This window comes from Ranitomeya variabilis, chromosome 1, assembly GCF_051348905.1.
Source record: "Ranitomeya variabilis isolate aRanVar5 chromosome 1, aRanVar5.hap1, whole genome shotgun sequence".
NCBI classification, from domain to species: domain Eukaryota; kingdom Metazoa; phylum Chordata; class Amphibia; order Anura; family Dendrobatidae; genus Ranitomeya; species Ranitomeya variabilis.
The window spans coordinates 901,091,551-901,379,908 of record NC_135232.1 but is presented as its reverse complement, the minus strand read 5'-3'; the positions used below and the strand labels follow the sequence as shown (position 1 = coordinate 901,379,908).

General features: G+C 43.5%; 2 protein-coding genes across 3 annotated transcripts; one reads left to right on the top strand and one right to left on the bottom strand.

Moving 5' to 3' along the window:
• Positions 1-48,050: 48,050 nt before the first annotated feature.
• TIFA (TRAF interacting protein with forkhead associated domain) lies at positions 48,051-54,204 on the bottom strand. 2 transcript variants are annotated; one of them, XM_077278918.1, is made up of 2 exons: positions 54,130-54,204; positions 48,051-48,863 (listed from the first exon to the last, which is right to left on the bottom strand). In XM_077278918.1, the coding sequence occupies exon 2, from the start codon at positions 48,859-48,861 to the stop codon at positions 48,286-48,288; it is 576 nt and encodes a 191-aa protein (XP_077135033.1). In that variant the 5' UTR covers positions 48,862-48,863; positions 54,130-54,204; the 3' UTR covers positions 48,051-48,285. The 2 variants fall into 2 exon arrangements, with proteins under 2 accessions (XP_077135033.1, XP_077135032.1); XM_077278917.1 differs by lacking the exon at positions 54,130-54,204 and adding an exon at positions 53,938-54,076.
• ALPK1 (alpha kinase 1) lies at positions 54,035-253,984 on the top strand. The gene is made up of 14 exons (XM_077278906.1): positions 54,035-54,121; positions 145,054-145,283; positions 160,466-160,620; positions 208,274-208,472; positions 211,274-211,333; positions 217,106-217,192; positions 218,907-218,983; positions 219,728-219,823; positions 220,404-220,508; positions 224,896-227,125; positions 232,611-232,764; positions 232,968-233,130; positions 240,379-240,559; positions 253,601-253,984. Exons 2-14 carry the CDS (start codon positions 145,166-145,168, stop codon positions 253,837-253,839), a joined length of 3,864 nt encoding a protein of 1,287 aa, XP_077135021.1. The 5' UTR covers positions 54,035-54,121; positions 145,054-145,165; the 3' UTR covers positions 253,840-253,984.
• Positions 253,985-288,358: the final 34,374 nt, after the last annotated feature.

The following is a 288,358-nucleotide window of genomic DNA, read 5'->3' as shown; positions in this document are numbered from 1 at the left end:
ACGGTTGCAGTGGGCCCAGACATACATGAAGACTAATTTTCAAACAGTCTTGTTTACTGATGAGTGTCGAGCAACCCCGGATGGTCCAGATGGATGGAGTAGTGGATGGTTGGTAGATGGCCACCATGTTCCAACAAGGCTGCGACGTCAGCAAGGTGGAGGAGTCATGTTTTGGGCCAGAATCATGGAGAAACAGCTAGTATGGCCCTTTAAGGTTCATGAAGGTATGAAAATGACCTCTGCAAGTATATAGAGTTTCTGACTGACAACTTTCTTCCACGGTATAAAAAGCTGAAACGTGCCTTCAGCAGCAAAATCATCTTCATGCATGACAATGCACCATCTCATGCTGCAAAGAATATCTCTGAGTCATTGGCTGCTATGGGCATAAAAGGAGATAAACTCATGGTGTGGCCACCATCTTCCCCTGATCTCAACCCTATAGAGAACCTTTGGAGTATCATCAAGCAAAAGATCTATGAGGGTGGGAGGCAGTTTGCATCAAAACAGCAGCTCTGGGAGGCTATTCTGACTTCATGTATAGAAATACAAGCAGAAACTCTCCAAAAACTCACAAGTTCAATGGATGCAAGAATCGTGAAGGTGATATCAAAGAAGGGTTCCTATGTTAACATGTAACCTGGCCTGTTGGTATGTTTTGGAGTTAAATAGCTTTTTTTGTTCAGTGGATGTGACCTCCTAATGCTGCAAATTCCACAAATGAGCATTTTCAGTTCTTTAAAACATCAAATGTTTAGAAATTCTACTGTGCCTAATTTGGAACAGTGCATTTTCAGTTTTTATTCATTTTGGAGATTATACTGTTATCATTGGGAGGTTTCTTCAATAAAATTCGATGTATACTCTAACGGGTGATGACTTTTATTAGACTGACTGTCATTTGCACCGACCATTTAGGAAAATCCAAGAAAAACGTCATAATAATTTGGAACATAGTGTATACTGCATGAGCCCCACACAGCCTCCCTCTATATACAGCATGAGCCCCACACAGCCTCTCAATATGCCGCATGAGGCCCCCATAGCCTCCCCTTGTGCAGCAGGACACCCCCATAGTTGCACAACACCCCCATAGCCTCCCCTTGTGCAATACGACGCCCCCATAGCCTCCCCATGTGCACAATGTCACCCACATAGCTTCCCCATGTGCACCATCACCCCCATAGCCTCCCCATGTGCAGCACAACATCCCCACAGCGTCCCCTTGTGCAGCACAACACCCCCACCACCTCCCCTTGTGCAGCACAACACCCCCATTGCCTCCCCATGCCCACCCAAACATCCTATGCACATGAAAAAAATTAACACCACATACTCACCTCGTTCCCATTCCCCAGCGCTCTGCTTCTCTCCCTGCCTCAAGTGCGCAGACTCTCTGCAGCACATTTAATTACCCAAATAGACCAACAAATACAATGTGGTATACAACCAAAATGCAATATATATCCAAAAAAAGGGAGATACCACTCAAGTATGTAATATATAAAATACTTTATTGATATATATTTAAAATTTAAGAGAAAGCAAAAAATAATAATGAGTATATATGATACTCAAAGACAAGAGGGCAAGGCAAAGTAAACCAGAGCAATCCAGCGCATAGAGAAATGGTTATACATCCAAAAAGGCTGATATTTAAATAAGTACACTATGTACACCAGCAGGTGTCGCTAAAGCTCACATAATAAGATACAAGTGGTTTACAAGACAAGGAGCTTATCCTGAAGGAAAAAGTGTCCGTGCATTTAATGCTACAATGAGTAAATATAAAGTGTCGCTGCATGTATAAACCTGGAGTTAAATAAAAAGTTAATTAATCAGGCTTCTAGATGGAATAAAGTGTCTCTGCATGTGCAAATCTGTAAGTAAAAAGACTAAATATAAAGTGTCACTGCAAATATAAACCTAAAATTACATAAAGAATTAATTAATCAGACTCCTAGGCAAAATCAAGTGTCTATGCATGTGCAAATCTAGGAGTCAGGTAAGCCAGTAAAGAGGCGTATGAAGGTATAACAAAGCAGCAACATTGTAATACATAGATACCTGCTGGGAAGTGGATTGCAATGGGCAGGGAAACCCCGACGCGCGTTTCGCAACGTAGCTTCTTCCTGGGGGTCGTGGTAATGTGAATGACATGTTGGGAGCCTTATATGTGCGGCAGATGTCATGGCGCTAGCGTCCATCATGCTCTGAGCAGGAAGCGGTAGGTCCGGCGTCCCACGTCACCACATCCCGCCCCACTCCGACGCGTCAGAGAGGAAGGGGAGGAAGCGACGCTGGGGGACACGTTACCACGGCAACCCGCAAAGGCCGATGAGCGCAAGCGCACTACGCTGCAATACAGAGGCATGGAGCTGCTAAAATAAGGATGTGTAAGGGGGAATGGAGTATAGCAAAAAGGTATAAGTTACACTATAGCCGGAGGGGACATGGCATGTGGGAAGGTAATATACAAATAATGATACAATTCATATGGCAATAAATACAAGAAGGTACAATAGACTAATATAAATGTTATATAGTGTGCAGAAAGGTGCAAATAGATACAAATGACGCAAAAAGTGATAAAATGTATAATAATTAGCTAAAGTGACAAGTGCATGGAATATGAACAAGGTATAATAATGCAGGCACAATATATAAAGAATAAAAAATAAAAAATACAAAAAAATGAAAAAAGGCAAAGTGAGAAATAAATAAGTGAAACAAAAACATAAAAAAGTGAGATAAAATACAAAAAATTAATTGTATGTATGGTGTTTTCTTATTTCCTTATAGATGAAGCCGTCAATTGGATGCCTCCTCTGAAAGCCAAATGGACAGCAAAACTTGCAAGAAGGGGACAAGGTAAGTAGCAGCATCCGGTAGTATCACAGTCACATGTCATAAATACAAACTATAAGAAAAAGACAACAAAAGAAATTAGCGACACAAATAAGGAGTAAAATAGCAAGTTAAAAGTGACATACCCATATCAATGTATGTGTATTCACAGTATTATTAAAAACATATAAAATATTAATGGAAGGTCAATAAGCACTAAAAAACCATTCAGAATGGAGCCATTCAAAGAAAAGAAGCAAAGCTCATGACTTCATTGAGGCCGCCAGGTTGAAGTGAGCCTATCCTTGAGATCCATTTAGTTTCAAGTTGAGCCAGTCTGATTTTAATATTCCCACCCCTGGAGTCCTTCAAAATCCTATCAATGCCAATTACCCTCAGTGCGCTGGGGTCGCATTTGTGGGCAACTTTGAAGTGCCGTGGTATTGGCTTTAGTAGGGTCATGTCAGTCACTCCACACGCATTGGTGATGTCACAAACGTGTTCTCGAGTTCTGACTCTCAGTTGTCTAGAAGTCATGCCTATGTAGATGAGATGACATGGGCAGGTGGCATAATAGATTACACAGTCCGTCGCACACGTAATATTATGTGTAATCTGAAAAGTATTACCCTTTGTGTCCTTAAATTCCAAAGCCCTGTCCATATTCCTACAAGCCAAACATTTCTTGCAGGGAAAGAAACCCCATTTGGGTCCTCGAGTATTAAACGGATTCTGTACTGCAGTACCTTTATATTGGCTATGGACTAGCAAGTCTTTCAAATTTCGTGATCTCCTGTAGGTAATCATCGGTGTTACAGGGATATTCTTCGCCAGGATGGGGTCACTCATAATGATGGGCCAAAATTTGGCTAGTGCCTGTCTCATGGGTTGCCACTTTTCATTGTAGTCAGAGATGAATCTCACCATTGATGGTACATTAGAGAAGTTTTTTGATTTACGTTTCAGCAATTCACATCTTGACTTATTGCTGGCCTTAGACCAGCCCTGGCGGATAGTCCTATCCGAGTATCCCCTCTGTGAAAAACGTTGAGCCAATTCAAGGGATTGGGTTTTAAATGAGGCTTCAGTGGAGCAAATCCTCCTACATCTCAAAAACTGCCCATATGGAATACTATCCTTTAAGGGTCTTGGATGTGATGACCTAGCATGCAGTACTGAGTTCACAGATGTCTCTTTTCTGAATATTTCGGTATGTAGGAATCCATCTGCACCCTTAAAGATTTTAGTGTCCAAAAAGTCAATGCACGTTTGACTGTACTTGTGGGTCAGTTTGATATTGAGTGTGTTATTGTTCAACAATTGAATAAATGAAATTAAATCCACCTCTGAACCCTGCCAAATAACAAAAATATCGTCTATAAATCGTACCCAAGTATATACTTTCTCAATCAATGGGATGGTATCAGTAAGAAAGATAGCACGCTCCCATGACCCCATAAATAAATTTGCATATGAGGGCGCAAATGCAGCCCCCATAGCAGTCCCTTGCATTTGGAGGTAGAGGACTTCTTTAAACATAAAGTAATTATGGGTGAGAGCATACTCCAATAATGTAATGAGGAACTCAATCAAATCATTGTCATTGCTTGACATATGGAGGAAACCCCTGACGGCTTCAATCCCATCATTGTGGCGGATTGATGTGTATAACGACTCTACGTCGAGAGTCACCAACCACATATCAGCCTCGAGTGGAATGTCCAATAATTTACGAAGTACATCGCCAGTATCTTGAATGTACGATGGGAGATCTTCCACCATAGGTTTTAGGTGAAAGTCAAGGAATTTGTTGACCTGTTCGCATAGTCCACCACCCCCTGAGACAATGGGCCGCCCAGGGGGATTGCTGGTGGACTTATGCACCTTTGGTAGTAGATACAGGCAAGGTGTACGCGGTGTCTCTGGTACTAATCCATCCATGATCTCTTTAGAAATAGTGCCATTATAGAAGGCTTGTTCTATCAGATCCCTCAATTGGTTCTGATAGATAGAGGTAGGGTTGAACGTCAGCCTCTTGTAACACTTAGGGTCATTCAATTGTTTGCATGCCTCCCTCTCATACATTGAAGAAGGCCACAAAACAATGTTGCCCCCTTTGTCTGAGGGTTTAATTGTGATATCCTTGAGTGATCTTAACTCCTTGAGGGCCTTCCTCTGTTGTCTCGTCAGATTGTCATGTTGGATCCCAGCAGGTATGTGCCGGAATTCCTCAGAGACCAGGCGTACAAATAACTCAATATCAGGGTATAGACTGAGTGGTGGAAATTTTTTAGGCTTCAATGTAGGAAATTTACTCACGGTAGATGGCGTCGGAGTTTCACCACTCAATTCTTCTAGTACAGCAATGGTTTCTCGTTCCTGGGGAGACCACTCATTCAAGGTAGATGGTTTGTCATGTAACTTTGTAAGGACCAGCTTCCTCGCAAAGAGGTGCAGATCTTTCAGGGCTGTAAAATAATCGAAAGACGCCACAGGGGAAAATGTTAAACCCATACTAAGTACATCAATTTGATCCTTAGATAGCTCAACGTTAGACAGGTTTATTACCTGTAGCTTAGAGGCTTTATTCGATGATCTCAAATTTCTATATTGGTAGGGACTAAATCTATGGCCACCACCACGCTTATTCTTGTGACCAGAACTTCCTCTAAATGAATGAGATCCCGAGTTGCTCTCAATTGAAGAAAGTGACGAATTGGATGGGGCCCTCTGAGAAGTATGTGGTTGTTGCCATCTATAAACATTATGAGTCTGAAAGTCATTCAGATCCCGCTGGAATTTTTTGTTTTTATGTCCTGGATCTCCTTAACCCAGACTGTCAATAACTTATCAACCTCACTTCTAAATGACTCCATCTCAGTGGGGGATAAGGTGCTAGTTAATTTCACTTGGAGTGCCTCAATCTCGACCTCCAAGGTTTCCAGAGTCTTTTTGTTGATACCAATAAGGATTTCCATTAGTAATCTTGAACAACCAGTACACGTTTCTTCCCATCTATTGCGTACTATAGCATCTTCCACAGGGAAGGAAGGTAAAATCCTGACTCTCAGGCCCCGTGGTATCAGGCTCTTCATTAGGTAGTTTTCAAGAGAGGCCTTATTCCACCATACACGTGCTCTTTTCTTTATAAAAAATTTTAATGAGTTTTTTAATTCATTAGTGCTTCCATTATCATTACCAATACTTTGCACATGTTCACCCTTGAAAATGGTATCAATATTGGAGAGCCATAACTGGTCTCTAGCTTTAATGTCCATGGTCAAGCAATGCTGTGAAAACACAGAAAATCAATCAATTACCCAAATAGACCAACAAATACAATGTGGTATACAACCAAAATGCAATATATATCCAAAAAAAGGGAGACATCTGTGAACTCAGTACTGCATGCTAGGTCATCACATCCAAGACCCTTAAAGGATAGTATTCCATATGGGCAGTTTTTGAGATGTAGGAGGATTTGCTCCACTGAAGCCTCATTTAAAACCCAATCCCTTGAATTGGCTCAACGTTTTTCACAGAGGGGATACTCGGATAGGACTATCCGCCAGGGCTGGTCTAAGGCCAGCAATAAGTCAAGATGTGAATTGCTGAAACGTAAATCAAAAAACTTCTCTAATGTACCATCAATGGTGAGATTCATCTCTGACTACAATGAAAAGTGGCAACCCATGAGACAGGCACTAGCCAAATTTTGGCCCATCATTATGAGTGACCCCATCCTGGCGAAGAATATCCCTGTAACACCGATGATTACCTACAGGAGATCACGAAATTTGAAAGACTTGCTAGTCCATAGCCAATATAAAGGTACTGCAGTACAGAATCCGTTTAATACTCGAGGACCCAAATGGGGTTTCTTTCCCTGCAAGAAATGTTTGGCTTGTAGGAATATGGACAGGGCTTTGGAATTTAAGGACACAAAGGGTAATACTTTTCAGATTACACATAATATTACGTGTGCGACGGACTGTGTAATCTATTATGCCACCTGCTCATGTCATCTCATCTACATAGGCATGACTTCTAGACAACTGAGAGTCAGAACTCGAGAACACGTTTGTGACATCACCAATGCGTGTGGAGTGACTGACATGACCCTACTAAAGCCAATACCACGGCACTTCAAAGTTGCCCACAAATGCGACCCCAGCGCACTGAGGGTAATTGGCATTGATAGGATTTTGAAGGACTCCAGGGGTGGGAATATTAAAATCAGACTGGCTCAACTTGAAACTAAATGGATCTCAAGGATAGGCTCACTTCAACCTGGCGGCCTCAATGAAGTCATGAGCTTTGCTTCTTTTCTTTGAATGGCTCCATTCTGAATGGTTTTTTAGTGCTTATTGACCTTCCATTAATATTTTATATGTTTTTAATAATACTGTGAATACACATACATTGATATGGGTATGTCACTTTTAACTTGCTATTTTACTCCTTATTTGTGTCGCTAATTTCTTTTGTTGTCTTTTTCTTATAGTTTGTATTTATGACATGTGACTGTGATACTACCGGATGCTGCTACTTACCTTGTCCCCTTCTTGCAAGTTTTGCTGTCCATTTGGCTTTCAGAGGAGGCATCCAATTGACGGCTTCATCTATAAGGAAATAAGAAAACACCATACATACAATTAATTTTTTGTATTTTATCTCACTTTTTTATGTTTTTGTTTCACTTATTTATTTCTCACTTTGCCTTTTTTCATTTTTTTGTATTTTTTATTTTTTATTCTTTATATATTGTGCCTGCATTATTATACCTTGTTCATATTCCATGCACTTGTCACTTTAGCTAATTATTATACATTTTATCACTTTTTGCGTCATTTGTATCTATTTGCACCTTTCTGCACACTATATAACATTTATATTAGTCTATTGTACCTTCTTGTATTTATTGCCATATGAATTGTATCATTATTTGTATATTACCTTCCCACATGCCATGTCCCCTCCGGCTATAGTGTAACTTATACCTTTTTGCTATACTCCATTCCCCCTTACACATCCTTACTTTAGCAGCTCCATGCCTCTGTATTGCAGCGTAGTGCGCTTGCGCTCATCGGCCTTTGCGGGTTGCCGTGGTAACGTGTCCCCCAGCGTCGCTTCCTCCCCTTCCTCTCTGACGCGTCGGAGTGGGGCGGGATGTGGTGACGTGGGACGCCGGACCTACCGCTTCCTGCTCAGAGCATGATGGACGCTAGCGCCATGACAACTGCCGCACATATAAGGCTCCCAACATGTCATTCACATTACCACGACCCCCAGGAAGAAGCTACGTTGCGAAACGCGCGTCGGGGTTTCCCTGCCCATTGCAATCCACTTCCCAGCAGGTATCTATGTATTACAATGTTGCTGCTTTGTTATACCTTCATACGCCTCTTTACTGGCTTACCTGACTCCTAGATTTGCACATGCATAGACACTTGATTTTGCCTAGGAGTCTGATTAATTAATTCTTTATGTAATTTTAGGTTTATATTTGCAGTGACACTTTATATTTAGTCTTTTTACTTACAGATTTGCACATGCAGAGACACTTTATTCCATCTAGAAGCCTGATTAATTAACTTTTTATTTAACTCCAGGTTTATACATGCAGCGACACTTTATATTTACTCATTGTAGCATTAAATGCACGGACACTTTTTCCTTCAGGATAAGCTCCTTGTCTTGTAAACCACTTGTATCTTATTATGTGAGCTTTAGCGACACCTGCTGGTGTACATAGTGTACTTATTTAAATATCAGCCTTTTTGGATGTATAACCATTTCTCTATGCGCTGGATTGCTCTGGTTTACTTTGCCTTGCCCTCTTGTCTTTGAGTATCATATATACTCATTATTATTTTTTGCTTTCTCTTAAATTTTAAATATATATCAATAAAGTATTTTATATATTACATACTTGAGTGGTATCTCCCTTTTTTTGGATATATATCTCTGCAGCACATAGCTGACGCAATGAAATTATGTCATCACACGCTGGAGGCCCCTCCTCCAATGAAGTCAGTGCAGATGGAGACAGCAAGCGGACAGGAACGGTGTGGCCCTGGACCTCTGTTTTCCAGCCCCTCGGCTGTCTCGGTCTGCGGGTTGGACTGAGACAGCCAAAGGGCCGGATGTAGCCCGCGAGCCACACTTTGCCCAGGTCTAGTGTAGCCCATTCACTATCTCTTATCTATCCCCCACTTCCTCAAGATGGCTGGACCATCATTGTAAATACACACCTGTACTTTGTGTCCTCCCGACCTCATTGTAGATTATAAGCTCTCACGAGCAGTGTTGTTTTATTTTGCTTTAACCCCTTTACCCCCAAGGGTGGTTTGCACGTTAATGACCGGGTCAATTTTTACAATTCTGACCACTGTCTCTTTATGAGGTTATAACTCCGAAACGCTTCAACGGATCTTGGCAATTCTGAGATTGTTTTCTTGTGACATATTGTACTTCATGACAGTGGTAAAATTTCTTCGATATAACTTGCGTTTATTTGTGAAAAAAAAACCGGAAATTTGGCGAAAATTTTGAAAATTTCACAATTTTCAAATTTTTTATTTTTATTCTCTTCAACCAGAGTGTTATGTGACACAAAATAGTTAGTAAATAAAATTTCCCACATGTCTGCTTTACATCAGCACTATTTTGGAAACAAAATTTTTTTTTGCTAGGAAGTTATAAGGGTTAACATTTGACCAGCAATTTCTCATTTTTACAACAAAATTTACAAAACCATTTATTTTAGGGACCACCTCACATTTGAAGTCACTTTGAGGGGTCTATATGGCAGAAAATACCCAAAAGTGACACCATTCTGAAAACTGCACCCCTCAAGGTGCTCAAAAACACATTCAATAAGTTTATTAACCCTTCAGGTGTTTCACAGCAGCAGAAGCAACATGGAAGGAAAAAATTAACACAGAAGCAACATGGAAGGAAAAAATTAACATTTTACTTTTTAGTCACAAAAATTATCTTTCAGCAATAATTTTTTTATTTTTCCAAGGGTAAAAAGAGAAAATGGACCTCAAATGTTGTTGTCCAATTTGTCCTGAGTACGCTGATACCCCACATGTGAGGGGGAACCACTTTTTGGGCGCAAGGCAGGGCTCAGAAGGAAAGGAGCGCCGTTTGACATTTTCAAGCTAAAATTGGCCGGAATTGAGATCGGACGCCATGTCGCGTTTGTCAAGCCCCTGATGTGCCTAAACAGTGGAAACCCCCCACAAGTGACCCCATTTTGGAAACTAGACCCCCTAAGGAACTTATCTAGATGTGTGTTGAGCACTTTGAACCCCCAAGTGCTTCACAAAAGTTTAGAACGCCCGGGCGTGACAATAACAAATTCTATTTTTTTCCCACAAAAATGATCTTTCAGTCCCCAATTTTTTATTTTCCCAAGGGTATCAGGAGAAATTGGACCCCAGAAGTTGTTGTCCAATTTGTCCTGAGTACGCTGGTACCCCATATGTTGGAGAAAACTACTGTTTGGGCACACTTCGGGGCTCGGAAGGGAAGTAGTGACGTTTTGGAATGCAGACTTTGATGGAATGGTCTGCGGGCATCATGTTCCATTTGGTGAGCCCCTGATGTGCCTAAACAGTAGAAACTTCCCACTAGTGACCCCATTTTGGAAACTTGACCCCCTAAGGAACTTATCTTGGTGTCCATTATGAGAGAAAAATAAAATGCGGCACTCACCCAGAAAAATGCTGTGAAACGTGAATTTATTGAAGACAAGTATTTAAATCCATAAGGACTGCAGGTGCATGAGGAGGGTGCGGTGTTGGAGTGAGGACCTCACTCCAACACCGCACCCTCCTCATGTACCTGCAGTCCTTATGGATTTAAATACTTGTCTTCAATAAATTCACGTTTCACAGCATTTTTCTGGGTGAGTGCCGCATTTTATTTTTCTCTCATAATGGATTGTATTGCTGTTATTTCATGCTGAGCACCATATGCCCACGGCTGTAGTTATACCTGCTTCATCAACGGTCCGTCAGTCAGTCCCATGGCAGCAGAATTCGTATGGTTCTAGTGCCGTCTTTTTTGCTCTTTATATTTTTTTCACTTATCTAGGTGTGTTGTGAGAATTTTGAACCCCCAAGTGCTTCACTAAAGTTTATGACGCCTGGCGTGAAAATAAAAAATTCTATTTTTTTCCCACAAAAATGATCTTTCAGTTCCCCATTTTATTATTTTCACAAGAGTAACAGGAGAAATTGGACCCCAAAAGTTGTTGTCCAATTTGTCCTGAGTACGCTGGTACCCCATATGTGGGAAAAACTGTTTGGGCACTTCGGGACTCAGAAGGGAAGCAGTGACGATTTGGAATGCAGACTTTGATGGACTGGTCTGAGGGCGTCATGTTCCGTTTGCAGAGCCCCTGATGTGCCTAAACAGTAAAAAAAAACACAAGTGACTTCATTTTGGAACCTAGACCCCCAAGGAACTTACTTAGATGTGCCCCCTCTTTGGAACTAATCTACTGGTTCCTGTTAAGTAAATTAGTAGTGCATGGAGGTGTGGTACAACTTGAAGCAATCCTTCATACACAGGCCAGGTTTGTCGGGGCAGGTGCCGCATTGATAGATGGTGTCCTTTCGTATTCCTCTTTTGTAGCACACTCGGCACCTTTTTTGCGGCTTACCTTTTCTATCAGTTGGCGGGACCATCTCCCGGAAAATGCTGACCTGGTGCGATATGAGCACCCTCAGTTCCGGAAGTACTGGGGCCCACTCCTTCCCTCGTGCCAAACATCAGGGCCTTAACCACTACCTCCTGGAACTGAAGGTACGATGTATCAGTGTGTCGTGCACATCGTGACAGCAGGAAAGCGTTGAGCATTGCCATTTGTACGATGTACACGGACAGCTTTTTGTACCACACCTTGGCCTTTCTCAAAGCACTGTACAGTTGGAGGAGTTGATCGGAGAGATCAACGCCCCCCATGTTTTTGTTGTACCCCAGTACACAGTCCGGTTTGCTGACCTGTGTAGAGGTACCCCGTACACTGCTGAGGGCACTGCCATCACCGTGTATGGTGGTCAAGAAAAGGACATCCCTCTTGTCCTTGTACTTGACCACCAGCAGGTGGTCACTACAATGGGCTTTGCTCTCACCTTTTCTGAGCATCTGCCCAAGTAGCGTCTTCGGGAGGCCTCTCTAATTTTTGCGGACAGTACCGCAGGCTGCAGTACCTCGCACAGAGAGGGATTTGTAGAGAGGGATGCTGGAATAAGTTATCGGTGTAGAGGTGATAACCTTTATCCAGCAGTGGGTGCACCAAATCCCACACAATTTTCCCACTCACTCCCAGGATAGAAGGACACTCAGGCGGTTCAATCCTGCTGTCCTTCCCTTCGTAACCACTCTAAAGCTGTAGGTGTACCCTGAGGTACTCTCACACAGCTTGTAGAGTTTGATTCCGTACCTGGCCCTCTTGTTGGGCAGGTATTGACGAAATCTGAGCTGCCCCTTAAAATGAACCAAGGACTCATCCACGCAGATGTCCCTTTGGGGCACGTACACTTCAGCAAAATTTTTGCTGAAGTGTTCGATGACCGGCCGAACTTTGAACAGACGGTCAAAATTGGGGTCATCTCGTGCGGGACACTGTGCATTATCGTTGTAATGCAGGAACTTATGTATGGCCTCAAAACGTGTCCGAACCATGACCATTCGGAACACTGGAGCGTTATATAAAATATCAACACTCCAATATTGCCGAATTTCTGGCTTCTTCAGGATCACCATGTGGAGGACCAGGCCCCAAAACTGCATCAGTTCAACTGCATCTACAGGAGACCAGTTAGAAAATGATGAACCGGGGTTTTGCTCCAAAAATTGCCGAGCATACGAATTAGTTTGCTCCACCATGAGGTTAAAAAAATCCTCAGAGAAAAAGACTTTAAAAAAGTCTATTTCTGTGAGGCCGGTGGTGTCAAACTTGATTCTTGATTCTGCCACAAAATCAGGAATCAGTGGCTCGCAATTTTAGGTGGGTGATGTCCATATGGGATCTGAAGAGGGGCGCGCTGGTTCATCTTCAGGAGTGGGCGCTGCCTCATTTTCTGTCCTGGGGCGTCTGCGTGGCGGTTCCGCAGGACCCGAGGAGGAAGATGAGGAGGAGGAGGAAGAGGATGAAGAATCTGAAGAGTAAAGGAATGTGGGATCCTCTCCCTCGCTATCAGTGTCGGACGCAAGGAAAGAATATGCCTCCTCCGCTGAATAGCGCTACTGGGACGAACGGGACATTTTTTTTGTGAGTATGGTGCTTGGGTGTAATTTATTGGTAACTATGTGTACGTGTGGGGGGGATAGTGTTTGGTGCAAACTATTCTGAAAAGAAAAAGCTAAAGGAAAAAAAAAGCAAATGGGGAGAAAAAAATACCTGTGAAAGGAAAAGTCTAAAAGAGCAGGCCCTAGCTCTGATAAGTGAACTGCGTCACTTATCAAAGTTCGGCGGCTACTGGGTGTGCGCACGGGGATGTGGAGGAAAAAAGAAAAGAAACGAAAGGCACGGGTTTAGACGCAGCGGCTGGGTGCGCGCAAGGGAATGTGAAAAAAAAAAAAAAAGAAAGGCACGGGTTTAGACGCAGCGGCTGGGTGCGCGAAAGGGGATGTGGAAAAAAAAAAGAAACGAAAGGCACGGGTTTAGACACAGCGGCTAGGTGCGCGCAAGGGGATGTGAAAAAAAAAAAGAAAGGCACGGGTTTAGACGCAGCGGCTGGGTGCGCGAAAGGGGATGTGTTAAAAAAAAACAGAAACGAAAGGCACGAGTTTAGACGCAGCGGCTGGGTGCGCGCAAGGGGATGTGGAAGAAAAAAAAAAGAAACGAAAGGCACGGGTTTAGACGCAGCGGCTGGGTGCGCGAAAGGGGATGTGGAAAAAAAAACGAAACAAAAGGCACGGGTTTAGATGCAGCGGCTGGGTGTGCACAAGGGGATGTGAAAAAAAAAAACGAAAGGCACGGGTTTAGACACAGCAGCTGGGTGCGTGGACGGGATGTGGAAAAAAAAAAAAAAGAAACGAAAGGCACGGGTTTAGACGCAGCGGCTGGGTGCACGCACGGGGATGTGAACTGCATCACCAATCAACGTTCGGCGGCGCTAAGGGGGGTGAAAAAGAAAAGCGAGCACGAGTGTTGATCGGTGAACTGCGTCACCAATCAATGCTCGGCGGCTGCTAAATTTGGGCACGGACAGACGCGGCGCAAAGTGGGGGTGGAGGGGGAAGGGGGGTGAAGAAAGATCGGGCCGGGATCGGGGATGAACACTTACGTTTGTAGTCTCTCTTCTTTCTTCTGTCTTCCTTCTTCTGTCTTCTTTCTTTTTTATTTAGCAAGAATTGTGGTGTCACAGGCTACTGTGGCACCACAAGTCTCAGCACAGGAGGGGATCTGTCAGCGTGACCGCTCTGCAGGAATCCTCACCAAGTTTGAGGATTCCTGCAGAGCAGTCAGACAGGTCAGGGAGAGGTGAGACAGGTCACAGAGCGGACATACCGCTGCTGTGGCCTGTCATTGGTGGGATCGAATGATCACATCGATCCGACCAATCAGAGGAGGCCCTGGTGACGCCGGTGTTGCTAGGCACCAGCCTATGATCGGAACTCACAGCTCCGATCATAGGCAGCTCACCGGCAGGTCACCATCAGGGCACAGCGCGGTCACACCGCTGCTGTGCCCTGTGATTGGCACGATCGACGATCACATCGATCGCGCCAATCAGTAGCTGCAGGCTCCGGGGTAGTGCAGGCTCCGGGGTAGGATCAGTGCTATTACAGCACCGATCCAGGAAGTTACAGGCAGGGAACAGCGCGGTAACACTGCCCCTGTGCCCTGCGATTGGCGCGATCGACGATCACATCAATCGCGCCAATCAGAGCTGCAGGTTCCGGAGCAGGGCACAGGAGGCAGGTACTAAAGGCTCCGGAGCAGGTAGTTACAGGCAGGGCACAGCGCGGTAACACCGCCGCTATGCCCTGCGATTGGCGCGATCGATGTGATCGTCGATGGCGCCAATCCGGGGGGTTTTGGCCGATGCCTGGCGTTCCCAGGATCGAGTACATCGGTACTCGATCCTAGCCTGGGACCTCACTGTTTCAGCCAATGTGATTGGCTGAAACAATGAGAGAGGCTGTCATTGGCTGTTCAGAATTGAACAGCCAATCACAGCGATCGGGAGTGCAGGGGGGCGGCGCCATACCTCAGGATGCCGAGGCCATCTTCCCTAAGGTAAGATGGCGTCGGAATATTAATGCGATCACCGCAACTTAAGTCGCGGTGTCGCATTAAAGGGCATGACGTACTATCCCGTCGGTGGTCATACGGGCCCACCCCACCTCGACGGGATAGTATGTCCAATGTCAGAAAGGGGTTAATTATTAACGTTGTTACTTATGACTGTTGTGTTTGAAACTGTTAAACTGTATAGCGCTGCCGAATATGTTGGCGCTATATAAATAAAGGTTATTATTATTATTATTATTATAACCTCTTCATGACATGAACATGTTCATTTTTTTCTTCCCCTTCTTCCAAGAGCCATAACCTTTTATTTTTCCATCAATATAGCTGTATGAGGACTTGTTTTATTGCAGGAAGAGTTTTTTTTTTACTTTTGAGCGACACTATTCATTCTACCATGTAGTGTACTGCAAAACTGGAAAAAATAATTCCAAGTGCATTGAAATTGCAAAAAAAAAGTGCAATTTCCCAAATGATTTTTTTTTGTTTACGATGTTCACCATAATGTAAAACTGACCTGGCAATCTGATTCTCCAAGTTAGTACAAGTCTGCAGTGCATAGTTTTTATTTAAGTGCTGAAAAACATTTTGGAAATTTTTCGACAGAAAATTTTTTGCTTGTGTCATTTTCCGAGACCTGTAACATTTTCATTTTTCAGGATGTGAGGGCTGTGTGCTGGCTTATTTTTTGCATCAAACTGACTTTTTTTTACTGATACCAATTTGGAGTAAATGCAATGTTTTGATTGCCTTTCATTGCAATGTTGCGCCGGCCAATAAATATTAGTTTTTCGTCATTTTTATTTTTTATTTTCTTGACACAGTTTACTGATCGGATTAACTTATTTCATATTTTGATAGATTGGACTTTTACGAATGCAGCTATACCAAATAAGTGTATTTATCTTTTTTAATTTCTTTATTTTTAATGGGGGCAAAAGAGGGATAATTTGAACGCATTTGATTGCTTGTTCTATACATAGGGAAAATCACGATCTATGATTGCCAGCCACCAGCTGGCTTTCACAGGAGTATCGTAATGACAGGCATGGAAGAATGAGAAATCTAGTGTGGAAGCCATATGGAAAACAGGCTGCAAGTGCAAGGAGGGGGGGATTAGTAGAGATCACCACATTTCTTATTGGCAACGGTTCTGTTGTCCTGAAGACCATTGAGACACGTAATCAATGGAAGCTTGGAAAGACCAAAAGAAGTGTTGTGGAGCACTACCTTTCGTGTCATGATAGTAAAGGAGCTCAAAAAACGAACGGAAGTGAATAATGGACCTGAAAGGTCACACGGCACTGAGTGGTGACTGTAAGCACACCCTATCATTGACTGACAGCCAGCTTTACAATGCATCAGTATAGAGCTGGCTGTTAGTCAATGTGCTGGGATGTGTTTACAGCTGCCGCTCTCAGTGCAGTAAGTTGTGACTGTAATTGCTCCGTGCATGACTGAAAGCCGGCCATAAAGTTCGTGGACAGCATGAATCAGGTCCAGGCTGCAAGATGGCAGCCTGGAATATCTTTCTTTGAAATGCTCTGGTATTTAAGATAAAAATAAACTTTAAAGTTCCTGCCAGGAACCACAACCAGAGACTAGTTTGGGGCAGCCCCCTGGTCAGCTTCTAGCAGCTGGATAATTGATTGGTATATCCCTATGAACACATCTGCAAGGAGTTTGTATGTTCTCCCCGTGTTTGCGTGGGTTTCCTCCGGGTCCTCCGGTTTCCTCCCACACTCCAAAGACATACTGATAGGGAATTTAGATTGTGAGCCCCAATGGGGACAGTGATGATGTCTGTAAAGCACTGCGGAATATGTTAGTGTTATTTAAGTAAAGCATAATAATAATATGAGGGAGAGCCTGGTCACCCATCTCTAGCAGCACTGGGAAGAGCTGTCAAGAGGGGAATGCTGGACTAATTTTGTCTCCAGACTATGGTCCCTGGCAGAATTTTCAAAGCTTATTTTCTCTTAAAAGCTGGAGTATTTCAGGGAAAAACATATCTGGCTGCAATCAAGCAGCCAGGATCTGATTCATGCTGCCTGCGGTTTGGGCAGCATGAAGCAGATGACAGGTTCCATTTCAATCTGAAAGAACTGACTTTTCCTTTTTCTCTTCGCCACGACAGCAGCCACTTGAGAGAGGGGATCCGCCCCTAGGAACAGGAAATCCTATGGAGAGATAAAAGGGGCGGTCCCCCTCGCTCCCACAGTTGGTTTCATGTTCCTACGGGAAATGCATGGAGAGAAGAGGATGCCCAGCCTGGATGCCGCTTGTGCAGTTTACCTTAGGGGACGGCAAGGGCTCCAGAGCTAGAAGCAGCGTCGGGGGTCCTAATTCAGCTTCCCCCCTCTGCTGGCAGGTACCGTGAGGCCAGGTCCGGGGAGTCGTCTGGCTCACGGAGATCCATCCGGCTGACCTGCGGGGATCAAAGCGCTGAGGTAGATCCTGTGGCGCCATCTCCGGTGCTGCGCAGGCAGCGTGGAGCCCAGTATATTTTCCCCCGGAAGTGATGCAGGAGGATGGACGGCGCCTGCGCTAACACCGGTGGGTGCGCAGGCGCATACAGCATGGCCGCGACCCGGAAGTAACTGTCACTTCCGGGTGCGGCAGGAAGAAGATGGCGGCCCCCATTAAATAAAAGGACGCCGGCGCTGATACTCCGGCGTCCATCATGGCATCTCCCCAGGACCCTGCGATGGCTTCACCTGAAGTCACCGCTATTACACCAGGCAGCCATACAAGCAGCAGACGCTCCAAAAGCAGATCCTCTACAAAGAGCACCAGGGATAAAAGATCGGCCGATCTATTCCTCAATCTGTGCCTCCGTCTCCTCCTCATCAGCTGGTACCTTAACAGCAGCTTCACTGGGGTGAGTGTGTATCTACCCTATTAGGCTGATTATTGTTCCCTCTTCTTCTATATACCCTAGGCGAAAAGAACTGGAAAAACGAAACACAAGCAATGTGCTTTATGTTCCCAGCCGCTCCCGTATAGTTATATAAAGAAATTGTGTCACTCATGCATCGAATCCACCTTACGTGAAGAATCTTCAGTAAGGTCGGAAGATATCAGGAAAATGATTAGAGATGAATTACGGGCTTTACGAGGCTCTGACAGTATTCCTGAGTGTAAGGATAGAAAGAAATACAATTCGCCTAGGTCTGAACAGTCTTCTGATTTTGAGGATAAAGATTCGGATGTTTCCCAAGAAATTGTTTCCTCAGATGGTGAACAAAATACATGCTTTTCCACAGACAGCATTAATAATTTAGTCAAATCGGTATGTAACACCATGGGCATTGAAGACACTACAGACCCTAAAACACCACAGGACATAATGTTTGCTGGCCTATCAGAAAGGAAAAGACCTTTTCCAGTAATACCAGCAATAAAAAATTTGGTCACAAAAGAATGGGAAAGCCAGGGACAAAGAGGGTTGCTGTCTTCGTCAAAAAGACGCTATCCCTTTAATGATGAAGATTTTTCCACATGGTCAAAAGCCCCAAAGGTGGATGCGGCAGTGGCATCCACATCTAGGAAATCTTTGCTACCAGTGGAGGATTCGGGTTCTTTACAAGACTTGCTTGACCGTAAAGCTGACTCCCTTTTAAAAAGAGCATGGGAATCCTGTACAGGAGCATTCAGACCGGCTATATCAGCTACATGCACTGCTGGGTCCATGTTAGTCTGGTTGAACGACCTAGAGGAAGGGTTGAGAGGTGGCCTTTCCAAAGATAAACTGATCTCTTCTATACCCTTGATCAGAGGTGCTACAGCCTTCTTGGCGGATTCAGCGGCTGACTCTATACGGTTAGCAGCCAAATCGGCAGGTCTGACTAACGCAGCTCACCGAGCTCTGTGGCTAAAGGGGTGGAAAGGAGATCCCCAAACGAAATCTAAGTTATGTGGCCTTCCATGCCAGGGTGAGCACCTATTTGGTACTAAGCTTGATGAGATACTAACCAAAGCGGGTGAGAGGAAAAAGGGGTTCCCCAATAATAATTATTTTCCATCCTATAGGAGAGCATTCCGGAAGCCCATATTTAATAAGAGGAAGAACTTTCAAAACCAGGACCGCTAGGCCAATAGAGACTCCAAACAGAAAGGAGCATTTTTTGGGAAGCGTCCATTTAAATCTGAAGATAAACCCCGTTAGAACAGATCTACCCATTGGTGGTAGATTGTCATTTTTTTCTACACAATGGCTAGCAATAACCTCCAATTCTTGGGCAACTAGCCTCATAACTTCTGGTCTAAAATTAAAATTTGCCCGAGTCCCTCCGGACTCATTCTTATTGACTTCCTTAAGGTCTCAATCACGACAAGAGGCCTTAGAGCAGGAAATAGTATATCTCCTCTCTAAGGCTACGTTCACATTTGCGTTGTGCGCCGCAGCGCCGGCGCCGCAACGCACAACGCAAACAAATACGCAGCAAAACGCATGCACAACGCTGCGTTTTGCTCCGCATGCGTCCTTTTTTTGATTGATTTTGGACGCAGCAAAAATGCAACTTGCTGCGTCCTCTGCGCCCGGACGCGGGCGCCGCAGGGACGCATGCGGCGCAAAACGCAAGTGTGACGCATGTCCATGCGCCCCCATGTTAAATATAGGGACGCATGACGCATGCGGCGACGCTGCGGCGCCCGACGCTGCGGCGCAGACCGCAAATGTGAACGTAGACTAAAGGGGTATTAGTGGAAGTTCCATTTCATCAAGAAGGAAAGGGATTTTATTCCCCTTTGTTTTTGATTCCAAAACCAGATGGGTCATTCAGAACAATAATTAACCTTAAGAGATTAAACGTCTTCTTTAGGCTGGTTTCACATTTGCGTTTTTTGCCGCTACGTTTTAGCGCAAAAAAACGCATGCGTTTTTTTTCCTATATTTAACATTAAAAACGCATGCTTTTTTTTGTATGCGTTTTGCCGCGTTTGACGACTCATGCGTCGTTTCTATGCTTGCGTTTGGTTGCAGAAATGCAACATGTAGTAATTTCTAGAGGCGTTTTTTTGCGGCAAAAAAATGTATTGCTGTCTATGTAAACGCATGCGTTTTTAAGCACATGCGTTTGGTTGCGTTTTAAACGCATGCGTTTCAATAGAAAAAAAACAAGAATACACACTGATAAGTCATCCCCACCATCAAGGTGATAAAGGGATCCAAACCCTAACCCTAACCCTACCCCTAACCCTAAAGCCGATAATTCAATTGCCGGCTTTTCATTTCTCCTGCCTAAACCCGACATGATATGAGACATGGTTTACATACAGTAAACCATGTCATATCCCCCTTTTTTTTGCATATTCCACACTACTAATTTTAGTAGTGTGTATGTGCAAAATTTCGGCGCTGTAGCTATTAAATTTAAGGGTTAAATCGCGGAAAAAATTGGCGTGGGCTCCCACGCAATTTTCTCCGCCAGAGTGGTAAAGCCAGTGACTGAGGGCAGATATTAATAGCCTGGAGAGGGTCCACGGTTATTGGCCCCCCCTGGCTAAACACATCTGCCCCCAGCCACCCCAGAAAAGGCACATCTGGAAGATGCGCCTATTCTGGCACTTGGCCACTCTCTTCCCATTCCCGTGTAGCGGTGGGATATGGGGTAATGAAGGGTTAATGTCACCTTGCTATTGTAAGGTGACATTAAGCCAGATTAATAATGGAGAGGCGTCAATTATGACACCTATCCATTATTAATCCAATTGTATGAAATGGTTAAAAAAAACACACACACAATATTGCAAAGTATTTTAATGAAATAAACACACAGGTTGTTGTAATATTTTATTGCTCTCTCAATCCACCTGAAGACCATCGTTCTGTAACAAATTAAAAATAATAAACCAACAATATATATACCTTCCGTAGATCTGTAACGTCCCACGATGTAAATCCATCTGAAGGGGTTAAAATATTTTACAGGCAGGAGCTCTGCTATAATGCAGCTGTGCTTGTGCCTGTAAACCCCGGGGAATGAAGGTAATGTAGGTCAATGACCTGTAGTTACCTTCAATGGCGGTGATGCGCCCTCTGCTGGATGTCCTCATATGACCTCGAGCCTGGGAACTTTTTCCCACGCTCGAAGTCATATGAGGACATCCAGCAGAGGGCGCATCACCGCCACTGAAGGTAACTATAGGTCATTGACCTACATTACCTTCATTCCCCGGGGTTTACATGCAGGAGCACAGCTGCATTATAGCAGAGCTCCTGCCTGTAAAATATTTTAACCCCTTCAGATGGATTTACATCGTGGGACGTTACAGATCTACGGAAGGTATGTATATTGTTGGTTTATTATTTTTAATTTGTTACAGAACGATGGTCTTCAGGTGGATTGAGAGAGCAATAAAATATTACAACAACCTGTATGTTTATTTCATTAAAATACTTTGCAATATTGTGTGTGTGTTTTTTTTAACCATTTCATACAATTGGATTAATAATGGATAGGTGTCATAATTGACGCCTCTACATTATTAATCTGGCTTAATGTCACCTTACAATAGCAAGGTGACATTAACCCTTCATTACCCCATATCCCACCGCTACACGGGAGTGGGAAGAGAGTGGCCAAGTGCCAGAATAGGCACATCTTACAGATGTGCCTTTTCTGGGGTGGCTGGGGGCAGATGTTTTTAGCCAGGGGGGGCCAATAACCGTGGACCCTCTCCAGGCTATTAATATCTGCCCTCAGTCACTGGCTTTACCACTCTGGCGGAGAAAATTGCGCGAGAGCACACGCCAATTTTTTCCGCGATTTAACCCTTAAATTTAATAGCTACAGCGCCGAAATTTTGCACATACACACTACTAACATTAGTAGTGTGGAATAAGCAAAAAAAAGGGGGATATGACATGGTTTACTGTATGTAAACCATGTCTCATATCATGTCGGGTTTAGGCAGGAGAAATGAAAAGCCGGCAATCGGCTTTTCTGCTATATCGCGCTGAAGTAAATATAAATATATATATATAAATATATATATATATATATATATATATATATATATATATATATATATATAAATATATATATATATGTGTCTCAATGATAGATATATATATATATATATATATATATATATATATATATATATATAAAAACGAAACCCGACTTTGCCAAAAGTCGGCGACTTTTGAAATTGGCCGATCTGTTTAGCTCAACCCTAATTTTGATGATTGGCAGCTGTCACACACTTCTCAGCATGCGTTTCAAAAACGCAAACGCAGGAAAAAACGCATGTAAACGCGTCAAAACGCCGCAGTTTTTTGTACCGCATGAGAAAACACATGCGTCTAAAAAACGCAGCGTTTGCACTCGTTTACATGCGTTTTTTCACCACCTGCGTTTGCATTTTAAACGCTGCGTTTTTAAACGCAAATGTGAAACTAGCCTTAGAAAATCATACTTTCAAAATGGAGTCTATCCATCCGGTCCACTATAAAACTTCTGTTTCCCCATTGCCTTATGGCAGTGCTTGACCTAAAAGATGCATATTACCATCTACCAATCTTCATTGAACATCAGCAATATGTACGGGTGGCGGTTATGATGAAAGGTCAAATACGGCATTATCAATATACAGCAATGCCATTTGGACTGTCGATAGCTCCGAGAGTCTTCACAAAATTAATGTCAGAAGTAATGTCATATTTGAGGTTAAAAGACACCCTCATAATACCATACTTAGATGACCTTTTGGTAGTGGGAAATTCTCCTTCACAATGCCATCAACGTCTATTTGATACCATTTTGTCCCTGCAGGAATTGAGGTGGTTAATAAATTGGGAAAAATCCAGAATGTCTCCCACAACTCGACAAACATTTCTAGGACTTATTCTAGATTCCATAAATCAGAGGTGCTTCCTTCCAGATTCTAAACAATTAGCAATTAGAAACAAAGTACAATCAGTGATTGATAACCCCCTAATTTCCCTAAGAGAAGGTATGTCCCTTCTTGGTTCTTTCACGTCATGCATTCCGGCTGTCCCATGGGCTCATTTCCATGCTAGGAAGTTACAATATACAATACTACAGGAAGAAGAAAGATTGCAGGGTCATTTAGATGGTTGATTATCCCCACCAACAGACGTATTACAATCTCTGACCTGGTGGTTAGATCCAAATCATTTTGTCAGTGGGGTCCCCTGGGTGGTTAATGCCTCAAAAACGATTTTCACTGATGCCAGTCCTAGTGGTTGGGGAGCACACTTAGGAGATCAGATAGTTAAAGGTCTGTGGTCTATTAGAGAATCGAACGATTCATCTAATGAAAAAGTACTAAAGGCCATCTATCATGCCGTGTGTAAATTCCTTCCGCAGCTGCACGGAACGCATACAAGAATTTTTTCAGACAACATGACAGCGGTCGCATACATAAATCATCAAGGTGGAACAAGATCGGAAGCTCTCATGTCTATAGCCGAAGACATTTTAACCATAGCAGAGGAACACCTTCTATCCTTATCAGCACTGCATGTCAGAGGAGTCGACAATTCAAAAGCAGATTTCCTCAGCCGTCACACCCTCCACCAAGGAGAGTGGGTACTCAGTCGTCGTATCTTCTTAATAATAACCAAAAAGTGAGGCACTCCCGAGATAGACCTTTTTGCGACAAAAAACAACAGACAAGTCAAAAAGTTTGCTTCATTGTTCCTGTCCGACAATCCCGATATCTTTGATGCCCTGCAAGTCCCATGGACATTCCGAAAAGCATATGCCTTTCCTCCGTTGATACTTCTGTAAGGAGGTTGTTTTCCCTGCTCCTTGCCTGGAACCACTTAGCCAGACAGCTGGGTTGTTGGGGGGAAGACTTTCTGCCCTGGACAGAGGGGACAGGTTGACTGCTGGGAAAAGAGAGGGGAGTGGTCAGAAAAGTGCGGGAGAGAGAGCGCGCCAGAGAGGGGACAGCGTGCCAGAGAGAAAGCAGGCTGCAGCGCCGCGCTCCCCATGACATAGTGCTCCCCGTGAGGGCACTGAGGCTGAGATACCCACCAGAGTGACGGCTGGATGTGAGGGTGTAGATTTGGAAGCCTCCAGAATCAGAGACAGTGACTGTGCAGCCCTGGTGACCACAGTGACAAGCAAAGAATCCCTGGTGACCGCAGTGACAAGCAAAGAATCCCTGAGTGTGATAAGTAACTACCCAGAGTGTGTGTGACAGCGTTAATACAGGGAGACTGTCAGCCTGGTGCATAGAGGCTCTTGCAGAAGCAACGAGACTGTGCTATTTCCTGGTTTCACTTTCACTTTGCGAAGAACAGATTGCAGAGAGACTTAACCCCGGACCTTCCAGGAGACACAGAAGAGACTTCAGGATCCCAAGCCCTGCTGGTGACTGTATCCACATTGGGAAAAGGACCCTCCAGTCAGGACCTCCCTGGGCTGATAAGTTACAAGAACACTCGTTAACCCTTTGATTCCGCTTAACTGTTTACTGTTTTACTTGACTATTAACCCCGTTTACTCCCTGCGAGGAGAATTTTACCCCTGTTAATAAATCCCCTTCAACAGTTGGTCTGTCTGTTCCGTGCTGACATACGCAACCCTGCACTCTATTACACTTGGCGTAGTCGGCAGGATGTCACACGGTAGCATGGAAGGGGCAGACCAAGCAGTTGAGGGAGGCCCCAGGTCTAGCATCTCCCTGGGAGCCATGTTAGCTAACCTACCAAAATTTTCAGGGAGTAATGTCATGTTGTGGGGTTGGACGGAGTGCATCCGAGGGATGATGCGGATACATCCTATGACACCGGCTCTGCAGGCGGAAATAGCTGTGATGGCCCTAGAGGGGGATGCCCGGGACTCTGTTATGCTAAGACCCCCCCCAGGCGAGAGATACCCTGGACAAAGTATTACGTATACTTGAGGAGACGCATGGGGACCCCACTGACGTAGGGGAGCTGCGCATGCAACTGTTCTGCCGGGTACAAAGAGAGGGGGAGACCGTGACGCAATATATGAACGCACTGCAGGAGCTTCATACTGCCATTATACGGAAGGACGGCATAGGTGTGGGGTCAATTGACGTTGTACTGCGAGACCAACTGGTGACAGGCTTGCGAGATGTATTGATGAAACAGGCCCTGCGAGAGCGCATGCGTGTAAAGCTAGATATGACTTTCTCTGAGGTCGGGAGTGAGGCACGCACACGCGAGCAAGAGCAAGGGGTGGTAGTGCCAGTGGGAAAGGTATGGAGCAGGGAGGTAACAGCCCCTCAATGGGTAGAAGACTTGAAGAAGGAGCTTAAGCGAGTCCGTGAGGAGGTGGCTGAATATAAGAAGATCCCTGCTGCAGAAACCGCCCTCCAAAGTGAGACTAGTGCCGTTCGGCGAAGAAGACTGCCTAGATGCTACAACTGCGGAGCATCCAGTCAAAATGAAGAGGAGGCAATGTGGACCCGGGATTCCCAGCTGAACATAAGAAGAATCTGGGAGGAGATTGAGAGTCTGGGGAAAGCCCTTACTGCAGTTTTGGGGACCAGCGGCATATCCCGAGGTAACGTGCGGAAGCCGCCAGAAAGAGATATAGGAGAGGTGCGCCACATAAAGAAGGCTTCGGTGGCGGCCCCAGAGTGTAACTCCGTATCCTGGGATGAAGAGCAACCGCAGATGAGAGATGTCCCCTGCCGAGGTCGACGATCCAAACTGAAGCGTCCTCCAGACAGACGCAGACGTGAGTGCTGGACGTGCAGAAAGGTGGGACACATGTCCAGAAATTGCCCTACCCGAGAAGAGCGGTGGCAGAGATCCGCTCACCCCTCTGAGGGTCCTGCTAACTGGAGGGAATGTCGCCCCTGGAGGGAATGGTACGGCAGGAAGAGAAGAGTTCCACCTAGGACAAGACAGTACCACAATGTCGGACGCCAAGGAGAGGTGGAGAAGGTGTCAAGCATCTCTGGTGAGACTCAGACCGGCAGGAAGAAAGTGACGTTCTCTCGAGAAGACCACCAAAGTGCTTTACTACCCTGTCCAGCACGAATTCCTGAAGAAGGAGAGAAAGTGCCAAGTGTTCCTGCGACCCTCGTTTTCAATGTCCGAGCCGATGAGGAGGAGGAACCACTGATGTCGTCCCCTGAGGTGAAGAATGTGCTGGCTGTCAGCTCACCAGTTCCTGATCGGACAAGGGAAATGGAGCAGCTGTGTGAGACAGGGCGTGTGGCTGAGAATACCTGGGAAGTGATGCCCGCAGAGCCCGGCGCAGATGACAAAGAGTCCGGCCTGCATGGTCTTAATTCATCTGACTCAAGGTTTGACAAGAATGCTCCTGTCAAAGAGAGGGGGAGCTATGAAGAATTGCATGTACTAAGCCCCCAAACTGAGGAGCCCGAACAAGAAGTCCCTAAAGTTTCCGATAACGACAAGGAGGAGGATGAATCATCTACGCAGACATCTGCTAGCGGCAAAGCTAAGAAGAAGAAGAAGAAAAAGAAGAAGACAGCAGTTGTTGATGACGCAGAGAAAGCATATCTCAACCTGACTGATGAGCAGCTCCTAAACCATTTAGTCTTGGAGTATCTACAAGAAGAAAGGCAGAAGGAGATGCGAGAATCGCAGGTATCCGACTCCCCTCCGAAGAACAAAGAGAAGCACGAAGAGACCTCGCCCGTGGAATGGCGAGCTTTAAGAGAGGGGGAATGTAAGGAGGTTGCTTTCCCTGCTCCTTGCCTGGAACCACTTAGCCAGACAGCTGGGTTGTTGGGGGGAAGACTTTCTGCCCTGGACAGAGGGGACAGGTTGACTGCTGGGAAAAGAGAGGGGAGTGGTCAGAAAAGTGCGGGAGAGAGAGCGCGCCAGAGAGGGGACAGCGTGCCAGAGAGAAAGCAGGCTGCAGCGCCACGCTCCCCATGACAGAGTGCTCCCCGTGAGGGCACTGAGGCTGAGATACCCACCAGAGTGACGGCTGGATGTGAGGGTGTAGATTTGGAAGCCTCCAGAATCAGAGACAGTGACTGTGCAGCCCTGGTGACCACAGTGACAAGCAAAGAATCCCTGGTGACCGCAGTGACAAGCAAAGAATCCCTGAGTGTGATAAGTAACTACCCAGAGTGTGTGTGACAGCGTTAATACAGGGAGACTTTCAGCCTGGTGCATAGAGGCTCTTGCAGAAGCAACGAGACTGTGCTATTTCCTGGTTTCACTTTCACTTTGCAAAGAACAGATTGCAGAGAGACTTAACCCCGGACCTTCCAGGAGACACAGAAGAGACTTCAGGATCCCAAGCCCTGCTGGTGACTGTATCCACATTGGGAAAAGGACCCTCCAGTCAGGACCTCCCTGGGCTGATAAGTTACAAGAACACTCGTTAACCCTTTGATTCCGCTTAACTGTTTACTGTTTTACTTGACTATTAACCCCGTTTACTCCCTGCGAGGAGAATTTTACCCCTGTTAATAAATCCCCTTCAACAGTTGGTCTGTCTGTTCCGTGGTGACATACGCAACCCTGCACTCTATTACACTTCTACCAACCGTGATCAGAAAGATAAGGGAGGACAGAGCAAACATGATCTTAATAGCTCCGTTTTGGCCCAAGAGACCATGGTTTTCCTGGCTGAGAGCCATGTCAATCTCAGATCCATGGATTCTCCCAGAGGATCAGGATTTTCTCTTCCAGGGTCCCCTTCAACCACCCTCATGTGAAGGGCCTAAGGTTGACAGCCTGGAATTTGAGAGGCAGCTGCTAAAACTAAGAGGCTTTTCAAACAAAGTAATTGACACCCTTCTACTAAGTAGAAAAAAATCCACCACGTCTATATATGTAAGAGTGTGGAAAAAATTTCTAAACCTATACCTGACAGCCTTGTCGAACGAAATTCCTATTCCTATTCCTATGATTTTAGAATTTCTCCAAAAAGAGCGTGATTTAGGCCTATCGGTTAGTACCTTAAAAGTACACATTTCTGCTCTTGGAGCTTTATATAGTCACAATATTGGAGGTAACAAATGGATAGCCAGATTTGTTGCAGCATGCCAAAGGTCAGAATCAGTCCAAATTCCCCACGTACCACCTTGGGATGTTAATTTAGTCCTCGAAGCTCTGACAGGGCACCCTTTTGAGCCACTACATTCAGCTCACATAAAACACGTATCCCTCAAGACAGCTCTTCTTGTCACCTTAGTTGTCGGCAAGAAGGGTAAGTGACATACAGGCATTGTCAATAGATCCTCCTTTTCTGTCAATTTTCCCAGATAAAGTTGTCCTAAAAATGGACCCTTCCTACTTACCTAAAGTATGCACTAAATTTCATAGATCACAAGAGATTTACCTTCCTTCCTTCTATAATAACCCTACAAATCAGGAAGAAGAAAAGTATCATACATTAGATGTGAGAAGGGCCATAATAACTTATCTAGATAGAACTAGCGCCTGGAGGAAGAGCAGGGCTCTCTTTGTTTCCTTCCAGGGTCATAGAAAAGGAGCTGGAATCACGAAAGGTACTTTATCTCCTTGGATTCGAGATGTAATATGTCTGGCCTATACATCTAAAGGGGAGAGTCCGCCAGAGACCGTAAAAGCACATTCCACCCGGGCGATAGCATCATCCTGGGCTGAACGAGCGGAGGTTCCAATAGAACTAATATGTATGGCCGCAACCTGGTCTTCTCCTACTACCTTCTATAATCACTATAGATTGGATTTATCTACCTCATCTGACTTGTCTTTCGGTAGATCAGTTCTTAACACGGTGATCTCTCCCAAATTACTATCTCTGAAAGTCTCTCAAGTGGGTGCTGTCGTGGCGAAGAGAAAACACCGGATTACTTACCGGTAATACTCTTTTATAGAGCTACGACAGCACCCCTTCACTTCCCTCCCTAATAAGTTAATTTTGGATATGAGCACTGTTAAGGGTGGTTGGTAGTGTTGAGCATTCCGATACCGCAAGTATCGGGTATCGGCCGATACTTGCGGGTATCGGAATTCCGATACCGAGATCCGATACTTTTGTGGTATCGGGTATCGGTATCGAAACAACATTAATGTGTAAAATAAAGAATTAAAATAAAAAATATTGCTATACTCACCTCTCCGACGCAGCCTGGACCTCACCGAGGGAACCGGCAGCGTTGTTTGCTTAAAATGCGCGCTTTTACTTCCTTCCGTGACGTCACGGCTTGTGATTGGTCGCGTGCCGCCCATGTGGCCGCGACGCGACCAATCACAGCAAGCCGTGACATAATTTTCAGGTCCTCAATGCCTAATTCTAGGCATTCAGGAATTTAAAATTACGTTCCGGCTTGTGATTGGTCGCGTCGCGGTCACATGGGCGACGCGACCAATCACAAGCCGTGACGTCACGGGAGGCAGGAGACGCGCGCATTTTTAAAATTACATCACGGCTTGTGATTGGTTGCGTGCCGCCCATGTGACCGCGACGCGACCAATCACAGCAAGCCGTGACGTAATTTCAGGTCCTCAATGCAGAAATAGGCATCAGGACCTGAAATTACGTCACGGCTTGCTGTGATTGGTCGCGTCGCGGTCACATGGGCGGCACACAACCAATCACAAGCCGTGACGTAATTTTAAAAATGCGCGCGTCTCCTGCCTCCCGTGACGTCCCGGCTTGTGATTGGTCGCGTCGCCCATGTGACCGCGACGCGACTAATCACAAGCCGGAACGTAATTTTAAATTCCTGAATGCCTAGAATTAGGCATTGAGGACCTCTCTTCCTCTCCTTCAGACCCTGGGAACCATCAGGAATACCGTCCGATACTTGAGTCCCATTGACTTGTATTGGTATCGGGTATCGGTATCGGATTAGATCCGATACTTTGCCGGTATCGGCCGATACTTTCCGATACCGATACTTTCAAGTATCGGACGGTATCGCTCAACACTAGTGGTTGGTTCTTGTAGTTAGCCATACTTAAGTTAACTAATGTTTAATGATGATATCGAATTGCCTACTAAATCTGGTGGGCGGTTCCTCGCAATCTCTGTAACCCAACTGTGGGAGCGAGGGGGACCGCCCCTTTTATCTCTCCATAGGGTTTCCTGTTCCTAGGGGCAGATCCCCTCTCTCAAGTGGGTGCTGTCGTGACTCTATAAAAGAGTATTACCGGTAAGTAATCCGGTGTTTCCTGTTTTTACTGGGTTGTTTTTTATTTATTTTTTTAATAGATACATATTTTTTTTATAGCCAATATCCGATAAATCCATCTCGCAGTAATAAAAAAAGAAAAAAAGGTTTTTAACCAGCTTCTCGGAATACGGGAATAAAAAGGCTCAAACACAATTACTAAGTGCCTTTATTATACTATAATAAAACTATTGCATCAGTAAAATAAGCAGACCGAACAAATAAAATAAGCTGAAGTCACGAAATGCTAGTTCAGGTGTCTTGTAAAGTTCATTTGAGTTCACCAATACCCAAGATAGTGGGAATCTGAGAGAGAAGAGAGCGTATTAACGATGTCTATTCAGGCGGGTTAGTCTACTGAAATGCAGTGAAATTGCATTATATGCCAAGGCGTGTAAGTGCATGTGTTTGTGTGGCACTCGTACTCGCTATTGGCTATTGAACCAAGCTCTTTTAAATCGTTTTTCATCATTTGCATATCATTAACATATTTATCCATACTGTGACAGATTGACCACATGCGCAATGCCATGAAGAAGTCTTCATGTGGAATTATGGTGTGAGTTGGCATAATGTGTGGTAGCCTGAGTAGTATTCATTACAGGTACATGAACAGCTCAATGTTAAATTGATTTGGTTGTGGAACCAGTGGTATGGCCAATTCTCCAAAGTGTCCCAGGTGCCATTTTTCAACATTACAATGCCAAGCAGCAGGTTGGGGTGCTACTGTGAAAAGACTGTGGCCCAAAGGTGTTACCATGGCGTGCAATATCTCTAGTCTATCAAGCACATCTGGGTGATCATTGGTAGACAATTGCAAAAGGGAGCAGCCAGCAGTGGATCTTGATGATTTGTTTAACTAAGGGTATGTGTCCACCTTCAGGATGGCCGGCGGTTTGGACGGAGCAGCAAACCCACTCTGCCCTAAACCCCGCCCCCTTCTGTGACGCGATGATGCCGGATGTGTTCATTGCACACATCCGGCATCATCGCACCCCACACATAGGGCCCTGTGATATACCTTGCGGCGGCGCAGCGTTGCCGCAAGGTACACGGACATGCTGCAATCTTAAAAGACGCGCCGCATGTCCGGAATCGCAGGGCCGATGGATGCGTGTTACCACGCATAGTGGAGACGGGATTTCATAAAATCCCCTCCACTATGCTGTAACATCTGGATGCTGCGTGTTTGACGCTGCGGCTCTGCGCAGCGTCAAACACGCAGCGTTTCCTGAACATGGACACATACCCTAAGTGTATTTAGAGTGAGAAAACATGTCACTGACAATCATTAAGGCTATGTGCACACGATACGGATTTAGTGCGGATCTGCAGCGGATTTTTCCACTCAAACACTGCAGATCCGCACTGTGATTTACAGTACAATGTACATCAATAGGAAAAAAAAAGCTGTGAGGAAAAATCCGTGCGAAAACGCTGCAGATTTAAAAGAAGTGCATGTCACTTCTTTTGTGCAGATCTGCAGCGTTTCTGCACTCCTCCATTATAGAAATCCGCAGTGGTAAAAACCGCAGAAAATCCGCACAAAATCCGCATCAATTCTGCATAAAAAACGCACAAAATCCGCGGCAAATCTGCATCTGCGGTTTCTGCCAGGAGATGCAGATTTTGTGCAGAAAATTCTGCACCGCAACGAGTGCAGATAGCCTAATAGCCTCATTGATATCATGCCAAGGCGCGTAGGTGTGGATACTCCTGCACATGGCACGCCTACTAGATACTGAATAAATTAAGAGGTTTTGAAAATCTAGTTTCCATTTTCTTATTTGCATATTAATAACATGTCTATTATCCTATTATTTCCTGAACTCAGCTTTTCCTTCTGGGTGTTGCCATTTCACTGTTGAGAAGTGCAGTAAAGACTCTGTCCATGATTTGAACAAATGTTGACTTCTGTGTCAGATTTGCAGTAACAGACTAAGGGTATGTGTCCACGTTCAGGAAACGCTGCGTTTTTGACGCAGCGCTGAGCCGCAGCGTCAAAAACGCAGCGTCCAGATGTTACAGCATAGTGGAGGGGATTTAATGAAATCCCGTCTCCACTGTGCATTAAAAAACGCATGTGTTTTTACCGCAAAAACGCACATGCGTTGCGTTTTTTCGGAACGCAGCATGTTGCTACAATGAGCAAAACACGCAGCAACACCGCAGGTGCATTTTTGGTCAGGATTTTACCTGCATAAAATCCTGACCAAAGCCTGAAGCAAACCTGAACGTGGACACATACCCTAAAGCTACTTTCACATTTGTGTTAGAATCCGCAGCATATCATCCGCAAAAGCATGCAAAAACGCATGCAAACGTCTGATAACGCAGCGTTTTTTATCCGCATCAGCTTACGCATGATGGTAAAAAAAACGCAGCGTTTGGATGCGTTTTTACATGTGTTCGCGCTTTTTATGCGCATGCGTTTGATATTTCCAGGAGGGTGTGTCTTTAACCCTTTAATCCCATATGACGTACTATTCCGTCGAGGTGGGGTGGGCCTTAATTCCCACCGACGGGATAGTACGTCATATGCGATCGGCCGCGCTCACGGGGGGAGTGCGGCCGATCACGGCCGGGTGTCAGCTGACTATCGCTGCTGACATCCGGCACTATGTGCCAGGAGTGGTCACGGACCACCCCCGGCACATTAACCCCCGGCACACTGCGATCAAACATGATCGCAGTGTTCCGGCGGTATAGGGAAGCATCGCGCAGGGAGGGGGCTCCCTGCGGGCTTCCCTGAGACCTCCGGAGCAACGCGATGTGATTGTGTTGCTCCGAGCGTCTCTTACTTCCTATCCCTGCAGGCCCCAACTCCAAAATGGCCGCGGGGCTGCATCCGGGTCCTGTAGGCGCTGGTAAGCCTGCAGCTCTGTAAGTCAGATCGCTGATCTGACAGAGTGCTGTGCAAACTTTCAGATCAGCGATCTGTGATGTCTTCTCCTGGGACAAAGTAAAAAAAAAAAAAAATTCCTAAATAAAGAAAAAAAAAATATTATTCCCATAAATACATTTCTTTATCTAAATAATAAAAAAAAAAATAAAAGTACACATATTTAGTATCGCCGCGTCCGTAACGACCCAACCTATAAAACTGACCCACTAGTTAACCCCTTCAGTGAACACCGTAAGAAAAACAAAAAAAAGAGGCAAAAAACAACGCTTTATTATCATACCGCCGAACAAAAAGTGGAATAACACGCGATCAAAAAGACGGATATAAATAACCATGGTACCGCTGAAAACGTCATCTTGTCCCGCAAAAAACGAGCTGCCATACAGCATCATAAGCAAAAAAATAAAAAAGTTATAGTCCTCAGAATAAAGCGATGCCAAAATAATTATTTTTTCTATAAAATAGCTTTTATCGTATAAAAGCGCCAAAACATAAAAAAATGATATAAATGATATAAATGAAATATCGCTGTAATCGTACTGACCCGAAGAATAAAACTGCTTTATCAATTTTACCAAACGTGGAACGGTATAAACGCCTCCCCCAAAAGAAATTCATAAATAGCTGGTTTTTGGTCATTCTGCCTCACAAAAATCGGAATAAAAAGCGATCAAAAAATGTCACGTGTCCGTAAATATTACCAATAAAACCGTCAACTCGTCCCGCAAAAAACAAGACCTCACATGACTCTGTGGACCAAAATATGGAAAAATTATATCTCTCAAAATGTGGAGACGCAAAAACTTTTTTGCTATAAAAAGCGTCTTTTAGTTTGTGACAGCTGCCAATCATAAAAATCCGCTATAAAAAATGCTATAAAAGTAAATCAAACCCCCCTTCACCACCCCCTTAGTTAGGGAAAAATAATAAAATTAAAAAAATGTATTTATTTCCATTTTCCCATTAGGGTTAGGGTTAGGGCTAAAGTTAGGTTTGGGGCTAAAGTTAGGGTTAGGGTTGGGGCTAAAGTTAGGGTTTGGATTACATTTACGGTTGGGATTAGGGTTGGCATTAGAGTAAGGGGTGTGGTTAGGGTAACCGTTGGGATTAGGGTTAGGGGTGTGTTTGGATTAGGGTTTCAGGAAGAATTGGGGAGTTTCCACTGTTCAGGCACATCAGGGGCTCTCCAAACGCGACATGGCGTCCCATCTCAATTCCATCCAATTCTGTGTTGAAAAAGTAAAACAGTGCTCCTTCCCTTCCGAGCTCTCCCGTGCGCCCAAACAGGGGTTTACCCCAACATATGGGGTATCAGCGTACTCGGGACAAATTGGTCAACAACTTTTGGGGTCCAATTTCTTCTCTTACCCTTGGGAAAATAAAAAATTGGGGGCGAAAAGATCATTTTTGTGAAAAAATATGATTTTTTATATTTACGGCTCTGCATTATAAACTTCTGTGAAGCACTTGTTGGGTCAAAGTGCTCACCACACATCTAGATAAGTTCCTTAAGGGGTCTACTTTCCAAAATGGTGTCACTTGTGGGGGGTTTCAATGTTTACGCACATCAGGGGCTCTCTAAACGCAACATGGCGTCCCATCTCAATTCCAGTCAATTTTGCATTGAAAAGTCAAATGGCGCTCCTTCCCTTCCGAGCTCTGCCATGCGCCCAAACAGTGGTTTACCCCCACATATGGGGTATCAGCGTACTCAGGACAAATTATACAACAACTTTTGGGGTCCGTTTTCTCCTGTTACCCTTGGTAAAATAAAACAAATTGGAGCTGAAATAAATTTTGTGTGAAATGTTCATTTTTATTTAAACATTCCAAAAATTCCTGTGAAACACCTGAAGGGTTAATAAACTTCTTGAATGTGGTTTTCAGCACCTTGAGGGGTGCAGTTTTTAGAATGGTGACACACGGGTATTTTCCATCATATAGACTCCTCAAAATGACTTCAAATGAGATGTGGTCTGTAAAAAAAAAAATGGTGTTGTAAAAATGAGAAATTTCTGGTCAATTTTTAACCCTTATAAGTCCCTAACTAAAAAAAATTTTGGTTCCAAAATTGTGCTGATGCAAAGTAGACATGTGGGAAATGTTACTTATTAAGTATTTTGCGTGACATATCTCTGTGATTTAAGGGCATAAAAATTCAAAGTTGGAAAATTGCGAAATTTTCTTAATTTTCGCCAAATTTGTTTTTTTTTTCACAAATAAACGCAAGTTATATCGAAGAAATTTTACCACTACCATGAAGTACAATGTGTCATGAGAAAATGTCAGAATCGCTAAGATCTGTTGAAGCGTTCCAGAGTTATAACCTCATAAAGGGACAGTGGTCAGAATTGTAAAAATTGGCCCGGTTATTAACATGCAAACCACCCTCGGGGCTTAAGGGGTTAATGGGCATGCGCAGTCTGAAGTACGCAAGCCATCAATCGCATGCGTACGCAAAGACATGTGTACACATGCGTTCCCATAGATAGTAATGCGTTTTTTGCCGCATTCCTTGCGCTAACAACCGCATACGTTTCTAGGCGACAAATTGACGCCTCTAAAATTACATGTTGCGTTTACCGCGCCAAACCGCAGACGAAACGATGCATGCGTCGTCAAACGTGGCAAAACGCAACCGATCGCAGACTCATGCGTCCCTAATGTTAAATATAGGAATACACAACGCATGCGGATATTTGCAGAAGAAACGCTGCGGACACAACCGCAAATGTGAAACCGGCCTAAAGTACCGTAGTAGAGGTTGCTGTTATTTTTCACTCTCTATTTGTTACCACAAGGAAACAAAGATGAGTGTTAATGGAAATGGGTTACTATGAACCTTAAGGCTATAATTAATGCTGTATAAAAACATCTATTCCCTTAAAGAGGTTGTCCACTACTTGTACATTGAGGATCGGATTTCTGGTCAGCTGGGGTCTGACACCTGGCACCCCTGCCGAACAGCTGTTATCAGTGTTGGCGGTGGCCGGCCGGAAGTACTCACTTGCCAAGCTACTCTGTCTACTTGTAGTGGCCGGGCCTTGTTATTGCACATCTGTCTCCTATTTATTGATTTGAAGGAGGTAGATGTGCAGTAACAAGCCCCGGCAACTACCAGAATATGGAACAGCTCGGTAACTATTTCTGGTCGGCGGCCGCCAACACTGATAACAGCTGATTGACCTGAGTGTCTGGTGTCGGACCCCAGCCGATCAGACATTGTTGATCTATCCTTAGGATAGGTCATTAATGTAAAAATAGTGGTCAACCCCTTTAAAGGGGTTTTCCCACCAAGAAAAGTTAATTTTATTCACAAGATCTTGGAATAAAAATAAGTATTACAATTGGATGTAAATAAAATAAGGTCTGATCATACAACAGCTCCCGGGCAGGGGAGGACACAAAGGAGACAGTGGAACACAGCATGGGATCACAGCTGATTCTCTGAGGTAAAACCTTGTTTAAAAACAGGTAGAGAAATGTTTTACAACACAAAGAATCAGCTGTGATCCCCTGCTGTCCTGTCTGTATACTCTCTTTTGCTTCCTCCCCTGCCCAGGAGATGTGGTATGATCAGACCATGTCCCTGTATGATCAGACACGGCCATTACACAGTACACAGCAGGGGCACATTTATAAGATTATCTCTGTACAGTCACATTTTTTAATCACTTCCTATTGTGGAAATTATATTCATACTAAGATCTAGTGAATAAAATGAACTTTTGTTTGTGGGGAAAACCCCTATAAGGGTATGTGTCCACATTCAGGATTGCATCAGTATTTGTAAGCCAAAACCAGGAGTGGGTGATAAATGCAGAAGTGGTGCATATGTTTCTATTATACTTTTCCTCTAATTGTTCCACTCCTGGTTTTGGCTTACAAATACTGATGAAAAATCCTGACCAAATCCTGATGCAATCCTGAACGTGGACACATACCCTAAGTCTCTATAAGCAGCACATCATCTGGGAATTTCTCTGTTTCATGAGCTGATAGGACAGGTACAAATTCCACCCATTTGTGTTTTTTTTCCCCCCTGTATTACTGAGCTTAATGGGCTGGACTCCCTCAGGCTAGGTCCATGCTCCAACTGTGCCCCTTATACAAAAAGTGTGTTATACCGATGCTTTACTATGCAGAGGGCTACTGCAAAGAAACGTACACCGCAAGGTATACATTTCTTTACATTCTGCCCTTATGGTGCCGCGGTTTCCATCCTGACTTCTGCCACCATTGGGTGCATACCTCCTGAGCACATGCTATTGATGCCTTCAAAACTCAGAAAAATCTGTTTTCACGATTTTGCAGGCTGACTGCGTTCTGCTATTTCCCTTCCGAGCCCTGCCATGTGCACAAAATAGTCTTTTCTAACAATGTATCACTACACTCAGGTGAAACTATGTGACAAATTTTTTTTCTATTTCGGTGGAAATTTTTTTTTTTTTAATTTAAACAACTTGCTGTTATAAAATCCTGTGAGGCACCCATGCACTGAAGATGTTCATTACCCTCTTGGATGTGCGTGAGCGGTGGTGCTTCCAAATACACCTACACCTGTAGACACCAGTTTTCTGTTTGGAAGTGACGGTCAGTCTTTGATATTTGCATACATTGGCTCTCAGCCAGTGGCGGTTTTATTCACACCTATCTACCCATATAAATGTAGGCTAATGGCCCATGAGAGAAGTCATATTAGATTAGGTTTCCATCAATGAAGATCGCCTTGTCGCGGCTGCTGGGCATACATAAATTGTCCAATTTATTAACTAAGTATCTTTATTTCCTATTTTCTAGACCAATGCAATTACAATTTTATATATTTCATGCTTAAATGTTACGGAGTACAACTTTGTTAGTTTCCAAAAAAGAGGGTAACTTTTTTTTGGCTGTTCTGGCACTTAAGGGGCTTTGCAAATGGTGGCCACAATCGTCCGAACAAAATTGGCATTTCAAACGCCAAGAGGGCTCTTTTCCTTCTGAGCCCTGCTGTATGCACAAACAATAGTGCACATTCACATGTGGTGTATTGTCGCACGGTAGAAATTACATAATACTTTTGGTCCATTATCTCCTATTACCCTTTGTGAGAATTAAACATCTGAATTTTATGAAGCAAGAAAATCATTAGTTTTCAAAGCCCAATCTTCTAAAATTCTGTCAAACACCTGTGGGTTAAAAATTCTCAATACACCCAAGGAGAAAATTTCTTCAGGCATTTTTTCTCTAAGGCCGGTTTCACACATCAGTGGCTCCGGTACGTGTAGTGACAGTTTTCTCACGTACTGGAGACACTGACACACGTAGACCCATTCAAATGAATGGGTCTATGCACATGCCTGCGTGTTTTCACGGACCGTGTGCCCGTGTGCAAAACACGGAGACATGTCCGTTTTTCTCCGGCAGCACGGTCCGCAAAGCGTCCCGCACACGGAGAACAGTGTGCACTCTCCTCCGTGTGCACGTACCGCCGCTGGAGAAACAGCGCTACAGTTAAGCGCAGTCCCCTGCGTGTGGTGCTTAAGCCGGCATTCATCCCTTCTGTCCTGCTCGGCTGAAAGCAGCGCTTGCAGAAGAGAAGGGATGAAAGATCAAGTTTCTTTTTGCTAAAAATAAAGTTTGGGGTCACCTCCCGCGTCCCACCCCCCGCCCACTTGCAGAGAAATACTCACCCAGCTTCCGCGATGCCTCCTCTCAGTGCCGGCAGCTTGTCCTGTGTGAGCGGTCACGTGGTACCGCTCATTACAGTGATGAGAGGTGAATAGAGGTGGAGCCGCATATTCATCACTGTAATGAGCGGTACCACGTGACCGCTCACACAGGATAAGCTGCCGGCGCTGAGAGGAGGCATCGTGGAAGCTGGGTATTTCTCTGCAAGCGGGCGGGCGCACGGGGGATGGGAGGTGACCTCCAAACTTTATTTTTAACAAAAAAAATAAATAATTGATTTTTCATCTCTTCTCTCTTGCGAACGCTGCAGGGGACAAGAGATGAATGCCGCCTTCAGCACCACACGCTGGGGACAGCGCTTACTGCAACGCTGTCTCTCCTGCACGGTCCGTGTGGCCCTCAGGCGGCACACGGCTGTCGCACGTGTGCCACACTGATGTGCCACGTGAGCACAGACAACTCCGGTACCGGAATTATCTGGACGTGTGAGACTGGCCTAAAATGGGGACACTGGTGGGGGTGGGGGTGTTTGGGGGGGGGGTGTTTGGGGGGGGGGAGTGGGAGTTGTGCTGTTTTGACACCTCAAGGCAAATGTGGCATGGTATTTGTAATCTCTTCCAGCAAAATTTAGGCTCTTTAAATCAAACAGCCCTACCGTATGCCTAAACAATAGTTTTTAATCACAAAAGAGATATTTCCATGTTTGGGCGTAGTTGTGTAACAAAGTGTGGATTCCATTTTGTCCTATTACACCTTATGAGAATGAAAGACCGGTATTTGGATTTAGGAGCTGAGATCTCAGATTTTTTTTTTTTTTTTTAGGGAGGAGAGATGTCGCTTTCCCAGAGCCTTTGAGCCATCAGTAATGTGGAAATCCCCCATAATTCCACAGACAGATGACGGAAATGCGTAGGGACTAGTTTTTGTGAGTTGAAGCTTTTATTAGTATCATTTTGGGGAACATAACATTTTGGATCCAGGGTCTCTTTCTATCTCATGAATGGTTCTGTGGGTGAATCATGTTTCAGGGATTTAGACAGGGATTTTTGGAAGACACGATGAACAAATTAAAAAAGTAAAGGCAATTCCTGAACTTTTTCATGTTGTTCGCCTGACGGTGTAAGTGATATGACTGCTTTATTCTTCAGGTCAATGCGATTAAAGCGACACCAGATTTATATAGTTTTTTTCTGTTTTCTTACACTATGCACTGCTATATTTAGAGAGCTATAATTGTTCTAATTTTCTGCCGATAGTCACGAGAGTCATGGGATCACTTCAGTCTGATAATTTGGAGGCAAAATAAACCAAAAACATCAATTCAGGAATTTTGGGGGGGGCTACGCCGTTCACCATGCAGTAAATATAAGTTTTATTCTTTGTTTCAGTATGATTATAGGGAAACTAGATTTCTATAGTTTATTATTTTTTTGCTACTTTTGCACACAAAACTATTTTGTAGGAAAAAAACACCATATTCTGGGAGCTATGACTTTTATTTTTCCACAGCCAGAGCTGAATAAAGACGTATAATTATTGGCTAAAATTTTTTCATTATTTTTACATTCTTTATTGTGTTTTTTTTTTAGTCTATGGTTTAGACTCTATGGGTCTTAAATATTTTTATAGAATGATAACTGGGCTAATACCCAAGTGATTTGACCAGCTGTCAAGTGTACCTAACAGCCGCGGGTGGAATCATGATACACCTGCGGCTGTTAAAATGTTAAATGCCGCTGTCAATCTTTGACAGCGGCATTTCACTTGTGCCTGGCTGAAGAAACAAGACATGCCCATTGGCGCTCCTGTCACATTATCATGGGGCGCTGATTGGTTTTCATGACAGCTGGGGCTCTGTATTGACCTGGAGAATCATCAGACCTGGATTGCTAATCTGCCGAGCTGGGCAGATGCCCGGTGGCTCTGAACTACAAAATAGGCCGCCGACCCTTTAAAACTTCTGACTAGGCCCTGTGTGCGCGCGCGCTGATAAGGGCCGCAGCGGCCCGGGTCAGTGCGTGAGTGCAGCCCCCGTCAGTGTGGGCAAGCAGGAGAGTGCGCGCACACAGGGCCTAGTCAGAAATTTGAAAAGGCCGCTGCGGCTCGCACAGGACTGACACTCTGATGCTGGCCAGTACCAGCGTCTGAGAACACCGTGCTCTCGTCCAGGGGCATCGCTTGCGTGAAAGCTCCAGGGCTCTTGCCCTGAATGTTAGGCTCAGAGCCCCGGATGTCGCTGATTGGCCAGTGCTCCTGTCCTCCTGTGTGGCACTGAGACTCTGAGGGAGAGAGACAGCAGCAATCAATATGAAAGGTCAGCATACCTGCCTATGTGTGCGGCTCCGAGGAAGAGAGAAGCTCCTGCTCTTATCTGCTATCCCAGCAGAGGAAGAGAGACGGGGGATGTGCTGGGACAGAGCTTCTGTGAGGAGAAACTGAAGAGCTGCCCATGGACATCAGCCTCCCCTGCACCACAGAGGAGAGTGTGCATGAGGTATCTGGTGTTTATGTGATGCTGCATAAGTGATGCTGCGAACGCGTGTGATGCTGCGTGTGAGTGTACTTGTCCAGCATGCATGTGCTGTGTATATGATGTGTACCTGCTGAGCGTTTCTTATAGAGCATGTGTGTACTAAGTACATGTATGATGGTGTGATTATATGAGATGTATGTAATGAAGGTGTGATGTCCAGCATGTGTGCTGTGTGGCTATATCAGGTGTATGTAGTAGGCGTGTGTTGCCAGCATGTGTATATGGCGATGTTCTGGTATAAAGACAGATAGACCCCAATTCATCAACGTGTTTTCAGCCAGAAATCTGCTTAAAACGCTTTGATTAATTGAAAAATTTTAAGACGCGACAGGATTTGATAAGAAGCATAATGAACCCAGCGCCTCTCACTCCAGCACATGTCATCAAGCCCTGAATGAACAGCACCAGTGTTGGATCTTGATGAATCAGGGCCATAGTAGCTGATGTCTGGCCTTAAAGGGAACCTATCACCCCGTTTTTTAAAGATTAGATAAAAATAGTGTGAAATAGGGGCAGAGCTGGGCTTTACATTACTGCCTTTTTGGTGCCTTTACACCCCCGTTAGGCTGCCGAAATACCTTTGTGAAGTGGCCGCTTTGTCCTGTCACTCAAGTTGGTCAGGTCGGATGGGCGTGGTCACAGCGCTGTTTCTCCCCCAGAATCCTGCTCATCATTACGTTGGTGGCGTAGTGGTGTGCGCATGTCCAAAGAGAAGATCCACTGCCCAGGAGATTCAAAACAGCGCGGTCTTCGCTATTCGCCGTTTACCGGTGGGCGCGGCCATCTTTCCTGTGGCTGCGCGTGCGCAGATGGAGCGCTCTGCTGCCCGGGGCTTCAGGAAAATGGCCGCCGCGATCTCCATCTGCGCACGCGCGGAATCCCGCGGCCATTTTCCTGAAGTCCCGGGCAGCAGAGCGCTCCATCTGCGCACGCGCGGCCACAAGAAAGATGGCCGCGCCCACCGGTAAACGGCGAATAGCGAAGACCGCGCTGTTTCGAATCTCCTGGGCAGTGGATCTTCTCTTTGGACATGCGCACACCACTACGCCACCAACGTAATGATGAACAGGATTCTGGGGGAGAAACAGCGCTGTGACCACGCCCATCCGACCTGACCAACTTGAGTGACAGGACAAAACGGCCACTTCACAAAGGTATTTCGGCAGCCTAACGGGGGTGTAAAGGCACCAAAAAGGCACTAATGTAAAGCCCAGCTCTGCCCCTATTTCACACTATTTTTATCTAATCTTTAAAAAACGGGGTGATAGGTTCCCTTTAACCCCTTTCTGCCATCGGATGGAATAGTACATCTGATGGCAGTACTCCCGCTTTCATGTGGGCTCCGGCGGTGAGCTCGCATCAAAGCCAGGATATGTCAGCTGTTTTGAACAGCTGACATGTGCCCGCAATAGCCGAAGGTGGAATCGCCATCCACCAGCACCTATTAACTAGTTAAATGCCGCTGTCAAACGCTGACTGCGGAATTTAACAAGCGCATACGGCCGGAAATGCGTGCACCGCTGACCCGTCATGTTATAGGGGTCGGCGGTGCGTTGGCATAACAACCAGAGGTCTCCTGCAGACCTCTATAGTTGTTGATGCCGGATTGCTGTGAGCGCCACCCTGTGGTCAGCGCTCATGGCAATGCAGTAATTCAGCTATATAGAGGCGATCTGAGCTTCGCTCCTATGTAGCAGAGCCGATTAGGCTATGCCAGCTTCTAGGCTCCCATGGAGGCTATTGAAGCATGGCAAAAGTAAAAAAAAAAATAAAATTAAAAAATGAAAAAAAAAATTAGCGTTAAAACCACCCCCTTTTTGCCACATTCAAAATAAAACAAAATTAAAATCAAACATACACATATTTGGTATTGCAGTATTCAGAATCGCCCAATCAATAAAAAAAAAAAAAAAGAACCTGATTGCTAAACGGCGTAGCAAGAAAAAAAAATTAAAAACGCCAGAATTATGGTTTTTTTGGTTGCCACGACATTGCATTAAAATGCAATAACAGGCAATCAAAAGATTGTATCTGCACCAAAATGGTATCAATACAAAACGTCAGCTCGGCACACAAAAATAAGCCCTCACTCGACCCGAGATCCCGAAAAATGGAGACGCTATGGGAATTGGAAAATTTCGTTTTTTTTTTTTTTTAGCAAAGTTTGGAATTCTTTTTCATCACTTAGATAAAAACGAACCTAGACATGTTTGGTGTCTGTGAATTAGTAATATAAACATAAGGATGAATGACCTTGGGGAGATCAAAACATCCGCGGAGACACCATCACGTGTTTCTCAACGCAGTGATCCAGAACACTGCCCCCATCCCTAAAGGGAAATATGCAAATGCATGTAGAAAAGCCGTGGAGACACCATCACGTGTTTCTCAACGCAAGCAATGAATAGCCAGGTCTTTCACCGGGAAGGAACACCCACGGGAAGGGCAGCATCCAATAAAGGAAAACCACCTATGCCAAAACATGGTATCCATCCACAGACAGCTGTTTCGGGGTATTTGCCCCTCATCAGTGTGGAGTAGGAAACTGGCTACTAGGAGCAGTAGCTAGTGAAAAAGACTATAAACATAAGGATGAATGACGTCGGGGAGATCAAAACATCCAACACCGCGGAGACACCATCACGTGTTTCTCAGCGCAGGAAGTGGTGAAAGACCTGGCTATTCATTGCTTGCGCCCCAGAGTCCTGGTCGTTGCAGTAATGTTGTTCTTCCACCAGGGGGAGCGATATTACGTCTGAAGGCAATAAAGGAGATCTTCTGTCCAGGTATCACAACCACACACAACACACCAGTCCACCAGGGGGAGCAAAGGTTCTATCCACTAGGCCACTCCTCACAGATAGGTAAAACTGGTGGGTTGGTTAGAAAGTTAGACAGAAGCTGACTGGGCTTCACCCAGACAGTGAGAACTCGACGGAGTTTGGCAGAAGCTGGCTGGAGTGGGTTCCAGCCAGATCCAGACTGTGGTCTGAGGAGGACGAGGGTCCACGGAGCTGCGCCTGCCCCACGTGCGGCAGCATCCACAGAAAGAGACATTGAAAGGAAGTGTATTGCAGTGAGTGAGAAACGAAGGCATAGCAACAAGTGGATACCAGAGAGGATAGTGACCGAAGAGAAGCGGCATCCTTCTGGTGCGCGTTCCGGTAGCCAGGATACCGAGGGAGTAAAGTGCTCTACGCCTTGCTTCAGAGACTGGCAGGACAGTCAACTCCAAGTTGGCTGCCCGACCTTAATACCTAAGAAGACACGGTGGCAACTTGTGGGGGTTGAGGCGTCTCTAGGGTCCCTATAAACAAGTCTCAGGCCATCAGTCATACGGGTTTTGTTCTATCCGACCACGGGGAACAGTGAGAAGAGTAATAACAGTGAGGACCTTATTAGAGTTTATGCAAGTGAAGACCTACTGTGTTACTGTGCGCATAGGAAGGCTATTGCATTCCACCTGGACAAGGAGACTCTGGATTTGCCTTCAGACCGGCCGGACTCTGCCTACCCTGTGATCCGATGCTCTGGACTGTGGACACTGAAGCCTTCAGTAAAAGGTAAAGAGACTGCAACCTTGTGTCCTCGTTATTCACCGCGCCTCAGATCATCCACCATCACCACCTACACTCTGGGAAGCCCTGGGGAAGCCCTTCACCTGTGGGAAGGTATTCCATCTAGCTGCCATAACATCACCCCAGCGGACCCCTAAGCAGCGTCGGTCACCCTGACCGAATACCACAGGTGGCGTCGCGAACACTATCCCTTTAAAGACCTTACCCTTTTAATACGGATGCCCCTAGGGCCACGGACCAGGTCAGCCACCGTGACATCCCCGCTGAGAACTGAAGGACCCGGTGCAGAGTATCCCACGGTCCTACTGGGGGCGATTCACAGACAATCAGCGCTGGCTTTGCTCTACTCTCCTATGGACATAATTGATATCTGGAGGAAGTGAAAGGGCAGCTACAGCTCTCCCTTCCTCTATATGTCTGATTTGTGCTCAGCCAGTGCTGATTGTCCTCAGGGATTATGTAACAATATCACGTGATACCCGGAAGATCCAGTGCCAACACTGCTGGAATTGCGCAGTATTGGAGGTGACTATAGGTGATACTATTACTTATTATAGTGGGGGAAACATAAGGATTCAGAAGGGGTTACATCTGTAAAGCAAATTTATCATGTCAAAAATGCTATTAACCTGCAGATATGGGTGTAATCTACAGGTTAATAGCATTGTAAAGGTGTCCTGTCGCCTGGAGGAAATTAACCTCCCATTTTCAGTTATAGAGGTGTGCCTTCAGTCACCGCTCAGTACATAGTGTGTGGCGGGTGTAACCGTGCACCATCACTGGCTGACAGCCGGCTCTGTACATGGTGAACAGCGGCTGTAACCGTGCACCATCTCTGGCTGACAGCCAGCTCTGTACATGGTGAGCAGCGGCTGTAACCATGCACCATCTCTTGCTCACCATGTACAGAGCCGGCTGTCAGCAGCGGCTGTAACTGTGCACCATCTCTGGCTGACAGCAGGCTCAGTACATAGTGAACGGCGGCTGTAACCGTGCACCATCACTGGCTGACAGCCGGCTCTGTACATGGTGAGCAGCGGCTGTAACCGTGCACAATTATTGACTGACAGCTGGCTCTGTACTGATGCACTGCTGAGCCGGTTGTCAGTCAGTTCTGGCGGCTATGTATTGAATGGGTGCAATGTATTGAGTGGTGGCTGAAGGCGCATTAGCTGCTCCTGTTCCTCCCGGTTCGCTTTAAAGTGGTTGTGCACCCAATGTATCGACTAAAATACAAGCGTACTTACTTCAGGACCAGCGTAGATGTCATGACATTGTTTATGGCACAAGAGCAGCCCATTATCATCAAACTGTACTATGAAGGCTGCAGATCATCAATGTCCTCTGATTGTCTGCAGCCCTTATGTCACATAAACAATGCCATGAGATTGCTGGGGGACACAGCACTCGGAGCGGAGGAGTCATCAGACTAGGAGCATTCAAAAGGGGTTGTCTTCTAGTGGACAAGCCCTATAATGTGGATATAAAACGTTTTGTCTGATCAGTGCTGTATTTTTTAGTATAGCCTGCAGTGTGGTAATAGTCTGCTGGCCGCCAGTATTGAACTGTTTTCTATTCACACTATGGCCACTGCAGGTTTACACGTTTCAAGTTGATTGGTGTAACAAGTAAAGCAAAAGTTGTCACAACCGGCTAGTGTTCTACGATTTGGGTGAGGACATTCATTGTATGTGGGCTGGTGAAATTTTTTTTTGTGCCAGGGCTGCTTTTTGGTCCCAGTCCGGCCCAGAGAATCATATTGGCAGGTCAATTTTAGCATTTATTGAAGTGGTAAATACAAAACAATTGTGATATTGACTTTTTTGCAATTTCATCGCACTTGAATTTTTTCCCTGTTTTCAGTAAATTATGTGGTAAAATCAATGGTGTAGTTCAAAAGTACAACTCGTCCCACAAAAACCAAGCTCTCACATGGCCATATTGACCGAAAAATAAAAATAAAAAAAATTATGGCTCTGGGGTGAAGGGGAGCGAAAAACGCAAAAACAGAAATTCCCAAGGTCTTGAAGGGGTTAATAACATTTAGCTGATTTGTTCACTGTAGGGGGATATCATTTTCAGATGTTTTGCAGTTGAAATACATGATAACCATAAAACTGTACATTGGCGGACACAGAAAGAAGAAGGTCCCTGTGCAAGAATAGTATATGGGCCTTTGCTGCCCAATAGCTCACCATAATGCACAATTCCACCTGTTTTGGAGGGGGAAATGGACACCCTTACTTCTTGGGCCCTTGTGAGGCTGCACAGGTAACACCAATTATATGTCCTTTCTGAAACTGTAATTAACACGATGAAATGTTAATGAGAACCAAAATAGAAAATGGTTTATAATAAAGATAAAATAATTTAATTTTACATGGTAGATTTTCCATTTGTAAAATATATAAAAAAAGTCTGTGAAAGTAATTTGAATATAAATTGAAGAGCAGTATGCACAGACATTGACAATAATAATTTTACAGTTTCATTAGCAGATAAAAGCTACAATATACTGGGGGGTCTCCTATTTTGCCCACCCATAGCTGGGCTAAAAGAATTGCACTATGTTCTAAATACACAATAACAAATGTCTGTTAGCTGGAGCCATCTTTTACAAAAGGCAATATTTTATAATCCTGGGTGAGATACATCTGGGCTGACACGCTATCCAGGTATTTATGCAAGTATGCACTTATAGACATTAGTAATAGGCACTATGCACCTTATGAAGCAGTCTAACTAGGTGCACTTTTGGTATGGGGGGGGGGGGGGGAAACTATGAACATAGGACTAGCATTATATAAAGCAATAGGAATAAATCCATTATATATTTGGCTGTCTGTTTTCTTCTCCATATGAAGACTGTTGAATACTTTAGGATTTGTGTAGTGTGTCATCTCGTGCTGATCTTCTAGTTTGGCTTGAGGCATCCAGAGTACACTTGTTTCATATTTTGATTTTATATGTTTGAATAAACTTTAGTGATTTTATATTTACGATCCTTGTTCCTTAATTGGTTCTGTGTTTCAACGATATGTACGGAGTGTGACCTATAGGTATTTAGGTTGGTGGTAAGGACTAATATGTATATAAATATACTGGGCGGGGGGGGGGGGGGGGGGGGGGGGGGGGTCTCCTATTCTGCCCACCCATAGCTGGGCTAAAAGAATTGCACTATGTTCTAAATACACAATAACAAATGTCTGTTAGCTGGAGCCATCTTTTACACAAGGCAATATTTTATAATCCCTACACTGCCTCATGTCTATAGTATCCTCTTTACACAAAAAGCCACATTATGGCTTTTACCTCCAGGCACACAAAGTACCTCATCTGTTCTCAGCATGTATAAAATATATAATTTTTTCTATGTATCGTTTTCATCAACTTCCACTGGGGGAGGAGTTGATGAAATAATTGAAGGCTGATAATTTAATGGGCCGCTTTCAGGGATGGCCATCATCACCGGATGGCCTATTTCTTGTACAAGAGAAAAGCGTGACACATCACAGTAGATTGCAAATTTGTCCTCAGACTCTCCGGCTTCATTCTCCATTAACATCTGAAATTCCCCAAAACGAATGATGCACTTTGGTGGAAGCTCAACCTTATTGAGGTAGTCCAGTTCCAATCCATCAACATAAAGTTTTGTTTTCTTGCTGAGGTTTTTTATCTCAAAGGACGTTGTGGAAGCATTCAATGGTTTAAAGAACTGCAAACCGAACTGCATCCGGGAGACTTTGCTATGGAGCAACTTGAACTTACAACTATTAATGTCCCGCCCAAACAAAACCACGTCCTCTGCTTTGATTTCTTGTCTTCTGCACAAGTCAATGGCACTGAAAATTCTTTGGTCATGTTGGTGAGGATGGTACATTTTCATGTGCAGGCACGTGAGAGTCTGTTCTGTATCCACATCATTGTCTCCATTAACGCAGGCCATTCCTTCAAGAAACAGATTAAATCAATAATAAGGTAATTTATCTTTATCATTAGTGAGTACATAAACTTGTTTTATGGAGTGGAATATTTACCGTAGCTCAATGATAAGAGTACAACTCATAGATACATTACCATGGGTCATGAATAACTAAAACAATACAACAAATTGTCCGTGGCCAGTAGTTTGACAATACATAAATATTTCAATAATTGTCATATAGCAAAAAATATCCGTAAATTTCCACACTATGTCAACACAGACCTTTAAAAAGGTGTTTGGCACATAAGTCTGCAGTCACTCTACAGTATGTGACTGCAGACTTATGAATCCTCACATCTTGCACGGTGCACGTTGTCAGAATTCTACAGGGCTGTCGGCAGGACCGGGGTGGTCATGTGCCCCCAAGTATGAGATATGCATGCTTCTGACTAGACGTGAGCAGCCTCGCTGAATTGACTGATATTGAGTGAAGCGGCACATCACATGTCTAGTCGGAATGAGACTGGGAGTATACATATCGCAGACTTGCAGTCACATTACCGCCCGCTTTCGACACCAGAAAATCGTATTGCCTGAACATCGAAACAGCACAAAAGCATTGTACCATCTGTTCAATATGCATGCCCAACTTTTTGTATCATACTTTTGCCTTTCGCATGGCACTGTATGATTTGGGGACCTGATCTGGGAGATCTACACCCCCTCCCCATGTACTTATTGTAATCCATCATACAATCTGGCTTTGGGACTTGTGTTGAGGTACCTCGGATAGTGACAAGGGAGCTGTTGTCACAGTGTATGGTGGTCAAGATAAGGACATCCCTCTTGTCCTCATACTTGACCACCAGCATGTTGTGGCTGCACTGGACTCTCCTTTCACCCCTTCTCAGCAGTTGCCCAATAAGAGGATTAGGGAGGCCTCTCTGATTTCTTCGCACAGTGCCACATGCAACTGTACCTCTGACAGAGAGGGTGGCTGGTGTAAAAAGTTATCTACGTAGAGGTGACAACCCTTATCCAGCAGTGGGTGCAGCAATTCCCACACAATTTTCCCATTCACCCCCAGGGCAGAGGGGCATTCAGGGGGGGTCAACACAAGTGTCCTTCCCTTCGTAGGCCCTAAATCTGTGGGTGGACCAGAGATTAATCTATACAGATGTCCTTTTCCTTTTGGGGGTTGTACACTTCAAGGGAACCTGTCACCCCCAAAATCGATGGTGAGGTAAGCTCACCGTCATCAGGGGCTTATCTACAGCATTCTGTAATGCTGTAGATAAGCCGCCGATGTTACCTGAAAGAGGAGAAAAAGGACGTTAGATTATACTCGCCCAGGGGCGGTCCCGCTCCGATGGGTGTCTCAGGTACGGTACAGCGCCTCCCTTCTTCATTCCAGGACGTCCTCTTCTGGTCTTCACGCCGCGGCTCCGGTGTACATAGGGGTCATCGATACTTTAGATCAACACTTTTGACAAAGATTGGCCAGTAACTATTGTTCAGCCAATTAGCGCAAGAAGGGTTAATCACCAGAGGTGATATCGCGATCACCTCATCCATTTTGACTGCTGTGACTGGTGCTATATCAGACATGTCACAGCAATTTTTTTTTTTTTTTTTTTTTTTTTTTACTTTATAGCCAAATTGCTGTAATTAGCTGGTGAAAATTGATTGGCTAATTACAGCGGACACGGACATAAGGGCGGGGTGGGGACCATAACCCCCAGGGCGACCTGCAGGGATAGTTTGCTGTCAGCCATCTTAACTCTGTCACTGCGCAATGCAACGTGGTGATCGGAAATAACACGTACAGTGAATGTCGTGAAGGGGTTAATGTGTATAAAGCACTTTTTCATGTGGTTATAAAGTGTACAGGCCTGAAACAAATGTTGTGTGCACATATCCAGCAAGGTTTTACCAGCTAATAAATCCACTATTGTATTATTTAGGTGGCTGTAGTCCAAGCTTGTAGTGAATTGTTATGAAGGTTATTGCGGGCACTCGACACCGATATAAGCAGCCAAAACCTCTTGATAGCAAAAACAGGGCATTCAAAACACAGGTTTTGCTGCGTTTTTTGGGTGCGGATTACATATGTGATTTGTTCTACAGTACATGTGACTCAAAAATGGACATGTGTCCGCAATGTTTTTTTGTGGACACACAGTCAGTAAAAAAAATGCTTACCTGTAAACAGCACCAGAGTCTATACTAGATAAAGACAGACCTGGCCTATGGCCAGCTTCATTTGGTGCTATTTCATGGTCTGTACATGGACCTCAATGCTGATCTCCAGACCAGAACTTACAGCCTCTTGAGTACATCTCAGGCTGCAAGTTCAGGTGTGGAGAACCAAGGTCAGTCAGGGCATTGCAGTACATATACAGACCATGAATTATGTCCATCTGAACCTCACCTAAGGGTATGTGCACACAGCATCATTTAGAAAACGCTGACATTCGTATTACTGAGGCAGCTTCGCCGTTGTTCTTGCGGTGGCTTTCGCTGTGTACTGTTGTCTTCAGAGCAGAAACAGCCTGAAGAATTAGCGTCACTTCTTCTAAATACTCACTGCTTTCCGAACCCTGTAGAGATTACAGAAGTGACATAAGATGGAACATGTGCACAGCAATGCCGCTTTGACATTCCTGTGCATTATGTTCATTTTATCGGGTGTTTTTGAAGGCGGATTCTGCACAGAATTTGCCTGAAAAAGATGTTGTATACATATACCCCAACAGTGGAAATCAAAGAAACATTTGTTCTCTGCTGCTTAAACCCTACGATGCCCTATAACACAATCTTTACCCACATTTTGAGTATGAAGAGAACCCAGGAGCCACTGAATAACCCTACTCCTATCAAGCATTACCAAATTCTAGGGTAATACGTACTTGATAGATACACATTATGCTAGCTCATTACCAAGTAAAAAAATACCTATAGTGATTAAATAAAACTCTGGGTAAAAAATAATAACAAGCAAAAAAATTGTATAAAAGTGGAAAAAAGTAAACATGAATGCATCAGTTCACCTAAATAGTGTCTAAAGTACAGGAAAACAATGAGAACTTAACTCAATTCTGTCAGAATATAATGTAAAAGTGACAAAATAAAAAATTGATCTTTCAGTCTTGAAAGGGATAGTAATACTCTTCTGAAATCCAATACTGCACAAGTAACGACTAGGCAACATCACTGCAGGCGGCAAATCAGTTCCTTCTTCTCAGAAATACCCGTGTCAGCTAGATTTGCAATTTACAAAGAATTCTGACTTGCACAACTCTCTGGCTATTCATCATCTATGGTATCATAGCATGATCTATGGTATGGCAGTTATAGATATACTATAGAAGTGGCAAACCTGCTGACACAGCATCTTTAGCAGGAAGCAACAGTCCCACAGTAATTCTTGGCTAAATACTGAGGTCAGCATCATTTATAGCCTCTGTTCATAGGGGGCTTACACAATATATGGAAGTGGGCGCTGTGTGAGGGGGTTGGGGACAGTCAGCACCCACCCTATAGAACGCTGCTAGGAAATTTCCAGGCATGATGTAACCACGGTGGAATCTGTGTTCCAAGAAAAGGAAAACAAAAACTAGAGCTGAATTGAAGATACTTCATAACCATGCAGATATTTAGTGAGCACATTTCTTCAATACACAGCAGCAATGGCAGGGAAGGCACTGCTGCATTAACCTCTGAGTGCCATTTATACTGCGTTTGTTAAAAACGCCTGTTCCACAAATATCTTGTCGTGTAAACAAGCAGCAGCAGAAACGTATAGAACAGATTGTTCAGTGAGCATCGCTTACTTTGGTCTGCCGGTGTAAACAGGCATTCAGACGACCACCGATCAGTCGATGTATCCTGCCGCTGGTCGGTCGATGTAAATGGACCTTTAGGGTATGTGCACACGCTGCAGATTAATTAGGCTACTTTTACACTTCCGTCGGGCCGACGGATGTTGTGAATCAGGCTACTTTCACACTAGCGTCGTGCACTGCACGTCGCTATGCGTCGTTTTGTAGAAAAAACGCATCCTGCAAAAGTGCTTGCAGGATGCGTTTTTTCTCCATTGACTTGCATTACCGACGCAGTGCGACGCATTGCCACACGTCGCAACCGTCGTATTGGACCGTCGCCACCAAAAAACGTTGCTTGTAACGTTTTTTGGTGCGTCGTTCCCGTCTTTTCCGACCGGGCATGCGCGGCCGGAACTCCGCCCCTGCCTCCCCGCACATCACAATGGGGCAGCGGATGCGTTGAAAAACAGCATCCGCTGCCCCCGTTGTGTGGCGCATTCACTGCTAGCGTCGGTACGTCGCAACAACGCAATTCATTGTGCCTCGTCCGACGCTAGTGTGAAAGTGGCCATAACTGCAAGACGTGGGCAGCGGATGCAGTTTTTCAACGCATCCGCTGCCCATTCTGCAGTCCGGGGAGGCAGGGGCGGAGTTTCGGCTGCGCATGCGCAATCAAAAATGCTCTCCCCGTGGGTTTCCTCCAGGTACTCCGGTTTCCTCCCACATTCCAAAGACGTACTGGTAGGGAATTTAGATTGTGAGCCCCATCGGGGACAGTGATGATGTGTGCAAAACTGTAAAGCGCTGCAGAATATTAGTGCTATATAAAAATAAAGATTATTATTAACGGGGTAAATGGCCCACAGACAGGACTAGAGGTCCATACACGGGGTAAATGGCCCACAGACAAAGCTAGAGGTCCATGCACGGGGTAAATGGCCCACAGACAGGGCTAGAGGTCCATACACGGGGTAAATGGCCCACAGACAGGGCTAGAGAGGTCCATACACGGGGTAAATGGCCCACAGACAGGGCTAGAGAGGTCCATACACAGGGTAAATGGCCCACAGACAGGGCTAGAGAGGTCCATACACGGGGTAAATGGCCCACAGACAGGGCTAGAGAGGTCCATACACGGGGTAAATGGCCCACAGACAGGGCTAGAGAGGTCCATACACGGGGTAAATGGCCCAAAGACAGGGCTAGAGAGGTCCATAGGTAGAGCCAGTGGCGCGCACAGGACTAGCGGCTCTCGCCTCAGGGCAGCACTCACCTGTTGTTATGACGCTCGGCTCCTCCGTGCAGTGTTATCTTGGACTGATTAGTGTGTGCGCTGCTGTTCGGTGTCAGTCAGGTTCCCGCCCAGTGCAGTCACAGCTCCCTGCCTCCTGCCTGCCCTCCCTCCAGTGCGCTGTGACAGACGGGACGGGGCACAGGACTCCAGTGCTGCCAGCAAAGTACGTACCCTGCGCTCGTGTTCTCCCAGCTCACTGCCCCCTTCCGTCCTGGCACAAGTGGACCCGTCAGCCGCCCCTTCCCCCCCTTTACTCCCTCACATCCAGTTGTTATTACTTCAGTTGATCCTTCCGGCTCCACAGTCAGGAATTCCCCTCTGACGTCACGGCCGCACAGACAATCAGTAGTAATGCCTCTGGGGGTCTACAGGGTCTACGGTAATGCCTCCTGGGGTCTGCGGTAATGCCTCCAGGGGTCTGCGGTAATGCCTCCCGAGATCTGCGGTAATGCCTCTCGGGGGGTCTGCGGTAATGCCTCCCGGGCTCTGCGGTAATGCTTCTCGGGGGGTCTGCAGTAATGCCTCCCGGGATCTGCGGTAATGCCTCCCGAGATCTGCGGTAATGCCTCCCGGGATCTGCGGTAATGCCTCCCGGGATCTGCGGTAATGCCTCCCGAGATCTGCGGTAATGCCTCCCGGGATCTGCGGTAATGCCTCCCGGGGTCTGCGGTAATGCCTCTCGGGGGGGGGTCTGCGGTAATGCCTCCCGGGGTCTGCGGTAATGCCTCTCGGGGGGGGGTCTGCGGTAATGCCTCCCGAGATCTGCGGTAATGCCTCTCGGGGGGGGGGTCTGCGGTAATGCCTCCCGGGGTCTGCGGTAATGCGGGGTCTGCGGTAATGCCTCCCGGGGTCTGCGGTAATGCCTCTCGGGGGGGTCTGCGGTAATGCCTCTCGGGGGGGTCTGCTGTAATGCCTCCCGGGATTTGCGGTAATGCCTTCCGGGCTCTGCGCTGTGGGAATGCCTCTCGGGGGGGTCTGCGGTAATGCTTCTTGGGGGGGTCTGCGGTAATGCCTCCCGGGCTCTGCGGTAATGCCTCCCGGGCTCTGCGGTAATGCCTCCCGGGGTCTGCGGTAATGCCTCCCGAGATCTGCGGTAATGCCTCTCGGGGGGTCTGCGGTAATGCTTCTCGGGGGGTCTGCAGTAATGCCTCCCGGGATCTGCGGTAATGCCTCCCGAGATCTGCGGTAATGCCTCTCGGGGGGGTCTGCGGTAATGCCTCTCGGGGGGGTCTGCGGTAATGCCTCTCGGGGGGGTCTGCGGTAATGCCTCTCGGGGGGGTCTGCTGTAATGCCTCTCAGGGTCTGCGGTAATGCCTCCCGGGATCTGCGGTAATGCCTTCCGGGCTCTGCGCTGTGGGAATGCCTCTCGGGGGGTCTGCGGTAATGCTTCTCGGGGGGGGTCTGCGGTAATGCTTCTGGGGGGGGTCTGTGGTAATGCCTTCCGGGGTCTGCGGTAATGCCTCCCGGGCTCTGCGGTAATGCCTCCCGGGCTCTGCAGTAATGCCTCCCGGGCTCTGCGGTAATGCCTCCCGGGCTCTGCGGTAATGCCTCTCGTGGTCTGCGGTAATGCCTCCCGGGCTCTGCGGTAATGCCTTTCGGGGTCTGCGGTAATGCCTCCCGGGGTCTGCGGTAATGCCTCCCGGGGTCTGCGGTAATGCCTCCTGGGGTCTGCGGTAATGCCTCTCGGGGGGGGGGGGGGGGGGGTTCGCGGTAATGCCTCTCGGGGGGGGGGGGGGGGTTCTGCGGTAATGCCTCCCGGGGCCTGTGGTAGTGCCTCCCGGGGTCTGCGGTAATGCCTCCCGGGATCTGCGGTAAAGCCTTCCGGGCTCTGCGCTGTGGGAATGCCTCTCGGGGGGTCTGCGGTAATGCTTCTCGGGGGGGGGTCTGCTGTAATGCCTCTCGGGGGGTCTGCTGTAATGCCTCTCGGGGGGTCTGCGGTAATGCCTCCCGGGCTCTGCGGTAATGCCTCCCGGGCTCTGCGGTAATGCCTCTCGGGGTCTTCAGTAATGCATCCCATGGTCTTCAGTAATGCCTCTCGGGGTCTTCAGTAGTGCATCCCATGGTCTTCAATAATGCCTCTCGGGGTCTTCAGTAATGCATCCCATGGTCTTCAGTAATGCCTCTCGGGGTCTGCGGTAATGCCTCTCGGGGTCTTCAGTAATGCATCCCATGGTCTTCAGTAATGCCTCTCGGGGTCTTCAGTAATGCATCCCATGGTCTTCAGTAATGCCTCTCGGGGTCTTCAGTAATGCATCCCATGGTCTTCAGTAATGCCTCCCGGGCTCTGCGGTAATGCCTCCCGGGCTCTGCGGTAATGCCTCTCGGGGTCTTCAGTAATGCATCCCATGGTCTTCAGTAATGCCTCTCGGGGTCTTCAGTAATGCATCCCATGGTCTTCAGTAATGCCTCTCGGGGTCTTCAGTAATGCATCCCATGGTCTTCAGTAATGCCTCTCGGGCTCTGCGGTAATGCCTCTCGGGCTCTGCGGTAATGCCTCTCGGGCTCTGCGGTAATGCCTCTCGGGGTCTTCAGTAATGCATCCCATGGTCTTCAGTAATGCCTCTCGGGGTCTGTGGTAATGCCTCTCGGGGTCTGCAGTAATGCCTCCCGGGGTCTGTGGTAATGCTTCCCAGGATCTGCTTACTATTATTACCACTGCCACTATCATCACTGTGTAACATTACTACTTGTCTGTATGGCGCCATGTAATGTACAGTTGTTATTTTTGCGTGTTGGCCATTGGTGTGATGCAAAAAGTCTAGAAATTCTGCCATTGTTTTTTTTCCTTTAAAGTGACAGTTACAGAATCTTCTTTGAATAGATACAATGACGATATTACTTTTTTAGTGTTGTTATTACTTTTGCACAATATTTCTTTTTCTAACCCTGTAACATCAGCCCGCAATGTCCTGATGGGGGAAGGACGGGTCCTCGGCTCGCAGCGACTCACTATCGTTTCTGCAGTACGGCAGATGGGGCTTTCTATGTGCTTTCCATAATTAAAGGGGTCATTCAGAACTTTTACATTGATGGCATATTTTTAGTATAGGTGGTGAATATGTGACTTATGTGACACCCAGCATCCCCGCCGATAAGCTGCTCCCGGGCAGGCAGAAGTGATCTGTTGCGGAGCTGCACAGCGTGGTCCTGTCCTCTTTATTGTGGCTGGGTATTGAACAAGCACCACATTTTGAATACATACTGGGCAGATGTGCAGTACCCGGTCACTAATGGCACTGTGCTTGCTTCGCAGCTGAGCATTTCCACCTGCCATCGAGCACCGATCAGATATCGATGACCTCCTAAGGATAGCACAATTTTGTCTTTTAGGCTGGAGTTGCACTAGCAATTTTAAAATCGGTCCAATTTTGCTCCTGCAAAGTCGGACAAGTGTAATGCAAGTGTCATGCGTTTTTCATGCGAGTACAATCCGATTTTTCACACCTAGCATCCGACTTACATCCGAATGTAGTCCGATTGCTATCCGATTGTAATGTGATTTTAACATGAGCTTTTCCATAGAGCAATTCTCTGTCATTTACACATCGTTTTCAAAGAAAATATTCTTCAAAACACAGTGGGTATGGAAGTATTCATACCCCTTTACATTTTTCACTCTTTGTTTCATTGCAGCCATTTTGTAAATTCAAAAAAATTCATTTTTTATCATTTATGTACACTCTGCACCCCAGCTTGACTGAAAAAAACAGAAATGTAGAAATTTTTGCAAATTTCTTAAAAAAAGAAAAACTGAAATATCACATGGTCATAAGTATTCAGACCCTTTGCTCAGTATAGAGTAGAAGAACCCTTTTGAGCTAGTACAGCGATGAGTCTTCTTGGGAATGACGCAACAAGTTTTTCACACCTGGATTTGGGGATCCTCTGCCATTCTTCCGTGCAGATCCTCTCCAGTTCCGTCAGGTTGGATGGTGAACATTGGTGGACAGCCATTTTCAGGTCTCTCCAGAGATGCTCAATTGGGTTTAGGTCAGTGCTCTGGCTGGGCCAGTCAAGAATGGCCACAGAGTTGTTCTAAAGCCACTTCCTTGTTATTTTAGCTGTGTGCTTAGGGTCATTGTTTTGTTGGAAGGTGAACCTTCGGCCAAGTCTGAGGTCTAGAGCACTCTGGAAGAGGTTTTCATCCAGGATATCTCTGTACTTGGCCGCATTGATGTTTCCTTCAATGACAACTAGTCGTCCTGTCCCTGCAGCTGAAAAAACACCCCCATAGCATGATGCTGCCACCACCATGTTTCACTGTTTGGATTGTATTGGGCAGGTGATCAGCAGTGCTTGCTTTTCTTAGAATTATCACCAAAAAGGTCTATCTTTGTTTCATCAGACCAGAGAATCTTATTTCTCATAGAGTGGGAGTACTTCTATGCGGGCTTTCATAGGTCTTGCATTAAGGAGAGGCTTCCGTCGGGCCACTCTGCCATAAAGGCCCGACTGGTGGAGGGCTGCGGAAAAAAAGTGTGTAAACGCAGCAGTGTTTTTTCCGCAGCATGTCAATTCTTTTTGCGGATTCCGCAGCGGTTTACAACTGCTCCTCAATCGGAATCCACAGGTGTAAAACCGCAGGTGGAATCCGCTCAAAAACCGCGGTAAATCCACAAAAAACAGTGCAGAAAAATCCGCACACCAATCCGCAACATGTGCACATAGCCTTAGGAACCTTGAGTACCGCAGAAATTCTTTTGTAACCTTGGCCAGATTTGTGTCTTGTCACAATTCTGTCTCTGAGCTCCTTGGCCAGTTCCTTTGACCTCATGATTCTCATTTGGTCTGACATGCACTGTGAGCTGTGAGGTCTTATATAGACAGCTGTGCCTTTCCAAATCAAGTCCTATCAGTTTAATTAAACACAGCTGGACTCCAATGAAGGAGTAGAACCATCTCAAGGAGGATCACAAGGAAATGGACAGCATGTGACTTAAATATGAGTGTCTGAGCAAAGGGTCTGAATACTTATGACCATGTGATATTGCAGTTTTTCTTTTTATTAAATTTGCAAAAATTTCTACATTTGTTTTTTTCTCAGTCAAGATGGGTGCAGAGTGTACATTAATGTGAAAAAAATGAACTTTTTTGAATTTACCAAATGGCTGCAATGAAACAGAGTGAAACATAATTAGTATGTGGGAGGGGGGAAACTTTTCAAGATGGGTGGTGACCATGGCTGCCATTTTGAAGTCGGCTAATCCAACGCAATGGTCAGCACTTTGAGCACATTTTATAGGTGGTCATAAGCTTGTAAATAACTCTTAAAAGAATACAGGTATGTTAAAACCAAGCACACCTTTGTTTTTCTTGTGAAATTCTCAATAAGTTTGATGTGTCACATGACCCTCTTCCCATTGGAAAAAATAAAGTTGGATCCAAAATGGCCGACTTCAAAATGGCCACCATGATCACCACCCATCTTGAAAAGTTTCCCCCTCCCATATACTAATGTGCCACAAACAGGAAGTTGATATCACCAACCATTCCCATTTTATTTAGGTGTATCCATATAAATGACCCACCCTGTATATTAGATAGAATAAAAGCCGGCAATTCATGTCCCGCGTACAGTAAAATCACAGTGACAGGTTAGAATATATATATATACAGTGGGGCAAAAAAGTATTTAGTCAGTCAGCAATAGTGCAAGTTCCACCACTTAAAAAGATGAGAGGCGTCTGTAATTTACATCATAGGTAGACCTCAACTATGGGAGACAAACTGAGAAAAAAAAAAATCCAGAAAATCACATTGTCTGTTTTTTTTATCATTTTATTTGCATTTTATGGTGGAAAATAAGTATTTGGTCAGAAACAAAATTTCATCTCAATACTTTGTAATATATCCTTTGTTGGCAATGACAGAGGTCAAACGTTTTCTGTAAGTCTTCACAAGGTTGCCACACACTGTTGTTGGTATGTTGGCACATTCCTCCATGCAGATCTCCTCTAGAGCAGTGATGTTTTTGGCTTTTCGCTTGGCAACACGGACTTTCAACTCCCTCCAAAGGTTTTCTATAGGGTTGTGATCTAGAGACTGGCTAGGCCACTCCAGGACCTTGAAATGCTTCTTACGAAGCCACTCCTTCGTTGCCCTGGCGGTGTGCTTTGGATCATTGTCATGTTGAAAGACCCAGCCACGTTTCATCTTCAATGCCCTTGCTGATGGAAGGAGGTTTGCACTCAAAATCTCACGATACATGGCCCAATTCATTCTTTCATCTACCCGGATCAGTCGTCCTGGCCCCTTTGCAGAGAAACAGCCCCAAAACATGATGTTTCCACCACCATGCTTTACAGTAGGTATGGTGTTTGATGGATGCAACTCAGTATTCTTTTTCCTCCAAACACGACAAGTTGTGTTTCTACCAAACAGTTCCAGTTTGGTTTCATCAGACCATAGGACATTCTCCCAAAACTCCTCTGGATCATCCAAATGCTCTCTAGAAAACTTCAGATGGGCCCGGACATGTACTGGCTTAAGCGGTGGGACACGTCTGGCACTGCAGGATCTGAGTCCATGGTGGCATAGTGTGTTACTTATGGTAGGCCTTGTTACATTGGTCCCAGCTCTCTGCAGTTCATTCACTAGGTCCCCCCGCGTGGTTCTGGGATTTTTGCTCACCGTTCTTGTGATCATTCTGACCCCACGGGGTGGGATTTTGCGTGGAGCCCCAGATAGAGGGAGATTATCAGTGGTCTTGTATGTCTTCCATTTTCTAAATATTGCTCCCACTGTTGATTTCTTCACTCCAAGCTGGTTGGCTATTGCAGATTCAGTCTTCCCAGCCTGGTGCAGGGCTACAATTTTGTTTCTGGTGTCCTTTGACAGCTCTTTGGTCTTCACCATAGTGGAGTTTGGAGTCAGACTGTTTGAGGGTGTGCACAGGTGTCTTTTTATACTGATAATAAGTTTAAACAGGTGCCATTACTACAGGTAATGAGTGGAGGAAAGAGGAGACTCTTAAAGAAGAAGTTACAGGTCTGTGAGAGCCAGAAATCTTGATTGTTTGTTTCTGACCAAATACTTATTTTCCACCATAAAATGCAAATAAAATGATAAAAAAACAGACAATGTGATTTTCTGGATTTTTTTTTCTCAGTTTGTCTCCCATAGTTGAGGTCTACCTATGATGTAAATTACAGACGCCTCTCATCTTTTTAAGTGGTGGAACTTGCACTATTGCTGACTGACTAAATACTTTTTTGCCCCACTGTATATATATATATATGTGTGTGTGTATGTATATATATATATATATATATATATATATATATATATATATATATATATATATATATATATATATATATATATATATATATATATATATATATATATATATAAATATATATATATATATATATATATATATATATTTACTAGCTGAAGAGCCCGGCGTTGCCTGAGCATAGTAAATATCTGTGGTTAGTTATAGCACCTCACTTCTCTTAGGGTATGTTTCCACGTTCAGGAAACGCTGTGTTTTTGACGCAGCATTGAGCAGCATGCATAAAAAACGCAGCGTCCAGATGTTACAGCATAGTGGAGGGGATTTCATGAAATCCCGTCTCCACTATGCAGTAAAAGACACATGTGGCACACCCGAGAAAACGCACATGCGGCGCGTCTTTTAAGAACGCAGCATGTCCTTACATTGCATAAAAAACGCAGGTGACCTGCCAGTGACCTCAGGTGCAGATTTGGTCAGGATTTTACCTGCGTAAAATCCTGACCAAATCCTGAAGCAATCCTGAACGCGGACACATACCCTTATTTTCCCATCACGCCTCTCATTTTCTCCCTCACACCTCTCATTTTCCCCCTCACTCTTCTTATTTTCCTGTTCAATCCTCTCATTCCCCCCCAACACATCATTTCGACCTCACATCTGTCATTTTCCGATCACTCCACTATTTTCCCTCACTTCTCTCATTTTGCACTCACACCTTTTCATTTTCACCTCACACCTCTCATTTTCACCTCGCACCTCTCATTTTCCCCTCAGTATATACTTGTTTGTTATCTCCCTTATATATAGTATACACCTGTATGTCATCTCCTTTATATAGTGTATATACCTGTATGTCATCTCCCCTGTATATAGCATATACCTGTATGTCATCTCCCCTGTAAATAGTATATACCTGCTGTATGTCATCTCCTCTATATACCTATGTGTCATCTCCTCTTTTATATAGTATATACCTGTATGTCATCTCCTCCTGCATATAGTATATGCGTGTCATCTCCTCCTGTATATAGTATATACCTGTAAGTCATCTCAGCTGTATATAGTAGATACCTGTCATCTGCTCCTATATATAGTATATACCTATGTGTCATCTCCCCTGTATATAGTGTATATCTGTGTGTCATCTCCCCTCTATATAGTATGTACCTGTATGTCATCTCCCCTGTATATAGTATATTACTGTACTAGATGGTAGCCCGATTCTAACGCATCGGGTATTCTAAAATATGTATGTAGTTTATTCATGAAGATTTTAGAATAATACATTGAATACACAGGATTCGGTCTGCCGCGACCCATTAGCAAAGCGTGGTTCAAATCCCGCGCCAATTCACGGCCAGACTGCCCTGTCGCTGATTGTTTGCTGCCGGCCACGTAGTATATAGCACAGCCACGTAGTATATAACAGCCCATGTAGTAAATAGCTCAGCCACGTAGCACAGCCACGTAGTATATAGCACAGCCCACGGAGTATATAGCACAGCCCACGGAGTATATAGCACAGCCCACGGAGTATATAGCACAGCCCACGGAGTATATAGCACAGCCCACGGAGTATATAGCACAGCCCACGGAGTATATAGCACAGCCACGTAGTATATAACACAGCCCACGGAGTATATAGCACAGCCACGGAGTATATAGCACAGCCCACATAGCATATAACACAGCCACGTAGTATATAACAGCCCACGCACGTAGTGTATAACACAGTCCACGTAGTGTATAACACAGTCCACGTAGTGTATAACACAGTCCACGTAGTGTATAACACAGTCCACGTAGTGTATAACACAGTCCACGTAGTATATTGCACAGGCCACGTAGTATATTGCACAGGCCACGTAGTATATTGCACAGGCCACGTAGTATATTGCACAGGCCACGTAGTATATTGCACAGGCCACGTAGTATATTGCACAGGCCACGTAGTATATTGCACAGGCCACGTAGTATATTGCACAGCCCACGTAGTGCATTTCACAGCCCACGTAGTGCATTTACAGAGCCCACGTAGTGCATTGCATAGCCCACGTAGTGCATTGCACCGCCCACGTAGTATATTGCACCGCCCACGTAGTATATTGCACCGCACACGTAGTATATTGCACCACCCACGTAGTATATTGCACAGCCCACGTAGTATATTGCACAGCCGACGTAGTGTATTGCACAGCCCACGTAGTGTATTGCACAGCCCACGCAGTATATAGCACAGCCCACGGAGTATATAGCACAGCCCACGGAGTATATAGCACAGCCCACGGAGTATATAGCACAGCCACGTAGTATATAACACAGCCCACGGAGTATATAGCACAGCCACGGAGTATATAGCACAGCCCACATAGCATATAACACAGCCACGTAGTATATAACAGCCCACGCACGTAGTGTATAACACAGTCCACGTAGTGTATAACACAGTCCACGTAGTGTATAACACAGTCCACGTAGTGTATAACACAGTCCACGTAGTGTATAACACAGTCCACGTAGTATATTGCACAGGCCACGTAGTATATTGCACAGGCCACGTAGTATATTGCACAGGCCACGTAGTATATTGCACAGGCCACGTAGTATATTTCACAGCCCACGTAGTGCATTTCACAGCCCACGTAGTGCATTTACAGAGCCCACGTAGTGCATTGCATAGCCCACGTAGTGCATTGCACCGCCCACGTAGTATATTGCACCGCCCACGTAGTATATTGCACCGCACACGTAGTATATTGCACCACCCACGTAGTATATTGCACAGCCGACGTAGTGTATTGCACAGCCGACGTAGTGTATTGCACAGCCCACGCAGTATATTGCACAGCCCACGTAGTATATTGCACAGCCCACGTAGTATATTGCACAGCCCACGTAGTATATTGCACAGCCACGTAGTATATTGCACAGCCCATGTAGTATATTGCACAGCCCTCGTAGTATATAGCAATGTGGGCATCATATCACCGTTGGCCCCCGGATCCAGGTGAAGTGGTTACCGACGCTCCTCGCGCGCTCCGGTCTCAAGAGTGCATTGCGGTCTCGCAAGATGATGACAGCGGTGTTGCGAGACCGCTACGTCATCATCTCGCGAGATCTCAATGCATGGAGCGGTCACCGGAGCGTCGCGAGGAGCGGGGAAGGCCTGTTAGGCCGCAGCATCAATAGTAAAAAGTTGGTCACACAGGGTTAATAGCAGCATTAACGGAGTGCGTTACACCGCGGCATAACACGGTCCGTTAGCGCTGCCATTAACCCTGTGTGAGCGCTGACTGGAGGGGATTATGGAGCAGGCACTGACTGCGGGGAGGAAGGAGCGGCCATTTTGCCACTGGACTGTGCCCGTCGCTGATTGGTCGTGGCCGTTTTGCCGCGACCAATCAGCGACTTGGATTTCCATGACAGACAGAGGCCGCGACCAATTTATATCCGTGACAGACAGAAGGACAGACGGAAGTGACCCTTAGACAATTATATAGTAGACTAGATGGTGACCCGATTCTAACGTATTGGGTATTCTAGAATATGTAGGTAGTATATAGCACAGGCTACGTACTATATTGCACAGTGACGTAGTATATAACACAACCGGCGTAGTATATAACATAGCTACGTAGTATATGACAGCTATGTAGTATGTAACACAGCGTACGTAGTATATAGCAGAGCTACATAGTATATAACACAGCCACGTAGTATATAACACAGCCACGTAGTATATAGCACAGCCACGTAGTATATAGCAGAGCCACGTAGTATATAACATAGCCACGTTGTATATTGTAGAGCCACGTAGCATATTGCACAGGCACGTAGTATATAGCAGAGCCACGTAGTATATAACAGTCACATAGTGTATTGCAGAACTACGTAGTATATTGCATAGCTATGTAGTATATTGGTCAGCCACGTAGTATATAGCAGAGCCGCCACGTAGTATATTGCACAGTCGACGTAGTATATAACAGAACCAACACAGCGACATAGTATATTGCACAGCTACGTAGTATATTGCACAGCCACGCTGTATATTGCACAGTCACGTTGTATATTGCCCAGCTACATAGTATATAGCACAGAGATGTAGTATATAACAGAGCCCATGCAGTATGTAACACAGCCCACGTAGTATATAGCAATGTGGGCACTATATGCGTGGTTAAAAAAAACGTAAAATAAAAAGTAAACATATACTCACCTCCCGAAGGCCCCTTGAAGTCCTGGCGCCTGTGTGCGGTGCACGTGGCAGCTTCCGGTCCCAGGGTTGGTATGAGCGCAGGACCTGTGATGTCGTCGTGGTCACATGACCGTGACATCATGGCAGGTCCTTCTCGCATAGCATCCTTGGCACCGGAACCTGCCGCTTGCACTGCCGAGGACAGCGTGCGACGTCGGAGGGTGAGAAAAAACTTTTTTTTGTAATTATTAGTATTTGTAACATTAGATCTTTTTACTATTGATGCTGCATACGCAGCATCAATAGTAAAAATGTGGTCACACAGGGTTAATAGCTGCGTTAACTGAGTGCGTTACACCGCGGTCCATTAACGCTGGGATTAACCCTGTGTGAGCGCTCAGCGCTGACTGCATTTCAGTAAAGCAGCGGCCATTTCGCTGCCAGACTATGGCTGTCGCTGATTGGTCGTGGGCGTTTTGCCACGACCAATCAGCGACTTGGATTTCCATGACAGACAGAGGCCGCGACCAATGAATATCCGTGACAGACAGACAGAAGGACAGACAGAAAGACGGAAGTGACCCTGGCCCGATTCTAACGCATCGGGTATTCTAGAATATGTATGTCCACGTAGTATAGAGCCCAGCCACGTAGTATATAGCCCAGTTACGTAGTATATTGCCCAGTTACGTAGTATATTGCCCAGCGACGTAGTATATTGCCCAGTTACGTAGTATATTGCCCAGCGACGTAGTATATTGCCCAGCCACGTAGTATATTGCCCAGCCACGTAGCATATTGCCCAGTTACGTAGCATATTGCCCAGTTACATTGTATATTGCCCAGTGACGTAGTATATTGGCCAGTGACGTTGTATACAGCACAGAGCCACGTAGTATATTGCCCAGTTACGTAGTATATTGCCCAGTTACGTAGTATATTGCCCAGTTACATTGTATATTGCCTAGTGACGTAGTATATTGCCCAGTGACGTAGTATACAGCACAGAGCCACACAGTATATTGCCCAGTGACGTAGTATATTGCCCAGTGACGTAGTATACAGCACAGAGCCACGTAGTATATTGGCCAGTCACGTAGTATATTGCCCAGCCACGTATGACACAGGTTAAAAAAATAAAAAATAAACATATACTCACCTTCTGCAGGCGCGTTGTAGCTCTGTCGCCTGTGTGGGGTGCAGGCGTCCGCTTCCGGTCCCAGGGTGCGATGACGTCGCGGTCACATGACTGTGACGTCACGGCAGGTCCTTGTCGCGCAGGACCTGTGATGACGTTGCGGTCACATGACAGTGTAGCGGTCACATGACCGTGACGTCACAGCAGGTCCTTTCCGCCCAGGACTTGTGATGACGTCGCGGTCACATGACTCAGGGTGGATTGATTTAAATCACGCCGATTTAAATCATGATTTAAATCACGATTTAAATCAAAAGATTTTTTTCTATTTAAATCGGATCGATTTAAATCATGATTTTAATCATGATTTAAATCACTGATTTAAATCAAAAGGTTTTTTTTAATATAAATCACGATTAAAATGAGAAGTGAGAGCAGTGCGCATGTGCGCCCATAGTTACACGGACGAAACTAGGGGCAACGATCTAACGCCAGGGTGAGGGGGGGACCCCAAAGTAAGTAAAAATCTTTTTTGTTTTACTATATGGCAATAGGTAGGTGTTTAAAAGCAGCATGTCTTAATTGTATAAACTATTAATAGCCTCCACATTTTGTTCATACTGCCCCTTTAATTCCACACTTCTAGCTTGGTTTCACTTTTGGTTTAGTTTCTTTTTCCATTCAGTTGACATGCCCAAACTTGTTGGATAGTCAGCATCCTACAGAAACCTCTGGAAGAGCATGGCATTGTGAATGTTACACATATACAGCCTTTATTCTACTGAGTTAAACAACTCCGCTTTATCTCATGATGGAAGAACCTTTGGATGGTAAAATATTTTCCTCAAAAAGCAGTTTATTGAAAAAAATCCGATTTAAATCAAAAAAATCCGATTTAAATCAAAAAAATCCGATTTTTTTGATTTTTTAAAAAAAAACATTGATTTTTATCCACCCTGACATGACTGTAACGTCATGGCAAGTCCTTCTGCCAGACCATCCTTGCCACCGGAATGTGCCGCATGCATCGCGAGGCGCGGGAAAGGCGGCGTAGGTGAGTATATAATCATTTTTTATTTTTTTTAAAATTATTTTTAACATTAGATGCTTTTACTATTGACGCTGCATAGGCTGCGTCAATAGTAAAAAACTTGGTCACACAGGGTTAATAGCAGCGGTAACGGAGTGCGTTACCCGCGGCATAACGCGGTCCGTTACCGCCGGCATTAACCCTGTGTGAGCGGTGACCGGAGAGGTGTATGCGGGCGCCGGGCAGTGAGTGCGCGGGAGTAAGGAGCGGCAATTTTCTTCCGGACTGTGCGCGTCGCTGATTGGTCGTGGGCGTTTTGCCATGACCTATCAGCGACTTGGATTCCATGACAGACAGAGGCTGCGACCAATGAATATCCGGGACAGACAGACGGAAGTACCCCTTAGACAATTATATAGTAGGATGTCATCTCCTCCTGTATTAGACCTCGTTCACACGTTATTTGTTCAGTATTTTTACCTCAGTATTTGTAAGCTAAATTGGCAGCCTGATAAATCCCCAGCCAACAGGAAGCCCTCCCCCCTGGCAGTATATATTAGCTCACACATACACATAATAGACAGGTTATGTGACTGACAGCTGCCGTATTTCCTATATGGTACATTTGTTGCTCTTGTAGTTTGTCTACTTATTAATCAGATTTTTATTTTTGAAGGATAATACCAGACTTGTGTGTGTGTTTTAGGGCGAGTTTCATGTGTCAAGTTGTGTGTGTTGAGTTGCGTGTGGCGACATGCATGTAGCGACTTTTGTGAGATGAGTTTTGTGTGGTGACATGCGTGTAGCAACTTTTTGTGTGTCGAGTTGCATGTGACAGGTTAGTGTAGCAGGTTGTGTGCAGCAAGTTTTGCGCACGGCGAGTTTTGTGTGTGGCGAGTTTTGTGTGTGGCGAGTTTTGTGTGTGGCGAGTTTTATGTGTGGCGAGTTTTATGTGTGGTGCGTTTTGAGTATGTGCAAGTTTTGTGTGAGGCAACTTTTGCATGTGTTGCAACTTTTTGTGCATGTGGCAATTTTTCCGCATGTGCAAGTTTTGCGTGTGGCGAGTTTTCCATGAGGTGAGTTTTGCACGTGTGGCTAGTTTTGCGTGAGCCTAGTTTTGCATGTGGCGAATTTTGCGCGTGGCGAGTTTTGAGTGGCGAGTTTTGTGTTTAGACTTTTATATGGCGAGGTTGGTGTATGTGTGGTGAAATGTGTGCTTGAGGGTGGTATATGTGTTCAAGCACGTGGTAGTGTGTGGCGCATTTTGTGTGTATGTTCATATCCCGTGTGTGGTGAGTATCCCATGTCGGGGCCCCACCTTAGCAACTGTACGGTATATACTCTTTGGCGCCATCGCTCTCACTCTTTAAGTCCCCCTTGTTCACATCTGACAGCTGTCAATTTGCCTCCAACACTTTTCCTTTCACTTTTTCCCCATTATGAAGATAGGGGCAAAATTGTTTGGTGAATTGGACTGCGCGGGGTTATATTTCGCCTCACAACACAGCCTATGACGCTCTCGGGGTCCAGGCGTGTGACTGTGCAAAATTTTGTGGCTGTAGCTGCGAGGATGCAGATGCCAATCCCGGACACACACACACACACAAAAGATTATTTTTCTGTAAAAAAAAAAAAAAAAAATGGCTTTGGCTCCCACGTAATTTACTTAACCAGCAGAGGGAAAGCCGATGGCTGGGGGCAGATGTTTATAGCCTGGGAAGGGGGTAATACCCATGGAGCTTCCCATGCTATTAATATCAGCTGACAGCTGTATAATTAGTATTTACTGGCTATTAAAATGGGGAGTGGTGGCAAGTGGGGTGATAGTAGGGAGGGTTGATGTAACCTTTGTATTGTCAGGTGACATCAAGCCCCTAGGTTAGTAATGGAGAGGCGTCAATAAGACGCCCCCATTACTAACCCCATAGTAATATTATAAAAAACACAGACACCCAGAATAAAGTCCTTTAATTGAAAGAATGACACAGACTCCTTTAATAAATCTTAATTAAACCAATTAAACTTAATTTTCCACCACACTCCTTCTGACGTCAGTTAGGTGAATTGATTAAACTGGCTGTGGGCATTAATGAATTGGCCAAATTATGTGCTAAGCGTCTCATTTTTTCCTAGTATCCAAAAGTCATATTGCTATTCATATTTCATATGTTTCACATTGACATGCTTTAGCACTACAGTGTGCAACTTTTTTGCTTATTAAATTTTTTAAATCTGACCACTGTCACTTTATGTGATAATAACTATGGAACGCTTCAACAAATCCCAGTAATTTTGAGATTGTTTTATTGTGGCACATTATAATTTATGATAATGGTAAAATTAGGCAGAGTTGTTTTGTTTTTATTAAAATATTTCACAAAAATGTAAAAAAAAAAATGTGTCGTTTTCAAACTCTGATTATTCTTTTAATCCAGATAGTCATACCACAGAGAAACATTAATAAATAACATTTCCCTCATGTCTGTTTTAAATCTGCACCATTTGTAAAATGTAATGTTATTTTGTTAGCATTTTGGAAGGTTTAAAAATGTAGCAGTAATTTTAATTTTTTTCAAGGAAATTTACAAAAAAAATTTTTTAGGGACCTATCTAGCGTTGAAGTGACGTTTGGGGGTCCTATATATTGGAAACCCCCCAAAAGAGATAACATTTTAGAAATAGTAGCCCTCCACGTATTGAAAACTGCTGTCAGGAGGTTTATTAACCCTTCAGGTGATTTTCAGAAATGAATGCAAAGTGACATAACAGAAATGAAAAAGTGTATTTTTCCACCTAAATGTCGCTGACTTCTAAAAGGCCACTGTAGCTGGCAGACTCTAAGGCCGCTATTTGGCCGTGAATTGTCATGGGAAACATCAGGACCACACAATCATGATCTCATTTGCCAGTGGGATTAAATAGGAAGCCTCCACACTCTGTTAACCATTTACCGTATTTTTCAGACTATAAGACGCACCCCAAATTTTCAGAAGAAAAATAGGGGGAAAAAAATGTGTCAAATGGGGGTTGTCTTACAGTCCGAATTCAGCTTACCAGGGAAGGGATCGGCACAGGTGGAGGAGTGGTCACAGGGGTCGTTCGATGGTCCAGGCTGGTGGGGCGGCAGCGCTCTGTAGGGCGGCAGCACTCTGTGGTGGTGACAGGGCTCTGTGGTGGTGTCAGGGCTCCGCTCCACCGGCATTTCGTCAAAGTCCGGAAGCCCCCCGCAGCTCTTTTGCTGCGATGCGGTGGCTTCGGGAAAATGTCCACCGGGGGCGGCGCATGCTCAGATTCTGATCTTGGCAACAAGATCTTGTCCCGAGATCTGAATCTGAGCATGCGCCGTCCCCGGCGGCCATTTTGCCAGAGACCACCGTATCGAAGCAACGGTTTTTGCGAGGGTCTTCCGGACTTAGACGAAATGCCGGAAGAGCGGAACCCCGCCACCACCACAGAGCCCTGCCACCACCACACCACAGAGCACTGCCACCGCCGCACCAGCCTGGGAAGGGAGGCTGCATCGGGACTGCCGCCGCCACAGGATTTGTAAGTATATTTCTACCATAAGACCCACCCCCATTTTCCCCAAAAAATTTTTGCAAAAAAAGTGCGTCTTATGGTCCAGAAAATACAGTATATGATGTAGTCAATTTTGACAGCAGCATCTAAGGGGCTAAACAGATATGGACGGTGCCAGTGCTGATCGTGGCTCATGCAGCAAGTTGTCAGCTATAGTGTACAGCCGACAGCTGCTAGATTGTCACCAGTATGGGGATGCTATTCTCTTACATCTCAGGTCAGTAAAAAGACGAATTGGCGGTCATTAACCCCTTAAGCCCCAAGGGTGGTTTGCACGTTAATGACCGGGCCAATTTTTACAATTCTGACCACTGTCCCTTTATGAGGTTATAACTCTGGAACGCTTCAATGGATCCCGGTGATTCTGACATTGTTTTCTCGAGACATATTGTACTTCATGATAGTGGTAACATTTCTTTGATATTACCTGCGTTTATTTGTGAAAAAAACCGAAATTTGGCGAACATTTTGACAAGTAACATTTCCCACATGTCTGCTTTACACCAGCACAATTTTGGAACCAAAATTTTTTTTCGTTAGGGAGTTATAATGGTTAAAAGTTGACCAGCAATTTCTCATTTTTACAACACCATTTTTTTTTTTTAGGGACCACATCTCATTTGAAGTCATTTTGAGGGGTCTATCAAGTGTGACACCATTCTAAAAACTGCACCCCTCAAGGTGCTCAAAACCACATTCAAAAAGTTTATTAACCCTTCAGGTGTTTCACAGGAATTTTTGGAATGTTTAAATAAAAATGAACATTTTAAAATTTTTTCACACAAAATTTACTTCAGCTCTAATTTGATTTATTTTACCAAGGGTAACAGGAGAAAATGGAAACCAAAAGTTGTTGTACAACTGCAAGCGCTGTTTGACTTTTCAATGCAAAATTGACAGGAATTGAGATGGGACGCCATGTTCCGTTTGGAGAGCCACTGATGTGCCTAAACATTGAAACCCCCCACAAGTGACACCATTTTGCAAAGTAGACCCCCTAAGGAACTTATCTAGATGTGTGGTGAGCACTTTCACCCACCAAGTGCTTCACAGTAGTTTATAATGCAGAGCAGTAAAAATAAAAAATCATATTTTTTCATAAAAAATATCTTTTCGCCCCAAATTTTTTATTTTCCAAAGGGTAAGAGAAGAAATTGAACCCCCAAAGTTGTTGTGCAATTTGTCCTGAGTACGCTGATACCCCATATGTGGGGGGGGGGGGGTAAACCACTGTTTGGGCGCATGGCAGAGCTCGGAAGGAAAGGAGCGCCATTTGGAATGCAGACTTAGATGGAATGGTCTGCAGGCGTCACATTGCTTTTGCAGAGCCCCTAATGTACCTAAACAGTAGAAACCCCCCACAAGTGACCCCGTATTGGAAACTAGACCCCTAAGGAACTTATCTAGATGTGTTGTGAGAACTTTGAACCCCCAAGTGTTTCACTACAGTTTATAACGTAGAGCCGTGAAAATAAAAAAAATCATTTTTTTCCACAAAAATTATTTTTTAGCCCCCAGTTTTGTATTTTCCCAAGGGTAACAGGAGAAATTGGACCCCTGAAGTTGTTGTCCAATTTGTCCTGAGTACGCTGATACCCAATATGTTGGGGTAAACCCCTGTTTGGGCACACGGGAGAGCTCGGAAGGGAAGGAGCACTGTTTTACTTTTTCAACGCAGAATTGGCTGGAATTGAGATTGGAATCCATGTCGCGTTTGGAGAGCCCCTGATGTGCCTAAACAGTGGAAACCCCCAATTCTAACTGAAAGCCTAACCCTAGCCCTAACCCTAATGGGAAAATGGAAATAAATACATTTTTTTAATTTTATTATTTTTCCCTAACTAAGGGGGTGATGAAGGGGGGTTTGATTTACTATTTATAGCTGGGGTTTTTTGCGGATTTTTATGATTAACAGCCGTCACAGACTAAAAGACGCTTTTTATTGCAAAAAATAGTTTTTGCGTCTCCACATTTTGAGAGCTATAATTTTTCCAGGTTTTGGTCCACAGAGTCATGTGAGGTCTTGTTTTTATTGGTAACATTTTCGGGCACGTGACATTTTTTGATCGCTTTTTATTCCGATTTTTGTGAGGCAGAAAGACCAAAAACCAGCTATTTATGAATTTCTTTTTTTTTTTTTGGGGGGGGGGGGGGGGGGGGGCATTTATACCGTTCCAGTTTTGGTAAAATTGATAAAGCAGTTTTATTCTTTGGGTCAGTACGATTACAGCGATACCTCATTTATATCTTTTTTTTATGTTTTGGTGCTTTTATACGATAAAAACTATTTTATAGAAAAAATAATTATTTTTGCATCGCTTTATTCTGAGGGCTATAACTTTTTTATTTTTTTGCTGCTGATGCTATATGGTGGCTCGTTTTTTGCGGAACAAGATGACGTTTTCATTGGTACCATGGTTATTTATATCCGTTTTTTCGATCGCGTGTTATTCCACTTTTTGTTCAGCGGTATGATTAAATAAAGTGTTGTGTTTTGCCTCGTTTTTGTTTTTTGTTTTCTACCGCGTTCACTGAAGGGGTTAACTAGCGGGACAGTTTTATAGGTGGGGTCGTTACGGACGCGGCGATACTAAATATGTGTACTTTTATTGTTTTTTTTATTATTATTTAGATAAAGAAATGTATTTATGGGAACAATATATTTTTTTTCTTTATTTAGGAATTTTTTTTTTTTTTTTACACATGTTAATATTTTTTTTTTACTTTATAACATTGCCCCGGGGGGAGGGGGGGGGGGGCATCATGTTATAGTGACTAGGGTTGAGCAAAACGGATTGGACATTTTCAAAAGTCGCCGACTTTCAGCAAAGTCGGGTTTCATGAAACCCGACTCGATCCTAAAAAAGCAAAAGTCGCTCAACCCTAATAGTGACAGATCGCTGATCTGACACTTTGCACAGCACTGTGTCAGATCAGCGATCTGACATGCAGGGCTGCAGGCTTACCGGCACTTGTTCTGAGCAGGCGCTGGTAAGCCACCTCCCTGCAGGACCCAGATGTAGCCCCGCAGCCATTTTGGATCCGGGGCCTGCAGGAAGAAGGAGGTAGGAGATCCTCGGAGCAACACGATCACATCCCTGCGCGATGCTTCCCTATACCGCCGGAACTCTGCAATCATGTTTGATCGCAGTGTTCCGGGGTTTAATGTGCCAGGGGCGGTCCGTGACCGTTCCTGGCACATAGTGCCGGATGTCAGCTGCGATAGTCAGCTGACACCCGGCCGATCGCATATGACGTACTATCCCGTCACTGGGAATTAAGTCCCAGGTCACCTCGACGGGATAGTACACCATATGGGATTAAGGGGTTAAGGGGCTAATACACATTTTTATGTAAAAAAAAAAAAAAAAAAAAAAAGTACACATGTTTGGTATCGCCGCTTCCGGAGCTACCCGATCTATAAAAGTGTCACACTAGTGAATCCCTTCAGTGAACACTGTAAAAAACACACAAAAAAGTAGCAAACTATGATTTATCATCATACAGCTGGGAGAAAGTGTAATAAAACACAATCAAAAGCACAAATGTAAATAAAATGATATATCTGAAAACGTCATGTTGTCCTGCAAAAAACAGAGCTGCATGGCGGCTTATCAGCAGAAAAATAAAAAAGTTATAGTTTTCAGAATAAAGCAATGCATAATTATTTATTCTATATAAGTTTATATTGTGTAAATGCGCCAAAGCATAAAAAAAATACATAAATGGGGTATCGCTATCATCGTACTGACCCGAAGAATAATGCTGCCTTATCAATTTTACCACACGGAAAAACAAAATCCTGAATTGCTTGTTTTTGTTCATTCTAGCTCCACAAAAATCAGAATAGAAAGTGATCAAAAATTGTCATGTGACCAAAAATGTTACCATTAAAGACGTCAACTCATTCTGCAAAAAACAACCTGTCACATGACTGTCAGACGAAATATGGAAAAATTATAGCTGCTTGTGTGTAGCAGCAGTAAAAAATAAATAAAACCAATTCTTCACCTGCTGTTGACTTGTTTATTCTGCCACCCAAAGATCGCAGTAAGGCTTGGCGCACATTTATCCTGCGCTTTACTTTGAGCACTTACACCAGGGTTTCCGTGTAAATCTCTGAAATGCATGATTCAGATGAAACCCCCGGCAGAAGATTCCCTGTTATGAAGCATATGGAGGCACTCTGGACACCGTCTGACCTGTGATCAGGCGATGTCCGTCTTTTTAGGCGTGCATAAAAACGCGGTCCACCATAGTTTTGTGTACTTTTGACGAGAAGGACTCAGCTGAACAATGGCCAGACAGAGTCCAGAGCACAGTGCCTTGCGAAAGTATTCGGCTCCCTGGAACTTTTCAAGCTTTTCCCACATATCATGCTTCGAACATAAAGATACCAAATGTAAATTTTTGGTGAAGAATCAACAACAAGTGGAACACAATTGTGAAGTTGAACAAAATTTATTGGTTATTTTAAATTTTTGTGGAAATTCCATAACTGAAAAGTGGGGCGTGCAATATTATTCGGGTCCTTTAACTTACGGGTAATACTTTGTTGCGCCACCTTTTGCCCATTCTTCCTTGGCAAACAGCTCGAGCTCAGTGAGGTTTGATGGAGATCGTTTGTGAACAGCAGTTTTCAGCTCTTTCCACAGATTCTCGATTGGATTGAGGTCTGGACTTTGACTTGGCCATTCTAACACCTGATTTGTGAACCATTCCATTGTAGATTTTGCTTTATGTTTGGGATCATTGCCTTGTTGGAAGACAAATCTCCGTCCCAGTCTCAGGTCTTTTGCAGACTCCAACAGGTTTTCTTCAAGAATGGTCCTGTATTTGGCTCCATCCATCTTCCCATCAGTTTTAACCATCTTCCCTGTCCCTGCTGAAGAAAAGCAGGCCCAAACCATGATGATGCCACCACCATGTTTGACAGTGGGGATGGTGTGTTCAGGGTGATGAGCTGTGTTGCCTTTACGCCAAACATATTTTTTCATTATTGCCAAAAAGTTCGATTTTGGTTTCATCTGACCAGAGCACCTTCTTCCACATGTTTGGGGTGTCTCCCAGGTGGCTTGTTGCAAACTTTAAACAACACTTTTTATGTATCTCTTTGAGAAATGGCTTTCTTCTTGCCACTCTTCCATAAAGGCCAGATTTGTGCAGTGTACGACTGATTGTTGTCCTATGGACAGACTGTCCCACCTCAGCTGTAGATCTCTGCAGTTCATCCAGAGTGATCTTGGCTGCATCTCTGATCAGTCTTCTCCTTGTTTGAGATGAAAGCTTAGAGGGACGGCCGGGTCTTGGTAGATTTGCAGTGGTATGATACTCCTTCCATTTCAATATGATCGCTTGCACAGTGCTCCTTGGGATGTTTAAAGTTTTGGAAATCATTTTGTATCCAAAAGCGGCTTTAAACTTCTCCACAACAGTATCACGGACCTGCCTGTTGTGTTTCTTGGTCTTCATGATGCTCTCTGTGCTTCAAGCAGAACTCTGAGGGTATGTGCACACGTTGCGGATTTCCTGTGGATCCGCAGAGTTTTTGCAGATCCGCAAGTGAGTTACAGTACGATGTAAATCAATGGTTAAAAAAAAAATGCTGTGCTAATGGTGTGGAAAATTCCGTGTGGAAACGCTGCGGATTAAAAGAAGTAGCATGTCACTTCTTTTTTTTTTTTTTGCGGATCTGCAGCGTTTTTGTACCCATTCCATTATAGAATTCCGCACGGGTAAAAAACGCAGTAAATCCGCAAAAAAATCAGCACAAAATCCACAGCAAAACCGCACAAAATCTGCACAAAAACGCGTCAAATCCGCACCTGCGTTTTCTGCCAAGAGATGCAGAATCCGCACCAGAAATTCCTAAGCCTAATCCACAACGTGTGCACATAGCCTTAGACTACCACAGAGCAGGTGCATTTATACGGAGACTTGATGATAAATATAATCCACTTGTGTGTAATCATTAGGCATTTAGAGCAACATTGGATCATTCAGAGATCCACAATGACCTTCTGGAGTGAGTTTGCTGCACTGAAAGTAAAGGGGCCAAATAATATTGCACGCCCCAATTTTCAGTTTTTGAATTTCCACAAAAATTTAAAAAATAACCAGTAAATTTCATTCAACTTCACAATTGTGTTCCACTTGCTGTTGATTCTTCACCAAAAATTTACATTTGGTATCTTTATGTTTGAAGAATGATATGTGAGAAAAGGTTGAAAAGTTCCAGGGGGCTGAATACTTTCGCAAGGCACTGTATTGTAAAATGAATGGTGTCATTCAAAAGTACAATGCATTCTGCAAAAAGGTCTCTTACTGCTATATGGCCAGAAAAATGAAAACGTTACAGCACTTGGAAGTAGTGGAGGAAAAAATTAAAAAATGGAAATTCGTGGGGTAGTGAAGCGGTTAATTAGTGGCAAACTGTCCTAGATTTTTGCAAGATGACTTTTTTTTGTGTATTAATGATACAGTGAATTTTTTTCTTGTGTTAGTCATCTAACCCTGAAGCTAGTTTAATCTTTTAATGAAGACCGGAAAGTCCGCGATGACACAATCTCTTGGCTTCTCTTATTCACACTTCCACAACAGTAAATGAAAGCAAAATCTTGTCTATTGCAATAAGACTGTAAGGCTACTTTCACACTAGCGTCGTACGACGCACGTTGCAATGCGTCGTTTTGGAGAAAAAATGCATCCTGCAAAATTGCCTGAAGAATGTGTTTTTTCTCCATACACTTGCATTAGCGACGCATTGCGACGGATTGCCACACGTTGCATCCGGATGCGTCGTGTTGTGGCGGACCGTCGGCATAAAAAAAGTTACATGTAACGTTTTTTTGTGCATCGTGTCCGCCATTTCCGACCGCATATGCGCGGCCGGAACTCCGCCCCCTCCTCCCCGGACATTACAATGGGACAGCGGATGCGTTGTAAAACTGCATCCGCTGCCCCCGTTGTGGTTTTTTTTTTCACAGTATGCGTCGGCACGTCGCATTGCGACGTGCATCATACGACGCTAGTGTGAAAGTAGCCTAACTCACATCTGTGTGTGTGTTAGGTTAGTGCAATGAGGATTTTGTATTATTTTCTATTGAAAAATGTATATTGTGCCATCTAAACAAGGCTATTTTGAAAAGATTGATTAAAGTTGTTTTTTATGTTTTTGAAGCTAAAGAGTTAGGATGGAGTGCTCTAAAATGTCCTGGTAGACGGCTATACTGACTTTAGTCTTGATAAGAGACAGTGAACCTACAGTACATCAGCAGATGACATGGCTCCCAAACAATCACTGATTGTGGAAACTTCACACTAGAACTCAAGCAGCTTGGATTGTGGTCTCTCCACTCTTCCTCCAGACTCCTGGGCATTGATTTCCAAATAAAATGCAAATTTTACTTTCATCTGAAAACAACACCTTGGGCCACTGAGCAATAGTCCAGTTGTTTTTCTCCATGGCCCAGGTAAAATGCTTCTGGCATTGTCTATTGGTCATGAGTGGCTTGACACAAGGAATGCGACACTTGTAGCCCGTGTCCTGGATATGTCTGTGTGTGGTGGCTCTTGTAGCAATGACTCCAGCAGCAATGACTCCAGCAGCTGTCCACTCTTTGTGAATCTCCCCCAAATTTTTGAATGGCCCTTTCTTGACAATCATTTCAAGGCTGAAGTTATCCCGTTGCTTGTGCACCTTTTTCTACCATACTTTTTCCTTCCACTCAACTCTCCATTAATATGCTTGGATACAGCGCTTTGTGAACAGCCATCTTCTTTAGCAATGCTCTTTTGTGGCTTACCCTTCTTGTGGAGTGTGTCAATGACTGCCTTCTGGGCATCTGTCAAGTCAACAGTCTTCCCCATGATTGTGGAGCCTGCTTAAACTGACTAAGGCCGGCGTCACACTCAGCGTATGTAAATACGGTCCGTTTATTATGGCCGTAATACGCAGAAATGTTCCCAAAATAGTAATCCGTATGTCATCCGTAGGCAGGGTGTGGCAGCGTATTTTGCGCATGTCATCCTCCGTATGTAATCCGTATGGCATCCGTACTGTGATATTTTCTCGCAGGCTTGCAAAACCGACATCTAATGGATTTATGTGATCAAATGTTCGTTAAAACATATATACAGTATGTATATATATATGTCATTGAGACACACATATACACTCACCGGCCACTTTATTAGGTACACCATGCTAGTAACGGGTTGGACCCCCTTTTGCCTTCAGAACTGCCTCAATTCTTCGTGGCATAGATTCAACAAGGTGCTGGAAGCATTCCTCAGAGATTTTGGTCCATATTGACATGATGGCATCACACAGTTGCCGCAGATTTGTCGGCTGCACATCCCAAAGATGCTCCATACAAGGCAGGATGGATCCATGCTTTCATGTTGTTTACGCCAAATTCTGACCCTACCATCCGAATGTCGCAGCAGAAATCGAGACTCATCAGACCAAGCAACGTTTTTCCAATCTTCTACTGTCCAATTTCGATGAGCTTGTACAAATTGTAGCCTCAGTTTCCTGTTCTTAGCTGAAAGGAGTGGTACCCGGTGTGGTCTTCTGCTGCTGTAGCCCATCTGCCTCAAAGTTCGACGCACTGTGCGTTCAGAGATGCTCTTAGGCCTACCTTGGTTGTAACGGGTGGCGATTTGAGTCACTGTTGCCTTTCTATCAGCTCGAACCAGTCTGCCCATTCTCCTCTGACCTCTGGCATCAACAAGGCATTTCCGCCCACAGAACTGCCGCTCACTGGATTTTTTTTCTTTTTCGGACCATTCTCTGTAAACCCTAGAGATGGTTGTGCGTGAAAATCCCAGTAGATCAGCAGTTTGTGAAATACTCAGACCAGCCCTTCTGGCACCAACAACCATGCCACGTTCAAAGGCACTCAAATCACCTTTCTTCCCCATACTGATGCTCGGTTTGAACTGCAGGAGATTGTCTTGACCATGTCTACATGCCTAAATGCACTGAGTTGCCGCCATGTGATTGGCTGATTAGAAATTAAGTGTTAACAAGAAGTTGGACAGGTGTACCTAATAAAGTGGCCGGTGAGTGTATATATATACTGTATTTATATTTAATTCAGCGCGAGATATGTGAAAAGCCGGTAATTCAATTGCCGGCTTTTCATTTCTCCTTCCCAAACCCGACATATGAGACATGGTTTACATACAGTAAACCATCTCATATCCCCTTTTTTTGCATATTCCACACTACTAATGTTAGTAGTGTGTATGTGCAAAATTTGGGCGCTGTAGCTTGTAAAATAAAGGGTTAAATGGCGGAAAAAATTTGTGTGGGCTCTCGCGCAATTTTCTCCGCCAGAGTGGTAAAGCCAGTGACTGAGGGCAGATATTAATAGTCTAGAGAAGGTCCATGGTTATTGGCCCTCCCTGGCTACAAACATCTGCCCCCTGCCACCCCAGAAGAGGCACATCTGGAAGATGCGCCTATTCTGGCACTTGGCCACTCTCTTCCCACTCCCGTGTAGCGGTGGGATATGGGGTAATGAAGGGTTAATGTCACCTTGCTATTGTAAGGTGACATTAAGCTAGATTAATAATGGAGAGGCGTCAATTATGACACCTATCCATTATTAATCCAATAGTACGAAATGGTTAATAAAACACACACACACACATTATTTAAAAGTATTTTAATGAAATAAAGACACAGGTTGTTGTAATATTTTATTATACTGGTAATCCACCTGAAGACCCTCGTTCTGTAACAAAGGAAAAATAAAAAAACAACAATATCTCATACCTTCCGTCGCTCAGGTCAAGTCCCACGAAGTAAATCCATCTGAAGGGGTTAAATCATTTTACAGCCAGGAGCTCTGCTAAAGCAGTGCTCGTGCCTGTAAAACCCCCGGGAATTAATGGATTGCAGGGGAATGACCTGTAGTTACCTTGAGTTGCGGTGAGGCGCCCTCTGCTGGATGTCCTCATATGAACTCGAGCGTGGGAACTTTTCCAAGGCTCCAGTTCATGAGGACATGGGTTGCTTTACCCTCTGCCGGTGGCGGACAGGCCCTGGGAGATGGTCGGCATGGACTTTGTGGTGGGCTTACCCAAGTCTCGTAATTGCACCACTATCTGGGTGATCACCGACCATTTTTCCAAAATGGTGCACTTGGTGCCTCTTCCACGGCTACCTTCTGCACGGGCTCTGGCTGCATTGTTCATCAAACATATCTTTCGCCTACACAGTATGCCGGACAAAATTGTCAGTGACCGGGGTCCCCAGTTTGCGTCTCGATTCTGAAGAGAGCTTTGTCGTTTACTCACTATTGAGTTGAATATCTCTTCGGCATATCATCCCGAGACAAATGGGTTGGTAGAGAGGGCCAATCAGACCCTAGTCACATATTTACGACATTTTGTTTCTGCCAGGCAGGATGACTGGGCATCTTTGCTACTGTGGGCAGAGTTTGCACTTAACAACGCCGTAGCCGACTCCACCGGTCAGACTCCATTCCTCCTAAATTATGGCCAGCATCCGCGTGACCCTGTGCCCATGCCCGTGTCTTCCGCCGACTCCAGGGTGGCAGACTGGGCTGTGGAAGCACGGGACATTTGGGACCGCACTCAGGATGCCATTTGGGCCTCCAAGGAGAGAATGAGGTCCTCCGCCGATGCTCATCGGCGCCCCGCTCTGACCTTTGCTCCTGGTGACTTGGTGTGGCTCTCCGCCCGTAACATCAGGCTGCGAGTTGAGTCCACTAAGTTTGCACCTCGCTACTTGGGTCCCTTCAAGGTCCTCGAACAGGTTAAACCTGTGGTCTACCGTCTGGCCCTTCCTCCACGCCTGGGTATCACTGACACCTTTCATGTGTCCCTCTTGAAGCCCGTATACATGTCCTGGTTTTCCGAGTCATCTGCCGGGACATCGGGTTCGTCTACGGATGATTACGAGGTGAACGCTATTTTGGGGTGCAAGGTGGTACGTGGCAAAAAATTCTATTTGGTGGATTGGAAGGGTTATGGCCCAGAGGACAGGTCCTGGGAGCCTGCTGAACACATTCGAGCTCCAGAGCTCATTGCTGCCTTCGAGCGTAGCGAGGTCCAAGGAGGGGGGGGCCATGTTAGGTGTCGAGTTCCCGCCTCTGCACAGGGGGAATCTCGAACCATCTCCGCTGCGGTCTCCCATTCTTCTCCAGCCGAAGTGGAGTCTGCTCAGCGGAGACGTCGGTCCCAGCGTCTTGCTCAGTCCCACTCTGTACAAAGAGTTACTGCTGCTTTTCCGGCTTCTGCCATTGAAGTCCGTGCTGGGCAGCGGCGAGCAGACTCTTCTGGGACTAAGTCCTGCTTTTCTCGTTCTGAGCATGCCCTGAGTAAGATCTCTCAGTGGAGATCGAGGGTCACATGGTCAGATACTGCAGCTAAGTCCATTGGTCCTTTCAGGAAGGTCCTTTAAGTGCTAAGGCTAAGTCTTGCTTTGCACACACTGAGCATGCCCAGGGCAAGATCTCTCAGTGGAGATTTAGGGTCACATGCTCAGGTATGGCAGTCTCTCATTGGTCCTTCTAGGAAGGTCTTTTACTTGCTGCAGCTATATAAGGCTCGCATGGCCACACGTGTGTGTGTTGTGAGTGAAAGTCGTTCTTGGAAATCCCCTCCCTATTGGATGACTGCTCGCGGAAGGTGGATGATTGCTATCTAGCGCCCGACTTAGCCATCAGCACGTAACACACCATACAGTGTCTAATTGCTGTGACCGCCAGTGCGGCGCCGTGCGCTTTCAGCACTTTCCTGACCCAAGCCTGGGTGGTTAGTGGCGTCCGCCAGTGTGGCACCGCACGCACTTTCGTGCAGCTTTATTATTTTGGTTACGTGGACACCCCATTAGCGGTGTCGAGCGCGAGTGGTCTAGACGGACTCGGATCCCAAGTCTCGGGACTGAGCTCGGTGACTCCTTGCTTGTGCTCTTGTGTGCGGTACCGCGGCCCTGTGACTTAACAGGGTTCGCTTCCTTCACACAGGGTGAAGTTAACCCGTGTGTGTATTCACATTGTACCACCATATAGTCCGTCATTACTTGGCAGCAGGTTCCATCTCTGCACGGTGGACCCCGGGCTGCGAACGCACCTTATTCTATCTTTCTTATTATTTGGTGCGTTCCGCTAGCCCTAACATAGATCTTGGAATAAAAATTAGTTCCACAATTGGACATGTTAAAAAAAAAAAATGTCCCTGTGTTGAGGTAATCTTATAAATGTGCCCCTGCTGTGTGCTGTGTAATGGCTGTGTCTGACCGTGCAGGGACATGGTCTCATCATACCACATCTCCTGGGCAGGGGAGGACCCAAAATAGTATACAGACATTACAGCATGGGATCTCAGATGATTCTTTTTGTGAGGCAAAACATTTCACTGCCTTTTTGTAAACAATGTTTTAACTCAAATAATCAGCTGTGATCCCATGCTGTCCTGTCTATATACTCTCTTTTCCTTCCTCCCCTGCCCAGGAGCTGTGGTATCTGTGTTCACTCCTTTTCTCCCTCCCCTGCCCAGGAGCTGTGTTATGATCAGACCATGTTTCTGTATGGTCAGACACAGCCATTACACAGTACACAGCAGGGGCACATTTATAAGATTAAAAAATGAACCAGAAGGCGCTGCTTTATCACTTAAGGTTAATTTGCAGCAAATATAAGGACGAAACCACTCCTATTCGTCCAAAAAATAATATATAAAAGGGAAATATGTAAAATATTTGCGCTAAAAAAACCTGGTTAAAACCACAAATAAATAAATAGAAGTATAAATGTTAACACTATCCGTGCTTCACATCAGTATCTACATAGATAGCAAACTGTGATTACCTCCATCACAGAAGGCTGTATTAGGATGTTGCTTGTTGCGTCCACAAAGGTCGTGCAATATATACCATACGTCTGGAACCTTGTCTTGATGTCTGTCCAAATGATATTAAGTGCCAAAGATCAATAGTGGATAGTAACTAATAGTGCAGGGGACGCTGTCCCGGCCGGTGACTAGCGTACCCCTTAAAAGCTCCAAGTCTGCCGTGCACTGGCAGTCGCGGCTTTGTTTTAGAGACCTAAAGCCAGCAAGGTACAGGACCTTGCGTGACGTCACAGACACGTGATTAGTACACGTGACCGGCTACGGAGCGCACACAGAACCAGATAATCCTACGCGTTTCAGAGTCACTGACTCCTCCTTTTAATGGCTAACTGAAAAGATGGTAACGAATTTCAAGCTTTCGAGACTACTTAGGTCTCTTCATCAGGCATATACTAAAAGGAATTCTGGAGAATCACATATTTATGCACAATACATCACAGAAAAAAAAAACATGGATAAGACAGGTGACATGAAGCAGAATTACCATGAGTGATAAACAGTTATGTCCATAAATATTGGACCAGTTCTTAGATAAGGAATGTTTTATTGTCCTCTGATTGGGGTCTGGTTCTGTTGTGATGACCCCACGTTTTTTTCTGTGATGTGTTGTGCATAAATATGTGATTCTCCAGAATTTTGTTTAGTCTGTGCCTGATGAAGGGACCTAAGTAGTCTCGAAAGCTTACAATTTGTTACCATCTTTTCAGTTAGCCATTAAAAGGTATCAACCACTGAGGACTCTCAATTCTAAATATTTTTCTATCTACTGGCTAACACTGTACCAAGATTATATATCTTTCCTGTCTCAACTAAGGTATTTATGTCAGATATTTACCAGATATTACATCATCCCAGTCCAGATGATCATTCATGCACGAGTAAATGGGAAATGTTTCTAGGGGATTCTCTCTCGCCTCGTACTTGGCATTTGATATGTAGAAATGCAGCTAAGACCTCCACATGCCTCGCCTACAGGGAAAAACAGTTTAGCTGTTTATGTTTTGGTATCATACCCCTTCCCTACCACATGAACTTAACCCTAATATTTCCAATTGTTGTTGGAGGTGTGGTGACACTGAGGGTGACCTACTACATTTATTTTGGTCATGTGCAGGTCTTCATGATTTTTAGGAAACTGCGAAGACTCTTATTTTGAAGGTCACTGGTCTTCAGATACCCCTGGATCCCAAATTTTATCTTCTCAACATTCCACCATTTCATGTTAGTTGTAAATCCAAACAGCTCCTATTGCACATGACCACCGCTGCTAGATGTCTGCTGCATGTAAAGGAGGTTGGCCCCCATCAAATAGTGAGTTGCAGGAGAGTATGCAAGATATACGAAGCATGGAATAGCTTACAGTCTTATTAAATAATTTGGTTGAATACATTGAAATAGTCTGGACTCTTTGGGGCGCATATTGGGTACAAAGAGACTGTTAATAAATACAGCTATGAAAAGTAATTTAGGAAGTTTATACTGACTTACAAATGTTTTATAATCCGTTTCCTCTTCTTTGCATCAATGTTTTATTCTCTCATTGTCCTTGTCTAAATATAACAATATGTGGACTACGTTGGTTGAATCGATTCATTGTAGATGGTAGTTTTCAATGTTGAATTGATATATCTCGAATGCTACTACTTTGAGTTTTGTTTTTATTCTGTAACTCTATTTTTAAAATTCAATCAAAATTCAGTTAGAAAAAAAAAGAATGCAGGCTACTTCCTGCCTGAACTCTCTTGGAGACAGCTTTTTAATTTTTTTTTATACTATTTGGCCACTCAATGGGGGCTATCACATGGAGGGCTGGCTATGGGGATAATCACGAGGGGCTGGCTGTGGGGGCCATCACAAGAGGGGCTGGCTGTGGGGGCTATCACAGGAGGGGTTGTAGGGGACATAATATTATATGGGAAACTGTAGGGGATATTATACTGAGGAGTGTGAGGGACATTATACTGAGGGCTGTGGACATGATGGCATCTCGCGTCACTGCTGTATCCAATCACTCAGATCAGTGCCTCTACTGATGTGGACGGTATGAGACACTGAGCTCAATGAATGCATGCAGAAGTGATTGTAGGTCTCCAAGTGACATCATCACTGCAGCCAAAACAGAAATCTCGGAGTAGCAGTGGTTGGATGAGTACAAGTGAGATATTAGCGTACCTAGGAAATTGGGTAATAAAATTATGTGGTCCATTTTCTCCTATTAGCCCTATTGAAAATTAAAAACTTGGGACCAAAACATAATTTTAGTAGAGAAAAAATAGATTTTTCATTTCTACAGCTCAATGTTATACCATTCAATGAATCACCTTGGTATATAAAATGCTCACTACCATCCTAGACAAATTGCTCAAGAAATGTAGTTTATAAAATGAGGTCACTTTCGGGAGGTTTTCTGATGTTTTGTCATGTGATGTCTCATGCACAGTCTACTCTAGCAAAAATTGTGCTCCAAAATTCTAATGTCACTCCTTCTGTTTGCCCAAACAGTAGTTTCTAACCACATATGAGGTGTCTTCATACTCAGGAGAACTTGTATAGCAAATTGTGCAAACCATTTGGTCTGTTACCTTGTGAAAATGAACAATTTGTGACTAAAGCAACATTTTCATGAAAAAAAATATACCGTAATATTTTATTTTCACTGTGGAATATTATAAAGGTCCGTGAAGCCCCAGAGGGATCAAGATGCTCATCACATGTATAGAGGAGTTCCTTAAGCAGTGTAGTTTCCAAAATTAAGGAGCTATGGGGGTTTCTGTTATTTTGGCAGCCTGAGTTCTCTCCAAATGCAACATAGCGTCCGCAATCTGTTCGAGCAATAATTGTGCCCCAAAAGTCAAATTGTGAATTTAAAATAACCAATAAATTTCGTTCAACTTCATAATTGTGTTCCACTTGTTGTTGATTCTTCACCAAAAATTTACATTTGGTATCTTTATGTTTGAAGCATGATATGTGGGAAAAGGTTGAAAAGTTCCAGGGGGCTGAATACTTTCGCAAGGCACTGTACATCCTATCAAAAAAATTATACTGATGTAAAGTAGACACTTGGTAAGTGTGCAGTGAGCATCTTGAACCCAAAAGTGCCCCTCAGAATGTTATAATACTGAGGCATGAGTCCGTTAATATACCCTGTTATGTTGATGGAAACATTTGTTCAGGCACAGTGCAGAGCTGACAACATAGAGAGCGCCATTTTGGAGTGCAGATTTTGCTGAAATGGGTGACCAGTGGCCAAGCAGCAACCCCTCTTCCCTAAACGAGACAACAATTTATACATTGACCTAGATAAATAAGAAATGAACAATGAGAGTAATTTTATTTGGGGTTTTATTGGCATTTGAATTTATGTGATGGCATATGTAAGTTGTGATGAGAATATCAAGGTTAAAGAGAACCTGACAGCTGATACATGCAGCCAATCCACAGGCAGCATGTATCATGCTATGGCAGTACGCACTTAGGCAGGCAGGTGTGACTCTGAAACACTATACATACAAACATACTTTAAAGGGAACCTGTCACCCCCTCAGGCGTTTGTAACTAAAAGAGCCACCTTGTCAGAATGCAGCATTTGTGCTGCATAAGGTGGCTCTTTTAGTTACAAACGCCTGAGGGGGTGACAGGTTCCCTTTAAAAGCAGCTGCGGGCCAAGCAGCGCTGGAGACTAGTCTGGGATTCACCTGTCCAACTGCTCTGTCCCTGGCTTTTATTAAAGCATGTTTTTCTGTAAAATGCCACAACGCTTCAGATTCAAACCTACCTGCCTAAGTTTGTACAGCCAGTGTCTTTATACATGCTGACTGGGCATGTATCAGCTGTGGTGTAATAACAAATCAGAAATAAAATCAATAACCCATGGAACATTTCTATATGCAGAGGCCATGTTTTTCAGGATAGCTTATACAATGATAAATTGTGTGCTTCCTCATTCACCTTTTGGAACATACTCTTCACCTTTTCTGTGTTCTTCCTTTCCTTTCTGTTTGGGGGACATAGCAAAAGAAGAGTTGCCTTGGTAACATACAGGGTTCTGCATTTCCAGGGGTACTGAGGCCCTCTCCTTCCTGAGTTTCCTCATATTACAACCTTAATTTCTACCTTCCAAAACTGGAGAAATCTGCTAATCTGATTTTGCAGATTAGAACGTAGATTTTTCCACATGGCACTGTAAGGCTTGAGAATCTGATTTGAAACATCAACACCTCCCATGAATTTATTATAATCCAGGATACATTCTGGTTTTGGAGTAATTGTGGCAGGACTACAGACAGTGACTAGGGTGCAGCAATTTCTGGGATTTGTGCTCAAAATAAGGACATCCATATTGTTGTTCTTCTTGACCACCGTTACATTGGATGCAGTTCTCACTTTTTTTGAGCAGTTGACCAGTTAGTGACCTGATGAGTAGGGTTGAGCGACTTTTATTTTTATAGGATCGGGTCGGGTTTCACGAAACCCGACTTTCTCAAAAGTCGGGTCGAGTGAAATCGGCCGATCCTATAAAAAAGTCGGGGTCGGCCGAAACACGAAACCCAATGCAGTGCAATGGGATACTATGGTTCCCAGGGTCTGAAGGAGAGGAAACTCTCCTTCAGGCCCTGGGATCCATATTTACGTGTAAAATAAAGAATTAAAATAAAAAAAATTGATATACTCACACTCTGACGCGCCCTGGTAGTAACCGGCATCTTCCGTTCCTAAAAATGGCGCTTGAAAGACCTTTCGAATGCTTCACGGCTTGTGATTGGTCGCGGCGGCCCACGTGACCGCTGAGCGACCAATCACAAGCCGGTGACGTTATTCTCAGGTCCTGTTCTGGTTCTCAGGTACATGAGAATTACGTCACGGCTTGTGATTGGTCGCTGAGCGGTCACGTGGGCCGCCGCGACCAATCACAAAGCCGTGACGTCATCGGAAGGTCCTTCACGCGTTCATTCTTAAGAAGGAAGGCTGCCGGAAAGAAGCAGGGCACGTACGAGGGTGAGTATATCCCTAATAGGAATATACTCACCCTCGGCTTCTTTCCGGCAGCCTTCCTTCTTAAGAATGAACGCGTGAAGCACCTTCCGATGACGTCACGGCTTTGTGATTGGTCGCGGCGGCCCACGTGACCGCTCAGCGACCAATCACAAGCCGTGACGTAATTCTCATGTACCTGAGAACCAGAACAGGACCTGAGAATAACGTCACCGGCTTGTGATTGGTCGCTCAGCGGTCACGTGGGCCGCCGTGACCAATCACAAGCCGTGAAGCATTCGAAAGGTCTTTCAAGCGCCATTTTTAGGAACGGAAGATGCCGGTTACCAGCGGCGATGTCCAGGCTGCGTCGGAGAGGTGAGCATATCAATATTTTTTATTTTAATTCTTTATTTTACACTTAAATGTGGATTCTGATACCGATTTCCGATATCGCAAACATATCGGAACTCGGTATCGGAATCCCGATACCAGATTCAGAAGATCGCCGACCTCATGGCCGACCCCACACAGGGGTCGGGTCGGGTTTCATGAAACCCGACTTTGCCAAAAGTCGGCGACTTCTGAAAATGGTCGACCCGTTTCGCTCAACCCTACTGATGAGGCCTCTCTGATTTTTCTTCACTATGCTGCATAGCTTTGATGGAGAGAAACTTGATGAGTTGGATGCTAGTGTAGAAGTTCTCCATATAGAGATGTTAAAGGGAACCTATCACCCCGTTTTTTTCGGTATGAGATAAAAATACTGTTAAATATGGCCTGAGCTGTGCATTACAATAGTGTAGTTTGTGGACCCCTATTCCCCACCTATGCTGCCGAAATACGTTACCAAAGTAGTCATTTTCGCCTGTCAATCAGGCTGGTCAGGTCGGATGGGCGTGGCTTCTTCCCCCAGATATTGCGTAGTTTTCCGTTGGTGGCGTAGTGGTGTGCGCATGTCCAACGTCCCCAATCCTGCACGGGGGGGTGAAAATAGCAGCGATGTCCGTTATTCCATTGGTGGTCAGTGGGCGCGGCCATCTTCCTTTGGCCGCGCGTGCGCAGAAGCGGCGCTCTGCTGGCCGCGGCTTCAGGAAAATGGCCGCCGCGATCTCCATCTGCGCACGCGCGGCATCCCGCGGCCATTTTCCTGAAGCCGCGGCCAGCAGAGCGCCGCTTCTGCGCACGCGCGGCCAAAGGAAGATGGCCGCGCCCACCGACCACCAATGGAATAACGGACATCGCTGCTATTTTCACCCCCCCGTGCAGGATTGGGGACCTTGGACATGCGCACACCACTACGCCACCAACGGAAAACTACGCAATATCTGGGGGAAGAAGCCACGCCCATCCGACCTGACCAGCCTGATTGACAGGCGAAAATGACTACTTTGGTAACGTATTTCGGCAGCATAGGTGGGGAATCGGGGTCCACAAACTACACTATTGTAATGCACAGCTCAGGCCCTATTTAACAGTATTTTCTCTTCGCCACGACAGCACCCACTTGAGAGAGGGGATCCGCCCCTAGGAACAGGAAACCCTATGGAGAGATAAAAGGGGCGGTCCCCCTCGCTCCCACAGTTGGTTTCCTGTTCCTACGGGAGACCCTTGGAGAGAAGAGGATGCCCAGCCTGGATGCCGCTTGCGCAGTTTACCTTTATGGGACGGCAAGGGCTCCAGAAGCTGGAAGCAGCGTCGGGGGTCCTATGGCAGCTTCCCCCCTCTGCTGGCAGGTACCGTGAGGCCGGGTCCGGGGAGTCGCCTGGCTCACGGAGATTCACCCAGCGGACCTGCGGAGACCAAAAACGCTGGGGTAAGTTGATCCTGCGGCGCCATCTCGGATGGTGCGCAGGCAGCGTGGGTCCGGTGTACTGTCCCCCGGAAGCAGTATCGCAAAACTTCCGGGGTGACTCAGGAGAGACGGCGCCTGCGCTGAGGCTGGTGAGAGCGCAGGCGCATACAGTATAGCCGCGACCCGGATGTAGCGGTTACTTCCGGGTGCGGCAGGAAGCAAGATGGCGGCCCCCATTAGAAAAGGACGCCGGCACTGATCCTCCGGCGTCCATCATGGCATCTCCACAGGACCCAGCGATGGCTTCATCTGAAGTCACCGCTATTACACCTGTCAGCCGCACAAGCAGCAGCCACAGATCTTCTGCTAAAAGCAAAAAGTCGGGCCGGTCAGTTCCATCTGTGCCTTCGTCTCCTCCTCGTCAGCCGGTATTGTAACAACAACCTCACTGGGTGAGTGTGTGAGTGTGTGTACCCTTTTAGGCTGATTATACTTCCCCTCTTTGTCTATATTCCCTAGGCAAAAAGAACGGGGAAAACAAAACACATACAATGTGCGTTATGCTCTCAGCCGCTCCCCGATAATTATTTAAAGAAGCTGTGCCAACCTTGCATCGAATCCACCTTACGTGAGGAATCTTCAGTAAGGTCGGAAGATATAAGGAGTATGATTAGGGAAGAATTGCGGGCCTTCCGGAGCTCAGAAAAAATTCTTGAGAGTAGAAGAAAATATGATTCCCCTAGGTCTGAACAGTCCTCTGATATTGAAAAAGATTCGGATGATTCCCAAAAGATCATTTCCTCAGATGATGAGAGAGATACATGCTTTCCCACAGACAGTATTGATAATCTAGTAAGATCAGTTTGCAACACCATGGGTATTGAGGACACAAAAACCCCTAAAACCCCACAGGACGTGATGTTTGCAGGCCTGTCAGAGAGGAAAAAACCTTCCTTTCCTGTAATTCCAGCAATAAAAAATGTAGTTAAAAAGGAGTGGGAAAGCCAGGGACAAAGAGGATTACCGTCTTCATCAAAAAGACGCTATCCCTTTAACGATGAAGATTTCTCCATATGGTTGAAAGCCCCGAAGGTGGATGCAGCTGTGGCCTCCACCTCTAGGAAATCTTTACTACCCGTGGAAGATTCCGGCTCCTTACAAGACCCGCTGGACCGGAAGGCCGATACCCTCCTAAAAAGAGCATGGGAATCCTGTACTGGAGCCTTCAGGCCGGCTATATCAGCCACATGTACTGCCAGATCCATGTTGGTCTGGTTGAATGATTTAGAAGAAGGATTAAAAAGCGGCCTTTCCCGAGATAGACTAATCTCTTCCTTGCCGTTAATTAGGGGAGCTACAGCCTTTTTAGCGGATTCCTCAGCTGATTCCATACGGCTGGCGGCCAAATCGGCAGGTCTAACTAACGCGGCTCGTCGAGCCTTATGGCTAAAGGGGTGGAAAGGAGATCCCCAAACAAAGTCCAAACTGTGTGGTCTTCCATGCCAGGGTGAGTACCTATTCGGTACTAAGTTAGACGAAATTCTAACTAAAGCGGGTGAGAGGAAGAAGGGGTTCCCCAATAACACTTATCTTCCATCCTACAGGAGAGCGTTCCGAAAGCCCATGTTTAATAGGAGAAAAGACTATAAAAACCAAGACCGCTGGGCTAATAAAGACTTTAAACAGAAAGGAGCATTTTTCGGAAAGCGTCCATTCAAACCTGAGGAAAAACCCCGTTAGGACAGATCTACCCGTTGGTGGTAGGTTGTCTTTCTTTTCGTCACAATGGCTGACAATAACCTCTAACCCGTGGGCAACTAGCCTTATATCTACGGGTTTAAAATTAAAATTTGCCCGAGTCCCTCCGGACTCATTCTTATTGACTTCCTTAAGGTCTCAATCACAACAGGAGGCCTTAGAACAAGAAATAATAAATCTCCTGTCCAAAGGGGTACTAGTGGAAGTCCCTTTTCATCAAAAAGGAAAAGGTTTTTATTCCCCTTTGTTTTTGATTCCGAAACCAGACGGATCGTTTAGAACAATAATTAACCTAAAAAGACTAAACGTATTCTTAGAAAACCAAACCTTTAAAATGGAATCTATACGATCAACTATTAAGCTTCTGTTTCCCCATTGCTTCATGGCAGTGCTTGACCTTAAAGATGCGTATTATCATCTACCAATCTTCATTGAACATCAACAATATCTTCGGGTGGCAGTTATAATGGGAGGTCAAGTAAGGCATTATCAATATACAGCAATGCCCTTCGGTCTATCAATAGCCCCGAGAGTCTTCACAAAATTAATGTCGGAAGTAATGTCATACTTGAGATTAAAAGACACACTTGTGATACCATATTTAGATGACCTCTTGATAGTGGGTAACTCCTTTTCCCAATGCCATCAACGAGTACTTGATACTATTTCCTCCCTGCAAGAGTTGGGGTGGTTAGTAAACTGGGAAAAGTCCAGATTATCCCCCACAACTCGACAAACATTCCTGGGGCTTATTCTAGACTCTACAAGTCAGAGGTGCTTTCTTCCCGACTCTAAACAAATAGCGATTATCAACAAAGTACAATCGGTGATTAATAACCCCCTAATTTCCCTAAGAGAAGGGATGTCCCTTCTTGGTTCTTTTACATCGTGTATTCCGGCTGTCCCATGGGCTCAATACCATAGTAGAAAATTACAGTATAATATTCTGCAAGAGGAAGAGAGGTTACAAGGTCAATTAGATAGTCGATTGTCTTTTCCAACAGACGTGTTAAATTCTCTTACCTGGTGGTTAGATCACAGTCATTTTACCAGTGGGGTTCCCTGGGTGGTTAATCCTTCAAGAACAATCTTTACCGATGCCAGTCCTAGTGGTTGGGGAGCACACTTAGGAGATCAAATAGCTCAAGGTCTGTGGTCTCTTGAAGAATCGAACGATTCTTCTAATAAAAAAGAACTGAAGGCTGTCTATTATGCCATATGTAAATTTCTTCCACAGCTACACGGAAAGCATACAAGAATCCTTTCAGACAACATGACAGCAGTGGCATACTTAAATCACCAAGGGGGTACAAGATCAGAAGCTCTCATGTCTATAGCCGGCGACATTCTATCCATAGCAGAGAAGCACCTCCTATCCTTGTCAGCACTGCACGTGAGAGGAGTCGACAATCCAAAAGCGGACTTTCTCAGCCGCCACACTCTTCGCCAAGGAGAGTGGGTTCTCAGCCGACGTATCTTTTTAATGATAGTCAAAAAATGGGGCACTCCCGAGATAGACCTTTTTTCGACAAGACGCAACAGACAAGTCAAAAGGTTCGCTTCACTATTCCGATCCGACAATCCAGATATCTTCGATGCTCTGCAGGTCCCATGGACATTCCAGAAAGCATATGCCTTTCCCCCACTAATACTTCTTCCAACAGTGATCAGGAAGATAAGGGAAGACAGAGCTCATGTGATCTTAATAGCTCCATTTTGGCCCAAGAGGCCATGGTTTTCCTGGCTGAGAGCCATGTCGATCTCAGACCCGTGGATCCTTCCGGAGGATCAGGATCTTCTCTCTCAAGGCCCCTTCAACCACCCTCAAGTGAAGGGTCTACGGTTGACAGCCTGGCATTTGAAAGGCAGCTGCTAAAAAGGAGAGGATTTTCTAACAAAGTAATTGACACTCTGCTACTAAGTAGGAAAAAATCCACCACAACCATTTATGTGAGAGTGTGGAAAAAATTTCTAAACCTCTACCCAACAGCACTATCAGACAAAATTCATATCCCTATGATTCTAGAATTTCTTCAAAAAGGGCGTGATTTAGGTCTGGCAGTCAGTACCCTAAAAGTACATATTTCTGCGCTTGGTGCTTTATATGGTCACGATATTGCAGGTGACAGGTGGGTAGCTAGGTTTATCGCAGCTTGCCAAAGGTCAGAGACAGTCCAAATTCCCCATGTACCACCTTGGGATGTTAATCTGGTCCTCGAAGCTCTAACAGACCACCCCTTTGAGCCACTACATTCAGCTCACATAAAACATGTTTCCTTCAAAACAGCTCTTCTTGTTGCTTTGGTATCAGCTAGAAGAGTAAGCGACATACAGGCATTATCAATAGATCCACCATTTATGTCTATATTTCCAGATAGAATTATCCTAAAAACAGACCCTTCCTACTTGCCCAAAGTATGTACTAAATTCCATAGGTCACAAGAGATTTTTCTCCCCTCCTTCTATGATAACCCTACAAATCAGGAAGAACAAAAATACCACACATTAGATGTGAGGAGAGCCATATTAGCCTATTTAGATAGAACTAGCGCCTGGAGGAAGAGCAGGGCTCTCTTTATTTCCTTCCAGGGCCATAGAAAAGGAGATGGAGTCACGAAGGGTACCTTATCTCGGTGGATTCGGGATGCAATATGTTTGGCCTATTCATCCAAAGGGGAGAAGCCGCCTGAGACTGTAAAAGCACATTCCACTCGGGCGATAGCCTCATCCTGGGCCGAGCGTGCGGAAGTTCCAATAGAACTAATATGTAAGGCCGCAACCTGGGCTTCTCCTACTACATTCTATAATCACTATAGATTGGATTTGTCTTCTTCATCTGACCTGTCCTTTGGTAGATCAGTTCTTAACACTGTAATCCCTCCCAAATGACTATCTCTGAAAGTCTCTCAAGTGGGTGCTGTCGTGGCGAAGAGAAAACACCGGATTACGTACCGGTAATGCTCTTTTATAGAGCCACGACAGCACCCCTTTACTTCCCACCCTATTAAGTTATTTTTATAAAAGCACGATTAAGGGTGTTTTTTGGTTCTTATAGTTAGCCATACTAAGTTAACTAATGATAAATGATGAAATCATATTGCCTACTAATCTGGTGGGCGGTTCCTCGCAATCTCTGTAACCCAACTGTGGGAGCGAGGGGGACCGCCCCTTTTATCTCTCCATAGGGTTTCCTGTTCCTAGGGGCGGATCCCCTCTCTCAAGTGGGTGCTGTCGTGGCTCTATAAAAGAGCATTACCGGTACGTAATCCGGTGTTTTTATCTCATACCGAAAAAAACGGGGTGATAGGTTCCCTTTAACCCTGGTCCAATAGTGGGTGCACCAGTTTCCATGCAACTTTCCCATTCACTCCCAGAAAGGGCTGGAGCATTCAGGAGGTTCAATCAAGATGTCTTTCTCTTAATGAATTTATGGATGTAATCTTACACCGTTTATACATTTTCATTTCCTACAGTGCCCTCTTCCCGGGCAGATTGTGTTAGAATTTAAACCTCTTGAAATGGTTTAGGGACACATCTACTCAAATGTCTCTTTGAGGGATGGATGCCTCGGCAGATTTGATGTGAAAGTGATTAATAATTGGCCTAATTTTGAATAGATGGTGAAATATGGGGTGATCTCAAGGTGCACACAGCACATTGTAATTGTAATGCACAAATTTTCTGATTCTTTCAAAGAATGTCTGGGTTAAGGCCATGTGTTAATTTGGAGCGTTGTACAAAACATCCGCACTCCAATACTTCCCCAATTTTTGAAGAACATAAAGAGGGATGCATGATGCAGCGTCCCGCCCCTGGCCAAACCCCAATCCATTTGCCATTTCTTTCTCCCCCGGCAGGAGGAGATGTCAGAGTGGCAGTGGCAGTGAGGGACAATCAGCAGGTGCCCAAGACTGCAGGGTGTAGATTCAACTTAAGTCTGGGACTGTCCACTGTATCTGGGACGGTTGGGACTAGAGATGAGCGGATCGGTTCACGGGTCTCTGGTCCAGCGTTCAGCTCAGTGCTACGTGGCAGCTTGATGGCAGGCCTGCGAATCTGCAATCTTCTGGCGTTTCTGGCACAGCTTTTCATTAGTCCGGGCAGCACAAAGTCATCTGTGCATCCTGCTCGTCTCTAGTTGGGACCTGTGGATTATTTTTGTTCCTTCATTCACAGTCGTAGCCGCCATAACTTTCTCATCTTTATGTAGCTTCACTATGTGACATCTGGCTTTTTTGTGTCTGTAGGCCGTGTTCACACTTTGTAGAAATACTGTTATTTTTTTCTCTGCAGATGTTCACACCAAACTACACAATAACAATCTTTTCCCCCTTTTTTGATGCATTTCTGGTGCAGATAAAAAGCCACTTTTTTAATGTTTTTTTTTTTTATAATACAGAAAAGCTTTTAATATGGACTCTGCCAATAAGTTCTTCAGAGCAAAATCGTGCCGTCCGCAGGCCCCGGGCCTCTCTGACCTTTCCCAGCGCCTGTGCTCTGCAGTACTTTGCTCTGCCCTCAACAAGGCAGATAAGTATCATTGTAAAAAAGTTGTGACTCTTGCAATGTGATGACATAAAACGATATTTTTCATGAAATGTACTTTATTATGCAGAAGTAGTATTACTGATTAGTGAGCGTTCTGACTTTTTTATCGAACAGCACACAGACTCACTGAGTACATCCTATTCTAATCCTCAGCAAAGGGACAGAGTAGGACAAGCTCTGAGTTTCACGGGTCTCAGTCTCCGATCCATCATTATGGATGTGTGAATGGATCTCTGAGACTGTATCGGTTTGAGTGCTGTCTGATAAAAAAAAAAAAAAATCGGACAGCACTCGGATATTTCATACACATAAGTTATATGAGGACTAAAACATCTTCAAACAACCCCCTATACTACTACATCAATGGAAATATTCAAAACATAGACCGTCTTGCAGTCCTAAAAACAAAAATAGCACAGATACTGAAGGGGTTAATTAAAGCTGGATGTTAGGGTTGTCGGATTGCACTAAATAGAATATAAATTAAAGTACAATCGCAACCCGGGGTCCACCGTGCAGAGATGGATAACTGCTGCTAGTGTGAACAATGGCAGAGCGTTACCTTGAGCACACTGGGTTAACGCCACTCAATGTGAATGTAACACAGAGTACCAAGCTCAGTTACTTCACCGAGAGGCACAGGCACGAGTATGCAAAGTGCTACACCCTGTTAAATGTCACAGGGATGGAAGTGCAGCGCCCCAGAGTCCTGGTCGTTGCAGTACTGTGGCTCCGCCGCTAAGGGGGGCTATGGTACGTCTGATGGCACTGAAGGAGTTCATCTGACCAGGTATCACATACACCAATACATTTCACAGTCAGGCCTCCAGGGGGAGCTAAGGGTGCTATTTATTTCGCCACTCCTCACCACTGTGGGTAAACTGGGGGTCAGGCAGGAAGTTAGACAGAAAGCTGACTGGGTTGGACCAGGCAACACCTGGTGGCAGAGGGTGTTGTGGGGGAAGATTCGGTAGGGTCCCTGTCAGGTTTGGGACCCTGACAGAGGCCTGGCTACAAGAAAGAACGTCACGGGACCGTGCCTGCTCAGCATAGCGGCGGTGCCCTAAGAAAGGATTAGAAGCGAGATATATTGTGCTGAGTGAGAAACGAGATCAAAGCAAGAGGAGAAATACCAGTAGGAGTCGTGCTGTGAGACCGAGGCAACATCCTACTGAGGCGCACAACCGGCGGCCGGAACGCCGAGGAAGTATTTATATATCTAGCTCCAAGCAATACTTCAAACCAACGGCAGAACAGTCAGTCTCAGGCGGGCTGTCTCACATACATCACCTGTGAAGACATGGGGGGCGCACTAGGAGAGGGGCGACTCTAGGGTCCCGGAAGAGCTCCGAGCCTACTCGTCAAATGGGTGCCGTCCTAACCAGAACATCAGGGAGGGACGGAGGAGAAGAACATCATCCGAACGAGTTGTGAGGGAACATCAGAAACAGACACAACAGTTGTGGGGTACTATCCCGTAAGCACAGCAGGGGAGGACCACAACACATAGCGCTAGCAGGAAGGCACAGATTTCCACCTGCAAGGAGAACTCTGGAGGTGCCATTGGTCCGGCCGGACTTGCGCAGCCTGGTGAACCGTATTCCGGACTGAGGACCCAGAGATCTTCAGTAAAGAGGTAAAGAGACTGCAACCTGGTGTCCTCGTTATTTACTGCACCGCACCACCACTACCATCATCCATCATATCTATCACTGTACGCCCCTCGGCAGGGTCACGGACCGGGCCTAGCCACCGTGACAACCCCAGAGCAGAGACTCAGAGGCCCGGTACCGGGTACCCCTCGGCCCTGCGGCAGTGGGGGCGCTACAACTTGGCGTCACGAACAGGATCTACTTAAGCCTGAAGAATCAGGTCATGTGTGCCTTGGAACTGTGATTTACTGTGCTTGGACTGTACTTTATTGCAAAGACTGTGGATTGTCACTTGCCGCCAAAAGTTCGCGCCAAAACCGCCGCCATTACAGCACTGAGGAGAGCGCAGGAGAAGAAGAAGGGCGTGGAAGTGGGCGTGAACAAGCTGAAGAGCGCGAAAGACAATGGCCGCCCAGTCTAAATATCTCGGCCCCTTGAGGACGTGTCCGTCAGCAGCCGAGATCCGCCTCCTGATCCTCAATGGTGGGCAGAGACAGAGAAAACGAAACCGCCCACGAAGGAGAGAGCGGGAAAAGGACCAGGAAGAAGAATTCAGAGACATGGAGGACGCCATGGCAAGCCACCCGGAGCCGGAGCGTGGGGTCGGAGCCGAGGACTCCCCCAGCTACCCGGAGGGGCACCGCAACCAGGCCTCCACCGCTGATATTGAATTCCTGCAGGCCAGAGCGGACGAGCTCGGCGACCAACTCCGGCGGACGCAGCGGAGCACTGAGGCCGAGTGGAAGAAGACCTTCATCGGGAGCCTCACCAGATGTCTGTCGGTAGCCTCGTCTGGTCCGGAGAAAGAAAAAAGTTCCAGCGCTCCGAAGCCAGAAGGCAAGGCCCTGCCGGAAAGCGAGATGCTGCAAACGGAGATGACAACGCCGCAGCGCAAGGCCCTGCAACTAGAGTTCCAGACCCCAGCGGAGACGGAGCAGACCGGAACCGGCGGGACCGCATCTGAAGCAGGTATGAAGGACGACCCTGCCCTGACGACCGACACCACTCCAGTGACTGCTAGTGCCACAGCTGCTGACTCCGTTCCAGTGACTGATCTTGCAGCAGCCGCTACCTCTGCTGCCGCAGATGCCCATACTCAAGCTGCACAGACCTCCATCGCTGCGCCCGATTTAACCGTACATGCAAGACGGATTAACGGCGTTTGTCCAGCACTGGGTGCAACCCTGGACCTCACTTTTCCCAGGCCAGGAAGGGTTAAGTGCCAGGTGCAGCCCTGGAAGCCGTCCAACTGAACCTCGGAAACCTGAAACTGTACATAGTTAACTGTTTGTTTCCCTGCTTTTTGCTACTTTAAACCCGACCTGGGTTATTCTTAAAGGGATCCCTTTGTTTACCCGGGATCCCTTCTTTTGCTTTTTGGTTGTTTTTCTACTTTTTGCTCCGTTACTAAGAAACTGCTGAATCATGAACAATGCATGATACAAACTCCTTGTACATAGTTGCACCTTCTTAAAGGTGCTCCCTACTGGTTTTACTTAAAGAGGGACTCTTTGCGAAGATACCGCACCGGAGCCTTTGCTGAGTATGGACTGGTAGCTTGAGAAGATGTGCTACCTCATAAAGACTTGGTCCCCTCTTAAAGGGGATGTTCACTTGTTGCACTTAAAGAATGGTATTGCTTTAAGACTGATAGATAGCAATAATGTCTTGACAAAAAGGAAAGTGATGATGATGCTTACATGTAAAAGTTATGTGTATTCAACTAGTTGATTGTAAGAAATGTTTGATAATGTTGATAGAAGAATGAGGACAGAAAAGTGAACCCGTACGAGGTTAGTCAGCGAGTCCTCTTTGGAGCCATATGGGGATGGCTCAGTGATTTCAAACTGAAAGTAAATGTTATGTTCTATACTGTGTATAGTAGTTGAAAAGGCAGTAGGCCCGGGCTGAAAGGGGCGGTCCTGTAAAGAAAGGAGAGGCAGTAGGTCTGGAGCATCTAGGACAGGCGGTCCTGCAGATTTAAAGAAGGAGTATGAAGTTAATTGCCTTATAATGTGTTATAAGAAGGTCTTTAGTGGATTTAGAGTGTACATCCTTAAAGGCAATGTTAAATTATTGTTCAACAATTTTGCACTTAGTAGAATACCCGGTTGGGTAAAAGAAAGTTAGTTATAGCATGTTGCTATAATATTTAACCATGTTTTGTAACGTTCAAGTGCCCTCACCTCCCATAAAGGGAAGCCTGTTTAAATATGCTTACTGTTATTGCACTCACAAAAATTGTATGTCTTTTTGCTAACCTGTATTGTTGTTTTCTTCCCAGTCCCGGAGTACTGGATTTAACCGGGGGGGAGTGCAGCGCCCCAGAGTCCTGGTCGTTGCAGTACTGTGGCTCCGCCGCTAAGGGGGGCTATGGTACGTCTGATGGCACTGAAGGAGTTCATCTGACCAGGTATCACATACACCAATACATTTCACAGTCGGGCCTCCAGGGGGAGCTAAGGGTGCTATTTATTAGGCCACTCCTCACCACTGTGGGTAAACTGGGGGTCAGGCAGGAAGTTAGATAGAAAGCTGACTGGGTTGGACCAGGCAACACCTGGTGGCAGAGGGTGTTGTGGGGGAAGATTCGGTAGGGTCCCTGTCAGGTTTGGGACCCTGACAGAGGCCTGGCTACAAGAAAGAACGTCACGGGACCGTGCCTGCTCAGCATAGCGGCGGTGCCCTAAGAAAGGATTAGAAGCGAGATATATTGTGCTGAGTGAGAAACGAGATCAAAGCAAGAGGAGAAATACCAGTAGGAGTCATGCTGTGAGACCGAGGCAACATCCTACTGAGGCGCACAACCGGCGGCCGGAACGCCGAAGAAGTATTTATATATCTAGCTCCAAGCAATACTTCAAACCAACGGCAGGACAGTCAGTCTCAGGCGGGCTGTCTCACATACATCACCTATGAAGACATGGGGGGCGCACTAGGAGAGGGGCGACTCTAGGGTCCCGGAAGAGCTCCGAGCCTACTCGTCATACGGGTGCCGTCCTAACCAGAACATCAGGGAGGGACGGAGGAGAAGAACATCATCCGAACGAGTTGTGAGGGAACATCAGAAACAGACACAACAGTTGTGGGGTACTATCCCGTAAGCACAGCAGGGGAGGACCACAACACATAGCGCTAGCAGGAAGGCACAGATTTCCACCTGCAAGGAGAACTCTGGAGGTGCCATTGGACCGGCCGGACTTGCGCAGCCTGGTGAACCGTATTCCGGACTGAGGACCCAGAGATCTTCAGTAAAGAGGTAAAGAGACTGCAACCTGGTGTCCTCGTTATTTACTGCACCGCACCACCACCACCACTACCATCATCCATCATATCTATCACTGTACGCCCCTCAGCAGGGTCACGGACCGGGCCTAGCCACCGTGACAACCCCAGAGCAGAGACTCAGAGGCCCGGTACCGGGTACCCCTCGGCCCTGCGGCAGTGGGGGCGCTGCAGAAGCATGTGGATTGCGCTCGCTCTGCAACTAAACTGTGCTAACCGCACACATGAATGAAGCAGATGCTGAGCCAAGAGAAAGAACTCCTATGACGCTAGGTACCATACCCTGTTGACTTCACAGAGAAGTACAGCATAAGAGTTGAGCTTGCTCTTTAACTGAACTGTGCCAATCGCGCACATGAACGAGTCAGATGCTGAGCCAAGCGGCTAGTTACCCCAGTCCTGTCACTACTGAACCTGTGCCTGCCGGCACCCAAAGCATGTAGAAGACCAGAGACTCAGGCATTGAGCCAAGGGAGGGAACGAAGCACTCCCAGTGGCCAGACCTGAATGGGAGACCGCAGAAGCAGATAATGCTTTGGATCTATCCCACACAGCAGGAGAATACCAACGCCTAACATAGGATTAATTGTTTTTTATTCTTTGTTTTCTAGTAGCATATTTCTTATAATTGGAAATTAAAAGGTAATAATATATGCATCCACTAGATGGCAGTTTTGCCTTACTTTTTGCCTTTAGCAGCACAGCTCTTCAGTTGCATCTTCAATAAGATATATTACATTTTTAATATTTATTTGTCTCAAAAATATTTTGTTACCATTTTTCACGTATTGATAAAAGCAGTTTATACTAGTAGAAAATTTTAGAACATTTTCCAGCTCATGGGGAATACCTTCTACCTCCTATAAATATTTGGTGTCCATGTAAATATAATTATTTATATTGATATTGTGGAATTGTCATTTTTACTCCTCCAATCAAAATAAAAAATATATATAAAATGGCAGAAGCTCATAAAAAATAAAAAAGAATACTATATCTATATCAATGGAAAAATAAGAAAAAAGGGTATGCCTGTCACAATGTGGCAAAAAAAAAAAAAAAGCATCCATGTGATGAAATTGGTTATTTGCACATTCTGGAATGTGTGGACATAAATTTGCTTTGTCCATGAAGGAAAAGTTAGTATTTTTTAATTATTAGTGACATATTTGAGAATCCTAATTATATGTCCACATATTGATTGGGAATTTCTGCAGTAGATATTTTGCTGCAAATACACAGCAGCAAAAATTTCACTGCATTTCATTGCACTGCAAAATATGAATCCACAACCTATGGAGGGGATGAGATCACATTGTTAGTACTGCAACTAGTTGTGGATAGAAAATCCCCATTTATCCCACCCACATGAACCTGTTTTGTGACCGTCCCATGTAAATGGCTAGCACATATTTTGGAAGCAGCTTCATTACATATGCTCGGAATTATTTTTCAGCAGCAATTATGCAATATATGAATGTACCTTAAAGGGATTGTCTCAACATAATAAATGGGTATATTTGCAAAGTGCTTGTTAACCCCTTCACCCCCAAGGGTGGTTTGCACGTTAATGACCGGGCCAATTTTTACAATTCTGACCACTGTCCCTTTATGAGGTTATAACTCTGGAACGCTTCAACGGATCTTGGCGATTCTGACATTGTTTTCTCGTGACATATTGTACTTCATGATAGTGGTAACATTTCTTCGATATAACTTGCGTTTATTTGTGAAAAAAATGAATATTTGGCGAAAATTTTGAAAATTTCGCAATTTTCCAACTTTGAATTTTTATGCCCTTAAATCACAGACATATGTCACGCAAAATACTTAATAAGTAACATTTCCCACATGTCTACTTTACATCAGCACAATTTTGGAACCAAAATTTTTTTTTGTGACGGAGTTATAAGGGTTAAAAGTTGACCAGCAATTTCTCATTTTTACAACACCATTTTTTTTTAGGGACCACATCTCATTTGAAGTCATTTTGAGGGGTCTATATGATAGAAAATACCCAAGTGTGACACCATTCTAAAAACTGCACCCCTCAAGGTACTCAAAACCACTTTCAAGAAGTTTATTAACCTTTCAGGTGTTTCACAGGAATTTTTGGAATGTTTAAATAAAAATAAACATTTAACTTTTTTTTCACACAAAATTTATTTCAGCTCCAGTTTGTTTTATTTTACCAAGGGTAACAGGAGAAAGTAGACCCCAAAAGTTGTTGTACAATTTGTCCTGAGTACGCTGATACCCCATATGTGGGGGTAAACCACTGTTTGGGCGCATGGCAGAGCTCGGAAGGAAAGGAGCGCCATTTGACTTTTCAATGCAAAATTGACTGGAATTGAGATGGGACGCCATGTTGCATTTGGAGAGCCCCTGATGTGCCTAAACATTGAAACCCCCCACAAGTGACACCATTTTGGAAAGTAGACCCCCTAAGGATCTTATCTAGATGTGTGGTGAGCACTTTGACCCAACAAGTGCTTCACAGAAGTTTATAATGCAGAGCCGTAAAAATAAAAAATCATATTTTTTCACAAAAATGATCTTTTCGCCCCCAATTTTTTATTTCCCCAAGGGTAAGAGAAGAAATTAGACCACAAAAGTTGTTGTGCAATTTGTCCTGAGTACGACGATACCCCATATGTGGGGGTAAACCACTGTTTGGGCGCATAGCAGAGCTCGGAAGGGAAGGAGCGCTATTTTACTTTTCAATGCAAAATTGACTGGAATTAAGATGGGATGCCATGTTGCGTTTGGAGAGCCCCTGATGTGCCTAAACATTAAAAAAAAAACACAAGTGACACCATTTTGGAAAGTAGACCCCCTAAGGAACTTATCTAGATGTGTTTTGAGAGCTTTGAACCCCCAAGTGTTTCACTACAGTTTATAACGCAGAGCCGTGAAAATAAAAATTCTTGGTTTTTTTCACAAAAATGATTTTTAGCCCCCAGTTTTGTATTTTCACAAGGGTATCAGGATAAATTGGACCCCAAACGTTGTTGTGTAATTTGTCCTGAGTATGCTGATACCCCATATGTGGGAGGGAACCACTGTTTGGGCGCATGACAGAGCTCGGAAGGGAAGGAGCGCCATTTGGAATGCAGACTTAAATGTATTGGTCTGCAGGCGTCACGTTGCATTTGCAGAGCCCCTGATGTACCCAAACAGTACAAACCCCCCACAAGTGACCCCATATTGGAAACTAGACCCCCCAAGGAACTTATCTAGATGTGTTGTGAGAACTTTGAACCCCCAAGTGTTTCACTACAGTTTATAATGCAGAGCCGTGAAGATAAAAATTCTTATTTTTTTTCACAAAAATGATTTTTTAGCCCCCAGTTTTCCCCAAGGGAATCGGCTCACTCACAGTCTTGCCTAAAAACACAGCCATGAATAAAGAATGGTACCAGAATGTCCTCCAAGAGCAACTTCTCCCAACCGTCCAAGAGCAGTTTGGCGCCCAACAATGCCTTTTCCAGCATGATGGAGCACCTTGCCATAAAGCAAAGGTGATAACTAAATGGCTCATGGAACAAAACAGAGATTTTGGGTCCATGGCCTGGAAACTCCCCAGATCTTAATCCCATTGAGAACTTGTGGTCAATCATCAAGAGACGGGTGGACAAACAAAAACCAACAAATTCTGGCAAAATGCAAGCATTGATTATGCAAGAATAGACTGCTATCAGTCAGGATTTGGTCCAGAAGTTGATTGAGAGCATGCCAGGGAGAATTGCAGAGGTCTTGAAGAAGAAGGGTCAACACTGCAAATATTGACTTGCTGCATTAACGCATTCTAACTGTCAATATAACCTTTTGGTACTCATAATATGATTGCAATTATATTTCTGTACGTGATATAAACATCAGACAAACACTAATAAAAACCAGAGGGCAGCAGATCATGTGAAAATATAATTTTGGTGTCATTCTCAAAATTTTTGTCCATGACTGTATGTAATGCTCATAAATGCCTTATTGATTCATATTCAGGTTGGCATGACTATCTGATGGAGTGGAGGTCTGTCTCCCCACAAAGTCACAATATTCCTTGGATTTCCTGTATATTGTCCATGGAGCCCAAACTCTGCTAAATTTATTGTGGGAGAAATGGGCATGATCAGCTATCTCTTCAACGTAGTAGTAGTAGCTGGTTTACTTTGAGCCCATTCCGAAGCGTTAGGGCAATTTTGGGTATGCCTTTTAGTGGGGATTAAGTTTGGCCGCTGCCAATAAAAATAAGCATAGATTTATTCTTTTTGGTGTTTTTTCGTGCTTTTTCGGGGGAAATACTGAACATACTCTGAGTGGTGGTTTTCTATATGTAGACCATGCAGCTGGTACAGGCACCATTCCCAGGACTTGTTCCCTAGTAATGTTGGCAAATTACTCTATTTTTTGGACTATAAGATGTACCGGACCATAAGATACACCCCAAATATTCAGAAGAAAAAAAATTAATGTGTCAAATGGGGGTCTGTCTTACAGTCCAAATGCAGCTTACCGATGGGGGGGGGGGGGATCAACAGCCCTGGTGGAGGGTGTTCAGTGTTCCAGTGATAAGACTACCATCCCAGACTAGTGCGGCAGTTTCGGCAGTACTCTGTGGTGTGGGGGCTGCGCCGGCATTTTGTGAAAGCCTGGAGGCCCCCGCACATCCGTTGCTGCGACGCGGTGGCCTCCGGGAAATCCCATTCCAGGCTGGCTCAGCGGTGTTCTGTGGTGCGGGGGGGCTCTGCCAGCATTTTGTAAAAGCCCAGAGGCCCTCGCACATCCATGGCTGCGATGCGGTGGCCTCCAGGAAAATGGCCGCCGGGGGCGGTGCATGCTCAGATTGAGATCGTGGCATCGAGATCTCGTCTCCCGATCCCTCAGGATGAGATCTCATTGCCGAGATCTCAATTTGTGCATGCGCCGCCACCGGTTGCCATTTTCCCGGAGGCCGCCGCATCGCAGCAATGGATGTGCAGGGGCCTCCGGCTTTCACAAAAATGCCTGCAGAGCCACCACAGAGCACCGCCGAACCTGCCGCACCAGCCTGGGAAGGGAGTGTGATCATCGCCCTGCAGTGTCGGACCAGGACCACCGCAGAATCTCCCGACTCCTGCTGTTGCCACACTACTGACTATAAGATGCACCCTCATTTTCCCTAAAAAAATTTGGGGAAAAAGTGCGTCTTATAGTCCGAAAAATACTGTACATGTAATGGGGAAAGGTTTGGTGGGTTAAGGCCCTTTGCCTTCTCAAAGAAATGCATGCTAAGGGGAAAGCAAGAGCTGTTCAGGAGTGATGGGATGTCATGGCTTGTGCCACTTTGGCCCCTTTGTATATTTTCTTTCTGTCCCACTCTGCTTATCTTATGCTATTTTATTGAGTGTAAACAGTTTCCATGTATCTAAGAACCTGTGTAAAGTATTTTGGAAAATAAAAACATGAACTTTTTATGTAAATAATTTAATAAAGTATTTTCATTTTTGCTATTAGTATAAGATACACCTCGAGACTACCCTATTGTGTCCCGGGTCCTTCTAGTAGCTACTAAACAAAAGGATTAAGATAATGCCCTGAGCTACAGAGGAATCTCCTGTCTGAATTCAAGAAGCGTGGGTTCTCATTATTTACCCAAATTTTGGCCTGAGTTTAGGTCAGTCGGCTTTAGCGCTGTCTGTGTTTGTGTACTATACTTCAATAAAGACTCCGAGCTGGCGATACATATTCATGAAAGACGCTCTTCTAGGCACTATTAACATTGACAAAGCCCTAGCTGTTTCAGGCCTCCATGTGACTGGCATTGAGTGGAGACCAGATTAGTGCACACAGCTAGATTATTTCTTAAGTCGTAGGACTCGCCTTCCTAACAATTTGCCCCGATTGTCATGTGTGACAAGTCTGTCATTAGGTGATGGGTTCTTTTAGACATTAGCAGATGAAGATAATTTCCTTGACTTCACTTTTATTTGACAACAGGCTGCTGCGGACAGAGAGGAAGTGCTTTAGCAGTTTGTGGATTAAGGGTTTTGTCACTTCAAAGCCATCTTTGATCCATAAGATATTGCTGTACTAAGTTCAGTAATGTCCCATGTCGTGTCTTTTTTTTTTTGCGCAGGCCATAATTTATCACATGGCGGTGTTTGTTTTGGTCATAAATTGGAAACAACGGTCCAGCTTTCATTGTTCATAGAAATAAACAATAGGTGCTAAGACTGCGATGTGATATTCAATGAATACCCTGATTTTGACATACAGCTGAAACACTACTAAACTGATTGACAGGCATCACTAATGAGGAGCATGTTATATTAAGAAAATAAAGTAGCTATTGTCTAAAACAATACATATCGAGAGCTATGTTATGTCTCTCCAGCTTTAGCAGTTGTAATAGGACAGGACTGTCTGTGATGAGAGGTCAACTAACATCCCGCTGTTGCCTTTATCGAGGGTGTGGGATCAAATTGCTTTGCGCTGTGTGCAAGATTGAGACGTAGAGAATAATTATATCATCATACTCAGTGACATGACTTTAGGGCACCTAAAACTGTCACCTGTGTAGGGAAAGTCAATTACCATACAGCTGATACATTTCCTGGTGTGGGAAAATATGTGTCATGGACAGCCACTAACTGCCCCAAGGTAATCTACGCAACAAAAAGGCATGCAAAGCTTCAAACAATGTCCAGCTAGAGAATGCACAAATAACCTGATTTTTAATCTTATATGTGATTTTCTTTGCTATTTTTGCATAATCTCAGTGAATGAGTAAAATTCTTTTTCCACAGGCTTGTTACTTGCTCCATGTTAGTCCTCCTTCACATGTCCTGATATTTCTCGTACTGGAAAAAAAAACAGTTCGGGGGCTATCCGTGTCCGTGTGTACAATCTGTGTGGCGTCCGTGTGCACCATCAGTGTGTCACATACTGGAATAGAATGCAGAATAGAAATGACAGATGTTTAGTAGTGATGAGCTTGTGTACTCGTTGCTCGGGTTTTCCCGAGCACACTCTGGTGGTCTCCGAGTATTTGTAACTGATCAGAGATTTCGTTTTTTGTTGCATCAGCTGCATGATTTAAAGGCTGCTAGCCAGCCTGAGTATGTGTGGGGGGTTGCCTGGTTCCAATCGAATCCCCACATGTATTCAAGCTGTATTCAAGTATTCCTCACCTACTGTATTCTCACCCATCCCTTGTAGATTGTGAGCCTTCGTGGGCAGGGTCCTCACTCCTCCTGTACCAGTTATGACTTGTATTGTTTAAGATTATTGTACTTGTTTTTATTATGTATACCCCTCCTCACATGTAAAGCGCCATGGAATAAATGGCGCTATAACAATAAATAATAATAATAATAAGCTGTATCAGCTGTAAATCATGCAGCTGAGGCAACGAAGACTAAATCTCAGAACACTTACAAATACTCGGAGATCACTCCAGGGTGCTCGGGAAAACCCGAGCAACGAGTATACTCGCTCATCACTAATGTTTAGGTGTTAAAGATGTGCAAAGATAGAGAACAGATAGCTAGAGACCTGTGAGATATATAATTAGTGCCATACATTTGTAGTTTACTATGCATGTATTTAGCTAAAAAATAAATGAAAAAAAATTGCATCTGGTCCCCCTTATTTTTTATAACCAGCTAAGAGAAAGCAGACAGCTATGAGCTGTTCTTATTAGTCTGGGAAGGGGGACCCCAGGCCATTTTTTTCATTTATTAATATATTTTTTAGCTAAATACATGTACAGAAAGCTACACACGCACAGAACTAATTATTTATCTCACAGTCATCTGTCTACACCATATCTATCCATCCATCTCCATCGTTGCACATCTAACACCTAAACATCTGCCATTTCTATTCTGTATTCTATTCTGGAACGTGTCACATAGACGGCACAGAGATGTCACACTTTATCATCTGTGTGCATGTGTGCAGGACATATTGACGTTCGGGCTGCCAGAAAAAAAACGTACAGGTCCTCGTGTTGGTCACATGGACATGTGCGCAGCCCCATACATTTAACTCCCGAGGGTGGTTTGCACGTTAATGACCGGGCCAATTTTTACAATTCTGACCACTCTCAATTTATGAGGTAATAACTCTGGAATGCTTCAACGGATCCTGGTGATTATGAGATTGTTTGTTTTTTCATGACATATTGTACTTCATGGTAGTGGTAAAATTTCTTCTGCATGACTTGCGTTTATTTGTGAAAAAAAATGAAATTTGGGGAAAATTTGGAAAATATGTCACACAAAATATACTATATAATTGTCTAAAGGTCACTTCCGTCTTTCTGTCTCTCTGTCACGGATATTCATTGGTAGCGGCCTCTGTCTGTCATGGAAATCGAAGTCGCTGATTGGTCGTGGCAAAACGCCCACGACCATTGCCACGACCAATCAGCGACGGCCATAGTCTGGCAGCGAAATGGCCGCTGCTTTACTGCCCTGCAGTCAGCGCTGAGCGCTCACACAGGGTTAATGCCAGCGTTAATGGACCACGGTGTAACGCACTCCGTTAACGCAGGTATTAACCCTGTGTGACCAACTTTTTACTATTGATGCTGCATATGCAGCATAAATAGTAAAAAGATCTAATGTTACAAATAATAATAATTAAAAAAAAGGTTATTCTCACCTTCCGATGTCGCACGCTGTCCTCAGCAGTGCAAGCGTCAGGTTCCGTTGCCAAGGATGCTATGCGAGAAGGACTTGCCATGACGTCACAGTCATGTGGCCGCGATGTCATCACAGGTCCTGCGCTCATACCAACCCTGGGACCGGAAGCTGCCGCGTGCACCGCACACCAGCGCCAGGACTTCAAGGGGCCTTCGGAAGGTGAGTATATGTTTATTTTTTATTTTAAGTCTTTTTTAACCATGCATATAGTGCCCACATTGCTGTATACTACGTGGGCTGTGTTACATACTGTGTGGGCTCTGTTATATACTACATCTCTGTGCTATATACTATGTAGCTGGGCAATATACAACGTGACTGTGCAATATACAACGTGACTGTCCAATATACTACTTGGCTGTACAATATACTACGTGCTCTGTGTTATATACTACGTAGCTGTGCAATATACTATGTGGCTCTGTTATATACTATGTGGCTGTGCAATATACTACGTAGCTGTGCAATACACAGGAACAAATGGACCCCAAAATTTGTTGTGTAATTTCTCCTGAGCATGCCGATACCCCATATGAGGGAGAAAATCACTGTTTGGGAGGACGGTAGAGCTCGGAAGGGAAGGAGCTCCATTTGACTTTTTGAATACAAAATTTGCTGGAACAATTGGAGAATGCCATGTCGCGTTTGGACAGCCCCTGATGTGCCTAAAGAGTGAAAATCCCCCGCAAGTACCCCATTTTGGAAACTAGACCCCTCACTGAACTGATCTAGATGTGTAGTGAGCACATTGAGCCCTTAGGTGCTTCACAGAAGTTTATAATGTTGAGCTGTAAAAATTAAAAAAAAAAAACATTTCCCCACAAATGTTTTTAGCACAAAGTATTACATTTTCATAAGGGTGACAGGAGAAATTGCACCATACAATTTGTTGGACCCCAAAATTTGTTGTGTAATTTCTCCTGAGCACACCGATACCCAAAATGAGGGAGAAAACTACTGTTTGGGCGCACGACAGGACTCAGAAGGGAAGGAGCATCATTTGACTTTTTGAATGTAAAATTTCCTGGAATCAATAGTGGACATCATGTCCTATTTGGAGAGACCCTGATGTGCCTAAACAGTGGAAACCCCCACAAGTGACCCCATATTGCAAATCAGACCCCTCAAGGAATGTATTTTTTTGTGTGGTAAGCATCTTGAACCCCCAGGTGCTTCACAGACGTTTATAACGTTGAGTCGTGAAAATAATAAAATCATATTTTCCCCACAAAAATGATATTTTAGCCCCAAATTTTGCATTTTCATAAGGGTAACAAAAAAATTGCACCATACAATTTGTTGTGCAATTTCTCCTGAATACGCCCATATCTCATATGTGGGGGAATACTACTGTTGAGGCACAGTGCAAAACTCAGAAGGGAAGAGGTGCCATATTGGAGTTCAGATTTTGCTGAAATGGTTTGAGGGTGCCATGTCACATTGACAGAGCCCCTGAGGTGCCAGGACAACATGAACCCCCTATATGTGAACTCCTTTTACAAACTACACTCCCAATGAATTCATCTAGTGGTGCAGTGATCATATTGACACCACATGTGCCTCACAGAATTTTATACCACTGAGCAGTGAAGAAAGAATAAATTACATTTTTACCACTACAATGTTTTAGCCCCAAGTTTTTAATTTTTCTAAGGGCTAATAGGAGTTTTTTTTTTTTACAATAAACTGAGGTCCATTTTTTACCTGAGTGCTCCAATACCCTACACGGTGTCGTCAGACAGGTCCTGGGAGTTAACAGCCAATGAACTCACTTTACCTTTCAGACGTGAGTGCTGTGTGAAAAATTCACACTGCGCTCATGCTGCCATCACATAGGTGAAGTGAGTTCATTGGCTGTGAACTCCCAGGACCTGTCTGACGGCACCGCGAGTAGGAGAACTTTCTCACGCTCGCAGTGCTGTCAGACAGGAAATAGGAGTTCACAGGGAGACACTGAGCACACGAAGCTCAGTGTCTCTGCTGGATGACATTCTGTATGGTCGCATCATGCAACCATGCAGCATGCCATCTAGATGTAGCAGAGCTAGACCTGTTGTGGGACAAATGGATTAGCAACATGTCTGCGGAAAGGTGAGGAATATTGTTGTTTTTTATTTTAAACTCTTTTGCAAATGACAAGGGCGTCGGTGGAGGTTGTAAGTATGGGAGAGTGTTGTGAATTCCGTTCTGGAGCTCCCTCCTGTGGTTGCTAATGGTATTTTTGTGAGTTCTGCCCTTGTGCTCCCTCTAGTGGTTTCGAGTGGAACTGCTGCTCCTTTAGGTAGCTGTAGCAGCTGCCATCACTGATCGCCTTGCCTGGGTTTGTTATTTAAACCTGCTCTGGGCTTTAGTTCATGCCAGCTGTCAATGTCTTAGGTTGGATTTTGTTCTCTCCTTGGATTTCTCATATGGCCTGTCCTTGTCAGCAAAAGATAAGTTCTGCTAGTTCTTGTTTGTCCATTTGCTTTGGACATTATTGCTTTGCAAATATGTCTCTTTTAGTCCAGCTTGTCACTATGTCATATTCAGGCTAGCTGGAAGCTCTGGGAAGCAGATTTGCCCCTCCACACCGTGAGTCAGTGTGGAGTTCATTTTTGTAAACTCTGCGTGGATTTTTGTAGTTTTTAATACTGACCGCACAGTATCCTTTTCTCTCTGTCTATCAAGTTTAGTATTGGCCTCCTTTGCTGAAAACTGATTTCATTTCTGTGTATGTCATTTCCCTCTCCACTCACAGTCAATATTCGTGGGGGGCTATCTTTCCTTTTGGGGTTTTCTCTGAGGCAAGATAGCTTTCTATTTCCTTCTTTAGGGGTAGTTAATTCTTAGGCTGTGAAGAGGTGTCTAGGGAGAGTCAGGAACATCCCACGGCTATTACTAGTGTTGTTGTTAGGATTAGGGACTGCGGTCAGTAGAGATACCACCTCCTCAGAGCTCGTCCCATGTTGTGTTTTAGCCACCAGGTCATATCGGTGTGGCCTCTTAACCACCAGGTCATAACAGTACAGCTGGCCCACAATGTGTTAAATGCATCTCAAAAGAGGGAAAAGAAAGTTCTGAGTCATTTTTTTTTCCTTGGTAGCTTGTTTTGTCTTTTTTTCCCCTTAATCTCTGGGTGGTTCAGGATTTTGATGCTGATATGGAGGTTCAGGGTCTGTCCTTGCGCGTGGATCAACTCGCTGCAAGGGTACAGAGTATCCAAGATTATGTTGTCCAGACTCCGGTATTAGAGCCTAGAATTCCTATTCCTGATTTGTTTTCTGGGGATAGATCGAAATTTTTGAACTTTAAAAATAATTGCAGATTGTTTTTTGCTCTGAGACCCTGTTCCTCTGGTGACCCCCATTCAGCAGGTGAAGATTGTTATTTATTTGCTGCGTGGCGACCCGCAGGACTGGGCATTTTCCCTTGAGCCAGGAAATCCTGCATTGCTCAATATTGACGCATTTTTTCAAGCGCTCGGATTGCTGTATGACGAGCCTAATTCTGTGGATCAGGCAGAAAAAACTTTGCTGGCTCTGTCAGAGCCAGGAAGCAGCAGAAGTATACTGCCAGAAATTTAGAAAGTGGTCTGTGCTCACAAAATGGAATGAGTATGCCCTGGCAGCGATTTTCAGAAAGGGTCTTTCTGAAGCCCTTAAAGATGTTATGGTGGGGTTTCCCACGCCTGCTGGTCTGAATGAGTCAATGTCTTTGGCCATTCAGATTGATCGGCGCCTGCGCGAGCGCAAGGTTGTGCACCATATGGCAATGTCCTCTGAGCAGAGTCCTGAGCCTATGCAATGTGATAGGATTTTGACTAGAGCAGAAAGGCAGAAATTCAGACGTCAGAATGGCCTGTGTTTTTACTGTGGTGATTCTGCTCATGCTATTTCTGATTGCCCTAAGCATACTAAGAGGGTCCCTAGGTCTGTTACCATTAGTACTGTACAGCCTAAATTTCTTTTGTCTGTTACCCTGATTTGCTCATTGTCGTCCTTTTCTGTTATGGCATTTGTGGATTCTGGCGCTGCCCTGAACTTAATGGACTTAGAATTTGTCAAGCGCTGTGGTTTTTCCTTGGAGCCTTTGCGGAGTCCTATTCCCTTAAGGGGGATTGATGCTATGCCATTGGCCAAGAATAAACCCCAGTACTGGACACAGTTGACCATGTACATGGCTCCAGCACATCAGGACAATATTCGCTTTTTGGTGTTGCATAATTTGCATGATGTTGTTGTGCTGGGTTTTCCATGGTTACAGGTACATAATCCAGTGCTGGATTGGAGATCTATGTCTGTAACTGGTTGGGGTTGTCAAGGGATACATAGTGATATTCCTTTGATGTCCATTTCCTCGTCCCCTTCTTCTGATGTTCCTGAGTTTTTGTCGGATTTCCAGGATATATTTGATGAGCCCAAGTCCAGTTCCCTGCCTCCTCATAGGGACTGCGATTGTGCCATTAATTTGATTCCTGGCTGTAAATTCCCTAAGGGCCGACTTTTCAATCTGTCTGTGCCAGAGCATGCCGCTATGCGGAGTTATGTAAAGGAGTCCTTGGAGAAGGGGCATATTCGCCCGTCTTCGTCACCATTGGGAGCGGGATTTTTTTTTTGTTGCCAAGAAGGATGGTTCCTTGAGACCCTGTATAGATTATCGCCTTCTCAATAAGATCACGGTCAAATTCCAGTACCCTTTACCTTTGCTTTCTGATTTGTTTGCTCAGATTAAGGGTGCCAGTTGGTTTACTAAAATCGACCTTCGAGGGGCGTATAATCTCGTGCGTATTAAACAAGGTGATGAATGGAAAACAGCATTTAATACGCCCGAAGGCCATTTTGAATATCTTGTGATGCCATTCGGGCTCTCTAATGCTCCATCGGTATTTCAGTCCTTTATGCATGATATCTTCCGGAATTATCTGGATAAATTCATGATTGTGTATTTGGATGATATTTTGTTTTTTCCCGATGATTGGGAGTCTCATGTGAAGCAGGTTAGGATGGTATTTTAGGTCCTTCGTGCTAATGCGTTGTTTGTGAAAGGGTCTAAGTGCCTCTTTGGAGTTCAGAAAGTTTCTTTTTTGGGTTTCATTTTTTCTCCCTCGGCTATTGAAATGGACCCTGTTAAAGTCCAGGCCATTCATGATTGGACTCAACCCACATCTGTGAAGAGCCTTCAAAAATTTTTGGGCTTTGCTAATTTTTATCGCCGCTTTATTGCTAATTTTTCTAGTGTGGTGAAGCCTCTGACCGATTTGACGAAGAAAGGCGCTGATGTGATGAATTGGTCCTCTACGGCTGCTGAGGCCTTTCAGGAGCTTAAACGTCGTTTTACTTCTGCCCCTGTGTTGCGTCAGCCAGATGTTTCCCTCCCTTTTCAGATTGAGGTTGATGCTTCTGAGATTGGAGCAGGGGCCGTTTTGTCTCAGAGAAATTCTGATGGCTCTTTGATGAAACCATGTGCTTTCTTCTCCAGAAAGTTTTCGCCTGCTGAGCGTAATTATGATGTCGGCAATCGGGAGTTGTTGGCTATGAAGTGGGCATTTGAGGAGTGGCGACATTGGCTTGAGGGAGCCAAGCATCGCGTGGTGGTCTTGACTGATCATAAAAATTTGATTTACCTCGAGTCTGCTAAGCGGTTGAATCCTAGACAGGCTCGGTGGTCTCTGTTTTTCTCCCGTTTTGATTTTGTGGTCTCGTATATTCCGGGATCTAAGAATGTGAAGGCTGATGCCCTTTCTAGGAGTTTTTTGCCTGATTCTCTGGGAGTTCTTGAGCCGGCTGGGATTCTCAAGGAGGGGGTGATTCTTTCTGCCATCTCCCCTGATTTGCGGCGGGTACTTCAGGAGTTTCAGGCTGATAAACCTGACCGCTGTCCAGTGGGGAAACTGTTCGTTCCTGATAGATGGACTAGTAGGGTAATTTCTGAGGTTCATTGTTCGGTGTTGGCTGGTCACCCTGGGATTTTCGGTACCAGAGATTTGGTGGCTAGGTCCTTTTGGTGGCCTTCCTTGTCGCGGGATGTGCGTTCGTTTGTGCAGTCCTGTGGGACCTGTGCTCGGGCTAAGCCTTGCTGTTCTCGTGCCAGTGGGTTGCTTTTGCCTTTGCCTATTCCTGAGAGGCCCTGGAGGCATATTTCCATGGATTTTATTTCTGATCTTCCTGTTTCTCAGAAGATGTCTGTCATCTGGGTGGTTTGTGACCGGTTTTCTAAGATGGTCCATTTGGTACCGTTGCCTTCCTCCTCTGATTTGGTTCCATTATTTTTTCAGCATGTGGTTTGTTTGCATGGTATTCCGGAGAATATTGTGTCTGACAGAGGTTCCCAGTTCGTTTCTAGGTTTTGGCGGTCCTTTTGTGCTAGAATGGGCATTGATTTGTCTTTTTCTTCAGCATTCCATCCTCAGACAAATGGCCAAACAGAGCGAACCAATCAGACCTTGGAAACCTATTTGAGATGCTTCGTGTCTGCTGATCAGGATGATTGGGTGACCTTTTTGCCGTTGGCTGAGTTTGCCCTTAATAATCGGGCTAGTTCTGCTACCTTGGTTTCGCCTTTCTTTTGTAACTTTGGTTTTCATCCTCGTTTTTCTTCAGGGCAGCTTGAGCCTTCTGACTGTCCTGGTGTGGATTCTGTGGTGGACAGGTTGCAGCAAATTTGGACTCATGTGGTGGACAATTTGACGTTGTCTCAGGAAAAGGCTCAACGTTTTGCTAACCGTCGTCGGTGTTGGTCCCCGGCTTCGTGTGGGGGATTTGGTCTGGTTGTCTTCTCGTCATGTTCCTTTGAAGGTTTCTTCCCCTAAGTTCAAGCCTCGCTTTATTGGGCTTTATAAGATTTCTGAAATTATCAATCCGGTGTCTTTACGTTTGGCCCTTCCAGCTTCTTTTTCCATTCATAATGTGTTCCATAGATCCTTGTTGCGGAGATATGTGGTACCTATGGTTCCCTCCGTTGATCCTCCTGCTCCGGTGTTGGTTGAGGGGGAATTGGAATATGTGGTGGAGAAGATTTTGGATTCTCGTTTTTCGAGACGGAAGCTTCAGTATCTGGTCAAGTGGAAGGGTTATGGCCAGGAGGATAATTCTTGGGTTGTTGCCTCCGATGTTCATGCTGCCGATTTGGTTCGTGCTTTCCATTTGGCTCGTCCTGATCGGCCTGGGAGCTCTGGTGAGGGTTCGGTGACCCCTCCTCAAGGGGGGGGGGGGGGTACTGTTGTGAATTCCGTTCTGGAGCTCCCTCCTGTGGTTGCTAATGGTATTTTTGTGAGTTCTGCCCTTGGGCTCCCTCTGGTGGTTTCGAGTGGAACTGCTGCTCCTTTAGGTAGCTGTAGCAGCTGCCATCACTGATCGCCTTGCCTGGGTTTGTTATTTAAACCTGCTCGGGCTTTAGTTCATGCCTGCTGTCAATGTCTTAGGTTGGATTTTGTTCTCTCCTTGGATTTCTCATATGGACTGTCCTTGTCAGCAAAAGATAAGTTCTGCTAGTTCTTGTTTGTCCATTTGCTTTGAACATTATTGGTTTGCAAATATGTCTCTTTTAGTCCAGCTTGTCACTATGTCATATTCAGGCTAGCTGGAAGCTCTGGGAAGCAGATTTGCCCCTCCACACCGTGAGTCGGTGTGGAGTTCATTTTTGTAAACTCTGCGTGGATTTTGTAGTTTTTAATACTGACCGCACAGTATCCTTTTCTCTCTGTCTAATAAGTTTAGTATTGGCCTCCTTTGCTGAAAACTGATTTCATTTCTGTGTATGTCATTTCCCTCTCCACTCACCGTCAATATTCGTGGGGGGCTATCTTTCCTTTTGGGGTTTTCTCTGAGGCAAGATAGCTTTCTATTTCCTTCTTTAGGGGTAGTTAATTCTTAGGCTGTGAAGAGGTGTCTAGGGAGAGTCAGGAACATCCCACGGCTATTACTAGTGTTGTTGTTAGGATTAGGGACTGCGGTCAGTAGAGATACCACCTCCTCAGAGCTCGTCCCATGTTGCGTTTTAGCCACCAGGTCATATCGTTGTGGCCTCTTAACCACCAGGTCATAACAGGAGAGGTCGTAAGTACGGTTTAATTAAGATTTATTAAATGAGTCTGTGTCATTCTTTCAATTAAAGGACTTTATTCTGGGTGTGTGTGTGTTTTCATACAATATGACTATGGGGTTAGTAATGGGGGCATCTTATTGACACCTCTCCATTACTAACCTTGGGGCTTGATGTCACCCGACAATACAAAGGTGACATCAACCCCCCCAACTATTACCCCACTTGCCAGCACTACAGGGCAAGTGAGAAAGGCGAGGTTAAGTGCCAGAATTGGTTCATTTGTTTTTAGCCTGGGGGTGCAATATCCATGACCCCTTCCTAGGCTATTAATGTATATCAACCCACAGCTGTTCGCATAGCATTTGCTGGTTATTATATGGGGACTCAACTTCTCTTTTTTTAGGGTCACCCATTTTAATAGCCAATAAAGGCTAAGTATACAGTTGTGAACTGATATTAATAGCCTGGGAAGCTCCATGGTTACACCACCTAGGCTATTAACATCGGCCCCCAGCCATTGGCTTTCCCTCTGCTGGTTACGAAAATTATGCGGGAGCCCATGCCATTATTCTGCATTATTTGAGGTCTGCAAGCAATGCTTTTTTTGTTATTCTGGCCATGTCTCATTTTCAGAAAATAAATACAAAATGTATTGCTTGGAACTTTGGAGATATGTTGTCAGTAGTTTATAGAATAAAAGAACAATTTACGTTTTACTCAAAAATATACCTATAAAGAGAAAAATCAGACCAACTGAACATTTTGCAGTGGTTTCTGCAAAAGCTATATACATATATATAAGGACAAGGACAAGAAAGCAAAAATTCTGCGGGGGTATGTAAACTTTTGAGCACAACTGTATCTATGTATTCTATGTGTATATATCTATTCTAACCTGTCACTCTGTAATTTTGCTGTATGCAGCAGATGAATTGCCGGCTTTTCAAAGGACACCAGTGCGTAAAAATCGGACAGCACTTGCATGGTCCGAGTGCTGTGTGAATTTTTTTTCTCGCACCCATAGGCCTTACATTGGCGAGTCTCTGTCGAGTCTCGGTGACACTCGCAGCATGTTTCGACTTTACAAGCATGCCGAATACAGCTGAGAAAATAAACGCTGATGTGAGCTGCCCCATAGATTAACACTGGGCCGAGTGCTATGCGACGTTTTATCGCAAAGCACTCGGCCATATTTTACGGTAGTGTGACTACCGGCCTTATAGTTTTTCTCTGTAAGTTCCACTGCTTGTTTTGGCATGCAAACACTGATGATGTACTGATCAAACACTGATTTGTGAATAAGTTGTTCTCCAAAAGGGGAATTTTATCTAAACTATTTTATAATTAGGTTTCCCGGTTGAATGTAAAAACCTGTGGATATTTTTAAAGAAAATCACTTTCAGAAGTAGATAATTATTATATACAGATATAAAGAGTTGCGTAGCATTATATTATAGTTTGTTGACTTTCATATTTGCGCATTATTTAATTTGCACCTTTTTATGTTATCTTTACTTATGGTCTGTGTTTTTTTTTGTTCAATTATCTGACCTTGATTTTCTTTTTTCAGATGTTTTAGGTCTAACATGAATTATCCCTAAAAATTAACACTTAGTAGTTTTTCACTAAAAACCTTAAAAAGGCCTGTAACAACCAAACCAAACTTAATGTTTCTGATACATGATGAAGATGAGATTCACCCCTTTAAAAGCCTAGAAAGGAAAATCTACTGTATAATCAGTACTGATAAATCCCTCTTCTAAACTTAACTCCAGCACCTAAGTACCAGAAGAGATTGTCACTCTATATCGACGAGAATGGCACCCTCGCTTTTCCTTCGTAACCTAGATACTCATGTTAGACCTATGTGTTCGCACCCTTAATACAAATATTAAGCCTACAGCCTGCACTGCCCTCGCTGCCTCCTCACCACTACTGGAGCTACAGCCTCACCAACACCGGAGCTCCTGCCACCCTCAACCTATTGTCTCCTTTCCCACCATCCTGTAGAATGTAAGCCCACAAGGGCAGGGTCCTCGCCCCTCTGTACCACTCTGTCATTGTTAGTTTGTTTACTGTAAGTGATATCTGTAATTTGTATGTAACCCATGCTCATGTACAGCACCATGGAATCAATGGTGCTATATAAATAATAATAATCTAATATATAAAGCTGAATGTGTGTGTGTATGTATGTGTGTGTGTGTGTATGTCTGGGATTGGCATCTGCACCGTCGCAGCTACAGCCACAACATTTTGCACAGTCACACGTCTGGACCCCGAGAGCGTCATAGGCTATGTTGTGAGGCGAAATTTTAACCCCGCGCGTTCCAATTCACCAAACAATTTTGCCCCTATCTGCATAATGGGAAAAAAGTGAAAGAAAAAGTGTTGGAGGCAAATTGACAGCTGCCAGATGTGAACAAGGGGGACTTAGAGTGAGAGCGATGGCGCCAAAGAGTATATACCGTACAGTTGCTAAGGTGGCTCCCCGACATGGGATACTCACCACACATGGGGATATGAACACACACACAAAATGCGCCACACACTACTACGTGCTTGAACACATATCACCCTCAGCACACATTTCATCACACATACACCAACCTCGCCACATAAAAGTCGAAACACAAAAGTCGCCACACACAAAATCCGCCACATGCAAAACTCGCCACATGCAAAACTAGGCTCACGCAAAACTCGCCACACGTGCAAAACTCACCTCATGGAAAAGTCGCCACACGTAAAGCTTGCACACATGGAAAAATTGACACATGCACAAAAGTTGCAACACATCCAAAAGTTGCCTCACACAAATCTTGCACATACTCAAAACGCACCACACAAAACTCGCCACGCGCAAAACTCGCCGTGCGCAAAACTTGCTGCCCACAACTTGCTACACTAACCTGTCACATGCAACTCGACACACAAAAGTTATAAATAAAAATCTGATTAATAAGCAAACTACAAGAGCAACAAATGTACCATATGGGAAATACGGCAGCTGTCAGTCACATGACCTGTCTATTATGTGTATGTGTGAGCTAATATATACTGCCAGGGGGAGGGCTTCCTGTTGGCTGGGGATTTATCAGGCTGCCAATAGCAACCAATCACAGCTCAGCTTCTATTTTGCTACAGTTAATTAATGTGAGCTCTGATTGGTTAATATAGGCAACAAAGGACATGCTCAGTATAACAAAGCTTGTACTATATAAAGGGGAGATGACATACAGGTATATACTATATACAGGAGGAGATGACATACAGGTATATACTATATACAGGAGGAGATGACACAGGTATATACTATATACAGGAGGCAATGACATACAGGTATATACTATATGCAGGGGGAGATGACACACCGGTATATAATATATACAGGAGGAGATAACATACAGGTATATACTATATAAAGGGGCAATGACATACAGTTATATGCTATATACAGGAGGAGATGACACACAGGTATATACTATATACAGGAGGAGATAACATACAGGTATATACTATATACAGGAGGAGATGACATACAGATATATACTATATACAGGAGGAGATAACATACAGGTATATACTATATACAGGAGGAGATGACATACAGATATATACTATATACAGGAGGAGATGACATACAGGTATATACTATATACAGGAGGAGATGACATACAGATATATACTATATACAGGAGGAGATGACATACAGGTATATACTATATACAGGAGGAGATGACACAGGTATATACTATATACAGGAGGAGATGACACACAGGTATGTAATATACACAGGGGAGATGACACACAGGTATATACTATATACAGGGGAGATGACATACAGGTATATACTATATACAGGAGGAGATGACACACAGGTATATACTATATACAGGAGGAGATGACACACAGGTATATACTATATACAGGAGGAAATGACATACAGGTATATACTATATGCAGGGGGAGATGACACACCGGTATATAATATATACAGGAGGAGATAACATACAGGTATATACTATATAAAGGGGCAATGACATACAGTTATATACTATATACAGGAGGAGATGACACACAGGTATATACTATATACAGGAGGAGATAACATACAGGTATATACTATATACAGGAGGAGATGACATACAGATATATACTATATACAGGAGGAGATAACATACAGGTATATACTATATATAGGAGGAGATGACATACAGGTATATAATATATACAGGAGGAGATGACATACAGATATATACTATATACAGGAGGAGATAACATACAGGTATATACTATATATAGGAGGAGATGACATACAGGTATATAATATATACAGGAGGAGATGACATACAGATATATACTATATACAGGAGGAGATGACATACAGGTATATACTATATACAGGAGGAGATGACACAGGTATATACTATATACAGGAGGAGATAACACACGTATGTAATATACACAGGGGAGATGACACACAGGTATATACTATATACAGGGGAGATGACATACAGGTATATACTATATACAGGAGGAGATGACACACAGGTATATACTATATACAGGAGGAGATGACACACAGGTATATACTATATACAGGAGGAGATGACATACAGGTATATACTATATACAGGAGGAGATGACACAGGTATATACTATATACAGGAGGAAATGACATACAGGTATATACTATATGCAGGGGGAGATGACACACCGGTATATAATATATACAGGAGGAGATAACATACAGGTATATACTATATAAAGGGGCAATGACATACAGTTATATACTATATACAGGAGGAGATGACACACAGGTATATACTATATACAGGAGGAGATAACATACAGGTATATACTATATACAGGAGGAGATGACATACAGATATATACTATATACAGGAGGAGATGACATACAGGTATATACTATATACAGGAGGAGATGACATACAGATATATACTATATACAGGAGGAGATGACATACAGGTATATACTATATACAGGAGGAGATGACACAGGTATATACTATATACAGGAGGAGATGACACACAGGTATGTAATATACACAGGGGAGATGACACACAGGTATATACTATATACAGGGGAGATGACATACAGGTATATACTATATACAGGAGGAGATGACACACAGGTATATACTATATACAGGAGGAGATGACACACAGGTATATACTATATACAGGAGGAGATGACATACAGGTATATAATATATACAGGGGAGATGACATACAGGTATATACTATATACAGGGGAGATGACACACAGGTATATACTATATACAGGAGGAGATGACATACAGGTATATACAGGAGGAGATGACTTAAAGGTATACTATATAGAGGAGGAGATGACACACAGGTATGTAATATATACAGGGGAGATGACACACAGGTATATACTATATACAGGGGAGATGACATACAGGTATATACTATATACAGGAGAGATGACATAAAGGTATACTATATAGAGGAGGAGATGACACACAGGTATGTAATATATACAGGGGAGATGACACACAGGTATATACTATATACAGGGGAGATGACATACAGGTATATACTATATACAGGAGGAGATGACACAAAGGTGTTTACTATATACAGGAGGAGATGACATACAGGTATATAATATATACAGGGGAGATGACATACAGGTATATTCTATATACAGGGGAGATGACATACAGGTACATACTATATACAGGAGGAGATGACACAGGTATATACTATATACAGGAGGAGATGACATACAGGTATATGCTATATACAGGGGAGATGGCATACAGGCATATACTGAGGGGAAAATGACGACAGGTGTGAAGTCAAAATGACAGGTGTTGGGGGAAAATGAGAGGAGTGAGGGGGAAATGAGAGAAGTGAGGTGCTATAGCTAACCACAGTCAGTTACTATGCCTGGGCCACGCCGGGCTCTTCAGCTAGTAAATATATATCGTTAAATTATTCAGATGTTTTACCCTAATTCATCATTTGCAACTTTTCAAAATATTGCAAACTTTTTGCACAATTTTACTTCAACACCCTAGTGGAATACAGAATCAAGTTTGAATTTTTTCACAGTTAACGAGTAAAAATTAAAATTTTAAAGAATCCTGTGACTTGTTTTGCTCTAAAAAGGTGCAAAAATGGTAACAGACATAAAAAAAAGCATCTTTGGTTTTGTACCAAATTCATCAACCCACATGCGACATTTTGGAAAGGTTGGCACAAAAAATGTAAACGAATGCCACAAGACAAAAAAATGCAAATTATGAAACTGGGTCTTTATGTTTTGATTCTTCTCCAATTTCATAATCTAAAAAAACTGGCAAAAAACTGCAGAGAACTTTTATATTTTTCACAGCTGGGTCATTCAAGTGGTCTCAATATTTTTTTTTTACCCGATGTCTTTGGATTTTTTTTTCTTTATTTTTTTTTTTAAGTGCTACTTTAATGAATTACAAAAAATTTTTTTTCCATTTTTGTCTTCCTTATTTAATTTTCTATAGATTTCTATAGTTTTTTAAAAGTCAGAATTTTGGGTTTGTATGATGTTACATTTTTTATGATATCTCTGGATCGAAATAAGATAAAGATATTTAAGAGGCGCCATTTTATTTAGAACGGTACAGGCTTTAATTTGATATGTCACAAGTTTATGTTGATATTTTGTTTTTCAGGTGTCAAATTCAAAATTTTAATGCACAGGTTAAAAAAAAAAAAGGCTTATGTGTTACTTGAGTTATTGGTTACATTTCTACAAGGATTCAAGTTGGGTTCTCATTGGGATCATATTTTTAAGTGTGATTTTCTAAATACAGTCTCATCCTATTCATATGTTTAATACTAAAGTAAAAGAAGCAATATTAAATATTTAAATATACGTGTATCAATTTTTTATTACGACACTAGACGTGTCCTTTTTCAAGTTTTTAAACTGAGTATAGTACCGTAGTTATACCATCAATCTTTAAAATGAAACAAAATGAACTAGTCTGAATAATTAATTGCAAGTCTTTACACTGAGTTTTTATCACCAATTTGTCCCTTCTGTTGGGCGAGATTTAATCTTGTCCACAATCTATTACTAACAATGGCCATTTCGTTTTGTGTCAAAGAGTAGGTACAGCTGTTAAGGTACCGTCACATTAAGCGACGCTGCAGCGATGTAGACAACGATGCCGATCGCTGCAGCGTCGCTGTTTCGTCGTTGTGTGGTCGCTGGAGAGCTGTCACACAGACAGCTCTCCAGCGACCAACGATGCCGAAGTCCCCGGGTAACCAGGGTAAACATCGGGTTACTAAGCGCAGGGCCGCGCTTAGTAACCCGATGTTTACCCTGGTTACCATTGTAAATGTAAAAAAAAAAAAACACATACTCACATTCCGGTGCCCGGCGTCCGCTTCCCTGCACTCCTCCTGCATCCTGTGTAAGCGCCGGCCCTAAAGCAGAGCGGTGACGTCACCACTGTGCTCTGCTTTACGGCCGGCCGGCGCTGACACAGTGCAGGGAAGCGGACGCCGGGGTACGCGACAGACACCGGAATGTAAGTATGTAGTGTTTGGTTTTTTTTACATTTACAATGGTAACCAGGGTAAATATCGGGTTACTAAGCTCGGCCCTGCGCTTAGTAACCCGATGTTTACCCTGGTTACCAGTGAAGACATCGCTGAATCAGCGTCACACACGCCGACTCAGCGATGTCAGCGGGTGATCCAGCGACGAAATAAGGTGCTGGCCTTCTAGCTCCGACCAACGATGTCACAGCAGGATCCTGATCGCTGCTGCGTGTCAAACACAACGATATCGCTATCCAGGACGCTGCAACGTCACGGATCGCTATTGTTATCGTTGTTAAGTTGTTCAGTGTGAAGGTACCTTTATGGTGTTTGGGTCCACCTATGAGGGGCGTTTATTAATGATTTACCCTGACCTACTTCTTGTGGACTGAGAGCAATGAAACTTGGCACAGTTATTAGTCCTTCTCTACATTGGTGCTGCCTAGGGACACACACTTCCCCCATCTCTTTAACTGTAAACACCTCACTTGTAAAAGTCGACAGGTAGCTCCAAAAGCCACGTTGTGACTTTGCAAATCAGAGTCTCATCATCTGGAAAATGCTTGACCTCAAAAATAGCTTCATCGTTGGAAAGAGGTGGAAGTCCGATGGTGCGAGGTGGGGTGAATAAGGGGGATGCTGTAGAATTTCAAAGAAACAGGAGCATGCTTCCATTTTGGCAACATATGAGTTGTGAACTGGTGCATTGTCTCGCAGAAGGAGGACACCTTTGGTGTGCATGCCACGTCTCTTGGTTTTGATGACCTCCCACAATTTCCGCAGCAGTGAAGCATAGTGTGCCCCAGTGATCATGGTACCCTTTGCTAGGAAATCCATCAATACTACTTCGTGCTTCCATTGCATCGACTGGACTTTAGTCTCAAGATTAGTGATGAGCGAGTGTACTCGTTGCTCGGGTTTTCCCGAGCACGCTTGGGTGACCTCCGAGTATTTGTTAGTGTTCGGAGATTTAGTTTTCATCACCTCCGCTGAATGATTTACAGCTACTACCCAGCTGAGTACATGTGGGGGTTGCCTTGTTGCTAGTGAATTCCCACATGTAATCAAACTGTCCAACAGTTGCAAATCATCCATCTGCTGCGAGGAAAACTAAATATCCGAGTCATAAATACTCGGAGACCACCGAGCGTGCTCGGGAAAACTCGAGCAATGAGTACACTCGCTCATCACTACTCAGGATGATAGTGACGGACCCAGCTTTCATCCTTTGTGATCAGTCTGTTGAAAAAGTCCTCCTGGTTTCCATGGCACATTGTCAATAGAGCCTGAGAGCATTCGACTTGTTCCTGCTTCTGGAAATGTGTGAGCAGCCGGGGAACCCAGCAAGCGGATACCTTATGAATGTGAAGATGGTAATGGATGATTTTTTCCACGGACCCCACACTAAACTTGACATTTTGAGCTTGAAGACGAACGGTTGCACAGCGATTTTCCAAAATGGCAACCTCCACTTGCAGGATAGTGTGTTCATCAATAGCAGAGTGGGGTTGCCCTGGAATTGAAGCTGTTTGCACCAAAGTCCGAGCACATTTGAATTGACGATGCCAGTCCTTGACTGCATCATACGGTGGGAAATCATCCCCATAAACCTCTTTCATTTAATCGAACATCTCCTTTGGTGTGTAAAGAAATTTGATGTCTGCTCTGTATTCCATTGGGTCAATTATCAAACCTCACACCACTTCAGCACCTGTAAAATCAAGACCGTTATCAGTTCTGGGTTGCAAATTGGCATGTAACCTAAAGAGACTTACATCATTACTCATGTGCAGTTTCAGCGTCCTGTGATAAATTGAAGTGGGTCAGGGAAAATCTTTAATGAACACCCCTCATATCTGATTTTTGTTTACTTTCAATATGTCTAGTTTTCTTGGATACACAAAGGATGGGCATGGACCAGAGGGATGCAAAAAAGTCACCTCTGCTTCTTCATTAGCATAATCTTTGGAATGTACACTAGCCACCTACCAGTGCCGATCATATTCAGAGATCACATTACCAGTTATGTCATCCTTTGCCAATCTTGCGCTACCTTCAGTCACTTCATAGACGTCACTGTCATTGCTGAATAAAAGAAATCTTCAGTTTCACTGAATGAAATGAAAGTGTGGTATTGTTGAGTCCCTTTAATGGGGTCGGCTTCATTTAACCAATATTTTAACAAATTCTCTTCTTCGTACTCCTGGTTTGTGCAGTACATGAACTGGATGTTAGGAATATTTTTTGCAGTAGTTAAAAAGTTGCATAGGTGTTAAGATTTGGTCTGAATATGGTCTTTGGAGGCTAGCTTGAGCTGCAAGCCATTTCACGGTGCCTCCTAAACCATCACATACACCTTTGCCATGAGCTGTGGAAAAAAGTGCCATTCAGCTTGCACTCAAAGATCTTTCTTGTAATGACAGACCTTTATAAAGTTTTTCCTATTTTTATACTGTGCCGAAGAGCCATCCGAGACATAATATATCTTGATCAAACTTGGTAGAATGTCAGTTTTTGTCTCTGATCATTTGTTAAAAAAAATTGATTTCAGTTATTGAATCATGAAGTGAGCACTCTGATATCATAATGACATTTTTGTATTTCAAAAGAGTGGACAGTTGCTTGTTCATTGTTCCAAAGAAATGTCTTTGCCTCATCCTGAACAACAAAGGAATAGTTCTCTGAAAAGTCTAAGCTTAATGCTGCCTCATTCGGTTTGAGGTTTTCTTTGAGATGATTATAGTTGTCCCGACTGTTGACGAGCTATAAATGAGTGTTTCTTAAGGACTATCAGCTGCTCACAAAAACATTCAACAAAGACCTCTGCACTTTTAGAGACAGTGTCAAAAGTCCATCTGTCAATGGATATTCACTGTTTATAAGTTTTACTATCTTCCATGGCCTCTTCTAAACGATTTAATATTTTTTCTTTGAGAGACATTTCTGGAAGACCTATTCTTTGCAAATGTTTAGGTAACAGATTGAACTCTCTTCTGGACACATTATGTGGGACACATACTTTGTAATCACCAAGGTTGGACTTGCCAATGTGAATATCTTTCAGCTTACCTCCTTCAGTCACAAGCTTAGTGTTCTGGGGTGCTGTACATACGCATACTGAGTGTGCACCACTACCACCAGCCAGGACATAACTCTTAGGTGCCAGGGCAGCACAATTAGAAAATCCTGTTTTTGCAAAAGTTGAAGGCCGGCCTCACACTTGGCGTAAGACAATACGCCACGTATTATACGTCCGTACTACGGCCGTAATACGGAGAAATGTTCCCAAAATATTGATCCGTAGTCAGGGTGTGTCAGCGTATTTTGCGCATGACATCCTCCGTATGTAATCCGTATGGCATCCGTACTGCGAGATTTTCGCGCAGACTTGCAAAACCGACATCTAATGGATTTATGTGCTCAAATGTTCGGGAAAACATATATACAGTATATATATATATATGTCATTGAGACACATATATATATATATATATATATATATATATATATTCTGTATTTAGATTTCATTCAGCGCGATATCTGTGAAAAGTCGGTAATTCAATTGCCGGCTTTTCATTTCTCCTGCACAAACCCGACAGGATATGAGACATGATTACATACAGTAAACCATCTCATATCCCCTTTTTTTTTGCATATTCCACACTACTAATGTTAGTAGTGTGTATGTGCAAAATTTCAGCGCTGTAGCTGCTGAAATAAAGGGTTAAATGGCGGAAAAAATTGGCGTGGGCTCCCGCGCAATTTTCTCCGCCAGAGTGGTAAAGCCAGTGACTGAGGGCAGATATTAATAGCCAGGAGAGGGTCCATGGTTATTGGCCCCCCCGTGGCTAAAAACATCTGCCCCCCAGCCACCCCAGAAAAGGCACATCTGGAAGATGCGCCTATTCTGGCACTTGGCCACTCTCTTCCCACTCCCTGTAGCAGTGGGATATGGGGTAATGAAGGGTTAATGCCACCTTGCTATTGTAAGGTGACATTAAGCCAGATTAATAATGGAGAGGCGTCAATTATGACACCTATCCATTATTAATCCAATTGTTGGAAAGGGTTAAAAAACACACACACACATGATTTAAAAGTAGTTTAATGAAATAAACACAGCGGTTGTTGTAATAATTTATTGTTCTCTCAATCCATCAGGAACACCCTCGCTTGGAAAAATAATAAACGCACAAGATACATACCTTCTGGTGAACTGTCTCGTCCCACGAAGTAATCCATCTGAAGGGGTTAACTAATATTACAGGCAGGAGCCCTGCTAAATGCAGCGGTGCTCGTGCTTGTAATCCCCGGCGAATGAATGAAATGTAGGTCATTGACCTACATTTCCTTCAGTCGCGGTGATGCGCCCCCTGGTGGATGTCCTCATATGACCTGGAGCGTGGGAAAAAGTTCCCAGGCTGCAGTTCATGAGAACATCCACCAGAGGGCGCCTCACCGCGACTCAATGTAAGTACAGATCCTGCTTTCCTTTCAGCACCCGGGGATTACAGGTACGAGCGAGTGGTTTATCGCAGCTCGTGCCTGTAATATTAGTTAACCCCTTCAGATGGATTACTTCGTGGGACGAGACGGTTCACCAGAAGGTATGTATCTTGTGCGTTTATTATTTTTCCAAGCGAGGGTGTTCCTGATGGATTGAGAGAACAATAAATTATTACAACAACCGCTGTGTTTATTTCATTAAACTACTTTTAAATCATGTGTGTGTGTGTTTTTTAACCCTTTCCAACAATTGGATTAATAATGGATAGGTGACATAATTGACGCCTCTCCATTATTAATCTGGCTTAATGTCACCTTCCAATAGCAAGGTGGCATTAACCCTTCATTACCCCATATCCCACCGCTTCAGGGAGTGGGAAGAGAGTGGCCAAGTGCCAGAATAGGCGCATCTTCCAGATGTGCCTTTTCTGGGGTGGCTGGGGGCAGATGTTTGTAGCCACGGGGGGGCCAATAACCATGGACCCTCTCCTGGCTATTAATATCTGCCCTCAGTCACTGGCTTTACCATTCTGGCGGAGAAAATTGCGCGGGAGCCCACGCCAATTTTTTCCGCCATTTAACCCTTTATTTCAGCAGCTACAGCGCTGAAATTTTGCACATACACACTACTAACATTAGTAGTGTGGAATATACAAAAAAAAAGGGGATATGAGATGGTTTACTATATGTAAACCATGTCTCATATCCTGTCGGGTTTGTGAAGGAGAAATGCAAAGCCGGCAATTGAATTACCGACTTTTCACTAACAGCGCTGCGTATTTCTCGCAAGTCACACTGCAGGTCCGTGTGGAATCCGTATTTTTCTCGCCCCCATAGACTTTCATTAGCTATTTTTTGGCGCAATATGCTGACAAACGCAGCATGCTGCGATTTTGTACGGCCGTAGAAAGCCGTATAATACTGAACCGTAATATACGGCTAATAGGAGCAGCCCCATTGAGAATCATTGTGCCGTTTATTTTGCGAGTTTTACGGACGTAATTTCTGCGCTCTTACGTCCGTAAAACTCGCTAGTGTGAGGCCAGCCGAATTCTTTTTTTTTTTCTTTTCTTTTTAATTCATAGGTCTCTTTCCGATTGGCAAGAAGCAGCCTCTTTTGCACATGAGTTTTTTTGCCGTTCACTTTCATGGACACACAGTCTTTCCTGCCAGTCATAATTCGGCTCACTTCATCACTATTATAAAACTCTTTCACTTTATCCACTATAGATTTATCGAATGCTTTTCCTGGCTTAGGTTCAGGACACGATGTGAAATCTTTTTATGTAACTAGAGATTTAGTTTTTCTAGCCATTCTATTGGTAATGTTAACCCCCTTAGTGACAGAGCCAAATTTATGAAATCTGACCAGTGTCACTTTGTGGTGATAACCCTTGAACGCTTAAACAAATCTCAGTAATTTTGAGACTGTTTTTTCGTGACACATTATACTTTTTGATAATGGTGAATGTAGGTCGATATGTTTTGTGTTTATTTATAAAAATATCAGAAACTTGAGAATGTTAAAAAATTAGCAATTTTCAAACATTGAATGATTATCCCTTTAATCCAGATGGTCATACCACAGCAAAACATTAATAAATAAAATTTCCCTCATGCCTGCTTTACTTCAGCACCATTTGTAAAATGTTCTTTTATTTTATTAGCATTTTAGGAGGTTTAAAAATGTAGCAGTAATTTTTCATTTTTTCAGAAAATTTACAAAATGTATTTTTTTTAGGGACCTATCCATGTTTGAAGTGCCTTTAGGGGTCCTATATATTGGGAACCCCCAAAAGTGATAGCATTTTAAAAACAGCACCCCCTGACATATTGAAAACTCAGGTAGTTTATTAACCCTTCAGGAGATTTTCAGGAATTAATGCAAAGTGGCATGACAGAAATGAAAATGTCTATTTTTACCACCTAAATGCCGCTAACTTCTGAACAGATTACAACAGATGTCAGACTCTAAGGCCGCTATTTGGTCATGAATTGCCATGGCAAACATCAGGACCACACAATCATGATCTGATGACACCAATTGGGATAAAGAGGAAGCCCCCACACTCTGTTAACCATTTATATGATGTAGTCACTATTGACAGCGGCATCCAAGGGGTTAAACATTTTAAATTTTTTTATATTCTTTTTACAGTGTTTATCGTAGGAGTTAATTCTATATTTTAATTGGAGATTGGTGAGTTTTTAATGTTGCAGATTTTCAGCACCTATTAAGTTAATTAAGTTACTCTTGTTCTTATGTCGTGTTTTAAATAAAAATGCTTTGGTTTGAGACTTCTTGATATTTGACTTTGACAAAATTTGAATGATATAGTTGTGTGCGGATTACATGTGTTTTTTTACCTGCGGATTTTCCGCATTTAATGTAAGTCTATAGGAAAAATCTGCACATAATACTCTCGGTGTACCTGCAAGAAAAATTGACATGTTGCGGATCTGACCACAGGTCAGTTTAGGCTTATTAAAAAGAAAAAGTGGGCATGAGATTTACAGTACATAAATCCCATGAACTTTGCTGGAACTGTTAGGGCTTTTGCACACATTGCAGATTTGGCATGTTTTTTGGAGTGTTTTTGGTGCGTTTTTACACTGCAGATTTTCTGAGGCAATACTGATGCCCGCAAAGTGAATGAGAAACCTGAAGTGTCATGTACACATTGCTTATTTTTGATTTGCAGAATGGTGGAGAAAATAATCTGCAGCATGTCAATTCTCTGTGCGTTCTTGCCCTGCATTTTTCACCATTGAGTTCACTCAAATCAGTCAAAAACACTGGGGAAAAAATGCATGTTTTTGCAGCTGCTTTTTTCCTGCTAAGAGCTGTGTTTTTCCTGCCTAGAGATGCAGAAATGGTGAAGAAATTTTACTCAACATTTGCACATACCTTAAGATGTTGCATTTTTGATGCAGAGAAAATACGGAGCATCAAAAACTCATCGTGGGCACCCAGTCTTATACTACTGCACAGTATTTTGGGTTTAGGTCACGAGTGTAGATTCTTCGAGAGTATCGAGCATATTATGTTCATGACACTCCAATCAAACTCTGATCCGAGTGTGAGTTAAGGCTGGTTTCACATTTGCGTTTACCTGATCTGCGGACGGCTGCGGACTTCCTCCGTGAAGCCCCGCCCTCGGCCGCACCTCTGCCGCTAGCTCTGCCTACTTCTGCATGCGTACCTATCTTTAACATTAGGTACGCAGGTCGTGCGGCTGTATGCGGATGATGCCGCATGCGTCGTTCCGCTGCCCCCACCTCCCTGCACCTCACAATGGGGCGGCGGATGCGCTGGAAAAATACATCCGCTGCCCCTGTTGTGCGGCGTATACAACGCTAGCGTCGGTAACCTCGGCCCGACGCACTGCGACGGGCCGAGCCCAACGCTAGTGTGAAAGAAGCCTTAGAGATAAGCTGCCACTACCAGTGGAGTCTCGCAGCGACTTTATCATAGAGAACAGAGGAGTTCTTTGATAAGCCGAGCATTCCTGTGTTTTGGGGAGTCTGGAGAGATAGATGTCGCTTGGCCGTCAACTATCTATTGTGTGTGGGGTTAAGGCAGTGAGGGGAAGTTTTACATTGATCATACATTTCATACATTGTTAACCAATCCTATGGATTGGTGATAAAGTAAATTGTGGACCAGCTCTTTTAATTCCTTAGTAATTGATCAAAATAGAGTCACCATTATTTTCCTTCGGTACAATTAGACCTAGGTCTCAATTCATCAAGGGTTTTTTTTTACTAGAATTGAGGCTAAAAATACTTTGAAATGCTGCAAAATATTTGTCTTTTTTACACAACTCCCAGCCAGCTCAGTCTACCTTTAAAAAATAGGGCTGAGCTGGGCAGGGCTGAGCGTGACCATGCACGTCTGACTAATTCATGATAGTGTATGCTATTAGAGATGCGTAAGTTGGTAAATTGAAGTTATCAGCTCCCTGCTCCTGCCAATTGGAGAGCACAACCCCCTACTAAGGGCACCAGCTTCCTACTGGAAGCTGCCAGATATAGCTTTGTGCTTTCCTGGTTTGGTCTGTGTCTTCTCTTCAGCTCCTATTTGAAATTAAGGAGAGAGAGCGCACATAGAGAGATAAAAGTAATAATTTGGATGACAATACACGGTAGGTGCACTCAACTTTAGAGGTTGTGAAAAGTCACAACCCCTTGCAGAATATGAGAAGAAACAATGGTCTCTGCAGACTCCCGTGGATACCAATGTGACAAAGAAGGAAGGAGAAGACCGGGTTTCTCAATGCATCCGCGCTGACCACACACGATGGAAATATTCTTGAAAGCTTTATTTTGCCGACACGTTTCGTGGCAAACTGTCACTTCCTCAGCTCCTATTTGGTATTTGTATTTTCCTCTTTTGCCCTTGACTTGTTATTGACGTTTCTCCTGCCTGACAATTTTGTACCTTTGCTGCTGTCTTGGTTTTGACCCAGCTTCCTGGCTATCCTTCCTGCCATCTTGTGCCACTGAGCAGCTAACTCTGTGGCGCTGACCCACGGACCCCTGTGTAGGTCCAGATCCCTGTATAGGGTTTAAACGGTAAAGTCTAGGGTAATCCCACTCCTCTGAGAAATGGCGTAGCTTGTGCCAAGCCTGTACGTGGTAGCCATTGCCAGGAGACCACTGACAGAGCCACCTGACACATATTTGGTAAATTGGTTATTTAGGCTCTTTTCTGATTTTCTAATTTTAGTAGTGAATTAGAAATTTAAAAAATGTGGATTTATATTAGTAAGCTAATACAAAAAAACACTTTTTTCCCCCCATAAAGTATAGTTAATGAGATTGGATGCAAAGTGTCATTTTCATGCAGATTTTCTGGTTAATTGCTCCTTTTAGAGTGATTTTATAAGCTCCACTTGCCTGTTCCTTATATACTCCCAAAGTCAGTAAAGCTAAAAATAATGATAATAACCAAAGCCACCAATGCGCCATTCTCATTATAACAAGTTCTCAGCTTAGGGTTACTGGCAGCCGAGTTGCTAAACACAAGCATTTCTTACGCTGGTTGGCCGGCTGTTCACGAGTTGCCTACTTATTCTTTAGCTTTTTAATTGGCTAGGACCACCAGAATTCAGAGGACACAGATGTCACCGATAGTGTGCCTAGGGAACACATTCATGCCCATCTGTTGCCGTCTAGAGAGTTGTTCATATATCCACAAGGCCTCCATTTAATTCTTGTCAGAAAGTAATGTAAATCCAGTTTACCCTCAGAAGTCACTACAGAGAATTATGCCAATGAGCCCCCTGCAATTTGCACACACTGTAGCTGTATAGGAAGAAAGGGCAGTCCTTTTCATGTCTGTGCATATTAACAAGAGAAGCCTGCCTTAAGAGGCTTTTTTTGATTGAACGCTCTCATTATTTTAATGCAGCCCGTCCCGCTCCTCCTCTATGAAAAGAAAACTAGATCGTAAAACAAAATATGGGGGCAGGGGCAGGCAAATTGTATAACACAATGCCGTGTCCCATCACACTTCTAATTTCCCCAGTTAAAGGATCTCTAGAGGAATACTAGTATCTTGTACATAAGTGTCATTTAGCAGATAGTAACAGTTGTTCTCTTGCTCTACATTGCCTAAATATTGAATTTTACATATGTTGCTTATTCAAGGAAAATAATACATGCCAGCTGTCACAACTACCACCAGTTGATTTTTGTGTGCAAATTCTTCAAATAAAGCTAAATTACTGAGGCCAATTTCACTGTTCTTAAACATGTGGGCTGTATTATTCCAAGAAGAATAATCGCTCATTAAACAATATTGGCCGCATATTACTATTGGTAATGCTTTAATTGGGAGTGTGGGTGTAAGATTGGCTAAGGCCATGGGTGCCAGTAGAGGGGAAGATTATGCCAGCTATAATGATTTTATTTTTTCTATATATGTTATTTTTATTATTTTGCCATTATTCCTAGTGAGCAGCAGGCAGTCTAGTTGCCAGCCCAACAGTGTAGAAAATATTGAAGATAAGCAAATCCTTGAATTTTAGAGTTAGCAAGGAGTCTCTGTTCACTCTTTCAGGGTTAAGATCTGTCTTCAGATTTGTTATGGAAGTAGATTTTAGGCAGGTTACCACTCCCTCCTGATTTGTACAGAACAGAGGTAATCAGCTCACTAATCTATCCTATGATGTGGGAAGACATATAGTAAAGGTGGTATGTGAACAGGTGTTTGAGTCTTGGAAGGAAAGATAACTCAGGAGCCCGATGGTGAAGTGATGGAGTCCACATTGGTCTGGATTGTGTCTGCCTGATATGGTTAGTAGTAGAAGTCTCTTTTGGTTGTAACTTCAATGAACCAGCACAAGATGGTTGTTTAGCTGGCCAGGTGATGAAATCTCTTTGGCATCATCTTGGATTAGAGTGCGAGGGTTAGAGGTGGAAACCTCTGAAGTGAGAGCTTAAAGGGAACCTGTCATCAGGATTTTGCTCAATAACCTACACTCTATGTCAGGTCAGCGCCGTTATACTGATTAAAATGATACCTGGGTTGATGAAATCCGTCTTGTGGTTGTTTTTTAATCTTTATTTTCAATTTGTAGTTAATGAGATTCTCGTGCAGTAAGGGTTGGTGTATGTAGTGGTCTGATTAGGTATTCATAATGCAGACTGCTGACAGGTCACTGATCCCTCACTGACCTGCCCCCTAGTTTACATAAAGAATACCTAACCTACTGAAGAAAGACAAAAAACGCTTCTGCAGGTAGGTGTCAGCCGTGGCACCTGCTCTGCAGCATAATCACATGGTTAGTGTGGCCATAATACATTTTCCTGATGTTATCCAGCTAGGGAAAAAAAAATTTGAAAATGGCGCTGCCCGCGCAGTAGAGACTGCATGGACAGCAATAAAAATAGAGGCTGCATGAGAGCTCGACACACAGGCTCTCCATGCATGTGTTACTGTCACACAGCCGCGACACATGCAGCGACGGCGCTGTATCCAGGTTACCGAGGCAGCCATTCGGTAAGCGCTGTAGCTATTCGGATAAGGGCTGTAAGATTGCACTTACTGAGTGTATTGGGGACACTCATTTGGCAGCGGATTAACGCAGTCAGGCACGGGTTTTCACTTTAACAGTCCGTGTGGTTTATTATGGAGTCATAAGCCACAGAAATATGAACGACAAGCAAACAGTCTTTGCATCAATCTTCACATCATAGTATACGGCTTTGAAACGCAGTCACTAAACACGCCAAACCTCTGTGTCCAGTTATTGTGGGTGACCACATGCCATACAGTTCATTAATGTCCATGGAGCACAACAGGCACCAACATACGACAATACGGTTGCAGTCTCTAATCATGCTGGACCTTACTCCGTCCAGTTACCATGGGTGACTGCACAGCACTCCATACGCTGGGATACCTTCCAGGAGCTCCTGCTCCATAAGCTGACTCCTGTCAGTACTCTCTCAAAGGGAAGTTGCCAAACTGGGATCACCGTCCTGGGCAATGCCTTGCTCACCAGGCCACCTGACAGTCCAGATCCTCAGACGGACTGTAGCTTCCCCAAACGCAGTGCCATCACGGACTCTGCACACGTGTCCTCTCTGTGTGCTATTCAGGACGTCCATCCCCATCTGGGACCGTCCAACACACAGGCCCCCAGGTCCAAGGCCTCCCCCATGTGCTCTTCAAGGATCTAGTCCTACTCCCAGGACCTCCCAACACAAAGGCCCTCCAGGACCTGGCACTCAGACCACTCAGGTCCATCCATCTTTCTTCCATGTGACCCACATGGTCACATTATATACTTGTAGCCACTCCCATAGGTGGGAGGTGTGTGTGGCTAGTTCAACCATTACAACTACAGATATGCCTCCATGCATATCCTGAGGAGCACATGCAGCGCCACCTAGCTGTAATAGGGGTCACTGCATCACAGGGCTTATCCAAAGCTATTCGATCAACACTAGTGTTAAACTTTTTTATTAAAGTGTGGAAGTTCATGTACAGGCAAATACATGCTTTCTTAGCAAGACTCCAGATGAACATTACACATTGCATAAGATTGCAGTAGTCACGGAAGGCTTACATGACCATAGGTGCAACCTTTGTAGAATTACCCATAATGCCTTGCAGCTAGCATATCCAATGTTATAGTTCAACCAGGTGCGACTGTCATAGCAAGTATAAAAGCTTAGAGAGGGAATGCAGCAACCATTTTAGAATGATTCAGAATAGTGAAAGGATGTCAGAGCTCAGGAATCAGCATTAGAGCTAGGTAGAGAAAGCACTAAAGCAGGCAGACTGTATTATACAACTGCAGTCCTGAAGAAGATGAAAGATATGAGAGGTGCTCTTAGCAGGAGTGCCAGATTTGGTGTGATGATTTAGCAGTGATATGATATACTTGGCATTTGTCCTTCTCAATTTGAATTACAGTTACACGTTTTTTCTTCATTCTTACTGCACTAGAAATTAGCCAGCCAGCTGACAATATTTTTACAGAATAAAAAAATCTGAAATCAGTGTCAGACATGTAGTGAGTTTTTTTCTTATGCAATCATTTTTGTAAAGGGTGGAATTCTTGTTTTTTAAAAATACAAAAATCATATAAAATCCAGACATTCCACTGCAACTGTCTACCACACAAAGTATGTGTGTCGCAAGCAATGTTCTTTTTACACATCTGTTTTGCTAGTCACAATTCTCATCCACATTCTCCATGCCTATTCAGCTCCCTGTTGCTTTTTGGATTGGTACCCACCTAGCGTTTTGTAAGATGTAATTTTTTAAGGGGTTTGAATTCTGTTGAATAAAGAAAATAAAATTTAGATACCATATATACTCGAGTATAAGCCGACCCCCCTAATTTTGCCACAAAAAACTGGGAAAACTTATTGACTCGAGTATAAGCCTAGGGTGGAAAATGCAGCAGCTACCGGTGAATTTCAAAATTAAAAATAGATGCTCCATACCGTTCATTATGGCCCCATAGATGCTCGACATAAAGCTGTGCCACATATAATGCTCTGCACCGTTCATTATGGCCTCATATATAGCTGTGCCATATACAATGCTCTGCACCTTTGATTATGGCCCCATAGATAGCTGTGCCATATACAATGCTCTGCACCTTTGATTATGGCCCCATAGATAGCTGTGCTATATATTACCTCTGCACCTTTGATTATGGCCCCATAGATAGCTGTGCCATATACACTCACCGGCCACTTTATTAGGTATACCATGCTAGTAACGGGTTGGACCCCCTTTTGCCTTCAGAACTGCCTCAATTCTTCGTGGCATAGATTCAACAAGGTGCTGGAAGCATTCCTCAGAGATTTTGGTCCATATTGACATGATGGCATCACACAGTTGCCGCAGATTTGTCGGCTGCACATCCCAAAGATGCTCCATACAAGGCAGGATGGATCCATGCTTTCATGTTGTTTACGCCAAATTCTGACCCTACCATCCGAATGTCGCAGCAGAAATCGAGACTCATCAGACCAAGCAACGTTTTTCCAATCTTCTACTGTCCAATTTCGATGAGCTTGTACAAATTGTAGCCTCAGTTTCCTGTTCTTAGCTGAAAGGAGTGGTACCCGGTGTGGTCTTCTGCTGCTGTAGCCCATCTGCCTCAAAGTTCGACGCACTGTGCGTTCAGAGATGCTCTTAGGCCTACCTTGGTTGTAACGGGTGGCGATTTGAGTCACTGTTGCCTTTCTATCAGCTCGAACCAGTCTGCCCATTCTCCTCTGACCTCTGGCATCAACAAGGCATTTCCGCCCACAGAACTGCCGCTCACTGGATTTTTTTTCTTTTTCGGACCATTCTCTGTAAACCCTAGAGAAAATCCCAGTAGATCAGCAGTTTCTGAAATACTCAGACCAGCCCTTCTGGCACCAACAACCATGCCACGTTCAAAGGCACTCAAATCACCTTTCTTCCCCATACTGATGCTCGGTTTGAACTGCAGGAGATTGTCTTGACCATGTCTACATGCCTAAATGCACTGAGTTGCCGCCATGTGATTGGCTGATTAGAAATTAAGTGTTAACAAGAAGTTGGACAGGTGTACCTAATAAAGTGGCCAGTGAGTGTATAATGCTCTGCACCTTTGATTATGGCCCCATAGATAGCTGTGCCATATATAGTGCTCTGCACCTTTGACCTTTGATTATGGCCCCATAGATGCTCCACATAAAGCTGTGCCTTATATATAGTGCTCTGCACCGTTGCCCCATAGATACTTCACATAAAGCTGTGCCTTATATATAGTGCTCTGCACCGTTGCCCCATAGATACTCCACATAAATCTTTGCCATTGCTGCTGCTGCTGCAATAAAAAAAAAAAAACACATACTCACCTCTCTTGCTTGCAGCTCCCCAGCGTCCGGTCCCGGCGTCTCTCCGCACTGACTGATCAGGCAGAGGGAGGCGCGCACACTATATGCGTCATCGCGCCCTCTGACCTGCACAGTCAGAACAAGAGGACGCGAAGACTGAGCGGCGCCCGGCGGGTGGAACGAGGGAAGGTAAATATGTAATACTTACCTGCTCCCGGCGTCCCGCTCCTTCCCCCGGACAGCTGGTCTTCGGTGCCGCAGCTCTTCCTCTGTCAGCGGTCACCGGCACCGCTGATTAGAGAAATGAATTATGCGGCTCCGCCCCTATGGGAGGTGGAGCAGCCTATTCATTTCTCTAATGAACGGTCCCATGTGACCGCTGAACAGGGGAAGAGCTGCGGCACCGAAGACCGTGGGATGGGCAGGGGGAGCGCCAGGAGCCCCGGAAGCAGGTAAGTATGCCTCAGCGCCCTCTCCCCCTCACCCGCCGACCGTGACTCGAGTATAAGCTGAGGGGGCACTTTCAGCCCAAAAATTTGGGCTGAAAATCTCGGCTTATACTCGAGTATATACGGTATGTCTGTTTTTGCACATCTGTTTTACTAGTCCAGTTTGACAACTGTACACCTGTTCGGTGGACTGCTGTCACATTTTACTTTCTCTGTGTGGACATGCCTACCAAGCATTTCTTGTTACTTTTTTTTGCAAAGGTTGAATGATTGGGGTTGAACAGGTTGTAAGAAGTTAATTATAGTATTGTACAAAATGGGTGTTAAAAGAAAAAAATTCAATAGATGGGGTGATGTAAAAGAAAAAAAAAAAACATGCCACAGCTAAGAATTTAGAAATCTTTATCAGCAGTAACGGCACCGCCACCACTGGCATCAGCTGTCCATGCAGAAGTATTAGCAAATGTAGGCCACAGTTGTAGTCCTTTACCTATGGCAAGTCCTTTAGTGGGGAGAAAGTGGAGGGCATTATGGAATATATGGCACATCACTCGTCTCACAGCAGGATGAGGTTATGTTTGACAGCAACACTGTCAGTTTGAGTTAAGGCCCCGTCTCACATAGCGAGATCGCTAGCGAGATCGCTGCTGAGTCACAAGTTTTGTGACGCAACAGCGACCTCCATAGCGATCTCGCTATGTGTGACACGTACCAGCGATCAGGCCCCTGCTGTGAGATCGCTGGTCGTGTCGGAATGGCCTGGACCTTTTTTTGGTCGTTGAGGCCCCGCTGACATCGCTGAATCGGTGTGTGTGACACCGATCCAGCGATGTCTTCACTGGTAACCAGGGTAAACATCGGGTTACTAAGCGCAGGGCCGCGCTTAGTAACCCGATGTTTACCCTGGTTACCAGCGTAAATGTAAAAAAAAAAAAACAATACATACTCGCCTTCTGATGTCCGTCAGGTCCCTTGCCGTCTGCTTCCTGCTCTCACTGACTGAGCCGCCGTACAGTGAGAAGTGAGAGCACAGCAGTGACGTCACCGCTCTGCTCTCGCTGTACGGCCGGATCTCAGTCAGAGCAGGAAGCAGACGGCAAGGGACCTGGACACCGAAAGGCGAGTATGTACTGTTTGTTTTTTTTGGTAACCAGGGTAAACATCGGGTTACTAAGCGCGGCCCTGCGCTTAGTAACCCGATGTTTACCCTGGTTACCCGGGTGCTGCAGGGGGACTTCGGCATCGTTGAAGACAGTTTCAACGATGCCGAAGTCGTTCCCCTGATCGTTGGTCGCTGGGGAGAGCGGTCTGTGTGACAGCTCCCCAGCGACCACACAGCGACTTACCAACGATCACGGCCAGGTCGTATCGCTGGTCGTGATCGTTGGTAAATCGCTTAGTGAGACGGGGCCTTTAGTCTTCTGCACAGAACAGTCATGTGTGATCATTAATAACTAAGGCTACTTTCACACTTCCGTCTTTTTGTGTCTGTCGTAGTGCAGCAAAATGACGGATGTCATGAAAATAGTGAAAAACGTGTGCGAGGCATCCAGTGTAATAACGGATGCATCGTCCACAAATTCCAGGAAAAATAAATGTCCGGGGACGAGAGAGAGAGAAAGAAAGAAATCCTTCCGGGCATGCTCAGAGGGGAAAAACTGGATCCGTCGCTGGATTCCAGTGTGTGACGGTCAGCGACGGATCCTGCGTCCATAGGCTTCCATTCTAGTGAATGACGTATGATGCAGGATCCGTCGCTACACGTTTTCCCGACGCAGACAAAAAAACGTTACATTGAACGTTTTTTCCAGACAACGGTCCGCCAAAACACGACGGATCCGTCGCATGATGGATGCAACGTGTGGCCATCCGTCGTGATCCGTCGCTAATACAAGTCTATGGGAAAATGCAGGATCCTGCAAATTTTTTTGCAGGATCCTGCATTCTCAAAAATCGACGAATTGTGACGGGAGCTGAAAGACGGAAGTGTGAAAGTAGCCTAAGGCTTCTTTCACGCTAGCGTCGGGCTCGGCCCGTCGCTGTGCGTCGGGCCGACTTTCCCGACGCTAGCGTTGTCTCCGCCGCACAACGGGGGCAGCGGATGCATTTTTCCAGCGCATCCGCTGCCCCATTGTGAGGTGCGGGGAAGTGCGGGGAGGTGGGGGCGGAGTTCCGGCCGCGCATGCGCGGTCGGAAAAAGCGGACCGTCGTGAGCAAAAAACGTTACATGTAGCGTTTTTTGCTCCCGACGGTCGGCCACTGCACGACGCATCCGTCGCATGACGGGTGCGACGTGTGGCAATCCGTCACAATGCGTCGCTTCATGTTAATCAATGGTGAAAAAACGCATCCTGCAAACACTTTTGCAGGATGCGTTTTTTCGGCAAAACGACGCATTGTGACGGAATGCAGTTAACGCTAGTGTGAAAGTAGCCTAAGATGAAGAATTTGTGCACTGTTATTTTATTTAAAAAAAAGCATGGGAAGTATGTAAGTGAGTTATGTTACTACCTGGTTACCATCCATTTCAATGATGAGGTCTCTTTGACATTACTAATTTTGTGTTTGCTTTAATAAACTTGAAAGGGGTTGAATACATTTTTAGGCAACCTCAACATGTTATACATATCATCTCATGCCAATTGGAATTTGCAACAAATCAAATCATTGGAAACATTTTTCAAACCTGGCAAATTCAAATTTCAAAAGATTCAAAAATTTCTAATAATAATCTTTGTAAAGCATAGTAGTTTCACGTGCCGACAAAATCAGACAAATATAAATGATAATTCTGATTACTTTTATACTATATATGGGATATTAAAACCCTTTTGTAAATTGCCATAGGATTGGAAATTACTGAAGAATTCGCTAATTAGGATATATAACATTTCATATATTTTTATGATATATTTTTTACTCACGTATGTATACAGTATATACATATTCTTTGTTTTTTTGTCATAAATGGCTATAGATAATAATCTATCACAAAATAAATACATTAACTGAAACATTCTGTTTTATAGATATGCATAATTCTAGAAAATAATTCTTTATATATTTTATGGGCATGCTTTTAAGGGCAGGTGCTCCTGAAAGAACAGGCCGGAGCTTTTTATCAACAAGTTGCTTTTTAGTCCACCATGTCATCAGAAACGGTTAATGAACTTGTGTCAGGTCCTCTATAGAAGACAAGATTTCTGTATCTCTTTCATTCTCTTATCTTCTCTATCTGTTTTTTTATCCCCATGTGTGTCAGGCACCATGCTGTAATTTCACACTTCTCCAATAAAGTGCTCAGATGCCGTCCTGTGTTTTCATGTACTCTTTCCTCCATTATCTCTCCGCAGCTTGAATTTCTCTTATAATTGATGATGCTTTAGTTAATCATCTCTTTTCCCCTTTTGTTCCGCAGGTACCTCAACCTTGAAAGATCCCTTTTATTCAGAATATGTGCCTTCTCTTAGGTCATTGATCATAGAGCACCCAGGGACACTCAATTCACAGTCAAGTGGGAAACAGTGGTCATGAATAATCAGGAGGTTGTGGCCATGCTACAGGAGTGCAAGCAAATGCTCCAAGTTCTCACTTCAGAGGTGTCAGAGCCATCTGAAGGGGAAAAGAATGACTACCAGCAGTGTGAAGGTGAGGACCTTATGTGACAGCAGGTTCCTCCCCGCCTCTGTGCAACTCAGCCACATGTACTTGCTCCTGCTCTATTTTTCTTCTTTTGGCAGGCAAGACTGGCTAGGCTGTTGGGTTTGTGGGGTATGAATGGGATTTGGACTGCAGGCAGAGAAGGAAGCTCATTTTGTTGGAGTGAATTGCTGTCACTTCTAATTTCAGGCTCCACTAAACCCAGGCGGAGCCACATTTATTTGTGGAAACAGAACAATGAGCAAAAGTTTGATGGCAGGTGACATACTTTTTTGAATATTAGAAAATGAAAGAGGACAAGCTATTGGCGCAGTGTGCCACCAATGTATTAGCCCTGAATGGCTTGGAGATTTAAATTTAATGACTTAACTTGCTAATTAGTTTTGCATGATTTATTCCAAAGAGAACCGATGAAAACATTTTTTTTTAATTCTGAGGATTAAACAAACCAGAAAATGGGTCCCAATGATATTTGTGACAGCTTTTGCCCTGCTTTGCATTCCAGTTAATGATGTCTTTGAATTAGCATAACTGAAATCTTTATTGAATTTAATATCAGTGCATTAATGGGTATTGATTTTGTGGAAGACAGAAGAATATGAGTCAAAAGCTGTTATTATAAATTCATTTGTACGTTGTCCTCCTTTGCAACGTTGCAAGATTTTTTTTCTTTAAAAAAAAAAAAACCTTTGTAAAAAAAATAAATAAATTGAAAGATGAAATAATTCAAGAGTGCAAAGTAAAGCTCAACAAGGCTAAGTTCCCTTGTTCTTATGTACTGTCCAGCGCCTCGCTTCCTTTATTAAGAAACTGTTTTTTTTATTTTGATCTTCCTTTTTAATTGACTTCAATTGTTAACATAACAAAACATTCATTAGGAAGTTGCCCTGTTTTTCCATCAAAAAAAGGTTTCCTGGAAGAGCAGGAGCTAATTGATGCCAACTGATCAATTAAAAAAATAGTGGATCTATGAACTCATGGAAATGCTTTGGAATAACATGAAGAAAAATGCTAATGACAACAAATCACACAATCATTTTCTTCTTTATGTCTATGCATAGAAGTTCATAGCTATAATCCAAACTCATAAAGGTTCGTAAGTACTTACATTGGCTTCCACAACCAGATAGAAGAAATTCCAGTGTAAACTTCAAAACGGGGCATATTCCTTCACATTACTTCACCTCACCCAAAGGTAACAGTGTAAATAATACATAGTTATCTCTTTCACAAGTTATGACGTACAGTCATATGTCAGGTCCCTGAGTTTCCCGACAAATGATTGTTGAAATAATCATCCATCATCTACTGCTAACAGCTTTGCTCTGCCCACGGCTGTTAACCAGCTAAATGCCGCTGCCAATCTCTGACAATGGCATTTGATATGTGCGAAAAGGTGGACTCGTCATTCCACGCTCCCATCAACCCACCCATGGCCTTGGCATCGCAGGGTGACAATGGGTTGCTATAACAGCCTGGGGTTTGCTGAAGACCTTCATTCTTGTGATGACAATTCTCCTGTAAAGCCAGCGTTTAGCTGGCGCTCATAGGAGACCGTAATTTTCTCTATACATGGCAGTGCTGATGCACTGTTATGTATAGTACAAGTGATCAGACGATCGCAGTTTCAAGTCCCCTGCACTAAAAGCTAAAGGAGAATTGCCTTCTGTGACATCTATAGTATATCGAAAGTATATACTGTAGTGCAGCGGTGTTCACACAGTGCGACAGATAGTCAGGGACCCCAGAGAGTTAAACATAAAATGTCTTTATTCCAGAAAACTCACAAAAACAGGTAACCGAAATCCTCCGGTTCGCAGCCGGGTCCTCAAAACAGTCTGTGTAAAACCAGTAGGAAACTTATACAGAGTATTTGAAACAATTTTTTTTATGTGGATTTTGCAGTAAAATCCTAAATTCTCCTAAACTGTCTGAATTTAGCCTAAAGATGAAGCGGTAATTCATGCTCTTGCTCTCTATGATAGGTTTTGGGTTTTGTGCTTACTGCCTAATGTTTCACAACTCCCATAAGCTACAGTGGAGCGAGCGGCTGACACCTAAGGCCTTCTGTCTAATTTACATACTCTTTTTTTCTGAAGTGTAACACTGGCCTGGAGTCCCCATTCTCCAAATGTATGAGGCATCCAAAGATGTCTACACAGTTCACCATTAGCACTTTGCCACTCCTGGCTCCTCAGCTACTGGTCTCTGTGTAGCTTCTCACTTACAGTTAACTTTGTCAGAAAAGCTTTTTTCTGTCCATATGGTTGAGGGGCCGCATAGAATGGCATCATCAGCAGGTTGTGGACTCCTGTTTTAAAATAAATCATACTGCTACTTGCTAAATTGCAAATTCACGTTAGATGAAAATTGGTTAACTTACTGATTTCAGTCGGACCTTTCAGCTATTAATGTCTATTGGGCCTCCCAACACTCCAAGATGACAGATAAAAGGAGAGAAAGGAATGGACGTTTTGTACTCTAATGCTCTGCCTTTTCTATTTAGATTGCATAGAGCATATACTACACTGCACAGGCTAATAGCTGATCACTTAGGACATTTTCCGCACAAAAGCCTGATGTGCTGATGTATTAAGCCTTAAGTGGGTTTCAATGACAAAAAAATATATATAAGTTAATTTTAACTACTGAAATAACTTTCTAATATACCGTATTTTTATAAGGCTGGCTACTGAAACACGTCAAGTGGCTACTCCATCCTGGGTCCCAGCAGCTTTTCTTCTGGTCCCTTGTTTGACACAGGTCACACAATTGCCCTCCTCACACTGTTTTTGGTCCCATGGTTCCTGTGTCAGCACGTGATCAGAGCAAAGTGGCCAGAATGGAGTGACTACCTGCCAGTGAAGACATTTGGCCCAATAGAATAATATTAGTAAGTATTATCACTTACTTTTTAAAGCTCTTGTATGCATGTTGTTTGGCTGGAAACCCCATTTAACCTGACAATGACTCACTTTTAAAGTCCTGTTGAATTTCTCTTAAGCTAAGCTGATTCTACAATCTCTTATCCATCGAATTTTAGGTAGTATATTTGATTTAGTTACCAGTCCCCTGAGTCAGAACAGGTTAGATCCAGACACAGAGAGTTGAAGCCCCATAATCACTAAATTAGACACAGCAAATGTGGTAAAATAGTTGAGGAAGAGAGGAATGATCAGAGAACACAAAGGATTAAGAATTCTCCATGAAGATGTAGCCTCAGGGTAGCTAGTGGGAAATACTGCACATTCGTACAGTAATTAAAATATTGGTTCAGTAGATACTACTCAATATTGTAGGACAAATCTTCTCAATGATGCAGATCCTGTGAAGCAAGTTTACACTTTACAATTCTGTAAAAATCTGGATTAATAACTAATTGTTCAGAGTGGGCACAGTCGGACATTTATGAATATAGGTGCACCATATGAACAGTGCGCTAGTCTCTTTCACATTGCTGCATGCACCATATTGGCACACAGATGGGTTTATGGTCTTCTTGACTCCTTTTTTCCTGAAATACTAAATAGGCTGTATCCACCACTGGGGTATGCTACCGTTTGGACGACTGTCTAGTTTTATGGGAGCCACAAACAAGCTATTATGGGTGAACATATTGATCTGGCATGTCCGATTTTAAACTGCTGATCGTATTGTTAGGTGCCTCAAGGTATCTTTGGCAAAGGCTCTCTTGTAGAGAACACAGGAGCGCTCTTATGTCTCTGGCCAAGCAGAGCCAGTTCGAGATGGCTTCTGGCTGAATGATCAGCCAAACTATTGTTCTGCCAACAGCCATCTATTCTGTATGGCGGGCTTAGTACACACCTCACCAACGTTTCTCAGTCTGTGTGTACTGTGCTCCAGCCATGACTTGCGAGTAATTACCACTGTAGCCAAGTAATGACTATATCAAGGACATAGACATCGTCCAAAAGGGTGGTGAGATGAAAAATGAACATTTATAGCTATCATGAATTGCATTCAGTTGCTGTCATTCATTGTGCATAAATTTTCATTTTCATCTCTCTACCTCTTTTGAACGCTGTCTCTCTGTTTGGGGTTGAGGATTTTTGCCAAGTGTGATTCTTTGGTTTATGAGCTTTGAGTCCTGCCGATATGAGAGTGCTGCAGACAGCTCCACATGTATTGTATCAGTGACATATCAAAGCCAAAGAGGGCAATGCTGAAGCTAAATTTTGACAATCCTGTTCACATGTCATATCAGCACATTGTAACTAGAGCTGGGTGAACAGGAAATGGTGCAGGAAAAGGCACAAGAGCAGCATACGATTAGTAAGAGAGGAATCAAAAATGTGCAGTATATATACAAAAGATGACAACACTTCTTTCTAAGTTTTTAAATTGTAAAATAAACAAATAATTATTGTTACTAATTATTGTTACTAAGCAGCACATATTTCTAACTTGAATAGTTAAACTGGTGCATAATTTGCCAAGGATGAATGACCAGGAATATTCCGCTTCAAGGATTTGATGTCAAGCAGCTGAGTTGATGCTCATCTTCCACAAGCAGGTGTCCTGCCATAGCTGTGCTAACGTTCGATAACGGACTTGCGAGGACACTTGCATCATTGAATTTAGTGCCCAATCATAAACTGAATGGCTTTTGTGTAAGGCTTTATTACTGAACTCTTTTATTTAATGCTAATTTAATAATGACTGTTTTCTTTTACAGAATTATTTTATTTTGTATTATGCAAAACTAACCCCTCTGTGACCTCATATATCGTAGTATTATATGAGACCTAAACAATGTATGTACAGGCTCAAATACAAGCTTGATCGATTGTACAGTAAAATAATATAAATAGTTTTGCTTATTATATAACAAAGATATTAATATTATCAGAATATTATATATCATGCCATCATGTCACACCATATATCAAATCTAATAAAGGCATAAAACATAATTAAAGCACAATGAAAGAGTCTTTTAATGTTAGCAATAAGTAGAAATGCCTTGTTTAAAGGGCCACTGTCACCCCCCTCCAGCCGTTATAAACTAAAAGAGCCACCTTGTGCAGCAGTAATGCTGCATTCTAACAAGGTGGCTCTTTTAGTTTTAGGTTCAAGCATACTCCAAATAAAACGTTTTTATACTTAGCCACAATTCCTGTCTCTAGTCAGGTAGGCGGGTCCTCACTCCCCAGCTTGGCCAGCTCCTCTGCCGTCACTCACATCTTCCTGCGCTTTCGGCGCCGCCCCCTCAGCGCTGTTATCGTTTCAAATCGGGCGCCTGCGCTGTGTACTGGTGTCCTGCGCAGACGCAGTAAGCTCTGGCCGTCTGATGTAATGGCTGATACCAGAGAACAAAAGACATCCACAGAACACCAGGATGCATCTGCTGCACAGCAAATAGCTGTAGGACCTGCGATGACGTCACTGCCATGTGATTGCCCTAATCACATGGCAGTGACATCATCGCAGGTCCTACAGCTATTTGCTGTGCAGCAGATCCATCCTGGTGTTCTGTGGATGTCTTTTGTTCTCTGGTATCAGCCATTACATCAGACGGCCAGAGCTTACTGCGTCTGCGCAGGACACCAGTACACAGCGCAGGCACCGGATTTGAAACGATAACAGCGCTGAGGGGGCGGCACCGAAAGCGCAGGAAGATGTGAGTGACGGCAGAGGAGCTGGCCAAGCTAGGGAGTGAGGACCCGCCTACCTGGCTAGAGACAGGAATTGTGGCTAAGTATAAAAACATTTTATTTGGGGTATGCTTGAACCTAAAACTAAAAGAGCCACCTTGTTAGAATGCAGCATTACTGCTGCACAAGGTGGCTCTTTTAGTTTATAACGGCTGGAGGGGGGTGACAGTGGCCCTTTAAAATCCTGCATCTCCATCAGTAGATGCCTTCATGCACACTAATGCATTTCAGGAAAGTGACAATTATCCTCAAGACATGTAATAATATTAATAATTTGTATTAATGTAGCGCCAACATATTCAGCAGCACTTCACATTTTATAGGGGACTTTTACATACAATAAAGACATAACATGATAACTAATGATGAGCGAACAGGCTCAGATAAGGTGTTATCCAAGCATGGTCGGGTGCTAACAGAGTGACATCAGTGTGCTCGAATAACTTGTTCGAGTCCCCGCAGCTGCTTGTCTCGATCTTGTTCGACAGCAGCAACACAAGCAGAGATTCCCTGTTTGTTAGGTGATCCCTGCATATGTGGCTTTGGAACAGCATCGAGACATGCAGCTGCGGGGACTCGAACATATTTTTCGAGTATGCCAAAGTCACTCAGTTAGCACCTGAGCATGCTCATATAACGCCTTATCCGAGCACATTCGCTCATCACTAATAATAACACAAAACTCAACCAATACCAAAATGGGTGAAGGTCCTGCTCGCAAGCTTACAGTTTATGAGGAAATAGGGGCGACATGAAAGGTATATGGTACGGTCCAGCCATCAATATAACAAATAGGGTATTCACATAATGCTGCATGAACCGGTCACCAGCCACTAGGTGTACAAGTACACACAGAGAGCGATTAAGTGCATGGAGGGTGTGAACAGATGCTACGAGGGTCCTGATTTGGAAGAAAAATCGTTAGATATGTGAAGTGAGGCAATATGCCAGTCTAAAGAAATGCATTTTTAGGCCATGCTTAAAACTCTGGGCATTGGGAATTCATTTAATTAATTCTTCTGTGACCGGTTCAAAGACAGAAAGTGAGCTGGATGCCGTGTGGGAGGGAGGAGAGTTCATGATAGGGGATTGGGAGAAAACTTTGTGTATGTTGCGGTCAATTTTTTCTTATAAATAATTGGCCAAATTGTCAGCTCTGAGGTCGGTGATGGGGGTCAGCACTTTTGGATTGAGGAGAGAATGAAAAGTATCAAAGAGTCCTTTAGGATTGTTGGATAGTGAGGTGATGAGGGTGTTGAGGTAGGTTTGTTTGGAGAGGGAAAGGGCAAAGTTGTATGTTTCAAGCATAAACTTATGATTGATGAAATCTTTGACCAGATTGGATTTTCTCCAGAGATGCGCCTGGAGCGCTATTGAGAAAACGTGGTTGCAGCATGCGCCGTCTGTGCCTTTGTTTTAAATATAGGAGGTGCAGCTTCATCCAGGGCATTTTGCAATGTTTAATTATAATGTTTCAAAGCAGAGTTGGGACATGAGAGGGAGAAGATTGGGGCAAATGATGACTTCAAATTCCTAATACGTTTTTGGGTTTTAATGGCACGTGTATTCCTGAAAGTGTGGTAAGTGGGGATGTCCTGAGTGGGATGACAGTTATTGACAGAGAATGAAAGAAGATTGCAGTCAGAGAGCTGGAGAGAGGAGTCAGTAAAATCTTGCACTGAGCAGAGCCGGGAGAAGACTAGGTCCACCGTATTCCTGTCTTCATGCGTAGGAGAGTTAGTAAGTTGGGAAAGGCCCAGAGGAAATTACAGATAAAAGTTGAGCGGCAGATGGGAAAATGGGGTTACCAATGGATATGTAAAAGTCCACCATGAAGAGAGTAGGGATGTCACAGGAGAAAAAGTTTGGAAGCCAGGTGGCATGTGATCCAAGAGCTGACGGGAGTGGCCTGAGAGCGATATACAACCACACCTCACAGGAAAAAGGGCTGGTAGAGTCTGACACTGTGGACCTCAAAAGAAGGGAAGATAAGTGATGGTACAGGTGGGATAACCTGAAAAGCACATTTTGTTGAAAGGAGCAGGCCAACACCTCCATCTGGTTTGTTGTCAGTTCTAGTGGTATATGAAAAATGTAGGTCACCATACGAGAATGCAGCAGCGGTGGTGGTCTCTGCTGTATCTAGGTTTCAGTAAGAGCAGGAAGGTTAAGGGAATTTGAAGGAAAGAAGTCATGAATGTGGGAGAGTTTGTTACATGGTGACCGTGAGTTCTTTCAGAGGGCACAGTTCAGAGACAGATCTGTTATAATGAATTTATGTAAGGTGTGAGGTTCATACTTTAATAAGAAGGTTCCCTACCTGAACCACAAAGATACCCGCAGTGTAGCACCTTGCTGGAAATTATGTGTACTTCAGTAATCAAATAAAATAATGGTGATATTTAAACATCCTGTTAGCAAATTTTATTCATAATATACCTGAATGACCCCCAATAAAGATGATACCAATGTGCCAGTCATGAGAAAGTGCTTTGTATTTCCACCCTGATTTGCATACCGCTTGAACGCTAGCTTTCTCATGACTGAGACTGACACATCTGATCTATACAACATAGATTTCCTTTAATTTAAAAAAGTGCATTAAAACATATATTTATGCCTAAAACTTACACAAAAGAAGAGGTTTACACTCAAAAGTACAATGTAAAGAAAATACATCAAGGAGTATAATGTTTGTATATAGCACAATATTATACACCAACAAATGTGTTAATGGTTAATAGAATTCAACCTTTTCTTACTTTCGACTCTGCAAAAACGCTTACTCTTTCTCTTATTCATTCTCGTCTGGACTATTGTAACTCTGTACTAATCGACCTCCCTCTTACCAAACTCTCCCCTCTCCTATCTGTCCTGAATGCTGCAGCCAGGATCATATTCCTCACCAATCGTTACACTGATGCCTCTACGTTGTGCCAGTCATTACACTGGTTACCCATCCACTCCAGAATCCAGTACAAACTTATTACCCACACCCACAAAGCACTCCATGGCTCAGCACCTCCCTAGATCTCCTCCCTGGTCTCAGTCTACCACCCTACCCGTGCTCTCCATTTTGCTAATGACCTGAGGTTAGCATCCTCAATAATCAGAACCTCCCACTTCCGTCTCCAAGACTTTTCACGTGCTGCGCCAATTCTTTGGAATGCACTACCCAGGTTAATACAATTAATCCCCAGTCCCCACAGTTTTAAGCGTGCCCTAAAAACACATTTGTTCAGACTGGCCTGCCGCCTCATCGCATTAGCCTAACTATCCCTGTGTGGCCCATTCACTAAAAAAAAAAAAAACTTAAACCATAATCAGGTTCCTCGCATCATGTTCTCATACGCTTTATGCAGTTAATAGCCCTCTGTGTCTGTACTGTTACATATTTAGGCTGTTAACTGGTTCATGCAGCATTACGTGATCACCCGATTCTTAGGCTATGTGCACATGTAGGAAATGTGGTGCAGAATTTCTGCACAAAATCCGCATCTGGCAGAATCTGCAGCTGCGGATTTTGTGCGGATTTGCCACGGAATTGATGCGGATTTTATGCAGTTTTTGCCACAGCGGATTTCTATCATGGAGGGGTGCAGAAACGCTGCAGATCCGCACAAAAGAAGTGACATTCACTTCTTTTAAATCCGCAGCAATTCCGCACTGATTTTTCCGCACCATCTGCACAGCTTTTTTTTTTTACCCAATGATTTACATTGTGCTGTAAATCACAGTGCGGTTCTGCAGTGTTTCTGCGCGGAAAAATCCGCTGCGGATCCGCAGCAAATCCGCATCGTGTGCACATAGCCTTACACTATGGTTGGTCCGAACAACTAAAGCGATTGTTACCATCCACCTCTCGTGTTTCCCTTTTTCCTCATAGTTTGTAAGCTTGCGAGCAGGGCCCTCATTCCTCCTGGTATCTGTTTTGATCTGTGTTTATTGTTATGCTGTAATGTCTATTGTCTGTACAAGTCCCCTCTAAAATGTAAAGTGCTGCGGAATATGTTGGCGCTATATAAATAAAATTATTATTACCGTATTATTATTAATGGTAACCTGCCACCTCAGCACTTGCAGCTCCAGCAATTCAGAGTAAATATACTTTAGAGATTCAGCCATAGCTAATAGGGATAGAGGGGACTAGTCCAGTGCCACCCTTGCCCACTTTCTCCCAGGTCTGCAGCAGGTGATTGATATGTCTCTCCTTATACACCCTGGCAAGATCCTTAACCCCTTAATGACAGCCAATATGTCTTTTTACTGACCTGAGATATAAGAGACTAGCATCCCCATACTGGTGACAATCCAGCAGCTGTCGGCTGTACACTATCACTGACAACTTGCTGCATTAGCCACGATCAGCATTGGCACCATCCATATCTGTTTAACCCCTTAGATGCTGCTGTTAATAGTGACTACATCATATAAATGGTTAACAGAGTGTGGGGGCTTCCTCTTTATCCCCATCGGCACCCTGAGATCATGATTGTATGGTCCTGAGTTTGCCATGGCAATTAATGGCCAAATAGCGGCCTTAGAGTCGGCTGGCTACAGTGGCCTGTTCAGAAGTTAGCGACATTTAGGTGCTAAAAATATACATTTTCATTTCTGTTATGTCACTTTGCATTAATTCCTGAAAATCATCTGAAGGGTAAATTAACTAGCTGCAGTTTTCAATATGTCAGTGGGGGGTTGGATTTTAACCCCTTCACGACATGCGCCGTACATGTACTGTTCATGTAGTGTCCCTCCCTTTGATGTTGGCTCCGATGCTGAGCCAACATCTTTCCTGGCACATGCCAACTGTTTTGAACAGCTGATATGTGCATCCGACAGCCGCGGGTAGAATCGCATCCGGCTGTTAACTCCCATGGAGACTATTCAAGCATGCAAAAAGTATATATATATACTGTATATAAAAGTTCAAATCACCCCCCCATTCAAAATAAAAACTGAAAAAAATACACATATTTGGCATTGACGCATTCAGAATCGCCCGATCTATCAAGCTATAAGATAGTATCCACGACAACGTGGTATCTTTAAAAATGTCAGCTCGGCACCCAAAAAATAAGCCCTCACCCAGCCCAAGATCATGAAAAATGGAGACTCTACGGGTATCGGAAAATTGTTTAGCAAACTTTGGATTTTTTTTTCACCATTTAAATAAAAAACAATCTATATATGTTTGGTGTCCACAAAATCATAATGACCTGGAGAATCATAATGGCAGTTTTAGCATTTGGTGAACATGGTAAAAAAAAAAATCCAAGAAACAGTTGTGGAATTGCATGTCGTTCAAAAGTGCAACTTGTCCCGCAAGAAACAAGCCCTCATATGGTTATATTGACAGAAAAATAAAAAAGTTATGGCTCTGGGAAGAAGGGGAGTGAAAAACAGAAACCCAAAAACGAAAAAAGTCTGCAGTGTAAAAGGATTAAAGTGGCATTTCTTTTGGGGGTTTCCAATATAAAGGACCCCCAAAGTCACTTCAAACCTGGATAGGTCCCTAAAAAAATAAACTTTGTAAATTTCCTTGACGAAATGAAAAAATTGCTGCTACATTTTTAAACCTCCCAAAATGCTAACAAAATAAAAGAACATTTTACAAATAGTTCTGATGTAAAGCAGACATGTGGGAAATATTATTTACTATTGTATGACTATCTGGATTAAAGGCTTAATCATTTAAAGTTCGAAAATTTCAAATTTCGGAATTTTTTTTATAAATAAGCAAAAAATGTATTGACCTAAATTTACCATTATCATAAATTACAGTATAAAGTGCTACGAAAAAACAGTCTCAAAATCACTGTTAATTGAGCCTATGACACCAGACTTAGTGGACATTGGTGTATCACTATCACTGTATCTATTCTCCCAGACTCGCCATGCATAGACAGAACAGTTCATAGCGTCCTCTCATGTCTCTGTTTATCTTTTCAGACCAGCCAGCCGTCCTTCTTTGCCGTAGGCATTTTCACTCGGATTCTTGTGCTCTGTGAAGATTGCTCTTTAGGAAGCATATCTGTCATCCTTCTTGTATCACTGCTCATTTTGGGTGGTCTGTTTGTTAGCCTATGTAAAAAAAACTCTGGTAATTCTACTTATAGGTCATCACCGCCATAAATATTCAAAGAAAATCACCATTACATGACTTTAAGGGGCAGCAAAAAAAGTGGTATCTTTGAAGATGTCATGCTTCACTATGAAGGAAAATCTACAAAGCTCTATGTGGAGGGCATCTTTTCAAATCTGACAAATGGTGACTGTCGGCCACGATTTGATGATATAATTAATTATGCTAGCTTATGTTTTTGGTTAACTTTCAGTAAGGCCTCATTCAGACATCAGTGATTTTTCTCTAATGTGAAGAACGGACCAATTTCCATCAGTGTTTGGTCCGTATGTCTGTGTTTACCCATCAGTGTTTGGTCCGTGTGTCAGTGTTTACCCATCAGCGTTTGGTCCGTGTGTCAGTGTTTACCCATCAGTGTTCAGTCCGTGTGTCAGTGTTTACCCATCAGTGTTTGGTCCGTATGTCAGTGTTTACCCATTAGTGTTTGGTCTGTATGTCAGTGTTTACCCATCAGTGTTTGGTCCGTGTGTCAGTGTTTACCCATCAGCGTTTGGTCCGTGTGTCAGTGTTTACCCATCAGTGTTTAGTCCGTGTGTCAGTGTTTACCCATCAGTGTTTCATCAGTTTTTCTTGCATGCTACAAAACACTGTAGGAGGTTTCTTAATCTTCTATCGGTCAGTGAAAACCACATAGGACTAGGAAGCAACTAGGATGGATCTCAGTGACTTTTTATTTAATCCATTTAAGTGAAAGGGTGAGTTAGATCCATAATTAGGATAAAAATCAGGCATGCCTCCATTTGTTTTTTGTCGGACTACTCGGTGTACAATACAAACATGGACATGTGAACAGCCACATAATGGGTACATGTCTGAATGAGGCCTAAGTGTAGCACACTGTGCCCACTGCCCTGTACTATAGAAATGGGGACCATGTGCCTATTCTTCTGTATGACACCATATTTTACACAATATATTGGTCAGTATTTTTCATTCTCATTACCAAAAGCAGGAATAGCATTTAAAAGGGAGAAGCATAATTGAAAAATTGCTTGATAGTTTTCTATGAAGTCCACCAGTGTTTCTGAGGGATGAATTGCGAGCACAGTTTTTGTCTGCAATTGTACCCAATACTTTTACTGTACAATTTCAAGAGATTTGTCTTCTCTTTAATGGATCTTGCTAGAAGCACTGCCTATTATGTTTGCTGGGTAGAAAGACATTTTAGCATAATAGCATCTCCAGTGTCTCCAACTGTATCCTTGTAATTAAAATTATAGAAGATAATTGGATTAAATATAACGAAATTGGACAAAATGATAGCTCTCTTAGTGCAGCGTGGCCTGCATGGAATATTTTAGCACAAACAAATGGATTAATGAACTTATTCAGCCTAAATGCATTATTATTTTAGGGTGCGCCAAATTGTGCTGCACCCTCTCCATTATGGCACATTTATCCTTTTCAAAACTAACCAGAGACTAATTGACCATTATCATATTATGAATGATTTTTTTTCTGTGTTTTGATATACTGAAGTGGTCATGTCTGTAACATAAATGGCTCTATTCATATTATCCCTTATTGAATCTGATCTTGAATCTAATCTGACACTATGTATTCTATACTCTATCTATACATATACATTCAAGAATGAAAATATCTTTGTTAAAAACTCCTTCTTATGATACCAATATGTAATGTCCCTTACAAGTAACATGGAAAAGAATTGCCTTGTGAGCCTACAATGACCAAGCAGGGGATGCTTACAAACTTGAGATCAGCTGCCAGAACAATCTGGAATGATTCTCAGAACAATCTGGAATGTTTCTCTGAACAATCTTGAATGATGCTCTGAACAATCTGGAATTACCGTATTCTCTGAACAATCTGGAATGATGCTCTGAACAATCTGGAATTATTCTCTGAACAATCTGGAATTATTCTCTGAACAATCTGGAATTATTCTCTGAACAATCTGGATTGATTCTCTGAAGAATCTGGAATGATTCTCTGAACAATCTGGAATGATTCTGTGAACAATCTGGAATGATGCTCTGAACAATCTGGAATGTTTCTCTGAACAATCTTGAATGATGCTCTGAACAATCTGGATTGATTCTCTGAAGAATCTGGATTGATTCTCTGAAGAATCTGGAATGATTCTCTAAACAATCTGGAATGATTCTGTGAACAATCTGGAATGATGCTCTGAACAATCTGGATTGATTCTCTGAAGAATCTGGATTGATTCTCTGAAGAATCTGGAATGATTCTCTAAACAATCTGGAATGATTCTGTGAACAATCTGGAATGATGCTCTGAACAATCTGGAATGATTCTCTGAACAATCTGGAATGATGCTCTGAACAATCTGGAATGATTCTCTGAACAATCTGGAATGATGCTCTGAACAATCTGGAATGATTCTCTAAACAATCTGGAATGATGCTCTGAACAATCTGGAATGATGCTCTGAACAATCTGGAATGATTCTCTGAACAATCTGGAATGATTCTCTGAACAATCTGGAATGATGCTCTGAACAATCTGGAATGATGCTCTGAGCAATGTGGAATGATGCTCTGAACAATCTGGAATGATGCTCTGAACAATCTGGAATGATGCTCTGAACAATCTGGAATGATTCTCTGAACAATCTGGAATGATGCTCTGAACAATCTGGAATGATTCTCTGAACAATCTGGAATGATTCTCTGAGCAATCTGGAATGATTCTCTGAGCAATCTGGAATGATTCTCTGAGCAATCTGGAATGATGCTCTGAACAATCTGGAATGATTCCCTGAACAATCTGGAATGATTCTCTGAACAATCTGGAATGATTCTCTGAACAATCTGGAATGATGCTTTGAACAATCTGGAATTATTCTCTGAACAATCTGGAATTATAACACGTAATACAATAAACCGTGTCATACACAACATTTTGCTAGAAAGGTAATGGTTGTGGATGTGAAAATGACCATAGATGCAGGCACATGAACGTATTATTATGCCTGGGGCTATACTGTTAAGTGCTACGACGTGAATACAATGTTGTTTTAGCAGGTGAAATTAGATTTTTCTTTCTCCTATTAGAGAGACGATGGTTTACTTCCTGTAGAGCGTACAAGCTTGTCTCCACTTATCTTAATGATTTGCTTCCCATTAAAAACCTATTTAATGGCCGATTGCTTCACCTTACCTTGAGGGCAGAAGAGAATAGACCTTGAGTTGATAGACATTTTCTTATTATCACTGTTGTTGTAGAGGGCAACAATGTGTAGCAAGTGCACAAAGGTGTATGGAAAGTGAGGTATTCTCATGTGCCGTGCATACCACAACATAACAGATGAGTCTTGTCACTATGTAACGGATATATCTTTAATGCACTTTGACCTTTTTCAGCTTCTCTCCCGGACAATCTGGGGACACTTATCCAAGAGGCAAAGGAAATGAAGTGGCCATTTGTGCCAGAAAGGTGGCAATACAAACAGGCTGTGGGCCCAGAAGACAAAACAAACCTACAAGACCTAATCAACCCGAGGCTGCGGGAGTTACTGGTACGAATTGACCTGTCTGTATCAGTTATGGCAAGAGACATGTGTCTGTGCTTCACTAGGTAACATGTATATACATAAACACTTTGAGGGGTATTTATCATATGTGTTGCGCCAGTATTTTGCTGCCTTTTTAGTTTTTAGGCATATTTATAAAAGTTGTGTGCTATTGAAAAGCATTTGTTTGCTCCAAGTTCATTACTTTTAAATTGAATTTGTTAAAGGTATGTCCCATTTTTTTTCACAGTTTTTTATCCATATTTATGATGTGACTTGTTTTTACACGTCACACAAAATCACTCCAGTGGAGGAGTGGTATAAAAAAAAATGTGAAAATTGGTTGTAGACTCTTTTTCTCTGAAGAGGCAATTTGCATACAAAATATGCTCATTACTGATTATATCTGCTGAGTCTTCCTTCTTTAATATTAAAGAATTCAGTATTTTCTTGTGGTTTTGTAGCAGAAATTGATCAATATCCATTTCTAAGTAGGTGAAAATTTCAGTGTATCAAAATGGTGTATATAACAGGATAAATTTGGTATAGTTGTCTGAGCGTTAGCCACACATTTTTCTATAAATTTGCTGTACATATTGTTCTGAATTACACGTGTAGTTTTAGAGCAGAACGTATGGGTCTATTTCGTAATGTGTACCGATTTCCAATAAAGCGCTGTAGGCAGAGTGTCATATTGGGCAAATGCAGTCTGCTTGTGCCAGGAAAATATAACATAGAATACAAATAATGCATAGAAAGACTGCAGTAAATACTGTATATATGTTAAAAAAAGCATAGGGCACTTTATTATTATTATTATTATTATTTATTGTTATAGCGCCATTTATTCCATGGCGCTTTACAAGTGAGGAGGGGTATACATAATAAAAACAAGTACAATAATCTTGAACAATACAAGTCATAACTGGTACAGTAGGAGAGAGGACCCTGCCCGCGAAGGCTCACAATCTACAAGGGATGGGTGAGAATACAGTAGGTGAGGGTAGAGCTGGTCATGCAGCGGTTTGGTCGATCGGTGGTTACTGCAGGTTGTAGGCTTGTCGGAAGAGGTGGGTCTTCAGATTCTTTTTGAAGGTTTCGATGGTGGGCGAGAGTCTGATGTTTTGTGGTAGAGGGTTCCAGAGTAGGGGTGATACGCAAGAGAAATCTTGTATACGATTGTGGGAAGAGGAGATAAGAGGGGAGTAGAGAAGGAGATCTTGTGAGGATTGGAGGTTGCGTGTAGGAAAGTACCGGGAGATGAGGTCACAGATGTAAGGAGGAGACAGGTTGTGGATGGCTTTGTACGTCATGGTTAGGGTTTTGTACTGGAGTCTCTGGGCAATGGGGAGCCAGTGAAGGGATTGACAGAGGGGAGAGGCCGGAGAATAGCGGGGGGACAGGTGGATTAGTCGGGCAGCAGAGTTTAGAATAGATTGGAGGGGTGCGAGAGTGTTTGAGGGGAGGCCACAGAGCAGGAGGTTGCAGTAGTCAAGGCGAGAGATGATGAGGGCATGGACTAGGGTTTTTGCAGATTCTTGGTTGAGGAATGAACGGATTCGTGCAATATTTTTGAGTTGAAGTCGGCAGGAAGTGGAAAGGGCTTGGATATGTGGTTTGAAGGAGAGATCAGCGTCAAGGATAACCCCGAGGCAGCGAGCTTGTGGGACTGGGGAGAGTGGGCAGTCATTTACTGTAATGGATAGGTTCGTTGGGGGGGTCACGTGAGATGGGGGAAAGATGATGAATTCTGTTTTGTCCATGTTAAGTTTCAGAAATCTAGCGGAGAAGAAGGATGAAATAGTGGACAGACATTGAGGGATTCTGGTTAGTAGGGAGGTGATATCTGGTCCAGAGATGTAGATCTGTGTGTCATCAGCATAGAGGTGATACTGAAAGCCATGAGATTCTATGAGCTGTCCCAGGACAAAGGTGTAAATGGAGAAGAGCAGGGGCCCAAGGACTGAACCTTGTGGGACTCCGACAGATAGGGGGCGAGGTGAGGAGGTGGTGTGTGAGTGGGAGACGCTGAATGTCCGGTCTGTTAGGTATGATGAGATCCAGGATAGGGCCAAGTCTGTGATGCCAAGGGATGAGAGGGTCTGTAATAATAGGGAATGGTCCACTGTGTCAAAGGCAGCTGACAGGTCGAGGAGGAGGAGAACAGAGTAGTGTCGCTTGCTCTTGGCGGTTAAGAGGTCATTGGTGACCTTAGTTAGGGCAGTTTCAGTGGAATGGTGTGACCGGAAGCCAGATTGTAAGCTGTCAAAGAGGGAGCAAGAAGAGAGATGGGAGGACAGTTCAAGGTAGACGTGTTGTTCCAGTAGTTTTGAGGCATAGGGGAGAAGTGATATAGGGCGATAGCTAGATACAGAGGATGGGTCAAGAGAGGGCTTTTTGAGGATAGGTGTGATGGAGGCATGTTTAAAGCTTGAGGGGAAAACACCAGTTGTTAGTGATAGGTTGAAGAGATGGGTTAGGGTTGGGATGAAGATTGTGGTGAGGTTTGGGATGAGGTGGGATGGGAGCGGGTCAAGTGCACAGGTGGTGAGATGCGATCTTGAGAGTAGAGTGGCGAGTTGATCTTCTGTAATGGTGGAGTAGTTGGTTTTGGAGATGGAGGGTAGGGAAGTTGGGAGGAAGGGCTCTGGGGCTTGTTGACCAAAACTGTCTCTGATGTTATCAATCTTCTGCTTGAAGAATGAGGCAAAGTCTTCAGCAGAGATAAGTGGGGAGGGAGGAGGTGCTGGGGGACGGAGGAGAGAATTGAAGGTGTTGAATAACTGTTTAGGGTTGTGAGACAGGGAGGATATGAGAGATGAGAAGTAGGTTTGTTTAGCTGTGGCGAGTGCAGTCTTGAAAGTAGTGAGGGACTGTTTGAATGCGATTAAGTGGTCGTTGGAGTGGGATCTTTTCCATCTGCGCTCAGCAGCCCTGGAAGCTCGCCTCAGTTCTTTGGTCAGGCTGGTGTGCCAGGGCTGTCTGTTGATTTTGCGAGCTTTGGTATGTGTAAGTGGGGCAGCAGATTCCAAAGCTACAGCTATTGTGGGGTTATATAGAGCGGCAGCGTCATCCGCATTGTGTATGGAACTTATGTCTGTGAGAGGGAGGAGGGATTCAGAGAATGAATGTAGGTCAAGATGTTTAAGATTTCTGCGAGGGTGTGAAAGTTTGTGGGGTGGGGACTCTAGACATGGAGTGGAGAGAGATGAGAATGTGAGAAGGTTGTGGTCAGAGAGAGGAAGAGGTGAGTTAGAGAGGTTAGATAGGGAGCAGAGGCGGGTGAAGATGAGGTCCAGTGTGTGACCATCTTTGTGAGTGGCTGCAGAAGACCATTGAGTGAGGCCGAAGGAGGAAGAGAGAGATAGAAGTTTAGTGGCAGCTGAGAGGGAAGTGTCAATGGGGATGTTGAAATCGCCCATGATGATAGTGGGGATGTCTGCAGAAAGGAAATGAAGTAGCCAGGTGGTGAAGTGGTCAAAGAAGATGGTGGCTGGCCCTGGGGGGCGGTAAATGACAGCCAGTTGGAGGTTGGAGGGGGAGTAGATGCGCACAGAGTGCACCTCAAAGGAAGGGAGGGTAACAGAGGGTGGCAGTGGGATTGGGGTGAAGGAGCAGTTATCTGACAGGAGAAAACCAACTCCTCCACCATGCTTGCTGCTGGGGCGGGGTGTTTGAGAAAGGTGGAAGCCACCGTAAGAGAGTGCAGCAGGAGAGGCTGTGTCAGAAGGGGTGAGCCAGGTTTCGGTGATGGCGAGGAAGGAATGTTTGGTAGTAACAAAAAGATCATGGATGTAGGAAAGCTTGTTACAGACAGAGCGAGCGTTCCACAGTTCCACACTTATTTGACAGTTAAAAAAAAAAGTGTAAAAGCCATCCGACCACAAAAAGGTGTACCCAATTAGGATGTCCTTAACTAGTAACTCACCTCGCTGTGTGCAAGCAGGCTTCAAAATAGACAGGGGCAGAGCAGGACCTGAGCCTGTGTCTAACACCTGCCTTTAACATCTGCCGATGGAAAGCGGAGTAGATAAGGTGCACGGGACAAGGGGGCTGTCTCACCTCCAAATGTACTGAGTACAAGAAACTGAAGTAATACCAAAAAACACAGATACACAGTGTCCATTAACAATCAGTAATAGAAGACACAAGGCAGCTAGCATATAATGACAGCTGCCGAGTACAACCACTACAATGGTGCACATTCGTAGCGTTGACATGTTATTAGTAACTACACCAGAAAAAGGTGGAAGTGTTCCAGTATACCAGGGTAAACCTGGTATGAGAAGTGGGGTTAAGGGCATTGTTGGAACTAATGTGTGAACAGGGAAGGCCTTTTTGAGACTACAAGACAAATTGAGCCCCTATGACTACTGGGGAAAGGAACCCTACTGGTGGAAGTGGGGTTCTGTTGCAACTTCTAGAAATGTGGGGTTCTTCTCTCAGTATTTGATTATCTGGAAGTGACATGTACACTTTTTTTCTTAGTATGACAGTTAATCTTTAAATTTTTAAGAATAAGGAACATCGTATGAAGCGCTAAGCATTCTCTGTATCTGCAGGCTACTCATATGTAAATTCCAGTACTAGAAGAATTAATACTTTATGTGGCATAATATTAAGACTAATGGATGATACTAGAGATAATATAGTTAATAAAATACTTGAAATTCATTCATAAATTTATATCTACGTGGTCCGGGATCATTGTTATCTTTAGTGTCTGGCTTTACTCTTCAATCCAATGGCTGAGCACAATGTGATCACTTTTATCTTTTGTGTATGGGTGTGCACGGCGGCGTGCTTTAAGAAGGAAGCCAGCCCCTTACATTTGGCTGATTATGTTGCAACATTAGACTAATTCTGTATTGTCATTTGATTTCAGCTTTTTTTGTGACCTCAGACAGAAATTTATGGCTGATTTTGACCTTTTCTTTGACCCCTACAAAGCTTCTTAACTTAAAAGAGTACAGTCCTGATTCTGTGAGAATGAGCACCTGCAGGAAGCACCCCAAGAAACCTGGATAGATGAGAGATTAATGTGGCTAGAATAGCAAAGCAGTGTTTTCCGCATTATGCTCTCTCCACAGGTAGATGGGCCTTTTCTGAGATGATACCAATTATTTATTGCCGAAACATCTGTTGATAACTGCAGCTGCCCCTGTTAAACAAAGCACATCACAGGGTCACAGACTATAAGGACCTGAAATCCTTGCCTCATGCTAGTTTCGGACTATTCACCAGCTCTCTGCCTGTGTTCTGCACCCTTCCCCCTCGGACACAAGACCATGGGAAGAGTAAACGTTTCATACATTATCAACAATGTGCTGCCTTCTCCTTCTCATACACTTTGAAGTATCATTTCATCTTCTGAAGCAATTTATAGCTCCGTTATTAAAGCATGAAGGGACAAAAAAAAGACAAGCGTCTTCACTGCCATTCATTACACCAAGGAAATGTTGCAACTTTGACCCATAGATAATAAAGTGTCAATTTTTAGTCTATTTAATTATTCTTAGTCATGGCAAGTTTTATTATACATAATGAAAACCAGAGAAAAACACACGGAGTATACGTCCCATATGAAGATAAAAATACGTTTTTATTTATAGAAAAATTAAAAACAATTTCATCATAACAATGTAGAGACAGTAAGGAGACCTAGGGAAAACACTGAATAATTACAACGGTGAAAACTCCAATGACATCCTGGCAGTATAATAACCTAAAGTGCTGTAATGCAATATTTTGCCGGGTACAAGAGCTTTAGAACATTGAAATCAATACAGCAGGCCCACACTAGGGTGCCCTTTGCCTAGTCGGCATGTATATATATATGAAACATGGTTCAAATAGCTCTTACCCATAAGAAGGACGCAGAGGGGATCACCGCCGCAGCCCCAACGCGCGTTTCGCGTCGGCTTCGTCAGCTATTATACATAGCTATATAATAAGTGTATGTACACTAGGAAAGCTTTAAAAGGGTGCACAGATTTATAATTATAGTCCAGATAATGCATAGGGATTAAAACATTTATCAAAATTACAATACAAAGGTGCACAATGCTATGGAATACTTTAACTAACCACATTATGTACAATCATTATATTTAGTAATAACTGTAAAACTACAGTGATAATACGGGCCTGGGTCTCTGCAGTCACATGAATAGGAATACATTTATTAAAAATATATTTTTGTATTTTCACAAGTCTAACAACAAAATTTGCACCATACAATTTGTTGTGCAATTTCTCCTGAGTATGCCGATTCCCCACATGTGGGGGAAAACTTCTGTTTGGGTGCACAGCAGGGCTTGAAAAGAAAAGGGGTGCCATCTCACTTTTTGAATGCAAAATTTGCTGGAATAATTCGCTGATGCCATGCCGTTTGGAGTGACCCTGATATGCCTAAACAGTGGAAGCACCCCACAAGTTACACCATTTTGGAAGCTAGACCCCTCAGGAAACATATCTAGATGTGTGGTGTGCACCTTGAACTCCCAGGTGCTTCGGAGAAGTTTATAAGGTTGAGCCGTGAAAATAAAAAAATCACATTTTTCCCACAAAAATGTTTTTAGCCCAACATTTTGCATTTTTACAAGGGTAATAGGAGAAATTTATCCTGAGTACACCGATACCCATATGTGGGGGAAAACTACTTTTTAGGTGCACGGTAGGGCTCGTAAGTTAAAAAAGGACCTTTTGACTTTTTTAATGCAAAATTTGCTGGCATACTTAGCAGATGCCATGTTGCGTTTTGAGATCCCCTGATATGCCTAAACAGTGGAAACCCCCCACAAGTGATCCCATTTTGGAAAATAGGAATGTATCTTGATGTGTTTTGAGCACCTTGAACCCTCAGGTACTTCGCAAAAGTTTATAATGTTGAACTGTGAAAATAAAAAAAATCACATTTTTCCCAGAAAAATATTATTTTTGTCGTGGTCAGGACATGGTTAATGTCCTGTGCTCTCAGGGTTAATGTTGCTAGCCTCTTTTCCAAAATAGGAGGGGTATTTATACTCGCTCCTAACCTGGTTTCCCTGTCAGCTATAGATTCTGTTTCTATCTGTATGCGTGACTTCTGGAGTGTGTGTCCGGTTTGCATAGTGTTATCTTGCTTTCTGTGCTTTACTCTGTTTGTGTTCCTGGCTTACTGAACTCTGGCTTTGCTTCTGACGATTCCCTGTCTCTCCGTTTTGGTATCTCGTAATCTCCTGGCTACGACCTCTGCTTGTTTGATTATTCTTTAGTGCTTGTCCCTTCTCTGTTTCCCCAGCTTCTGGCTCCACCCCCTTACCTCCTCTCACTCTGTCACATGGTCTAAGGTCCTGTTCATTACCTGTACACTCTGTTTCATGTCAAAGGTCCCGTGGGTTCAGGTTAGCAACTTGGCATCTTGCTCAGCTGCTGTGTGCAGCTTCCCCTGCAGCATTGATACCCAGGCGCTGATTCCCAATTTTTTATTTTCACGAGAGTAACAGGGCAAAATGGACCCAAAAAATTGTTGTGCAATTTCTTCTGAATACACCAATGCCCCATATGTAGTTGAAAACTACTTTTGAGATACAGTGCAAAGGTCAGAAGTGAAGAAGTGCCATGTTGGAGTTCAGATTTTTCTGGACTGGTTTGAGGGTGCCTTGTCACAGCAGAACCCCCCATAAGTGACCCCATTTTACAAATTACACTTCTCAATGAATTAATCTAGGGGTACAGTGATCATATTAACACTACTGGTGTGTCACAGAATTTTACACCATTGGGCAGTGAAGAAACAATAATTACATTTTTACTACCAAAATTTAGTTTTAGCCCAAGATTTTACATTTTCACAAGAGTAAATAGGCAAAAATGGCACCAAAATTTGTCCCACATTTGTCTCCATTTCTGATGAATGTAGAAATACCCCATATGTGGCTGTACAGTGCTTCTTAATCATACGGTGAGAATCGGGAGATATGGAGCGCTATTTGCCTCCTGAAGCACAGATTTTCCTAGAATAGTTTGCGGCCTCCATATACAGAGCCCCCAAGTGCTAGAAGAGCAAAATCCCCCTTCAAGTGACCCCATTTTGGAAATTATACCCCATTGGGAATTTACAGTATCTACAGGTGTAGTGACAATTTTGACTGTGGGAGTTTTCCAGAAACAAGCAGCAGTGGATGTTGCTGAGTGAAAATTGAAAACTGCAGTTGTAATGACCAGAGGGTTGTAGTGACCAGTCCATTGTAGTGATCAGTACTTTGTAGTGACCAGAACGTTGTAGTGACCAGTACATTGTGACCAGCTCATGCTTTTGGAGACACTTACTCGTAAATTAGGCAGACTCTCGTTGCTACAGAAATGCCAAACATGTGGATGCTAAATGTGGTTTAGGCACAATGTGGAGCTCATAAAGAGAGGGGCATTTGGTTTTGGGAGCACAGAATTTGCTAGATTTCTTTTGGGGGCGAGGAGCCATTTTGCTTTTCCAGAGCCTTTGTACTACCAGTAAGGTGGAAACCCCTATATTTCCATTGACAAATGATGAACCTGAGTGGGGACTTGCTTATTTTGTGGATTGATTTGAAACTTTTGTTAGGAATATTTTACATAACATTTGGGATCACATTTGTCCCGCACTCTACGCTGAGCGCTTACTTTGGGGATTTCATCTAAATTTCCGAGTGACATGATTCAGATGAAACCGCCGAGGGATCTATTCACTATAATGAGGCAGAGTTACTCTGGACTCCGACTGGCCTCTGTTCAGGGTTGTCCTTCTATTCAGAGGTGCACAAAACTGAGGCTGACGGCACTTTTTTGCAAGCCTAAAAGACGGACGCCTCCGGATCACAGGCCAGACAGCATCCACAGCGCCTCCATCTGTCTCATTATTGGAAGTCTTTCTTCTGAATTACGTATTTCAGAGACTTACACGGAAACCCCAGTGTAAACACTCAGCGCAGAGCGCAGGACAAATATACATCGAGCCTTACTGCAATCTTTGAGAGGCAGAATTAACAAATCAACAGTAGATGAAGAATTGGTTTTCTTTATTTTTTTATGCCGTTCCTCATGCGGTATAAGTGATTAGATGACTTTATTCTTCAGGTACTGTAGGTGCGATTACCGCTATACCAGATTTATAGTAATTTTTTATGTTTGGCTGCTGTCACACACTAAAAAAACACTTTTTTTGCAAAAAACAAGTTTTTGCATCACCATATTTTGAGAGCTATAATTTTTCCATATTTCTGCCGACAGAGTAATGTAATGGCTTGATTTTTGCAGGACGAGTTTTTTGGACAGATTACATTTTTTGATTGCGCTCTATTCCAGTTTTTGGGAGGCAGAATGAACAAACACCAGCAATTCAGGAATTGTTTTTTTGTTTTCTTTTTATGCCGTTCCGTGTGTTCTAAAATTGTTAAGACCGCTTTATTCTTCGGGTCTTTTTTTTCCCACTGATTGAAATATATGGCAGCTTCTTTTTTTGCAGGACAAGATGATATTTTCAGCTATAACATTTTTATTTACATTTGTTTTTTGATCGCATTTTGTTCCACTTTTTGTTCAGCGGTATGATGAAAAAGCATAATTTTTTTTTTACGGTGTTCACTGTAGGGCTTAACTGGTGGGACAGTTTTATGGGTCAAGTAGTTCCGGACTCTGCAATAGCAAACATACTTTTTGGTTTACGGTATTTATTTATTTTTTTCATTAAAATATTTACTTTTGGGTACAAAAATATTTTTGTATTTTTTTATTATTTTGTGATTTTCTTTTTCAGAATTTTTTTTTTTTACTTTATTTTTACTTTTTTTACTAAGTCCCTCTATGAGACTTTCACTTTCTGCAATTTGATCGCAGTTCTAATGCATTGCAATGCATTAGAACTGTCAGCCCTGCAGACACAAATTGGTTAGATGACCTGGTGACCTGTTATGACGACATTGGGTCCCCATGTCAACGATCAGGCCCTGACGATGAAGTTGCGGGGGTGCCAATCTGAGTGCAGAGGGGGCTCCCTCCCTCTGCATGCCTGCTAATACTGCGATCGCCAGCAATCGCTGTACTTAGGTGCTTAAAGTGCCAGGAGCATTGTGGGCACCGCTCCTGCACTGAATGCTGGGTGTCAGTTGATTCTGTCAGCCTCTGTGCGCACAAAATCGCCATGACACATCCATACGTCCAAGGTCAGTAAGTACCAGCCAACTTGGACGTATGGATACGTCAAAGGTTGTAAAGGGGTTTAAGGGGTTATCCAGGATCTATATTTTTTTTTTTACTAGATGCCTAAGAACTAACTACCTGCCTGTTGTGCCTAGTGCCGATCTCTGCCAGAACAAAGTGGTCACAGACCGCTCTTGCCAGCAATTCAGCATCTTCTGCTGATATCACGACGAAAGGACAGTGGCTTCTCTTCCACTCTTCTCTGATGACTGAGGGGAGCCAGCTGTCAATCAGCATGATATCAGCAGTGACACCCCATAGACAGAGCAATCCGGAAGAAAAAGAGCTCCTCTGTTGATGTGGAGCAGCTGAATTTCCGGCAGGAGCGGTCAGTGACTTCTGTGAGCAAGCGACGTGTAGAACAGCCAGGTCATTGCCACTGTGTTGTGAATTCCGTTCTTGGGCTCCATCCTGTGGTTGCGAATGGTATTTTTGGGAGTTCTGCTCTTGGGCTCCCTCTGGTGGTTTCAAGTGGAACTTAGCAGCTGCGTTCACTAATCGGTTTCCTGGCCTTGTTATTTAACTGGGCTTTTGGCTTTAGTGGATGCCAGCTGTCAATGTATTTCCTGTGGATTCAGTCCTTTCCTGGAAGTTCTCTGTTGGCCAGTCCATTTTCAGCTTAAGATAAGTCTCCTACTTTTTGGGTGTTTCCCTGCTTATGACCTTCTGTTCAGTTCAATTTATGTCTCTTTTGTCCAGCTTGTCATTATGAAATATTCCGGCTAGTTGGAAGCTCTGGGGTCGCACATTTGCCCCTCCACACCGTGAGTCGGTGTGGTGGTTATTTTTGTAAACTCTGCGTGGACTTTTAGTTTTTATACTGACCGCACAGCAACCTATCCTATTTCTGTCTATTTAGATAGTAGTGGCCTCCTTTGCTAAAAAATCCTTTGGGGGTTTCTCTGATGCGAGATAGCTTTCCGTTTCCATCTTTAGGGGTAGCTAGTTCTTAGGCTGTGCAGAGGCGTCTAGGCAGAGTTAGGTACGCTCCACGGCTATTTCTAGTGTTGGTGTTAGGAGTAGGGATTGCGGTCAGTAAAGTTACCACCTCCTCAGAGCTAGTCCTATTTTTGTTTTACCCACCAGGTCATTTCAGTGCTGCTCCGTAGTGAGTCCATGATTGGTTTTGCCCACCAGGTCATCTCAGTACCGCTCCGTACCCACCAGGTCATAACAGTACAGCTGGCCCACAATGTGTTAAATGCATCTCAAAAGAGGGAAGAGAAAGTTCTGAGTCATTTTTTTTTTTTTTTGTGTTGCTTGTTTTGTCCTTTTTTTCCCCTTGATTTTTGGATGGTGCAGGAGCTTGGTGCTGATATGGAGGTTCAGGGTCTGTCTGCGCGTGTTGATCATCTCGCTGCAAGGGTACAGAGTATCCAAGACTATGTTGTTCAAACTCCTGTTTCTGAGCCTAGAATTCCTATTCCTGATTTGTTTTCTGGGGATAGATCTAGGTTTTTGAATTTTAAAAATAATTGCAGATTATTTTTTGCTCTGAGACCCCGTTCCTCTGGTGACCCCATTCAGCAGGTGAAGATTGTTATTTCTCTGTTGCGTGGCAACCCGCAGGACTGGGCATTCTCCCTTGAGCCAGGGAATCCTGCATTGCTCAATATAGATTCGATTTTTTCAAGCACTTGGATTGCTTTATGACGAACCCAATTCTGTGGATCAGGCAGAAAAAATTTTGCTGGCTCTGTGTCAGGGTCAGGAAGCAGTAGAGATATATTGTCAGAAATTTAGAAAGTGGTCTGTGCTTACAAAATGGAATGAGGATGCCCTGGCGGCTATTTTCAGAAAGGGTCTTTCTGAAGCTCTTAAAGATGTTATGGTGGGGTTTCCCACGCCTGCTGGTTTGAAAGAATCAATGTCTCTGGCCATTCAGATTGATCGGCGCTTACGTGAATGTAAGGAGGTGCACCATATGGCGGTGTCCTCTGGGCAGAGTTCTGAGCCTATGCAATGCGATAGAGTTTTGACGAGAGCAGAACGGCAGGAGTTCAGACGTCAGAATGGGCTGTGTTTTTACTGTGGTGACGCTACTCATGCTATCTCTGACTGCCCGAAGCGAACTAAGAGGGTTGCTAGGTCGGTTACCATCAGTACTTTACAGCCTAAATTTCTCTTGTCTGTTACCCTGATTTGCTCATTGTCGTCCTTTTCTGTAATGGCATTTGTGGATTCTGGCGCTGCCCTGAACTTAATGGACCTGGAATTTGCCAAGCGCTGTGGTTTTTCCTTGGAGCCGTTGCAGAGTCCTATTCCCTTGAGGGGGATTGATGCTACGCCATTGGCCAAGAATAAACCTCAGTACTGGACACAGTTAGCCATGAACATGGCTCCAGCACATCAGGAAAATATTCGCTTTTTGGTGTTGCATAATTTGCATGATGTGGTTGTGCTGGGGTTTCCATGGTTACAGGTACATAATCCAGTGCTGGATTGGAAATCCATGTCCGTGACTAGTTGGGGTTGTCAGGGGATACATAGTGACATTCCTCTGATGTCAATTTCCTCGTCCCCTTCTTCTGAGGTTCCTGAGTTTTTGTCAGATTTCCAGGATATATTTGAGGAGCCTAAATCCAGTCCTCTGCCTCCTCATAGGGACTGTGATTGCGCTATTAATTTGATTCCTGGCTGTAAGTTCCCTAAGGGTCGACTTTTCAATCTGTCTGTGCCAGAGCATACCGCTATGCGGACTTATGTAAAAGAGTCCTTGGAGAAGGGGCATATTCGCCCGTCTTCGTCACCGTTGGGAGCGGGGTTATTTTTTGTTGCCAAGAAGGATGGCTCCTTGAGGCCCTGTATAGATTATCGCCTTCTCAATAAGATCACGGTCAAATTCCAGTACCCTTTGCCTTTGCTTTCTGATTTGTTTGCGCGGATCAAAGGGGCTAGCTGGTTTACCAAGATTGACCTTCGAGGGGCGTATAATCTGGTTCGCATCAAACAGGGTGATGAATGGAAAACAGCATTTAATACGCTCGAAGGCCATTTTGAATATCTTGTGATGCCTTTCGGGCTCTCTAATGCTCCATCTGTGTTTCAGTCCTTTATGCATGATATTTTCCGGGAGTATTTGGATAAATTTATGATTGTATATTTGAATGATATTTTGTTTTTTTCCGATAATTAGGAGACTCATGTGAAGCAGGTCAGGATGGTATTTCAGATTCTTCGTGCTAATACACTGTTTGTGAAGGGGTCTAAGTGCCTTTTTGGAGTTCAGAAGGTTTCTTTTCTGGGGTTCATTTTGTCTCCCTCGGCTATTGAAATGGACCCTGTTAAGGTCCAGGCTATTTATGATTGGACTCAGCCCACATCTGTGAAGAGCCTTCAGAAATTTTTGGGCTTTGCTAATTTTTATCGCCGCTTCATTGCTAATTTTTCTACTGTGGTTAAACCTCTTACCGATTTGACCAAGAAAGGTGCAGATGTGGTGAATTGGTCCTCTGCGGCTGTGGAGGCCTTTCAGGAGCTTAAGCGTCGTTTTACTTCTGCCCCTGTGTTGCGTCAGCCAGATGTTTCTCTCCCTTTTCAGGTTGAGGTTGACGCTTCTGAGATTGGGGCAGGAGCTGTTCTGTCTCAGAGAAGCTCTGATGGCTCTGTGTTGAAGCCGTGTGCTTTCTTCTCCTGAAAGTTTTCGCCTGCTGAGCGTAATTATGATGTCGGCAATCGGGAGTTGTTGGCTATGAAGTGGGCATTCGAGGAGTGGCGACATTGGCTTGAGGGAGCCAAGCATCATGTTGTGGTCTTGACCGATCATAAGAATCTGATTTACCTTGAGTCGGCCAAGCGCTTGAATCCTAGACAGGCTCGGTGGTCTTTGTTTTCTCCCGTTTTGATTTTGTGGTCTCGTATCTTCCAGGATCTAAGAATGTGAAAGCTGATGCCTTGTCTAGGAGTTTTTTGCCTGATTCTCCTGGAGTCCGTGAGCCGGCTGGTATTCTCAAAGAGGGGGTGATTCTTTCTGCTATCTCCCCTGATTTGCGGCGGGTGCTTCAGGAGTTTCAGGCTGATAGACCCGACCGCTGTCCTGTGGGGAAATTGTTTGTTCCTGATAGATGGACTAATAAGGTGATTTCTGAGATCCATTTTTCGGTGTTGGCTGGTCATCCTGGGATCTTTGGAACCAGAGGTTTGGTTGCCAGGTCCTTTTGGTGGCTTTCTTTGTCACGGGATGTGCGTTCCTTCGTGCAGTCCTGTGGAATTTGTGCTCGGGCTAAGCCCTGCGGTTCTCGTGCTAGTGGGTTGCTTTTGCCCTTGCCTATCCCTGAGAGGCCCTGGACGCATATTTCCATGGATTTTATTTCTGATCTTCCTGTTTCTCAGAAGATGTCTGTCATCTGGGTGGTTTGTGACCGGTTTTCTAAAATGGTCCATTTGGTACCTTTGCCTAAGTTGCCTTCCTCCTCTGATTTGGTTCCTTTGTTTTTCCAGCATGTGGTTCGTTTGCATGGTATTCCGGAGAATATTGTGTCTGACAGAGGTACCCAGTTTGTTTCTAGGTTTTGGCGGTCCTTTTGTGGTAGAATGGGTATTAATTTGTCTTTTTCTTCGGCATTTCACCCTCAGACAAATGGACAGACGGAGCGAACCAATCAGACCTTGGAAACCTACTTAAGATGCTTTGTGTCTGCTGATCAGGATGATTGGGTTACCTTCTTGCCGTTGGCCGAGTTTGCCCTTAATAATCGGGCTAGTTCGGCTACTTTGATTTCGCCTTTTTTTTGCAATTTCGGTTTTCATCCTCGTTTTTCTTCAGGGCAGGTTGAGTCTTCGGACTGTCCTGGGGTGGATTCTGTGGTGGACAGGTTGCAGCGGATTTGGACTCATGTGGTGGACAATTTAACATTGTCTCAGGAAAAGGCTCAACGTTTTGCTAACCGCCGTCGGTGCGTTGGTCCCCGGCTTCGGGTTGGGGATTTGGTCTGGTTGTCTTCTCGTCATGTTCCTATGAAGGTCTCTTCCCCTAAGTTCAAGCCTCGTTTTATTGGTCCTTATAGGATTTCGGAAATTATCAATCCGGTGTCTTTTCGTTTGGCCCTTCCAGCTTCGTTTTCCATTCATAATGTGTTCCATAGATCTTTGTTGCGGAGATATGTGGTGCCCATGGTTCCCTCCATTGACCCTCCTGCTCCGGTGTTGGTTGAGGGGGAGCTGGAATATGTGGTGGAGAAGATTTTGGATTCTCGTCTTTCAAGGCGGAAACTTCAGTATTTGGTCAAGTGGAAGGGTTATGGCCAGGAGGATAACTCTTGGGTTTTTGCCTCCGATGTCCATGCTGCCGATTTGGTACGTGCTTTTCATTTGGCTCGTCCCGATCGGCCTGGGGGCTCTGGTGAGGGTTCAGTGACCCCTCCTCAAGGGGGGGGTACTGTTGTGAATTCCGTTCTTGGGCTCCATCCTGTGGTTGCGAATGGTATTTTTGGGAGTTCTGCTCTTGGGCTCCCTCTGGTGGTTTCAAGTGGAACTTAGCAGCTGCGTTCACTAATCGGTTTCCTGGCCTTGTTATTTAACTGGGCTTTTGGCTTTAGTGGATGCCAGCTGTCAATGTATTTCCTGTGGATTCAGTCCTTTCCTGGAAGTTCTCTGTTGGCCAGTCCATTTTCAGCTTAAGATAAGTCTGCTACTTTTTGGGTGTTTCCCTGCTTATGACCTTCTGTTCAGTTCAATTTATGTCTCTTTTGTCCAGCTTGTCATTATGAAATATTCCGGCTAGTTGGAAGCTCTGGGGTCGCAGATTTGCCCCTCCACACCGTGAGTCGGTGTGGTGGTTATTTTTGTAAACTCTGCGTGGACTTTTAGTTTTTATACTGACCGCACAGCAACCTATCCTATCTCTGTCTATTTAGATAGTAGTGGCCTCCTTTGCTAAAAAATCTAGTTTCATTTCTGAGTTTGTCATTTCCCTCTCCACTCACCGTCAATATTTGTGGGGGGCTATCTTCCTTTGGGGGTTTCTCTGTTTCTCTGATGCGAGATAGCTTTCCGTTTCCATCTTTAGGGGTAGCTAGTTCTTAGGCTGTGCAGAGGCGTCTAGGCAGAGTTAGGTACGCTCCATGGCTATTTCTAGTGTTGGTGTTAGGAGTAGGGATTGCGGTCAGTAAAGTTACCACCTCCTCAGAGCTAGTCCTATTTTTGTTTTACCCACCAGGTCATTTCAGTGCTGCTCCGTAGTGAGTCCATGATTGGTTTTGCCCACCAGGTCATCTCAGTACCGCTCCGTACCCACCAGGTCATAACACACTGATAGCAACTACTTGCCTGTTAGGATAGGTCATCAATATCAGACCAGTGGGATCTGACACCTGGCAACCCTGCTGATCAGCTGTTCCCGATGCAGTCATTGGCTGAATGTGATTAGGATGTGCATCTGCACATCTGTCCCTATTTGACCGTCCCTATTTGACTGAACAGGGGTATATTTGCAGAATCCCATTGTTTCCACTATACAGTTGATGGAGTTGTGCTGTTCTGCTCTGTAACTAAGTACATCCAGCTGGAACCGCTGATCGTCGAAGTCGCATACCCATCAATCTGATATTGATGACCTATTCTAAAGGTAGGTCATCAATAAAAAAGTACAGGAAAACACTGTTAATGCAAGTCTTTTCTTTTTTGTCTTGCATTATTAGTTGCTGTTTTAGTTTTAATCACAAACCCTATTTAGTCATCTTCTAATGTACCATATTTTAATTTTGGTGGCAGTCCATCAGCTTGGGCCACTACTGCTTCCCAGTATGAAGGGGGTCACATAAATGTTTTGCTTTGAAACTCTTGTGGCACTAATTGGACAGTTCTACAACTAAAATCTCTGAAGTTTGTCTCACAATATATTGCGTCTATCTTCATTGATCTGCATTTAGTTTTATAAGGCTGGTCCCACTCATTAGATCACTGGAGGTCGATTGCCCATTTGGTTCGTGGCTATAATAAATCTCAACACATAAACTGAATTTGCTTGTGTTTTTAATGGGTTGGCAAGTCCAGCCACACTTGCAGGATTTGCCTGACCTTAATTTTCTTTGCTGCAAATCTAGCAGTGCTCTGACTACTGAGCTCTGTATAACCCCACCCACATCACTGATTGGCAGGTGTCTGTTCATATACAGTATAGACAGAAAACTGCCAATGTGTGTTGGCAGGGTTATACAGAGTTCATGAATATGGAGGACTACATGGCAACAGGTTTACTAGTCCTCTAGTGATAATCTCATTCTAATAAAAAAGAGATTTTATTAAAACTACACTAAGCAGCCCAGTAAGTGACACATCACATGAATCTGGGTTTCAACAGTTCTCTGACATATTTATCTTAGAGTAGTAAGGTTATGTGCACACATTTGTTTTTGATGCAGAAAAAACCTTGTGTAAAATATACTCGTCATTACATGCGTTTTTGCTTGTGTTTTATTCTTATTTATTTGAATGGGTGAAAAGTCTAGTAAAAACACTGAAAGAGTAGACATGCTGCAGTTTTGAAGAATTGCTTTTGATGGTTCAAATGCACAAGGAAAAAAGGTAAAGTGCAGCGTTAACAAGCCTCCAGAATCTCAGTAAAAGGGAGTCCACACATTTATTACATATTTAGATTTATAATAGCGTTGAAAAGCTATCTAATATGAAGATCCTGTATATAAAAAATAATTTTGGTGTTCATTTTACTACCTTGTTTATATAATTCTAAGTCGTTTTTATTAACAGATTAATACGGCTATAATATAATTGAGTTTAATGTCACCAAATGTCCTTAAAAAAAGGTAATCTAAAGCCCTTCAAGTCTTATGCATGCTTATTCTCCAATTTATTCACTTGAATTTTAAGCACAATTATGATGCAGCCAGCATCCAGTTACTAAATAGAGGGAAAAAAAACAACCAGCACTCCCAATGTGAACACATGCACGCTGCAAACTGTACAATATAGATAAAAAGAACACAGCAGCACATGTACATGAATCTAGGCCATGTGTTACTGGATGCTGGCTGCTTCCAAGCTGATCTTGCACTCCTCCCATTGACCCTGCAGGTGGCGGTAATCAACTCTACCTGCCCATAAATTGTAGGCTTAGGGTACCGTCTCACATTGGCACTTTGATCGCTACGATGGCACGATCCGTGACGTTCCAGTGATATCCATACGATATCGCTGTGTCTGACACGCAGCAGCGATCAGGGACCCCGCTGAGAATCGTACGTCGTAGCAGATCGTTTGAAACTTTATTTCGTCGCTGGATCTCCCGCTGTCATCGCTGCATCGGTGTGTGTGACACCGATCCAGCGATGCGTTCGCTTGTAACCAGGGTAAACATCGGGTTACTAAGCGCAGGGCCGCGCTTAGTAACCCGATGTTTACCCTGGTTACCATCGTAAATGTAAAAAAAAACAAACAGTACATACTTACATTCCGGTGTCCGTCAGGTCCCTAGCCGTCTGCTTCCCTGCACTGACTGTGAGCGCCGGCCGTAAAGTGAAAGCACAGCACAGCGGTGACGTCACCGCTCTGCTTTGGCCGGCGCTTACACAGGATGCAGGAGGAGTGCAGGGAAGCGGACGCCGGGCACCGGAATGTGAGTATGTGTTTTTTTTATTTTACGTTTACGTTGGTAACCAGGGTAAACATTGGGTTACTAAGCGCGGCCCTGCGCTTAGTAACCCGATGTTTACCCTGGTTACCCGGGGACTTCGGCATCGTTGGTCGCTGGAGAGCTGTCTGTGTGACAGCTCTCCAGCGACCACACAACGACTTACCAACGATCACGGCCAGGTCATATCGCTGGTCGTGATCGTTGGTAAATCGTTTTGTGTAACAGTACCCTTAGCCCTAGAGTGACATGTTTGTCCATAGTTGTAGGCTGGTGGCCCAAGAGTGGCATGTATGGTAGAGTAGGACCCATCAGAGGGAGATCACCTTGCCGTGGTTGATGGGCACACATGAATTGGCCAATTTATGCGCTAAGAATCTTCAATTCATCTATTACTGTAAGTTTTATGGAAAAAAAAATGTTTTTGAAAAAATTTGTGAAAAAATATTTTTGAGAAGTATGATTCATATTGGATATTTGTCTGTGCTTTCACATGACCTAGATTCATGTACATGTGCTGCTGTGTTCTTTTTATCTGTATTGTACAGTTTGCAGCATGCATGTGTTCACATTGGGAGTGCTGGTTGTTTTTTTTTCCTATATATATATATATATATATATATATATATATATATATATATATATATATATATATATATATATATATATATATATAGTGTTTATTGTGTTATTTTGAAACGTTCTTAAAAGAAACGAGAGGGGACGCCTTTTTAATGGAGATATCCTCCCTTTGTGGTCCTTTTGTGGTTGAACTCTGTGAGGAACATTGTTAGTTGAGATGTTTGCCCTTGTTATCACCAGCTGGTACCTCCCCCTGTGAAATCAGAAACTTTTTCCCCCATTTGTGTTATGTCAACGGAAAATGTAGAGCAGAAAGGCACAATGGACTGATCAGTTGTGTCCGATCACTGCTGATATAATTGAGTTTGATCCCGTGCAGATCTGGGACAGGATGAAATGAGATTTAGCTCCTCTCGGGATTGTGTGCCTCACACTCACTCAACAGTATTGGAAAGCGGCACATGCTGAAGAATCAGTCTCTGAGAATCATTAATGTATTTTTATTCCTTTCCTTATTTGTTTTTGTTTTTTTTCTGTTTAGTAAATTCCTTTGGGTTTTACAATTATGTAAATATATCAGAAAAAGATGTTTTCATGTTACTTTTATATTTTACTATACTCCAGAAGCAAAGCGGCAGCTGGTGACATCAACTGGGGATGAAAGACTTTTCAGTTATCAAGTATAAATAGGCAATACATTTTTTTTATAGTAGGCAATTTCCTAATCAATTGAGAAAATTAAACACACTACTAATTCCTAAGTAGTCTGATATTGTTCCCAGGAAACTTAAAAACACTAGGTTATCCAATTCCGAGTATATGGCCACCAGAGCTGCATACCTTCAGTAGTAGTAAGATGGCTCAGTAAGTGCATTCCCGTAGATCGATATGTAATTCTCATAAGCTTTTTGTCATTCTTTTTTTTTTCTTTCTATATTTGACAATATGCACTTTTGTTACATTCCAGATGGTGGCAGCACTGAATTCATATTCTCTGTGGCTAAAACTATACATTCCAAATAAGACATTAAAAGATATCAGAAATTATATAATGGGGAAGGAGACGAAAGCCAAGAATAGCGTCACATAATGAATATTCCCCTGTAGGTGTTGTTCTGAATATTCACAACAGAGCTACCGAGCTGTTTAAAAATATTAATGATATGTCTACAAACATGTAAGCACAGGTTATGTTTATTTAACAGATATTCCAACCTTATTTCAATTTGGTAATTAAAATAAAATCTTTTAATTTCCAGGAAATTCCTAATTCCCTTTTTAACCCATATATGCTTATACGGACAGTAGAAAGCAGTACTATATACTCTCCGACAGTCTAACTTGACTGGGGGGCCCAGGGAAACTAAGGATGCGGCATGTCCGATTTCTGACTGCCAATCCTGTTGTTCTCGGCAAAATAAAAGAGTACATTTATCTGGGCAAACCCTATCAGTGTGTTTTATTAGGACGTATGAATGTCATAGGGTTGAAGTACAGTGGACATAACTGCTTTTGCTCTGGTGTACTCCACATACGCCCATTTGCTTGAATAAGCACCTAGTTACACTACAGTTATTGGATTTCCCCGAACAATAACATCTGATCATCTGGGTTTATGGAAGCCAAAGCTGCATCAACTAGATGATGATTGAGGCCCTACTTATGTCACCTTCCAGGTATGTACTCAGTCCAGTATAGAATCCCCAAGCACCAATGATGAGCATGTGCTACTCGGCAGGGCCTCTCACCAGGTCCAATACGGCTGCAAATCCAAAGATATCCGAGGCAACATAGAGATCGATTTAAAAATCCAATCTTTATTCCAAAATATTTAAAACATCACAACACTGAGGAGGCAAAAATAGAGCAACGTTTCGGCTAAATGACCTTTCTCAAGATTAAAATACAGTCAACTATATTTTAGGCTTGAGAAAGGCCAATTGGCCAAAGCGTTGCTCTATTTTTGTCTCCTCACTGTTGTGATGTTTAAATTATATTGGAATAAAGATTGGATTTTTATAAAGATCTCTATGTTGCCTCCAATATCTTTCTTTCAGGTATGTGTTGGGAGAATTTCACGACATATGTCACTGTCAGGTAGTGGACCCAACCTTTCTTACCTTGAGAAAGAGGGTCAGGAGCCACATTCAGCAGGAACCCTCCCACTTACACTATAGTGATACCAAGAGACAAACAGTCCCCATATAACGTCAGCCAAAGCTTCCCCTATAGAAAGTCAGTGCTCCCTGGTCGTGAACAGGAACTGCGTGAATGTTGTTTTCCATGGCGCTGTTTACTTCGCCAGGGACATTTTGCCAACACACCTAATCCTAAGCAGAGCCTTGGATCCCAGAGGGTAAAGAAATTTGCCCAGCTTCTGTTCATGGCCAGAGAGCAGTGATCTGGACTGGGGTTGCACAAAGCGATCCGCTCTTCCTCACTTTCTAAGTTTGGAAGGACATGACAAGAAAAGTAATCTGTTCTTTTCTTACATTGTGTTTTTTCACTGATCAACAAATGATTTCCATTCGAAAGATCCTGTTGTGAACTTCCTGAGCTGGTGTCCTGGAGGTTATTGTCCCTCCTTCATGAGTACTTCACATTCCTCGAAGTGTGTGGCTGGAGTACTTCTATAGCCCCTGAAACAATGCTTGTAAATCAAGGATGGAATGTATGTGCTATGAAGGATGTACTGTTTGTGCTATTTTTCACCAACGGGAATATATCCTAAAAGTGATGACCATAATATAAAAAATCTGAAGAAAAAAGTATCCTTAGAAATCCTAGGCTAAATATAGCTTTTAAGTTGAACAAGACACGTTTATACAAAAACTGAATAGCAAATTTTCACCTTTCTTGCTCATATCTGTACAACTACTGCAGGTAATAATATAATCTCCACCAATATATGGCAAAGTGTATGCACATCTCTTTTTCCTGTATAGGGCACAATGCCAGTTGCTGGCCAAGGTCCTGTATAATGAAAATGCCACTAATGCTGATAAAGAAACCTTTTATTTTATTCTATTGTAGACTTTCAAATGGGATTTTTGTTAAAATCAAAACATATTGTGATTGTAATTTCCAGTTCTTAATTATACTAACACTTCAAAACAAAACCTAAGATAAAAAGAAAACGAGCAAATACCTTGCAGTAAGTAAATAAGTAAATGGTAAAATAAACCTACAAATATGTCCACTCTGCTAAGTGGGGCATACCCTTAAACCATAACATTAAACCCACCAGAGTTGAGGATCTCTAAATTAACTGATTTAAACTTAATAAACAATAAGTTCTGAATTGTAGAATAACACAAAATCCAACATGAAGAGTTTTAGCAAAAAAATATTACATTTTATTAGGCATAAGTGACAATAGCAGGTAATAAGGTGAGGAAAAACAGAAGCTATAAAATAATGTGAAGGGAGATGACATCGGGGAGGAAGCACAAGTGTCCCCGGCAAACATCTGCACATGAATGAGGAGATAGCAGTGTGGGCAGAAAACTGGTAAAAGACTGCTATAGGACAAAGCATCTGAAAAAGGTGCTGCATATAAGCATAACTGCTAAGGGCTAGATGTCAGAATACCAGCATAGATGTCTCAGGGCAAAAGCTTTATTTAGGTAAATATCAGATAGTGTAAGATAACATTACCTTGAGACATATTGTGACTAACGTGCAGGTGGGACACGCTGGAGCCTCGACACACGCGTTTCACTACCTTGGCTTTGTCGCCATGCCTCCTGATGAAGCCAAGGTGGTGAATCGCAAAATGTGACATGTTGTGTGGCAGTCTGTGAGCTAGGCTGAACATCATGAATAGTGACCCATGGATGTACTTCACTGTCATCATCCAGGCCTCTCCGCCTTCTCAGGATGTGCTACACTTCCTACTCAGTAAGATACCCTGCCTCTTTTTATTATTTTTGCAGTCACATACATACTGCTATTTCAGGACCACCTAAACACCCCTCCACTTCACTCAGTGAGGAAGCAACACAACGAATCATGGATTGAAATATGGGGAGGGTTAACAGACTTTTAACATTATGCAACGGGTCAATAATATCATAGAGCATTTGTTCTCAGATTTTGAAGTTATGCTCTATCCATTGGATTATTATTATTATTATTATTATTCATTTTTATAGCGACATTTATTCCATGGCGCTTTACATGTGAAATACGGGGCAAATATAGACAAATACATTAAACATGAGCAAAAAACAAGGCACACGGGTACATAAGGAGGGAGATCATCCCAATTGCTGGGGGGTCCAACTGTTAGGATTCCCACTGATCCCAAGAACTGGGGCACTGAAGAGAACCATGTGAAAGGTGCGGAGATTGATTATGTGCACTTCCGCTTCATTTATGCTCACAGGAGTGCCGAAGACCAGCCAAGTGCACTTGGCTATTTCCAACCATCCATTAAGAATGAATGGAGCAGCAGTGATCATAATGGATCTTCGCTGCACTCATATGGGGCTCTAGGAATGGGGACCCAAGCAAGTAATTCCCTATCCAGTGGATAGGGGATAATTTCCAAGCTTGAGAATACCCATTTAAATAGTTTTTTACTGTGCAGCTTAATCTAAGGGTATGTTTCCATGGTCAGGAATGCATCAGGATTTGACGCAGGTAAAATCTGCACATGAGGTCACTGGCAGGTCACCTGCGTTTTTGATGCGTTTTTACATGCGTTTTTTATGCGTTTTTTTCATGCGGATTTGTGTGTGTTTTTGTAAGCTAAGTAAAGTTATACAAAAAAAAAAGAATTGTGATGTCATTTCTTGTCCAACCTCTTCATTTACATACTCCATTGAAGAATAATGTTTAGACACACAGATAGATAGATACGATAGATAGATAGATATACTGTAGATAGATACGATAGATAGATAGATCTAACTATCCATTATCTATCATATCTATCTATCTATTGTATCTATTTATCTACCTATCATCTATCTATTGTATCTATCTATTATCTATCTATTATCTATCTATCATCTATATATCTATTTTATCTATCTATCGATATATCTATCTAGCTATCTATAGATATATCTATGGATAGATATATTTATAGATAGATATATCGGTAGATAATAGATAGGTAGATAGATAATAGATAGATACAATAGATAGATAGATGATAGATAGATAATACCAAGCCCGATGTTTAGTAATAAACATAATAAAATGTTAATAAAGAGTTAGGCCGGGATCACACATGCGAGAAACTCACACGAGTCTCGCCTCAACACCCAGCACTGCCGCCAGCACTCGGGAGCGGAGCGTGCAGCTGCATGTATTTCTATGTAGCTGAACGCTCCGGTCCGAGTGCCGGCGGCAGTGACAGGTATTGAGGCGAGAGACTCATGTGAGTTTCTCGCAAGTATGACCCCGGCCTTAAAAGCAATATCTGTTTAATTTTAAAAAATGTGGAAAAAAATGGTGTGGGCTCCCGCACAATTTTCTACGCCAGAGAGGGAAAGCCAACGACTGGGGGACTGATGTTTGTAGCCTGGGAAGGGGGTAATACCCATGGATCTTCCCAGGCTATGAATATCAGCCCGCAGCTGTATATTTAGCCTTTACTGGCTATAAAAATAGGGGGGCCCACCCCCCCAAAAAAAAATGACGTGGGGTCCCCCTATAATTTATAGCCAGAAAGGCTACGCAGACAGCTGTGGGCTGATATTCATAGCCTAGAGAGGGGCCATGGATATTGGCCCCCCCCTGGCTACAAATACCAGCCGCCCCAGAAATGGCGCCAATTCCGGCGCTTATCCTCTCTCTTCCCACTCCCGAGTAGCGGTGGGATATTGGGTAATAAGGGGTTAATGTCACCTTTGTAAGGTGACATTAAGCCAGCTTAGTAATGGAGAGGCGTCAATAAGATACCTACCATTACTAATCCTATACTTGTGAAAGGGTTAATAAAACACACACAGGCAGAATAAAGTATTTTAATGAAGTAAAACACCACACAGTTTTGACCATATTTTTATTGTACGCTCAATCCATGCGATGCCATCGTCTCCTGGAAAAAAGAAAAATAATAAACCAACAGTATACTCCCTGAGTCCGACGTAGTCCTTAATAACGAGTGTCCCACGACGAGTCCAGCGCTGCTACATCTGGATGCCTGACATCCAGATGTAGCAGAGCTTGTAGATGATCGCTGGAGATAACTCTCCAGCGATCACTTACACTGCAGTGTTCCCACAATCAGCTGACCATGAGAACCAGACTAGTGACCGGAGATAACCCCCGGTCACGTGCATGGCAGTTCTCGCGGAAAGCCAAATTATCGCGAGAACTTAGCTCACCGCGAGAACTGCAGTGGACGCGGGACTTCCAGCGGCGGGACAGGTAAGAGCTTATTTAAATTAGGAGACATGCATAGTAAGCTGCCTTTACACAGTTACTACGCATGTGACTAATCATTAGATGCCATTTTACCGCATCTAATGATTACCTATGGGAAATTTACGGTGCGGCTCTACGCAGCGTCAAACATGTAGCGTTTCCTGGCCGTGGAAACACACCCTAACACTGATATATCCACAATACCCAATGTACTGCATTTCTTTGGGTCATAGATTACTTCATTTATGCAAAATTACTTTACCTGCAAGGCTCATTTCTACTTTCTCTTTATCTATATATATAAGAGGCATCGTGATTACTCGCTAATCCCGCTCCTGCACAGTAGCTCCTCCCCCCACATCACCACACATAATCCCGCCCCCACCCCATTATTACACACAATCCCGCCCCCCCACCACATTACCACACACAATCCCGCCCCCCCACCATATTACCACACACAATCCTGCCCCCCCACCACATTACCACACACAATCCCGCCCCCCCACCACATTACCACACACAATAATTTACCACACACAATCCCGCCCCCCCACATTACCGCACACAATCCCGCCCTCCCACCATATTACCACACACAATCCCGCCCCCACCACATTACCACACACAATCCCGCCCCCCACCACATTACCACACACAATCCCCCCCACCACATTACCACACACAATCCCGCCCCCCTACCACATTACCACACATCATCCCGCCCCCCCACCACATTACCACACACAATAATTTACCACACACAATCCCGCCCCCCCACATTACCGCACACAATCCCGCCCTCCCACCACATTACCACACACAATCCCGCCCCCACCACATTACCACACACAATCCCGCCCCCACCACATTACCACACACAATCCCCCCCACCACATTACCACACACAATCCCGCCCCCCACCACATCACCACACACAATCCCGCCTTCCCACCACATCACCACACACAATCCCCACCACATTACCACACACAATCCCGCCCCCCACCACATCACCACACACAATCCCGCCTTCCCACCACATCACCACACACAATCCCCACCACATTACCACACACAATCCCGCCCCCCACCACATCACCACACACATTCCCGTCCCCCCACCACATCACCACACACAATCCCGCCCCCCACCACATTACCACACACAATCCCGCCCCCCTACCACATTACCACACATAATCCCGCCCCCCACCACATCACCACGCACAATCCCACCCCCCACCACATCACCACACACACAATCCCGCCTTCCCACCACATCACCACACACAATCCCCACCACCACATTACCACACACAATCCCGCCCCCCCACCACATCACCACACACAATCCCGCCACCACCACATTACCACACACAATCCCGCCCCCCCACCACATTACCACACATAATCCCACCCCCCCCACCACATCACCCCACACAATCCCGCCCCCCACCACATTACCACACACAATCCCGCCCCCCACCACATTACCACACACAATCCCGCCCCCACACCACATCACCACACACAATCCCGCCCCCCTACCACATCACCACACATAATCCCGCCCCCCACCATATTACCACACATAATCCCGCCCCCACACATTACCACACCAGGCTCCATCCCCACACATTACCACACGAGGCTCCGTCCCCACACATTACCACACAAGGCTCCGTCCCCCCACATTACCACACGAGGCTCCGTCCCCACACATTACCACACGAGGCTCTGTCCCCACACATTACCATACGAGGCTCTGTCCCCACACATTACCATACGAGGCTCAGTCCCTCCACATTGCCACACGGGGCTCCGTCCCCCACATTACCACACGGGGCTCCGTCCCCACACATTACCACACGAGGCTACGTCCTCACACATTACCACATGAGGCTGCGTCCCCACACATTACCACATGAGGCTCCGTCCCTCCACATTACCACATGAGACTCCGTCCTCACACATTACCACACGAGGCTGCGTCCCCACACATTACCACACGAGGCTCCGTCCCCACACATTACCACACGAGGCTCCGTCCTCACACGTTACCACACGAGGCTGCGTCCCCACACATTACCACACGAGGCTCCGTCCTCACACATTACCACATGAGGCTGCGTCCCCACACATTACCACACGAATCCAGTTTGCTTTTGATTTTACACTGTGAATTAAATGTATTAGTATTATTCTGATTTTTAATTATTATTATTATTGTTATTAACTTAATTTTAAGTTAATTTACCACCTGCGTAAGCGCTATTGAATGTTGTCATTATTTACTTTAGTTTAATTACTGGCAGCATTAATTAGATAGCAATGAGCATGCCGAGTGTTAGCTGGCTGGAAACAGCTAGTAGTATATATATATACAGTATATGCACATAAAATTCTAATTCTATTCTCTGCTATATTTTCACTTTGGAGTATTTATTTGGTTACTAGCTTATGCATGGAAAATAAGGAGTAACCTAAACAGAAATTGAATAGATACCAAGTACTGGCGCATAGCAAATGTGGTGCCAATATTCAAAAAGGGCTCTAAAAGTGAACCTGGAAATTATAGGCCAGTAAGTCTAACCTCTACTGTTGGTAAAATATTTGAAGGGTTTCTGAAGGATGTTATTCTGGATTATCTCAATGAGAATAACTGTTTAACTCCATATCAGCATGGGTTTATGAGAAATCGCTCATGTCAAACCAATCTAATCAGTTTTTATGAAGAGGTAAGCTATAGGCTAGACCACGGTGAGTCATTGGACGTGGTATATCTCGATTTTTCCAAAGCGTTTGATACCGTGCCGCACAAGAGGTTGGTACACAAAATGAGAATGCTTGGACTGGGGGAAAATGTGTGTAAATGGGTTAGTAACTGGCTTAGTGATAGAAAGCAGAGGGTGGTTATAAATGGTATAGTCTCTAACTGGGTCGCTGTGACCAGTGGGGTACCGCAGGGGTCGGTATTGGGACCTGTTCTCTTCAACTTATTCATTAATGATCTGGTAGAAGGTTTAGACAGTAAAATATTGATATTTGCAGATGATACAAAACTATGTAAAGCAGTTAATACAAGAGAAGATAGTATTCTGCTACAGATGGATCTGGATAAGTTGGAAACTTGGGCTGAAAGGTGGCAGATGAGGTTTAACAATGATAAATGTAAGGTTATACACATGGGCAGAAGGAATCAATATCACCATTACACACTGAACGGGAAACCACTGGGTAAATCTGACAGGGAGAAGGACTTGGGGATCCTAGTTAATGATAAACTTACCTGGAGCAGCCAGTGCCAGGCAACAGCTGCCAAGGCAAACAGGATCATGGGGTGCATTAAAAGAGGTCTGGATACACATGATGAGAGCATTATACTGCCTCTGTACAAATCCCTAGTTAGACCGCACATGGAGTACTGTGTCCAGTTTTGGGCACCGGTGCTCAGGAAGGATATAATGGAACTAGAGAGAGTACAAAGGAGGGCAACAAAGTTAATAAAGGGGATGGGAGAACTACAATACCCAGATAGATTAGCGAAATTAGGATTATTTAGTCTAGAAAAAAGACGACTGAGGGGCGATCTAATAACCATGTATAAGTATATAAGGGGACAATACAAATATCTCGCTGAGGATCTGTTTATACCAAGGAAGGTGACGGGCACAAGGGGGCATTCTTTGCGTCTGGAGGAGAGAAGGTTTTTCCACCAACATAGAAGAGGATTCTTTACTGTTAGGGCAGTGAGAATCTGGAATTGCTTGCCTGAGGAGGTGGTGATGGCGAACTCAGTCGAGGGGTTCAAGAGAGGCCTGGATGTCTTCCTGGAGCAGAACAATATTGTATCATACAATTATTAGGTTCTGTAGAAGGATGTAGATCTGGGGATTTATTATGATGGAATATAGGAATATAGGCTGAACTGGATGGACAAATGTCTTTTTTCGGCCTTACTAACTATGTTACTATGTTACTATGTTATGTTAAGTAAGCCATGTGGCTGCAGGCTAGGAGTGGCATGTACATGGAGGACTTTTTGTTCCATCCATCTTTATTTGTTTCCCACTAAACTATGTAAATGTAAAGCTGCTTTTGTTAGCATTCCTCCACCGCTGCATGTAATTTGCTTTGGTAAGTGACTAAGTTCAGTTCACTCTCATGATCTACATTGATCTTTTAGAACTAAGAAAACATTGTTGCTGTAAATGTGGCTATTTCACCCAAACACAAGCTGTAAAGAGCAGAGAGTGCGGGGCACCCAAGCAAAAGACATGAAAACACATCCAGGCTCTCTATTCTGTGCAAATGGTCTGACATCTTCAGCTACTTTATAGAACCTCAAAGCAGGCTGCACCATTACTAGCTCAGGGCAACGATGTTCAAGTGGAGTTCTGCTTTAAATCCTTCCACTCCTGGTACAGAATCCTAAACATGTGCCACCTATTGTATTGTTGGCTCAATCGCATCTTGACATCCCCCACCATGGAATTTAGATGGCAGAACAACCATGTACTACAGCCCTGTCAGTGTTCTTACAACCAGCAGCATTGACAATTGCATAATACTTGTGGTTGCATCAGTCTTTTTTGTGACCCAAACTGTTTCTTAACTTGATAACTATAAACCGCTGTAACTTTGCTGCATTTGATCCCGAGCTTTAATCCCATGCCATTGTAAAGTTATAGCTTGAGACTAAAGGTACCTTCACACGAAACGACTTTGTAACGATATCGCTAGCGATCCGTGACGTTGCAGCGTCCTGGATAGCGATATCGTTTAGTTTGACACGCAGCAGCGATCAGGATCCTGCTGTGATGTCGCTGGTCGCTGAATAAAGTTCAGAACTTTATTTGGTCGTCCGATCGCCGTGTATCGTTGTGTTTGACAGCAAAAGCAACGATACCAGCGATATTTTACACTGGTAACCAGGGTAAACATCGGGTTACTAAGCGCAGGGCCGTGCTTAGTAACCCGATGTTTACCCTGGTTACCAGCGTAAAATGTAAAAAAAACAAACAGTAAATACTTACATGCGTCCCCCGGCGTCTGCTTCCCACACTGACTGAGCGCCGCAAAGTGAAAGTGAAAGCACAGCACAGCGGTGACGTCACCGCTGTGCCCTGCTACTGCAGGCGCTCACACAGTGCAGGAAGCGGACGCCGGAGGACGCATGTAAGTATGTACTGTTTGTTTTTTTACATTTTACGCTGCTAACCAGGGTAAACATCGGGTTACTAAGCGCGGCCCTGCGCTTAGTAACCCGATGTTTACCCTGGGACCTCGGCATCGTTGGTCGCTGGAGAGCGGTCTGTGTGACAGCTCTCCAGCGACCAAACAGCGACGCTGCAGCGATCGGCATCGTTGTCGCTATCGCTGCAGCGTCGCTTCGTGTGAAGGTACCTTAAAGATCCTGCAATCTAGCAGGAGCCTGTTTGTTCTCTGGGTGTAAGACACAGGAAATATTGGAAGAAGACAGAAGCAATATATTACCACTCCTGTCTTCACTTTTTTCCCAGCTTCATAGCACTATGAATGCTATGATGTAAATAGAGCAAGAGAAACTGGAAAGACAATAAAACAGGGAGACAAGGGGCAGTTGTGCTCACCTGGTTGTGAAGTCACAACTAGAGTTGAGCGACTTTTACTTTTTTCGGATCGAGTCGGGTTTCGCGAAATCCGACTTTGTCAAAAGTCGGGTCGGGTGAAATCAGCCGATTATTGAGAAAAGTTGGGGGCCGACTGAAACACGACACCCAATACAAGTCAATGGGGAATCAAAGTCGGCAATGAGTGGAGGACAGGAAAACACTTACAGTGCCCATTTTAATGCCAAAAACATCAATTCTTATTACTTAAGCTTGTCAATCTTAATTTGCTTTATAATAATAGCTAGGCATTGAAAACTGGGGGTCATTTGGCTAAAGTTGTGGGTGGGTAGGGCTGGCTGAAGATTTTCGTGGGCCCAGGAAACGTGGAATACGTCACGGCGGTGGAGCAGGGAGAGGTAAGTATTTCAACTTTGCAAGTGCTGTGATCCTGAGCAAGCAGTGGCCCCCCGCCCACTCGTTGGCACTGACACAGGGCCCCTCATAGTGCAGCGGTGTGTTTGACGGCGGGTGGCGCCTCCCACTGGCAGAGACACTTTTGCGTGCTATGAGGGGCCCTGTGCCAGTGACGTCGCCAACGAGTATGCCCCCCCACCTGATGAAGGAACCTGCACTTTCATCTGCACCTTCCTCTTTGTCCCCCTGTAAGGTGGTATAGTATGCGGGAAGGGGAACTGTTGTGAATTCTGCTCTTGGGCTCCCTCCGGTGGTTGTTGGTGGTAGTGCAGTTGTCTTGGGGTTGTAATCCGGGCAGGTGTTTCTGCTGATTGCAGCTCTATTAGGTATTTAGGTGTGCAGGATCCATGAGTCTGTGCCAGTTGTCCATTGTACTTGGAGGGATTGCATCTCTCTCTGGCTCCTCATGCCCTGCTGCCAATTCAACTAAGATAAGTGTCTGTTTTTTTGTCTCTGTGCACACATGCAGTGTGCTTTGCAATTCTGTGCAATTTATTGTGTTTTTGTCCTGCTTAGACTTTGTTTGGATTTTTCAGTCATGCTGGATTCTCAGGAGATGCAGATATACTTTCTATGTCTTTAGTTAGATGTGGAATATTTGTATTATCTGCTGTGGATATTTTTAGCATTTTAATACTGACCGCTTAGAATTCTGTCCTATCCTTTTCTATTTAGCTAGAAGTGCCTCTTTTGCTAAATCCTGTTTTTCTGCCTGCGTGTGTCTTTCCTCTTATACTCACAGTCAATATTTGTGGGGGGCTGCCTATCCTTTGGGGTTCTGCTCTGAGGCAAGATAGAATTCCCAATTCCATCTATAGGGGTATTTAGTCCTCCGGCTGTGTCGAGATGTCTAGGACGTGTTAGGTACATCCCACGGCTACTTCTAGTTGCGGTGTTAGTTTACGGTTTGCGGTCAGTACAGGTACCACTTACTCCTGAGAAAGTCTCTCATGCGGCTCCAAGGTTACCAGATCATAACAGGGAACCTGACTTTCAGCAGGGTCAGATTCTGGCTGTGTAGAGTGCAAGGGGAATGTAGTGGTCTGGGTCAATGTACCAGCAGACTCATCTAGCAGTGGCTGGGCAATGGGCAGGATGAGGAGGAAACACAGATATAGGCCCAAATAATAAAGTAGGCTAAATGCAGTTCAAATGTGGTAACAGGACTAAACAGGCGACATTGCTTTGTTCAGTGGAGGAAAACTGTAATGAGTGGCAGACACAGTTAGTAGGCCCAAATAATAAAGTGGGCTACATGCAGTTCAAATGTGGTAACAGGACTAAACAGGCGGCATTGCTTTGTTCAGTGGAGGAAAACTGTAATGAGTGGCAGACACAGTTAGTAGGCCCAAATAATAAAGTAGGCTAAATGCAGTTCAAATGTGGTAACAGGACTAAACAGGCGGCATTGCTTTGTTCAGTGGAGGAAAACTGTAATGAGTGGCAGACACAGTTAGTAGGCCCAAATAATAAAGTAGGCTAAATGCAATTCAAATGTGGTAACAGGACTAAACAGGCTGTATTGCTTTGTTCAGTGGAGGAAAACTGTAATGAGTGGCAGACACAGTTAGTAGGCCCAAATAATAAAGTAGGCTAAATGCAGTTCAAATGTGGTAACAGGACTAAACAGGCGGCATTGCTTTGTTCAGTGGAGGAAAACTGTAATGAATCGCAGACACAGTTAGTAGGCCCAAATAATAAAGTGTGCTAAATGTCTGCCAAAAAATTGTTCATAAATAAATAAACAGGTGGCATAGCTAGGTACAGGGGTGGGCTCCTCTGCTGAGTAGCAGACAGTGGTAGTAGGCGCAAAGTATTAACTGGTCTAAATGGAGGCCAGGGCCCCTGTATATTTTAACTATCATCTATCATTTCAACAAATTTGTATTGGCAGTGCCATTGAAGGATTTAACAGCACAGACTACACAGTGGTGGAGCAGGGAGAGGTAAGTATAGCAAGTGGTAGAGCACTGTTCGAGCTGGGGGGAACACTCTCTCGTGGGCGGCGGTACTGGCACAGGGCCCCTCCTATTACGACGGTGTGTCTGACATTGGTTGTGCACCACCACAGTCAGAGACACTTCATTGTACTATGAGGGACCCTGTGCCAGTGCCATCGCCCAAGAGTGGGGCCACCCACCTGTCCAGGCACACGGCACTTGCATGGGTGCTTGCGCCAGGTGGTGACCACGGCCCTGTGGGGGGAGTCAGCCCATTTAGGGAGGTATAAAAGTGGCCTATGGTGGACATTCAGCAGCTGCAAATAAGGGAGATAAGGGAGCCTTTGAGGCCTTGTGTAGCCAGACGATGACGCTGGCTCAACACCTCCAGCCTTAGGTGCTATTCTTCTTTTGCCACTTCCACCAGATGCACCACCACCACCACCATCAGTACAAGCTGGCAACCACCGCTCACGGGCTCTTCCACCAGACTTCCTCATTTTTTGGAAAATCTAACCAAAATAACAACAGTTATATGGTACTGTAAAACAAGGTAGAAGGTGTATATAAACTTGTTGAGAATTTAAATCTCCCTTTTTATTGGGGGGAGACTGAAGAAAAACTCAGGCCCTGTGCATAAAACACAGTTCAGTTTTTGGGAGACTGAACCAAAACTCAGGCCCAGTGTATATAACAACACAATCTAAGTGGCAGAAAGTGGCTGGCTGACATACGACAAACTAACAGGACTGAAGTATATCCACTTTGTGCGAATTTGAATCTCACTTTTTTGGGGGGAGACTGAACCAAAACTCAGGCCCTGTGCATAAAACAACACAATGTAAGTGGCAGAAAGTGGCTGGCTGATATACGACAAACTAACAGGACTGAAGTATATCCACTTTGTGAGAATTTGAATCTCACTTTTTTGGGGGGGAGACTGAACCAAAACTCAGGCCCAGTGTATAAAACAACAGAATGTAAGTGGCTGGAAGATATATGAGAAAATACAAGGACTGTAGTACAATTTCAATCTCCCTACAATGATCTCAGGACAAGTATGGCAGCAATAAAAAGAACTGCTGCACACAAAAGTGTGGACAAATAAACAAGATAACTGTGCAGAAAGGAGCAACAGGATTTTTGCTTTTAAAAAAGCAGTTGGTTTGCACAGCAGCGGTGCAAACAGCAATGCAGCTATCAGGGAGCCTAATAAGCTACAGAGCTGATGCACAAAAATATAGCCTCCACTGTCCCTGCAAAAAAAAGGTGGTGTTGGACAGTGGAAATCGCTACAGCACAAGCAGTTTGGGGGTTAATCTTCCCTCCCTAACTATATCCCTTCTTCTGATGAAGCTGCAGCAACCTCTCCCTATGCTAAGATCAGCAGACGTAAGATGGCGGTCGGCATGCACGCCCCTTTATAGCCCCTGTGACGCCGCAGAAAGCAAGCCAAACACTGTCATGCCCTTCTCCAAGATGGTGGGGACCGAGACCTATGTCATCACGCTGCCCACACTCTGCGTCCTCCTTCATTGGCTGAAAAATGGCACTGAAAGCGTCATATGAAACGCGACTTTTGCGCTCAGATCGACGACCTCATGGCCGATCCCACACTAGGGTCGGGTTTCATGAAACCCGACTTTGCCGAAAGTCGGCGATTTTTTAATTTGTCCGATCCGTTTCGCTCAACCCTAGTCACAATCCCTGTACCAGCTTAGAAAAAAGGCTGCTGAAGATCCCCACTGCCCGTAAATTGTGAAAAAAAAGTTCTTACTTAACAATATTTTACATAATATTAATATGTGTAGGGTTAATATATATATATATATATATATATATATATATATATATATATATATATATATATATATATATATATATATACTAGCTGTACTACCCGGCTTCGCCCGGGTTAATGACTGCTGTTAGCAAAATAGAATGTGTTAACAAAAATTTATTCTGCACACAAAAACCACAAAACAAATAGATAGAAATGTAATTATTAAAAGGCAAAAACTAAGCAAATAGAAGCATTTCACAACATATATTAGCTTTGTTATACTGAGAATGTCTTTGTTGCCTATATTAACCAATCAGAGCTCAGGTTAATTAACTGTAGCAAAATAGAAGCTGAGCTGTGATTGGTTGCTATTGGCAGCCTGATAAATCCCCAGCCAACAGGAAGCCCTCCCCCCTGGCAGTATATATTAGCTCACACATACACATAATAGACAGGTCATGTGACTGACAGCTGCCGTATTTCCTATATGGTACATTTGTTGCTCTTGTAGTTTGCTTATTAATCAGATTTTTATTTTTGAAGGACAATACCAGACTTGTGTGTGTTTTAGGGCGAGTTTTATGTGTCAAGTTGTGTGTGTTGAGTTGCGTGTGGCGACATGCATGTAGCGACTTTTGTGAGATGAGTTTTGTGTGGCGACATGCGTGTAGCAACATTTTGTGTGTTGAGTTGCATGTGACAGGTTAGTGTAGCAAGTTGTGTGCAGCAAGATTTGTGCATGGCGAGTTTTGCGCGTGGCGAGTTTTATGTGTGGTGCATTTTGAGTATGTGCAAGTTTTGTGTGAGGCAACTTTTGCATGTGGTGCAACTTTTGTACATGTGGCAATTTTTCTGTGTGTGCAAGTTTTGCATGAGGTGAGTTTTCCATGAGGTGAGTTTTGCACGTGTGGCGAGTTTTGCGTGAGCCTAGTTTTGCATATGGCGAGTTTTGCATGTAGCGAGTTTTGAGTGGTGACTTTTGTGTTTCGACTTTTATGTGGCGAGGTTGGTGTGTGTGTGTGGTGAAATGTGTGCTGAGGGTGGTATATGTGTTCAAGCACGTGGTAGTGTGTGGCGCATTTTGTGTTTGTGTTCATATCCCCGTGTGTGGTGAGTATCCCATGTCGGGGCCCCACCTTAGCAACTGTACGGTATATACTCTTTGTCGCCATCGCTCTCATTCTTTAAGTCCTCATTGTTCACATCTGGCAGCTGTCAATTTTCCTCCAACACTTTTCCCTTCACTTTTTCCCCATTATGTAGATAGGAGCAAAATTGTTTGGTGAATTGGAACGCGCGGGGTTAAAATTTCACCTCACAACATAGCCTATGACGCTCTCGGGGTCCAGACGTGTGACTGTGCAAAATTTTGTGGCTGTAGCTGCGACGGTACAGATGCCAATCCCGGACATACACACATACATACATACACACATTCAGCTTTATATATTAGATATACCTGTATGTAATCTCCTGTATATAGTATATACCTGTGTGTCATCTCACCTATATATAGTATATATCTGTGTGTCATCTCCTGTATATAGTATATACCTGTATGTCATCTCCTCCTATACATAGCATATACCTGTGTCATCTCCTCCTGTATATACTATATACCTGTAGGTAATCTGCTCCTGTATATAGTATATACCTGTGTGTCATCTCCTCCTGTATATAGTATATACCTGTATGTCATCTCCTCCTGTATGTAGTATGTACCTGTATGTCATCTCCTCCTCTATATAGTATATACCTGTGTGTCATCTCTCCTGTATATAGTATATATCTGTGTGTCATCTCCTCCTGTATATAGTATATACCTGTGTGTCATCTCCCCTGTAAATAGTATATACCTGTGTGTCATCTCCTGTATATAGTATATAGCTGTATGCCATCTCCTCCTGTATTAGCCCTCGTTCACACGTTATTTGGTCAGTATTTTTACCTCAGTATTTGTAAGCTAAAATGGCAGCCTGATAAATCCCCAGCCAACAGTAAGCCCACCCCCTGGCAGTATATATTAGCTCACACATACACATAATAGACTGGTCATGTGACTGACAGCTGCCGGATTCCTATATGGTACATTTGTTGCTCTTGTAGTTTGTCTGCTTATTAATCAGATTTTTATTTTTGAAGGATACCAGACTTGTGTGTGTTTTAGGGCGAGTTTCGTGTGTCAAGTTGTGTGTGTTGAGTTGCGTGTGGCGACATGCATGTAGGGACTTTTGTGAGATGAGTTTTGTGTGGCGACATGCGTGTAGCAACTTTTTGTGTGTCGAGTTGCATGTGACAGGTTAGTGTAGCAAGTTGTGTGCAGCAAGTTTTGCGCATGGCGAGTTTTGCGCGTGGCGAGTTTTATGTGTGGTGCCTTTTGAGTATGTGCAAGTTTTGTGTGAGGCAACTTTTGCATGTGTTGCAACTTTTGTGCATGTGGCAATTTTTCTGCGTGTGGCAATTTTTCTGCGTGTGCAAGTTTTGCGTGTGGCGAGTTTTGCACGTGTGGCGAGTTTTGCATGTGGAGAGTTTTGCGCGTGGCGAGTTTTGAGCGGCGACTTTTGTGTTTCTACTTTTATGTGGCGAGGTTGGTGTATGTGTGGTGAAATGTGCACTGAGGGTGGTATATGTGTTCGAGCACGTGGTAGTGTGTGGCGCATTTTGTGTGTGTGTTCATATCCCCGTGGTGGTGTGATTATCCCATGTTGGGGCCCCACCTTAGCAACTGTACAGTATATACTCTTTGGTGCCATCGCTGTCATTCTTTAAGTCCCCCTTGTTCACATCTGGCAGCTGTTAATTTGCCTCCAACACTTTTCCTTTCATTTTTTCCCCATTATGTAGATAGGGGCAAAATTGTTTGGTGACTTGGAAAGCGCGGGGTTAAAATTTCACCTCACGATATAGCTTTGACGCTCTCAGGGTCCAGACGTGTGACTGTGCAAAATTTTGTGCCTGTAGCTGCGACGCCTCCAACACTTTTCCTTTCACTTTTTCCCCATTATGTAGATAGGGGCAAAATTGTTTGGTGAATTGGAAAGCGCGGGGTTAAAATTTCACCTCACAACATAGCCTATGACGCTCTCGGGGTCCAGACGTGTGACTGTGCAAAATTTTGTGGCTGTAGCTGCTACGGTTCAGATGCCAATCCCGGACATACATACATACATACATACATACACACACACACACATTCAGCTTTATATATTAGATATATATATATATATATACAGTTAGGTCCATATATATTTGGACAGAGAGAACATGTTTCTAATTTTGGTTATAGACATTGCCACAGTGAATTTTAAACAAAACAATTCAGATGCAGTTGAAGTTCAGACTTTCAGCTTTCATTTGAGGGTATCCACATTAAAATTGGATGAAAGGTTTAGGAGTTTCAGCTCCTTAACATGTGCCACTCTGTTTTTAAAGGGAACAAAAGTAATTGGACAGATTCAATAATTTTAAATAAAATGTTCATTTTTAGTACTTGGTTGAAAACCCTTTGTTGTCAATGACTGCCTGAAGTCTTGAACTCATGGACATCACCAGACGCTGTGTTTCCTCCTTTTTGATTCTCTGCCAGGCCTTCAGTGCGGTGGTTTTCAGTTGCTGTTTGTTTGTGGGCCTTTCTGTCTGAAGTTTAGTCTTTAACAAGTGAAATGCATGCTCAATTGGGTTGAGATCAGGTGACTGACTTGGCCATTCAAAAATATTCCACTTCATTGCTTTAATACACTCCTGGGTTGCTTTGGCTTTATGTTTTGGGTCATTGTCCATCTGTAGTATGAAACGACGACCAATTAGTTTTGCTGCATTTGGCTGGATCTGAGCACACAGTATGTCTCTAAATTGTCTGTCATGCACTTCCATCTGGACGTCCTCGAATCCCACAATCCACCGCGCCCCACCGGAAGTATGCCGACCCCCATATTGGAATACCCAAGAGATGGGTATTCCAATATGGCACCCGCTGGTGGTACCAGGCCCTTGCGCAGTACCACCATCGGGTAGCCGCTGGGACTCCCCCGCCACAACCCCACACCGCAAGGACCCCTCCCCACCACTGGGATCCAGGCCGCTGGAGCACATGTAGCGGCAGTGCCGGCGGCCAGCACTTCTCGCACAGAGCTGGACGGCTGCCCAGTCATTGTGCTGCAGCAGTCGCGCTACATAGAGAATGCAGGCGGCAGAGGAGATGCACACACCGGTATCTGTAAACACCCACCGACCATGGGCACCGATGGCGATACAGCCAGGACCCTGCTGGACGGAGCGGCCACCCTGCACCTGCACATGGGCAACCTGATGAACTGGGGGCAGCTGAAGAAGAAATGTCAGCCCCAGCGAGGAGGTGAGTGTGACCCGGTCATGTCCTGCTTCCCTCAATGCAGACCTGACAGCTGCACCACACAGGGCATGCTGGGAGTTGTAGTACAAAGACCTCTCATAAATGTGTTTAAACATTTTTTTTTTAAATATGCTGTTGCTTATCATTACTGCCCCTTCAGTTAAAAGCTGTAGTGACCTACACGTCTCCGCTATTCCCATGCAGGCGCAGTAACAGCCACAACTGCGTGCTCTACCCACACATGCGCGGTAACGACGCGGCCGTTACTTCGCCTGCGTGGGGAATAGCGGTAACGTGAATGTCACTTGTGCAGGCGCAGTTCATTCAAATTTCACCGCACTCCCGATGCAATTGGCCTATTTCTAGTATATATATATATATATATATATATATATATATATATATATATATATACTAGATGGTGGCCAGTTTCTAACGCATCGGGTATTCTAGAATATGTACTGTATGTAGTATATAGCACGGTCCACATAGTATATAGCACAGTCCACGCAGTATATAACACAGCCCACGTAGTATATAACACAGCCCACGTAGAATATAACACAGCCCAGGGAGTATATTGCACAGCCGCGTAGTATGTAACACAGCCACGTAGTATATTGCACAGCCACGAAGTATATAACACAGCCACGTAGTATATAGCACAGCGATGTAGTATATAACACAAGCCACGCAGTATATAACACAGCCCATGTAGTATATAACACAGCCATGTAGTATATAGCACAGCGACGTAGTATATAACACAGGCCACGCAGTATATAACACAGCCCACGTAGTATATAACAGGCCAAGTAGTATATTGCACAGCCACGTAGTATATAACACAGCCAACGCAGTATATAACACACCCCATGTAGTATATTGCACAGCCACGTAGTATGTAACACAGCCCACGTAGTATAACACAGCCCACGCAGTAAATAACACAGCCCACGTAGTATATAACACACCCCACGTAGTATATAACGCAGCCCACGCAGTATATAACTCAGGCCACACAGTATATAACACAGCCCACGCAGTATATAACACAGGGCACGTATATAGCACAGTGACTTCGTATATAACACAGCCCACGCAGTATATAACACAGCCCAGGCAGTATATAACACAGCCACGTAATATATAGCAGCCACGTAGTATATAGCACAGCCCACGTAGTATATAACACAGCCCACGTAGTATATAGCAGTGTGGGCACCATATCCCTGTTAAAAAAAAACAATTAAAATAATAGTTATATACTCAGCTTCCGGATCCAGCCCAGGCCTTTAGCGATGCTCCTCGCGACGCTCCGTTCTCAGTAATGCCTTTCGGCAATAACCCGTGATCATGTAGCGGTCTCGTGAGACCGCAGCGTCATCATCTCGCGAGACCGCTACGTGATCTCAAGTCATTGGCGCAATGCATTCTTGAGACCGGAGCGTCGCGAGGAGCAGGAAAGGGTGCCGCGGACGTCGGAAGTTGAGAATGTAATAGATTTTTTATTATTATTTTTAACATAGGCAGCTGCATAGGCAGCATCAATTGTAAAAAGTGAAGTGGTGTTTAACTCCCACCCCAATATCGCTGATTGGTAGCAGACGGCCGCGACCAATCAGCGAGCCGGGATTTCTGTTACGGAAGTTACAGACAAACAGACGGAAGCACCCCTTAGGCAATTATATATATAGATATATATATATATCTATATATATATAATTATATATATATATATATACAGTGGGGCAAAAAAGTATTTAGTCAGTCAGCACTAGTGCAAGTTCCACCACTTAAAAAGATGAGAGGCGTCTGTAATTTACATCATAGGTAGACCTCAACTATGGGAGACAAACTGAGAAAAAAAAATCCAGAAAATCACATTGTCTGTTTTTTTATCATTTTATTTGCATTTTATGGTGGAAAATAAGTATTTGGTCAGAAACAAACAATCAAGATTTCTGGCTCTCACAGACCTGTAACTTCTTCTTTAAGAGTCTCCTCTTTCCTCCACTCATTACCTGTAGTAATGGCACCTGTTTAAACTTGTTATCAGTATAAAAAGACACCTGTGCACACCCTCAAACAGTCTGACTCCAAACTCCACTATGGTGAAGACCATAGAGCTGTCAAAGGACACCAGAAACAAAATTGTAGCCCTGCACCAGGCTGGGAAGACTGAATCTGCAATAGCCAACCAGCTTGGAGTGAAGAAATCAACAGTGGGAGCAATAATTAGAAAATGGAAGACATACAAGACCACTGATAATCTCCCTCGATCTGGGGCTCCACGCAAAATCCCACCCCGTGGGGTCAGAATGATCACAAGAACGGTGAGCCAAAATCCCAGAACCACGCGGGGGGACCTAGTGAAAGAACTGCAGAGAGCTGGGACCAATGTAACAAGGCCTACCATAAGTAACACACTACGCCACCATGGACTCAGATCCTGCAGTGCCAGACGTGTCCCACTGCTTAAGCCAGTACATGTCCGGGCCCGTCTGAAGTTTGCTAGAGAGCATTTGGATGATCCAGAGGAGTTTTGGGAGAATGTCCTATGGTCTGATGAAACCAAACTGGAACTGTTTGGTAGAAACACAACTTGTCGTGTTTGGAGGAAAAAGAATACTGAGTTGCATCCATCAAACACCATACCTACTGTAAAGCACGGTGGTGGAAACATCATGCTTTGGGGCTGTTTCTCTGCAAAGGGGCCAGGACGACTGATCCGGGTACATGAAAGAATGAATGGGGCCATGTTTTGTGAGATTTTGAGTGCAAACCTCCTTCCATCAGCAAGGGCATTGAAGATGAAACGTGGCTGAGTCTTTCAACATGACAATGATCCAAAGCACACCACCAGGGCAACGAAGGAGTGGCTTCGTAAGAAGCATTTCAAGGTCCTGGAGTGGCCTAGCCAGTCTCCAGATCTCAACCCTATCGAAAACCTTTGGAGGGAGTTGAAAGTCCGTATTGCCAAGCGACAAGCCAAAAACATCACTGCTCTAGAGGAGATCTGCTTGGAGGAATGGGCCAACATACCAACAACAGTGTGTGGCAACCTTGTGAAGACTTACAGAAAACGTTTGACCTCTGTCATTGCCAACAAAGGATAGATTACAAAGTATTGAGATGAAATTTTGTTTCTGACCAAATACTTATTTTCCACCATAAAATGCAAATAAAATGATAAAAAAACAGACAATGTGATTTTCTGGATTTTTTTTTCTCAGTTTGTCTCCCATAGTTGAGGTCTACCTATGATGTAAATTACAGACGCCTCTCATCTTTTTAAGTGGTGGAACTTGCACTATTGCTGACTGACTAAATACTTTTTTGCCCCACTGTATATATATATACTATCAATATGTGTAGGGGTAATATAATTATTAAAATATATATATTAATTATATAATTTAGCTAATTTATGATAAAATATAAAAATTATATAATTTATATTAATTATATAATTTAATTATTTTAGTTATAATATAATTATATATAATATTATTATGTGTAGGGTTACTACACATATTAGGGATTCTCCTGACTATAATGAGCTGGAAAATTCATAACAGTTGATGTTCAATATAAACAGTAAAAATAATAAAATATAAAAAAAAAATTAACTAAAAATTGCCTTTTTTCCATGTTTGCTTTGTAAAGAAAATTATATAACTTACACAGTAATTTATTTGTAGCCAAAACATTACTGAAAAGTAATACAATCGCCCCACAGAAAACAAAGCAACAATCACATCAGTAAAGAAAAATATAAGCCTGCTGGAAAAAGAAGGGTAAAAAAATGCCTGGGTCACTAAGGGGTTAGGCCTCTATGTCATCCCTAATATGAGTTATCACTTGTATTATTTTGTGTAGTCACTGCTTTTGGATTTCTGGATATAATCGATTTATAAAAATATTGGTAAAATATACCAAAGAGAACTTGTGAACATTGTCCCTGTGACCGTCCTCGTTCGGTCCTTTTCCCGTTTATAACACCATTAGGAGATGATGCCATAGGCTCTGAGGCATGATGCAGCTGCAGCCTGCTGCCTCTTCAGAATGAGATGCTTCCTTTACATTCGCCACAATGCTATTCAAGTGCTTATTTTCCTCCTGAAGAAACACAAACAGATGCAAACTTCTGTAAACACTTTAAGAATGAATTCAGTGAGTTTGGCCTCTCAGCAGCATTCAATGGGTGACAGAAAAATGTCTAATTAGTGCAAATGGAAATAATAGGGCCACTTGGATTCCATCCATCCTCCTCCAAGTCTGCTTTTCCAAGCAACTCAAAACCCTTTTGTTTGGCAGGTCACTCGCTTTCAGGCTTTTGTGTTCTAATCTACGAAGAAGAGTGAAGAAATAAAATAGATTAGTTGACAGTCTGCATTTAAATATACCCCATACTATATGTTATCCAAGCTATAATGCGTAAGCGCTGCTTACAGATGCTTGGAAACATTCCTCTATTGTGTTTAACAACAGGTATTCTGTATGTGCCAGGTGTAAGTGTCTTTATTGTCTCGACATTATAGTATGCTGTCTATATCTTTTGGATATGAAGCTTTCCAGCCTACTTAATTGGTCCTTTGAAATTTGAGATGTACACTCGAAAAACTCAGGAAACACATTTTTTTCCCAATGCAATTAGAAACATTATAATTATTACTAATCGTAGACTTATATATATATATATATATATATATATATATATATTTATGAACTGTATATATATACAGCTCTGGGGAAAAAATAAGAGACCACTGCCCAATTTTCACTTTGTCTGATTTTTCTCTTTATAGGTATATTTTTGAGTAAAATGTAAATTGTTCTTTTATTCTGTAAACTACTGACAACATGTCTCCGAATTTCAAAGCAATAAATTTTGTATTTCTGAAAATGATAAATGGTCAAAATAGCAAAAAAATGCATTGCTTGCAGACCTCAAATAATAATGCAAAAAAAACAAGTTCATAATCATTTAGAAACAGCAATACTAATGTTTTAACTCGGGAAGAGTTCAGAAATCAATATTTTGTGGAATGACCATGATTTTTAATCACAGCTTTCATGCGTCTTGGCATGCTTTCCGCCAGTCTTTCACTCTGCTTTTGGGTGACCTTATGCCACTCCTGGTACAAAAATTTAAGCAGTTCTTCTTTGTTTGATGGCTTGTGACTATCTTCCTCTTGATTACATTCCAGAGGTTTTCAATGGGGTTCAGGTCTGGAGATTGGCCTGGCCATGACAGGGATTTGATGTGGTGGTCCTTCATCCACACCTTGTTTCACCTAGCTGTGTTGCATGGTGCATTGTCCTGCTGGAAAAAACAGTCCTCAGAGTTGGGGAATATTGCCTGAGCAGAAGGAATCAACTGTATTTCCAGGATAACCTTGTATGCGGCTTGATTCATACGCCCTTTGCAAAGATTAACCTGCCCAATTCCAGCTGCTGAAGCATCCCCAAATCAACACCTGGTCGTCTAATGGTTAGACGGAGACCTGGAGAGGCGTACAAGCCATAGTGTCTTGCACCCACTGTGAAATTTGGTGGAGGAAGTGAAGAAAAATAAGTTTTATTATACTCAACCAGGGGTGCGGTGCGGTCCGATGGATGTTGCAGGTCCGGATCCGGCACCTCCTATCTTCTTGCGATGCCGCCCTCCTGCTTGCTTCATCGCTCTCCGGCATTGCGCTCCTGTGCAGGCATACTTATCTGCCCTGTTGAGGGCAGAGCAAAGTACTGCAGTGCGCAGGCGCTGGGCCTCTCTGACCTTTCCCGGCACCTGCGCACTGCGGTACTTGGCTCTGCCCTCAACAGGGCAGATAAGTGCACTTGCGCAGGAGCATGATACTAGGAAGCGATGTAGAAGCAGGAGGGCGGCATCGCAAGAAAATGGGAGGCGCCGGACCCAGACCTGCGACACCCATCGGATCGGACCGCCCCACCAGGTGAGTATACTAAAACTTTTTTTTCTTCACTTGCAGGTCGTACCGGGGCTTATCTACAGCATTATAGACCTTATAGTGGCCAAAACAGCTGACAGGTTCGCTTTAAGTTTTAGCCCCTTCCAAAGATTTTTTATTGGGTTCAGAAAGACTGGTTAGGCCACTCCAGGACCTTGAAATGCTTCTTACTGTGGTCCTAGCTCTCTTCAGGTCATTGGCCAGGTCCTCCCATGTAGTTGTAAGCTGATTCCTGAAGTTTCTCAGAATCCTCCTTAGCCCACATGGAGAGATCTTGCATGGAGCTCCAGACCGAGGAAGGTTGACAGTCATCTTGTGTGTCTTCCATTTTCTCATAATTGTGCCAATAGTTGTTGCCTTCTCACCTAGCTGCTTGCTTATTGTTCTGTAGCCCATCCCAGCCTTGTGCAGGTCTACAATTTTGTCCCTCGTGTCCTTAGACAGCTCTTTGGTCTTGGCCATGGTGGAGAGGCTGGAGTGTTATAGGTTGAGTATGTGGACAGGTGTCTTTATACAGGTAATGAGTTTAAACAGGTGCAAATAATACAGGTAATGAGTGCAGAGTAGGAGGGCTTCTTAAAGAATAATTAACAGGTCTGTGAAAGCCAGAATTCTGCTGGTTGGTTGGTGATCAAATACTGATTTCATGCAATAAAATGCAATTTAATTATCTAAAACTCAAACATAGTTTGCCAAACATAGCACAGGTCATTATGGCCAAACATCTTCACTTTGCTTTGATTGTCTACAGACATGCAACTGAAGCCTTTAGTGTCTAAACTTTAGCTTTAGCTCTTGGGTGCAATTTCACTGAGCATTGCAGAGTGTGAACTTGGGGTGAATTTGCTGTGATGTCAACTACGGTCAAAATTGTCAACTGTCGTGAATGTATTCCACTTGTAAAAAAAAAAAAAGTCCCACTATATGAAATATGTACTCCAAATTGTTGAAAAAATAACCTGGCAACCATTTCCAGATTGATGGGCAGCAACAATTGTTTCTCTCGGATCTTTCATGATGTCTTTCCTTTTTTTCATTGTATTAACACTCGCCTGAAACCTCCAGAGCAGAAAACTGCCCAAACTTCTGCTTTTATAGAGGTGGTCACACTTGTCAATTAACAACTAATCAATGACATTTTATTAACAGAATCTGACTGCAATTTATACCTCTTAATTCCTATGGATTCAGTAAGGTTGTACTTAATGTTTCACATATTGGCCTCATTTTTGTTAAATAATGATACTCTGTAATTTGTTATGGGTTGTTGTTCATCTGAGGTCATATTTACCTAATTTAAGATCTTCTAAGGGCCAAATGTTATTTCATTATGTACTGATACATAAAACCAAAGAGTTCAGAAGGTATTTTTTTCTCATTAATAGGTATGGCACAGAATCATTTATATTATATAAAAATGTTTTAAATCAGTTTTGCAGTCTTATATTTGTTTCAATCTTTTGTAAATGTATTCCCTCAACTCTTAATACCCTTTCATTAAAATGTTGGGAGAAAGATCATGTTTTTCATCACTGATCCTGCAGTTTAATGATGCACTTACGCATATTTAAAAAAATGCTAGCATCAAAGGGATGTAAAATCTGTCCTTGTAATGTGTTGATTACACCAGTGCAGAACTCATTATAACAAAGAAATGGTCATGTACTTGTGTAACATAAAAAATATTAAGTAAGTATATCCACAAAAAAACACTTAACACACCAATAACATAATATACATAGATAATAATAATTTGTGTTCTGTTTTTTAGGTATTTTTGAAGGCTTGTATCCGGGTCCATGACAGTTGTACAGCGGCTGCAATTGTATTTTTGATTGATCGATTTCTATATTGGGCAGATGCATCCACGAGATTGCTTTCTGTTGCCAAAGTTTTACATAAAATTTGGCCCTCCACCCCAATAGCTCCACAGGTGGTTATTCGGCAAGCTCGCATCTCTGTAAATTCAGGTGACGTATCTATTAGTTGATCTTTCTCTGTTTTCTCAGCTTAGTCCCAATTAAGATCTACTTGACTTTCAAGAGGACACTCTGTGCCATTATAGGGATGACATTCTTCTGAACCCTGTGGCATCTTTTGAAACCTAGAGCCAGCCTTCCTTTTCTCCAACAAAGGAACCAGGATAAAGAGTCTGTGAGCCTAAAGAGGTAGAGGGATTTGTGAAAGGGCGTGGAAAATACTAATTGGAGCTTTTGTTCCCTAATAAATATTCCCTGCTGGTTTCAAACAGGGGTATCTAAACTGCCATACTTCTGATCAAGAGCTTCTGGAACACAAGACACAATCCAAGAGCTTGTGCCTATATAGCAAATCCACTTGACTAAATAAACAATACAGTTAAGAAAGCACAGGTTCTTTCTTAAATATTGTATTTATTTTACTCGCTTATATAGAGCCAGTAATTTTCACAACGCTTTACAGACATCTTCATCATCATCTCCCTGTAGATTTTGTCCTTGGTGGGGTTTGAACCTCAGTGCTGCAAAGCAATGATTAACTGACAATTAAAACCTCCCCTCCACTTACAGTCATTAATATGCATATTCAGCTTGACCACAAGTGCATAATAATGCTTATGGAGGTGGAAGAATACATGGCAGCTAAATATGTCTGGTTCTACAAATAATATATGGTCTCTATATACAGTATGTAGAATGTGCTGGTGACAAACACACAGCCTCATTATGTTTCCTGATCTGGAAACTGGCTAGGAATGACAGTGGGTTCATTGGTTAGCCAAGGGAGCATGCATGCGAACGCTGGCACATCTGTACGTGTTTGTCACGGACCCATAGACTTGTATTGGCCCTTGAGAAAAGGACATGAACATGCGAATAGCACCATAAATTATAATGGATATGTTTTCTATGCGTGAAAAAAAATGTATACACTACGTATGTGATTTAAACTTTTCTGTATTTTTCTTAGTCACATATTAAACTGTACTAAAAAAGAAGAAATAGATATATACTGAGGCACAGACTTGCTGGAGAGTGTTTTTCACTTGGGTGGATGTTGTGAAGGGGTTTTTCTTCACCATGGAAAGGATTATGCAATCATCCGCCACTGTTTTCTTCCATGGATGTGAATACCCTCAAATTAAAACTGCTTGGTGTGTATGTGTGCATATGTGACTATATATACTGTATATCGTATTTTGCTGTTTATAAGATGCAGCGGGGTAGCATCTGCAGTCGAGCAGGCTGGAGGGAAGGAGTGTTCTGAGGTGCGACGCTTCGGGTGTTCGGTGGACTCTGGAAAAATGGACGGCGCATGCACAGATGGAGATCTCGGGAGACGAAATCTTAGCACCTAGATCTCCTTCTGGACACGCACTGCCCCTGGCGGCCATTTTCCCGGAGGCCACCATAATGTAAACCATGGAAGTGGCAACCTCCGGGCTGTCACAAAATGTCGGCGGAGCCCCTGCACCACCGAACACCCGCAGCATTGTACCTCCAAACACCCCCTCCTACAAGCCTGCGACCCGCAGCATCACCCCAATCTTGCCTCCGCCGGCAGTGACCCTAGGACTTATGAATGAGGCATTAGATTAAAGTCTATTATAATGGCAAATGAGAAAGAGAGGTTACATCTGGGATGAGAAGAAATGAGGAATCCTCGGCACGATAGAAGTCCGGGCAGGTAGAGAAGCACTTCTACATACATGATCTTGAGGATTGCTGACTTTCCCCAGGGTGTTAAAAGAGGCTTGAGAGATATTGAGAGAAACTGAGCTTTGATCATGGTAAACTGGAGTTTAACTGGCAGCAAACTGCAAGGATGATAACAGAAAAGTAACCACTAACCCTTCACCCATTCTATATTTATAGATATTGTGAGATGTATTAATCTATATTTACCAGAGACAGGGCTTTTCAAGGTTTGTGCCTCTCCGTGTGAACAAGTATGTGTTCTAAACAGTGGTCATTAAGTTTTTGTGCCCTATATATTGTGGATGTGTAATCATTGGCTGTATTTACTTTTGGTGAAAGTTGCAGTAAAATTTGCAATCACCAGTTTATACCAGTTGCACCAAAGTTCTAGCGGAATGGCTATGACTGAACCCATCACTTACCTACACTTCTGCTGCATTACATAGATATGTTAGACAGGACTCCGTATACACAATTGCTGCTGCCTCCAAACTCCTGTTAAGATACCACTTTCAAGTTGTTTTCTGTTCAGAATGGGGCTGCCAGTTGACTTTTAGGTATTCGTTTTTCATGAGAGGATCCCTGAATTTTAGTAGGATTTTCCCACAATCTAATGTCTGTGAGAGTGAGGGCTACCAAGAAGATTTCTTACTGAGGGCTGTGGTTAGGGAATACAGGGAGCCAAAAGGATAGTTTTTTCATATCCTTTTGTTTGCCTTCAGTGATGATAAGCAGCACCAGAGATATCTTTTAACCACCTATTATGTGTACTCTTTTATCCAAATATTAAGAAAAAAAACAATGTTCAGGCATGTGTGAAGGGGTAAAAGAAGTATTTGTAGAAGGAATAACGTTTTACTACCAGTTTTCCTCTTAAAGTCTTTGGTTATTGACGATTTGTGCATCATGTTAATTAAAACTGTAACCATGCATGATTTTCGCTTAGTGTTGTATGGTCACCTTGGTAGTAGCACATTTTTTTCCGTCCGTGCTTGATCCACAGTGGACAATTGGAGACATGTTTTAATGTGTACATTGAAGAAAAAGATTATACATTTCTATGATCATAAAATGATTAATATTTATTTTCACAGGAAAACTTTTGAAAGCAGAATATATATTAAGCAGTTTAATAAGCAACAATGCAGCAACAGGTAAGTGTATAGTAACAGTAAAGCAGAGGCGAATCTAGGTTATCCTGCACCTGGGGCAAAAACTTAATTTGGCAACCCGTTCTATACAAATATACAAATTAAGCGGCTTGAGTAGGCCTCATGTGACTAATAATATACAATTTGCATACTTACAATCATGTGCCCACTAGTTTTTCTTCCGGATTCTCTCAATGTTTAATGAGAAACTACAGCCTCTGCTTCATTGAGAGAAGCAGGAAGAAATTATAGTTGATACGTGACCGTAAGTATGAAAATCACATATCAGCAGTCATGGGATAACCACTCGAATCGACAAACAGAGCTGGATCCTGATAGTGAGAGTACACACTGTTAGTACTTGGCATTCCACAGTGCTTGAATTTAAAATTGATGTTAAGTTATGTCTTGCTATATGTATATATGATTAGAACCAATAACAATACAAGAATACATCATCAGACTCACCATCAGTACATGGATACATCACCAGAACCACAATCAATATATACAGCACCAGAACCACCATCAGTACATGAATACATCTCTAGAACCACCTTCAGTACATGAATATATTACTAGACCCACCAGATCAGTACTTCACTAGAGCTACTATCAGTACATGAATACAGCACCAGAACTATTATCAACCAAAGTCCATCTACTTGCTTACAATATTTCTGTGATTTCTGAAAAAACTGTCATGTATGTTTGGAGTCTGCATGGGTTCAATGAGTCATGATATGTACTTGGTCAGGCAAACTTGAAGGACAGTATAGTAGTCATTATACTTTGGAAAAATGTTTTAAATTACCTTACCACCCCAAAGTTGTTTTACCAAATATACTGATCCAGTGGGAAAGAAATGATTGGCAAACATCAAACTAATGAAGAAAGAAAAAACATTTTAGCCACGGTATTATAAAAGATTTAAAGTCATGTAGTCTTTCTTGTCTTGACTTTACTTCATGTCTAACTTTATGAATGCCACTGTTTAAATAAATATATATAATATATGTAAAATTATATATTATATATAAATATAATATATTGTAGTTAATATGATGGAAAAAGGATAAATGTCCACGTTCAGCCAAGGGATTGGTAATTATAATGATCTGATATTCTATTGAACAAAGATGATATATAATACAAAAATTATATTGTGGTACCGTGTTTCCATTCATACCATTTTGTAAATGAAGGAGGCTCTATGCTCTGAAAGCTTGCAAATATAATTTTTCTGGTTAGCCAATAAAGGTATCACTCCTAGAACACTTTTGGGTTTTTTGGGGCATAAAAGTATTGACAGGGATATTGGCTTGAGAGAATTTGTGGTCAATGCTAATTCAGTTAAAAAAAAAGAAAAAAAACTGGGTGCAAAAGAGTGAAAAAAAACACAGCAAAATACTTAAGGGACATAGTGCGCCGGCGCATGCGCACTAATGCTTTTCGGCTTTGCCCGCAGTTGGGCAAAGCATACTGCGCGTGCGCAAGGCAAGATTGCTTTGTGCATGCGTGAACTACGGAAGAAACCGACAGAAATTCCAGAAAATATTGCGCCCAGCGGGAAAGGAAGGGGTGAATAAAAGCTGAGGAAACACCGCCCATCGGACCGGACAGAGGGCCCGCCAAATTCAGGTGACAGAGTCCCTTTAATCCTGCTATTATTGGGTTGCAGAAAACTTACCTGACCAATGAATCCATTAAGTTGATAAATAGGTCCTGGTTGGGATTTAGCCTCCATTCAGTGTACACCAATTATGCCAGAGGTGTTAGCCTCTTAGTACATAAGAATATCCCCTTTAAAAGCATAGATTCATTTAGTGATGTCGAGGGCAGATATGTGGGAGTTCGATACATAATATCCCATTTTGAGTACATCATTGCCGTGGTATATGTACCTCCTCCATACTCCTACTAATACCTCCTAAACTAATGTTTCCCACAAGAAAATACTAGTGAAACTTGCGGAGTGGCCAGTTATCTCCCCCATAATTATGGGTGCCTTAAATAATATCTGTAATCCTTCTAAGGATTGGCATTTCTATATAGCTGTGAGACCGGGTGCATGTCTCCAGAAGCACGAGCTGGGCAATAATGTACTGGGCACTACAACGTACTGGACACTACAATGTACGAGCACTATAATAGCAGATTTGCAATTTTTACTCAGCAACATACACTGCTGTTTTTTCTAGAAAACACCCATGGAGTCAAATCATCATTACACCTTTAGATAAGTTCTCAAAGTGGTGTAATTTCCAAAATGGGTATTCTGGGGGTATTTTGCATTTCTAGCACTTGGGGGCTCTGTATATGGAGTCTACAAACTATTCTAGGAAAATCTGCGCCCTAGGAGGCAAATTGCCCTCTGTCCCTCCCGAGTCTCACCGTGCGGCTAAGCAGTATTGTACTGCCACATATTGAGTAATTTCACATTCAGCAGAAATTGTTTGACAAATTTTTACCCCCAAAAAATGTAAAATCTGGGCTAAATCAACATTTTTGTGGTAAAAATATAATTATTTTTTTTTTTACTGCCCAATGGTATAAAATTCTGTGACACACCCATGTTGTCAATATGACCACTGCACCTTTGGATTAAATCATTGAGAGAAGTAGTTTATAAAATGGGGTCCCTTAAAGGGGGTTCTGCTGATCTGTCACCTCAGGGGCTTTCCTAGTGGGTCATAGTATCCGCAAACCATAACAGTAAAATCTGCATTAAACTATGGCTTTCCTTCCCTTCTGAGTTTTGCACTGTGCTTCAAAAGTATTTCCCAATTACATTGAAGATGAAGTCTCTCAGCATGATAATGATCGAATGCACACCGCCAGGGCAACGAAGGAGTGGCTTCGTAAGAAGCATATGAAGGTCCTGGAGTGGCCTAGCCAGTCTCAAAATCTCAACCCTATAGAAAACCTTTGGAGGGAGTTGAAAGTCCGTGTTGCCTGCGACAGGCCCAAAACATCACTGCTCTAGAGGAGATCTGCATGGAGGAATGGGCCAACATACCACCAACAGTGTGTGCCAACCTTGTGAAGACTTACAGAAAACGTTTGACCTCTGTCATTGCCAACAAAGGATATATACCAAAATATTGAGATGAACTTTTGTTAATGACTAATTACTTATTTTCCACCAAAATTTGCAAAATAAATCTTTCCAAATCAGACAAGATGATTTTCTGGATTTGTTTTCTCATTTTGACTCTCATGGTTGTGTTCTACCTATGATGTCAATTACAGGCCTCTCTCATCTTTTTAAGTCGGAGAACTTGCACAATTGGTGGCTGACTAGATACTTTTTTTCCCCATTGTATGTAAAGCACTATGGAATATGATAGCATTATGTATAGGCAAACATAACAAATAATCCTTGTTCCTCTCAGCCCCAAGTCTTATGTCTTGGGTCTGATGGGAGATATTGGAGGTTCCTCTCCACAGTACTCTTGGCTATAGCTAAGGTACAATATCACACCAGGAAGACCATTTCCAAATATTGGCTGGCGAGATGTCCTACCTCGATAGTGAAGTAGTTCAGTGCTTAAATGGTACAATCCTAATGGAGAAAAAAGTTTCTATTAAAAGGGGAGCGACTGTCAAATTCAGAAAATAATGGGGAGATTGGATAAGATGCCCTGCAGTAGTGTCTGATGTGCTAGTTTCGGATGTGCTTTTCAACTTATTAGTGTTGGAATATATGAGGCTAAATTACATAATAAGTTATTGATTTAAAGCTCTTATATTCAGTGGGTACGGAAAGTATTCAGACCCCTTTAAATTTTTCACGCTGTGTTTCATTGCAGCCATTTGGTAAAATCAAAAAAGTTCATTTTTTTCTCATTAATGTACACTGTGCACCCCATCTTGTCTGAAAAGAAAAAAGAAATGTAGTAATTTTTGCAAATTTATTAAAAAAGAAAAACTGAAATATCACATGGTCATAAATAAGTATTCAGACCCTTTGCTCAGTATTGAGTAGAAGCGCCCTTTTGAGCTAGTACAGCCATGAGTCTTCTTGGGAATGATGCAACAAGTTTTTGACACCTAGATTTGGGAATCCCCTGCCATTCTTCCTCGCAGATCCTCTCCAGTTCCGTCAGATTGGATGGTGAACGTTAGTGAACAGCCATTTTCAGGTCTCTCCAGAGACCCTCAATTGGGTTTAGGGCTGGGCCAGTCCAGAATGGTCACAGAGTTGTTCTGAAGCCGCTCCTTTGTTATTTTAGCTGTGTGCTTATGGTTATTGTCTTGTTGGAAGGTGAACCTTCGGCCAAGTCTGAGGTCCAGAGCACTCTGAAAGAGGTTTTCATCCAGGATATCTCTGTTCTTGGCCGCATTAATGTTTCCTTCAATGACAACCAGTCCTATCCCTACAGCTGAAAAACTACCCATAGCATGATGCTGCCACCACCATGTTTTTCTCTGTTGGGATTATATTGGGCAGGTGATGAGCAGTGCCTGGTTTTCTCCACACATACCGCTTAGAATTATCACCAAAAAGGTGTTTCTCCATCTCATCAGACCAGAGAATCTTCCTTCTCATAGTCTGGGAGACCTTCATGTGTTTTTTAGCAAACTCTATGCGGGCTTTCATATGTCTTGCACTGAAGAGAGGCTTCCGTTGGGCCACTCTGCCATAAAGCCACGACTGAAGGAGGGCTGCAGTGATAGTTGTCTTTGTGGAACTTTCTCCAATCTCCCTACTTCATCTCTGAAGCTCAGCCACAGTGATCTTGGGGTTCTTCATTACTTCTCTCACCAAGGCTCTAAACCCACGATTGCTCAGTTTGGCTGGATGGCCAGGTCTAGGAAGACTTCTTGTGGTCCCAAACTTCTTCCACTTAAGGATTATAGAGGACACTGTGCTCTCAGGAACCTTGAGTACTGCAGAAATTCTGTTGTAACCTTGGCCAGATCTGTGCCTTGCCACAATTCTGTCTCTGAGCTCCTTGGCCAGTTCCTTTGACCTCATGATTATCATTTGGTCTGATATGAACTGTGAGCTGTTAGATCTTATATAGACAGGTGTGTGCATTTCCAAATCAAGTCCTATCAGTTTAATTAAACACAGCTGGACTCCAATGAAGGAGTAGAACCATCTCAAGGAGGATCACAAGGAAATAGACAGCATGTGACTTAAATATGAGTGTCTGAGCAAAGGGTCTGAATACTTATGACCATGTGATATTTCAGGTTTTTTGTTTAATTTGCAAAAATTTCTACATTTCTGTGTTTTTTTTAGTCAAAATGGGTTGGAGTGTACATTAATGTGAAAAAAATTATTATTTTTTTTAATTTACCAAATGGCTGCAATTAAGCAAAGAGTGAAAAATTTAAAGGGGTCTGAATACTTACCCACTGTAAGTAGAGTCAAAATGTGTTATTTATTTTGGTCTATATAGGTGAAGTACTCCAAGAAATGAGAGTGGAGGGTTTGATGAGGGGTGCCGTGAGTTAATGGAGTTGAGATTGTACTTGTATGAACAGTGGTCATGTATGACAGCAATGTATTTGTTGACAATGTATATCCTGCGCTTGTAACTGTTGTACTGTTCTGAAGTCTGTAATGTTAACTGCTTCAATAACAGTTTTCTTGATTAAAAAATAAAAAACTTACATTGGTGGTGGGAGGGGATCTATCATGGCTCCATTGCACTCACGCTGTTCGGCGCATAAAAGTGCCCTATTGTTGGGTATATACAACACCCATACCTAATTGTTTACATATTTTCATGTTTTATTTTTAATTTTACCTTCAATAAACAGGTACTTGGAAATATTCTGAAGAGAGTGATCGACTTCTGGTTCAATCTGTTTGCATACAGATACGAGGACAAATCCTGCAGAAATTAGGTGAAGAATTACTTCAGAATCAAAAAAATATTGTTACAGATTGACATTGAATAAATACTCTTTAGCTACAAACATTTGAAGCTGCCTTACTTTTGTTTTGTGTAATAGATATTTATTGTAATATTTTAGTTTTTTCTACTTGGATTGTTATTTTCCTATTTTATTTGCTTTAAAAAAAACATGATATGAGAATTTAAAAAAATAGTCTTGTTTATAAAGAAAAACGAAACCCCAAGATTGAAAGGGGTGAGGTCATGTGAAGGGAATGAAAATGAATGAATGAAGACTAGTATGGTGTGCATGAATCTGATAGGAAGAAGTTAAATTATTATTTTTCAAAAGGTTATCTTTCTGTTGGCCATCATTAATCTCAAAATCCTGCTTTTAATAAGAGTCTTCAATGAAGGGATACTATTTATTTGACTCCGATTACCTTCATAGGATATTTTGACAGACAACACATTTACCCCTTTTTTATTTTAACCAGCTTCATTATATAAACTTCACTAAGACAACGTTCTATGATTTAGAGTACAGAATTTTAAGTTTTGAATTCAATGTTATATTTTGAGTCCCTGACCTTTGTGTTCCATTTTACATCAGACATGTCAAAAGCAAGTACGGTATGTTTTATTATCCAGTAAAATATGCTTAGAAAATGGAAAATTTGAAAGCTTGCTTGATATCGTTATTGTTATGGTATAACTATACATATAACCCAAGATAAAGTACGTCCCAGTCCCCAGTCAACTTTAACAAGTTGTACCATTTCTTAATATTTGGTGAATTGTGCAAATGTTCTGCAGTTTTTCTTTTATTCATAACCCATTTCTTACACTTCTAAAAAAAAAAAAAGAAATTCTACTTCAGTTGAAATAAAATGTGACGACGCTGAGCTTAATTCACTGTACATCTAAGGCTACTTTGACACATCAGGTTTTTGCCGTCAGGCACAATCCGGTGAGTTTTGAAAAACCGATTGCGGTATTTTTACACTGAGAATGCCCCGTAGCTTCGTTTTCCATTCTGGAGTCTCTCTCTCGCAAAAAAAAATGATGTGTGAAAGTAGCCTAACCCAAGCATTACTCAACAATCCCTTCTAAAGCATTGTTGAAATTTTCAGGGTTTCATGAGTGTTTGAGTGCTATGGTCATTAATAGGCTCCATTTACTAATCTGCTTGGCTCATTTTATAATAACTAGAAGTATAAACCCATTGTTTTAGCTCTTAAAGGATTGTCCAGATAAAACAAGTTATCACCTATTTGCAGTGATTGAATCAGGGAATTTGTATCCTAGACAGGAACTTTTATCCCCATTTCAAAATGGCATGGCAGGTTGGACACCCAACCACCACTTCATTTATTCCCTATGAGACTACTAGACAAATCCTGATGCAGCACTCATCAGCCCTATAGGGAATGTGTGGGGCAGAGGTGAAGCATACCCATTGCTGCTCCATTTTAACGGGATAAACGTTCCCCATTCTGCCGATCAGTGCGGGACAAGTGGTTGGACCCCCATCGATCCACAAATTACAACCTGTCCACTGGATAGTTGATGACTTGTCTTAATTTTACAAGCCGTGTAATTGGCAATATATAAGTGCTTGATTTATACATACCGTACTTTCCAGTATTGAAATGTATAGACCTATGTATGTATTTGTATTATTTGTATGGGAGTAATTAGAATATGCTTCTTGTGGATTGCAGGCATGTGGTATGAAGCAGCCGAGCTGATCTGGACCTCTATTGTTGGCTTTTTTGAACTCCCCATACCTGACAAAAAGGTAGTTCTTGCTGCATTATATTTAGATGTTCAGGCTAGTGGTCCCGTGATTGATGCTCTTGTAAACAGTGAAGTCAGACTTTCTATCATGCTACAACATCTGAAAGGGGGGAGCAGCTTGGTGCGTTCTGTCCACGTCTATAATCCTTTCCTATTATTTAAAAGCTAAAGTTATAGCTTTCAAGCGGGGCACAAAGGCAAATGTTTAATGACAGGACAGTCTCAGGTGCAATCATACGGTTGTTTGCTCTATCTCTGATAATGAGATGCAAGGAGGAAGTTTTAGCTTGCTAAGTAATCTGTCTAATTACTGTTTTAAGTAATTGATCAATTATTATAGTCTCAAAAAGATGAAGCAGAAGGAAAGCACAAGGAAAGTCTAATCCTTCCCTTTGCAGTGACAGTATAAAACCCATCCCTGCTTGAATCTGAAGACAATAATGTACTCAGTGACCACTTGTTCTTACTTTTTTATGTGCCTGCTATACATTATTTATATGGTCACATCAAATATTGATTTGATTTAGATTTCTCCTTTGTTCATTCACTTTTCATTTTCTTAATTGTTAAAAAAAAACTATTAAAGATTCAATTTTATAATTAATTTTGACTTTGCAACATTTTTTCCACACTTGTCTAAAACTTTTAGATTGTACTATATATTTTTTACTGATTTGTCACTGACAAATTAATCATTTTCATTCTTTAGTTGGTCTCACTGTTTAGTTATATCCTTTATTTTAAGGGAATTGCAACATCTCTTGGAATCTTAGCTGACATATTTATATCGATGAGTGAGGAAGACTACCAGAGGTTCAAAAATAGTACCCATGTGGGACTGGTAAGTGTTATATTATACATTTGACTTCTTATAATCTGAGATGTTTTACTGTGTTGCAACGTTGCTTTGACAATTTTCGATTTTTATCTGCAGTACCTGTAATATCAAACTATTAATTTCTAATTGTATATTTAAATGTTATAAGGGTTGACTGGCCGTAGGCTTTTCACTGCAGACTTGTGAATGCTCACATCATGTGCGCTGTGAGGACTCTCTGGTGTGAGTACTGGAAGTGAGCAGTCATGTGAACACAAGTATGCAATTTGCAAACTTCTGGCCACATTCCAACTAGACATGTCCAGCTTCGTTCAGTACACTTGCATTGAACGAGGCCACGGAAGTCTAGTTGGCACATAATCGCATGTATGCAACTTGCATACTCACCGTCATGCACTTGCCGCTTCCGATGCCGACATTGGAGAATACTTGCTGCTCGCAGAGCGTGCGATGTGAGGATTTACAATTCTACAGTCACACAGAGTGAATGCAGACTTGTAGCCTAAGGCCTGACCCCTCTAACTCTTGTTTAACATTTGGGGGTTACGCAGACCTAACAGAACATGTATATTTTTATTGACAGACTTTATTAGAAGAGTACGGACATAGATTACTGTCTGCAGCAGAAGCATGTAAACTGGCAGCAACCTTTAGTCTATACACACCACTGTTTGTCCTTACTAACCTGGTAAGTGATCACTAATTTAAATAAAAAATGTTTGGTTGTTGTTTGTCCTTAACTTAAAGAAATATTTGCACAAAAAAAAAAGAGCATGAACCGCACCTCCAAAAATCATACGTTGATCTAAAGCAGCTAGGCAAAAATTTATATAACTGAACATGAGGTTCATAGTTAAACATTCTGATCAGACTGTATGAAGCCCACTGCCACATCACGGCAAACCTTGTAGTGGGTCCTACCGCCCTAACGGAGCGGAGCCATGCACCGACCACCGTCACAGTGGCAATGCACCAGCAAAGCAGATGGCCCGATGCCCCACAGCACCCATGCTGCAAGACTGAGCCCCCATGACTCCAGACCGTGCCACCCCACCAGCACAAAACCACAGCAACAATGGCCCCCACACAGCACCCACAAATGAAAGGAGTAATGAAACTCACCTTCCCCCAGCTCTTTAGTGAGAGCAATAATGGGCTAGACCCCTTACTTCGCAGTCTCCTGCTAATTAAAATCACATGTGCCAAAAGGGAGGAGTGCTGGTCCAAGAAAGGGAAAAGAACATGCTTTGTACAAAAAAGAAAAAAAAAGAGCATGAACCGCACCTCCAAAAATCATTCGTTGATCTAAAGCCGCAGTGGGCTTCATACTGTCTGATCAGAATGTTAAACTAAAAACCTCATGTTCAGTTATATATATTTTTGCCTAGCGGCATTAGATCATTTTTCACAGGTGATTATAATTAGCAGGAGACTAAGGGGTCTAGCCCATTTTTGCTCTCACTGGAGAGCTGGAAGAAGGTGAGTTTCAGTGCTCCTTTCATTTTGATGTGGGTGCTGTGTGGCGGCCATTGTTGCTGTGGTTTTTTGCTGGTGGGGCGGCGCGGTCTGGAGTCATGGGTCTCAGTCTTTGCAGCATGGGTGCTGTGCGGCACCAGGCCATCTGCCTTGCTGGTGCATTGCTGCTGTGGCGGTGGTCGGCGCACGGCTCCGCTCCATTAGGGTAGTAGGACCCACTACGAGGTTTGCCGTGACGTGGCAGTGGGCTTCATACAGTCTGATCAGAATGTTAAACTAAGAACCTCATGTTCAGTATATTTTTGCCTAGCGGCATTAGATCATTGTATGATTTTTGGAGGTGCTGTCCGTTCTCTTTTTTTCAGCTTAAAGAAATATTTTCCTGTTTAATATAGCTAATAATTACATACTGGCTTTCATATAATTGCTAGAATTACAGGAGAAGGTGCTCACCTATACCATTGCATAGCCATCACTGGCAAACATTTAGGCATAGCGGCCCATTTAAAAAAAAACTATATCAAAAGCGACCCTTTGTATGAGAAAGGGGCTATGGATATGTTTAATGTGTATGCTGAGAGCTTTTACCTGTGTATGCGATAAACATAGGCCTCAGACACAATGTGCACAGAGCCCTAACCTATTTACGCTCTATGACTATGGTTATGTCACAAGTAAGTCATGAGCACAGGAGCCACACAATAAACAGCATGAAAATGTGGCATGAAAATGTGAAAACTGCATCAGATCTACTTTTTTCCAATGCTTCTTCCGTCTTACCCACATCCCCAAATAAAAATAAACAGTATGTCTCTAAAAAATATAACTAATCCTGTAGAAAAGTTGTCTCTTGGAATGCAGCAATATAAATTGCATATAATTTTTTCATGAAGCATGCTATTATTGTGCGAGAGTAGGAAAACGTAAAAAAAAAATGTACATATTTGCTATTTCCTTAATGGTGCAGCCCATAAAATAGAAGTAACATACCGTATATACTCCTATATAAGCCGAGGCACCTAATTTTGCCACAAAAAAACTGGGCAAACTTATTGACTCAAGTATAAGCCAGGTATGCATTGTCCTTTCATCTCTGTCTTTGTATGCATGGCTTCCCATCCCTGTCCTTGTATGCATGGCTCCCTCTCTCTGTCCTTGTTTGCATGGCTCCCCATCCCCGTCCTTGTATGCATGGCTCCCCGTCCCTGTCCTTGTATGCATGGCTCCCCGTCCCTGTCCTTGTATGCATGGCTCCCCGTCCCTGTCCTTGTATGTATGGCTCCCTGTCCTTGTATGCATGGCTCCCCGTCCCTGTCCTTGTATGCATGGCTCCCTGTCCTGGTATGCATGGCTCCCCATCCCTGTCCTTGTATGCATGGCTCCCTGTCCCTGTCCTTGTATGCATGGCTCCCTGTCCTTGTATGCATGGCTCCCCGTCCCTGTCCTTGTATGCATGGTTTCCTACTTATCTTCCCTGCGCGCTCTCACTGCATCTTGTTCCGGCCAGCAGCTCTTCCGGCCGAGCGATCACGTGTCCTGCTCATTAAGGTAATGAATATTCACTCCATGCCTGTGGGAGTGGAGAGGGGTGAATATTCATTACCTTAATGAGTGAGCACCCGTTAGAGCACAGCCGCTGCTGGAAGCTGGTGGCTGTAACTGTGTGAGCTATAATAGAAGTGAATATTAACTGCCAGCGCAGTGAATATTAATTTCTCTTTAGCAGCGGGCCCAGGCTTTAGCCACAGCCGCCGGCTTTTGCCTCTGTGACCCACTGCTCCGCCGCTCCCCCTCCCCTGCTGTCTTTCTGGGACAATGACTCATGTATACGCCGAGGGGGATGTTTTCAGCACAAAAAAGTGCTGAAAAACTCGGCTTATACACGACTATATACAGTAATAGGCTGCTCTGTAAAAGTTCATCACAATATTTTAGTATCCCAGATGGTGCTGCATTTTGCCCTCACACATCTACATTAACCGAAAAATATAAAGTGTTAAGACTCCTAGAATGCAACAATGATATAAAAAAACAAGCAAAAATCTTTTAAAAGACCCTAAATAGACCAATCCTAAAGGGATGAATGAAATTCAGTTGAGGAACAGTATGAGGTTTGCTGCACTACTGACCATACTTTCTATATGGCAACTACAAGGCATTTATGGCAGGAGAACAAAAAGACTAGGCATATCATGGTAAACTTCAACATGTCCAATGTTTCTTTCTCCTTTTTGCCATTGGGGAAAAGTTGGGATGAAGTTGGTTTGTTTGGCCTAACAAGTGATTTTTTTGTGAAAGTACCGTATTTTTCTGACCATAAGACGCACTTTTTTCCCTCCAAATTTGGGAGGAAAGTGTGGGTGCTTCTTATGGTAGGGATGTAGCATGTGGGGAGGGGGGCAGCAGTGAGTGGGATTGCACTGTTATCCCACTTCAGGAGGCCGAAAAATGTCCCCACTGCCGGGAATCAGCTGCTGGGGAAACCATGTGGTCCCGATGATTAAGTGCAGTGAATATTCATTAGCTGCTCCCCGCCCACCTATCTGCACTTAAGCAGGGACACACATGGTTTCCTCAGCGCTGATTCCTGCAGCAGCTGGGGAGATCCATGTGTCCGGGGGAGGAGGAGGCAGCAGCAGCAGGGTCCGGGGGAGAGGAGATACCTTCCTGGGCTGGAGCTGAGTGCTGTGCAGTGTGCACAAGGAGGACCTGTGATGATGTCAGAAGTGGGCGGGCTGGAGCATCACATGACAGCACAGAGCCCTCCCTCTTCTTGACATCATCACAGGTCCTTCAGACTCCAACACTAGAATCTGCTGGCTTCCATTACCTGTGCTGTGGAAAGGCAACAAGAGGGAGGGCTCTGTGTGCAGTCATGAGATGCTTTTACCTCACCACAGTGTGGCTGGCTGCCACAATTAAGAGGTTAGTCTTTCCAAAACACAATAAAGCACTCTGCCACTCCTTTGGTGAACTATAACTCCCAGCATGTCATAGGATCTGCAGGACATGCTGGGAGTTATAGTTCTCCCATGGGATTTTAAAGCAGCACTCCAGTGTTATTTTGCAGTGCTGGAGTGGTGCTTTCAATATAAGCCCTGTGCCCCCATTCTTATACTCACCCTCCAGCATCTTCATATAGTACTTCACAGACACCACACTGGACCCGCAGCTTCCAACATAATAACATACTATTATATATAATAACACCACATATAATAGTATGTTATTAAATATTTTACCACATTTTTTTGCTTCAAATATTTTTTTCCCTATTTTCCACCTCTAAAACCTGGGTGCGCCTTATTAGTCCGGTGCGTGTTATAGTCCGAAAAATACGGTACTTTGAATGGGTAAAAGAAGATGAAACTACTACAAATACTTTGTATGTTTTTAGCTTTGGGGTTATATTTTAGACATCATAATTTACAAAGTATGATATCTGTCACTAAAAGATCTAATACATAAAAGTAGTCATAATAGTTTCCTTGATTATATTTTAAGAGATTTCAATTCATATGCATCACAGCACTGTATATTTCAAGTTACCTAAACCCAATGACCTAACATTATTTTGTATTTTTTTTTTTATTTGGCAGAACATTCGTGGGACATGTTTATTATCATATAGTTTGTCAAAAGAGTGTCCAATTGAGAAAAGGTCTCTTTATCTGTCTGAAGCTAAGGAATCATTCCAAATTGGTCTTCTTAGCAAAAAGAGAGGAGACCGAGTGATAAGTAAGCAGGAGCTCCACAGCTTTGTCAAGGCAGCCTTTTGTCTTGTTAATGTGCACAAGTGGCTTGACTGCAAAGCTCCCATAAATCAAGACGTGAACGAGCTCTGTAAAGAAGCCATGGAGAAACTTGTGAAATATAATATATTGCCAGATAAACGAGATAAAGTAGACTTATCCATTGATATCATGTCTCTTGTAAGCTCCATTAAAGAACACTTAGATGTACAACCGTTCCAAACCTCAGAAGACAATTGTTATGTTCCTGACAGCTATAAGGATTGTGTGACAAAAAATCTCTTTACTGGAAAAGTCAGTTTTACAAAGTTGTTGGATGTGTACTCTCATCATCACAATTCTGTATGTGAAGTGTTTGAGGTTACATGTAAGCAGCATATCACCACAGAGGGATTAAGATCAGGTGCTTGTGTCACCGCCTTAAAGACTAGTGATACCATAAGCACAATAGACAACATGTCCAGCCACACGGATGAAAAAAGTGATCGATCAGATGAGACATCAGCCAGAAGAAGAAAATTGGTACGGTCAGATGCAGTACGTCACTCTGATAGTATTAGACGGAAATTAAGTAGGTCATTCAATAGTAATCAAAGCTCAAGTTTGTCGAATTCATCTTTTAGTTGGGAATTCATACCAGAGCAAAAGGAAAAAGAAGATAGTAGTAATGCAGAGAAAGTGGACTGTGTATGTTCGTTAGATAACCTTGTTGAGCACATCCATGGAGATGACAAAAACCTTGACGTAAATTTTAAGGGGCTCTCGGTTCAAGAAATGAATAACTCTGCTAAGCAGTCTGACTGTTCCTCATATAAGGAACCAGAAGAGTCGTTTTCAAATGATTTATCTAATCCAGACCCCAAAACTGGGAAAATTGACAGAAACCTTTCACTAGCAACAGTTTCCAAAAATTTGGTGGCTGCTGAATCAAATAATGCAGACACCGATCAGTCTTCAGATGATGAAGGCTATGAGTTTCTTGAGCATATTTCAGAGTCATCATTTTTACCAAATGTCAATAAGACAGGTGGCATAGCAGGAACACACTGTGTGTCTAAGAGTGGTGTTACAGACGAATGGCTGCAAAATATGGCTGACTTTACTACTGCAACAGTGGATACTGCAGATGATATGTGCTTTGGAATCAATGCGAGTCTACCAAGCGGTAATGCAGGGCAAACATTATTGCATGGAGTTGACCTACAAGCCGAAACAGAAGATGGTACAGATAATGCCATGACTAAAATGCATGAGAATAATTTAACACGTCTACATCCATCAAGATGTCATAAAGGACACATAGTAATTCATGGAACTGATATTAAAGCTGAAGCAGAAGATACTACTGATAACAGAGACCCAGGTGGCTTTGTAGGACAAACATTTTCTCTTGGAGTTGAAGGAGAGACTGAAACAAAAGATGATACAAAGGATATACCTGTTGAAATATCCAAAAACACAGTAAATTCTATAGCACTAGTAGGTGGAATTGAAGAACAAAGGTTGTTTCATGGAATTGACATAGAAACTGAAACCAAAGATACTGCTGATGACGCCCACATTGAAATATCATTCCCGTCAAGATGTAGGTCTACTATTAGCCATTATACATCTGACTCGAGTTCTGAAGATAAGTTGGAACTGCAATTCCTTAATCAACAATATTCTGTGGAAACTTCAACTGATAGAACATCTTTACCTCGCCAAACTAGTAGATTAAATTTGTCTTCTTCAAGAAGTCGCCAAGCACACTTGGTGGATAATATTGATCCATGTGAGAGCACAGAAGAAGGGAATGATAAGTCAAGTCTGGGTTTTAGCAGCAGCCATGGATCTAGCTCTTGGAGTAAAATAAGTCAGTTTTCTGGATCTTTTTCTGAATCCAATTCATTTCTGAGTTCAAGTGCAAGTTCCTTTGGTATGTTATCAGGTCTGAACACTGAGCAGATACAACAAGATCGTTTTTTAGATAACATCTTTTATGAAGAACTTCTTTCTGGAGTAAATCATTCTTGGCTGCTGGAGAGGCTAGAACGTACAGGTGTATTTAGCTTCAATCATTCACAAAAGACACAAAGTAAGTATAAAGTAATGTGATATTACTGTATACGTGTTTGGCAATATCACAACCTCTTTTTAAATACTTTAGTGCCCCAGATAAAGTAAAAAGCAAAACATATACTTCCAATACTGGTACCATTCCTGCATTGGGGCTATGTCTTCCAGCAGTCACGTGACTATATAGCGTGTGTGCTGCAGGCTATAGGCAGCCACTGATAGACTGCAGCCTTTATAGTTCTTTCAGAGGGAAGTAAGTATTTTTTATTTTATTTATTGGAGACACTTTATCGGGGATTCTCCAGTAGCTATACCTTTTGTTTTACTTATTTATTTTAATCCTTTTTTTAGCACCACCATATTCTACAGTACTTTACGGAGATTATCGTCACTGTCCCCTTTGGGGGTCAGTATGTGACTTATTATGCATGGATGACTTTACAGTTTTTATCAATTGGCCTGACCATTGTTATGGATTTTGCAAGATTATAGTCAAGCATACCTAGATGTTTGGGGTAGTTCTTCTCTTAGAACACTCTGCTCCTTTACGTTTGGCAGGTTTTCTGGTTGTTGCATTTTGTATATTGATAAATTTAATATTATACTTTTTTTTTTCTTCAATCTAATCTGAGATTGTTACACATAGTAGAATTCACTATGGCTGCCTAACAAGCACCACAGGCCTTTCTATGTGCTTGTCAGGCTAGTGTAGCACTGAATTATCCAAATTCCAATACTTATACTTGAAGGGAATCTGTCAGTAGGATGAACCCTCTTAAACCTTCTATATGGGCATGTAGCTAATAGGAAACTGAATAACATGATACCTTGATATCTGCAATCTGATGTCTTATTCCAAGGAAATTCTTTTTTTCTTCTTAAATTTAACCCCTTAACGACCACAGGTATTTTTGGTTTTGCATTTTCACTTTTTTCTCCCCTTCTTCCCAGAGCCATATCTTTTTATTTTTTTTGTCAAAATAGCCATGTGAGGACTTGTTTTTTGCGGGACGACTTGTACTTTTGAACGACACCCTTGGTTTTACCATGCCGTATACTGGAAAATGGGAAAAAAATTCAAAGTGCTGTGAAATTGTAAAAAAAAGTGCAATCCCACAATTATTGTGTTTTGCTTTTTTACTAGGTTCACTAAATGCTAAAACTGACTTTCCATTTTCCGATACCCACAGCGTGTCCATTTTTCGTGATCTGGGGTTGGGTGAGGGCTTATTGTTTGCGTGCCGAGCTGTCGTTTTTAATGATACCATTTTGGTGCAGATACATTCTTTTTATCGTCCGTTATTGCATTTTAGTGCAATGTTGCAGCGACTAAAAAACATAATTCTGCGTTTTAATTTTTTTCTCGTTACGCCGTTTAGTGATTGGGTTAATTTTTTTTATATTGATAGATCGGGCGATTCTGAACCCGGCAATACTAAATATTCATATGTTTGATTTTCTTTTATTGTTTAATTTTTAATGTGGCAAAAGGTGGGTGATTTGAATTTTTATATTTTTTTATTTTTTTAATATTTTTTTTAAACTTTTTTTTTTAATTTTGGCATGCTTTAATAGTCTCCATGGGAGACGAGAAGCTGCCATAACCCGATCGGCTCTGCTACATTCAAACGATGATCAGCCTGTATGTAGCTGAACTGCTCACTGGCTGTGAGCGCCGACCACCGGGCGGTGCTAATAGCAATCCGGTGGTCGGCGCTCATAGCCATCTGGTAGTGACAACCATAGAAGTCTGCTGCAGGCCTCTGGTTGTCATGCCAACCAATCAGCGACCCGCTTTCATGTGACACGGGCGCTTGCAGGAAACCTGTGTTAAATGTTGCTGTCAAAGTTTCACAGCGGCATTTAACAGCCATGGGTGGATCGCAGTTAGAGGCACATGTCACCTGTTCAAAACAGCTGACATGTGCCGGAAAAGATGTGGGCTCAGCGCAGGAGCCCACATCAAAAGGAAGGAGTCCGACATCGGTGTACTATTAAGCCCGATGTCGGAAAGGGGTTAAATGAACTGTTCAGGACTATGGTCCGGACACATGTCTGCATGAGAATCTGCCTCCAGAGCTTATTGTACATGAAGGGGGTTACCAGTGTGATGTGTAATGGCCGCTCTCTGCTCTGTATATATTGAGAGAAAAAAGGTAGGCCTTATAAATGGGAGTCACCACTAGTATAAATAAATAAATACAGCTTTATTGAACATATATGCAGGAAACAAAACACACTAAAAACATTTAAAACAACAGAGGGATAACCAATACCCCCATGTTAACAAAAAGCCTGTAATAAGGCAAAAAACCGCACCTCCCACTACAGGGTATAATTCACATGTCAGTAATACAATAATACCTAAATGGCACAAGTATATATAATTGCAACCTGGCTAGTCTCAAAAGATAATCCTGTTAAGCACTATGAGTAGACAATACTATTAATGCCACAAGAGACGTATTGACATGCAGGGCAAATACATGCCCGTGTAAGGCGTGAAGGACAAAATCACAGGTATGGTACAAACTAATATAAACCAATATAAACTAATATACCGGTAGGTATACTGACCCATAAACACCTGGCATGCAACACAACGCCTGAAATAGAAAAAGGCCAAAGACTGTCATGTCCCCGGAGTGCCTATAAGAAGCAGGGTCAGGCCAGGTGGCTACGACATGTCTGCCCTGTAAGAGAAAGAGGTGCGGACAGAGGCACAGAGGGTGCCTCTGTCCGCACCTCTTTCTCTTACAGGGCAGACATGTCGTAGCCACCTGGCCTGACCCTGCTTCTTATAGGCACTCCGGGGACATGACAGTCTTTGGCCTTTTTCTATTTCAGGCGTTGTGTTGCATGCCAGGTGTTTATGGGTCAGTATACCTACCGGTATATTAGTTTATATTGGTTTATATTAGTTTGTACCATACCTGTGATTTTGTCCTTCACGCCTTACACGGGCATGTATTTGCCCTGCATGTCAATACGTCTCTTGTGGCATTAATAGTATTGTCTACTCATAGTGCTTAACAGGATTATCTTTTGAGACTAGCCAGGTTGCAATTATATATACTTGTGCCATTTAGGTATTATTGTATTACTGACATGTGAATTATACCCTGTAGTGGGAGGTGCGGTTTTTTGCCTTATTACAGGCTTTTTGTTAACATGGGGGTATTGGTTATCCCTCTGTTGTTTTAAATGTTTTTAGTGTGTTTTGTTTCCTGCATATATGTTCAATAAAGCTGTATTTATTTATTTATACTAGTGGTGACTCCCATTTATAAGGCCTACCTTTTTTCTCTCAATATATACATGGCTTTTCTCAGGCCTTGGTTAGAGTCCCAGTGACCGTGGTGCCCCCAATTGTTTATGTTTGGCCGCTCTCTGCTCCTGATCTCAGTGCAGAGCTGTGTGTGATTATACCTGACACATCTGCAGGTTCTTCTCAGGTTGAGCTTCCATTTCACAGGCAGACAGGGCTGTAATATTTGTACAATACAGCAGAGCCCAGAGAGCTACAAAAAATGTGTTTGCAAGAAGACAAATTTAATTTGTGCTGTTCTGTGTTAGTCACTTGTCTCACTGGTAACTTCCCCTTCATGTAAAATAAGCTCTGGAGGCAGATTCTGAATGGTCAAGGATATAAATGAGATCAAGCTCCAAATTCCAGACTTTATTGAAATTCATTAAATAGTGATAACATCAGAAAAATGCACTTACCAGCAAGTAGCACCTATGAAATGAATGGTGTCATTCAGAAGTACAGATCGTCCTACAAAAAGAAAGTTGTTCATGCCGGTTTTGATGAGGGGACGTGTTGGAGTCAGATGCTCCTAATTAATTAAGAGACACATGCCTCTTAAGAATCGGGTGTGTCTGAAAAGTGGTATTCGCCTCATTGTGCCTCGCCGCATGTCTTTCTCCAGTCGGTGACTGGAGTAAGACTTCTGGCGTAAGGCACTCCACAGATCGTCATGAATTAGAGCTGTGGCATCAGGACCCGTTGCACCCCCATTCTGCCCCTGCTCTGGCAATTTTGGTGAAATTGGTCAAACAATCTCTTAACAGTACAAAGAATGGGAATTCAGTAAATATTCCAATTAAATGACCCTAAAGGTACATTTACACTGGCCAACCCGTCTCTGTTAAATAACTGTCGATTGGCTATAAGCCGATCATCGGTCTTTTAATTGCCTGTTTAGATAGGCTGACCGCACTTCCATGCAGATAAAACAATATTGATACAATCATTTTGCATGCATAGAATTCCATTATTCTCGGCAGCACATGTCCTGTTTATACTGGACATATGCTTCCGATAACAATTATTTTCAAGCAAGCTTAAGTAATTTCAGCTGATAAACTGATGACAGATGATTGGTAATCTGTCTAGTCAGGCCGGATGTTGTTTCTAGGAACAGTCGGCCAGTGTAAATGCTCCCTTACTCCCTTTTCAGAGTACTGCATGGATCTCCGACAATGGCTAGACAGTACAAAGAGGAGAGACGATACAGCTCACAAGACAATGGGAGATATACTAGGAGAGGAAAAAAGTATGACTTGAGGAACACATAGATACAAAAGAAACATGGAGCGATGCTTGCCAACAAAACTGACTCATTCAAAACTGATTTTCAGTTTCCAAATTTTGTGCAACCATACCATGTGTTAAAGGGAACCTGTCAGCAGATTTAGCCGCTATAAGATGCGGCCACTGCCTTTCAGGGATTATCTATAGCATTCTGTAATGCTGTAGATAAGCCCCCGGTCCAACAGGCAAGTGAAGAAAAATATGTTATATTATACTCACCCAGGGGTGATCCTGTGCGGTCCGGGTTTGGCGCCTCCCATCTTCTTGTGACGCCGCCCTCCTACTTCATCGCTCCCTGGCATCGGTGCTCCTGTGCAGGCGCACTTATCTCCCCTGTTGAGGGCAAAGCAAACTACTGCAGTGCGCAGGCGCTGGGCCTCTCTGACCTTTCCCTGCTCACTGCAGTACTTTACTCTGCCCTCAACAGGGGAGATAAGTGCGCCTGCACAGGAGCGCGATGCCAGTGAGCAATGAAGAACGATAACATCCCACAATTTTTTGGCATTTGTAGGCTTTGTCTCAGAAACTGAAGTTTTGATCTCACCCCACAAGTGTTCTATCAGATTGAGGTGCGGGGATTGGGCAGGCCACTCCATAAGCACAATTTTGTTGAACTGGAACCAAGATTTTGCCCATTTACTGGTGTGTTTAGGGTGTTTGTCTTGTTGAAACACCCATATCAAGGGCATATCCTCTTCAGCGCGAGGCAACTTCACCTCTTCAAGTATTTTAATATATGCAAACTGGTCCATGATCCCTGGTATGTGGTATATAGGTCCAGCACCATAGTAAGAGAAGCTTGTCATGTTGGACTGCTATTATTTTGAACACTACTGTAAGTAAATAAATATTTGTCATATGCTACTCCTAATGTGACAGTTGTGCCACCCTTATGTATTATATACAGATGCCTTGCTTCTTAAGTTCTCCAAAAAATCTGGGCTTTGGACAGCCCAAGAAACAGTTGTCCATATTGGAGATGATGTGGATGTTAAAAAGAAAGGCAAGCAAAGGAAAGCTTTCTGGATCCACTTTCTACACCAGGATGAGACTCTGGGAAGGTAGGTCGCCGACCGTGCTTGGTATGTAAGTTAACATAGCTTGCTTCCAGCTGTCCCCGTGACCCAGCGTCTGGATACATTCCTTACCACCGCATCTTAGCCATCTATGCTGCTTGTTATTGTGACTGTGAATTTTCTAATATAACGAAAAACAGTTTGTCATGGAGATTTTACTTTTCTTTTTTTCTTTGTCCTTTTTTTAGGTACATTGGAAAAGCATACAAAAAACACAAGGAACTGCTGTACCATTTCTGTGATGTTGAGCGTCAGATGACAGCTCAGTACTACGTCACAGAATTCAACAAAAGATTGTATGGATTAAACATCCCCACCCAGATATTTTACGTCCCATCTGCTGTTCTTTTGGTAAGACTGCCCTAGTAACACCACATGTAATATATCACTGCCCTGACCCATGGCATTTTTTATGCTTTTTAGAAAGCCAATGATCAGGACAGCACTGTGAGATTGAAAAGGTCAATCAATATGCTGCCCATACACATGTCAGTATTGTCCCTCATGACCCAGAATCACAAGAGTTTAGTGATGGCTTTGACATACCGTAGTTTAGTTTTACTTGCTGTTTTTTTTTTGTTTTGTTTTTTACAGCTGACTAGAGGAATGGACATCTGATAATTATCTGCCTCTTCCCTTACACTGTTCTGTATACGCCTTTAATGTATAATTACACAGGATGTATTACCACATTCTAGTCTCGTGGTGTTTTTGAAGTGATTTTGTGAAATCTGCTGCAAATAATGTCCCAAACAAACACATTATTACAACCTTAGTCCTTGTTAACACAATGCTGTTTGGTACAGATTTCACTGTTTTTTTTATTTAAAGAAGAGGGCTAAACGCCAACACCTGTTGCTTGACCAAAGTTCACTAGGTATCCTAGAAATATCGCAGTGCAATACAAGTCAAAGGGGTGCATTGTGACCCCAAGGGTGCTGATACTGCAATAAGTAAAAATTCAATGAGGTTGTGAGTTGCTTATAGCGGCTGCAGCACCCTTGGGGTCGCAATGGACCCCCTTTAACTTGTATTGTGCTGCGACTACGCTACAGACTACAGTGTTGCACTACAAACAAACAGTAGGGACTCACAGCTACTGCTTTCATTGCCTAAGCAGCGTCGGACTGGAGCACCTTGGGCCCACCAGAGAAAATTGATGCCGATACAGTTGAATGCGGCCCATACTGGGGGAGCAGCACTGGCGCCAGGCCCCCATGACTTACTGCTCAATAGCAGCTGCGTGGGCTGGGAGCCCCTTGGGGAGCGGGGGCCCTGGTCTGCCGGCCCTGATAGCGGGCACTGTTAGCCTGCTATTAAAGTGAAATGAATATTCACCCCTCTCCATGCCCATGGGGGTGTAAGGAAGGGTGAATATTCTTTTCTCTTTAGCAGCGGGGACAGGCTTTAGCTGCAGCAGCCGGCTTATGCCTCCTGTCATCTGCTGCTGATTCGCTGTCACCGGGGGCCCCTAGAGCAGCAGGGGCCCTAGGCAACTGCTGGTTCTGTATGCCAGCAGGTGTCAGTGCCTGAGCCCACTGGAAAATCCTCCGGTTCTCCGGTGGGCCAGCCCAACCCTGTACCTGAGGTATCACAGGAGCGAGCATTTCTGCCATGTCCCCAACCCTCTGAGCTCAACATGAATCAAGTCAGTGATGAAGAAGCTCCAGTGGGCGCTGAGCTGATATTTTTAATTTGGCACAAGGCTTAACAAAGAATAAAAAGCAAAATAAAAACAAGTACACCAGCTAGCCCCCTCCACTTCTATGTAATTCTGCCAGTGTCCAATCCACAGTGCTGGTCAATTTACTCTGCAACTTTTCTCGTACTATGTTTCTGCTACTACAGTATCAGATTCTCTACGTGTAACTGAACAGCAGAGAACCAGCTGTATATGTGAACGCACCCGGTCTATAACCAGCTGTATATGTGAACGCACCCAGTCTATAACCAGCTGTATATGTGAGCTCACCCGGTCTGTAACCAGCTGTATATGTGAATGCACCCGGTCTATAACCAGCTGTATATGTGAGTGCACCCAGTCTATAACCAGCTGTATATGTGAACTCACCCGGTCTATAACCAGCTGTATATGTGAACTCAACCGGTCTATAACCAGCTGTATATGTGAGCGCACCAAGTCTATAACCAGCTGTATATGTGAGCGCACCCGGTCTATAACCAGCTGTATACAGGTCCTTCTCAAAAAATTAGCATATAGTGTTAAATTTCATTATTTACCATAATGTAATGATTACAATTAAACTTTCATATATTATAGATTCATTATCCACCAACTGAAATTTGTCAGGTCTTTTATTGTTTTAATACTGATGATTTTGGCATACAACTCCTGATAACCCAAAAAACCTGTCTCAATAAATTAGCATATCAAGAAAAGGTTCTCTAAATGACCTATTACCCTAATCTTCTGAATCAACTAATTAACTCTAAACACATGCAAAAGATACCTGAGGCTTTTAAAAACTCCCTGCCTGGTTCATTACTCAAAACCCCCATCATGGGTAAGACTAGCGACCTGACAGATGTCAAGAAGGCCATCATTGACACCCTCAAGCAAGAGGGTAAGACCCAGAAAGAAATTTCTCATCAAATAGGCTGTTCCCAGAGTGCTGTATCAAGGCACCTCAATGGTAAGTCTGTTGGAAGGAAACAATGTGGCAGAAAACGCTGTACAACGAGAAGAGGTGACCGGAACCTGAGGAAGCAGTGGACTGAGTCTGGTGTGGAAACATCCAGAGCCACCGTGCACAGGCGTGTGCAGGAAATGGGCTACAGGTGCCGCATTCCCCAGGTAAAGCCACTTTTGAACCATAAACAGCGGCAGAAGCGCCTGACCTGGGCTACAGAGAAGCAGCACTGGACTGTTGCTAAGTGGTCCCAAGTACTTTTTTCTGATGAAAGCAAATTTTGCATGTCATTCGGAAATCAAGGTGCCAGAGTCTGGAGGAAGACTGGGGAGAAGGAAATGCCAAAATGCCTGAAGTCCAGTGTCAAGTACCCACAGTCAGTGATGGTGTGGGGTGCCATGTCAGCTGCTGGTGTTGGTCCACTGTGTTTCATCAAGGGCAGGGTCAATGCAGCTAGCTATCAGGAGATTTTGGAGCACTTCATGCTTCCATCGGCTGAAATGTTTTATGGAGATGAAGATTTCATTTTTCAGCACGACCTGGCACCTGCTCACAGTGCCAAAACCACTGGTAAATGGTTTACTGACCATGGTATTACTGTGCTCAATTGGCCTGCCAACTCTCCTGACCTGAACCCCATAGAGAATCTGTGGGATATTGTGAAGAGAAAGTTGAGAGACGCAAGACCCAACACTCTGGATGAGCTTAAGGCCGCTATTGAAGCATCCTGGGCCTCCATAACATCTCAGCAGTGTCACAGGCTGATTGCCTCCATGCCACACCGCATTGAAGCAGTCATTTCTGCCAAAGGATTCCCGACCAAGTATTGAGTGCATAACTGAACATTATTATTTGATGGTTTTTTTGTTTGGTATTAAAAAACACTTTTATTTGATTGGTCGGGTGAAATATGCTAATTTATTGAGACAGGTTTTTTGGGTTATCAGGAGTTGTATGCCAAAATCATCAGTATTAAAACAATAAAAGACCTGACAAATTTCAGTTGGTGGATAATGAATCTATAGTATATGAAAGTTTAATTGTAATCATTATATTATGGTAAATAATGAAATTTAACACTATATGCTAATTTTTTGAGAAGGACCTGTATGTGAGCGCACCCGGTCTATAACCAGCTGTATATGTGAACTCACCCGGTCTATAACCAGCTGTATGTGTGAACTCACCCGGTCTATAACCAGCTGTATATGTGAGCGCACCCGGTCTATAACCAGCTGTATATGTGAACGCACCCAGTCTATAACCAGCTGTATATGTGAGCGCACCCGGTCTATAACCAGCTGTATATGTGAGCGCACCCGGTCTATAACCAGCTGTATATGTGAGCACACCCAGTCTATAACCAGCTGTATATGTGAACTCACCCGGTCTATAACCAGCTGTATATGTGAACTCAACCGGTCTATAACCAGCTGTATATGTGAATGCACCCAGTCTATAACCAGCTGTATATGTGAGCACACCCAGTCTATAACCAGCTGTATATGTGAACACACCCAGTCTATAACCAGCTGTATATGTGAACTCATCCGGTCTATAACCAGCTGTATATGTGAACTCACCCGGTCTATAACCAGCTGTATATGTGAACTCAACCGGTCTATAACCAGCTGTATATGTGAACGCACCCAGTCTATAACCAGCTGTATATGTGAACGCACCCCGTCTATAACCAGCTGTGTATGTGAACTCAACCGGTCTATAACCAGCTGTATATGTGAACGCACCCAGTCTATAACCAGCTGTATATGTGAACTCAACCGGTCTATAACCAGCTGTATATGTGAACTCAACCGGTCTATAACCAGCTGTATATGTGAACGCACCCCGTCTATAACCAACTGTATATGTGAGCTCATCCGGTCTATAACCAGCTGTATATGTGAACGCACCCGTTCTATAACCAGCTGTATATGTGAACGCACCCTGTCTATACCCAGCTGTATATGTGAACGCACCCAGTCTATACCCAGCTGAATATGTGAACGCACCCAGTCTATAACCAGCTGTATATGTGAACGCACCCAGTCTATAACCAGCTGTATATGTGAACGCACCCAGTCTATAACCAGCTGTATATGTGAACTCAACCGGTCTATAACCAGCTGTATATGTGAACGCACCCCGTCTATAACCAGCTGTATATGTGAACTCATCCGGTCTATAACCAGCTGTATATGTGAACGCACCCCGTCTATAACCAGCTGTATATGTGAACTCATCCGGTCTATAACCAGCTGTATATGTGAACGCACCCAGTCTATAACCAGCTGTATATGTGAGCTCACCCGGTCTGTAACCAGCTGTGTATGTGAATGCACCCGGTCTATAACCAGCTGTATATGTGAGTGCACCCAGTCTATAACCAGCTGTATATGTGAACTCACCCGGTCTATAACCAGCTGTATATGTGAACTCAACCGGTCTATAACCAGCTGTATATGTGAGCGCACCCAGTCTATAACCAGCTGTATATGTGAGCGCACCCGGTCTATAACCAGCTGTATATGTGAGCGCACCCGGTCTATAACCAGCTGTATATGTGAACTCACCCGGTCTATAACCAGCTGTATGTGTGAACTCACCCGGTCTATAACCAGCTGTATATGTGAGCGCACCCGGTCTATAACCAGCTGTATATGTGAACGCACCCAGTCTATAACCAGCTGTATATGTGAGCGCACCCGGTCTATAACCAGCTGTATATGTGAGCGCACCCGGTCTATAACCAGCTGTATATGTGAACTCATCCGGTCTATAACCAGCTGTATATGTGAACGCACCCCGTCTATAACCAGCTGTATATGTGAACTCATCCGGTCTATAACCAGCTGTATATGTGAACGCACCCAGTCTATAACCAGCTGTATATGTGAGCTCACCCGGTCTGTAACCAGCTGTGTATGTGAATGCACCCGGTCTATAACCAGCTGTATATGTGAGTGCACCCAGTCTATAACCAGCTGTATATGTGAACTCACCCGGTCTATAACCAGCTGTATATGTGAACTCAACCGGTCTATAACCAGCTGTATATGTGAGCGCACCCAGTCTATAACCAGCTGTATATGTGAGCGCACCCGGTCTATAACCAGCTGTATATGTGAGCGCACCCGGTCTATAACCAGCTGTATATGTGAACTCACCCGGTCTATAACCAGCTGTATGTGTGAACTCACCCGGTCTATAACCAGCTGTATATGTGAGCGCACCCGGTCTATAACCAGCTGTATATGTGAACGCACCCAGTCTATAACCAGCTGTATATGTGAGCGCACCCGGTCTATAACCAGCTGTATATGTGAGCGCACCCGGTCTATAACCAGCTGTATATGTGAACTCACCCGGTCTATAACCAGCTGTATATGTGAACTCAACCGGTCTATAACCAGCTGTATATGTGAACGCACCCAGTCTATAACCAGCTGTATATGTGAACTCAACCGGTCTATAACCAGCTGTATATGTGAACGCACCCAGTCTATAACCAGCTGTATATGTGAGCACACCCAGTCTATAACCAGCTGTATATGTGAACACACCCAGTCTATAACCAGCTGTATATGTGAACTCATCCGGTCTATAACCAGCTGTATATGTGAACTCACCCGGTCTATAACCAGCTGTATATGTGAACTCAACCGGTCTATAACCAGCTGTATATGTGAACACACCCAGTCTATAACCAGCTGTGTATGTGAACGCACCCCGTCTATAACCAGCTGTGTATGTGAACTCAACCGGTCTATAACCAGCTGTATATGTGAACTCAACCGGTCTATAACCAGCTGTATATGTGAACGCACCCAGTCTATAACCAGCTGTATATGTTAACTCAACCGGTCTATAACCAGCTGTATATGTGAACTCAACCGGTCTATAACCAGCTGTATATGTGAACGCACCCCGTCTATAACCATCTGTATATGTGAACTCATCCGGTCTATAACCAGCTGTATATGTGAACGCACCCTGTCTATACCCAGCTGTATATGTGAACGCACCCAGTCTATACCCAGCTGTATATGTGAACGCACCCAGTCTATAACCAGCTGTATATGTGAACTCAACCGGTCTATAACCAGCTGTATATGTGAACGCACCCCGTCTATAACCAGCTGTATATGTGAACTCATCCGGTCTATAACCAGCTGTATATGTGAACGCACCCCGTCTATAACCAGCTGTATATGTGAATTAATCCGGTCTATAACCAGCTGTATATGTGAACGCACCCAGTCTATAACCAGCTGTATATGTGAACGCACCCTGTCTATACCCAGCTGTATATGTGAACGCACCCAGTCTATAACCAGCTGTATATGTGAACGCACCCGGTCTATAACCAGCTGTATATGTGAACTCAACCGGTCTGTAACCAGCTGTATATGTGAACGCACCCAGTCTATAACCAGCTGTATATGTGAACGCACCCGGTCTATAACCAGCTGTATATGTGAACGCACCCCGTCTATAACCAGCTGTATATGTGAACTCATCCGGTCTATAACCAGCTGTATATGTGAACGCACCCGGTCTATAACCAGCTGTATATGTGAACTCAACCGGTCTGTAACCAGCTGTATATGTGAACGCACCCAGTCTATAACCAGCTGTATATGTGAACGCACCCGGTCTATAACCAGCTGTATATGTGAACGCACCCCGTCTATAACCAGCTGTATATGTGAACTCATCCGGTCTGTAACCAGCTGTATATGTGAACGCACCCAGTCTATAACCAGCTGTATATGTGAACGCACCCTGTCTATACCCAGCTGTATATGTGAACGCACCCAGTCTATAACCAGCTGTATATGTGAACGCACCTAGTCTATAACCAGCTGTATATGTGAACGCACCCAGTCTATAACCAGTTTCAGAACATATGTACTAGTAAAGATTATCTTTAATTTCTCTGATTCAGATCATGGAAGGAAGAAGCATAAAAGAATGTGTGAGTGTGGAGCCTTATATTCTTGGCGATTTTGTAAAACTTACGAATAACACTAAAATTGTGAAAACCGAGTATGAAGCCACCAAGTACGGTTTGGCCTTTGGACATTTTGCCTATGAATATTTCTCTGATATAGTGGTGGATTTACAGGGTAAGATTTTACATACATCACCCATAGCGTTAGAAAATATATACTGGTACATCATATGGATATTTACATGAATTTCTGCTTAATTATGTAGGATATATTCTATTCAGACATCTGTTATTATGGTTATCTGTAAAATCAGTTTTCAGTGAAGATTTACCCATTAGATAGGAGATGACAGTTGGTGCTTTTAATGTTCTTTAGATGGAGGAGCTAACAGCAGAGAGACATTCTGCAGGTTCTCCTGAAACCTCACTTATAGTTCTCCATAGAACTTTATGAGCACCAACTGTCATCTCCTATCTAATGGGAAAATCTGTATGCAGTAAACACCGATTTTACCAGTGAACTGAGAATATTGAGAATGAATGATTAGTCTAGGAGGAGAAAGAAGTGGATTTCTTTTAAATAAAAAAATAAAAAAAATTCTTATTTTCACACATACTATTGTTTAATTATGAAAAAGAAAAATGTTGATTATTCTGTAAATATGTTCCTATGGGTATTTATAATGACTTCTATATTTGATGCTGTACAATAAATTATAGTAATGACAGCAGTACAGTATGGGGTTTAGTTATAATATATTCTATGTGATTTGTTTTGATTCAATTACTTCACCCTAATTCTTCTTCATATGTGATTGGATACAGCATTTAGTTCCAATCATTTACAATTAGGGAAGTTTTACTGCCTAAGGCCATGTTCACACTTTGCGTTTTTGCTGTGGTTTTTTTTTTTGTATGCCAAGTTTAAGCTGCACTTAAGATTTTGCTTAGTTTTTGCCGAGTTTTTTGCTTTGGTATGTTTGTTTCTTGTGCATGCTGATAAGGTTTAGTGCATAGAAAAAAATTCTGATACAACTTCATCAGATTTTGGCACCAAAATGCAGCAAAACTTGATACCTGCATTTTTGTATTAGTTTTTGCAGTGTTTTTGCATTACCATATGTTTTCTTTGTGTGAAAAATGCTGAAAAAAAACACTGAAACAAGTGACATGCTGCATTTTGCAGAAAACAAGCTTACATGACAAAACAATCAGGAAAAAAAGCCAAGGTGTGTGCATGAGATTTCTGAAATCTCATTGACTTTGCTGGTACTGTGAAACGCAGCTGACACTGCATAAAAAAAGCTGGAAAAAAACCCTGCAAAAATGCACTGTGTGAACGTAGCCCTAGGCAATGTTCACACATGACCTTTGTGCTGTGTTTTTTATGCAAATTAAAAGCTTCTTTTTACAGTACCATCAAAAGCTCTGAGATTTCAGAAATCTCATGCAGGCATTTGTTTTTTTTTTCCTGACTGAACTTGAGACTGCAGCATGTTTGAAATCTGCAATATGTCCCTTCTTTCAGCTTTTTTCACGCATAGAAAACAATAAGATATTGAAAAAATGCTGCAAAAGACGCAATAATATTTTTGTAGCTTTTTTGGTGAATAAAACAAATTTAACAACATGTACTGTAGACAAAGCACAGATATAATCCGTACCCAAAAACGGTGAGAAATAACTTGTTGAACATGCTGAGAAATGGGCCTTTTGAACTTAACATTTTTACTTCCAAGAGAACAGGTTTTAGCTGCAGAAAAAAAAAACAACAAACACACTGCGTGTGAATATAGCCTTACAGTTGCAAGCTTCAGCTATAGCACCATTAAGTCCACAGCACTTTACAGACATTATCAGCATTGTCCCCATTGGGGCTCACAATCTAGATTCCCTATCAGTATGTTTTTGGAGTGTGGGAGGAACCTTGAAAAACCCATGCAAACATTTGGGAGAACAATCAGCAATTGGCAAAGCTTTCCCTTGCCTCTTCTCTCTGCCACTAAGCCTGTCCCCGGGACGGACTGCATCCTCCGATCCCTCAGTGTCCTCAATGCCCAGAATTTCTGTTTCTCGTGGGGGTATTCTCTGCCTTTTTGCCCTGGTCCTAAGAATAGCGGCCCACACAATCATCTGCCACATGTTGGATTACTTGCTCCCGTTCTGCTTAGCCTTCTTCCTCAGTGCTATAGCCCCAGTCACTCTGCGTGGGCTAGCTCTGCTGCTGCTGTACTTTCTTCTGTGCTCTGGCCCCCTGGATGCTGGATGCTAGATGCTGGGCCCACTCTTCTTGCAACGTTATGTGGCACGGTGTTGCCCTGTGCTGTCTAGCCTAGTGCGCTACACGGGTGCCCCGGCCCCAACTACCTAAAACCGGGAAGACCTCCCTAACTTATCCCACCGTGCCCCTCCTACGTTAACGATTTCCTATCTTAACGATCTCTAAGCTATAAGGCTAACCCTGCAATGCCCCCATCTAGTGGCCAATTTGAGGTACTACTCCCCTTAGCACTATTCCTTCAACTGATGACCGGCCTGGGGTACTAACTTTCCCTAACATGCAATGAATGTGTAAAACATCTTAACAATCAGACTTATCTATACACAGAGTAATACACTTTATGTGTAGCAATACTCGTATACACTACTGGTAATACACTGAACTGTGTAGCAGTACCATAGTGTATATATATGTCAATTATATGTAAACAAATTACATTTGGCAAAACATAAATACATTCTATCAATTCCTCTACATACTTTCAAGTAACTTTTCAGAATAATCTGTTGAATCTGTCCTCTATATATACGTGAGTAATAATGCTTTTTCTGCCCCTCATTATATCCTGCATTTCCACCAGTTTTTGCCTTTGCAAGCTCTATCCCTTATCTGCAATCCACTCTAGGCTGGTGGTATGAAACTAGCTGTTATGAGGTCTCCCAAACCCAGCACTATAAAAACGGATGGATTCCTACTCATCATTCTTTTTTATACATGTAGAGAGAAGCATGAACAGGTTTGGAGGACATTTTACAGTTGTGCTTAGCAGTGTAGATTAGATTCCAGTTCTGGGGTGAAGTAAAACACTGATCAGAAACTCAACACAATCTTTCTGTCTCTTTCTCTGCCTGTTCGTCACTCTGCTCTTCATACCTCCTCCCTTCTCCCATCTCCTAAGAGCAAAAAAGGCTGTATAACATGACACCAGAGTAAGTGCAGTCCATCTTGTCTGAGCAATACTGAGTTGAGCAGTGTTTCAGAGTGGACGATGAGTTCAAGTGGCAGGTGGAAGCAGTAGTGAGTGAGAAGGAAGCAGATTTGTTTGGTAACATACAGTGGCATGTAAATGTTTGGGCACCCCTGGTCAAAATTAGTTATTGTGAACAGTTAAGCAAGTTGAAGATGAAATAATCTCTAAATGGCCTAAAATTAAAGATGACATATTTCCTTTGTATTTCAGAAAACAAACAAACAAAAAAAAAAAAAACAAAAAAAAAAAAAAAATATATATATATATATATATATACACTCACCGGCCACTTTATTAGGTACACCATGCTAATAACGGGTTGGACCCCCTTTTGCCTTCAGAACTGCCTCAATTCTTCGTGGCATAGATTCAACAAGGTGCTGGAAGCATTCCTCAGAGATTTTGGTCCATATTGACATGATGGCATCACACAGTTGCCGCAGATTTGTCGGCTGCACATCCCAAAGATGCTCCATACAAGGCAGGATGGATCCATGCTTTCATGTTGTTTACGCCAAATTCTGACCCTACCATCCGAATGTCGCAGCAGAAATCGAGACTCATCAGACCAAGCAACGTTTTTCCAATCTTCTACTGTCCAATTTCGATGAGCTTGTACAAATTGTAGCCTCAGTTTCCTGTTCTTAGCTGAAAGGAGTGGTACCCGGTGTGGTCTTCTGCTGCTGTAGCCCATCTGCCTCAAAGTTCGACGCACTGTGCGTTCAGAGATGCTCTTAGGCCTACCTTGGTTGTAACGGGTGGCGATTTGAGTCACTGTTGCCTTTCTATCAGCTCGAACCAGTCTGCCCATTCTCCTCTGACCTCTGGCATCAACAAGGCATTTCCGCCCACAGAACTGCCGCTCACTGGATTTTTTTTCTTTTTCGGACCATTCTCTGTAAACCCTAGAGATGGTTGTGCGTGAAAATCCCAGTAGATCAGCAGTTTCTGAAATACTCAGACCAGCCCTTCTGGCACCAACAACCATGCCACGTTCAAAGGCACTCAAATCACCTTTCTTCCCCATACTGATGCTCGGTTTGAACTGCAGGAGATTGTCTTGACCATGTCTACATGCCTAAATGCACTGAGTTGCCGCCATGTGATTGGCTGATTAGAAATTAAGTGTTAACAAGAAGTTGGACAGGTGTACCTAATAAAGTGGCCGGTGAGTGTATATATATATATATATATATATATATATATATATATATATATATATATTCATTCATCATTTACATTTTAAAAAGTTACAAAAAGGAAAATAGGTGGATGCAAATGTTTGGGCACCTTGAATGGTTAGTACCAAGTAGCACCCAATTTTGAAAATATCACAGCTTGTAAATGCATTTTGTAGCCACACAAGTATTGCAATTCTTGAGGGCTTTTCACCCAGTCTTCCTTGGAAAATTCTTCCAATTCCGTCAGATTCCTGGGTTGTCTTGCATCACTGCTATTTTGAGGTCTACCCACAGATTTTCAATGATGTTCAGATCAGGGGACTGTGAGGGCCATTGTAGAACCTTCAACTTGCGCCTTTTGAGGTAGTCTATTGTGGATTTTGACATGTGTTTATGATCATTATCCATTTGTAGAAGCCATCCTTTTTTCAACTTCAGCTGTTTTACAGATGATGTTATGTTTACATCAAGAATTTGTTGATATTTCATTGAATCCATTCTTCCCTCTACCCAAAGCATGATTGATCCACCCCCATGCTTAACGTTTTTTTTTCTTCACACATACTTTTGATCATTGTGGCCAAAGAGTTCTATCTTAACCTCATCATTCCACAGGACTTGTTTCTGAAATGCATCATACTGTAGTTTAGCTGTTCTTTGCATACTTTTGCAGAATATTATGGTGAGAACGCAGGAGAGGTTTTCTGATAACTCTTCCATGAAGGCCATATTTGTGCAGGTGTCTCTGAACAGTAATCACAACGCCAGAGTCTGCTAAATCTTCCTGAAGGTCTTTTGTTGTCAAGCGAGAGTTCTGATTTGCCTCTCTAATAATCCTAAGAGCAGCTCTCGGTGAAATTTTGCTTGGTCTTCTAGACCTTCTGTTGACCTGACCTCAACTGTTCCCGTTAACTGCCATTTCTTAATTACATTTTAAACTGAAGAAAGGTCAATTTGAAAACACTTTGCTATCTTCTTATAGCCTTCTCCTGCTTTGTGGGCCTCCACCATATTTAGGCAGCTGCTTAGAAGAAACTATGGGTTCTGTTTTTTGGCACTAGGTTAGAGGCTGGGTTTTCATAATGCCGGGAAATTTGCATCACCTGACCTTTCTTATCATGATAGTGAACAAGCCATAACCCTATCAGGCTATTTAAGGTTTGAAACTGAGCATACAAATCACCACAGATGCCTAAACTTTTGCATTGGCCCATCTTCCTTTTGTAATTTTTAAAATGTAGAAAATTAGGTTTATTTTGTTACCTAAAATACAAAGGAAATGTGTAATATTCAACTTTGGGCCTTTTAGAGATCATTTCATCTTCAACTTGCTTAACTGTGCAAATAACAGTAATTTTGACAAGGGGTGCCCAAACTTTTACATGCCACTGTACAGTACAGACCAAAAGTTTGGACACATCTTCTCATTTAAAGATTTTTCTGTATTTTCATGACTATGAAAATTGTACATTCACACTGAAGGGATCAAAACTATGAATTAACACATGTGAAATTATATACTTAACAAAAAAGTGTGAAACAACTTAAATTATGTCTTATATTCTAGGTTCTTCAAAGTAGCCACCTTTTGCTTTGATGACTGCTTTGCACACTCTTGGCATTCTCTTGATGAGCTTCAAGAGGTAGTCAACAGGAATGGTCTTCCAACAATCTTGAAGGCGTTCCCAGAGATGCTTAGCACTTGTTGGCCCTTTTGCCTTCACACTGCGGTCCAGCTCACCCCAAACCATCACGATTGGGTTCAGGTCTGGTGACTGTGGAGGCCAGGTCATCTGGCGTAGCACTCCATCACTCTCCTTCTTGGTCAAATAGCCCTTACACACCCTGGAGGTGTGTTTCAGGTCATTGTCCTGTTGAAAAATAAATGATGGTCCAACTAAACGCAAACCGGATGGAATAGCATCTCGCTGCAAGGTGCAGTGGTAGCCATGCTGGTTCAGTATGCCTTCAATTTTGAATAAATCCCCAACAGTGTCACCAGCAAAGCACCCCCACACCATCACACCTCCTCCTCCATGCTTCACGGTGGGAACCAGGCATGTAGAGTCCATCCGTTCACCTTTTCTGCGTCGCACAAAGACACGGTGGTTGGAACCAAAGATCTCAAATTTGGACTCAGACCAAAGCACAGATTTCCACTGGTCTAATGTCCATTCTTTGTGTTCTTTAGCCCAAACAAGTCTCTTCTGCTTGTTGCTGTCACGCTCACACCCTGACTGGTGGGCGTGAGCTCGGGGGGTTTGTGGCCCCACTGTGCCACAAACCAGACTACCCTGGAAGGGGCGTGACTATGACAGCTGCCTGGGTTTTCACTGGAGCCTCTGATGGTGAGGTCAGGCTTGTGCAGCAGGCAGCTGCCAGGTGCTACTCCAGGGTGGTGTCTGGCTGTGGCTGCTGATCCCACTTGGGAGACAGGAACACCAGGATTGGTGCGGGCATCAGGCAGGACTGGCAGAAGAGCACGGCTGAAACTCAGATGAGTAGGCTGGCACGGCTGAGACACAGGGCTGGCAGAGACACGGCAGAGAACACAGGGCTGGCAGAGACACGGCAGAGAACACAGGGCTGGCAGGAACACAGGACTGGCAGAAAACACAGGACTGGCTAGCACAGCAGGAACACAGGACTGGAAGGCACGGCAGGACTGGCAGGAACACTGGATTGGAAGGCACGGCAGGGAACACAGGACTGGTTGATGTGGTTTATGAAGGAACAGGTAGGGACCTGTTTACACTGGAGGTGCAGGAACGGATATGTAGTGTGGAGGAACAGGTAGGGACCTGTTCACACAGGAGGTGCAGGAACGGATATGAAATATGAAGGAACAGGTAGGGACCTGTTCACACAGAAGGTGCAGGAAAGGAAACAAGTAGAAAGGAATAAGGTATGAAGGAACAGGTTGGGACCTGTTCACACAGGAGATGTAGGTACAAAAACAAGCCAGAAGGAAAGGAGAATGAAGGAACAGGTTGGGACCTGTTCACACAGGAAGAGAACCGCAAGGCTGCGAATAGGAATGGTAGAGCAGCAAGAGATAGTGTAGCAACAAAAGCTAAGCAGAGCAGAACCGCAAGGAATACGGAGAGTAGCTGCAGCGAGAGGTTTCTGCAGCAAAGCAGAGCGGAGCCACAAGGAATGTGGAGAGGAGCTGCAGCAAGGGATAACTGCAGCAGAAGATAAGCAGAGTAGAAAGGAGCAGAACCGCAGAAGTGCGGAGCAGAGGTAAAGCCACAAAGGTACAGAGCAGGCAGAGCCGCAAGAGTGCGGAGTGTAAGCAGACTGAGAACACAAGGAAAGACACAGCAGGGAAGGAAGCCACAGACAAGGAGACCGAGATAAGACTAAGTTCAGACAAGGAAATGGAACAAGACAAGAAACAATGACACAGGGACCAGGATATACTGCCTCCTGGAGGGCGGACAACAAGATCAAGGCAAGAGCACATAGAAAAGCCTCCAGAGAGGGAGTAACTCAGAGCAAGGCCTGGCAAACTCAGCAGCTAAACACAAACTGAGCTAACACATTGCACAGGCCCAGACCACTGGGTGGAGCTGCACTATATACTGGAGGCCTCTTGGTAATTGGTCGGGAACAGATTAGACAGATGCACCTGATTCCTATAAGAACCAGAGAGTTCAGGCGCCGCCCCCCTATACACACAGCCATGAAGCATGCAGAGAGCAGAGACACAGAACATGGAGCTGGCATGAAACAGAAACCACATCATGACCTGGAGCAGTTGGTAAGATAGTGTTAGAGATGCGAGGCCATGCCGTGATGCCAGTGGAGTTGTTACAGTACCCCCCCTTTACGGCCCCTCTTCTTCAAGCCCGCCAGAATAACTTGTAGAAGAAGGATAGGAGCACACATAGTCAGAGCCATCACAACATTCCTCTGGTAGAAAAAGGTAGATGAGACATTAGAGATCTCAGGTTGCCCAGTCTCTTTGAGTCCAGTAAGATCAGCTTCCCACACAGAAGACACAAGGGACAGGACTTCTTTCACCTGGTTAACTGAAAGCAGGAACTTGGAAGCTTGCGATTTGACCACAACATAATCTGATTCTTTGGAAATTGAAGACACGTTCACCGGATCCAACTTAAGCCCATCATCACAAGAAAATTGAACCTCCTTTAGACTGGTGGAAAGCAGAGATGAGAACACTTCTGTCTTGGAATATTCACCCAATAGCCAGATGGAAGCTGGAGGCATACATATAGGAAACATTTTCAGCCTGGAACCCTGAAAAAACTGGACCTCCTCTTCTGGATTAGAGGATGAGTAAGTCTCTGTCTTAATATCAAGTAGCCACTTGGAAGCAGAAGGCATACATTCAGGAAGCCCCATCAGCCTGTTACTCTGACAAAACTGGACCATCTCTTCCTCTGGATTGGTGAAGACCAGAGATACAAGAGCTTCTGCTTCAACTTCTTCCACCTGCCACATGGAGTCTGAAGGCATCTTTACAGGAAGCATCTTCTGCCCATAGTTCAGAGAAAAACTTTTAAGCAACAGGGATGTTCCTGGGAACTGGTCACTGGTATTGCCACTGGAAGTGTGCTGAGAGGTGGCCACTGCTTTCTTTACTTCAGTGAGGTCAGCACACCGTGATTCAATAGCCAGCAAATCAAATGGAGAGGATGTTAACACTGAAGACTGACCTTGCATTATAGGAACTAGAGACCTCTGGAGACTGGGTAGTTCAAAATGCAGCACCATGCTGGGTCTTCGGACCAGACTGGACAGTAGAGTACCCGGCTCAGAACGACCGATGGGCAAACTGGTCAGCAAGTGAAAAACAAATTTCTTTACATATAATGCTCTGATTTGGAGCTGTAGTTGTCCCTTTGACACTGGACTGTTCATAAGTAGAACTCGGCAATCACCAAACACCTTCACAGGATTCTGGTGCAGTGGAACAGGAACCACACTTAGACTCCGTTTGGTTTGCAGCTTGAACACATCTGCAGGACTAAAGCTCCCACAAGGCACCGGAACAGACACAGACTTTAACGGAAGTGAGTTATTCTCACCAAGGGCAGTCTCTCCTACTGGCCCGAGATTTTGGAGCTTTAGATCCCCTGGACAGAGGCTATACAGGTGTTCCTCACAACAGCAGCGACATAGTAAGCCCTTCTTATGACTGGCCTTAGACTGGTGCTTTGCCAGTCCACTCTTGACAGTCTTTTTGGGTTCTATTTGAGTAGCTGCTTTAATGGGTAGAGGAACTGGAGGGTCACCGACGGTCATGGCTTGACGTGGAGGTTTCTTCACGGGTTTTGCCCGTCTGGAGCGCCTCTCGGATCTAGATGGGGAACTCTTCACAGGAGCAGGAGGACGAGGCTTGTCAAAGACTTTACAGAAGGCCACCAGGAAGGCCCCAAGACTCATGACGATAGGATCCCCTGCTTCCCAGAGGGGACAAATCCATAATAAAGCATCTCCTGCTAGGTAGGACATGATGTAGCCCACCTTAATCCGGTCAGAGGGAAAACAAGCTGCATTCTGCAGGATGTACCGCAAGCACTGTTCCAGGAAGCTTTGGCATTCTTCTGGATTCCCATAGAACCTAGGCGGGTCTGCTGGGTTGTGCTTTTCCTCATAGTCTCAAATACTCTCTTCAAGCAACTTCTGGCCTATGATTGGCTCAGAAGTCTCCTCAATCTGAACCACCCTTGGTGGAAGGAATTTTTCAGGTTGCTCATACGAATAGGGAGAAAGTTCATCATGCTCTGCGAGCGGTAGGACATGGGATACAGCGGAGGCCATGGCCTGCGCAAACTGTCACGCTCACGCCCTGACTGGTGGGCGTGAGCTCGGGGGGTTTGTGGCCCCACTAGGCCACAAACCAGACTACCCTGGAAGGGGCGTGACTATGACAGCTGCCTGGGTTTTCTCTGGAGCCTCTGATGGTGAGGTCAGGCTTGTGCAGCAGGCAGCTGCCAGGTGCTACTCCAGGGTGGTGTCTGGCTGTGGCTGCTGATCCCACTTGGGAGACAGGAACACCAGGATTGGTGCGGGCATCAGGCAGGACTGGCAGAAGAGCACGGCTGAAACTCAGATGAGTAGGCTGGCACGGCTGAGACACAGGGCTGGCAGAGACACGGCAGAGAACACAGGGCTGGCAGAGACACGGCAGAGAACACAGGGCTGGCAGGAACACAGGACTGGCAGGAAACACAGGACTGGCTAGGACGGCAGGAACACAGGACTGGAAGGCACGGCAGGACTGGCAGGAACACTGGATTGGAAGGCACGGCAGGGAACACAGGACTGGTTGATGTGGTTTATGAAGGAACAGGTAGGGACCTGTTCACACTCGAGGTGCAGGAAAGGATATGTAGTGTGGAGGAACAGGTAGGGACCTGTTCACACAGGAGGTGCAGGAACGGATATGAAATATGAAGGAACAGGTAGGGACCTGTTCACACAGAAGGTGCAGGAAAGGAAACAAGCAGAAAGGAATGAGGTATGAAGGAACAGGTTGGGACCTGTTCACACAGGAGATGTAGGTACGAAAACAAGCCAGAAGGAAAGGAGAATGAAGGAACAGGTTGGGACCTGTTCACACAGGAAGAGAACCGCAAGGCTGCGAATAGGAATGGTAGAGCAGCAAGAGATAGTGTAGCAACAAAAGCATGAAAAGAATACAGAGAGTAGCTGCAGCGAGAGGTTTCTGCAGCAAAGCAGAGCGGAGCCACAAGGAATGTGGAGAGGAGCTGCAGCAAGGGATAACTGCAGCAGAAGATAAGCAAAGTAGAAAGGAGCAGAACCGCAGAAGTGCGGAGCAGAGGTAAAGCCACAAAGGTACAGAGCAGGCAGAGCCGCAAGAGTGCGGAGTGTAAGCAGACTGAGAACACAAGGAAAGACACAGCAGGGAAGGAAGCCACAGACAAGGAGACTGAGATAAGACTAAGTTCAGACAAGGAAATGGAACAAGACAAGAAACAAAGACACAGGGACCAGGATATACTGCCTCCTGGAGGGCGGACAACAAGATCAAGGCAAGAGCACAGAGAAAAGCCTCCAGAGAGGGAGTAACTCAGAGCAAGGCCTGGCAAACTCAGCAGCTAAACACAAACTGAGCTAACACATTGCACAGGCCCAGACCACTGGGTGGAGCTGCACTATATACTGGAGGCCTCTTGGTAATTGGTCGGGAACAGATTAGACAGATGCACCTGATTCCTATAAGAACCAGAGAGTTCAGGCGCCGCCCCCCTATACACACAGCCATGAAGCATGCAGAGAGCAGAGACACAGAACATGGAGCTGGCATGAAACAGAAACCACATCATGACCTGGAGCAGTGGGTAAGATAGTGTGAGAGATGCGAGGCCATGCCGTGATGCCAGCGGAGTTTTTACAGTTGCCTGTCCTTAGCAGTGGTTTCCTAGCAGCTATTTTATCATGAAGGCCTGCTGCACAAAGTCTTCTCTTAACAGTTGTTGTACAGATGTGTCTGCTGCTAGAACTCTGTGTGGCATTGACCTGGTCTCTAATCTGAGCTGCTGTTAACCTGTAATTCAGATAAACTTATCCTCAGAAGCAGAGGTGACTCTTGGTCTTCCTTTTCTGGGGCGGTCCTCATGTGAGCCAGTTTCTTTGTAGCGCTTGATGGTTTTTGCCACTGCACTTGGGGACACTTTCAAAGTTTTCCCAATTTTTTGGACTGATTGACCTTAAATTCTTAAAGCAATGATGGCCACTCGTTTTTCTTTACTTAGCTGCTTTTTTCTTGCCATAATACAAATTCTAACAGTCTATTCAGTAGGAATATCAACTGTGTATCCACCAGACTTCTGCACAACACAACTGATGGTCCCAACTCCATTTATAAGGCAAGAAATCCCACTTATTAAACCTTCAAAGGGAGATTTGTAGTTAAAATTCTGCGCTGCCGCTAAGATGAATTTCAGGAGAGTATAGATGATTCACAGTGGTTTTATTCAACGCGTTTCAGGGGTCTCATGCCCCCTTCATCAGGAAATACCACCAGGTGGTATTTCCTGATGAAGGGGGCATGAGACCCCTGAAACGCGTTGAATAAAACCACTGTGAATCATCTATACTCTCCTGAAATTCATCTTAGCGGCAGCGCAGAATTTTAACTACCAATCTCCCTTTGAAGACATTATTTTCTCTGGTCGGTTGAAGACCTGTGGATCTGCAGCAGCCGCTATCTACATGCTCTAATCTCATCCTAACCAGGTGAGCAAATTTGGTGTATATTCTCCTCTGTGTAACGTGGATAAGACCCTATTGCGCTCTTTGTCTCCCCATTGTTTTACAATACTTATTAAACCTGACAGGGCACACCTGTGAAGTGAAAACCATTCCCGGTGACTACCTCTTGAAGCTCATCAAGAGAATGCCAAGAGTGTGCAAAGCAGTCATCAAAGCAAAAGGTGGCTACTTTGAAGAACCTAGAATATAAGACATAATTTCAGTTGTATCACACTTTTTTGTTAAGTATATAATTCCACATGTGTTAATTCATAGTTTTGATGCCTTCAGTGTGAATGTACAATTTTCATAGTCATGAAAATACAGAAAAATCTTTAAATGAGAAGGTGTGTCCAAACTTTTGGTCTGTACTGTATATTACAATGTTTATTATGTTTGCCTGTACTATTGAATAAAACAAAGTTTGTTGAGAATACAGTCCCCTTTTAAATTAAACTTTATTGTATTATAGTGTATTTATATATTGAATTTTCTTTTTATGTGTACAAATAACAGGCTTTTGTTGTAATTTTACAGGATGGGTGACTGGAAGTGAGAAAGGTGAAGCAATAATTTACCTAACAGACCCACAGATCCATTCAGCCACCAATGCACCGGGAGCCACACATATCAATTTTGGAAAGTACGGGATATACATGTTCTTTACTTATCAACATAAAGAATGCAATGACATTTGTATAAGACTTTCTCTTAAAAGACCTGATGACAAAATGTTAGCAGAATTTAGTAAATCAGAGAAAAATAAAAGAAATTAAACAGTTATACCACAGTAAGAAACCTCAACATGGTGAAAGGTCTTAGTTTATAAATGTTACTTTTTGCTTTGTTAGCATTGATTTGGAGTGATACTTCCTTACTTAGACCAGCTGACTAACAACATACAGTAGGCCTTAAAGGGATTTCCTCATTAACAAAGTACATTTTAATCAATAGTTCTTAGAAAAGTTATAATTTTATCAATTTGCTGTGTTAAAAATGTCCCTATGCTGAGATAATCTTACTGTGTACTGTGTAATGGCCGTGTCTGACCGTGCAGGGACATGGTCTGCTCATACCACAGCTCCTGGGTAGGGGAGGATACATACGAGTATACAGACATTACAGCATGGGATCACAGCTGATTTTTTCTGTAAAATAAAACATGTTTTTAAACAGGCAGGTAAATGTTTTATCTTACAGAAAGGAGCAGTTGTGATCCCATGCTGTCCTGTCTCTATACTCTCTTTTGCTTCCTCCCCTGCCCAGGAGCTGTGTTATGATCAGACCATGTTCCTGAATGATCAGACACAGCCATTACACAGTACACATATAAGATTATCTCAGCACAGGGACTTTTTTTTTTTTTAACGCATCCAATTGTGGAACATATATTTATTTTAAGATCTATTAATTAAAATTCATTCTGTTTGTGGGACAAATCCTATTAAACTTTCCCTGCAACTACTGTTGTGCCTGACAATTAAGAAGGATAATGAACAGTGCATTCACAAGTGTTGCTTTTCGGATTGCCTAATTTACATTAAAACTGTGGGGATTTTTTTTTATAATTCTCAGCCATTATTTTTGCATTGTGTGTGGGAACTTTCTTTTTTTGTTGCATATGTTGTAGTTTTTTTATGTCATTTGAGCTATGTGTTAAATTTATATACATTTTAATTATGGAACTGATACTTCAGAAAAAAAAGACAACAAAATAGTTTTATTTTTTGCTTTGTTTTTTTTATGAAAATTATCATAAATAATATACCGTATTTTCCGGCGTATAAGACGACTGGGCGTATAAGACGACCCCCCAACTTTACCAGTTAAAAAATAAAATCTTCTTAAAAGTCGGGGGTCTTCTTATACACCCTATGTCGTCTTATAGGGCCGGTGAATATGTGCCTTTTGGGGGGGGGGGAGTGATCCTGATGAGGACGAGGGGGCGTCTCACAGGAAAGTGAGTATCCCCCATTACCTTATCATAGCGCTGCAGCGTGGGGTCTCTGTGCTGGGAGCGGCGGCTGCTGTGCTGTGCTGTGCTGTGCTGTGGCGGCTCCTCTTCTGCAGTGTGGGGCCTCTGGTGCTGTGGGGCGGTGGCGGCGGCGTATCTTCATACAGTCGGGGCTCCTCCGGCATCTCAAAGACTGGAAGCCCCGCCGGCAACTCCATGGGTACAATGCGGTCAGGTGGCCTCCGGGAAAATGGCCGCTGCTCAGATTCAGATCTCGTCCCGAGATCTCGGGAGACGAGATCTGAATCTGAGCAGTGGCCATTTTCCCGGAGGCAGCTCAATAGGTGCGATGCGGTGGCCCGGCCGCTGGGGGCTGCGCATGCTCAGATTCAGATCTCAACGAGATCTGAATCTAAGCAGCGGCCATTTTCCCGGAGGCCAGCGCATTGTACCGATGGAGTTGCCGGCGGGGCTTCCAGGCTGAGATGCCGGAGGAGCCCCGACTGCATGAAGATACGCCGCCACCGCCCCACAGGCCCCACACTGCAGAAGAGGAGCCGCCACAGCACAGCAGCCGCCGCCGCTCCCAGCACAGAGACCCCACGCTGCAGCGCTATGATAAGGTAATGGGGGATACTCACTTTTCTGTGAGACGCCCCCTCGTCGTCATCAGGATCACTCCCCCCCCCACCCACCATATACACCCGGCGTACAAGGCGATTCCCGGCGTACAAGACGACCCCCGACTTTTAAGAAGATTTTCAGGGGTTAAAAAGTCGTCTTGTACGCCGGAAAATACGGTATTTATTCATATTGAAAATATTGTGCAAGTATTTGGAAGAATGGATTCTACTAAATTTAAAGGGTGTGTCACACAAACTAAGAACATTGGAAAAAATATGTTCCACAATTGGATGTGTTATAAAATGTCCCTGTGCTGAGATAATGTTTTAAATGTGCCCCTGCTGTGTACTGTGTAATGGCTGTGTCTGATCATACAGGAACATGGTCTGATCAAACCACATCTTCTGGGCAGGACAGCATGGGATCACAGCTGATTCTTTTGTGAGGTAAAAGCATTAAGCTACTTACCGGTAACAGCATTTTTCGGAGGCCCATGACAGCACCACGAGAGAGGGGATCCGCCCATTAGGAACAGGAAACCTACAGACACAAAAGGGCGGCACCCTCCCACGTATCAGTTGTATTACAGAGCCTGAGAGGACTACCGTGGTTAATGACAAGCATACACAAATATTATATACAATCAAATACAATATCTTTAATAAAGTAACAATCCAGATATCACACGTGAGAAAATCTTTTTTTTTTTTTTTTTTTTTTTTTTTTTTTTTACATTTTAAGGAAGTGCAACCCCCACGTGAATAGGGAGGGAATTAAGGGTGCTGTCATGGGCCTCTGAAAAATGCTGCTACCTGTAAGTAGATTAATGCTTTATTTGGACTCCCGTGACAGCACCACGAGAGATTTACAGAGATGTAAGCTACCCTAGGGAGGGACTATAGCCTGCAGCACCCTTAACCCGAAGGTGAGATCTGAGGAGAACCCCAAGTCCAACCGATAGTGTTTGAAAAAGGTGGAAGGGGATGACCATGTGGCCGCCTTACATATCTGGTCGATTGACACTCCAGACCTTTCCGCCCAGGATGATGCCATGGCTCGATTGGAATGCGCCCTCAGATTCTGCGGAGCCAGACCCCCACCTGCTGTATAAGCCGGAGAGATAGCCTCCCTAATCCATTTAGCTAGCGTGTATTTTGATGCTCTAACCCCTTTCCTAGGACCTTGGAAGGATAAGAATAGTGCATTATCTTTCTTCCAATCATTAGTGACTGAGATATATTGTAGAACGCATCTCCTAACATATAAAGTATGGAGTTCTTTTTCTTTAGGGTTAGAAGGATTAGGGATAAAGGATGGTAGAACTATCTCCTGTGATCTGTGAAATTGGGATGCTATTTTTGGTAAGTAAGCTGGGTTCGGCCTGAGAATCACCCTATCCTGTAAGAACTCTGTATACAGGGGAAGTCTTGAAAGTGCCTGGATGTCTCCTATTCTGCGAGCCGATGTTATAGCTACCAGAAAAGCTGTTTTAAGGGACAACATTTTGATAAAGGCTTCATGTAAGGGCTCAAATGGGTCTATCATTAGAGATGAAAGTACTAGATTTAGGTCCCACGGTACCGCCTTGTTTTTATACAAAGGTCTAGCTCTACCAACAGCCTTAATGAACCTCGACACCCAATAATTATTGGCAATATTACAAGAGAACAGGGCACCAAGGGCTGATACCTGTACTCTCAGTGTACTTGCAGAAAGATTTAATTCTAATCCCTTTTGCAGAAATTCTAATATCTGGCGTATTGGTACCCCTTCTTCGATGTTAAAATCTGAGAAGGTCAAGAACTTTCTCCAGGTTTTCGAGTAGATTTTTGTTGCTATTTGTTTTCTACTTTTTAGAAGGGTGTCTACCAAATTTGGGGAGAAACCTTTGTCTTTTAATAGTGACCGCTCAAACTCCAAGCCGTTAAATGGAGTCCCTTCACTTGTGGATGGCATATCGTGCCCCTGGAATAGTAAATTTGGGATATCTGGTACTACCCAGGGATCGCCTACCGACATTGTCCTGAGCAATGCAAACCAGGTTCTCCTGGGCCAGAAAGGAGCAATCAGAATGACCTTTGCACGATCTTCCCTGATTTTCCTCACCACTAGAGGTAACAGGTTCAATGGTGGGAAAGCGTAAGCCAAAGGAAAATCCCATTTTATTGGGAAGGCATCCACCGCCAGAGAATTCTCCCTGGGATTTAAAGAACAAAATCTTTTCACTTTTTTGTTGTCTCTTGTGGCAAATAGGTCCACCACTGGCTGACCCCATCGGCAGACAATCTGACTGAAGACGTCTCCATTTAGAGACCATTCCCCTTGTCTTAGTACATTGCGGCTGAGAAAGTCTGCCTTTACGTTTTCTTTTCCCTTGATGTGAAGAGCAGTCAAAGATTGAAAATTTGTCTCCGCCGTCTGGAATAAGCGATTTGTGACCTGCATCAGAGCCTCGGAACGAGTTCCACCTTGATGATTTATATAATAATAATAATAATAATAATATAGGCCACTGCCACCTGGTTGTCCGAGAGGATCCTGATGTGGTGTCCCTGCAGATATATGAGGAGTTTTTTAACTGCTAATTCAATCGCCATTAATTCCCTCTGGTTGGATGAAGACGTTGTATATGGTTCCCATTGTCCCTGAACCACAATGTCACCCATGTGGGCCCCCCACCCTGAGGGGCTGGCATCCGTAGTTATCACCCAGGTTATGTCTGTCATCCAGGGAACCCCTGTCGATAAATTATCTCTATCTAGCCACCATTTTAGGGATTCAAGAGTTACCGGCCTCAAGGTTATTTTTTCCCGTAAGGCTCCCCCCAAGATTTTATCGTTAATCAAAACATCTTTCTGTAGGGTTGTAGTATGAAATTGAGCCCATCTGACCGCCAGGATGCATTATGTGAGGGATCCTAGCAGGGACATAGCCTGTCGAAGAGTCATGGAGGGTGTATTGATTGCCCTTAATACCTGGTGCTGAATTTGATCTGATTTCTCAGTAGGGAGAAGACACTGTTGTGTAGCTGAGTCTAATAACAATCCTAAAAACTTTTGAATTTTTAGGGGCTGCATCTGAGATTTCTCATAATTAATTATCCATCCCTGGTGTTCCAATCTAAGTCTAACTCTTTCTAACTGAGACAAACAGTGATCCATCGAATTCCCTGCAATGAGGAAGTCATCAAGGTAGGGGACAATAAGAATATTAGACTCCCGTAAATGTGCCATAACCTCCGCACAATAATTTTTGTAAATACTCTAGGGGCAGAAGTTATACCGAAGGGAAGCGCCCTGTACTGGAAATGGCGAACTACTCCCCCATTAGTACTGCTACCCTTAGGAATTGTTGGAAATCTGCATAAATGGGCACATGATAATAGACATCTTTCAAATCCACTACTACCATGAAACAATCTTTAAACAGCATTTTTATTGTTGTATTGATAGATTCCATCTTGAAGGAATGTTTGTCTTAGCAGGTTTCTGAATAAGAAACAGAGGAGAATAAAATCCCTTCCCTCTATCAGATTTTGGGACTTCTATAAGGACATTTTTAGAACAAAGAGTCAACACCTCTTCCTCTAAAGCTAATTGCTCAAGGGGAGAAGAACGGGAAGGAGTCAATTTAAAACTATATTGTGGGGTACGAATAAACTGAAGTGTGAGACCCTGGGATATAGTGTTTTGTACCCAAACACTATTTGTGATCTCTGACCATTCCGAACAGAAATGTAACAGTCTACCCCCCACCGGGATTGCTAGTCATTTGTCTTCTTTCTTCCTTTCCTTTGAGGAACGACGGAACATAAATCCTGTACCTCTTCTACACCTATCATCCCATCTAGACCGATCTCTAATGGGTGAAAAGGCACGCCTCCTTCCCCGGCCAAATCTCTTCTTGCTAAAGGGACGACGGTAGGATCCACACAAATTAGGAAACTTCTTTTTATCATCTCCCGCTTTTTCTAGCAGTTCATCCAAGGCGGGACCAAACAAATATTCTCCTTTACAAGGAATGGCACAGAGCTTTAATCTTGTCTGTATATCCCCTGGCCAGCATTTCAACCACAAGGCTCTTCTGGCTGCATTAGAGAGTCCTGCCGCTCTAGCAGCCATTTTAACAGAGTAAATGGAAGCATCTGACAAGAAGGCAGCCGCCTCCTGAATTACTGGTAAAGCAGTTAGAATAGACTCTCCTGAGGTTCCCTCCTTCAACTGGGTCTCTAATTGGTCCAGCCAAACCATCATAGACTTGGCCATACACGTTGATGCCACCGCAGGTCTTAAGGAACCGGCTGCCATCTCCCAGGTACCCCTCAGAAAGGTTCCCATATCCTCAAAAGGAAGAGAAGCTCGCTTCGCCACTTTGGCTACTGCCGCATCTAATTTAGGAGCCTTCTCCCAATTGCTAACTGCCGAGTCATCAAACGGATATCTGTGCTTTTGTGCTGGAGGCAAGGAACCTTTTTTCTCAGGTTTTTTCCACTCCCTATTAATGAGTTCCTGAATTTTCTCATTTAGTGGAAACACTCTACGCTTTTTTTGCTCCAGTCCACAAAACATCATTTCCTCTCTGGATAATTGAGGCTTGGGTTCTGCTATGCCCATTGTCTCTCTGACCGCTTTTAATAACTTATCTATCCTTTCGAGGGGTAGACAAAAGCGCGTGGTATCTTCCTCTGAGGATGAGGACGATGCAGCTGAATCGGAGGAAATCTCCTCTATATTCTCATCCACGGAAGAGTCAGAGGCCAGAGGAGCTTTGTTTTTAGAGCTTCCTGCTTTAGATAAGGACTTAATGGAATGTCTGACTTCCGTCCTGACCATCTCCTTCAGGCTTGCTGCCATACTAAGGGATTCTTCTGCTACCTGAGGGGGTAAGTAAGGCAGTCTAGTCTCCGCAGATCTAATGCCCTCACCCCCTCCCCCTTCCTGAGACCTCACCGTCTGCTGGATACAGGGGCCACATAGCTTTTTAGGGCAGTTATCAGGTAAGGGAACCCCGCTGATGGCACACTCTCTATGTTTCGCCTTACCAATGCATTTCTTCCCCTACAATAAAGAATATGAAGGGAAGCACATCACTGGGTGAACATTCTCGAAGATCACTTACCAGTGCCTGCCCCAAAAAAAGGAAATACCGGAATATCATGGGGATTCCTCCTGGCTGATGCTCCAGACCCCTGTCTGGAGGAGCTTTTGCAGCCAGAGTCATCACTCCTTCTGTCACCTTTAGGCTTCTGACAAACCTTGTCCAGCAGCTGAGGCTGCTGTTCACGGTTTCTCTCCATACCTCACGGATTGAGGCCAGAAGCAAGGGACCAAGCTCCGGAATCTTCTTATAACCCCTCTTCCGGTCAGCAGCCGCGCCAAGTTCTCTCCCCTGATTCGATGTCCCTCCATCCAGGTGCAGGATATCGGTGGGGAGGCTGTAATTGAACGGCGTGCAAATTCCCGGTGGGCGCCGCCATCTTGGAGCCACCGCGCATGCGCGGAACCCCGCGACCCGGAAGCAGACGCCGGCTCTGCCCCCAGACATCACCCAGCTCCACAGTGCTTTCTGTCAGCGCTGAGAGTAGTGTAGGACGCCCGGCGGACCAGCGATAACCCGGGTGGCACCACCGCAATGCCACCGCACGGACCCCAGCCCGCACACACGCCTGCCTGAAAGGAGGGACCCCAGGGAAATACCCGCGCTGGCTCCTGGAGACAGAACACCACCGGTGACCGCTCCGTGCTGAAACGCCACCGCCGTGCAGTCCTGCCAGGACCACCGTGACGTCTTCCAGGATCTCCGCACCAGCCGAGGTAGGAGACCCCCCCGCTACCTGAACCGGCCGGCCAGCCTGGGATCCTTGACAAAATTCTGTAGGATCCCGTCCCTTTAGGAACAGGAAACCAACTGATATGTGGGAGAGGTGCCGCCCTTTTGTATCTGTAGGTTTCCTGTTCCTAATGGGCGGATCCCCTCTCTTGTGGTGCTGTAATGGGAGTCCGAATAAACATTGTTTTTAAAAAGGCAGATAAATGCTTTCCTCGAAGAAAGAAAAAGTTGTGATGACATGTTGTCCTGTCTGTATACTCTCTTTTGTTTCCTCCCCTGCCAAGGAGCTGTGGTATGATCAGACTATGTTCCTGCACGGTCAGACACGACCATTACACAGTACACAGCAGGGGCACAGTTATAAGATTATCTCGGCACAGGAACATTTATTTATATACAGTATATATATATATATATATATATATATATATATATACACACAATTGTGGAACTAATTATTTCAATTTCTATTGGTTGAAATGTATTTTGTTCATGGTCAAGCCACTTTAAGTCTGGCTCTGTAATTTCAGCCAGGTGTGTTTTACTCTTAAATGCTGCAATATTTCAGAGCAAACATATGTTTAACCAGTTCCAGGACACACATAGACTTTAAAGCCTACCTGGCTGAAATGACGGACCTGGACTCTGATTCATGCTTCGGGCAGCATGTACTAGCTTTCAGGTTCACTTTAAGAACTTCTATAAGACAAGGTGCCACAGTCAATCAAGCAACTGAAGCTGAAGTGAAGTTGATTATTGCACAAAACAATGATCTAAAATCACCCTCATACTACTTTGTGAACAAAATCATTGACCCTTCAGGGCATTCCCATTTTCCAGATCAAAAAATTGTGACATGAGTTCTGCAAAAAAAAAAAAAAACCGCAAACTCTAGATGAGATCACATACGAATACCTGGGTCATAGTGAAAGTTTTCTTAGAAGGAAATAAAAGATACCTTTATTCTCAGGAATTCCCACTAGATTTGTATGAGTATGTCTCTCACACCCTCAGAAACATTGCTGAAAGATATTTAATGTCCCAAAATATCCACAGTATTCTGACTCTTATTTTACACTGGTTAGTGGACTGGTTGATGGATAATCTCGCAATAGCCATATTTTTGGCTGCAAGTCTTTTATTCCACTAATGCATCTTTAGAACTTGGACACACAATGTCTACGAACTTGAAGTATGACCAGCCACAGCCTTGGATTTCTAGCCCGAAGATTAAACAATCGTGTCCCGGAAGTGTTAGGCTGTGTTCCCATGATGAGCTTTTGTTGCTGTAGAATTTCTGCACCTATTATTTAAATTAGGTTATTTGTGTGTTTTCATTGCGTTTTTGTGTTTTTTTTTTAACATGTGTTTTATCACTTATTTTGACGTTGCTCTTGTTGGTGTGTCATGCTTTAAATAAATCTGCTTTGTTTTTGATACTTCCTGGTATTTGACTTTGATAAAAACTTACCGATATAGTCAAGAGCGGAGCACATGCGTTTTCCATGTGTTTCTGCCACCGAAACGCACTAAAAACTTGTGTTTTTTACCTATGGATTTTCCGCACCTAATGCAAGTCTATTGGGAAAATCTGCACAAAAAGCTCAGCGCACCCGCAAGATAACATGACATTTTGTGGATTTGAAGCAGGCACCGCATATCAGCTTACACTGAGTAAAATGAATACAGAGGGAATGAAATTTCTATTAATCCCATCCACTTTCTGGAACTATAAGACGCTGCATTTTTGACGCAGCAAAAATATGCAGTGTCAAAAACACACCAAAAGCTCATTGTGGGAACGTATCTTTAGGGTATGTGCACAGTGCACACTGCTACTTATGCCGGCATACCTGCGGAGTTTTTGAAGCAGAAAACACTTCAGTAAAAACACCAACAATGTTGTTCCCAAACCATCTTCTTTAGCTTTCTTTGTGTCATTTTTGCTGTGTGGGTTTATCAATATTAAAGTGTTTGCCTGACTCCCACCAATTAGCTGTACCTTCAAACAGCTGATCAGCGGGTACGCTAACATTTATCCTCCCACTATCTAATATTCATTGTCTGTATTAAGTATAACTGTGGATCGGTCACCAGATTTGCAATGCGAACTGTATACATTATTAAATGGAATGTATTTGTATTAATGTTTTTATTTTCAGGGACTTTTAATCAAAACTGTTTATTTAAAAAAATATGATGTATATATTGTATATTACACATTCAAATATATTAAATGGTTATTATTTTTCTTTATTATATATTGATTTTTTTTTATTTCATACCATTGTTTAGGCCCCATACCTATAAGACTAACATTGTAAAAAAAAAAACCTAGAATGGTGATTTAATCAGGCAGTCTAATGTGTATAGGGGCTTCCTGATTCTACCCAAACAGAAGAACTTAAAGGAGATCAGGATTCCAGCAGTCTGGGATTTCGGACTGATGATGCTTTTTTATTGACAATATGAGCGGATACATGGGGAGTCTGGCAGTGACTCTCATACAGCACATAGGCGTGCTATGGAGTAGTCAGGAAAGAGAGCTGTCAGCCGAATCATTTTTTCAACCGACAGCTAACGATTGTGTATGGGAATCCTATGACATCACATGACTGTATAATGGACCTGGGGAAGCCCATCTGCCTTTATATGATTGATGATGTGACCCACATGTTGCCAGCATTGTTAATCTGGTGACACTGTACAGACTGGCATTTATCATTCTTAACGCTCGGATGTATATATAATATGTTGTATGCAGGTATACGACAAGTAATCTAGAATCCACTAAAGCAAATATTTTATATCTCTACATTAAACATTATAATCCAATAGTGATTTCTAATAATTAGTTTACAATAGTTATTTCCCAAAGTGTATTCCTGTTGTTGCATCCAATATTCAGCTAGCATAAATTTACCTGGCAAAATGACATATTAGCAGGAGAAGAAAGGCGCATATTGGTGACAGCAAGTGTGGAAAACAAGTAAGAATGTCTTCATTTACTAGCAGAATAAGTAATGGATGCCTCAGGGTTCCTGCGGCTCAGTGGCCACAGCCAAAGGCTTTGCCTGAAGTTATCACTCTGGCTTCTGCTGAGTCTAAGATGTCTATGTTACTGATGGATTTACCAACTATAGCTCAGATGACTTTGATTTGTTAAATCTCCAAAGACAATCTAAGAGTAGATCAGCACGTGCTCCTCGTGAAGTCCGTCAGATCATTCATGTACACTGCTGGCTTGTTTTTATTTGAGGATAGAGAGCCTTCAGTAAGGTGAAGCATGTTGATGCTTTCTAAATTACAATAGTCTATGGCGTTTTTGTGATGTTCTCATATATCCTGCCCATAACAGAAAAGCAAGAATCTACTTACAGTAGCTGCCTTTCACAGACTGTTGACACATTGCTATTTACTATAGGTCTTGGTAATGCTTTTTTTCATTTTGTTGGAAATCATAATTCCCTTATCATTTTAGCCACTCAGTTTAGACAATTGAATGTCATATTGTTAAGATTCCTAATTAAAGTTGGCTGACCTTGACAACTTCAGAACAAGACAACCGTCTGATGTGTATGGAGGACCTCAGGACTCTCCCCCCACCCATTATTCATCAGTTGGAATTCAATGGACAATTCTTTTGGTTTCAGGGAAGATGAGCTACTAACAGAGAGATGCCCTGCACATGAATGATGTAATCAGGGTGGGCGGGGTTAGCTTCGGGTGGGTGGGGTTAGTATCGAATGCTCTCCTGTCCCGGAAGAGGACCTGCTGCCAGAGAGTCCAGAGCAATCTCTCTGCCAGCAGCACAGTGCCTGTCTGCGGGTGATCTGTGCCCCTCAGCTATGTGCCCCCTGTGATCTCTGTGCCTCCCAGCTATGTGCCCCATGTCATCTCTGTGCCCCTCCTGTGATCCCTGTGCTCCACCAGCTATGTGCCCCTTGTGATTTCTGTGCCCCCCAGTGATCTCTGTTCCCCCTGTGATCACTCTTCACCCCCGCAGCTATATGCCCCCCTGTGATTTCCATTCCCTCCAGCTATATGCCCCCTGTGATCTCTCTGTGCCCACCAGCTATGTGCCCCCTGTGATCTCTGTTCCCTGTGATCTCTCTGCCCCTTCCAGCTATATGCCCCCTGTGATTTCTGTGCCCTCCAGCTATATGCCCCCTGTGATTTCTGTGCCCTCCAGCTATATGCCCCCTGTGATCTCTGTGCCCCCAGCTATGTGCATCCCTGGGATCTCTGTGGCTTCCAGCTTTGTGCCCCCTGTGATCTATGTGCCCCCCTGTGATCCCTGTGCCCCCTGCTATGTACCCCCATGATATTTGGGCTCCCATACAATCTGTGATCTCTGTCCCCTCCAGCTATGTGCCCCTCTGTGATCTCTGTGCCCCCCAGCTATGTGCCCTCCCAGCTTTGTGCCAGCTATGTGCCCTCCTTTGATCTTTGTGCCCCCTGTGATCTCTGTGCCTCCCAGCTATGTGCATCCCGTCCCCTGTGATATTTGTGCTCCCATATGATCTGTTGTGCCCCCTGCGATCTCTGTCCCCTCCAGCTATGTGCCCCTCTGTGATCTCTGTGTCCCCCAGCTATGTGTCCTCCTTTAGTCTTTGTGCCCCCCCCTGTGATCTTCGTGCCACCCCTGGAAAAGCAGCTGTGAGAAGCAACATGATCAGCATCACCTAACATTACAGCTGCACCAAAGAGAAGCAGCTCCAGCTGTCACATTAAGAGTGAGTTACCGTAATTAATTGTTTGACTAAATATACCGGGGTAATTTTCAAGATGATCATTTTTATGTGGCCCCCAGATGATGGTAGAAATTTCCAAATGGCCCCCAGCTGGAAAAAGGTTCCCCACCCCTGGTTTAGGCACATCAGGGGGTCTCTAAACATGACATGGTGTCCGCCATCGATTCCAGCCAATTTTGTGTTCAAAAAGTGCTCCCAACATTCTGAGCCCTGCCATGCCCCCACACAGTGGATTTCCCCCACATACGGGGTATTGGTGTACTCGAGAAATTGCACAACAAATTTTGTGGTCTATTTTCTCCTGTTACCCTTGTGAAAATAAAAAAGTATGGGTGTAAAGTAGAAAATATTTAGAATTGAAAGTTGGGTGTAAAGTAACATTTTTTGTGAAAAAGTTAAACGTTTTTCCTTCCACATTATTTTAGTTTTCGTGAAGCACCTAAAGGGTTAATAAACTTCTTGAATGTGGTTTTGAGCCCCTTGAGCGGTGCAGTTTTTAGAATGGTGTCACTTTTGGATATATTCTGTCATATTGACACCTCAAAGTCACTTCAAATGTGATGTGGTCCCTAAAAAAATGGTTTTGTAAATTTTGGTGGAAAAATGAGAAATCGCTGGTCAAATTTTAACCCTTACAATTTCCTAGCAAAAAAAATTCTGTTTCCAAAATTATACTGATGTAAAGTAGACATGGGGAAATGTTATTTATTAACTATTTTATGTGACATGACTCTCTGATTTAAGGGCATAAAAATTAAGTTTGAAAATTTAAAATTTTTTTGCCAAATTTCCATTTTTTTAAATAAATAAACACCAATTTATCGAAGAAATTTTACCACTAACATGAAGTACAATATGTCATAAAAACTCTCAAAATCAGTGGGATCTGTTGAAGCGTTCCAGATCTATAACCTCATAAAGTGACAGTGGTCAGAATTGTAAAAATTGGCTTGGTCATTAAGGTCAAAATTGGCTCGGTCACTAAGGGGTTAATCTGCAGCAAAAGCCAAATTAAAAAAAAAAAAGAAACATTTTATTTCAGAGTTATTGTGGATTTATTATTGCTAATTCATGAATCTGCACTGCTGATCAAGTTTTAGCAAAAAACATTTTTCTATAGAATGTCAATTTGTAGAATCTTATCCACTTGCCTGTTTCTATATTCCAATGTGGATTTTACCTGTGCAAATTGGCAGGTGAACTCCACAGCAAGTCCAGTATGTGTGGGCCCTCCAGAAGTGTAAATAGGTTCTAGGGACACTACAGTAAGACTCTGGGCAATACTAGACGTTCATTCTTATTTCCAGCTCACTTTATACTGTTTTTATTATTTGTGTATGCACAATTTTAGCCATGTGTTCTATGCATTATGTAAACCACGGAAAGGTGCTTTTATATGAGTATACAGTGGCTTGCGAAGGTATTCGTCCCCTTGGCTTTTTACCTATTTTGTTACATAATAGCCTGTCTTTAAGTATTTTAGAATCTGGTTTGCTTGTGATGCACTGAATAGTCTAAGTTGGTGAAGTCATACTCAGCATCTTGTTGGTATAACACTAAATATTAGAGACACACTTAACATAGATAACACTACCAAACAAATAAATGGTGCATAAATGTCTCAAATAAAACAATTTCTTTATTAATAAATCCAAATTTATGCACAAAATGTGTTTAACCCCTTCCCGACATTTGACGTACTATCCCGTCGAGGTGGGGTGGGCCCCCATGACCGCCGACGGGATAGTACGTCATACGCGATCGGCCGCGCTCACGGGGGGAGCGCGGCCGATCGCGGCCGGGTGTCGGCTGCATATCGCAGCTGACATCCGGCACTATGTGCCAGGAGCGGTCACGGACCGCCCCCGGCACATTAACCCCCGGCACACCGCGATCAAACATGATCGCGGTGTACCGGCGGTACAGGGAAGCATCGCGCAGGGAGGGGGCTCCCTGCGGGCTTCCCTGAGACGATCGGTACAAGGTGATGTACTCACCTCGTACCGAACGTCTTCTCCCTGCAGGCCCCGGATCCAAAATGGCCGAGGGGCTGTATCCGGGTCCTGCAGGGAGCACTTCCGGGTCGGAGCAGGCTGCAGATGAAAGCTGCAGCCTGCTCCGATGAAAGTATGATCGCCGATCTGATAGAGTGCTGTGCACACTATCAGATCTGCGATCTGTGATGTCCCCCCCTGGGACAAAGTAAAAAAGTTTAAAAAAAAATTTCCACATGTGTAAAAAAAAAAAAAAAAAATTCCTAAATAAATAATAATAATAAAAAAAATATTATTCCCATAAATACATTTCTTTATCTAAAAAAAACAAACAAAAACAATAAAAGTACACATATTTAGTATCGCCGCGTCCGTAACGACCCAACCTATAAAACTGGCCCACTAGTTAACCCCTTCAGTAAACACCGTAAGAAAAAAAAAACGAGGCAAAAAACAACGCTTTATTACCATACCGCCGAACAAAAAGTGGAATAACACGCGATCAAAAAGACGGATATAAATAACCATGTTACCGCTGAAAACGTCATCTTGTCCCGCAAAAAACGAGCCGCCATACAGCATCATCAGCAAAAAAATAAAAAAGTTATAGTCCTCAGAATAAAGCGATGCCAAAATAATTATTTTTTCTATAAAATAGTTTTTATCGTATAAAAGCGTCAAAACATAAAAAAATGATATAAATGAGGTATCGCTGTAATCGTACTGACCCGACGAATAAAACTGCTTTATCAATTTTACCAAGCGCAGAACGGTATAAACGCCTCTCCCAAAAGAAATTCATGAATAGCTGGTTTTTGGTTATTCTGCCTCACAAAAATCGGAATAAAAAGTGATAAAAAATGGTCACGTGTCCGAAAATGTTACCAATAAAAACGTCAACTCGTCCCGCAAAAAACAAGACCTCACATGACTCTGTGGACCAAAATGTGGAAAAATTATAGGTCTCAAAATGTGGAGACGCAAAAACTTTTTTGCTATAAAAAGCGTCTTTTAGTCTGGTTTCACACTTGCGTTTTTATCTGCATGCGTTTTTTAAAAAAACCACATGTGTGAAAAAATGCATGTAAACGCGGTAAAACGCATGCGTTTTTATAGAAAAACACAAGAAAACAAGAAAAAAACAAAAAACCCTAACCCTACCCCTAACCTGAAATACGTTGCACTGATATACGTGGCACTGAAATATACGTTTATATACGTATATACGTATATAAGTGCCACGATATTTCAGAGGCCACGTATATAAGTGCCACGTATTTAAGTGCCACGTATTTAAGTGCCACGTATTTAAGTGCCACGTATTTAAGTGCCACGTATTTATGTGCCACGTATTTACGTGCCACGTATTTACGTGCCACGTATTTTTCAGTGCCTGAAATACGTGGCACTGAAATACGTGGCACTGAAATATCGTGGCACTGAAATATCGTGGCACTGAAATATCGTGGCACTGAAATACGTGGCACTGAAATACGTGGCACTTAAATACGTGGCTCTTAAATACGTGGCACTTAAATACGTGGCTCTTAAATACGTGGCACTTATGACTGTCAGAAAATGTTCAGTAAACGGTTAGGGGTGAGGTTAGGGGTAGGGTTTCAGGTAGAATTGGGGAGTTTCCACTGTTCAGGCACATCAGGGGCTCTCCAAACGCGACATGGCGTCCAATCTCAATTCCAGCCAATTCTGCGTTGAAAAAGTAAAACAGTGCTCCTTCCCTTCCGAGCTCTCCCGTGCGTCCAAAAAGGGGTTTACCCCAACATATGGGGTATCAGCGTACTAGGGACAAATTGAACAACAACTTCTGGGGTCCAAGTTCTCTTGTTATCCTTGGGAAAATAAAAATTTGGGGGGCTAAAAATCATTTTTGTGGGAAAAAAAATATGTTTTATTTTCACGGCTCTGCGTTGTAAACTGTAGTGAAACACTTGGGGGTTCAAAGTTCTCACAACACATCTAGATAAGTTCCTTGGGAGGTCTAGTTTCCAATATGGGGTCACTTGTGGGGGGTTTGTACTATTTGGGTACATCAGGGGCTCTGCAAATGCAACGTGACGCCTGCAGACCAATCCATTTAAGTCTGCATTCCAAATGGCGCTCCTTCCCTTCCGAGCTCTGTCATGCGCCCAAACAGTGGTTCCCCCCCACATAGGGGGTATCAGCGTACTCAGGACAAATTGGACAACAACTTTTAGGGTCCAATTTATCCTGATACCCTTGTGAAAATACAAAACTGGGGGCTAAAAAATCATTTTTGTGAAAAAAAATAATAATTTTTATTTTCACGGCTCTGCGTTATAAACTGTAGTGAAACACTTGGGGGTTCAAAGTTCTCACAACACATCTAGATAAGTTCCTTGGGGGGTCTAGTTTCCAATATGGGGTCACTTGTGGGGGGTTTGTACTGTTTGGGTACATCAGGGGCTCTGCAAATGCAACGTGACGCCTGCAGACCAATCCATTTAAGTCTGCATTCCAAATGGCGCTCCTTCCCTTCCGAGCTCTGTCATGCGCCCAAACAGTGGTTCCCCCCCACATAGGGGGTATCAGCGTACTCAGGACAAATTGGACAACAACTTTTAGGGTCCAATTTATCCTGATACCCTTGTGAAAATACAAAACTGGGGGCTAAATTTCATTTTTGTGAAAAAAAAAAAAAATTATTTTCACGGCTCTGCGTTATAAACTGTAGTGAAACACTTGGGGGTTCAAAGTTCTCACAACACATCTAGATAAGTTCCTTGGGGGGTCTAGTTTCCAATATGGGGTCACTTGTGGGGGGTTTGTACTGTTTGGGTACATCAGGGGCTCTGCAAATGCAACGTGACGCCTGCAGACCAATCCATTTAAGTCTGCATTCCAAATGGCGCTCCTTCCCTTCCGAGCTCTGTCATGCGCCCAAACAGTGGTCCCCCCCCACAAATGGGGTATCAGCGTACTCCAGACAAATTGGACAACAACTTTTGGGGTCCAATTTATCCTGATACCCTTGTGAAAATACAAAACTGGGGGCTAAAAAATCATTTTTGTGAAAAAAAAAAATAATTTTTATTTTCACGGCTCTGCGTTATAAACTGTAGTGAAACACTTGGGGGTTCAAAGCTCTCAAAACACATCTAGATAAGTTCCTTAGGGGGTCTACTTTCCAAAATGGTGTCACTTGTGGGGGGGTTTAATGTTTAGGCACATCAGGGGCTCTCCAAACGCAACATGGCATCCCATCTTAATTCCAGTCAATTTTGCATTGAAAAGTAAAATAGCGCTTCTTCCCTTCTGAGCTCTGCTATGCGCCCAAACAATGGTTTACACCCACATATGGGGTATCGTCGTACTCAGGACAAATTGCACAACAACTTTTGTGGTCTAATTTCTTCTCTTACCCTTGGGGAAATAAAAAAATGGGGGTGAAAAGATCATTTTTGTGAAAAAATATGATTTTTTATTTTTACGGCTCTGCATTATAAACTTCTGTGAAGCACTTGTTGGGTCAAAGTGCTCAACACACATCTAGATAAGTTCCTTAAGGGGTCTACTTTCCAAAATGGTGTCACTCGTGGGGGGTTTCAATGTTTAGGCACATTAGGGGCTCTCCAAACGCAACATGGCGTCCCATCTCAATTCCAGTCAATTTTGCATTGAAAAGTCAAATGGCGCTCCTTCCCTTCTGAGCTCTGCCCTGCGCCCAAACAATGGTTTACACCCACATATGGGGTATCAGTGTACTCAGGACAAATTGCACAACAATTTTTGGGGTCCAATTTCTTCTCTTACCCTTGGGAAAATAAAAAATTGGGGGTGAAAAGATCATTTTTGTGAAAAAATATGATTTTTTATTTTTACGGCTCTGCATTATAAACTTCTGTAAAGCACTTGTTGGGTCAAAGTGCTCACCACACATCTAGATAAGTTCCTTAGGGGGTCTACTTTCCAAAATGGTGTCACTTGTTAGGGGTTTCAATGTTTAGGCACATCAAGGGCTCTCTAAATGCAACATGGCGTCCCATCTCAATTCCAGTCAATTTTGCATTGAAAAGTCAAATGGCGCTCCTTCCCTTCCGAGCTCTGCCCTGCGCCCAAACAATGGTTTACACCCACATATGGGGTATCAGCGTACTCAGGACAAATTGCACAACAATTTTTGGGGTCCAATTTCTTCTCTCACCCTTGGGAAAATAAAAAATTGGGGGTGAAAGGATCATTTTTGTGAAAAAATATGATTTTTTATTTTTACGGCTCTGCATTATAAACTTCTGTAAAGCACTTGTTGGGTCAAAGTGCTCACCACACATCTAGATAAGTTCCTTAGGGGGTCTACTTTCCAAAATGGTGTCACTTGTTAGGGGTTTCAATGTTTAGGCACATCAGGGGCTCTCCAAATGCAACATGGCGTCCCATCTCAATTCCAGTCAATTTTGCATTGAAAAGTCAAATGGCGCTCCTTTGCTTCCAAGCTCTGCCATGCGCCCAAACTGTGGTTTACCCCCACATATGGGGTATCAGCGTACTCAGGACAAATTGTGCAACAACTTTTGGTGTCTATTTTCTCCTGTTACCCTTGGTAAAATAAAACAAATTGTAGCTGAAATAAATTTTGTGTGAAAAAAAGTTAAATGTTCATTTTTATTTAAACATTCCAAAAATTCCTGTGAAACACCTGAAGGGTTAATAAACTTCTTGAAAGTGGTTTTGAGTACCTTGAGGGGTGCAGTTTTTAGAATGGTGTCACACTTGGGTATTTTCTATCATATAGACCCGTCAAAATGACTTCAAATGAGATGTGGTCCCTAAAAAAAAATGGTGTTGTAAAAATGAGAAATTGCTGGTCAACTTTTAACCCTTATAACTCCGTCACAAAAAAAAATTTTGGTTCCAAAATTGTGCTGATGTAAAGTAGACATGTGGGAAATGTTATTTATTAAGTATTTTGTGTGACATATGTCTGTGATTTAAGGGCATAAAAATTCAAAGTTGGAAAATTGCGAAATTTTCAAAATTTTCGCCAAATATTCGTTTTTTTCACAAATAAACGCAAGTTATATCGAAGAAATTTTACCACTAACATGAAGTACAATATGTCACGAGAAAACAATGTCAGAATCGCCAAGATCCGTTGAAGCGTTCCAGAGTTATAACCTCATAAAGGGACAGTGGTCAGAATTGTAAAAATTGGCCCGGTCATTAACGTGCAAACCACCCTTGGTGGTGAAGGGGTTAAAAACACAGAGTAATGCAATGCAGGACCATACATGCATACAGTAATACAATAAGATATACAGTGTATTTTTCAAAAAACTGTAAAGTGCCAAGTGCATATAAATATTCTATTAGACATGCTTACTAAAGTCTATAGCGTATGCAATAGTGAAAATAATAGCCTATAATAATGAAAATAGAATTACTTACATCCTATGCAGGTAAAAATGTTTGATAGAAGTATGGTCCTGGCACACCATAAAATATATTGCATACCTTAATGTATTACTGCATGCATGTGTGGCCTTCCATTGTGTTACTTTGCTGTTTTAGACACATTTTATTTATATATTTGGATTTATTAATAAAGAAATTGTTTTATCTGAGACATTTATGCCTAAGTTGGCGAAGTGTAGTAAGAAAAATATAGGCATAAATTTAATTTATGCTATCAAATAACTAAAAATTGAAACTTATTACTTTCATAAGTCACATGCTTATTGAAAGGAAGTCTACCTGTGTGCAGTCTAAGTGTCACACGGTCAGTCAGTATGTACACACCTTTTCTGAAGTGCCACAGAGGCTGCAATACCATTAAGCAAGAGGCACCACTAACCAAACAACACCATGAAGACCAAGGAGATCTCCGAACAAGTCAGGGACAAAGTTGTTGTACAAGTCAGGGTTGCATTATGCAAATACATCCCAATCTCTGATGATCTCCGGAGCACCATCAAGTCAATTATCATCAATTGCTAAGAACATGGTACCACAACCAACCTGACAACAGAGGGCCGCCCACGAAAACTCTCAGTCCGGGCAAGGAAGACATTAATCAGAGAGGCAGCACATAGACAGAAGGTAACCCTGAAGGAGCTGCAAAGTTCCCAAACAGAGATTGGAGAATGTGTTCATATGAGCACAATAAGCCGTACACTCCATAGAGGTGGCCTTTATGGAAGAGTGGGCAGAAGAAAAAGCCTTTACTTGCACACAAAAATTGTAAGGATTGTTTTGAGTTTGTCAAAAGACATGTGGGAGACTCCCCAAATGTATGGAGGAAGGTGTGTGGTCAGATGAGACCAAAATTGAACTTTTTAGCCACCAAGGTAAACGCTATGTCTGGTGCCAAACCAACAAAGCTCATCACCCCAAGAACACCATCGCCACAGTTATTTGAGACTTGGACAGAGGTTCACCTCTCAATAAGACAATGACCAAAGCATACTGCCAAAGCAACACTCGAGTGGTTTAAGGGGAAACGTGTAATTGTTTTTGAGTGGTCTAGTCACAGCCCAGGCCTTAATTTATTTGAGAATCTGTGGTCAGACTTGAAATTAGATGGTTTCCTCTGGTGAACAACAAACTTGAAGGAGCTGGAGCAGTTTTGCCTTGAGAAATGGGCAAAAATCCCAATGGCAAGATGTGGAGCGCTCCTAGAGACTTGTCCAAAGTGACCTGCAGCTGTAATTGAACGCAAAAGGAGGCTGTACAACGTAATGACTATTGTTTGCTTCACAATAAAAAGAAAACCAAATGTTCCCAGTTGTAGGCATATTCATATCATGAACTGATGCAAATCCTCAAAAAAAACTATGAAATTCCAGGTTGTGAGGTAGCAAAACACAAAAAATGCCAAGGGGGTGGGAGGGAGAGTGAATCAGAAAGAGAAAAGAAAGATTTAGCGAGATTTCACAAATTTGAGTTCTCAGTACTGGTATTCGGGTCACTAATGTTTTCATGTCTTTCCATAAGATAAGCTATTTGAATTATTCATGTGAATGTGAGTAATAGAAATATGGTGGGGACGAGGTTATAAATCTACTTGTTTCACATGCCAATTTGATTGCCTGTCCCAAAACCTAATGAAGGGGTCATAGACAAGTCATATACATAACACAGTATGAGGCTTTCCATTTACAGCCCATCTAATGTCAAATAAAAAACCTTATTGAACCACTCTAGATTGTCCTATACATCAACCCTGTGGTTTTATGGCCTAAAAAGATAACATTGCCATCATTACAAGTCAGAAGCTTAGAATACATCCTATTCTGTATGAATAATAGTGTGTGACATACATTTAAAGGGCATGCATATATTGTAATATAGGTTAATTCAAGTAATGGATTGTCTGGAATGTCAAAATATCTAGCGTGGGCCAAACAGCTAATTGATCATTTTAAGATGAAATCCTAGGCAAAACCTTTTATTATTGTTCCATGAAAAGCCACATAAAAAAGCTATATAAATCAAGGCAAATTTTTTGTTTTTGGATAAATTGACGCTTTATATGTCTTGGCGTTCAATGCTGCTGTGTCCTAACAACCAGGCCTAACAGTTTTAGCATCCTTTACAAGAGCTAGATAAATTGTGGATGAGTTTATCAAGCAACATTCAAAGCCGCATAATATTTTAGCATAATATATCTACATTATTTCACAGGCATGTATACTACTGCCGGCTCTATATAAATAAGATTATTATTCAAGCAGTCCACTAGAAGAATAAAGCAGGCTCTTGCTGCAAATGGCTCACTAGTACATCTCTCCTAGTATATTTTTGTATATACTAATAGCAGACTTTCTTTAATATTTTAACTTCATTATTAAAGAAAAGGCTCTTTTTATTCAAAGAAGCACTCCCATCAAAGTTATTAATCCTTTTAATATATTGCAATCATATATATATTATATAGCACTGCGTGCTATATATACTCGAGTATAAGCCGAGGCACCTAATTTTGCCACGAAAACCTGGGAAAACGTATTGACTCGAGTATAAGCCGGGTATGCATTGTCCCCTCATCCCCATCCTGGTATGCACGACCTCCTCATCCCTATCCTGGCATGCATGGTTCCTCATCTATGCATTGCCTCCTCATCCCCATCCTGGTATGCATGTTTCCTCATCTCTATCCTGATATGCATGGTTCCTCATCCCTATTCTGGTATGTATGGCCCCTCATCCCTATCCTGGTATACATGGCCTCCTCATCCCCATCCTGGTATGCATGGTTCCTCATCCCTATCCTGCTATGCATGGCCCTCTCATCCCCATCCTGCTATGCATGGCCTCCTCAACCCCATCCTGGTATGCATGGCCTCCTCATCCCCATCCTGATATGCATGGTTCCTCATCCCTTTACTGGTATGCATGGTTCTTCATCCCTATTCTTGTATGCATGGTATCCTCATCCCCATCCTGGTGTGCACGGCCTCCTCATCCCCATCCTGGTATGCATGGTTCCTCATCCCTACCCTGGTATGCATGGTTCCTCATCCCTATCCTGGTATGCATGGTTCCTCATCCCTATCCTTGTATGCATGGCCTCCACATCCTGGTGTGCACAGCCTCCTCATCCCCATCCTGGTTTGCACAGCTTCCTCATCACCATCCTTGGTATGCACAGGTTCCTCATCCCCATCCTGGTTTGAATGGCTCCTCATCCCTTTCCTGGTTTGCATGGCTCATCATCCCTATCCTGATATGCATGACCCTCTCATCCATATCCTGGTAAGCAAGGTCTACTCATCCCTATCCTGGTATGCATGGCCCCCTCATCCCTATCCTTGTATGCATGGCCTCCAGATCCCCATCCTGGTATGCATAGCACTCTCATCCCTATCCGTGTATGCATGGCCCCATCACAAAAGAATAAAAAAAAATCCTACTCTTCCTGCTTCCCTCGCAGTCGCAGCATCTTGTTCAAGCAGCTGATTTATGTTTGTAAGCAGCGCATGGCAGGGACGTCTTACACTGCTTACAAGCAGAGCACAGCTGGTGGAATACTCACTGCTCTCCACTCCAGGACTATGTTCATGGAGGGCAGTGAGTATCCATTACTATTAATTAGCACGCACAGTGTCAGCCACAGCCACCATGTGATCACGTGTCCAACTACTTAAGGGAATGAATATTCACCTCCACGCCTATGGGAGTAGAGAGATATGATCTGTCACGGTTCCACCCCTCAGGGTGTCTGGGATGCAGTTACTGACAGCTCGGCCGTCCAATCCATTAGAAGCCTGCTGAAGCTGGCCATCCAATCTGGTACAGGGGCGTGCTGAGCTGTCAGTGTGTTGATTGACAGCTTGACTATCCAATCTGCTTTTGGGAGGCGTTGGCTATCTCCAAGTGTTCACTATCCCGGGTGATTGCCACGCCTACTTAACTGGGCAGCTTCTCCCAGACCACTGCCAGGCGTACATTAAGCCTGTGAGGTTTGTTCTCCTGTGCCTTGAGTTCTGTATGCTTGATCTGTTGCCTGGCCTTAGACTTCGTTCTGACCATTCACTTGTTTAACCCCTTCAGCTCTGATTCGTTATCCTCCTGATACTCTGACCTCGGAACGTTACCTGAATGTGCTTTTGTCTCTTCCTTCTGTTTATGACGTACACTCCTGGCTTCTGACCTTGGATTCCTTGACCCCTCTGACTAATGGCTTGCCCATGAGAAGTGACTAATGTCACATGAATATTCATTTCTCTTAAGTAGCCACGGCAGGAAGCCGGTGGCTATGGCTGACACTATGCGCGCTACTACAGAGAAATGAATATTCACTCATTAATTTATTAATTTCTCATTAGCAGCGGACACAGTGTCAGCCGCAGCAATCGGCTCCTGCCTCCTGTGACCCGCTGCACCGCCGCTGCCGTTCTCCCTCCATCTTCTGCAACCCTCACTCGAGTACAAGCCAAGGGGGCTTTTTCAGCGCAAAAAAATTTCCTGAAAAACTTATACTCAAGTATATGTGGTACCTATATTTGATAATTTTACCTTTCTACCAGTAAATGCTTCTCTTTTCTCTGCTGTGTGTAGAAACAGGAAGTCTCTTTTCCCTGCATGAGTCATTCCCCTCTTCACTCCTCCCCCTGCCATTGACTTTATGTTGATGACTCATGCAGGGAAAGAAGATTTCCTATTTCCGTATAGATCTTAGACGATTTCAACTAGTCTGTTTTAATTACACGATATCATAGACTTAATGCAAAACTGTGTAGAAGGGGAAAATGAGCAATTGTAAGTACACAGTACCAGGGCCGGATTTAAGAGGTGGGTGGCCCGGGGCCCATTTTGGAGGGTGGCCCATTTTTCAAGTTGTTGCAATATGTAATGCAAAAACACAAAATGAAACGAACGCAAGTTTATTTACAGAAATCATTTACGCAGAGTAATTCAGGTAAAATCATTTCTTTTTTACAATCCAGGCACTTTCCTTGATTTTCGTGCTGCAAAATCACTAATGATGTCACTAAAGTCCAATTCACACAGTTTATCTTACTTGATGCTCATGATAGCCAAATTTACAAATCGTTCCTGCTTCATGGATGTCCTTAATCTACCTTCCTCGAAGGTAGCTGAACAAACTCTCATCTGATCTAATCCGAGCGAGAGATCATATAGCTGAATAGGTAGCACCTAGAAGCTCCTGTTGAGATCAGAGAGCTGAGCATTATGTACAGGGAGGGTACTAAGGAAGTCTGGCTAGGCTAGCCAGGTCAGTGGATGCTGATGCAGGTCAGGTGCCATGACTCTGCCGCTCTGCGCCAGCCACTGAGATGAAGGACCATAGCCAGGTCCCTACACTTTCAATAGTTTCTCTTTTGTTAAATATTTCTTACCATTAGAAACGGTTCACAGCAAAGAGACCTGTATTTAACATGTTTTGAGATATTTATATTGGTGGGAGGCCACCGCTTGGTGGGTGGCCCAGGGCCCGGACCCCTTAGGCCCCCCTAAATCTGGGCCTGCACAGTACTATATAGTATGATGATTGCAATATATTAAGAGGATAATGCCAGCTGATTTTCCCACGCTCAAGAGTTCATCTGAGTTCATGCTGTGAGGGAGCGCAGCTTCAGTGACATCACTGAAGCTCCGCTCCCAGCATTTCATTCATTCCCCAGTAGTTTACAGCCGGACCGGTTGCAACAGCACCGCTCCCGGTTGTAAACTGTATATACCCCAGATATGGATTACGACATGGGACTGAATGTATGCCGGACAGGTATGGGTACATTGTTGGTTTATTATTTTTTCATTTATTACAGGAGATCGAGGGCATCGTTTGGATTGGCAGAAGAATAAAGATGGCAAAACTGTGTGGTCTTTCATTTCATTAAAATACTTTATTGTGCATGTGTGTGTGTTTATTTAACCCTTTACAAACTTTAGGATTAGTAATGGAGAGGTGTCTTATTGACACCTCTCCATTACATATGCCATCACTACAGGGCAGTGGGAAGATAGAGGCTAAGTACCAGAATTGGTGCATCTTACAGATGCGCCTTTTCTGGGGTGGCTGGGGGCAGATGTTGTTAGCCAGGTGGGGTGCAATAACCATGGTCCCTCTCTAGGCTATTAATATCTGTCCTCAGACACTGGCTTTCCCTCTCTCACCCAGAAAATTGCGAGGGAGCCCATGCCAGTTTTTTCCGTGAATACTGTCACGATTCACACCGTGACTGTCAACAGTACGTCACGATCGGGGTGACCTTTGGCCAGCTCACAGCTATCACATGTGCAGGCGGCTTATCTTAGTTATCCCTCAACTGCTCCAATGTGATGAAAACACAAACAAGGCTATTTACCTCTCACTTTACCGCAGGGGCTTATTTTAGTTATCCCACTGCTCTGCAATATAACACGAACTGCAGGGATTTATGCATATCCCGCTTTACAGTTCCGCTTGAAAACTTGCAGCTCTCTGACGCCCCCCTTACCCTCAGGTCAGATTAGGTACTGCACCTAGGGTAATTAGTCACCAGAAAGGCTGCCTGCTATGTACTGGCTGTTGGGCACGCTGCAGCGAGGGCAATATAACTACTCCCACTCAGGCAGGAACAATAATTATCAACGCCGCCGTCGCTACAACGACTCCCAAAAGTGCAGGACAAGGTATGCCGCCACCAGCTTCGATTAACGGGCCCGAAGCTAACCCAAAACAGTAGCGTAATTCCCTTCAGAAGACCTAGGGTACGTTTTTAGAGCAGGAGAATGAAGCTAGTATTTTAAATATTTTACTCCATAAAGATCAAGCAGTGTTTATAAAAATGTATATAAAGATGTTAAAATATGAGACAAAGTATGTATGTACAAAGCAATTATAAAATAACATGGATTAAAGAAGAAAGATAAAATTCACATGTGCTCAGATCATTGCAGGCAAAACCATGCTGGTAGGCGGAGCCAAATTTCCCAGTGCATCAGGAGATCTGGATAGGAACAGCTCCTCAGGCAAGACCGAATGCTGGGTGAAGTGCAGAACCTATAACTGCAGCCTTGTGACATCACTGAAGGAATTGAGTTATCATCGCCCTCCCCTCTCAGCTGTACAGTTTTTTCCAACAATTCTTATAACTCATATCTTCTCTTGAGAATCTGGCAGAGTCATAACACACACCTCATCCATCTTGTATTAAAATTAGCTTTCTATTGGTACCAAATTCGTCCTAGTTGTTCCACACGGTTCCGGAGAAATCCGCACTTTGTACTTGTTGTGTTTAGCTGCTCGTGCTTACAGTGTTGGATAGATCTACCGATGGAAGTTAGCAATATATACTTATTATTTTTCTAGCCCAAATCGGTGGCCCAATATCTTACTATAATAGAACAAAGAACCTCATGTCTTGAGAGGATATCAGACCAGTTTCAGCTGGAGGGAAATTTGTGCAGCTACAAGTGCAACAAAAATTTGTGGCTTGGAGGAAGGGCAGAGCATAGAGGAATAGCTTCACACACCGCAGAAGCATAGAGAGAAGGGGGGGTCGGAGCCCACAGTGGTGTGATAACAGGGAATATGAAAAATCCTGCTCCATTTTATACATTATCATGACAAATACATTCTTTTATTAAATACATACAGGTCCCAAATTTTACACACACATAGTACTAACAGTATTATACACTGACATCTATAAATCTAACTGTTCTGCAATAGTTTACTGTATGTAAACCATGTCTCCTATCCTGTCAGCTTCTGTAATTATTTCACAGAAGCCGACAAATGAATTATTGGCTATTCTGCTATCGCTCTATGAAATCTAAAGATATATAAATATATATATATACACCTGTTCTACGTGTATATATCTATTCTATTCTACACTGTGTTCCAAATTATTATGCTCAAAGAGTTTAGGAGTGATAAGGTTAGAATTTTTTTGTTTGTCATTTAAACTCATTGATGGTGATGTGTGTCAGGGCTCTTTATATCACTGAAAGCAATTGCAGATACCTGTGCAAATTAGTTTGGCAGGTGTGTCCAAATAAAGGCAAGACTACTTAAAGGGAACCTGTCACCACGTTTTTGGAAGATGGGATAAAAATAGCGTTAAATAGGGGCAGAGGTGGGCGTTACATTAGTGTGTTTGTTATGCGTTTATTACCCACCTAAGTTGCCGAAATACCTTTGCAAAGTCTCCGTTTTCACCTGTCAATCAGGGTGGTCTGGTCAAAAGGGCGTCTTGTCTTCCCCCAGATTTTGCGTAGTTTTCCGTTGGTGGCGTAGTGGTGTGCGCATGCCCAAGGTCCCGAATCCTCTGCCAGGGGATTTAAAAGAGCGCGCTGTTCGTTTTCATTGGTGATCGGTGGGCGCGGCCACCTTCCTTTGGCCGCGCGTGCGCAGAAGCGGCGCTCTGCTGGCCGCGGCTTCAGGAAAATGGCCGCCGCGATATCCATCTGCGCACGCGCGGCATCCCGCGGCCATTTTCCTGAAGCCGCGGCCAGCAGAGCGCCGCTTCTGCGCACGCGCGGCCAAAGGAAGATGGCCGCGCCCACCGATCACCAATGAAAACGAACAGCGCGCTCTTTTAAATCCCCTGGCAGAGGATTCGGGACCTTGGGCATGCGCACACCACTACGCCACCAACGGAAAACTACGCAAAATCTGGGGGAAGACAAGACGCCCTTTTGACCAGACCAGCCTGATTGACAGGCGAAAACGGAGACTTTGCAAAGGTATTTCGGCAACTTAGGTGGGTAATAAACGCATAACAAACACACTAATGTAATGCCCACCTCTGCCCCTATTTAACGCTATTTTTATCCCATCTTCCAAAAACGTGGTGACAGGTTCCCTTTAAGAAGGCTGTTCCACATTATTAAGCAGCCTACATTTTCTGCCAAAATGGGAAAGAAAAAGGATGTGTCGGCTGCTGAGAAGCAACAAATTGTGGAGTATTTAGGTCAAGGCATGACTACAATCAACATTGCCAAGACACTTCATCGTGATCATCGCACAATCAAGAGGTATGTAGCTGATTCCCAGCACACACGTGTGCGTGCTGATAAGGAAAAATTGAGGACCCTTTCCAACAGGCAATTGCGTAAGGTTAAAAGAGCAGCTGCAAAAATGCCTTGTCATAGCAGCAGACAAGTTTTTCAAGCTGCTGGTGCCTCAAACGTCCCCAGAACAGGGTCCTTCAGAGGTTTGCAGCTGTGCGTAAGCCATCCTGTCGACCACCTCTATCCACTGCACACAAGCAGAAACGGCTCCAGGGGCCAAACGATACATGAAGACTGACTTCCAAACTGTTTTGTTCACCGATGAGTGCCGTGCAACGCTCGATGGTCCAGATGGATGGAGTGGAGGATAGCTGGTTGATGGACACCCCATGAAAACACGACTAAGGCGCCAACAAGGAGGAGGTGGAGTAATGTTTTGGGCTGGAATCATGGGGGGAGAGATTGTCGGCCCCTTTATGATCCCTGAAGGGGTAAAGATGAACTCCATAATCTATGTGGAGTTTCTAAAACAACACTTCCTGCCATGGTTCAAGAGGAAGAACCGTGCTTTCCGCAGCAAGATCATTTTCATGCATGATAAAGCACCGTCTCATGCTGCAAAAAACACATCTGCATCTCTGGCTGCTATGAAGAGGACAAACTTATGGTGTGGCCACCATCTTCCCCTGGCCTCAACCCCATTGAGAACCTCTGGAGCATCATCAAAAGGAGTGTCTATGATGGCGGGAGGCAGTTCACATCTAAGCAACAGCTCTGGGAGGGTATTCTGTCCACATGCAAAACAATTGAAGCAGAAAGCATCCAAAAACTGACAAATTCAATGGACGAGAGAGTTCAGAAGCTTCTTTCGAACAAGGGGTCCTATGTGCAAATGTAACATCACCTAGAATAAAGTTTTCACTTGAAAACTGTTTGATTTCATTTTGTAATAAGCTGATTATGCTTATAACTTCACAACTGACCATTTTTTTGTTCAAAATATAAAAAAAGGTTGAAAACTCTGCTGTGCATAATAATTTGGAACATGCATTTTGAGTGTTTATTTTTTTTTTAAAGATACTGTTTTCATAGGCAGTTTGTTCCAAAACATTGCAATTATACTAGAATAGTAGGTGACTGGAAAATAACAATGACTGCAATTCAGATAGGTAATTTAGAGAAAATAGGAGGAAATATTATTTGCATAATAATTTGGAACACAGTGTATACTGTAAGCGGGAGATCAGTTGCCAGCTTTTAATCTATCTATATCCCTATCTCTCTCTCTCTCTCTCTCTCTCTCTCTCTCTCTCTCTCTCTCTCTCTATATATATATATATATGTCTGCTTTGAAGATTATTTTGTATTAAAACAATGTTTACAGTTGTGTTTTTCAATGCGATTTTAACATGAGCTTTTACATAGAGAGAACTGCTGTATGTAAAAGCTCATGTTAAAATCGCATTGCATACGGATGTCACAGTGTTACTAGATGTGAGGAAATCGCATCCTCGCATTGCAAACGGATTACATACGGATCACTGTTCGGGAACTTTGTGCGATTCTCGGCCGTCAAAATCGTACCGATATTTTTCTACGGTAAGTGTGACTCCAGCCTATAATGTGAGTATCAACATGCAAAGATTCTCAGTAACTGATGTTTATTTATTTTATTGTATTTGTGCTTATATAACGCCATTAATTCCACAGCACTTTACAGACATCATCGTTACTGTCCCCATTGAGGCTCACAATCTACAGTAAATTTAATACCATGTATGTCTTTGGAGTACCTGAAGGAAACCCACACAAACATGGGGAGTACACACAAACTCCTTTCAGATGTTGTCCTTGGTGGAGATGGAAACCAGGAACCCACTGCTGCAAAGCAACAATGCTAACCACTGAGCCACCGTGCTGCCCTGGAGGACATGCTGCACTGAGCCAATTAACATTTTATCCTCAGTTTCCTTTACTCTATTTTATTATAAAGCTAGTGAATTGACTGTAATGAGAGCTTATGAACTCCCACTTGTGACATACTCTTATGAGTCTCAGTGATATTTCAGAAGATGTTCAAGAGTGCACAATCCCTTCAAGTGGTCTGTCCATGAACTGTGTCAGGTCCATTTAAGTGAATAGAGCTAAGCTGCAGTTCTAGATGCAATCCGTGGACAGGTATGGTGCTATTTAAAAGAAGAAATAAATATACAAACATACAGTATATTCTAGTACACATTAAATTGTATATTGTTCAGTGCTATGAATATTTAATTAAGGACCTTGAGTATTAGAAGGAAACTATAATTTGAAGCTCATACTATGTTCCCCACAGGGCCGGACTGGCCATTGGGCAGTTCTGGCAAATGCCAGAAGGGCCGGTGGCAGTCGTGGGCCAATCGCCAGCGCCGCCTCCCCCGCCAGCGCCGCCGTATTCAACTGTACCGGTGTATAGACACACGGTACAGTTGAATGCAATGATGGAGGAAAGAGCATCTACTGACGCTCCCTCTCCCATCATTCCCCGCTCTGCCTCGCGCTGACACTGCAGGTGCGCGATGACGTCATATCATCGCGCACCTGCTGTGTGTCGGGCGGGCAGGCTGCAGCTGCTGAGACCGGAGCCGGGAGCAGCGCGGGCAAGAGGAAAGGTGAGGAGTGTTTTTTTGTTTTAAATATGTCAGTGAGTGATAACTGGATTGTGGGGCTATTGGGGGCTGTTCTGCTTTACATTCTATGGGGGCTGTGCTGTATTACATTCTATGGGGGCTGTGCTGCATTACATTCTATGGGGGCTGGCTGCATTACATTCTATGGGGGCTGTGCTGCATTACATTCTATGGGGGCTGTGCTGCATTCAATTCTATGGGGGCTGTGCTGCATTACATTGTATGGGGGCTGTTCTGCATTACATTCTATGGGGGCTGTGCTGTATTACATTCTATGGGGCTGTGCTGTATTACATTCTATGGGGGCTGTGCTGTATTACATTCTACGGGGGGGCTGTGATGCATTACATTCTATGGGGGTTGTGCTGTATTACATTCTATGGGGGCTGTGCTGTATTACATTCTATTGGGCTGGCTGCATTACATTCTATGGGGGCTGTGCTGCATTACATTCTATGGGGGCTGTTCTGCGTTACATTCTATGGGGGCTGTTCTGCGTTACATTCTATGGGGGCCGTGCTGCGTTACTTTCTATGGGTGGGTGTGCTGCGTTACATTCTATGGGGGCTGTGCTGCGTTCCATTCTATGGGGGTTGTGCTGCGTTACATTCTATGGGGGCTGGCTGCGTTACATTCTATGGGGGCTGGCTGCGTTACATTCTATGGGGGCTGGCTGCATTACATTCTATGGGGGCTGTGCTGCGTTACATTCTATGGGGGTTGTGCTGCGTTACATTCTATGGGGGCTGGCTGCGTTACATTCTATGGGGGCTGGCTGCATTACATTCTATGGGGGCTGGCTGCGTTACATTCTATGGGGGCTGGCTGCGTTACATTCTATGGGGCTGGCTGCGTTACATTCTATGGGTGGCTGTCTGCATTACGTTCTATGGGGGCTGTCTTCATTACATTCTATGGGGGAGTGCTGCATTACATTCTATGGGGTGCTGTATTATATTCTATGAGGGGCTACATTATATTCTATGGGGGGCTGCATTATGCTCTTTGAGGGGGCTACCATATATTATATATGCAGGGGCTGCAATATACTATATGAGGGGGCTGCATTATATTCTCTGGGGGTTACATTATACTCAGGGGGCTACAATATATTCTGTGGGGTAGCTGCATTATACTCTGGGGTGGCATCATTATACTATATGTGGGCTGCATTATACTGTATCGAGGACTATGGGGAATACATTATACCTGTATGAAGAACTATGGGGTGCATTATACTATGGGAAGTGAATTGTACTACATGGATGACAATGGCGGGGCATTATACTATATGGAGCACTATGAGGAATGTATTATACTATTTGCAGGACTGGGGAATGTATTATACTATTTGGAGGATTGAGGCGTGTATTATACTATATGGAGGAATTGCAGTGTATTTTAATATATGGAGGACTATGAGGAGTGTATTATACTATATGGAGGACTATGAGGAGTGTATTATACTATATGGAGGACTGAGGAGTGTAATATACTATATGGAGGACTATGGGGAGTGTATTATACTATATGGAGGACTGAGGAGTGTATTATACTATATGGAGGACTATGGGGAGTGTATTATACTATATGGAGGACTGAGGAGTGTATTATTCTATATGGAAGACTATGGGGAGTGTATTATACTATATGGATGACTGAGGAGTGTATTATACTATATGGAGGACTATGGGGAGTGTATTATACTATATGGAGGACTGAGGAGTGTATTATACTATATGGAGGACTTAGGAGTGTATTATACTATATGGAGGACTGAGGAGTGTATTATACTATATGGAGGACTGAGGAGTGTATTATACTATATTGAGGAGTGTATTATACTATATGGAGGACTGAGGTGCACATAATATATGGAGGACTATGGGGTGTATTATACTAAACAAGCAAAATGCTGCCTATTCATCGAGTGATTGGATTGTTTATGTGGGAACAGAAATCCTTGTTCTCAGCAGCACATCGCCGGTGTAAACTGTAGATGTGCTGCTGATAACATGATACTGTATGGGGACAGATTGATCTAATTGTGATTGTTCTGTTCCCTTTATTCTTTCTCAGTTGGTGTAAAGAGGCCGGGAAACAAGCGAACGACTTCAGTATTGTCGATCACACTCGTTTAGTGGCCTGAGATCAGTGCATGTAAATACAGCAGAAATGCTTCGCAGGGAGACCAGGCAAGGATGATGACAGTTGTAGTTAGCACCCTGCGCCTGGGAATAGCGTTAACTCTACTGCTTTTCCAGCCGCCAGAGCATTTAATTCTGGTATGTGTAATGATTTTTAGGGTTGATGCCAGCTGCGTAATGTCAGCTGCTATTAATCCCTGGTGTAAGTAATGGAGAGGTGTCTATCAGACACCCTCACTACTAGCCGAGACTTGGCAAGATCCAGCGACTCTGAAGAGCGGTGATGGTAGTAACAATACCGCTCTTCACAGTCGCCCGGCTCAGCGCAAGACCCGGAATATCTGAAGAGCGGTGACGTTACTGATGTCACCGCTCTTCAGAGTCACCGGGTCTCGTGCTGCGCAGCGGAACCAAAAGTGGCTGTAGGCAAAGTTTATGGAGCATCAGAATGAGGTTCCATAGCCTTTGGTTGGCTCAATCCCTTCATTATCTACGAGATCCAGTTATGTAGGTAAAGTAGCGGCTTTTCATGGTACTGCAACTAAAAGCAATAAATAGGACTGAGCTGTAATGCTGGATACAGCTGTAATTATATGTTATATAGTCGTGTTACACTCCCCTCACTTCTTGTAACCTACAAGTGTACAAAGATATTATACAGTCACCATGTGACAAGTGGGCCTGTGTGACTTCAAATGCCAGGGCTGAATTTTAGTCCCAGTACGGCCCTGGTTCCCCACATGATATAAAATTATATACGACATGCAATATGCCCTTTATGTTGAACACAAATTAAATGTGCTTCAAATAATGTAATGATAGTAATAACAAGGTCAGACATTTTTTACTGCAAATAAGATATGCTAGAAAATAATGAAATGC

Coding starts and splice junctions, on each gene's coding strand:
- TIFA (XM_077278918.1), bottom strand. CDS start 48,861: ATGGCCTGCGTTAATGGAGACAATGATGTGGATACAGAACAGACTCTC.
- ALPK1 (XM_077278906.1), top strand. CDS start 145,166: ATGAATAATCAGGAGGTTGTGGCCATGCTACAGGAGTGCAAGCAAATG. Junction 208,473..211,273: donor TCGCATCTCTGTAAATTCAG/GTGACGTATCTA, acceptor TTATTTTCACAG/GAAAACTTTTGAAAGCAGAA. Junction 233,131..240,378: donor TCCCATCTGCTGTTCTTTTG/GTAAGACTGCCC, acceptor TCTCTGATTCAG/ATCATGGAAGGAAGAAGCAT.